At 52.7% G+C, this 238805-nt stretch overlaps 1 protein-coding gene and 1 long non-coding RNA gene across 3 annotated transcripts; one reads left to right on the top strand and one right to left on the bottom strand.

Annotated features, from left to right (window-relative positions):
• Positions 1-28109: 28109 nt before the first annotated feature.
• PBX1 (PBX homeobox 1) lies at positions 28110-165285 on the bottom strand. 2 transcript variants are annotated; one of them, XM_054210808.1, is made up of 9 exons: positions 164737-165285; positions 162001-162074; positions 57497-57741; positions 54412-54602; positions 53293-53428; positions 49503-49662; positions 41565-41677; positions 39934-40023; positions 28110-33054 (listed from the first exon to the last, which is right to left on the bottom strand). In XM_054210808.1, exons 1-9 carry the CDS (start codon positions 164925-164927, stop codon positions 32962-32964), a joined length of 1293 nt encoding a protein of 430 aa, XP_054066783.1. In that variant the 5' UTR covers positions 164928-165285; the 3' UTR covers positions 28110-32961. The 2 variants fall into 2 exon arrangements, with proteins under 2 accessions (XP_054066783.1, XP_054066784.1); XM_054210809.1 differs by lacking the exon at positions 41565-41677 and having other exon boundaries at positions 164737-165284.
• LOC128913384 (uncharacterized) lies at positions 88286-91067 on the top strand. The gene is made up of 2 exons (XR_008467930.1): positions 88286-88502; positions 89336-91067. It is a non-coding gene; the product is annotated as an uncharacterized LOC128913384 (long non-coding RNA).
• Positions 165286-238805: the final 73520 nt, after the last annotated feature.

The following is a 238805-nucleotide window of genomic DNA, read 5'->3' as shown; positions in this document are numbered from 1 at the left end:
ACAGGGTCAAGTAAGTTTTGAATGTTCAAGTAGTACCACAGATGTGTCCACAAGACCTCCTCAGTGAGTCCTCCCTGAGCAAATGCAGTCAGAGAGGCAGTTCTTAAATTCATGTGAGTGTGGCGGCCTTCAAAATCCTGAAGGGCATTTGAACAGTTGAGCTCCCATACAAAGATCTGGGCACCCTTTTGACCTTTACTGAAAAGATCAGAGCCAAGTTTTCCCTTGCATTCAGTGACTTGTAAAGACTGAATGCCCTAAAATCAATGTTACTAGTGGGAACATGAAAATCAATTGTGTCAATCTATCACTCATCTTGCCCTATTACATTCGGTGATTAGAACTTGGCCTCAACTACGTGAACAAAGTGTCTTCTGTGACAGGTAACGGCTGCACAGGAGATGGCATTGCATGACTTAAAGTGGTCAAAAGCAGAGAACAAAAGTTTGGGTCCAGCACTGTGTTTGTTTTGGGTTGTGTATTTTTGTGGGGTTTTTTTTGGTTTTTTTTTTTTTTAGTCCACTGCAATGCTTTCCGATCTTGAGTCTATTTAGGTCAGTATGACATCTTGGGAACAAAAGATGAAGTACACATTTGCCGAAGTCTCAGTTGAAAAGGAAGAAGAGTCTTCAGGACACATTCCCTTACTGTCTGTGCTGGTGGGTAATGAGTAACTTGCAGAAATTTGCTTAGTAAGGACTTGTGAAATGGTAAAGTTAGAAAAAAGTAAAATGACAGGGAACTAGCAGTAGGGGGAAGTATATGGAGAAGGCAAGGTACGCGTTGTTTGTGAACTGTCTGGGAGCAGTGCTAAGGAATAACGTACCAGGTTGGCTGGTCATCTTCAAGTAGACCCTGGAGCCAAGGAAGATGACTTGCAGGACTGTGTAGGCATTATGCAGTGACATCCCAAAAACTGTTTAGGGCTGGGCTGTTTGAAGGTGTGAACACCACCAGTGCTGGGGGCATTTTTTTGCATCTCCAGCTACCGTATCACCCTGCCCTCCAGGCCTAAGGGACCAAATGGTGTCGATGGTGACCTCTTCTTACACAGGCAGCTTGGAGGCTGGGTGAAATGGCCAGGTTGCAGTCATGGTTGTGAAACACAGCTTAGATTGCTGATAGCTGGAGGGTAGATATAATCGAGCCAATTTCAGGAGAGCCTTGGCTGGGTAGCAATAAACAGGTATGGCAGCACAGAGCTCGGATTTGGGCTGAAATGACTCCACCTGGCTATGGTTTTAACTTCAATTCATGTCAAGCTTGGCTTTAGAGTAGAGTAGCTACTCTGCAGAAATTGCAGTTTTGCTGTGCATGCAACATGCTCAAACATCTTTCATCTTGCCACTGAGACATGACATTATGTCCAGGTAAAAAGCTGCTTCTCACCCAAGATTACTGCTAAGCTCTAGGCACCCCCAAGTTGCTTGAGCCTGGCAAGGTGAGATGCTGTTGGCCCAAGGAGCTGCCTAGGGGTGGCAAAGGGACGACAGCCCCCCTCCACCCTGTGCCACCCCTCCATGGGGAGGAAGCAACCTTCCCACTGCAGAGCCACTGAGTGTGGCTGGCCTTGTTCAGCAGCAGTGGGGGTTCATCTGTCCTCACCCACATCAATCGGAGGGTTACAGCTTGAGGCAGCAGGTCAGCTTGGAAATTTGCTGATACCCCTAATACAAGGCTCACTTATCTAGTGTTTCTCCATCACTAGTGCTGGTGGGAGAAGAAAAGCCTTCCTGCCCTATGGCAGCATCCCCATGTGCTCCCTGTTGCCCTCCAGCACGGCCTGAGTCCGCAAAATAAAGCCAAATTTTAGGTGGGGAAGAAACCAGCTATTCAAGGCAGAGACAGACCTGTGGGATCTATGTTGGTTGGGGTAAATAGGCTGACCACCAGATTGAAAACCTCATGCAAACACCTGGATGGGGCCATCTAGGCCAGCCCCCAGGCTTGGTAGCACAGTCATGCTGTATGTCAGTTTGTCACCCATCAGTTTTCCAAGGGACACCTTGTCAGATCAAGTAGGACAAGATCTCAAGGTGCATAAATCTTGTAGGATCTGAGTGTGCTGGACACCTATATAGTTTTGTGGTTCCATATCTGAGTTTCCTTCCTCTGTAAAATGGGGAGAAGAGTATTTTCCTATGATGACTACTACCCCTTCTCTGTAGGGTGGCCCTTCAAAGGGCAGAAACATTGTCCACTGCAGCTGAGACTTTTGAAGTCTGTGATACCAATACCAAACGTCTCTGGGCTTTCCTGCTTCGCCAATGTTTGTGTTCACCAAAAACCTCTTCCAAGGGCTGTGCCCAGGCATGGATCTCAGCACTTCTCTGTAGCTGGTGAGGAGGGGACAGAGGGCCTAGGTTAGGAGCTCTGCCCATGTCACAGAGGAGTTAATTTTGGGGGTAGAAGTTTGGAAGAGGACCCCAATGGGGGAGAAGGGGAGAAATGACAGCTAGAGCAAGCAATGGGGGTTTCCTACTCTGTGCCCTGATGCGAGGCAGGACAGACTCTGCATTTGCCCAGCCTGTGCTGAGTATCCTCCAGTGACCAAGACTGCAATGCTCTCCTGGAGATGCTGTTTGGGAGCTTCCCTAAGCCTTTTTCTGTGCTCCCTTCCTCCTTGTAGCAGGAAAAAGGAGGCAGGGAGCAAAACCAAGGAGAGATGATCTGCTTCCCTGACAAGGCAGGTGAACTGCAGAGCTGGGGGTTCCAGGAAGGTGTTTCCACCTCTTCATTGGGGCCTGGCTCTGGGAATGACCAGGGGTTTGCAGCACTGGTGAGGACCCTGGTGCTGAGCTGTCCCGTGGCCCTGGGCTTTTCCAGCCTCTCTGTGTACCTTTGCCATGAGCATGGGGCTGCAGCTGTCCCTCCCCGTGGGACCTCTGCCTCGGAGGTGGCTGCAGCAGCCTGGTACCCACGTGTCCCCTTCCTCGCTCTCCTTCATTAAGGCACCGATCTCTTCCCAATAACAAGGGGGCTTCTGTTCGACAAAACCTGCCAATTAGTCATTCTGGCTGGGTATAAACGTGGCACTTGAACAGCTGAGGGGACGGCGGGCAGTCCTGCCCCTTCTCGCGGCGTTGCCAAGCTTGCCATTAACACAATGTGACAACTAATCTCTCTATAGCATCTGACTGAGCAATTTTAATTAATAGCTCTGTACGCTCGCACACACACCCCTACCCCCTCCGCTTCGCGCAGGTACCGCATGCCTTTAAAGCTCCTTCCCTTGCATGGCAGCCCGAGTGGACAAAAGGAGTAAAAAAAAAAAAAAAGCCCTGTTTTGCCCCCAATTAGCGTGGAAATGCTGCTCATTTGGGGCTCTGGCCCTTGGACTGAGTCAGGGCTCACTGCCCCCCATTCCCCCTCCCCTCCGTGTGGTTGAGGACCTCAATAAACGTGGTGGCTCTGGGGCAGAGGTGTTTTCTCAGCTCTGCTGGGGGTTGGGGCATCCCTGCAGTGGCCAGTGGGAGGCGAGGGGCCACCGGGGCTGAGTTGGCTTCGTGGGCTGGGTGTGGGGGGATTGGAGGGCATCGAGGGGGCATTTGTGCTGCTCCTCCAAAAATGGACACCTCGCTTTATCCAAGCGTGTGTTAACATCAGGGGGGAAAAAAAAAAGAAATCCCATTTCTGTGGCTAGGTTCTCCCTGACGTGAATGGCCATGGCTCCCAGATGGCCGCTGTTGGGGCTGATGTGGTTTCGGTGCGGAGATGTCCCAGTTTGCTTTAGGACAGCTGGGAGGGCTCATCTGTGGTGAGCTTGGATGTTGCTTTAGGCAAATGTTAGGTTGAGGATGCCTATTTTGGGCTACCGCTCAGTGGTGACACGGATGTGGTTGCAGCGTGAGCAGAGCCGGCCCTCCGCATGGCCGGGAGGGATGCGGGGGCCCAGGGAAGCTGTGCTGGGCTGTGCAGGTCACAGCTGCGGGAGCAGCACGCAAATCCTCCATGGAGAGAAAGAAATTGTCATGGTTAGGAAGAGCACTGGATATCTGTGGTAAGGACTGAGGCAGAAAAAGCTGGGTACAGGAGAAGGTGAGAAGTCCAGTGCAGTGTGGGGGTAAGGAGGGGTGCCCCCCGTCCTTCCATCAACACCTTAATTCAGTATTTTGGTGCTGGGTAGCCAAGAACAAAGATGGCATCGGCATGGCTGGATATCCCGAGCATGAGAAAATTGCTCAGGCTTTGGGCACTTGGATAAGAGGAATACGTGGGAAGCATCTCTTCCCATGGTGGCGTGGCTCCACCATCGCCCTCCTGCAGCTCTCTCCCACCCGGGGTCTGCTCAGTGCTCTTCCTTCAGTTCGCTGGAGCAAGTCCTCAACGACAGTGAAGAAGCACCATGGGGTGCTTAGGCTTGGGCAGAACATCCATACTTTCTGCAGGTTTTCATTCCCGTGGGTCTGGGGATCTTGACCACCTTGTCAGAATGGCTGCAGTGGGTCATGCCATGGTATTGGGAGCCCAGTGCCTTGAATGGTGACCTGTCCTATGAAGGGGGATCAGAAACCACCATAACTGGTCATACTTAAGTGATTTGATACTTAGACAATAAATGGGGGGGACCCCTTGCCCTCAAGAGAGGGCTATGCTATTCTAATACTGTTGGACAACACATCTCTGGCTTGGAATGTTCATCCAACCTGGAAGCATTGTTCATTATGGACAAATGCAAGAGCTTGTACTTTGTTTTGTTCTTGTGGAGAGCACAGGCTTGTGTCCGCATGAGACGTGTCTCTTGCCCTGGAAAGAGTGGAGGTGTGTGGGACACTGGGGTGGTGTGTAGGAGCCCTTTTCCCAGAGACGGGATTTAGGAGGAAATGACCAACTGGCCTCACATCCCTTTTGCTCTGCACCTTTGTGTGCTTCTGCCTTGGTCCTTGCTGGTGACTCCTGGCTTGGGCTTGTGTTTCTTTGGTTCCTCTCCTGCCTTTGGGGCTGCTCAGGCTGTATCCCAGAGCTCTGGCTGCCGTTGCATGAGAATGTCCCTGCCTTACTCTGGCAGGGAAAGCACCCTACATGTGGTAAGGGTTTGGACTGCCCAAGAGCACCCTCAGTCCCTACGGTGACTTCTTGCGCCCAGCACCCTGGGCACCCAAAACACAGCAGCAGGCTGTCTCGCAGCGGGATGTCCCCTCCTCCTAGGGCATGGGCCTGGCTGCCTTATGCTGGGTGAAGCTGCCCAGGCGCTTCGAGACTCTTGGCCCCGCAAGGACCACCGAGCACGGAGCTGTGAGAGCTTTCCTGCTTCCCGCTCGCCTTCCCGGCAGAGAGATGGCATGCCGGGATGCAGCGCATTCAACTCGGCCAGGCAGCTGGTGAGCGCAGCCACCCGCCTGCAACGTGGGGAACACGACGTGGACCAGCCGTGCCCCCAACCAGCCCCGGGGAGAGCATCTCTGCCCCACGGCAGAGGCTGAGGGGACGTGGCAGGGAGCGGTGCAGAAGCCGGTGCTCCCTGGCATCCCCCCCGGCATGGCGGTGGCAGGCGGACGCGGGACCTGCCCCATCTGCCTGCGCGGCAGCGCGGCGGGGAGCTAATGAGAAGCAAGGTGAGAGGCAGGAGACGGGCTGACAACTTACTGGCTCCACAAGCTGCTGGTGGCAAGCGGGCGGCAGAAGGACGGCATCTGCCCCCCCTCCCCATATCCCCCTCGCCCCCTCCTCCGGCATCTCCAGCCTCATAATGAGGTTATTACTGGCCCGCTGCTTGACGGCCGGCACCAGCATCTCTCGCCTCTCTGTCCTCCCAATTCCCACTTGTGGCTACGGGAGCGGTGAGGCAGGGCGGAAGGGATCACCCTGCCCTCGCGCTTGGGTTTGGCCCAGGGCTTCAGTGGGAGGGAAAGCACGGTTTTGACCTTCCTCGCGGAGGAGACAGCGCTCCCGTGCTCGCCGCCTGTCCATCCCCTTTATTATCTCTTGAAGGTTTCTGGCCCGTTGCAGCCTGGTTTGACAGGGGGAGAGGTCTCAGAGATAATTAAGTTCCTACAAGTTTTGTGAAAATGGGCAGGCGAAGGGGAGGGATGTGATGAGGGCTTCTGTGGTGGGGAGGGCTCCTGATGGGGAGGCTGAGCCAGGGAATGGTGGCTGCCTTGCTTGTGGAGCTTGTGGGAAGCCCTTCCTGAGACCTGACTCGGGAAATTGGGGAATAATGCTTAATCAAGGGTCTTTCTGCTGGAGGAAGGATGGGATTTCACGGGGTATGCCCAGGAGTGGTTGAGATCCCAGTGCATCCCATGAAGGAACTCACGTGGGGATGACGCTGATGGGACAAGTCCTGCCTTCTCCTTAAAAATTTCTTAAGGATAAAAAGCACTTTCTGCGTGCGTGCTGGTTACCAGTACAGCGCGGCGTGTGCCAGCCGTGCCTCTCCCTCTGCCTGCGGAGCACCGGCTAAAAGGCTCCAAACACTTTCCATCATCCCACCCCATCTAACAGCGGCTGCAAATGGCTTTGCTGAGCCCATTGCCCCCAGCACGCTATTAACATTTGTATTAATCACTAACGAGCATGAGAAACCAGTGCGTTTCCAAACTCCTCCGACATCCAGAGGCTTGCAAAGCGGGGTGTGGAGTGGCTGCTTGTCTCCTGGCTCTGCTCCCCTCCTGCCTTGGCGTGAGGAACAAATAGGTGCCACCACTCACTGCCCCACAGCTGACCACGGGGACCCGATTCCAGGCACCCACGTAGTACCGTGCAGGAGCTGCCTGCGGTCGGGGTGCCGGGCAGGGACCGGCCGGCTTCTTCCCCTCTCGGAGCAGCTGGCGCGGATGTCGCAGCCGATCACGTCGAGGAAGGAGGTGAGCGGGAAAGCAGTGACACCTCGCTTATGGCACCCTGCTGTCGAGGGGCAGATGTGGAGGCCGACACATGTTCGCTGCTGCCATGCCGCTAATTAATCACCTCCGCTGTAGGGCCATGACAGCACCCAGCCCCACGCGAGGGGTGTGGTGGCTCTGCCAGGGTGGCAATGGGTGTTTGTCCCCATGCTGTCCCTTTGAGCCACATCATCCCGTCCGTGGGATGGCAGGGCAATGGGTCACTCAAGCAGTGAGCTTCAACGCCGTCGGGTTTTGGCTTCGGCAAGAAAGAGGTTGGAAAATGCAGGGTGCTTTGTTGTCACCTCTTGCACGGCCATCACTGCCTTATGGGATCCCTCTCTGGCACCATCCTGGCTTGGGCACCCCTGGGGACAAGGAGATGCAGTCTCTGTGCTTGCAGCTGGAAGGGCTTTGGGCAGACGTGGAAGGGGATTCCCTTCCCCCTGGGAAGACCTGCAACTTCTAAATAATAGAGAGAGCAGACCCTTTATGGCAGAAACTGTTGATAAAATTTGGACTTTGGGGGTGTTTTCCTGTTTGCTCTGGCACGTGTGGCAGAAGCCAGGTGTTGCTGCTCCAATTCGGCTCCCCAAAGAGGCATGGGAATAGCAAGCACCCACCCAGACCGCTTTTTCCCCAATTTCCCTGCTGGCCAGCTGAAAAAAATCCCAAGTGGAGAATGCCACAATTTTGCTGAAACCTGGTTGTTTTTGGTTTTTTTTTGCTGGGGATGTCTCACTGAAATTTCTGATGATTTGGCCCCAGACAGGAGCATCTCACAGGGCCGGGATGGGGGTGGGGGGTCAGCCACATCACAGCCTGTCCCTGGGCTCCCGAGGGGGACAGTGGTGGTGGCGAGTGGGGGGGCGGCTATCTGTTTGTTCCAGCATTCTGCCAAGTCAGGCAACTAGCTTTTGCAGCGAACTCCGGTGGCTTTGGGGACAGAGGACGAGGATGCAGCGGTCACCTTCAGGGATGCTCAGGGGTCAGGTCCCAAGCCATCCCCAAAGCGTCGCGGTGCTCGGGCAGCCCCGGCGTGTCCCCAGGTGATGGGGGACAGGGGATGGGGACCCCACAACCAACCTGGGACCTCTTTGGGGGGCCCCGGCTCCTCTCTGCGGGCAGAAGCCTCCACCTGGTGGCCGAGCCCCGAACGACAGACGGGCTGCGGGACAGGAGGAGGGACGGGGACGGGGACAGGGGACGTGTCTCCTCCTCGGGGGCTACGGCAGGAGCCTCAACAACCCACACCCCTTTGTCTTCATCGCTGACCATACAATTAGCTTTCCCCCACCGCAAATCCGTCGAGTCCTCCCCCAGCCCCCACCCCAACTGAGATGATTACTTTTATTTATTGCCCTTCACATCTTCCGTGCATGTATTATTTTGGCAGTCAAAAATTTACCAGAAGGTTATAAAGTCTCTCTCTTTTTCTTTTTTTTTTTTTTTCTTTTTTTCTCCAATTTTCCTTTCCGAAGCTGGGCTGAAGGCATCCGGGGAGGCAGTGGGGTGACATTAGGCAGGGCTGTACCCCTACTTCTCTGCTTGCTCCCGGGTTGTGTCGTCCCTGGCTGAGGGATGAGACGAGAAGGGGGAGCTCCTCCAGCCCAAAGCAACTTCTCCTTGTACACGGTCCCTGTCCCCTCGGGCTCTGCTGGCCCTTGCTGGGGCCATCAGGAACGGGGCCATGCCTGGGCAGGATTTGCCTGTCACGTTTGACAGCCGCGTCTCCTGCAATGTTTGCTTTCCTCTTCTCTAATCCCTTAAATGTGAACGCGAGCGGGATGTGGGATGCTAACCCTGTTAGCGTCAGGGTTAGCCCGGGGTGAGGCAGGCCTACATGCCTCAGTTTCCCTATTTCACATGACCTTGTTCTGCCTTTGCTTCTCCCCCAGCCTGTCCCCTCTTCCAATCCCTTTAATTAATACAGGGCTAGCTCTGCCTTATAGTGTCCAGCAGGTTTTTCACCTCATATCCTCAGCTCACTTAACTAATGACCTCTCTAGGTGGTTTTTTTGGGGCAGCTTTTATAGGGCATCTTATTTCTTGATTTGTCCACCTGCGTTGTGTGGCGCTCTCGGGGCTGATTTGCACTGGCCTTGGGCTCCTGCAGCCTTGGTGGCTCTCAGGAGGGGGTCACGCCAAGCAGGAGTGTCTGTCCAACCACACTTGCAGGGGAAGGAGACTGCGATTCTACCCACTTTCTAGCCTAATTCTCCCCTGTGAAGGATTTTGCATGGGCTGCCTCCAGATTTGGCAAACCTGGTTACGTAGAGGACGCCCACAAGGCACCCACAGACGGAGGAGCCTGTGCTAACCTCAGCCTTCTGCTTTCCCTCTTCTTTTAAGCTGGATACAGAAAATCGGGAGGGGTAACCTGGGTCTCGTGGTGCTCTCATGGAGGAGCAGCATCTCCTGGTTCTCACTTCCCCCATCTGTTATCGCTGGCGCAGGTACGGCGCGTCTGCCCGGGTGCTTCCGCGGCGTCATTTCATTTAAACAATTCCCAACCGCAGCTCATCACGTTGCCTGCTGTCAGCTGGAGATGGCTGCCTGAGACACTGTTTGGCTGAGAAGCCTATTTTGCACAGATCAAGGACAAAGTTTGACCAAAAAAAAAAAAAAAAAAAAAACCAAAAGAGACAAACGGCAACAAAAAGCGGAGCTTGCTGACCAGGGCTGGGCCACGCTGCCACCCATCAGTTAAAACCATGGTGTCCTCGGGGCTTGGGAATTAACCCTTCTGCGGCCAGCGAGGACTATGGGAGACATGGGATGACTTGCAACAAGCCCAGCACCACGTTGCGATGGGAAACCTCTTGCAAGTGTCCTTGTGGTCCATACCCTATCCCAGGGTGGAGGTCCCAGCAGCCGTGTCCCCAGGGCTCCGTTCGGCGGCGCCTGCCCTGCTCCTGGAGTGCCCCCCCCCCCTCGCAGCATCTCCCCAGGCAAGCCTGCAAACCCAAGGCATTTCCCTCCAACTTTTATATTTTCTCGCTTTTCAAAAATTAAGACCTTATTTCAGCATCGGAGCAGGATTCCCCCCCCTCCCCCAGTTTCAGAAATTCCACAGGGAATTTCAAGAAAAATGGAAACATTTGCAATGTGCCCCAGGACAGAAAACTGGGTTGCGAGCAGCTTTCATCTGGTGCAGCCTTTGCTTCCTGCCCCTTGGGATAAAAGTCCCAGAAGAAGTGACAAAGACTCATAAATTCTGCAGAACAATTTAGTACTTTCTGGAAAAAAATCTGGTTGTTCCCTAAAGTGGGACTGAGCACTGGGTGTGACGCGGGGTAAAGAAAGTTTCTGCAAATGTCTGGCTCTTAATTAATATTAATACCTCTCCAGCTTTTTATCTCTGCTTTAAATAAAAGGAATCCAGCCATGGCAGAGTTCCCACCGCATTAAGAAACTCATGAAAGCGGAGTGATGGATGCTTTGGAAGATGGCTCTCATTAATGTCTAATCCTTCCCATCAGCCCCACTTGTCCCTGACACTTTGAGCTTGTTAACCATTTTTTGCAACTGTTTTCAGGGACTTCTGAAACTGGGGCGGGGGGAGGGAAGGAGACGGTGTTGCTTCCTCCCCTTGCATTTGGGTGATGGTGCAAAGAAGAGCGTGAAAAAGTGGTTCCTGGTCTGGGTGGAACTAACTTCTGCCCTTTCTGTCTGCCTGCCCCAGGTTTATTGCAAGAGGTCACTCCCAGACAGACCCCAAAGGCGCTGGAGGTAGTGAAAAAAATTTCTGTTACTTTATGGGTGATAGTCTTAATTAGAAAGGCCGTGTGTACCTTAGAATAATTGTTGCTGGGTGCAGGAGTGCCGTGTTCGGCAGCCGAGGAGCAGGGCCCCTGCTCGGACTGTAGTCGTCGCCTCCCCTTGCTGCTTTGCTGTTGTTAAGGGCAGTCTATTTAGGGACCTTTCAGAAAGTGCCAGCTCCTGGGTTCATGTGAATAAGTAACTTTGCTTTCTTTTTTGAAATCAAGTCACTTCAGTCCTTACAGCAGCAGAGGCGCCTGTGGAAAATACAGTAGGTTTTGAGGCTGGAAGGGAGCAATAAGTTGGTTTGTTCTCCCATGGGGTTGCACTGAGAAAATCCCACAGAAGAGCTTCCCCCCTGGCTGCTGGGAGCCATCCCTGGGAACAGATATGCCGCCGAAGCGCTTTGCTGGTAGAGGAAAGCCTGCTGTGCTCATCCCGTAGGTCTTTGTCAGCTTGTTGCGGTGAGCGCGTCCTTATCGCAGTGCTGATAGTGAAGGTTCCTCTGCTGAACACCTTTTTTCCTAACTTATATCCAGGTTGCAACGCTCATTGAGACTGTGTCTCAGTGGCTGGTGATGGCACAGCATGCTCAAGGACAAAGGTGCCCGTCCTTCTGCACCCAGCCTTGCTGGGTGTCCTTACAGAGAGGTCACAGAGCCCTGCCAGATCTCAAGGGACCAAGCTGCCCAAGCCACATACTGGGAAAAGGGGGCTCTGACCCTGCTTGTGGTCTTGCAACCCCTGGTTACTCTGCTAAGGAGAAGCTGGAGATGCTGGGGCTGTCAGGAGCAGCTCACTGAGGTCTTAAACAACATGGAGTTTCTGCACCCAGCCCAACCACATGGTATAAGCAGGTCCTCTCTTCCAGAAAGGCCGCCCAAAATCAAAACAATTGTTAGACTCAGTCACGTACATCTATGTCTGGGCTGAGAGTGATGGGTTGAAGAATTCCTCGCGGCTAAATATTGCAGTAAGGCTTCCAAATTGGTGGTTATTGCAGCAAGGCTTCCAAATTGGCGGATGCGAAGCCTCTTGGAGCAAATCAAGCCCTTGATGTGGAAATGCTGCAGCTGAGGGCGAGGGCAGCCGAGGGCAGCAAAGGGCTGGAGCCCCCCTGCTGTGAGGACAAGCTGAGAGAGTTGGGGTTGTTCAGCCTGGAGAAGAGAAGGCTCCGGGGAGACCTTAGAGGCCCTTCCAGTCCCTGAAGGGGGCTACAGGAGGGGGGCTGTTTGCAAGGGCATGTAGCGATAGGACGAGGGGCAATGGTTTGAAACTAGAGCAGGGTCGGTTTAGATGAGACATTAGGAAGAAGTTCTTTACACTGAGGGTGGTGAGACACTGGAACAAGTTGCCCAGAGAGGTGGTGGAGGCCCCATCCCTGGAGACATTCAAGGCCAGGCTGGATGAGGCTCTGAGCAACCTGATCTAGTTGAAGATGTCCCTGCTCACTGCAGGGGGGTTGGACTAGATGCCCTTTAGAGGTCCCTTCCAACCCAACACATTCTATGGTTCTACGAGGGCAGCCGCTTCTGTCTGCTTTCCACTAGAGGTAGCTGGAGCCCCGCGCAACCCGCCCGACAGCCCTGGGATTTCCACATCCCCGGCCCTAAATCAGCACCGATATAAGTGATTAGCCTGCCATTAAAGGCATATATATCCCACCGCAGGAGCCTGTTGGTTCGCAGCTCTCCCTTCCCTGCCTGCCTGCATCCCCTGCCTGCATCCCCGCATCCCCCCCGCGCCACGAGAGCTGCGGCGGCCAAGGCTGTGTCAGCGCTTTCTTGGCATAAACCCCGTAGTTTGGGGGGGCTTTTGAAAAGCCAAGGCAAAAAAATTCCCTCTGCTGCTGGAATTCATCACGCGGCTTCGCAGCCTTGGGGACAGATGTCTGCGACACTGGAGAAGAGAAGAGTAAACTGCTTTTAGCTATTTATTCTGCAGAGGAGGAATAGGATGGAAGTTTGTTGGTTTAAGGCAATTTTTTTTTTTTCTTCTTCCCTCCCCCTTTTGCCTTTCTAGCAGGTTTAGGATGTACATTGCCAGCTGACTCTGTAGCTGCTCTTTAGGGAGGGAGGGAGGAATAACCCCCCGGGTGGATGGGTGATGGGGCACTTGGGGTGCAGCCGCCTCCACCCGCAGGGACCGCTCGTGCTGAAGGGCTCCCGGGGTGCCAATGTGGTGGGGGTGGTTTTTTTGAGGGGGGAGAAGGAGTATTTCGTGTAGAACAGCTACTCCTGGCGAGTTGCAATAACCTTGCAAAGCGAGAAGGGAAAGAAGGTCAGGAGGAGCGGGGATTATCTGCCTTCCCCACTCCCAAAGGGATTTTAGCCCTGACTTTTAATAACAGCCAGGAAAGCGGCAGACTTCATGCTTACCCAGAGGAAAAGGCCCTAATAGCATAAAGGATCAACTGGAAAAAAAAAAAAAACAAACCACCACAACCTTTTTTTAATCTCGCTTCGCTATCCCCATGGAGACTGCCGTGCTGCAGCCCCCGACCCCGAGCCTGCGCTGGACCCTCTGCAGTGGGTCGGGGTCCCGGCTAGCATAGGGGATGCTTGCGCCACTGGTCTGGCCGTGATTTGCTGATGGTGGTGGTGTGATTTCCCCAGCCAAGGTCACAGCTCTGTGCAACGCAAGGGGCTCACATGTGGGACAGAAGGAGAGCCCTTGGGCCCCTCTCCGTGGCCACCACGTTGCCCAGTCCTGGCATGAGCTCAGCAAGTTTGTCTCAAAACGAGCGAGGTCTCGTGGAACTGGAGGTATTGGGGAAGATTAAATTGGGATTGCGTGGCTGGGGCCATCTGCAGCTCTTCAAAGGTCTCCCAAGCCTGCAGCACGCCACAGCGAGGAGGGCTCCTTCTCTCTTCCTGTTGCCACTTGAGATACAGCTGCAGGTCCTTAGCTGCATTGTCCTCTTTGATCAGGTTTCTGGCCATCAGGTGTCAGTCTCATTTGGTCTGGCCAATGCCAGCAGCCACCTTGGTGCTTCTTTAGGCCATCAGGTGGGAGGGGGCTAACGAATCAAGAGGAATGAGCCTGTATGAACTCTGTCTGGGATCTTCTTGTGTTCTGGTCTAATCCCTAAACCAGTGCTGGAAGCTGGTCTCAAAACCATCCTTGGTTTCTTCTCCAGAGGGTACGCTGAGGGTTAGCGGCGGTTTTTGGGGGTGGTGGAGTGCTCGCCCAGCCTCGTGGGACGAGGACGGGCACACGCTGCTGAGCTTTGACGGATGGAGACCGTTAATATTGAACATATAATTACGCTAGCCAAGGCCAAGAGTCCTTCTGCGGCGATGCGTATGGAGGGCATCAATATTAAGGCGAGTTACTAAATGTATCTCAAAGGTGAACTGAAAGGCGTTTTGGAGGTCCAGGGCTGAGTTTCAGGACTCTGCCGTGCCGTGGCCGGTGCTGAGAAGGTTCTGGCTGGCAGGGCAGCGAAGAGAGACACTTTCCCTGATCTTCTCGAGATGTCTCTGTGTTTCACAGTTAAAAGAGGAGAAAGGAATGGTCACTCCATGTTGCTGAGCTCAGCCTTCCCAAAATGAGGAAAATGGCTTAAAAATGCTTATTTTTACAGACTGCATGCTGTAAATGAATCAATCTAATTAAAATAAATCCTCCCAGAGTTGGGGCTTTTAGGGTTTGTTTTTTAGGCTTTTTTCTTCCACCAGACAGTTGGAAACTTAGTTGTGGTTGATTTCTAATTCGAGTTCTTCTCGCCCCAACCCTCAGTTCCTGGAGCTGGGGCTTTAGAAGGCACTTTGGGTGCCATGGGGTGAAGCCAGGGGTCCTAGAAATTGTGCTGGGAGCTTCCAGCTCCCCAGTGGGAACTTTTTTTTTATATTTCTGGAGGAAAAGGAATAATTTCTCGCTATCAAAAATGAATGAAAACTTGAAAAATCTCTTCCAGGTTTATTTATTGCCTCATCTATTAAAATAGCCACATATCTATTCAAGTGTGGGGGCTGCACTTTATCTTGCCTTTCCCATGAGTCACAGAATACAATTCTTTTTTTCAGGGGAAAGACATTGCTGAGTTTCTCACAAGGGGAAAAATGAGCTGGAGGACGCCGAGGGCACGACTTGCCATGGCAGCGGTCGGGCGGCCCACCCTTCCTCCCACTGCCACCATCCCACAGCCCTGCAAACGCCTCGGCGGCCGATGCTAGCCTGCCAGCCCATTTCCATCCCTGCCGGTGAGCTAAATTTGGGGTTTTCCCCACTCTTTGGTCAGGAGCCATCCGCTGCTGGTGTGTGCTGGTTGGGTAAAAGGAGGCAAAGATGCTCCGGGATGCCAGAGACACCAGCAGACCTGCCTGCACCAAACTTCTCAAGGGACTGATGGGCTGTTTCTGGGGCATTTGTGCCCGTGTTTCTGAGCTGTGGCGTGAAGGAGCCACACACACACACACACACGCACATACAACCTCCTGGACCTTTCTTGCTTTACGTTCAGTGACACTGCTCCTATTAAGCATAATTGCCGAGTTTCTGCTAAGCCAGCCCCACGCAGGAGCTGATCTGGTTGTGCTGGAAGGGACACACTTTGCTGGTCAAACACCGGATGCCCCAAAATATAGAATCACAGAATGGTTCGGGTTGGAAGGGATCTTGAACATCACCTAGTTCCAAGCCCCCTGCCCTGGGCAGGGACACCTCCCACCAGACCAGGCTGCTCAAAGCCCCATCCAGCCTGGCCTTGAACACCTCCAGGGATGGGGCAGCCACAGCTTCTCTGGGCAACCTGTTCCAGTGCCTCACCACCCTCACAGGAAAGAATTTCTTCCTAATATCCAATCTAAATCTCCCCTCTTTCAGTTTGAAACCGTTACCCCTCGTCCTATCATTACACTCCCTGATAGAGTCCCTTCCAATCTTTCTTGTAGGCCCCCTTTAGGTACTGGAAGGCCACTACAAGGTCTCCCCGGAGCCTTCTCTTCTCCAGGCTGAACAACCCCAACTCTCTCAGCCTGTCCTCACAGCAGAGGGGCTCCAGCCCTTTCATCATATGTTAATTCGAACCCTGGAACCGAAACCCCCTCCCATTTTTTTTTTTTCTCGCTTGGTCTCACGCTGACTTGCAAACTCCTGGCAGGACACGAAATTAAACCTGCTTCCCACGATCGGGGCCCTGTGCGTGACTCCACCTGGGACTGCCGCAGCCGGGGGGCTAAAGCTGCGAGGGCCCTCTAAAACCCCAGCGAGCCAGTACCTGTTTCCATGACATGGGGCTGGTTTTAACTTTCCGCAGTAATTTTTTTTCTCGGCGTGTCTCAAGCCGAGGACGGTTTCGGCCACGGGTGCAGCTCGGGAACGCAGGGGCCAGTGATGGAGTGGGGCTGTGGCAGGGCTGGAGGAAAGCCAAGGTCCCACAGATGGAGACTTTATTCCTCAAGAAATGGCAGGAGAGGAGGTGTAAGGGCAAAAGCCATCACTTTATTAAGTATTTTTTTGTAAGCACGTCAGCCCAGGGCTGGCGAAGGGGCTCGACTTGGCGGATGGGCGGCACTTTCTCCTGCCGTGGGTATTTTCCCGTGGGAGCCCCACACGGGACCCACCAGCCCTTGCTCCCCCCCACACACCCCCTTCCTGCCCGTTCCCCGCCGCGGCTCAGAAAAAGCTTTATTTATACTCATTTAGCTGCTTGCCTTCACCCTAATTGAAATCATTAACCTTCTTGCTTAATGAAGAGGAGGACCGGGAGGAGGGCGGGGGGGGGTGCGGGGGCCAGCAGACCCCCTCTCGGATTGCTCCGCTGACTCCCTCAACCGCCTGAAAAAAAAAAGTGATTTTTTTTGAATTTGGCCACCGGGAGCTAAAAAAAAAAAAAAAAAAAAAAAAACCAACAAAAAAAACCCACAACAAAAAACAAACCCCGAACAACTGCGCCTCGGTTCGGGGGGCTGGCGGGGTACGGTTCCCTCTGCCCCCGGGGCCGCGGCGGGGCTGACGCCGGCATTTCATCTCGGCGGAGAAGTCATCGGCTCTGACCACGGGGAGGGCTTTGCCCGCTAGGTCCCACTTTGCTCCCCTATATTTAGCCCATTATGAATATGGAAGAGCGTTGAAAATGATTCGCCCAGACATCCCTCTGTCCAGCCGAATAACGTCAAAGGCGGGAGCGGGGATGGGAGCCGCTCGCCCTGGCAGGGACCCAGGCCCTCGCCTGGCCTCGTGGGTCGCAGAGTGGGGTCCCTGCAGCTGCGTGTTGCGGGGGGGAAAACCACATTCGTGACTTTAGGGACCCCCATCGTGGGTGTTTGGGGGGTGAGATGCTGGCTGGGGCAGCGCTCCCCCCGCCGCAGTGTGCCGAGCAGGCGCCCGGGGTCTCAGCTGGCTTTGGCAGGGGACGCCGCATGGTGCCCAGCTGCGCGTCGTGCTCTCCAAGGGCACAGCGGCCCCGTCCCTCTCTCCCACCACCCGACACCCCCTGGCCGGCCAGGCACGGCCCCAGCAAAGGACCACGCAGCCCGGGTTGGGCAGCCCGGGATCCGCCGGCGCCCGCTGCTTCCCATCCAGCTCCCACCTCTCCCTCTCCAGCAGAGGGGAAGAGAGATGCCGCCATCCTGGCTGGTTTTGCCGATGCTCCGGCATCCCCTCTCCGCTGTGCTCAGGCTCCGGCATCAAACACGTGCTGAACATCCTGGCGTGCGACATGACGGCACGTGGCTGCTCCTCCGCCAGGCTTTGCCCCCAGCACAAAACCCCTTTTCCTAAGGACGGCTGCTGTCCCTTCCCTTTTGGGAGCACCAAACCTACCCCAAACGCATTTGGGCATCCTCCTGTCCTGCTCTGGGATATGGACACCCCTTCTTGGGTGTCTGCCCCATTTTGCCCACTGTTTTCCTCCCCTTTGCACGGAGCATCGCTCCGTCCCGAAAGCCGGGTACTGATGGGGAGAGGATGTGATCCAGGGGGGCGCAGACTCCCCCTCCCAGAGGACCACCCCCCCACCCCCACCCCCAGGCTGGGTTGTGTTGGTTTGGGGTTTGAAGAGCACTTTGCGCGAAAGATTAACCTCGCTTTTGGGCATAGCGGAAGAAAAGAGGGAAAACAGCTTTATTCGAGCTGTTAATGAAATGTCATTTGCAATTCCCTTCCATGGCCGTCACGTGGCGGATCCGCAGCACCCCGGGGTTGCACCGCCTCACACGGCGGGGGGGTGTGGGTGTGGGTGTTACTTCGGAGGGGGTTTTGGGAAGGGGGAAAAATGCACAAAAGCATTGAAACGTGAATGCCCTGTCCCCAGAGCCTGGGGACCGCGTTTGCCATGGGTGCTATTGCAGGGTAAGTTGGCTCAGTGTCCCCTCCCGGCTCAGGGGACAAGGTTGGGGGGGATCGGCAGAGACCTGGCAGAGCAACACACCTTTTCTGTGGGGTCTGGCCCCAGAAATATCCCTGGATTTTATTTTTCCCCTCCTGTCCTCACGTATCTATACCCAACACATTGCACATGAGCTGCCGGCAGGGTCCCACTGCCTTCCCCCCTGCCCTGCCAAGGCTTGGTGACGGCCCCCCTTTTCCATCCTCCCCCTCTTTGCCTGCCCCGTCTCCTCTCCTCTGCCCCCTCCCAGTTTCTGAGTGATCCTCCGCAGCCGTGAGCCGCTTTAACTAATCTTTCTGTCAGTGGGGTACTTTATGGAAATTGAAAACTAATTAACGTTCATCTCAGTAGCTAATCGCATAGAAAACCCCACCGCCTCGGCCTCCCTGGTCTAAAAATAATGACGGCATGTGAGCAGGAGCGGGGAAGATCTCGATCAAGTCCACTAGAATGAGATGATCCCTGAGACAGACCCCCGAAACCCCATCCCTGGGGATGGGTCACCTTCTGCTGGAGTTCCTGACCCATCTGAATCCATCTTGCCCATCCTACAGCCCTTCCCTCTGGCTACCTCCACCCAAGAGGTGGGGAAAAGACATTTTGGGGCAGTTTGGGGAGAGAGAGGGTGGTGTGGGGCTGGGAGAGGGGGTGGAGATGCGCGGTAAAGATGCTCCCGCCCGCAGTGACTCGTTCGGCTTTAATTGCTCCCTGAAGTTGCCGGCTGCTGGCGGCACCGCATCAGAGATGTCACGTTATAGTCATGCGTGAAGAGCTAATGGTCAAGGGTGACACCACCAACAAAACATCCTCGGGGAAGCTGTCAGTGGCGGGGGGGGGGGGGGCCGGGGGGGCATCAAAGGGCAGGGAGAAGGGCCGTCCCGCTGCCAAGGGTCAGGCGGCTGCTGCAGATGCAGGTGCCCAGCGTAGGGGTGGTGGCAGTGCCCGTGGAGCTTTGTGGCCAGAAAATCTTCCTGCCACATCAGGGATGGTGTGGGCAGTGCCCGAGCTGAGAGCACTGGCTGCTCTCAGGAGCCCTGGAAAAGTTTTCCTTTGGCTTTGAAGCTCCACGCTGGCATGAGTTGGGAGGGCTCACGCTGATGGTGTTGTTGGACCAATGTTAGTTGATCCCCACTGTCCCCATGCCACAGGGAGGTGGCCCAGGTGTGGAAAACCAGGATGTTAAGGTGGGTCTCAGATGCACAGCTTCTGCAACAGCCACAGGGACACCACCTCATCCCTCTGGGCCTCCTAAAGGGAGGCCTCCTCCAGGCCCTCCTGTGCCCTGGCTGGGATGCTGTCATGCCCGGGCTGGTTGGCACCTACCAAGGATTGAAGGGAAGACTTGGATGAGAGTCCATCCTGCCAATGCAAGAGGTTAAGTGGCACAGCATAGTGGGGTTGATTATTTTGGCTTTGGCTTTGAAGCTCCACACTGGCACGGATTGGGAGGGCTTACGTTGATGGTGTTGTTGGACCAATGTCAGTTGGTCCCCACTGTCCCCATGCCATAGGGAGGTGGCCCAGGTGTGGAAAACCAGGATGTTAAGGTGGGTGTCAGGTGCACAGCTCCTGCAACAGCCACAGGGACACCACCTCCTCCGTCTGGGCATCTGTACGCTCCTGTGCCCTGCCTGGGATGCTGCTGTGCCCGGGCTGGTTGGCACCTACCAAGGGTTGAAGGGAAGACCCAGATGAGACTCCATCTCACCAATGCAAGAGGTTAAGTGGCACAGCACGGTGGGGTTGATTTTTTAGATGCTGTGACCAGGATGGGCCCCAGCACGTATGTTTGCAGGCTGTGCCGCACCGAGAGCGGCACGGTGCAAGGTGCCCTTTCCAGATGCCCTTGTCCCCAGGGGCCACAGGCTACTCCTCCGCTCCACAGCAGCATCAGCATGGTCCCGGTTTGAATTTGGCTTGGTGGTCCCGTTTCCAGCTGCTTCCCATCATGCTGCTGCTGGGTGCAGCATGTCTCTCTCCGCTGCCGCTTCGGCGGGACGGGGCAGCATCTCCCTGCCCTCCATCAGCAGGAATGGCTCGGAGAAAGCCAGGCGAGATGGCCATGCTGCTGGGGCACGGATCAGCCTGCCGGAGAAGCAGCCCTGGCCACAGCCATCCCGCCGAGAAGCGCGGTGAGGGAGGAAGAGTTATTGCTGCAGTCACACACCAGCTATTACCTCCCAACAAAAGGCAGCGTCTGCACAGCCGGGAGAGGGCCCGGGGACAGGGACAGCCCTGGTGACCTTCAGAGGACATACAGCAGACAGGACGAAGCCCTGATTGCCCCAGACAGGTATGCCCGCGGGCAACCCTCCACCTGGCCCGGCGCAGCGGGGACCTCCTGGGGTGCTCCCCACAAGCCTTCAGCCACGATCAGCTTCAAAACCTCCTCGCCAGCCCCCAGCCCAGTGGGTTTGGGTTTTTTTTTTTCCCTTCCAGCGCACATCAAGCTTTCAGGTTTCTGCAAGGAGGAAGAGGTGATGCCGTTGTTGGCGCTCAGCTGCTGTGAGGTGCCGGGACCTACTCTAATCTTGGAGTTCGGATACATCCCGGCAAAGCTTCATTTTTCCAGCTCATCCCTGGCAGCCAGAGCTTAGTAAAGAACCTGCTTATAATAATTTGGGATCAAGGGTAAGGCGACAACACCAAAGACCTCAGGGAGGTGAGCTAGGGCTCTCTCCCTGAGGCCATAGGTGGGGGGTCTGCCGGCTGTATCCCTGGACATGCCAGTGTGGTCCCAGCACAGCTCTGGGACTGTTGGACCTGAGGAGCTCTCATTGCGATGTCCTTGTGCTGCCTCTCGCCCCAGGAGCAAACGTATTCAAGGGCATCCCCCTGCCATGGTGAGAAACCCCCTGTAGACAAGCGGAATTTACTGCCTAGCCGGGTGTCTGGTCTCTGGCCCGAATTCACCTCAAGGAGGTGTTGGGACGTGTGTGGGAGAGCGGGGGAGGCACCACCATCCCCACAGAGAGCTGGAAAGGAGCGAGTGGCCGGGGCTGAATGAAGGGGAGAGCAGTGGGTTGTCAGCAGACTTCAAAAAAACCTAAAACCAAGCTGGACTTTAGAGCCAATTAAGTTTGTGTGATGTGAGAGAAGTTCTGGTGAAAGGCATGGTAGCGGTTGAACTGTATATCCATTTATTTAAATGCAGTTTTCCAGGGGAGCGGAGTACTTGCATATCATTAGCGGCAACTATGTCTGATAAGGCTGCCTCCTAATATGCCAAAAAAAGCTTAATTAACTTTGCTTTGCATTGAGCCAGGGAGGTTCCTCCAATGCCTTTTCCTCCAATCAGGAGCAAAACAGGTCTTGAGACAGTGGCACACATGCGGGTGGGTGGGTAGGGTGGCTCCATGCTGGGAAGTGCCACCAAATGGTGGGTGACCCTGGAGGGATCCATGCGGCCGTGACGTCTGACACTGCTTAGCTGGTGGGGAGGAGCTTCAGCAGCTCATTGTGTGCCCAAGCTCCATATGAAGCATCAGAGGAACATCGTGGCTATCCAGAGGGAGACGGCGGCTGCCTCCCCGGGACACGCGGGGCCATCGCACCTCTGTGCCCTGCAGCTGCAAACTCCTCGGCCACCACCACTGCCTGTAATTAGAGGGATGGAGGAACCAGCCCCAGATTTAAGTGGCTGTGGATTCTGTCTGTCCCTCTGTATTTCCTCTAGTGCGTGAGCCTTCCCAAGCCCACCACCCTCCCATCAGATCCCTCAACCGGTGGATGCTTGTCCCCACGCTCCTCTGCACGGCGTTGCGGAGCACTGATGCCATCGTGACATGCACCGTGCAGGGGGGAGCCTTGGCCTCTGAGGGGTGACGCTGCTGGCGGCAAAGGCAGGGCAGCAGGGTGTCGCGCGGCATGTCACCAGCGCCCCAGCACGGGAGGCATTGGCCATGGCAGCTGTTGGACCTGCTGCAGGACGGCTCTGCAGTGGTGGACCTGGAATTGGCGCTACCATCCCCTCCCCATTTTTCCAAGCATAAAACCGCATTGCTTGGGCATCCCGTGTTTTACAGATCCCAGGGGGCTGTAAATCCCAGGAGCTAGCACGCTCCCAAGACACTTCTACCTACATACCTATACATGTACGTATGTAAATACATTCTATAGATGACTATTTTTATGTCGTCTGTTTCATAAACAGGTCACAGCCGTGTAGCTGCCAGTGTTTTTCCACAAGCCCAGCCGTGCTGGAAGTGGAGATGGTTTATGGGAACCCCCCTCCCCTCTCGGCACAGGGCAGCTGGCATTGGTGGTGGCTGGGACACCCTGTCCCACCACCAGCCCCAAGCTGGCCAGGCCCCGGGCAGCGCTCCCCCCCCTTCCCTCGCAAACCTCTTAGCCCCAGGTTAATTAATCGTCATCAAACAACCTTCACTCCTGCTCATGCCTGCCATGCCCAGCTCTGTCCCGATGGTGTTGCTGCCTTTTGTGGGGCTGCCGAGGCCGGGAGCGGGGACAGAGTGCTGCTGAAATGGAGCTCCTGGAGAGCAGCGCTTGACAGGAGAGGGGGCGGTCTCAATAGGAGGGGGGGGGTCTCAATAGGAGAGGGGGTGTCTCGACAGGAGAGGGGGGGGTCTGGATCAGAGAGGGGTCTCAACAGGAGAAGTGGGTCTCAGTAGGAGAGAGGGGTCTCAATAGAAGAGGGGTCTTGATAGGAGGGGGGGGGGGGGTCTTGGTAGGATCAGGGTCTCGATAGGAGAGGAGGGTCTCGGTAGGAAAGGGGGGGACTTGATAAGACTGGGGTCTTGATAGGATTGGGGTCTTGATAGGAGAAGAGGGTCTTGATGGGGGGGGTCGCGATAGGAGAAAGGTGTCTTGATAGGAGAGGGGGTCTGGGTATGATTGGGGTCTTGATAGGATCGAGGTCTCAATAAGCAGAGGAGGGTCTCGGTGGGAAAGGGGGGGGTCTTGATAGGAGAGGGGTCTTGATAGGAGAGGGGGGTCTCAACAGGAGAGAGGGGTCCTGGTAGGAGAGGGGTCTTGATAAGAGAGGAGGGTCTTGATAGGAGATGGGCGTCTCAGTAGGAGAGGGGGTCAGGATGTGATTGGGGTCTTGATAGGATCGAGGTCTCGATAGCAGAGGAGGGTCTCGGTAGGAAAGGGGGGTCTTGATAGGAGAGGGGTCTTGATAGGAGAAGAGGGTCTTGATAAGAGGGGGGGGTCTCGATAGGAAAAAGATATCTTGGTAGGAGAGGGTGTCTGGATATGATTGAGGTCTTGATAGGATCAGAGTCTTGATAGGAGAGGAGGGTCTCAGTAGGAAAGGGGGGGGTCTTGATGGGACTGGGGTCTTGATAGGAGAAGAGGGTTTTGATAGGAGAGGGGGGTTTTAATAGGAGAGGGATGTCTTGATAGGAGAGGGGTCTTCATGGGGGGGGTGTCTCGGTTGGATCTGCATTTTGATAGGATTGAGGGTCTTGATAGGAGAGGAGGGTTTCAGTAGGAGAGGGGCATCTCGGTAGGAAAGGGGGGGTCTAGGTAGGATCAGGATCTTGATAGGAAAGGGGTCTCGGTAGGAGTGGGGGTCTCGTGAGCGTGGCCCTTTTTGTTCAGCTGGCCAAGGCGCTCCGTGCAATGGCTGCACATGGCCCAAAGGACGTGTTTTGAGGCAGCTCAATGCGATTTTTCCCCACTTAATGCCCCAATGGGTCTCTGGAAGCGCGGAACACCACGGGCACAGGCTTCAGGAGCTGGAATTCCCTGACTTTTTTGATCCCTGGTGGTGGCACGGTCTGGCTGGCGGGTGGGGGAAGCGCCGTGCTGCCTGCGCCGGGTCGTGCCTGAACAGATGCTCCTGTGCCATAATAAAATGTTAAATATTTTAATAAACATTAGCCACATGTTGAAGGTAAAACGAGCTGCTTGCTTTCACTCTCTCCTTTTTTTTTCTTTTTTTTTTTTTTTTTTGTATGCAAATGAACTGGAAGCTTATTAACAAGATGAGAGGCTGGAGCCTAATTAGCAGCAGGTCGAGGGAGCCGCGCTGGAGCTGAGTCAGCGAGCAGGAGAAGTGGAAAACACCGCAGTGCTCCCCGCCATCGCCGCCCGCCGCTTCCCAAATCACCCCCCAAAAAACCCAGGAGAACCCATTTCTGGAAAGGTCGGGGGAGACCCAGGCATCGCTCGGGTTCCTGCTCTGGATATGGCTGCGTGGGTCACCCCCAAAGCCACCGTCCTCGGCTTCTTCTCCACCCTGGTTGCATTGCAGCTTGGGTTTTTAGGGGTTGAGCTGGGGCAGGGTTTCCAAGCACCTGGGGGTGCTTGGAAATTTGGGGGCCATGCCACCGAACCCCATAGCGATGGACAAGAGGAGACACGAGGTCTTTGTGGGGGGGGCTCAAGCATGGCCGGTGCCGCTGGCAGGGGACTGTGCTGCGCTGGTCCCTGTGTCATTTGTTTTAGGGAATATTTTTCTCTCCGCTTATGAGTCTTTTTCCATTTTGAAGGATCATTTTCCCCACAAAGGGCTGGGAAGAAAACAAAGGGGGAAAAAAAAACAAACCAAACCAAACAAAACAACCCAAAGCAGGGAACCTTTTTCCTTTAAAAAAAAAAAAATATTATTTTTTTTTTTTCCCCCTCCTGTCCTTGCTTCCATCACCTTTTGCCTGCTCCGGAGGTTGTTCCAAGCAGAGGAAAGACAGAAGCCGTGGGGCTGCCGGTGGCTGGTGGCCGCGGGGACACGGGGACTCACCTCTGAACCAGAAGGTGCCAATAAACCCCTCTTGTAATTTGCACCTTCGGAAGGTGACAGCAGCCGCGCGGCCCCGTCTTTCATTTGTATTTTTAATTAGCTGGGATCTCCCAGCGCCTCTCAGCTGCCCGGCCCTGGGGCCAGCCACGGCTGCGGGAAAAGGGCATTCATTTTAGGGGTGAACGAAGCATTTTGGTGGCCCCCAGGATGGGGGGACCTGGCAAGGAAGTGATGGTATTCCTCTTTTTTTTTTGGATATGTATTTCTTCCCCATGCTCTCGCTCCAGCCCTGCCTCCGTGCCATCGCCACCTGTGCCTGTTCATCCGCCCCCTCCTCTGGGCTCCTTCCTCACCACCCTCCTCCTCTCCGAGCACCCAGCACCCTGCGCCGCCCTCCCGGGTTCCCCCTTCCCGCACAGCCCCCGCCATCGGCACCTGGAGCAGCCAGTGCCCAACTCCCCTGTAAAGCTACTCAAACGCTGCCTCATTAGCCATAATTAAAAGGTGCAGCACATGTTCCCAATAGCTCATGCCCACGGCCAGGGTCAGCTCATCTTTTTCTTTTTCTTTTCTTTTTCTTTTCTTCTCTTTTCTTCTTTTCTCTTTTTTCTTTTCTTTTTTCTTTTTTCTTTTCTTTTCTTTTCTTTTCTTTTCTTTTCTTTTCTTTTCTTTTCTTTTCTTTTCTTTTCTTTTTTCTTTTTTCTTTTTTTCTTTTCTTTTTTTCCTTCCCTTCCCTTCCCTTCCCTTCCCTTCCCTTCCCTTCCCTTCCCTTCCCTTCCCTTCCCTTCCCTTTCCCTTTCCCTTCCCTTTCCTTTTTTATTTTCTTTTATTTTAATTTTATGTTATGTTGTTATTTTATTTAATTTATTTTATTTTATGATGTTATTTTATGTTTATTGATATTTTGGGGGGGATTATTTTGTTTAATTTAGTTTATGTAATTTAATTTAATTATTTTTTTGATATTTTGGGGGGTGTTTATTTTGTTCTATTTTATTTTATTTTATTTTATTTTATTTTATTTTATTTTATTTTATTTTATTTTATTTTATTTATTTTATTTTATTCTTTTTCTAGGCTCCTATACCCACCGTGCCCTCAGGATGCCATCCCTGCAGAGCTGCCAGAGGAGGGCCCCAGGGACGGCCACCACCCCCCTGCTCACCCGACGGATGGTGGCAGTGGGGGACAACACACGGGGTGGGGGTGGGGGGGCTGCCTGCATCCAAGGCACAGTAAAGTATTTTACTACGAAGCGGAATTACTCCAAAGACTGATGGGCTGACTTGCGAGACCCACTCACGTTTATGGAGGTCGTAAGTTATGGAGTCCCGCTGAACTGGAGGGGGAAAAAAATACCGCTCGCCTTTTATAGGCGAAACTTCCCGCCGTATATTAAACTCTCCGGCAAACAGATGGGGGCTTTACTGCAAACTATAACTTTAATGCCTCCCAGCCCCTCGGTTTGTTTGGAAGGATTATTAATAACTGGGGTGCGCGCGGTTAGTCCCCGCGGTGGTGGCTGGTGGTGGCCCTTGGCTGGAGGTCCTGGCGTGGGGACTGGGGGGGGGACACACAGGATGGGGAAATGCCGGCAGCTGCTGGGGGGAGAAAAAGCTGCAAGAGGCAGGACATGTCCCAGAGAGCTCGGGAGGGCCCTGGCACGTCCCAGGGCAGCAGCATGTCAACAAGCCGCGGGGCGATGCCCACCAAAGGGCTTCTGCAGCTTCTGCCGTGGAAATACGCAGGGCCCAGTACACGCCATGTCTTTATTTTTTTTTCCCATTTCTTGGCCTAAATTATTGTAACATGGAATGGAGAAAGTGCAGGAGCCTACCCTTGTGCCTGCCCTTCGTTGCCCAAATCTGGAGGGAATAGTGAAGAGAAAAAACCCCAAACAATCCCATTGATAAGTGAGGGGTGGGGGGGGGAGAAGGATGGGCAGCACCAGCAGGAGAAGATGTGGAAGGAGATGAAAGCAAGGAAAATGGAATCCAGTTTGGGTCCTGTGGGTTTGGCTTCTCTTTTATCCAGGAGCAACCAGTGAAGGGGGGATGGAAGGAGGGGGGATGGAAGGAATAAGGGAAGGTGTTGCCCCCAGCCCGGCTCCTCCAGCTGCCCCCAAATGGCTGCGTGTGCCCTTTTCCCACCTTAAAATCATCTCTTTTTTCCATGGCAGGGCCAGGGGGAAAGACTGGAGCAGGGGGAGGTGTGACACGCTCAAACCCAGCCCCGCACCCAAAGGATGCGTGCCAGGACCCCCAGCACCCCATCACCTCCTCCCAGCATCACCTCCTGCCTTTTCACCCGCCTTTTTTTGGGCGATTTTTCTCATGGGGGGCCCAGTGAGACGTAGCATTTCTATGTTTGGCGCCGGGGATGAGCATTTATTAGAATTAAACAGCCGGGAGGAAGATGATATTTAAACTGGTATTAGGAGAGCGTCGTCGGAGGGAGATAATACCTGGGTTGGTCTGGCACCGCGGCAGCTGGGGGGGAGACGGGACTCCCCAGGTCTCCTGCCGGAGAGCGATACAGTTAATTTGCAGCCGGAGCTGGAGGCTGGCCCGCGCTGATACCGCCGTGTTATTTAGAAGAGAAAAGGTCAGGCTGGAGATTGAATAATCATTGACAAGAAATCCATGGGGGAGCACGGGGCTGCAGCTCCAGCATCCTCGGGCCACCTCTCTGGGGCTCATGTCCCTCCACTTTGGTCCCCGCGGGGTTTCGGGGGGGGGGGGTTGTGGCAGGGATCCTGCCTGCCTTTCTCCATCTTGGGAGCCAGGGAAATCACAGCCACTCTCTCCAGCTCCCCCCACCTCCTTATTTTTTTTTAACCTCCATCTCTGGGGACGTTTTTGTCCCACGTACAGACTCTTTCTTTTTAAATTGCAATTTTTTCTTAAAATTACTTTTTGTTCAGACACGTTTTCAAAACTTCTTTTTTTTTTTTTAAACTAAAAGCCACAGGAAAACATAAGAAACCACCAACCCTCCCCCTGCTCCCCAGCCCAGCCCCAGGGTGTGATAAGGAAAACCCCCATTCTAGCTTTTTTTTGGGAAGAAGTGCATTAAAAACTCCCCAAAAAAGAAGCGAACGAGCAATGAAAACGAAAGATTAAAAATGTTGGGGTTTTTTTTTTTTTCATGGATGAAGCCGCGTGTCCAGACGCACTCGCCTCCCCCTGCCCAGGGAAACTGAGGCACAGGGGTGGGGGGAGGCGCCGGGAGCAGCAGGGATGCTGCGCGTCCAGCATCGTCCCCAAATCCCATCCCTCTGGCTCCAGGCCCACACCACCAGGAGCAAGAGCCAGCATCAGGCTCAGACGAGCCTCTGCTCACCGCGCACCGCCCCCCCACCCCCCCCCCCAGCCCCCCTTTTACCCCAAGCCCCTCCTGCAGCCCCCAGGGGGGAAGCCCCCAGGGCATCTCGCTTTCCTCTATTTTTTTCCTCCCAAAAAAAATACACCAGGTTTGGTTTCAAGTTTTTTTTTTTTTTTGGTTTTTTTTTTTTTGCAACAAAAGAAACTATTTATTTGGAATATGCATTACCAGTACAAATCAGGAAACTGTAAAACCTACACCTTGTTAGTATCGTCATAGAACATAAAAGTCTCAATTGGGATCAGAAAGACAGAGGCCTTTTTTTTTTTCTTTTTTTTTCTTTACAGAAGCAGAAAAGCTTAAAGTTTCAAAACCAGGTCGGAACAGAGAGTCTTTTTTTTTTTTTTTTAGGGTTTTTCTTTTTTTTTTTTTAATATTTGGAATCCGTTAGGAAGAGGGGGAGGAAAAAAAAAAAAAGTTGGGGGGGGAAATAGAAAAGAAAAAGCAACTCAGAGCAACTGGATCATCTTTACAGGGGACAGAAAGGGCTTTGCAAGAACAAAAAAAAAAGCAAACCGACAAAACCAACCCCCCAGGCAACATTTGATTTACATCGTCTTAATAATAATAATAATAATAATAATAATAATACAGGTGTACGAAAACAAAAGGACTCCAGGAACCCTTGGGATCGAAAATAACACCCCAAACCCTAAACCGTTCAGTGATGTGAAAAGCTCAGGTTTTTTCGGGAGGAGGGAGGCGAGCCAGGGAACTGCTTTAAGAGAAAACTACAGCCACGCCAACCGGCGTCTTTCCCTTCAACGTCCCCCCCACCAACTCCGCAGCCACCGAGATTCCGGGCTGAAATTCGGGGGCATTTTGGCCACGGCCCAGCATGGCTGGGGTGGTGGGGGGCTGCCACATCCCCATCCCTTGTCCCTCATCCTTCCCCGTGCAACCGGGGCTCGGGGCCAGGCTGTGAGACCCCCATCCTCAACAAGGTCCACGGTGGGAATGACGTTGGTGCCTTGCTCCGAACCCCTCGTTTCTGGGCCAAGGGTGCCGCCAGGATTTGGGGCAGAGCATAAGGGTGTCGAAGCCCACCATCTACACGTTTTTGGGGAGGATTGATGCGCCCTTTCATCATTTCCAGGCAGCTCAGCATCACATCGGGGATCAGCGCCTGACTCCCTCCTCAGCATCTCCTCCCCAAAACCCCTCGGGATCACATCTCTCTCTGGGGATGTAATCCCCCGGTTAACCCCAGAGCAGCCACCTCAAGGATCTTCTGGGGTTGGGTGTCAAAGTGTGTGCAGACCCCCGCGCCTCCCGAAGAGTAAAACACCCTCATCCCCTTCCCCCCCCCCCCCCCCCCCAAAACACCACCATCACTTTTCACATCACTTGGGTCCCAGCTCAAAAGCGCGGGGGGAAGCGGCAGGGCCGTCGTCTTGGCAAGGTCCAAATAAACTCAGCATCATCATCAAAGCCCCCTCACCCCTCCTAAATAATGCCAAAAAAAAAAAAAATAAAAAATAAAAGGCAATTTCTGGGTCTCAACGTTAAGAAACATAAAAGTGTTAGACTGTACCTATTAATGCTCGCTATTCCAACTGTTTTTTTTTATCCTTTTTAAAGTTTTACAAAATGAATTACCGTCACTTTTTTTAAACATTGTGTAAGAAGAAATGAGTGTGCACAACTCTACACTTTTCTAGCATTCTTGAACTAATTCACAAATGCGAGAAAATGGGGGGGGGGGCGGGGGAAGGGGGGAGGAACCAAACAAACCAACCATGGGAAAAACAATCAAATAAAAAAAAAAAAAAAAGAAGATGAATGTAGGTAGTTCGATGTTATAAACTATACAGGAATGAAGCGCTTGTTGCCACAGAAAGAACAGGGATGGGACCTTCCCCCTGTTCAATTTTGCGTGCTAAGAGGGTCATTTTTTATTCTTTTATTATAAACACTATTAAATTCCGACTGCGTTTTTGGTTTTTTTTTTTTTCTCCTTTATCTGAATATACAAGAACATTCATTATCAAATGTTCGTTATCATCAATACTACAAAGAACGAGACACAAATCGCAAGAAACAATGGAAAATGTTAATAAAGCTGAAAGAATCGTCGAGTTTTTTTTGTGTGTTTTTTTTTTTGTTTTTATTTTTTTTGAGTTTCTGCAGGTTTTTTTGTTTGTTTTTTTTTGTTTTTTTTTTTTGTTTTGTTTTGTTTTTTTTTTGGTATCGAAGTCAGGTTTTTCTGGGCAGAAAAAAAAAAAAAAAAGAAAAAGAAGAAGAAAAAAATCCACAACACTCGGGGCTGGGGTGGGGGGGAAGGGGAGGAGAAACAAAACCCAAAAATAAAAAAAAAAGCAAAGAAAAAGGCAAGCCAGTAGCTACGCCAACGCGAACCGGAGGGACCAACCGGGGAAACCCAGGAGGTGATTTGGAAAGTACCGTGGAGGAGGTGGGGTGCCGCAGGGAGGGGGTGCAGGGCAGGGGAAGGCACCCCCGGCACCGGCCGTCTCCGGTGAGCTGGTGGTTTCGGCTCATTCCGGGTTGGTTTCCGAGAGGTACAGCTGCATTCCCACAGGCACAGCACACTACTGCTGCTCCGGAGAACGGCTCTGACCCAGTCCCGCATCCCTGAAACGCTCTGCTGGAACCATTTCATGTAAAATCAGCTGGAAATGGTTAAAAGGCTGTACTGGGGGAGGCCACGGAAGGGGGAGGAGGAGAGCGGGATGGTGCACGGCTTGGGAAGATGGGCAGCATCTCCTAACCGTCCTCACAGGGAACCAACCTTCTCCTTGCTCTCAACGTATTCCCAGCTGGAAATATGTTAATTCCCAGCCCTAGACCTTGGGTGTCACATCACGCTCTGCAGCACGGTCCCCGTACCCGGATGCGAAAGGAGAAGCCGAATGTGTCCCACCGCTGGAGGTTAAGAACTACGCAAAGATGAGCTTGTGCCGTTTCTTGTCCACCTTTCACGTCCTACTCTGAATCCACCAGCTCCGAAACAGAAAATCCACTGAATCCAGACTTTTGGTATTTGGGGGAAGGTCACAAACTTCAGAGCGGGTGTTTTAGAGCCTTCTGGGCTTATTCCCCTTGGAAAGCCAGGCTTCACCTCCACTTCAGGTGAGTCATACTGCTCATACACACCATACTCAGGTGACAGCACGTCAGAGCCACGGGCACCTCCTTTTTCCAGCAAAAGAGTGGGAATTTTTCGGGCAGAGCTTAAATTTTAAACGGTTCCTGCTTCATGCTGCTCTGGGCTGGCAGTTCCCATCTCGAGATGGCCAGCATCGGCATGGGCAGGGTGGGCACGGACGTGCAAGATGTGGCCGAGAGAGGCATTAGGGTCCATCACGAGGTGCCAGACATGCTGCACCCACGCCGGTCCCCACGACACCCGGGGTCTTGCCGCAGGCCGGCTCAGCCTCCTCGTGCCCGCTGGAAGAACCAGCGGCCGAAAAGTACCTTCCCCGGCACACAGCTCAGCCCCGTTGCCTGGGGCAAAGTGACGTCTCCGCACCCCGCTTTTCAATGAAAGCCGTGTCCTCCCAGTGCCGGCTGTGTGAAGGTGATGCAAGATGATGCCTTGTGTACCGCCCAACACCGCTTGTCCGAAAAGCGGACCTGAAAAGCTGGGTGGAAAACCCCACCAGTGCTCCCACGGCTTGGGATGCCACTGCCCAGAGGAACTCCCAGGACAAAACCAGCAGCTTCATCAGAAAGACATCCCCAAGCAGGGCACCCACCCGTCCTACAGAGCTTCACCCTCAAGCAAAACTGTCACGTTAACTGTGACCAGAAGCACCCGATGCGCTCACCCCACCACATCCAGCCTCCGCGATCCCGCCGCCCGTCCCTCACTGCCTGCCCGGCAGGGCTTTGGGAATGCGGCAGGTGCCACCTACTGCTGTGGGTCCTGTCTGCCCTGGGGAACCCCATCTCCTCCTCTTCCACAGCGCAGCACGCTCCCGAAAATGTGAGCCAACACCCCAGGACAATCTCCTCGCCAGAAAAAACTCCACCGCTGACCTCCCGAGGTGCTGGGAGAAAACTGCTGGGGTCCCATCCATTATCAATGCCTGATCCCGTACAACACCATGGAGGTGCTCAGCGCCTTCCTTATCGGCGATGGCCATTTCTCGCCCGCCTCTGCCTCGTCTCCTTCCCTCCTCTCCTCCCCTCCAAGGGCAGGCAGGGAGGATGGTGGGGTTTCATGGCTCACCCAGCTCACAGCATCCAGCAGGATGCGCGGCTGAGCAAGGCAGGGACCGGGAAGCGCCGGCGGTTTCCCCGAGGGCCGGGAATGGGCCAGTACCTTTCGGAAGTGAAGGGGAGCGTGTTGGCTCCTTCTCCTACGTGCACGGGGGGCTTGCGTCCACCCACCCCATCACCAGCAGCACCCGGGGCACAGCTCACGGAGGCAGGGCTGGGAGGCGACGTGCTGGCTGTGGCCCGGGCCGGCGGAGACGAGGCGGCAGCGGGGCTGCGGTGGCGTTTCCCTAGAGAGAGGTAGCGTGAGAGACACGGGGGGAGGTGTGTGAGGGGGGGGCTGCCTGCTAGTAAAGGAGCGAGAAGCGACTGAGGTACGTTTGCGGCTCCTCAGAAAGACACCCAGCACGAGGCCATACGCTGCTGTGGGGTTGTTTTGTGTGGCGGCAGTTGATTTTTGCTTTTCCTCCATAAAATCCTTCTACCTGTTGACACGTCCTTCGGTGGGAAGGGGTGAGGGGAAGGGAGTGGTGTTGTGGCGGTGGCAGGGAGGGGGAGAGCGGCTTCTACCCAGAAAAGAAAAGGGAAGAGAGTATAAAGAAGTGTCCAGATTGGCTGAAAAAAGCATCCCGACGAAGAGAAGAGAAGAGGAGTCTTCTTGTGTGTGCTGATTGGGTTCACCTCCAGTCTGACTGCTGCGGTGTTAGGAGAGGCCCCCTCCCCTCCCGCCCCCGCCGGGGCCGGCTCAGCCAGGGATGCAATTTGCTGGGAGATCAGTTGGAGGTATCAGAGTGAACGCTGCCAGGGCCTTCTGTGGGGGAGGTCACCGACGACGGGGTAGTAGCGTCTTGCCAACCTCCATTAGCCTGCGGGAAGGGAGACACGGAGATGTCAGTCACCCAATGGCACACCCAACCCTACCCAAGTCACCCATCCGCCTCGGAACCCTTCCCCCCTGGCTTCTCCCTCGGCAGGGGCTGATGTAGGAGGCAAAGTTGTCCCCTCCGGCTCGCCCATCTGACCACCGGCCATGGGGCTCCATCAGTGGGATGAGGGCCAGAAACAATTCTGTCGAAAGCAGGGGTTTTGATAAATTGCAAGTGCTCATGTAAATTCTGTCCCTTAAAAAACGTATTGCTGCAGAAACCCTGAGCTCTGGTTGTTGGCACCTTTTTTACCCCCAAATAGGACCCTTCTCTATATGGAAGGAGGAAACCAGCAAACGTCTCACTCCAAAAAACCCCATCCTGGGACGCTACCTGGACCCAGGTGCCACGAACACGCAGAACAAGCAATGGGTCCCAAGGGACCGCTGAGCCTTGCCATGTCCCCTGGCACAGTTCCATGTCCCCCCTCGCTGCCTTTGCGGGCACCCCTCCTGCTGCGCCGTCCCTATGCGGGGGGAAGCCATCAGCACCAAGCCTTATCGCGGGGAAGACGCCTCGCCCAAACACCTCTTCCACGTTTGACCATGAAGGTCGCATTTGGGGGTTCGGGCCACCTCTCCGCTCCCAACGCCAGGGCCTTCCCCTCCTTGCTTCGCAGTAAAACCACAAACAAATTTCTGCCACCCCGGGGCTGGTCCTCCGCACTCCCCATCACCCCTCCTCGAGGGATCCCAAGCCACAGCGCAAGGGAGGTGCCACCACCATATGCCACCCAAGCGTTGGATAACTTGTTTCTTCTCCTAAAGAATTTGGCAGAGCCAAATTCTCCAGCCTGTCGAGGGCAGAGCTACTGAAGGGCCCTCGCTGCCGCAGGCAGGAGCCAGCAGCGCACAGAAGCTGCTCCTCCGTGGCTGCCATCCCCTTTGGAGAGGAGCAGATGTGGCACCCAACCTCCTCTCCTCGCTCTGACATTGATTCAGTGCTCAGCTAATTAATCCTTCCCAACTTCTGCCCGAGCTCGTGTCGGTAGCAGCCGCCATCCCGCTTTAGACATGCCCAGGCTGCTTCTCCTCTCTGGCTGCCTGTCCCGCTGCCTCCAGTGCAGAGCATCCATCACCGGCCCCGACTTGCCGCGTCCCCGTGGACCCCCAAAGTGGGATCAGGGTAGGAAAAGCCCTATTGCAGCGAGCAGCCACCCAGGACTTGACAGTGGATTGTCCATGCTGCTGACCAGCTTCTTGCCTGCCTGAGAGGCAGCCGAGATGGGAGCGAAGAGCTGACCACGAGCACGCCGTGGGGACCCACGTTTTGAGGGATGGAAACCACCTCGCAGTGGGACAAAGCGGGAATGACAGAGGCGCACACAGGCACACAACAGGCCTGTGTGTTCTTCCATGCACGCATGGGAGCGTCCAAACATGCCTCCTTGCAAAGGGAAGACAGGAATCGCAACCTGAGCTTGCCAGCAGGCTACCAAACCCCACTCCGCTTCACCTTGGGTGCAAGCACGAAACCAGACCATGCACGAACACCAACAGCACCGTGTGCCCCCCGCCTGCAGAGACCACCTCACCATGCCCACCGCCCCCACCAACTTCCATCCATAGCTGGGCCCCGACCCACCGTCCCTGCGCTCCCTGGGATGCAATATCCACCCTTACACGTCTTGGACCGCTGCAAGAGGCAGCAATTACTGTAGATTATCAGCCCGACAATGACAGGCCGCGTAAAGAGAGACACGGAGCCAACTCCACCGCCCCGAGACTGGCATATTCAAGTACACTTAGGACATTAATAGCAATTTACGTGCCATCAGTGAGAGAGAACCACAATAGCTGTGCTGGCAGCCTCTTATTACCAAGCCTGTTATTTGTTGGAGTTACAAGCTATAATCACAACAGAAACTTTCAAAACCCTTATCTTCCGTGACGCACCAAATCTATTTCAGAGCCGTAATTGCTATGTCACCAGAGAGTTTGCTGCTTAATGCACTCAGATGCCATTTAGTGTTTGCAGGGTCATTACGGCGAGCAGGAGGGGGGGAGAGCGGAGGGGGCCGCGCGGAGCAGGGCTCCGTCCCTATTGTGCTCAACTATTTTTAGCGAGGCTCTTGCGTGCCAGCCATGACTGGAAGGAGCGAGAGGGAGAGCATCTCGCAGGCAGCGACTGCGGTGTCCCGATGTTTAGCACTCTGCCCCCCCCCCCAAAAATGCTGGGGAGCCCTGTGGTACCCAGGACTGGGGATCAACCTCCATGTGTTGCAGGAGTCTGGGCTGCCGATGATGACCTCAGTGGCATCCAGTGGGAAAACAAGAGGATGTTGGGGAGAAGCTGACCTGGACTAGGGCACGCTCCACAGACCCCACATCCTGCTCCCCCAGCCTGGCAAGGCCCCAAGTTATGGGTCAAGCGATGGAAAGGAGGCCCCGAGGTTGACCATGACTTTAGTATCTTGATGTCGTCCTTTGGTATGGACAAGCCCTCCACGAGGAGGCCGGATCCTTCCCCAGGCAGAGGGTACATAGGCACCATCCATGCTCATCCCTCCTTTCCTGGAGTTCACCCCGTTGCTGCACAGACCAAGCCACGTGCAGGGTGCATCCGATTCCACCCAGCCGGCCCTGACTCCTTCTGAAGCAAGGAGATCCCTTGGGATCTCCCTCAAAGACAAAGGAGTCTTCTGAGGAGGCTGCTGCTCCTCGCAGACCCTCTGAGGAGCCGCTGCACACAGCTGTGACTTCTTCAGGAAGGGCAGAAGCCAAAGACAGAGGGCATCTCGGACATCTCCAGGACATCTCTTCATACATCACCTTTGGGTGCCAGAGCACAGGCAAGGCCTTGGTGGCTGTCCAAGTGGTGGAGCCCTGGTGATGGATTGCTGAAGCAACCGGTTTCGGTGCCCGTTTCCACAGGTCTCAGCATTTCTGGTTGGCTCTCTGCCTGGGCCTCCTATGTGGGGCTGGGAGATGACTTTCTGCCAATCTTTAAAGGAGCCTTCTGTTTTGCACGGAGGCCGTCTCAACCTTCTGTGGCCAAATCCCTGTCCCACCATCGACAGGGCAGGGTGTCGGGTCAGCCTCCAAACACACCAGATGCTGGCAAGTCTGACAGATGAGGAGTAGCCTCAAAGAGGTTTCAAACCTCTGAATTCCCTATCGGGGTCTCCTTATGATATGCACTTAAGCTCTTACTACACACCAGAGAATCCAGCCTTGTCTGGCCATTACTTTCCAAGGGTCATGGTGGCAGTCTCAGGACACACCAAGGCATCTCTGACGGATGCGGCTCGGGCACTGAAGCCCCGTCAGACCAGCTTCCGTATCCCAGCTTGCGATCATGACCGCGAACCGTAGCTTGCTGAGGAGGAGAGCAAGAACTTTCTTTTCAAGACCCAAATTCTTAGAGAAAAGGGTCTTGGCACGAGCGAGGAGGTCTCACCTCCTACAGGTACCAGTGCCCGGTGGTCCTTGCTGACAGGATTGGATACAAAACTCAACAGCACAACCTGCCACTGACCATGGCCATCACGGCGACCGACACCGCTCTGTCAATACGCACAGGTCTGCACAATGACACTTTTAAATCAAAAACCTTGCACTCTGATGAACTTTAAAAATAGCCCCTCGTTTTAGACTTTTAAATGATCTATAAATTAAATTAAATATAGTCCCAAAATAGATTTCTGAAGGAGTTTTTCTTTAAGATGACTATAGCTCACTCATTAATTTGCAGACAGGGGACCTAAGCCACTTGGTGGATTTAGGGTCACAGGGCAGTGGCACGAAGGGTGATGGCTTGGGTCGGGACCCTCCAGAGGATTACGACAATAAAGATCCAGCTTCTACCGTAACCCACCAGAACCTGGATATCTAAATGCTTTGAATTCCCAGCCTTGGGGACCCCCAGCTGGGTAGAGACATGGACCCCCACAAACACGCACTATCCAGAGGGACCAGATACCTCTCACTTAAAGGTGCAAATGCTGCAATCTCAAAGCTTGCAAAAAAAGGCTGGATCAGGCCCCAAACATCCCCTCCTTTCAGGTCGGGGCTGGGGGGGGAACCTTGTTCCTCTCAGTGCTACCCAAGGCAGGGTATCCTCAAGATGGCTCCTGCCTCTACCAGCCCTTCATCACCAAAAGCATCCCTGTCCCTTGCCGGGACCGCCATCCCCACCCGCAGAAGAGAAGGCAGCTCTTCTCGCTCTGCCTCAGCCATCACTGCGGGTCACGGAGATCGCGATGGCTGGGACATCGCCCGTTATCCTGCTAACGATGCAGAACCGACCCCAGCCCTTTTTGCCCTGCGGAGCGGTCTGTCAGCCGTCGAGCAGCAGAGCCGCGGAGGGAACTGGGCTTTGGGTAGAGATTCCTGTCCTCAGCTGTCATGACTTACACGCATTTGAAAATTCATCCTCCATCAAGGAAGGCAAACCCCGAGCGTTGTCTCCCCTGCCAAGGTTTGCAGCGGTGGAGCTGGGCAACCTGCCGCTGACTTCCCAGCCCTGACGGGCTCCGGGGATGACTTAACCTCAGCCCCGCGCAGACATCTTTGTGACAGGGCTCTTGACTAGGTTTCGGCTCATCTCCTTCCAGCAGCTCACGGGGATCCTCGGGTGACGTGGGGACGGCAGCTTTCTGTGTCACTAGCAGCTTTCCTCCACATGCTGCTGCCCCTCCTCGGCGTTAAAGGGTTCAGGGGAGAGGCAGGGAAGCCCTGCCTGCTATGAGACAGCCACCCTGCCTGCACTGAGCAGCTCCTCGGGATCTTGCCCAGGACGCAATGCTTCCCAGAGGGCAGCCACACTTCAGGGGTGGACAAACTGGGCTTCATCAAGGGACCTAGCTGGATGGGAAGATATTAAGCTACAATAAAAGCTACGGGGAGGAGCAAGCTGCCTGGGATATGGGGGTAGCAAAACATTTGGGGACAGAGAGACAACCCAGAAGATGCTTCCTGAACTAGCTGCTCAGCTCTGGACTCCCTCTCTCGCTCCCCACGCCTACCACACCTTTATGGGGAAACAAGGCATCACCCCAAACCCAGGCGGTCCTTTTCCACGCTCGCCACCTTGCCCCTCTCAGAACAACATCCAATTCGGGCCAATTTGTGCTCCTGTCCTGCCTGAAAATGAGCCTGAGGAGCCATCAGCTGCCCCCACCCCAGGTGGTCCCTCTTTGGCAAGCACAGGGGACACCGCTGAGTCCCTGCAGCTCTCAGCTCACCACTTCCCAGTGCTGCTCATGGGCATAGTGGTTCTCCCAGTACCACAGCCAGAAATACCAGCCCAGCCCTCCTCGTCCTATTCGGCTTTTGAATTTCCACCACCTCTTTCTTCTCCTCTCCCCCATCGCTCCCTCCCCCCCAAATTTTGGCTTAACCCAGCCCACTGCTATTTTCCAAGCCAACTGCAACCGTAATCAGCTCAGCCGCTTTCCTTGGGGGTATTTTAATTTATACAAAAGTATCATCTCTTATCATGATCAGCCTGCGATTCATTTACTCTCCAAGTATTAAAAAGCCAGAAAGGGAATAAATTCAGTGCACGGAGAAATTAATGCGGAACGATAGGCTCTTTCATGTGGCATTTCCAAGCGCCGTTTTTGCAACGGGCTTATGTAATGAGACATAATTATCTGCACATGTTCAATTACATTACTTCACAAATCCTCCCTGCCTCCTGACGTCAAGCTGCCCGCTAAGCCCTGGCGCCTGCAGGAGAGGGGACCGCAGACCCCTGTCCTGCTGCACCCCTCTCCCTGCGCCGGCGGTGGCCGCTCACACGCCGACGGCCACAATACGGTCACGCACAAGGTGACAAATGGCACAAGCTTTGGCTGGGAGGGTGAATGGGACTGGCCTGTGCACCTCGACGGGGTGATGGGCCGTGGGACCACCATCCCACCTGCATGACCATCACCTTCCTGCCCAGCTCGAGACCATCCCACCTCAACCTTCGGCCTCCTCACCAGGGACCGTGGTAGCCAGCCACGTCCAGGGCCAGCCGCCCCCTCCTCCACGCCACCCCGGACACCACCGCCACCACCCACTCGGTGCTCGCTCACAGCCTCCTTTTCCAGGCTGCCCCCTTCTCCCAGCTTGCTGTCACCGCCGCTGAGATGGCGGACGATTGATCTGAGAAATGAAGTTGGATTGCTGTCCCAAATCTACACTGGGTTCTCCTTGTGTGTGTCTGATCGATTTCCCCCTGTGCGACACAGCTTGTCGCTACGAATTTTCATGCTAGTCAGAACCCGCCAGCGCACCCAAGAACAAGGAGAAGATGCTCCGGAGACCGCCCTCCCCCTCGCATCCTCCCCCAGCCCGGTTGGGCGAGGTTTTCTTGGGTTGATGTTGGTTGGCTTTGTTTGTTTTTTTTTCTCCTTATATTTGCAACCGTTATTGCCGCCAACCCCATTGCCACCGCGCTTTCGGATGCCGGCCAGGGATGGGCTATTTTTAGACGGTCGCCATTGGCCTCCGCATGGAGCCACCTCTGGACCAGGGCGTTCATGGTGACATTCCCCACCGTGGTTACGCGAGGTGTCACCTGTTTAGCAGCTCCTTTCAGCCGAGTGCGTGTGGCCGCAGGTGCCAGGCAAACGCTGATCGGCTCTGACAGTCCTAGACGCCAGCTGCCTGCACAAAGCCTGCCCGGTCGCCACTTTTTTTGTGGGCAAAGCTCTGCCGTTGGCGTGACCGATACAGAAGCAATAAACTAGGTGACCGTAAAAGCAAAGACAAGTCCTACTAAGTGGCATTCTGAGCCCTATGGCTTTGAAATAATTGGTAGTGAGAGAACAAAAATGAAAAAAAAAAATAAAACAAGAACCCGAGCCTATTTTTTTTTTTTCCTTACACTGATGCCCTGCGGACTATACATCTGACTTGCTGCGAGTCCGTCACTGTATCCTCCTGTCTGGCTGATAACATGGCGAAGGGTATCCACCTAAACAGACCAACGACAACAAAGACACAAATTAGAGTGAATGAAAGGTTAGTGGGCAAAGCCGCTTCGGTTCATCTTTGGCAAGATAAAAACAAACAAACAAACAAACAGCAATAATAATAATAATAATAATAATAATAATAATAATAATAATAATAATAAAAATAAAGGTATATATTTAAAGAGGAGTAAAAAGAGAACCACGGTTGGCCTTGCAGTGAGAGCCGAGCCAGAGGAGCGCTCCTGCCTCCCTCACCACCCCCCGCCTGCCCCAGCAGCCCCATCATGCTCTCCTTGGTCCCAAGTCTTTCCGCAAAAATAGCGGAGAGGGAGAACAGCGTGGCAAGCATGGGGTGGGAACTCCTGGAGCACATCACTGCAGCCGGCTCCACCACCGTGCTTGAGGACCCACACTCCTACCCCTATCCCCTTCCACTCTTCAGCCCAAAGCACTGGGACGCTCACGGCACTGGAAGGAGATCCTCGGAGTCGGCTGAGTGCCTTCATTTCAGAGGGCCCAGAAAGGGAATATACCTACCATGGCAAAGGCACCCGCAGCTCTCCTCTGGGTGCCCCGTTCCTCTCCCTCCACTCCCCCAGCCCAGCCCCAGCAGCAGTACGAGCGACGAGCACATCTCGTCGCCCCCGGATGGCACGCTTGCTCCGCGTCCAGCGCTGCCAGGGGAGCGACCTCGGCTTTAGAGAGCTCTCCTTGCCCGATGCAGAAGTGTCAGAGTGGCTGTCACTTCTCAACACACTACAGAGCCTTAGACGCCAGAGAGTGGACTCATGGCACATCTGGACATCGGCTGGGAGGTGGGAGATCTGAGTGAGTTGCTGGCTATTTTAAATTCTTTCCTTTTGCTCAAAGCACAGGGTGAAGTTTCAGTAACGCTGCTCAAAGCTCCCTTGCTCTGTCTTGCTGGTGTGTACGTGGGTAGTGTGAGTGCCTGTGCTTTGGGGAGGTGGGGAGATGATGAGGGGTGGCTTTCAATTGAAAAAAATTTTAAAAATCTAGCTGTTTATTCGAGCATTTCTCGCCTTTCAGTAGACACCTGGTTCGGCATCAAAGAAGTAAGTGGAAGCCTTGTAAAATGAGACACCAGTCCAAACATCTGGCCCCTTCCCTTGGAAGAATAAAGCAAGCAGAACCTAAACCTCAGCTGCTTCGTTTGAGTTCATGCCTGTTCTCCTAAACCTCTTCTCCTCCTAGTACGACTATCAAGCCAGAGCCAAATGCATTCACAAAGTGTGGGCAAGTCTCCTCAAGACCATGGTTGTTGGTTTGGTTGGGTGTTTGGTTTTAGTTTCTTTTGGATTCATTTTTTTTTTTTTGGTGGTTGTTGCTGTTGCTTTTTTTTTTTTTGGTTGGTTGGTTGGTTGGTTTTTTTTTGGTTTGGTTTGCTTTTTTTTAATGCTGGTTGGTTCGTTTGTGCTGGTTGAGATTTGCTCTTTTCGGACGGGAGGGAGAAGTGCCAATACAATCAAAGGCTCCTCCAACACTAATGCATTCACTGGCAGTACATCGGATGGGTCCCTACCTGTGACTGCACGTTGGCTCCAACCTGGGCCCCTTGGTAAGAATCCCCATTGAGAGACTGCACGCTCATGAACAAATCTCCAGAGTTTGACATGTTAAAAGAACTGGAAGAACCTGGAAAGGAAAGAGTGAGGCACCTGAATCACAGAAAGGAAAAAGATCCACCCCATGACTCTCAGCCAAGAGGAAGGAACAACATGCAAAGCAACCACAAAAACAAAACACACAGTCAGGTTAGTAGTATGAAGAACAGAGCAAGCAAAAAAAAAAAAAAAAAAGGATGCACTCCTGAGGTTATTCAAAGCCACATGTTGTTACAGCTCAATGCCAAGAACATTCTTCAACAGCTCCTCAGCTGGAGGAAGGATTCTTCATGCTCTGGACCGAGAAAAACAAAACCCAGCCTGGAGGACTCAGACAGCTCTTTCCCTTCATTTCAGGGCATCAAAATCCTTCAGGCAGCTTTGAAAATCTTGGTTGTCGGAGGTGTCCACCCGGCAGACTGCACTGGAGAACAGAATCACCCAAACAAGCCTCGCTATTGAAAGCGGAAGCCTTGGCCCACACCACTGCTGTTTCTAAGAAGCTCAGATCAAGGTGGATATGTCTGCACCGGGCTGCTCCCTGCAGGGTGAGCACGTCCAGACACCATCCAGTTCCATGGCCAGAGCTCCTGCTGAGTCACGGGGAGCTCTGCAAGGGAGCAGTGCCTGGGGTTTGCCTTCAGGACATCAGGAACCCGTCACTGGTGGGAACTGCACCGCACCAGGAATGAAGGCTCGCTAAAACGTGAAGGCGCCTGGGCTGGACTCCCAGTACGCATTGTGTCGGCAAAGGTCTTTCATCGTAATGGGCCATGAGAGAACGCAAGGGTGCCACAGCCCTCCTGGGCCAGCTGCCCCAGGAGAATGAGCTCTGTAAGCCAATTCCCCACCGCATGCACCAGTCGCCAACGTTACGCTAAAAAAATTATAACGGTGAAGACAACTGGGTGGGATCAGGAAAAAATAAAAACCACAAATGAAGAGAAAAAAAAAATAACCCCGCCTTTGCAGAAACAAGGCTTTCTGCTTCCAGCTTCAAGATATCTGAGCACCTCCTCAACTACTGAACGGGAGAAACAAACCCATCATGTAACTGGAAGGCGGGGGAGGAGGGAAGGGGGTTAAAAATAAATAAAAAGGTTTTATGGGATTATTTCAGAACTTATCGTGCAGATCAGCGCGTTAAGTGTGAGACAGCTCAACGTGCAAGGTTTGGTTATATACATGACGTTAGCCTTGGAAAGGAGAAACTTCAGGGGCCCAGGTCAGCTACACTTTCAGGTCCAACCCCAAATCCACTCTCATCGTCTCCACTGCCGCTTCCGACTTGGAAGACTGGCAACCACAGTCCTGGTGGAGTTGCCCAACTATGGCTCATGCGTACGCTCTGAGAAACGCCTGGCAATCCCCCTCTTTTTGCTGGAGAGGGAAGAAACACTCTGGACAGACCCCAGCTCTGCCCTAGAGGTGGACCGAGAAGGATCCTCTGAAGGAAGCCACCTCCAAGAAAGATCAAGGAGCACATGGGAGGTCTACGCTGGAGACTTCACGTTCACCAAACTCTCTGCAGCTCTCTGCAACTGGCTCTTTTGTCAGGTGCTGGCAATTCTCAGAACTGAAGGCAAGCAGAAACATCACTCCTAGGAACAACGCCCAAGACAGTCAAGGGACTCATCTTGAGCACAGTGAGTCTTGGATCAGGACCCTCCCACCGGTGCCTGAAAAGAGCAGAGCCAGGAATAGCTCATTGTCTGTGCTCATGTCATCCCTGCCCAACCTGTTCCAGAGAGCAATCCCACAGCGCTGCATAAAATAACCCGGGCTAGTCAGGAGGCAGCTGTAACCATCACCTCCTCTGTTCAGCTGGCAAAGGGCTCCTGTCACTTCCCGACCTCTCAGGTTACTTGCTATTTTAAAGGTGAAAAAACCTAAGGAAACGAGCTGGCAGACAGAGGACAGCCCACCCTGACACTGCTCCACTTTAAGGGCGAAGGTGGGCTCTTTCCACGCGCGCTAAGGTGCTTCCTGCTGGTTTTTCTGAGTGATCGCTGTGACCATGGACAGAAAAGCACAGGGCAGTAACACGGCTTCGCACTCCCGCGGTGGCTGAGAACCAACAGGCTTTGCAGCTACGGCTCATAAGAATCAGAGAACATTCTCCCGTCCTTTTAAAGCGAGCAGAAACCTTTTGAGATCCCAAAAATAATCAGTGGCAGAGCTGAGAAGAGGACTCGGGAATCCCTGAGCACCTGACAGGGCACCGCTATCGCTCTGCCCCCAGCATAGCAATGTTTCATCCCACCTTCCCCTAGCAAAAGAAGCTCGGGACAATAATAACAAATAAAAACATCATAAACTTAACCAGCATTTTATTGAAACTTAACAAACCTGGCCCTAAAACTCAGACTGGGAGGGAGGAAATAAAAATAAACAAACAGCCACAAACTCCAGTTCTGAAGAGCGCCGGTGTCTTAGAAATCATGAGGAGCGGTGGAGATGTCACTTACAAGATATACGCTGCTATTGGCACAGGGTGTTTTTACAATATATGTGCATATCTAAACGGTAAATATGTCTTGCCGCTGATGTGGATACAAAGATAAATATGCGCATATCAATGGCCCCCGCATGTATGGATGCATTTGTATCAGAGCCGTAATTGCAGAGAGCCCTTTCCGCTGCCGCTCTGCTGCCTCAGCACTCCGCTGCCTACGTGCTAGCCATGTATGAAAATTACAGTGGCCCAAAGTCTCAGAGAAATGGCGAAGAGGGGCTCATGCACTGGGGTCGGGGGGGGGGGGCAGGAATGTGAAGAGCCCTGAAAGTTAAGACTCTGGTATCCTCCACGGAGACAAGATCTGGGAATACAAGTCAAACCCTTCCACTTAGAGGAGGCTCCATCATAAATCTAATCTGTCCTCTGAAAGGCTTCACTGTGAACACACCAAAGGTTTTCAGTGGTCATAATTTGATCTGGGGCTCCTCAAGACCTGAGAGGTAACAGCCATCTTTGACCTTGTGAACCCAGGAGGAAAGGGCTCTTATCTTGGCATGAAGCCCCTTGATGCTATTGTGTGTCGAAAAAAAAAAAAAAAAACCACAAAAAACCAGAAAACCCAACACTTTTCATGAGTTGTAGCAGTGCGGAAGAGTGGTCCATCTTCAGCACCCAAACATCTTATCAAATCCAAGACCTATCATCACCACTATTCCTTAATGTTGAGCTTCTATCAGGGCATCATCAGCTTTGGAAAGAGTGGTGGAAATGTTCAAACAAGCTACGGCACTCAGATCTTGCCACTAGGTGAAAGCCTACATCAAAACAATGCCCACAAAGAGATCTCTTCCACCTCTAAGACTTCTGATAAGCAAAATCCACCTCAAGTTTGCCTCCAATTCAAAAATCTTCACAAGCTTGACTGCTGGTATTTCTTGCACCTCTTCTCTGGCTCTTCAGAGAGCTTCTTCTCCAGCTTCTCTAATGTCTTTTCTAATGTCTCCACCTCAAATTTTCCAGGACCTCTAACAAGTCCTTTTCTCTAAAGTATCTGACAATTCAAACATGGTAATGGTGTTCACTGGAGTTGAAATCTAGCCATCCTCATTTGCTGCGCCTCACCCCCTACCACCAAGGAGACAGAGATCCAGCATACTCAACTACTGAAGCTGACTTTGGCCGTGTATACAAGACTCCTAATTGAAGTCAACGGCAATGACATATATCCATTGAAAGCACAGAATTTACCTGCCCTGTAACTTTTCCTCGTGTTTCTACCACGGCCAAAGATGAGGGAAGCAACTTGATGGACCACGTAGCTCCTCAGCTGGACAAAGCCGCCGAGCTTGATAGGTGTAAAAGCCTGGGATGACCCAGCAAGACCTTTGTTCTTTTTCACTTGCCAACCAACACTCAAGACAGTAAGACCATGATCAGAACAGCCTCTCTGCTGAAGCAGAATCCTCTCCAGCGCTGCGCTCTGGACAAGTGATTGTCACAAATGGAGGAAGGCAAAGGAGAGAAGATACAACAGTCAGGCCCGTACCTGATGAAGTACATTTCCAGACAGCACGATCCCCTCCATCAGCACCTCAGCAAATAGATTTTTACAGAGCAAAAGGGTGAGCAGGGAAAAACCACAGTTCAGGTCAATTTTGGCTGCTCTGCATGGAAGATTTCACTGGATGTCATCACCTGTGTGTGGCCCTTGAGGACTCTGGTTGGCAAAAGGGTCTGTCCACATAAAAGAGCTTTCATTTGCCATGTGGTTTTTGTGCTGAGATTGCCCATGCAATCAAAGCGAGGATGGGGAGTTGTTAGCCCAAATGAGCCAGACATCTCAGCTTATTCGAACATCTGGCTGATATAAGCCCAACTGCGTGTATTCAGGATGAAAAGGTGTTTGACATTCAGGCCTGGGTGACTGAGGATGGGGGACCCTGCTTTGAACGTGCCAGATGGCTAGACAGATGCAATCCTTGCCCTTGTCAATGTGTGGCCAATCTCTTTGACTGACTGTAGCCATTCACCGATCTCCGGTAACATGGGCAACAGATGGGCCTGCGTAGCCACAGCAGAAATGAATTTAGCTCCTGTCCCAGGTCCCATCACATCCAGTTCCACCTCCTCTTCCAACATCATTGCCCTCCAGGGACTACACTGCCGGTCGCTTTCTTCTCATGACCTGTCCTCTGCCTACTCTCTTTCCTTCCACATGCCCTACCATGCATTTAAACCAGAAGGTCCTAAGAATTCCCTGCAAATCCAGCTTTTTTTCAGGCTCCTTCCTCACCAAAGTCTCAGCCAATGATCTAAAACCAGAAAAAAAGTCCACAGTACAAAAGGAGAGGCATCATCCATCTTAGTCCTTTATCTCTTCATCCACATTGATGCTCCTCAGGGCAATTCAGCACATCCGGGTGGCTCATGGCCCTTGACACCACCCTCCAAATCTTTCACAGGCAGGTTATTTCAGACCTAGTGTGTACAGGTGTGCTTCTTGCTGTGAGCACCTCCAGGACAACTTGAAGCAGGGGAGGTCACACAACTTCAGATGTCCTCAGGCCGTGCCCCTGCCCCACAATGTGACAATGCAGAGATGTTTGATTGAGCTGCTATGTCCACATGGCTCAGCTGGGGATATCTCAACTTGGGATGCTACTGTTGGAGATAAAATCCCGAGGCCCTTCCAGTTGTCTTCTCAGGGGAGGACTACAAGGACATCAAAACCCACCATTTCTGCAAGCTGACCCAGAGACTACTGCGGTGCCAGCGATGGGGCTTCCCTGCTGCTCTGCCACCGCTGCAGCGCACAGGGAGGGTGGCGGGATCTGGGCCAGGTTAGAAACACTTTGCTTCTAGCAGAAGGTTCTCAATGGCCCACCAGCTACCCTCACACTGACATGCTGCTTTAGATCCACCGCCACATTAGGCACATGAAAAGAGGTCGATGTTGCTGGAGCGCAGACAAGTGAGTCAGAAAGAGGACCCAGGAGCTCAAGTCCTACACGTTAATAACAAGACTGTTTGTCCTTCCTTGAAAGCGTAGTGTTATCCAGGGATTATCTTAGCTGTTTACTGCAGGGTACCAGCCCATTTATCTTTAAAAGAGCCGTGTTACTGCCTGTGGGGAAGGCAAAGAAGCAGCCTCGCGCTGGAGCACTATTGAACTGGGCAGGCACTGAGGAAATGCCTATTCCACTACCGTGCGGGTCAGATCCAAACCTGTTTAAGTAATTTGAGGCTATTTCCTTGCTATTCCAGATCTTTGGATCCAACTGCAGTTCAAGAAAGAGGAAAAGAAGGAAAGCTGTGTCACCTCAGTCCAAGCTGATGAGGATCGCAAGACAGCATACCAAGGCAGTCGGTATCTCCCTCAACACAGGCAATTCTGCTCTCTGTTGTCCAACCTTTTTTACAGGGGGGTTTTAACGGCAAGAGGCTCCACCTGACCAGGTATTTTGAGTGAGCAGTTTGCAATGGATGACATTTTTAAAAATGCAGCTAAATCTTCAGCAGTTAAAACAACAGAAGGAAAAGAGGGGGGAAAAAAACCACCAACAAAAAGGAAGAAATCAAACAAAATTCCTGAAAACCGACTGTCCCTGCAGAACTCTGCCACATCCACCTGAGCCCTGAGCACCTCAGCCAAGCCAGAGCAGGCGGCACTGCTCGGTTGCAGGCAGCCCTGGGAGAAGAGGAGGTGGGAGAGATGTCTCCAAGCATTAACTTTGACCTGCAACCAAAAGCTGCAACATGTAGGCGGCTCTCTAGATCCCTAGCATGTATCAGGTCCCCTGATAATTAAAGGGTTGCGTGTAGGGACTTCTCTCCACTGCCCAACTGAATAAGCCTTCTGCGTCTCTGCAAGCCACCCACATGAGTCCCTGCAAGGTGGGGATGAGCTCCCTAGCGCAGAGCGATCAACCACTGCTTACCATGTTAGCTCGTGGGTAACGGACTGCCTTTGCCTTCCCACTGTGTGGCTGGTTTGGGAGCCAGAGACCCACGCCACTGGTTTCTCCCCTTGTTTGACCCCTGGCTCTCCCACTTTCCACTCAAATCCTCCAGATCTGGGGGTACTTCTGGGGTGCGATTCCTCTGATACCTGTCACAGGCAGGGTTGCGCTCACTATAGAAGCATGTCCTGATAGCAACCAGCATTTGAATGGTGTACCGCTGGTGGCCTACTTAACCTCCAGCTCCTCCTGCTGCCCACCACCCTCTTTGCTTCCCCACCGTTTCCTTCCTCTTAGTAGCCTACCCGATAACAGCAAGCACCATGCCCCAGTGAGAGGGTACCATGAGCAGACACCGAGCTCAAAGGCACGAGAGTGACACATTCCCACTCTCCCTCCCACCCCTAAAAAGAAAACAGGCACACAGGTATTTTCATGGATAACGAAGCACATGGCACCCACGAAGTTCACTTTTTCCCCCCTCTTTTTAAACAAATCCCAATTTTCCGTCACTCTTGGGAGCAGAGCACAGCCAGCTGACGGCAGCCTGGCATCATTTTTGGGTGGGTCGTCCTCCTGGCAGGCACCACGCATGAACTAAGCATCGTTCTCTAGCAGAGGAGTTGAAATCTGGGCAAAGTGCTCTGTGCCTTTGACCCTCAAAACAAACAAATGGAAACCACAGCAAATGGGAAGGAAAGGGGGAAAGGGAAGGGAAGGGAACGACCCATGGATTTCCCTGGATCGTGCTGACACAAAGGGAAAATAAAATTCACACAGGGCACACTCTTGCAGGTGATCCAGACACCATCACGTAAGCAATCAAAGGTAACCACAACAGAAAGAAAATCAAAGGATAAAAATCTACTCAAAACAACCCGCAAAATGGCATGAGTTAGGGCATCCCAGAAATCGTGGGGCTTATCCATTAGGACCACTCATGCTTTCAGCCCCAGTGAAACACAACCATAACGCACGGACTTTTTTTTCTTCTTTTTTTTTTTTTTTTTCTCCCCCTGAAGTGCAAGCAATCCCAGCAATCTTTTTTTCAGATAATTTTTCTGGTTTTGTGTTTACCATCCATGCACGTAACACCCCACGCGGCACCGTCAGTCACAAGGTCTGATCACATCATTTTTCCAACAAAAAACAGAACAGGGAAGGGGAAGAGGAAAAAAAAAAAAGAGAAAAGAAGAGAGAAAAGAGGGGGGAAAAAAGTAAAGAAAATAAAGTACCCCGACAAAACAACCCCCAAAACCAAACCCATCTCTTTTTTTTTTTTATAAAGACCACAAAAGTGAGACAACCGAAATCAGAAAAAAAATAAAGTGAAATAACCAAAAGGAGATAACAAGAGAGAGATTAGAGGAAGGGGAGGAAACGAACGAAAAAACGAACACTAATGACCCAAAATAAAAAAAAAAACCCAAAAAACTAACCAGCTGAATTGGGAGTTGAGGGTGAGTTAGCCTGGCTTCCATGGGCTGACACATTGGTAGCCGTGACAGCCGTTTTGGCAGCATAAATATTGGCTTCCTCTTGAAATTTACCTATGTTCTTCTTGTACCGGATTCTCTTATTTCCAAACCAGTTTGATACCTAGAGTGAGTTTAAGAGAAGACAAAGACGTTAACGTTTCAGCTCTGGCAAGTGCGGCTGGGTGAGGAGGGTGGATTAGTTCAGGTGAAGCTGTGCATTTTCCTTCCCCCCCACCCCATCCTGCTGGCTGTGGAAGGCAGCACCTTCTACCCCCGGGTGCCACACCAAGCCCAGGAAAGGTGGTGGGACCCCCTTGGGAGGGTCGGGTTTGTGCGGATGCATCATGTTCCTCTACGGTTGGGACGTTCACTAAGGGAACCCCTAGACCCACCCCACAAAAATATCAGATGGGTTTAAAAAAAACCGGAGAAAGTCAAACGACTCTTGAAATTGCACAATCTGAAAATGATTATGTGTCATTTTGGAACTTCTTATTGGCCTCCTCTTTGGTGTCGCTTTGACAGGGATGGATGCCCTGATTCCCAGCTGCCCTTTCTCCTCCCTTCGGAGAAGCCAGTGTGGCTTTCAGGGAGAAAACCCAACGAATTTACTCAGGCCTGGCTGACAAACAAAATTGCCTTGCTATCACTGAAGCTCTGTTTTTGATCCACCTGAGTGAAATCAGTGCAAAAGGCCAGAAGCGGATGCTCTGCATCCATCCGAACTTGGCTTTGTATGGTTTAGCATGAGCCACTACCTAGCCCGGGAGCTTCAGCGGAAGGCCGGAGAGGCAGCACGGGGCTCATCGTAAGATGTAACTTTGGTCGCAGGGAACAAGCGTATCCTTTGGAAAGAGGGAGAAGGTGTTTCCATTGTGTTTGCCAAGAGACCACTATGGGTCTGTTGCGTCCAAGTGCCTAGAAGTGTGTTGAATGAGGCGAGTGGATTTCTTTAAAAAAAAAAATAAAGAAGCAAGCTGAACTTCTTCAGAAATCACAAGGGTGGCTGAAAATGATGGGCCGGATCTGAAAGCAGAATGACGTGGTGCAGCTCTGCTCGTGCCAGTCCTGGTGAAAGCTGCTTCCATGTGCCCACAGCAGCGCAATGCCTGAGCCTCAGAAAGCTCCAAGGGGAGATCCGAGAAGGTGACCCTCGCAAACCATCAGGGTGATACCCTGTCATCAGTAGTACGAATGGAATGCTTGAAAGAAATGTTGCTTGGACAACCTGCCAGGTGTCTGGATAAACACCCCAAAGTTTGCCTATCAGAGGTTCAGCACAGCAATAGGAAACTCTGAAGTCTGTGATATCCAGCCAGAGCTACTTCTCCGGGGAAAATGTCAGGGTACCAACCATGAACCCAGCGTTCACAAAATCCCGCTCAGTACCCTGCTGATGATAAAATTCTTCACTTGCGGGCACTCTGTCGCAGCAAACGATTTCAGAGAAGACGTAGGAAATATTCAGCCTAGAATTTGGGAAGCAGCTCTCAGCTTCTTCTTTGACAACACTGAAGAGAATCAGGGGAATGTCTTTCTACGTGCAGGTCTATAGGCAGAGAACAACTTCCAGCAGCTACTGACCTTGTTTGAGAAAGCTCATCGGGATGAAGAGGATGGGCAAATGCCAGCGGATGCTGCAACTCTCCCCGAAGAGCTCCAACACTCCCAGGATTGCTTGGAGCTGCAATGTTGAGCTAGCAGATCAACCTCTCTTGTGGGACTCCAAGGACATTCTCCCTCTGCTTGCTGGTGAGCAAGTACATCAGCGCTCCCTCTTCTAAATGGACTGCCCAAGCGCCAAGACACAGAAGACAACACTGGATTTTCATCCTGGGAAGCTCATGATTTTCTCCTCATCTTAGAGAATTGCTTTGGCTCGGGTGTTGATAACTGAAAGCTTTTACTCCTACGACGCTTTCTATCTGCAGCACTCCTAGAGCGTTCAGCAACTTCTACACGGAAGGGGCTTCATCCACCAATTTACTTGCTACTGAACTGCAGGTGTCCAATCCTGCGCTGCTGCAAGCAGGAAACAGAAAATGTAACCTGCCGAGACTCCTGGGAGGCAAAAGGTAGTAATTCAGATCAGCACCCAACCCAGATCTGGGAGCGAACATTTCAGTGACACCAGGAGCTCTATTCCACTTCTCGGTCTGGCTTTCTCATTAATGACAACGTGTTCCTTTGTGATCTTCTCACTTGGCCATCTCTCTACAGCAGCTCTTCTGGCTTCAAATGCTGGAGCCGGTGGGTCAGTGCCACAGGGAAGGAAATCGGGATAAACAGCCACCACAATCGATCCACAGCTCAAAAGTTGCGAAGCAAAGAACCTGCCTACCCCGGTCAGCCTTTGAGTTCAGGTGAACTCCACTCATGACTTGCACAGATTCATGCTGTCCCGTGTTCCCACTTAGCCTCACCAAAAAGAGAGACTTGGATGCGTGTTTGTTTCTCCCTTCTTTGGACAAAGAAGGGAGGGAGATCCTGGAATCAAGCACAAAGCAGCCTGGATATAGCACAGTCAATAAAATATCTTAAGTGCAGCATTTCTCCTGGGCATTTTCTCTTTGCGAGGGAAAAGCTGTAAGTGTGAACAGATGAATTAGAAGTGAGAGGGGAAGCATCAGGACAGCTGCAGTTTTACTTAAGCCAATATGTGCAGTCTCTGGTAGGTAACTGGGCAGAATCGATGTTTGGGTCTTCTGACCCAGGGGACGCAATCGGAGTCACTCAGCAGGCATTCAACACGGGGACGACACCTACCCTTGGCTGCTGTTGCTCCTGCTGAAGGCAGACACGCTCTCACAAGGACACCAGATGCTACTGCTGTCTTCAGTTTACTCAAGCGACGAACAGGCATGCGCCTGGGGCTGGGAAGCGGCCCAAGATGGGGAACGCAATGGGAGCCTGGAGGGAGCGCTAAGCTCACACAAGGACAAGACTACCAGAGGCCATATAGACTGGCTTTCAATCACCCAGCTTGCTCCAAAAAGAAAGGAAATAAAGAAGGCCAGGCCTGAGCAATGTACGGTTGAACACTTCGAGGACTGACTGCACTTCTCACAAGTCCCAGCAGCTCCCAGGTCATAGCTACAGACTCCAGGAACTAGGTGGCTGCCTCGAATGTCTGGAAATGATTAAATTTGTCTTTATTGACCACCTTTCTTTGAGGGATAAGCAAGTCAGGTAGGTGTCATGTTCCGCACCACAAGAGTAATGACAGAGAGAAACGACCCTGAGAAAGCCCACTCTCCTTGAGCACAAACTATCACCACTAGCCTGTCTGACCCAAACCCTTCCCACCAGGACCTTGTCCTTTCTACCTGATGGAGCAAAATCTGCACAGCTCTTCCTCCTGCGTTCCAATCCCTTGGCTTGAAGAATGGACCTTCAGCTCAAGCGGGCTCTTCTTGTAAACCAGCTCAGCACTAACTCCTTGAAGAGAAGGCTTTGCCTCTGTAGGTCATGTCGCATCATTTCTGTGCTGTTAACACCTCGGCTGCGCACAGAGCCATCGCTCCACGCAGTCTTCATCCCTTCTAAATCCTCTCCCAAACTCTCCCTTTCCACCCATGGCTTCAATCTGCACGTCTGCCACTTGCTCTCCCATCCACTTACGCTAACTTGCGCTAAACTCATTTAGTGATTAAATGCTCAACGCTGGGACACGACTGACTTGACTGAGGCCCGGAGCGCCCTTCACCACGCTAAGGCAGCTGCCTTTGCTGTTATTTCTGAGCTCTCTCACCTGTGAGACTGTGATGCCGCATTTCTTGGCTAGCTCTTCTTTGGCTTCCTCACTGGGGTAAGGGTTGCTGAGATGGGAATAGAAATACTCATTCAGGATTTCCGTAGCCTGCTTGTTGAAGTTTCGTCTCTTCCGCCTTCGCATGAAGAAAGAAGGGGAGATAGGAGGAAAAGGAAGGGGAATCAGTGCCAGGGATGCAGAAAAAGGAATGCCATTTTAGATAATCTGACTTTCCCCACTTCCCTCCCACCTTCCCCTGCTCCTCGGAGCATGGAGTGCAACAGACTCATGGCCAGGAAGCTTCTTATCTGCGCCTCGCTGGTGACTCCTCTCTCAGCACCTGGTGACTGCTCTCTCAGCACCTTCCAAAGCAAGTACGTCTCCGTCTCAAATCATCACTGTATCCTCCAGCTCACAGAAGAAACTTAAAACTGGAGCCCAGGTCCTCCACCTGGGAAGGCGACTCCCGACACCTGGCTGCACTGGCCAAAGACATCATCGCTACTCTGCAAAGCTCCGTTCTGAGAAAGCAGCGCTAGATACAGCCTTGGGGAAGGCTGTTCCATTTACAGCTGGGCGATATCTGTCATCTCCCTCTTCCCTCGTACCCCAAGCAGAGCTGCCTCTCCTCCCCACCCAATGCTGCAGCCCAAGCCACAGCCCGCATGTAACCAGCTCAGGGAGTGAAATAATTTTACAGCAAATCGAAAATCTGTGACAATGGGAACGGAAGGAAAAGAATAGGAACCTAGGGGGGACAGGATGGGCTGGAGGATTAACTTTCATCCCTAACTGATGTGCACATTTTCACCACAGAGGTTTGTCAGAATATGCCACAGAATTTCCTTCTGCCACAGCAAAACCAGGATGCGCAATTCTCAAGGTACAGCTGGCAACCTCCCTGAGACGGAGGCGGGATGTCTTCAACTCCTGTCCCCTCCCCTGCTGAGCTACAGACAACTAAAGGATAAGGAAGGTAAATAGCCTCTGCAGCTCAAGACCAAAAGACGTGGCCCTTCAGACAGGCCTGAATTCACTCCAGAACCTCAGAACACCTCTCCCAGGCCCGAACAATACTGCGCGGAGGGTGGGGAGAAAGGTTTGGTGGGGTGAACTCACCGTGCATCCAGAAATCGGGAGCGCAAGATCATGACGGCTTCACACGTGCTTTGCTTCAACTGCATCTGGATGGAGCTGAACTTGCGGTGGATGATGCTCACCATCCGCTCTATCTCCTTTGGTGAGATAGGTCGGGTCCGGCTCTGCTCACGCAGCAGATTCATCACATGGGTGGTGAATTCGTTGCACGCCTGGGATGGCAAGAAAAGCAAAAGAAACCCCAGGATCGGAAGGTCATTCAACCGCGTCAAGGACAGTACGGAGGTAACACTGGTAAGGAAGGAGATCCAAGTGCAGGCCTCAATGGCTGGGGCTTTTTAGGGCAGACCCAGAGCAAGAGTGTGCTGGATTTCAAGGCAGAGATGAATTTCTCTCACCTGCCAAGCAGAAGGCATGAGAGACTCCCAGCAAACATGTTGAGAAAGGCAGGAACCAATTTCTTTGCTCTCAGGGATCACGGATGGAGCTGGGGCACATGAAGCCCTAGGACTCATGAAAAGCATTGAAGAAGTCCCAGCCACTGTTTTTCTGGATGGGACTGGAGGAGCTACAGATGTATCTGTAGAGGACCATGAACCTTTTGACCCGCTGTCCCTCCTCCCGCTGCCCCAGCTAGACCCCAGCACCACGTGTCCTGCAAAGCCCCTTGTGCTCCACAGGAGCAGCTCCCAGAGAGACGCGGCCCTGCTCTGCGCTCTTAGCACGTCAGATAAGAAATAAATAACAATAATACTTAAAGCTTGAGTGAGGCAGGAACCCTGACAAGTAAGGGCAAGCAGGTAACAATCTCAATTAGTTTGCTGCTGGCACAGCACCGTCTGGCTGCTCCTGCTGTCCCCACGCCGTGAGGACAGGGCAGCGGGGGGAGTCGGGGGGACAAGTGAGGGATTTTGAGGCCGGATGAAGGCCACTTTGTTGCCCTCTCCTCCATCCTCACAAGCATCTCGCAGACATGACAGGACCCTCCCATTCCCAGAACCAAGCCCTGAAAGCCAGGCTGACACTCGGACACTGATGGCTCGAGAAGCCTTCGGTGCTCCTGGGACACGGGCAGGTGCCCTGGGGACAGCGTCCCCAGTTCCCACCCCATGGTGGGGAAAAAGGGGGCTGGCAGGGCAAAGAAACACAGATTTTGTGGACTGAGGACGTGGACTTGACTTAATATATCCCACCCCACAGCTCAGACCTAACAAGGAGACATCCCAGAGGCCAGCAGAGCCCCTCCAACTGCCCATCACCAGCTCCAGCTGACAGCTCCCATCTCCCGGGGTGAGCACCGGCTACGAGAGCTCTCAGCCGGGTGCCTCTTTGCTCCCAGACACCCAAGCGCTTTCAGCTTGTCTCCTCTTGGCGTGAAATAAAGAGCATTAAAGGCAAAATTGCAAGCGAGTGCCGTGCTGTCACAGCAGCAGCCAGACGCCGTGAGAAGTCAGGTGCTGAGCTCCCCCGGCCACCAAAAATGGGACTGGCGAGAGGCGGGTGGAGGCTGAGAAAACCTGAATCCCGGTTTTGCAGGACTGTGCGTGATGATACCAGAGATGGGGACCGGCACAGCCATTTGCAACGCAACTCGGTGGCAAAACCAACCCCGTCCATGCGTTGTGAGAAGGAAAGATGTGGCCCGTCTCACCCCACGAGGCTGGGGCAAAGGCTCCTCTCACCTCTGTGTCCCTTTGGGGAGCAAAAATGACGCAGAAGCAAAATCAGAAAAACAAACAAATAAAACTCCTGCCCAAGGGGTTGAAGGAGCAAAAGGTCCTTCCCTGAAGCCTGTCCCTGGCTGTGCCAAGGGTCTCTCCTTGGACTTGGTTCGCAGAGGACATGGGGTCTTCTCTCTCTGTCCTCAGCCTAGGGGCTGAAAGATGAGCCCTGACATGGTTTCCACTCCTACCTGCGTGAGATGGCGGAGGACAGCCACCAAAGGTCATCCTTCCAACCCGCCCCATGCCTGCTCCCTGGGCCCTGCCCCCCCTCCTCCTTTAATGCTCTGCCAAAATGTCTTTCATGGCATGACCACGCTTGGCTTCTCCAACACCAGAGCCCTTCTTGGCCACCCTGACTCCAGCTCCAACCAAGGGGCACCCATCTAAGGTAGCTCCACATTAGCCCCAGGTGTAGGTCTGAAGATGCCGCCCAGCAGCCTCAGCATGGCCAACATGGCACTGGAAGGGGCGAGACATCCCCTAGCCCCACCACACAACCAGTTAGCCGGGTAAAATGGGAACCAGGCTGGCTTGCCCATACAGACCCCCGCACCAGTGGCCACTCACAGCCCCACGGCATCAGCAGAGACGGCGTTAAACCAGAGACCTGAAACCCCGCCTGGGCCTAGCCGTGGGGGATGCCTTCTTGCTCGCACTCCATAAACCACAACCTCGGGGTAGAAACCACATTCATGGCAAGGGTAAGCCACGCGGCGGCAGAGAGAGGTCTGCAAAACATCTGGAAGCGTTTGAAAGAAACCAGTTTTGAGCGTTGGCCCCCGAAGCTTTTCATGCAATTGTCAGTGTTACCAATAGCTGCATTCATGACCCAAATAGCTTTTCTTTTCTTTTTTTTTTTTTAAAGAATCATTTTCCTCAAGAAAAAAGCCACTTTTTTTTTTTTTTTTTTCCCTCTGGAAAAAGAACTTTTCAAGCAGAAAAAATATTCGAGGACGATTTTGATTCCAGCCTTGCTTGGAAACCTGCCTGCACTGAGGCCAGCACCTCGAAGAGGACTCCACCTTCACAAGGCCAATTTTTGGGAAGATATTCAGAGAGAAGTGAAAAGCGAGAATCGAAAGGGCAACGTGTGCCAAGCCTATTCTCACACCACATCCCAGCACAAAACCCCAATGCTCCCAATCCTAAAAAAGCATGTTCTCACTCCAAGTACCAAGCAACAGTTTGCGTTTGCCCGCACGCTCCTAACAATAGATGTCAGTAGCGATCCAGGCTGTGCACATCCATGCTGCAGTGCCGGAACTGGACGGTGGCTCTCCCGGACGCTCCGGCTCTCCTAGACGCTCCAGCTCCTGCTCCCACCATCCCACGATCACCACCCCTGGGCAGCCCTTTCCTTCCGCCACAAAGGAGCCTGTTACCTGCTCGTACTTCTCCAGCTCCGTGTGGTAGATCTGCCGGATCTGGGAGAGTTTGGCTCTGTAGTCGGAGTGCTCCACCGAGTTGTCGGAGCCAGCTCCTCCCGATGCGGCGGCGGCGGCGGCAGCGGCGGCTGAACCCCCTCCTTTTTCGGGGCCCGCTACCCCCTCGGCCAGGAGCATGTTGTCTAACCGCATCAGCTGGGGGTCCGTGGGCTCCTCTTCCTGCGCCCCCCGGATGCTCAGCACTGCAGGAGACACAAAAGGGAGAGGAAAGCCTGAGTCGTGCCGGGAGATTAACTCGGGGAAGGGGATGCTCATCCAAGAGGGGATGCTCATCCCAACTTGGACCGGTGGGGCTCAGTCCCCATCAACGGGGCTTTTCTTCCTTTCCCAAGGGTACCCCACCAGGCTGTCTGCATCCTGGTGCTCCAAGTGCTCGTCTCCACACGCAGCTCCTAGGCTCTCCAGCTCCCTGCTCCCCTCCCTGCCTCTTCCCCTCATTCCCGCAGGGAAGAAGTAGGGCAGAACTGGCGGTGAGCTCACCGCAGAGGTAACCCAGAAACCCACGCTTTACGTTCAAACACGCAGCAAAACTAGCACCGCCAACTAAAAAACCCGACAAATTTACCCATTCTTGCTGCCAGAAGTGATAGGGACTGTACCCCGACTGCACGGGATGGGAAGTCGGGAGCCTCTAGCCCAGACCTCAGCTCACCCTGGAGCCCTCTCGTGTCACCTAACGTACCGTTTACGGCCTGATCCCGCACCGTTCGCATCAGCCATCAACGCCAGATGGCAGAGGAAGAAGTACAGAGCCCGGAGCTGGCTGTGCCTCAGTTTCCCCATCTTTAAATACAGACGCAGAAGGCTTGCAAGGCCGTGCTTTTAGCCACCCAGTGGAAAAATAAGCGAAAAAAGAAATGGACGAAATGCATTTTATTCTTTGGAAAACGCCAGGTTTTTTTTAACAATCCGGTCGTTCCAGTGAAGCCTAAACCATGCTAAGAAAAGGGGTGACAATAAATCAATCCTCCCGGAGTGACTTGCCAAGGAGAGAATTTTCCTCCCCTCTTTGTACTCCCTGCCTCAATGATTGCTTGGAGTAAAAGTCCTTCTGCTGTGAAGGGGAGCATGGGAGCATCCCGACCATGCTGGGCTGGTTTGGGAAAGGGCCACGTCCCAGGTCTGAAGGACGGAGGTGCCCCACGTGTCCCCCCCCCGCCATGGTCTGCGTTTGAACACAGAAGCAAAGCCAAGCTTTCCCACATGCACACAGACAGGTGCGCACAGCTGCCAAATAAATAAAATAAATCAAATAAATCCTCGATGAGCGAACACAAAAAGGCATTTCCTAAAGAGAAACAAAAGTGCATTTCCCCGTCTCATGCGGCACAGGAACGCAAAGCACTTTGTAAACACCCCCCCCCCTCCCACTCCCCGAGCACACCCTCGGAGACGGGTAATGTTGTGTGGATTTTAATAAAGCTGTGCCCGCTTACACCCGAGATGAATTGACACCCCCCCACACCCCGCCGAATCAAGAGAGCAAACAAGAGCAAGTGATTTTCTCCATCACTTAAAAAAAAAAAAAAAAGTCTAAAATTACTTGGCCATAAGAAGTAAAAGCAGAGCAGCTAAAAAACCCCCCTATGTTCTTCCTCACTCTGAACCAAGTTAGAGAGGGATTTAGCTATTTTCCATACAATAGCGTAGTAAAAGACCTTGTTGAGAGGTTTTGGCGAACACTAGAAAGAGATTTTTTTAAGCCTCAAACTCTACTGAAACCATTCTTTTCAGGACTCTTAACATTTATCGCCGGTTTTGTGATCAAAACATTCGCTGTCAACAAAGGTGGGAAGGTCAGGGGGAGAGGAAAGAAAAGAAAGCAAAAAAGCCCGGCAACAGTCAATTTGCCAATAAAATGAGCGAATAATAAATAATCCCACGCTAGGGAGGGTCATTTCTAAACAGAGGGATGGGGGCACGCTGCCAAATTTGGAGCCGGGTGCCAGTTGCCGAGCCCCGAGGAGACAGGTCCGGCATCGCCCTCCACCGCGGGAGGCTTCCCACGGCACACGCTTCACCGGCAAATAAACCCGAGGGGAGAGGTCAGACTCCATCAAGAAAACGGTCTGGGGTCTGCAATCCATAAACTGAAACGAGAGGTAAATGTAGCCAAAATCCTTCAAAAGAGAAGAGGGAAGTGACAGGCTGCGGGCGAGAGACAAACTTGCTATGATAAAAAAAAAAAAAAAAAAAAAAAAAAAAAAGAGAGAATAAATTCATGTTCTTCCAGGAAAAAATAACTCACTAAATTAAAGCGCATCAAAAGCCCAAACACAAATGGAAGGCAACACAGGTTAAAAAAATAAAATGAAATTAAAAACCCTCAGATAAACAAATCAAAAGCAGAGTTGCCAAAACAGGTGCATCTGGATTTCAAAAGGGAAATATTTTTAGATTAAAAATCTCAGGAATCATTGACCTGACAGGTAGGCACGAGTGATTAATTAGTTGATGTTTAGAAAGCTGCTGCCCGATGAAAAGCGCTGTATAACCCCTGAGCTTTATTACCGCGCAACACGCAGGGACCAGCACCCGCTGCGTGTGTGCATCCCGAGCATCCTACGGATGGACGCGCGTCCCCGCAGCCGAGACCACGCGGAGGGGGCCTGGGTTTGGCTGCCCGCTCCCAGGCAGGTTAGGGAATAAATAAATGGGAAGGACAATGTGTCTAAGCAGAACTGATGCTGCCTATTTATCCCTGGAAGGCTGCGCTCAGCTGAGAAGAAGACAAAATGATTATTTAAAAGCTCCTTTTTTATCTTCCCCGGTGCTGTCCCCGGCTCCAACGTGCCTCCTGCCAGGATGCCCGGGATGCTGGGCTCCTTGGCAGCTCCAACCCTCCAAAATGCCCCCGCCGTGACGGGATGCAGCCCCCAACCTGCGGTGCCTGGGCTGCCGATGGAGGCTGCAGGCTTTCCTACCAAATTAAAATAAAATAAATTAAGCAGAACGATCCTCAGCGGTCCGGCTTTGAGGGGCTGCGGGCACGCTCCCCCCCACCCCGGCCTGGGCATCCCCAGGACCCGCCATTTGCTGCTCCTAATTAAAAAGAGGATTTAAAAAAAAAAAAAAAAAAAAAAAAAAGGAAGAACAAAAAGAAAGATAGCGACTGGCAGCCGGGGGGAGGAAAATTCATGCAAGACTTTCCGTCCTTGGCCGCTTTCCTGCTGGCTCGGCAGCCCCCGGAGCTGTGGCAAATGCCGCTAGAGGGTGCTCGGCCCTCGCCAAGGTCCCCCGCTGCCTCAAAATGCATTTTTATATATAAATATATATTCCCACACACGCGAAGATATATATACAGATTTATTTTAAAAGCAAAGCCAAACCACGCGCCTTGTCCCCACTGCGACTGTGGCTGCCCAACGGCTCGCGGCCGTGGCAGGGTCACCGTCACCGACGCCAGCAGTGGGAGCAGCTGGGGACCGCCGAGCCACCAGCCCGCGGTCCGGTCACAGACGCCACCAGGGTCACGGCAACCCGTTCCAGCAGCTGGGAAATGGCTCCCAGCTCACATGCTCGCTCCTTTTTCCTCCCGAGCGAGGTATCACAGCCACGCTCTGCAGAGGACATCGTCCAAGTCCTGGGCTGGCCTGGCAGTGGGACTGGCCTCAGAGAATCAGGCGAAGAGACAAAGCTCAAAATAGCTCCCCAGCTCCTTGCCTGCCCTGCGATTCAGGGACGCGGGATGGAAACCGCATCAGGTCGCCAAAGCTTTCAGATGGTCCAAGATGATTCCCACCATCCTGGGCATCTCTGATGAGCGCCTGCAGAGCAGCCAGCCCCACGCTCACACGAGACAGGCAGGCAGCACCCCGCTTGTGTCTCTGCCCCCACAGCACGGTACCTCCACCTGGTGGGCAGCCACACAGCATGACGTACAGCCAAGGTGGGGGGCACAGCCAGGAGAAACAGACCATGGCACATGGCAGACATGGTGCTGGCATATGCCTTCGAAACGGACTGCACCCTGGGGATGGACTGAGGCTGTGAAGACACCTAAGAAATCCACAAAGGTGGGTACCAGGCTCCTCCTGGTCCTCCACGCTACCATCCTCTCCAAAGGAGCACTTTCCCAAAGAGATCTGAGGAGCCAAGCACACAGCCACCTCTCTCCTCCCCCAAGGCCACCCCAAACCAGTTCAGTTTAACAACTCTTTGCTCTCCACCCCTTCCAAACCCTCCAGATCAGAGGTGCACAGGCAACATGGGTGGAACACCATCATGAAGGCAACCAGACATGATGGGGGTGATGGCAGCAGCTTAGCAGGAGACTGTGGCTCAGCAGTGACAGTGGAAAAGGATGCTCAAACCTCCAAGCTCTACCTGTCTTCTAGAAAGGGCAGTGCCCACAGGTTGAAGAGGTGTGGGAAGCAGAGGCCTGTCCCAGATAGACTCCAGCATGGGATATATCCACTCACAAGGAGACACAGGCTGCCATGGTACAGCACTCCTCACCATTTCTCATCCTCGTGTCCCCCCTTGGATGCTGCTGCACGTGTGTGTGCTCATTGTCAGTTAAGACACAGCCAGGACTCCTGGGGTGAAAGCCGAAGATCAAGCAGAAGACACTGGAGGAGACTATGGCCAAGCAGTAGACACCGGAGGAAGCTAAAGCAAGGTGGAGCAGTTGGGAACAGCCTCTCTAGGGATGCAATGGGGACATCTTGGAGGAAGAAGACACAGTAAATGACACAAAGCCAACTCAGGTTGCAATGATGAACGAAGAGGTCCCCAGAGCTGGCGCAGCCGCTCATGAGGGCTCTGCTGCAGAGGACCAGCATTCCTTGACTCTCTGGTCTGACTCCAGTGGTCAAAACCCTAGTCCTACGAAATTTGCTGTGACCGCCTGGTTAAGATCTCCTCCAACTAGATGATCTCCAGAAGTCCCTTCCAACCCCTACCATTCTGTGATTCTGTGAATTACATGAGCTGGCCGTTCCTCTACAGCTCTATTTGCTGACACCACCAGCGAAGGGCTGGTCCCAGCAGCTGGACGTTCAAACAAACCCACCTTAAAAGAGACCTGCTGCGTGGTTTTCACGAGTACGGGAGGAGCGCTGCCCTCCCGCCCGAGCTGGGCTGCTTCTGGATGGGTTTTCTCATGGTTGTTTCTGCCCATTCCCAACTTGCTGAATTGCCTTTCCAGGGGGACATTTTAAAGGAGAAGGAGATTTCAAGTAAATGATTGCAACTTATCGAAAATAATGTGCTACTTAGCATTGGAGACAAGCATCCTGGCAGGCAGAAATGGGAAGCAGTGCCGGAGCAGATGGGAGTAATTAGGTTGTGATTTTCAGAAGGGTTTTCTTTCCTGCCTCCACTGTGCCTAAGATGTACTGGGGGGGGGGGAACAACCCATCCAACAACAGAGTTTCAAGAGAGGCAGATGATTCCTCTGCCGGGCTGCGAGCTGGTCTTTGGTGTGACTTTCCCGTGGGGAAACCAGAGATGCTCAGAGTGGAAATGCTGCTGGTGGAGCACGGCTGGCTGCTCTCGCTGTTCTCACACAGCCACAAGTGGGGCGAAATGCCTCCTTCCCCACCAAGGCACTCATCTGCCACCTCACTCCGTGCATTGGCTGAATAAAGCCTTGCCCAAATCCTGTCCTGGACCAGTGGGTGCCCCTGCGGGGTGATTTGGGCAACGAAGGCACAGCAGCTCCTCCGCGCGACCCCCAAAACTCCTGCACAGACCCCCGCAGCGCACAGCCGGGCTTTGAAACACGCACCAAACATCAGCCTTCTTCCTACCTTTTGCAATTTAACCACTATCTGCAATATTTGCTCAGGCTCGTGGAGACCGAGCTTCCGGAGTCACACGAGCCCACTGGTTTTCTTTAAACATATGTTTTTACACCTCCAGGTCTAAAACAACAGCCATCAAACGGAGGGACAGACGTGATGCCAGCAAATGCCCCCGCTAGCAAAACTGGTAACTAATCATGTTATTTTTAAGCCAATCTCAATATTCCCCGGAGCCTGAGTCTACATTTGTGAAGGCTGAAGATCAACAGCACTGAACCTGGTACAAAAATATTCCCATCTGCCTCATATTTGAGGGCAGTTACGCATTAAGTGGCTTGCGGCTGTCTGTCTGCATCCTCCTCGTACTCATACGTGGAGTCACAACCAGCTCAGGGGAGTTGGGGCTTGCTTCCTCAGCTGATCCATGACGGCACGGGCTTCAGTCGCTCTTCCCAAGCTACCTCTGTGCAGAAGAGCCCCCAGATCCCACGCCATCTACCTAAACTCCTGGTCTTTTTTTTCCTTTGCAAGTGTATTTGCAGCCTACTTTCTTCTGCAACAGCAAACCCCAGACACAAAGGGAAATCCAGTGGTTTGGATCTTTAAACACAAAGTCACCTTCAAGATCAGAAGGTGTCCAGAAGGAACGTTCACAGCAGGAATACGGAAACTCTCAAGAGCTTTGTGGAGGATGCTAAAGCACCTCTGGCTGCGTCTTCGCACTGCCCATTCAAGGGTCCATGCGAACGACAGCAACGTAAATGCCTTCTCGGCAAAGCCTACGGTGTCCGCGTTAAATGGGGACCAACAATCTCGGTAACCACGGTGGAGCACCTCAACGTTAAGTAATCACAGGGATTTTTATACCTCGGTTGGATATATTCACCATGTTTACATAAAGCCACTGAGAAAATCAACATCAAAACACAAATACCTATTTCCAAGATAAATGTAAGCTGGAATTTCCAAATACACTGGCACACACCCTTCCAGGAAGCAGGAATTAAGAGAAGTTGGGTTTTGTTTTTTTTTTTTCCTCTTGCAATTGACAGAAAAGTTCCCCTCCTCACTCCAACCTTTCCAAAACTTACAACTGGATGAACAGATTTTGCTCAGATTTTCCAAAACAGGCTGCCGTGAGATGAGACATGGAAAATTTCAGCTGGCAAAATGGCTTTTTGTGCATCTTCTTATTTATTTATTTCCCAGGAAAAGGAGGAACACTGTGAAACCAATGGGCCATTTCTGTCGGGAATTTTCACAGTCTAAAGCCATAAAAGAAACCAAAAATCCCAGCAACAAATAAAGAGAGAAGCTTGTACCTGGACCCCGGACCACCCTGGACCCCGGCAAATGAACCTCCTCTGCCAACACAGGAATGTCCACCGGGGCTGTTTGGAAACAAAGCACTTAAACAATTCTGTGAGAGACGCTTTGAAAGGTGGAGAAGTGTTCGTTCAGTCCATAAAGCACACAAAATCGTGATAAGACGTGTACAGCCACAGCGAGTTTAGAGTAATGGTGCATCCAGCCCCAAAGGCCAACTCCAGCTGCAGCCAACAAGCCCTACTGGAGACCCAGCCAAGGCCACGACCAACAGCAGAAGCATCAGATATTCAGGACGGTGGCACTTCCCCCAGCACCCTCCCACCCACCACCAGTTTTGGGAACTTGCATCACAACCCAAATTCAGATCAATCCAAAAATGCTTCCTGAATCAAAAATGCCATCTTCTCCTCCCGTTTCATGTTATAGCTTCCCCCTCCCTCTTTTTATAAATCAAAATTTGGGTCAATTTGAAAACAACCAAACTGCTTTAAAAAATACTAATTTCCCATCTTCCTGGGGCAAAAGAGTCCAAATTAGCTGCTGAATCCAACCCGAATTAAAAAAAAAAAAAAAAAAAAAGGTCTGAATTACCCTCAAACCATAACGTCGGGGCGTGGGGAACGGAAGAGGGGAATTTATCACATGCCAAAAAGTTTCTCAGCTCCCAGCGGCAGCTCTCCATCACTTCAGGAGATGCAGCTTGCATGTGCCACGGAAGCTGCAGAAGAGAGACACGTATTTCATAGCGCTGGCAAAGAGTCCGCACCAGTTTTCTCCTAACCCCATCCCAAATGCCAAATGGGTTGCCATAGCGAGCGAGGATCTGGCAGCAAAATGCTCAAAAGGTCTGGAAAATTACCACTAACACATTTTGGGGGAAAAAAATTTCCCCTCCCCAAACTGGAAAACGATCTGAAATAGTCCTTTCCACAAAAATAGGGCACAATGTTGCGGCGATTACCGAGAACCAGATTCCCCAAGAAATGTGACTCCCTGGGAAGCTGACTGAACACAGATGAACTTGTCTTTCCAGTCCTTCCCCACGTCCTGCTCCTGACGACCAGTTTAGCTCAGGGCTAGTAACCGAGCCGGGTATGGAAACTTCTGACCCCATCCCCACGTGTCCAGTTATTGCTATTTTGTGGTCGAATGAAGCATCGCGGATCAAATTTAAGTATCTCCTATTTTTCCCTTTGCAGTCCTGATGCGAAAAACCGTGTCTGCTCGTGGATGCTTCGCTGCAGGTTGGTGGCTCCACCAGCCTCCCGTCGGCTTCAGCAGCAAAACTCCCAGCTGTAATTTTCGTATGTGAAATCTGGGGGCAGGTAGTACGCAGAAGCCAGAGGCGACTGAACCTCTTGCACGAGGAGCAGATCCCTGAAGAGAGGCGGGCGGTTCCGTCCCAGAAAGCAAGCTGGAAGTGCTTGTAAACATTAAAAAACCAACCAAAGCCAAACCACCCCACCGGTGGACAAACCACCTCCTCTCCTCGCAGATACAGTGGCTTCAAGTCCACCTTTGCCACGTTCCATGGAGCAGCAAAACCTCGCAACCTAACTAAGCAAATCCACTTCCCCCCAGTAACACTCTGCCAACAACCCATCACCCCAGAGCCAAACTCCGGGCGCAGAGGGGTCAACCCCCCGTCTTACTGGCACTCGGAAGAGCACGGATAAATTTTGGCCGCCCGGGGGTTCTGCTGAGCAACCCCCTCGTCCCCAGGCCAGGGTCGCGGTCTGGCCGCGAAGCAGGCTGAGGCTGGGGAGCGCTGGTGAAGCGGGCTGGAGCAATCCCACGCTTGGTTTATCTCACAAAGCAGTTTTCCCCTTCTTAAGCAGGGCAGGATTAGCAGGCTCCAGTTACAGCTGTGAAGCGTAATCAATCCCTTATCTGCATAGGCAAACCCAGCACGTCTCCAATTCTCCTGCTGCACCGACAGCGCGGTAAGCGAGAGGTTGTCTGCGGCCACCCGGCCTTCTCCATCCTAGTCTCCTCCATCTCACCCCAGCCCCTGCCGAGGGCAGGGGGACGGGGACCTGGACCGACCTCCGGCTGCTCGGAGCAGCGGCCGCAAGGAGATAAAGGCAAGCAGGGTGAGATCCAGCGCTGCTCTGCCGCTGGGCCAGATTTAAGCAGAAGAGGTAAACCAGCTAATTGACCACGGGCTGGCCCCACTCAGGGGAGCAGCATCTGCCACAGAGAAAAGCTGGCGGCCGGGATGGGTAAATTGGCACTACAGGCAGCGGAGGGGAGGAGGATAACACAAAACCCATGCATCTGCCTCCTTCACACAACTCTTGGTGTCTCGGATTTTTTCCAACCCCAGATTGCAACATGGGGCAAAAGAATCAGATTTTGCTATTGCACTGAGAAGAACAGGCGGTTAAACAGAAGGCTCTGCCTTGGTCCTTCCAACGGCAGCACCTGCTGTGCCGGGACCTCACCTTCTCCTGCTGGAGTCTCGGTGATGGACCAGACTCCCCTCTGCAGCACCGAGAGAGTAAATTGTCACTGAAGGACAGAGCAAGCCATTGTCCCCACCCCAGGAGATGGCTTGGACCTGGTGTTCGTCCCACCTGGAGACACTGGAGAGGACGAGAAGCTCCCTAAGCCCTGCAGGAACAAATCTGCAAACAAAAGATGGGATTGCTCCCAGAACAGGTCCAGCCATAAACCCCCTCCCCTCTGGACGCCAGTTGGGCTGGGATCTGCCTCCTGCTCCGGCGCGGCGCTTTGCATATGAATTCTCCTTGCTGAAAAGAAATGGGTCCTTTGAATGAGCTGAATCTGCTAATGAGAAGCCGGGGCCTCCAGAGCCCCTCTGAGGACAAGGGTCCCCTTTCCACCGCCCCAGGCCAAGCCCTGAAACTGGAGAACAAACAAAGAGAGGTTTTCCCCCCAGAAGGAAGCTGCCTTTCCAGCCTGCTCCCCCTCTCGGAAAGGTCATCTCCCCTGGCCACGCAGTGCCTGCGAACGGCTGCTCCACGCACAAAGCGGCGGGGGCAAGAAAAGTCATAGGTGAAAAGACTGGCGAGAGCCCAAGCTGAAAAGCTGCATTTCAGGATTCCCTTCTCCTGCCGTCCTTTAAAAAAAGACGACCCATGAGACTCCATCCAAGGGAAGCTGGCTCGGGGCTCGTTAGATGGCAATGCCCCACTCAAGTCTTCGGTTTGCTGCATAATTTGAAGGTGCCCGCTGACCATCACATGGCCAAGGGCGCTGCTGCTCTGTCGCCACGTTGATGGCCTTGCCATGGGTTAGATTCGGCATTTTGTGCAATGCAGGAGAGATTTGCCAGGTCTCAGGGCCAAGCCATTGCAGGAAAATACACAGTTCTTTCCCTCCCTTTCTCTCTCACGAAGCAGGCGGTGCAAACCCACGACAGACATCTTCACCAAAAGCTGGGGACAGACACCTAACAGCCTCCCACTGCAGAGTGCCCTGGGGCCGTGTCCTCTCCTTCCACTGCCCAGGGACCTGCCACGTCCTGCTTAGTGGCACGGTCTCTGCCTGGAACCACATTCCCATGTCCAGCAGTGACCTTCTGATATAACCCAAGGGCCGAGCACGGCCCTTGTCATTCCTCCTGCTTACTTGAAGGCAGCCTCATCCCTCGGTGCTTGGAGGTGGCTGCAGGAACAGTATATCCTTTTTTTGGTGAAGGCAGACAAGAGGGAAGGAAAAGAGAAGGAAAAGCAACTGTTAAGTGAGGACTCTCCACCCAGGGTGAAACCTCAGGGGTGGGTTTTGCAGCAGGAAAACTACTGCCCTGGCAAAGGGGAAACTGCAGCTACTGCCAATCACAAGCAGATCAGAAGTGCCTTCCATCAGCGACTGTCTTCTCTGAGGGTCAGCCATGGCCCAGGGTCTCTGCCTCATGGAGGATGGATACCACTCTTCCCCAAAAGACAGGAGTCTTCCATTCCAGATGCATTAGAAACCATCCCTCCCCATGCCGTGGCACCAGGTGCCACGAAAGCCCTCTCCGTGAAAAATCTGAACTGAAAGTAAGTTATAGGCCTATGAGGACAGGCCAAATCCAAAGCAGAAGAAGGAACCGTAACCAAGTTATCGGAAGTCCCACCCCAACTCCTGTAGTGTAGCCACCACTTAGATGCAACACGTCAGCCACTGGGCAACCGCAGACACCTAGTTTTGGTGGTGGCCTGTATTGGGACAATATGAGGCCACTTCACAGTGTTATAGATGTCCTATAGGACCAGAGTCAGCCTCCCTTGAACCCATACGCACATGAGTCCCATGTGTTTCTGAAGTACCACAGCTCTCCAGGACTAAATGTTCCTCTGACTCCTTGCAGACTTCCCTTACACACATGTGCAAGGTCTTTCTCCCTATGCTATAGATAGATCACACCAAAACCTGACTGTTCCTCTTCGATTTGCTTGGTTTCCAAGCTAGTCCCACCCACAGCACCACACAGAGGTCAAGTTTGCCCAAGCCTAGACGGTCCATCAAGCTCCCATGGCTAAGACATGCTATCTTGAACCCAGCTTTGCTGGGATTCGATGATCTTGGGCAAATAAACGAGCACATTTTCTGCACGATGCTCAGTCCCTCATGCCACCATGCCGACCTGCTGAGCCCAGCCTCAAACTCCGTCCTTGAGCGCACCAGACAAAGCCTGACTCTTTGAAAGGCAACAGCCGGTCGGCAGTGTTTTAAGGCCAGAAAACAGCTCTGAACGTTCAGTTCCTTCTTTAAATAGAGGCCCCTTCTGTAAACGATCTGTTTGGACAGGAGGGAGAGTGCTGCAAGAGTCCAAGCGCTTGTGAAATAGGATCGGCTGCCTTCGCTCCCACTCCATTCAAAACATGTGGGGGGAAGAAAGAAACCCAAAACTGGCAAGGCAAGAGGGAAGGAGAGAGCCCCTACACGTCCGCGCTGCTGGAAGGGTGCAAGACACCAGAGAAAAACGGGGGAAAATAACTAAAAAGGATCAATTAGTGGCATTTCTGTTTTGAGGCGCCTGCGTGTGTTTAATTATATTCCATGCAAGAGGTTGTTGACACAGATTTCCGTGCTGCAGGGCGGTGGTGTAACGGGATCTGGCTCTGCCTTCTACCCTGGACAACCCCAACCCCGCTCGGGGCTTTTACCACCAAGTCTCCCCCCCCCGCCCTAATGGTTTGGCAGTGCCCTTGGGCAGAGGGGGGGTGACACCCAGCCCCACAGCACGCTGGCCAGACAGACGGACGGACGCACACAGAGTTTCCCCCCTTGCTCCTGCGAGAGAGGCCCCTGCCATAAACAGAGGGGAGATTAAAAAGGGAGGAAAAAAAAAAATTAAAAAAAATCTTTGCCCAACTCCGGCTGCGTCCCAGATCAAAGATCATCTCCATCGAGGCCATCTGGTCCTTGTAAATGTAAAACCAAATTGAAAGCCCTGCCCTCACCTCCTCTGACTCCCTCGGCAATATTGCTTTTACCGGCCGGGGATGGGGAAGGAGCTCGCAAAAGGCATCTGTATGTAATATAGAGCCCCCCGTGCAGCTGGGCTAGAGGTTTGCGACCCCCCTTTTTATTAATCACGAAGCAGAGGTAAATGTTTTCTTTGGATCTCCAGGGGCCCCGTTATTCCCAGGGCCTTTGGGAAGAGCCCACAGCAGCGGCTCAGGGATGGAGGAGGGCTGCTCTGCATCCCCATCGCTTCATTCCAGCTGGGAACCTGGTTGTTGTCCCCATCCTGGTTTAGAAAGGGATACACCGAGAGGGGAATATGTCCCCACCATCCCAGCAGTGTCCCCACCGGAACAAAAGCCACGCAGCACCCTTCTTCCCCAGCCCACGCAGGTTTCTCCTACCACCGCTCCCTGCCTGGGATGCAAAAGGGGACGCAGAGGCCACCAAATAAACGGAGAGAAAAGAGGAGGACTCAACTGCGCGCTTCCAAAAAAGGGGACGCAACGCATCCGCGCCAAAAATGACTCGTGAAAAACCCCGCCATTGCCAACCCAAATACTCCCGGCTCAACTTGAAAGGCGAGCGGGATCCACCACGGAGAGGAGAAAGCTACACGGGAGACGTCGCAGGCAAAGAGGAGGCAGCTTGAGGAATTCCTACCTATCAAGCTTTATTGTGTTATTCCAACTAAGCAGAGACAAAAAGACAAATCTCAGCTCCCTACTTTCATTTATAATTGAACCCAGTCCAGAAGGATGGAGCAAGTACCATCTGTAATGCAGAGTGCATTAGCAGCCGGCAGAATGAAATATTCAAATTACTGTAGGCTACCTCGCATTTTAATGACAGGGTTACAAAAACCTGACTTGTAAGTGGAGATTGGACTGGAAGAACAGAAAGTTTGTTTTTCCAGTGCATGAATTAACCTAACAAAATGTTACTTTCAGGAAAAAAAAAACAACAAAACAAACCAAAACATTTGCATGGGTAATTCTGCAGCATATCCCAACAGGCTCACGAGAAAAAAAAAAAATATTATTCCATTTAGCTACCCTAATTGATATATTGTCCGGGGAGATGAAAAAGCTCGCAGAAAAAAAGGGAAAAGATTTTTCTCTTTGGCTGAAGATAGTAAATAAATAGATGTAGGTGCGCACAAATCTTACCAACACATACAGGTCTCGTAGGCAGGGATGCACGGCGGCACGTATGCGCATCCATGGCGTGTGTCGGTGCAACACTCGCCCGAGCCGTAGCCTTTCGATGCCATGCACAATCTGAATATGCAAATCACCCCTTGATTTTCGTGCTTGTGCCTGCGCCGGGATCCATTCGTTTTGATATCGTTAATCAGGGCTGCCGAAAAAGCCTGACACAGTAAGTGGCTGTAGCCCCTAGCAGTAGTCAAGATGGAGTGACAGGCTCCATTTAAGATGTCACAGCATATAATAAAGTGTAAAACTATACTTAAAATAAACGAGATAGAAACAATAAACTTGACTCCGGGTTTGAACTTTCTGGCAGAGCGGCAGAGGGATGCAAGCACGTGTGTGTGCAAGCGGGCACGGGGCTGGGGTGGCTGGAGAGGACGGTCCGTCCACCCACCACCCTGCCAGGCAGGTGGGAGCGAGGAGAGCTGACTTCCCACCTCCTCCCAAGGAGCTGAGTTCCTCAGCAACCCTACGATAACAACCAGTCTGCACGTGGGACATCTCCGGAGGTGACGTGGAGGAGGAAGACAAGGAGCCGTAACTGGGATCTGCCGAGGACCGAGGGGATGGCCAGGCCACGACGGGCACCGTGATTCAGGCGAGGAGCCCATCCACAGGGCTCAGCAAAGATGAAGAAGGGATTTACCCACTGCAGGCATCACCTCCGTGTGCCTGGATGGAGGTGGGGACAACTCGGTCCCAACCACCCTTCCCTCCCAGGTACCCAGGGAATCCCTATCCCGCCATCCCCAGGCAGAAGCACCGGGATGGGAGCGGAGAGGCAGTGAAGGCCTCAGCACCTCCAGCCTGGGCTCAGCCACACGCCCTGGGACCAGGAGCCACAGCAGATGCTGCAGCCCTTCCCTGGCAGGACCAGGCACATGGCGGGGGGGCGAGGATGGGGGGTAGGGGAATACTAACAGGTCCAAAAGCCCCATTTTGCTCCCCAAACTGCCTTTCTGCACCCCAAAACCTCCTGCATGCCCAATGGCAGCTCTCTGTGCTGAGGCAAACCAGTCGCTCTCCCTCCTGCTAAGCAGTTAAATTAGAGAGTATTCAATTAATAACAGCTGAATATTCTGTCACATTTAGGAAGATGTATGGTAAGACAAGCGAGTTGTGATGTCTGTGACAGAAATGATAAAAGTTCTCCCGACACAGCCTGGCAGATACTTGGCTGGAGGAACCGCTTGCTCTCATGGACTCCAGCATCAGCGCAGACACCAGGCCCAGCGCTGCCTTCAAAGGAGAGATGCTCCAAATTGCACAGGAAAACCTTTGCCAAAATCGTTTGCAGGCAGCTCCCTCCCGCCCTCCTTCTGGGATCCATCTGAGATGCAGGGACGAGACCCTAGAGAAGACCTTGGCCAGGAGAGGACTGAGACGGCGCCTGCCAGCCACCACGTGGCGAGCAGCACCCAGCAGAAGCTCAAACCCTCCCATGTCACCTAAAGGCCATCCCACAACACTCTTCCCAGCCCCTGGCTGCCTCAGTTTACCCATCCGTGAAAGGGACAGTGATCACACCCCAAGCAACGCAGCGCAGGGTGGGGGAACCGGGGCAGCACTGGCATGGCGCCACAACCATGGGGGCAAGTGCCTGCCATCCTGTAAGACATTCTCCATCTAATTTAAAGATGCGGCGTGGCCAGGGGATGTGGAGGAGCCGTGCTCCGCAGGCCGCCTCCTCTTCTTCTGGGTGGGGGTGGGGAGGGGGGGGTTGTTTTTCACTGGTGTTGTTTGCGAACAGAGTTTTTGTTGCTAAGAAACTACCTTCATATTGCTCAGAGAGCAAAGACAAAGCAACCGTCAAAATAACACCGTATTTTGACAGTAGCCAGATCGTAACCAGAAATGATCCGTTTTCCCCGCTCTCCTGTACGCTCATTAATGTGGTCTAAATACCACACGCCCATATATAACCCACACCCTGTATGTACACACGTGCGGGCACACACGGGCACTGGGGACCCGTGCCGCACTCGCGGCGGGGCTGCGTCACATCCGTTCATCCCCCAAGCGAAAGCTGAAAGAATCAGAGCTGGGAAGAGGAGGGGGCTCCCCGGGGAGGCCCCACGGCTCCCTTCCAGGCGGGAAGATGGCACAAGGTCTTTAAGCAAAGAGATTCATGAGAAATAACAGGGAGAAGGTAAGACTTCTGACCGTGTCCACAGCAGGTAGCTCTGTGTGTCAGCCCTGGTTTGGGAAGAAACATCATTACGTGTTGGTTTAGTGTTTGTTGGGTGGGTTGGGGTTGTTTGTTGTGGGGATTTTATTCAATTCTCAGGGGAGAAGAACCTGGGGGGGAAATAAACCCCATTTGCTGCTCGGTTTCCAAAGTGTTCTGTGACTCTTGCTGCTTTTAGGGTGGGGAGAACCTGCCACACAGGGAAGACCAGAGCACCCCCTCACCATCACCCTGACACGGGTACATTCCCAAGCCAAGTCCCCAGGATCCTGAAAACCAGTTTGCCAACGCATCCACCTCCTGGGGCAGGAGGACATCTCCACCTTTCCTGACAGAGCATCTCTGCAAATGTCCCATGTGCCCGGAGGGCAGGGGGTAATGGCAGGGGGAGAAAAGACACCCGGGCTGTGCCTGCTAACAACTGGGAATGAGAACTGCTTCACCCGAAAGCCTCAGCGTCGTGGGAAGTGCCCGGAGCCGAGGTAGGATCATAGAATTGTAGAATCATAGGGTTGGAAGGGACCTCTGGAGATCACCCAGTCCAAGCCCCTGCCAGAGCAGGGTCACCCAGAGCAGGTGGCACAGGAACGCGTCCAGGCGGGTTTGGAATGTCTCCAGAGACGGAGCCTCCGCCACCTCTCTGGGCAGCCTGTGCCAGGGCTCTGCCACCCATGGATGGGATGGCTCTGCCACTCCACCAGGATGCTGCAGTCGGGTGTCAGCGAGACAACCGGGGCAGCGGGTAACCCCCGCGCAGGCAGGGATGTGGGTAACCACCGTGCAGGCAAGGGCATGAGTGACCGCCACGCAGGCAGGGACGCAGACCGTGGCACCTTGCACCCACCCTCCTGGCAAATGCCCCCCAAGCCTGCCACCCTGCCACTGCCGATTTACGGGCAAAGGCAGATAAAAGGCAAGGCTGAAACTCCAACCTGCCGTGGCGAGGCAATCCAAAGGGCGCCGCGCTTTTGCAAACCCCTGGTGCAAGAAAAGGATGCCCAGAGTCACAGTGTAACGGCGGCGGCGGCTCTCACCACCCCAGAAGGACAGCAAACAGACCTGTTCTCCTTGACCATGGCCCAGCTGGGGCAATCACCGGCTCGAGAGCCGATGGAGAGCACGGATTTCACCGCTGGCGAGGGATTACACTGCTCTACTTCATGCCCCTTGGTGTGCACTTGTGCAGACAGCAATGCTTGCACGTAGGGACCATCGGGGCTTGGCAGAGCAGTGCCCTGCCTTGGATGCTTTTTTAGGGGGAATACGGAAAAAATTGAAGCTGCGGGAAGCAATCCCGCAACATCTGCGTTGGTTGCCTCTTCCCCTGGGCCAGGTGAAGCGCGGCTCTGGCTGATCCCTTGCTCAAGCACAAGAGGCTTCTGCACGTACCCGAAACCCCAGCCCAGCGCTGAATGGCCCGTCTCCCGTAGAGCAGCAGCTTGCCACGTGTGCTTTCCCTGCCAAAACCCTCAGCTCCACCCTACAGTAGGAGAAAAAGGGAAGGGCGAGAAGAGCTCTGTCGAAACCCACCAAACCCCAAACAACATTTCTCTGCAACAGAACAAAGCCCTTGGAAATCTCTTCTCCGCTTGGGTCCCCCGACCCACATGAAAGCAGCATTTTTCTGGGCTAATTACGCAGGCTGCTCTGAGCCTCCTGGCAGAATACGAGCTGCAAAGGCAGACATCAAAGGGCTCCCAACTTTAAAATAAATAGAGAGCAAAGACAGCGCGGTCCACGGGAGACCTCTCCCCCATCGCTTTTGCCGGTCGCCTGGGTTGAACGTTGGGGGTGACTGGGTTCACCAGACCCCCGGGCAAGGAAAGGCAGGGGAAGAGGCGGGGGCAGCTAGATTTTATTTGCATGGCATGTTCCCAGAAGGCACAGGCAAGTCGGGGAGGCAGTTTGTCCTTGCAGGACCAGCCATGGTTGCAGCAAAGCCTTCTGAGGCCTCCATCGAAGGAAGGACCAACTACGGGGCTTGCCTGCTAGCTAGGGTGGGCAAGCCGCGAGGCGCTGGGTGGAACGGCCAAGATTGAGTTGTGGGAGAGGATGGGACAGGAGTCACTGCCACACACCAGGCACCGGTGGTCGCCATCACAGCTGGTCTCAGCACCAGCCCCGGGCGCTGCGTGCATCCATTTCCCCAGAGATGAATACACCCATTGCACCTGGAGCTCCTGAGGTGGGATTTTCCAAACAGGTCCTTCACCCTAACGAGCAACCTTCTACAGGAAGCCTTGGCCCTGCTTGGCCTGAGTCACAAACTATCCCTGCAGCTCCTGATGGACAAGAAGCCTGAGTTCTGCTGCTTCCCGTTTGTTTGGGAGAGAAAATGCCTTCACTATCCACGCGAGAAAAAGGGCACTAGCCAGAAACCAGCTTCGCCTTCCACCAGCACCCCATGGCCATCTGTCCCCGGCTCCTGGCCTAGAAAGCAGCAGGCTCTCCTGGCTTTCAGCAGGACGCCCTGACATGCTGGGCATGATTTGCATCGTAGATGACCGGGGAACACGAAGCCATCCTGCCACCTCCTCTGGCTCCCACCTTCCGCCCTCCCCTTTGGGATTTATCGGGCCTTGCAGCACAGCTGGTACATGCTCCGCAGAGCAACCCGCCCTCACTCTTCACTGATGAGCACACAGAGGTGCCTCCAAAACAGCAAGGCATGACCAGAAGTCCTATGGGTCTTCAGGCTCTTGTCCTTCCGTGGGCAGCAATTACCCAGGAGTGCTGCCACAAGACATTTCTGCAGAGCCTTGGAAAAGGACGGGGGCATGGAAATCCACATGGGACGCTCCGACATTCAGGAAGATCAGTGCATGCAGAAGTGTCACGCGAGGGACGGCACCTGCGCTCCTGCACCCAGCCTGGCCCAGCCCGTGGTCTCCCCACTTCTCCCCCTGCCTTGGCTCCAGGGGCGCGGGGGGCAAGGAGGAGGCTGGATCGCACCTCGCTTCCTCATGGAGAGGAGAAGGAAGATGAAAGGAAGGATGAGGCTGGGACGGCCGAGCGTGGGATGCGAGGGGAAGGTGTCAATTAAAGCAATGAGGCCCTCCGCATCCCCGCACCTGACAGCCGGGCTGAGCGGAGCTGACAGCCGGAGTGCCGGCTGGCTTCCCTGTCTCGCTCGCCGGAGCGCGCTTCCCTCCCCCCGCACCCCCAGCTCCAAACCAGCGAGGCTGGGGCATGCAGACACCATCAGTGTCGTGGTGTCCCTTCCCCTGACCCCAGAGATCCTAATAATGGGAATTATCAGGATTTGGGGCTTGGAGCAGGTCCCGGCCAGCCCGGAGGCGGATGGCAGCGAACCGGTTGGGGCTGGGGTTGGGGCAGAAAGAGGTGCCGGATCACACTGAAACAACCAATGAGCACCGCCAGGTCTCAGCCCCTACGCGGGACAGCATCAGCTGGGTGCCGGGATGCGGGGAAGGTGGCAATCCAGCAGACACTGTCTGGAAACTCACCCCCTGAAGCCTCCCCAGCCGGCCAGCCTGCATCTCCGCTCCCCCTTGCCTCCCCCCCGGGGAATCACATCCCGGGAGCCCCTGCTTCAGCCCCTGCCTGCCCTCCCCGCAGGCTCAATCCGATTACTGCTGATACACATCTCCTCCTGGGCTCCAAAACACGCTCTTCCTAGCTGAAGGATTCGCAGGGACACGGAAAACTTGTCCTGATTGCAGCGTTAATGGTCGTGTGGCCCATGTCATCACCGAAATGGCCTTAGGGGGAGAGTTGATGGGTCTCTGAAGTCATCAGGACTACCCCACCTCATCTTGCTCCCCTTATTAAAACCATTCATCCTGGGAGCTAAATGAATATGTTTCATCTTCAAATGCTGAGACACAACAGCAAGCAGGCAGAGATCTAATAGAACAATACCCATCTAATCATGCCGATTTTTCTCTCCCCATCCTGCCTTCATATTACACACGCAGCCACGAGACAGAGCCGGGGCCGCAGGCAACGGGTGAGGACGGGGCACGGCACGCTCTCGGCTTTGCCACCATCGCTGCACCTCATCCCCCCTCCACGCCAGGGTCTTCCTCGCTCTGCTGCGGTGGAAAAAGCCCCAGGACTTTTAAAACTAATAAGGCCGATAGATACTGAGCCTAACAAGTCCAAGGGAGCCAAGGAGACACCCTGCTTGCCATGGGAATACTGCACGCCGTAGTGCCCATGAATCGTTTTGGTGCTCCTTCCCACACCCACCACAGGTTTTCCTGGCTCCTGTTCCCTTAGATACAGGGTTGATTTTTCCCCTTGTTTGCTAAAGCACCTTTATGCATGCATGACGTCAGGGGAAGCGTCACAATTTTGCGTCTCTTGCATATTAAGGGTCTCCAGAAAGGTCCCTGTGTGGGGACAGGGCGGTGGAGGACGTGGTGGGTGGGAGCGTCGGGAAGGGCTGGGGATGGGAAAGGTGGTTAATCCGCTGCATCTTTCATCCGCTGCATCTTTCAAGAGCCTGCCGGAGACGCTGCTGGCCTCCCCTTCCTAACCAGGGTTTGCACAGCAAATCCCCGCTCTATCTAATTATTAACGATAATAACGGCGGCTGGCTCGCTGGATGCCATCTGGAGCCCTGCCATGCGTGCCCGCCGGCCCCGGGAGGGCCAGGGAAGGGGTGACCCTGTGGGGCAAGGGCCGGGACCGGGGGCCGGTCGGGCGGTGGGTACCAGCTCAGGATCGCCCCGAGGACCCAGTGGGCCCACCCAAGCCGCCGTGCTTGTGTTCGCTGCTGTGGCAGGCTTCATAAGGCTCCGCTCTTTGACTGGCGTTGAGTTTATGTGAAAGTAATTAACAGTAATTAATCCTTAATTACAGTAATTAGCCAAGTCGCAGTAAATTAAACCACATCTGGAGCAGATGAGGGCTTCCGAACGGGAGGCTAGTGCAGGCGACAATCGGAGAGATGCTGAATTCATCTGACAGCATCTGATTAAGGCTACCTGTTGCAAGCGGCTCATTTGCATCGTGTTTTTGTTTGCGTTTGGCAGTAACCCTTTCAGCCGGGCTCTCGCCCCCCACCTCCGCTCCCCCTGCCCTCCTCCACCTCCCCGTCACCCCCTGTAGAGCTGCGTGGACCTGCGAGGAGGAGGGAGCAGCTCCAACTCAAGAGCCAAGGGGTCTCCCTGCTGTCCTCCCCAACCAGCCCAGGCTACTCCAGGGTGGTGGCGATGAGCCAGCACAGGGCCATGGAGCTGCTGGGCTCCCTCGCACCCTCCGGGGAGCAGAAGCTGCTCGGGGGTGGTATATAAACCACCCACCCCGCAGACAGGCACCAGGCAGGGGATGACGGAGGACGGAGGCAGAGCAATGGAGGCAGCCAGCTTCGCTCCTCAGCTTCCCTGCGTTCTGCATGGTAACAGTTACGATAATAATAATAATAAAAGATCTGGACTCCAAAGGAGAGCATTAGCAAAAAAGGGCAGGTTATTATTAATGCCACCAGCATTTACCCAGCGCCGTGCAACCTCGGAGGCCTTTGCTGACGTTTAGCCACGCTCACAGGGAGGGGGAAATCCTTCCCTTCCCTTTCTTTCTACAATGGAGAAACCACAAGACGGAGAGGTGAACCAGGGTGTGAGAGGCTTGTCATGTTTGAACACCGAAAGAAAGAGCTCAGGGAGCAAATTGCACCGTCCTGACTGTTTTGTGCCTTCATCCCACGCAGCTGGGACGCACGGTTGGCTCTGAGCTATTAGAAAAATACTGGGGACAATTCACAAAAGTATCTTGCTTTCTGCTGGTCCTCAAACTGCACTACTTACCAGGACCCCAAACCCTGGGACAAGAATTTCTATCAAGGCAAGGAGATGCCAACGGGATTTCAACTATGATGGTCCGAAAGCAATTGCCCAATTTCATTAGGTAGCGCAAAAGCTTCAGGGCTTAATTGCACACAATTAATGAGCGCGAAGGTCCTGTGCATCTTGCCTTTTCATCATACAGTATGGGTGGGATGGGTGGTGTATCGAGGCTCCCGAAGCCTAGGCAGGGAGTGTTAAAAACCCCTTCAATACTGAAGGATCGCCTCTCCTCTGAACTAAAAGCGTTCAGGATTGCCAAAGCCAACAGCTGGAACAGGCCCTGGAAACAATCAGAGGAACCTCGTTTTATGAAACACAGAAAAGAGCTACGTTTGCCCCCGACTGCAAAATAAAAGCAACCCTTTGAATTTCCTGTGCACACAAGAGCCTCACAGAAAAAAAATGTGGTTTCCCCACCTCTGCTTTGACTCCGCATCAGGCAGGATTCCCCCCTGTACTGCTACAACCCAGCCGAGCGCTGAAAACAGCCACCGACCAGCCGGCGTCCAACACCCATCCGTCTCAGAAACGCGCTTTGCCGTCTGTGTCTCGGTTGGAGCAAGGGGAATTCACAGCTTTCCTCCCCTCCCAAGGAGAGACGTGGTGCGCCTCAGCTCCCAGGGCCACCAGCCACCAAACAGAGGAGGAAAAATTAAGTAGACTGAAGTGATGCTCCATCAAATCTCACCTTGCCGAACGAGGCAGGTCTCTGACCGTGGATGCTACCTCAAGATGGCTGCGCCTGAGGCAAGAACGACGTGTGTCTGCCCCGGGGGAAAGGATTTTGCAGTCAAAAGAGTGGGGAGGATTCCTGATTCACACCCCCAAAATGAACTCACACTGTCCTTCCAGTGCAATTTTGCTTTCAATCAATAGTTTTCTAAATAGATATTCCACCAGCTTTGTACTCGAGATCCTTCACAGCTATGGCATTCACAGCAAATCACATTATCTTGCTGCAGCCAGATTTTTGGCTAAAAGAAATAATTCAATTCATATGAATAAAAGATTCTCTTACAAATGTCTTCAAGAAATACACCCCCCTAAATCCACAATGCCAACATTTCGCCTTGCATAAAAATAACGTAAGTTGGGAAGCTGTAACCAAATAGGCAAAGCCTGCGCCAGCCAGGCAAGAGGAGCACAGGACATCGCTCTGCTACAGAAGCCTCAATGACCTCAGATGGTTTAATGGTGGAGGCAGGAGAGCCTGGTTGAGCCTGCATCTCCTCCGCAGGTATTGGCCAACAGCTATCTGTATGGACCATAGCTGCTAAAGATGTGGCCTTCAAAGCTGCAAAACATTTAACGTCTCAACTTGGGTAAATAGCCAAGTTTTCAGTGCACGGGCAACTCAACACTCTTGGGAAGAACAGTCATTTTAGACCCAAGCAGATGCTTCATTTCAGCTTGTGCGTGTCTTTGTATCCAAATTTCCTCCAATCTCACCGGGCTACGAAGCTTCACCTCTGCAAACACAAGGAAGCCCATTCCCCATGCATTGAGCAGCTCAAGAGAAACAGCTCCCAAGACAACCCCCAGCTGTCCCACCCTGGATCAGAATGTGATCAGACTCCTCTCCCCAGCACACAGTGCCGGTAAAGTGGTGCAACCTCCTCTGCTCATCTGCCCATTGCTCCTCTCAACGCTGGCAAAAACTTGCAGGCATATGAGGATTGGGTCAGTGCTTCCTGCAAGATGGATCAGCGATGTTGCCATCAGGTCCAGCTAGACCCAAAGCTAAAAGCTCCCTCAACCTCCAGTGCTGCTCAGCTCAGATGCCCCACCTGCTTGCAAATGGTACATCTCAAACTTTCAAGCCTATGTATGTCCTTCATGGTGGCTCTGACCTGCCTAAGTAGCAACATGAGTCCCTTTGGCTTTTACTTATGTGACTGGAAACACATGTCCCTGCTCTTTGCACCACAAATTAGTGGGAAACGACCAAAGGAAAGATCCCTCCCATGTCGGTGGGGCGACTATTAACTCCACCAAGTTGACCCTCTCCACCTTTCCAAGGACATAATGCCCCTCGGGACTTGTTGCTGCAGAAGTCCTTCAAAGAGCAGCCCAGTGGTTGCTCCATTTCCAGTAGTTTCGCACCAGGTCAAATGAGAAAACAAATACAGACACAGAAGAACCAATGAGGCTGTGACGGGGGGAGGTACATGTCACTTCTCCTCTCCAGGGGAAGGGAGACGTGGCCATACCCAGCAACATGTCCAGGCAGGCTTCCCCACCATCAAATATCACCATTTTTGGACCAAACGCCAAGCGTGGAAGTGTTAACCCGAAAACCGCATGCATGCATTGGGAAGTTCCCAAATAAAACCAATTAAAACTAAGCCTCTATGCCTTACATGCATAGGAAGGCAACATGTCCCAAGGAGCTGGGGCTCGGGAGGCAAGAGGCAGCAGATCTGCCCAGCCCTGCCGGGGCCCTGGTGCAGATAACCCCGTCGTTGCAGACGGACATGCAAACACACGTTTTACGGACATGTGTGCGCGTCTTTCAAGGCTGAAGACTCGGGTCCCTCCTCATCTGCACAGTTCGAATTAATTATACACTTTAATTTCATGAATTATTAATTTGATTCTGACTCGGCAGCTTACGATTATCCAGCGCTACAGACTATGCAATTCCAGCTTCATTAAAACATCACCAGCTGCCTGAGAGACAGACATTAAATAGCAGAGAGTAATAATAAAATTAAGCTCCCTGTGCATAGCAACAGAGTCTTCCCCAGCCGCACGCGGCGAGGGCCCAACTGGTAAATAGGTTCCTTCCAGGCGCTTTATTCCCTTCCCGAGGCTGGTCCCACCCCACTCCCTCGCCAGGAGGATGCGCGGCAGTGAAGGAGCGGGGGTCTGCAAGAGCATCCTGGGGACGGGGAGGGGGGGACGGCACGGCCAGGCGCTGAGGGCGAGCGGCATTCCCCTCCCAATGCCCTCCTTGGTGCCCGCAGCAAGGACAGGGAAGGCTCCGGGGCTAACATCGCCTCCAAATAAATAAAGCCAGAGTGCTGCCTCCCAGCATCTCCCTGGCAAAACAATTTATAGAGGGAAAATGTCGGAATTTAGACATTCCATTTAGCTGCTTCAGAAATCTAAGGACCCCAAACCTTGTGGGATTTGAGAAATCGATGGAATTAATTAAGGGAGATGTCCAGCGGTCTCCGCTAAGTAATCAGCAGGTACAGTAGACCTGAAATTCTATAAAGAAAAATGGGAAGGGATGACATTGAAGGAGGCAGTGGGGATTAAAAAATGAGCATCCGAGTGGTAAAGGCGCACACCCATTGATCGCTGCATTACGGATTAAGGCTTCAACGAGCAGCCAGAAGATTCTGTAGCAGAAAATGGTTACAGAGGATGAGCATGAGCAGAGCGGATATATATAACCCCTGACAGCCAGGAACAACTGAGACGGAGGACAGCTCTGCGGCGAACCCCAGAGCAAGAAAGTTTTGGGGAGGGGGAGGAAGGGGAAGCTGGGGGGGGGGGGAGAGCTTGGAGGGAGCCATTTTATGCAAGGGAGACCTGCCCAGCAGGAGGGAGCGGTGTCCCCTGCCCGCCCCGGGGAGGCAGGGGGCACCCAGAGTGGGTGCCAGAGAGGGGGACATCGGGGTGGGCTGCGAGGTGGGGAGGGGACACTCGCACGCTGGCATGGGAGGCTGCTCCATTAGCAGTTAATGCCTGGCTATAAGGTGCAGCCCGAGCAGACGTGCAGGCAGAGACCAGACCTGCCTGCGCTGCCTGCCTCCCCGTCACAGGGCTCTCCCGACCACCGCGAGAGACCACCCTCTGGACCACAGGGCTCTCTGCCCCGCCGTGGGCTCCCAAGGAGACCGCTGCCCTTCATCCTATGCCCCTTCATGGTCCTGTGCTTTGGTTTCCCAACTATCCCACCTCCCATGGGATGACTGCATCCGAGCCCAGGAAGGCACCGTCACCAGTCGGACCGTGTCCGTGTGACAGCTGCTTCCTGAGGTTGCCCTGCCCACGGTGTAGCCCCAGGATGCGCAGCTAACTGCCCCCAAAAGCCAGGCTGGACCCTCCTCGCAAGGGCAGCTGCGGGCAGCAGCAGGCAAGGCTGCCTTTAGGGGCAGGTCACCGATGAGCACCATCCACCCTCGGGAAGAAAACCAGTAGCGCCTTCAGACACTCTGGGTACGCATGGGAGGGGGTTAAAGCAAGATCACCCAGGAGGTGCAACTGTGAGCTCTCCCGCAGCAGGCCGCCACCCACCCACACTTGCGCCACCATTTGGGACCAACCACAGAGCAGACGTGCTTCTCCAGGGGTGCCAAGCATCGCCCAGACCACGGTACCCGCTGATGCTGCATGGCAGCTGGTTCAGACGAGACTTCAGCAATGTGGCAAACTCGATTTTCTGTGCTTAAAATGGATCCTTGCTGGGAACATTACAGCTGCATCCAATGCCTTGTGTAAACAGAGGAGGAAACCCTCGGGAAGCGGCACCCCACCCAGCCATCCTGCCTTCCCGGCCACTACGGAGGGAGGAGACCAAGGCAGCAAAACTGAATTGGGATTGTTGGAACATTTCAATGAGAAATTTCAAAAACAAAACCAAACCCCCTGGCGCCGCATGCGGCGGCAGCTCCATTTCTGTGGAGGTCGCGGGGCCAGGGCCAGCCCCCCGTCACCCTCCCGCCCGCTCCTCATACATATGCATCGGTGCAAGGCAGCGAGAGCTAAATGTCAGCGGTGCCAGCATGCGCGCGCAGCCGGAGGGGACCCTCGCTTCGCAGGACAAAGGCAGGCGCTTTGGGGTACGGGAGGCACGGACCGTCTGGGTGCAGGGGGGAGAAGGGTTCACCCCACGTATGGACGCGGCCGTGGGCACCCAGCTGCTTCGGAAGGTGATTGGAAGCTGGCGAGGCTGATGAGGCCGAAGCACACTTCCAGCGAAGGGCTGTCTGCAGCCCCGTGGGGGACTGGATGGGTCTGGCAGCCCCTGTGCCCCCACCCCGGCACTGATGCTCCCACCACCACCACTCCCACACACAGGAGTATCTCCATCCTTCATCTCTTGTATATCTTTCAAAAATCTGGTGGGGACCAAAAAAGCATGCCTGAAGGTCTTGGGCATTTTGAGCCAAACCCAGCAAGAGCATCCTGGCTGGGGAAGGGTTTGCAAAAACATCTTCCCTCCCCAGTGTGAGCTGGGCCACCTTCCCACTCCTGCAGGAAACACACAGCCATGCTTGGATGGGCAGCCTCCATGGAGCATCTGCATCCCTCCTCTTGTGCAGCTCTGGGAGACAGCGGCAGGACAGCAAGTGGACCTCATCCCCTTCATCATGAGTAGGACAGCATCACCTTCTCCAATGCTGCTGAGGGACACAGAAACCCTGGTCTCTACGCCAGAAAAGCCACAAGGACCAAGGGACAGGATGGGCACTTGCCTGTTGAAGCTGAAGTGAGATGTTCCTGCATGCAGAAGACTGAACACCATGTCCCCAGATCCAGCAAGACAAGACACCAGCATAAAGAGGCCATGACCTCATGCGAAAGATGGGTCTAGCAGACGCAGTAGCATAAACACATCTTTTCTCCCCAGAGACACAGAAAGGCTTTCTCCCCAGAGACACAGAAAGGCTTCTTCTGTGTCCAGCCTGGACTTTGAAGGCTCTCTGCCCCCACACCTCTGCACATCCTTGGATGAAGCCCTGCCAGCTCCAGCCTCAGGTTCCCTCAAGCCAACCCCAACCTGCCCCAGGTTGGAGCTGCTAATCCCACAGCCCAAGTCAACAGCGACGCCTTGACATCACACTTGGGAGGCCTTACGGGTGCCCAGCGACACGCCAGGCGGTGTGTGTTTTACAATCCATGTGTCGAAAAGCCCTGAGCAAAGGCTGTAGCAGATGCAGAGCGTTCAGCAGATTCCTTCCCCTGGCTCCATTACAGCGGGAGGCAGGGAGCAGCCCCGGCCCTCTGCCCCCAGCCTCCCCGGCCCCCAGCAGGCATTTGGCATCCAGTGCCACGAGCTCCCGGGGCAGGCGCGCTCGTCGCCACAAACATCCTCCCTCAAAGCAGGACGCCTTCTCCCATGGGGCAAACATTAGTGGGACAACTGGAAACGTTCAACTTGATTATAATGCTTTAAGAAAAGGTCACGGTGAAATTTCAGCGCTTTACCTTGAGCTCTGTTTGTTCTCCGCGGGATGAGATGGGAAGAGTCAGCTTGCCCTGGCTCGTGGCATCCGCGTAGCTCTGATTGCATTTCACGGGCCAGCAGCAGGCTGTTGAGCCGCAGCAAACCCCCCCAGCCCTGGGGACTGAGATAAGTCACCACAGACGCGCTTGTGGGGGCACACGCTGGGCCACCGCACCATAGCTAGACCACCACACAATAGGTGGACCACCACACCATAGCCGCACCATGTTTTCAGTCCCAAAGTTGTCCAACCCTTAGCTGATTTTGCACAGTGCTTGCACGTCTGCTGTCAGAACAGGCCAAATACACCCAAAAAGCATGGAAAAGCAGCCAGCAATTCCTAGATAGCATCTCCCTTGGAGTCGGGAAGGCTTTCCAGCATGCCATTTGGCTTCATCTTTTCGGGCCTCAAAGGGAGCCATGGCCAAAAGCACAATGGGGCAGTGGCACTGCGGGACTCCAGCATCACTCAAGTGTCACCCAGAGCACGGGTGCCCCACAGCCACCATGCCAGCCCCACCAGCACTTTTCCCCATGCTCCTAGAGAGGGAAGACGAAGCAAGGGCTACCAGTACCGAAGGGCTGTCAAAATTTTGGCCAACACTATGAGAAGGACCAGGTCTCAGCCTGTGCAGAGCAGCATGAACATCAGGAGCGTCCTGGCTCCCCAGCCCCTGTCCTTGCATTCCAGCACGATTGCTTTGGGACTCAGCAACAAGGCACTTTGCTCTCCAAGCTGAGGTGCACAAGGACAACCCACTGAAAGGCCCACAACTGCTGCAGAAGGCAGCCAGCACTCCCCAAAACCCACAGGTACAGGAGAGGAGCAGGCTAGCAGCCCTCCTCTTCTGCACATCGGAGTGGGAGCAGCTCCGACACTCAGAAAACGGTTTGTTTTCAGACGGGCGAGAGGAAAACCAAGGTCAGTTTTGTTTGTGGCCAGCTGAAGGATGCTCTGCCCCCAGCAACGTTCCTGCTGCAATAATTAAATCTGTCGTCCGACAATTTGCTGCCAGGGGAGTTCTCAAAAGGTCTCCAAGCAGAGCCAGGAGACGAGTGCTTAGTGGAGATGAAGCCCTCTGCACCCGCCGGGTTCTGGGCTGCCAGGTCCAGGCCCAGGCGGGTGAAGGGAGGAGGAAAAGCCACCGGGAGCTGCCTTCAGCTGGGACAACTCCCCGGGAAAGGGCAGACAGCAGAAGGTTTTTGGGGGAGATTTTAAAACAGCCGGTCCTAGCAAACCAGACCGAATGACTGAGGTGTCGAGTGCTCTCGCAGCACCTATGTGGCCGGGAAGGATTCGGCATCCTTCCCCGGAGGTGGCTGTGCGATCCAGCCTGCAAAGGGGAAATGGTTCGAGATGCTACTGAAATGCAAATGATTCTTTCCTGACGCCTGCCGATGCAGCCAGAGCACAGGGCCGGCGTGACACTCCTCCACGAGCTAGGATGCAGCTGGAGGGTCCCCTTGGCAGCATCCTTCCTCCAAAAGGCAACCTCAGCAAAGGAGCCGCTTGCTTCAAAGCCGGGGAGGACAGAATCAACACCTTGGCTTGTCGGTGGGGCCGTGGTGGACCCAGGAGGCAGGCAGACCCTCGTCTCCGCAGCACTTGCTCTCACTTTTCCGGAGCATGCAGACGCACCTGCCCACGGAGCCGGGATGCTGTATTCCCACCACTCCGGCAGTGCTGCTCACAACAACTCCCAGCTGCTGCCAAAAGGTATTTTTAGCTGCATTATTTATTTGAACACCTGCCTGAGACTTCAAGGCAGAGTACGGAGCCTGAGCAGCGGAGGGAGGGAGGGAGGAGCAGCACTGGGAGATCTGGACCATTTCCACTGGAAGATTCGAGAGCGGAGACAGGGGCACAATGGAGCAAGACTCAGGCTATGCCGAGGGAGAGGATGGCACGGCCGGGATCATGCGCCTGCACCACAAACAGCACCAGGTTAACCCGGCTGCTGGGAACAGCCGAGTACCAGTGCAGACTGGGAAGATGCTCTAGCCACCCTCATTGATGCTGCCTTCAGGGAATTTGGGCTCGTTAGGTACCCAACCGCACAGGATTTCAAGATGCTCTGGCCCAAGATGGTGTCTGCAGCAGGACCGCCCAGGTCTCGCTGCCGTAGGTCATCTTTTCCGCCTAACCCGATTTTGGGGAGAAAACTCAGCAGAACTGCCTTCTTTCAAAATGTCTTTCCTCTGCACAAAACCGATTCCACCCCCAAAACAGCCCGTTGCTGTTTCCGAGAGCCAGCCGCAGAGAAAAGAGGACAAAGCGAGCAGAAAGCGAGGGAAGGAGGGATGCTGTGGCGGGGGGGGGACACAGACAGACTTCACTCTTGTTCCCAAAGACGGAGATACCCACACGTACCCCAGGGGATTGGGGGGCCACAGGGTAACAGAGGGGCCAGGCAGTGGGCACACGGAAAAGCGACACAACACCCCACCCCCGTGTTATTTCTGCACACCTTTTTCGCCACCCTGTTTACTGCTGCGAACAAAAGCCGCCACCTCCCTCCCCTTCTGCTGAAATAATCCCCCCTTCTCTCTGAAATCAGCCAGGAAAAGGAGAAAAAGAAAAAAAAAAAAAAGAAAAAAAAAGAAAAGAAAAGAGCATCTAAAAATAAAGGCCAGGCCAGAGTATGTGCCTCTTGGTTGGGCTCCTGTGCTCACAGATCTGCTTATTTTGGCCTATCTCTCCCCAGCGATAAGGCAGCTAACAGCCCGTTATCAGCCAGTCGGTGAAAATGTGCTCCAGCCTGATTAGGGCTCAGTCTTTGCCAAGGTTATAAACAGCCGTTATCGTTCTCCCAAACAGAATAATCCGGACAGTATCAGCTCAGAAACATATGGGCCACACAGCGAAGATAGCCGCTGACGGACACTTCATTTTAATTGTAACGAGTGGTTAGCAGCAGCCTCCAGACAACAGACACAACTGCCCAATTGGCAGTGGGCTCGCATCCTCCTCCTGCATCCCTCCTCCCTCCCGCTCGCTGCCGCTTTTCTCCTCTCCCGGCTGCCCTCCTCCCCTCGGCTTTGCAGACCCCGGGGTGAGCATCCCTGCCATGCTGGGAGAGCCCTGCTCAGTCCTGGCGAGGCTTGTGGGGTGGGGGGGGAACAGGCAGGCAGACACCCTCCTTATCTCCCCAGGTGAAAAACGGGCGCTCCGGCAGCAGTGGCACGAGCGTGGCTGTGTCGCACCTGACGTGCCCATGGCCAAACTGACGTGAGCGGGCAGCGAGAGGGTGCACGAGGGCCGCTGCGATGCTGGGAAGGCCCCCGCGCCCGCCTCTCCAAGGGGGGACGGAGGCAGAGCGATGGGTGCCCACCACAGAGCGCAGCACCCACAGGCCTGGGTCCCCCCTGCACGCAGCATCTCGGCGGCTCCTCGCTGCCTGCCCACGTGCCAGCTCGGCAGCAGGCAGGGCACAGGAGGAGGGGCAGCAAACGCTCATTTCACATTCTCCCGGTGTCCCTTCTGTGTCATACTTCTTTTTTTTTCCCCCCCTTTCCCCCCTCCCTCTTCCCAAAAGGGGTGGTTTAGCTCAGAGAGTCTTAAACACATTTGCATTCCCAAGACAAGCTTAGGCATAAATTCATCTTAGTGCAGGGGTCTTTTTTTTTTTTTCTTTTCCCCCCATCCTCCTCCTTTTCCTCCTTTCTCCTTTTCTCTCCAAACCCGAAATGAATTCAGCGAGAACCCTTGCAATTCCAGCACTGTCGCGCTGCGCAACGCGGGATTACAAGGGATCCGAGGGCTTTCCTTTTCTTCCGACTCACGGCGTGCGGTGCTGCTGCTTGGTTTTGTTATTAACAATATGTAGGGATAAGGCTCTTATAGCCCCATTAGCTGCACTAACCCTCTTCCTACTTTCTTCTTCAGCCAGCCCCGGCTCCCAGAAATCGCACCTGAGCTCCAGCCCCCCTGCACGGAAAAAGCAGGGAAAAAGGGGAAACCCCCCCAAAAAAACGACGGCGAAATGTTAACATGGGGAGGCAAGCTAAAAACCTCAGGAAGACCCAAGACTGAGCTTCAAGTCACGGACGCTTTCTCAGATAATCTGTATTCCTATCTCGGTGCCAGCGGAGCTGTGATCAGAATATCCAAGGTCTCATAAAAGATTCAGGGCTTATTGACTTCCTTGCCTGCGCTGCCGGTTCGCGGTGCTCCTGCCTGCTCCTGCTCAGCCTCCAAAGCACCCGCTGCCCCTTGCAAGTTGCCATCGCGGATGCCAAAGTTGAAGACATCTACTTCTGCGGCTGTGCTGGACCAGCAGAGCGGAGCGGTGGAGGAAGGCTCTCCTCCTGAGCTGGGGGATGTATTCCCGGCCCCCAGCTCCAGTGAGAGGTTCTTCAGGAAACCCTTTGCCCCAGTGGACATCCCCACCCCAGAGCAAACCCCTCTTAAATGTCCCCATGGCCACTGCAGCAGCACCGACCACCATGGGAGGATCGTTGTGATCCACGCGCAGCAGGCAGAAAAGCATATTTTCATTCGAGTCACGCGTTTAGGTGAAATCATCCCCAAGCGGGAAAAAGAAAACTTACAGCAGAGACCCCTCAAGAGCAGGTTTCCCCCCCGGATCGTACACGGGATGAGCTCTCTGAGGGCTGTCTCCGGCAGCACTGCAGCCCAGTTTTGCTGCATAAGCAGCCCCGAGCAAACGTGCCGACCAGCGAATCCAGTCCCTGCAAATTTATGATCGGTGTTACTCGGCCGCAGCCCCAAGGAGACGGCAGGGGATGGGGGCAGCCCTTTGGAACACGCCATCCCACCATCACTCACGTACCGGTTTTAGGCACAAAACATCAAGTGAATGGTGAACGTGGTACAAATTGTGTAGCTTACATACTGGAGATCTTCATACATGAGTTACGCAGAGATGCCCGTGTACACCACGTACAACTGGGCACAATGCAACCATCAAATCCACCCAGGCACCCTATTAATTGTATTTCCGCACCACCTGAAAGCCTTAACGTGTGCGCCAAGACTCCACAGCAGAAGGCACCGCACAATATAGGAAATAAATCCATGTAAAAATCAAATACTGCACAGGAACACATAGATTTATATATAGATATTTGCCGAAACGCACACATGCGTGCACTTGTTTACCTATCATGTGTGCATACACCCTCATACAGCACCTGCGTATACATCCCCACACGGCACACCCAGACACACATATATATATACATGCACGTATCCGCACATAGATATAGGCTATTTATACATACACAAACTATACAAACGCTCTCCGCACCCTGCTCGGTGACAGCTCCGATTTTCAGTAATATCATAATATTATTTTTTAGATCAGTTAAGGTATAAAATGTGCGCTCTCTCAGTCTTTAATATTAATAAGTCTTGTAACTAGCAGTTTCTCGTAGCTCCGAATTCTTGAGCACAACTAGAAAGGGCACTTATCCTGAAAAATCTAATAAATTTACAGTTTTATATACTTCCTTCAATTGTAAAAGTCTTGTTCAATAAACTTTAAAATGCCACTATAGAGCAATAACACAGACAGTATAAACCCAGCCCTGGGAAAGCTGTGCAACCAGAAATTGTTCCCCTTTCTGCTACAGCAATAAAGTTTTATATGTTTGAACTGACTGTAAAAAGGTTTGAATGTTGGCAACTGGGGAATAATCTGTCTTCTTTATAGTTATTATCATATTTCCCACAAGACCCTTTGGTCTGTGTCAATCCTTCTCGTATATGACACCTTTGTACTGTCAGCGAAAGCAAGAATACTTAACTTTTTGCGTGCGCGCGCGGCTGTGACTGGAGGTCCTTCGTTCTGCTTTTCTTCAGATTACAGCACCCGGGAATAAATTACCTGTGACGTGCTGCAGTGGAAGCCTTTTACCAAATCAAGCTGATTTGGAGCGCAAAGCTCAAAAGAAAAAAAAAAAAAAAGGAAGAATTTGTGGACCGTTTCTCAAGGTGCCAGGGGTAAGAGCAGCTGCCACAGAACAGGGATGTTGCCATCCCCGCGGATTCCCAGGACTCTGTGGCTGCACCCCCAAAGGGCAGGCAGCGTCCCCCATCGGTGGCATCTCCCTGTTGCTCTTACATAAAAAAAGATGTTGGTTCAAAATCGGCTCCTCCTGCCTCTCCACCACAGTCTGAAGGCAAGGGCAGGTCCAGCACCAGCATCCCTGGATTCAGCAGCTGGAGCCAGAGCATCCAGACGCTTCCTGGACAGAAACATTTTTGGGATTCTCACTGAATCCCGCAGAAGTCTGACCCAGACTCCAAAGAAGCAGCAGACAAATACAAGGACATTCCTCAAAACTCATCCATTTCGTAAATGGATGATGCTTTAATCAGCTGCAATTTTTAACTAGCTGGGAGCTTGCAAACCAAGATGAGGATGAGTTTTGTCACAAGACCTACAGCAAGCCTGGACCTTGGCATCATTCATGCAGGGCTGATCTCCAGAGGAGTCGCTGTGGTGGCAGCCACGGGGTGCAAGGATGCAGGGGAACCCAGTCTTCAGCCTTCAGCAACCCAACACCACGCAATCCCTGACCATGGGCCATCTTTCAGGTGGCAAAGATGAGGCTCAATCAGAGATTGAGATGTCAGAAGCAGCGATGTTAAAGCACGTTTGGAAAATGAAAAATGAGGAGTCACCAGGACCAGATAATACCTGCCTAAGAGTTCTGCAGGGACTCAAGAAATAAAATGATTGCATATTTTCATTAGCAGCTCAATCTCTCATTACACTAGAGAACACAAAGTGTCATACCCTATTTTTAAAAAATGGAGTGAGATGAGCCACGGATTCACCGACTTGCAAGTCTCACTTCAGTAATGGCTAAGATGATACATAGATAGGATAAAGCCTTGAGATGGACACGATACCACCAAGATTAACTAGCAGTACCTGCAAGCAAGAAAACGTACCTTGCTCACCTATTGCTGCGTACCCGGCAACAGAAGGCAGGAAGCACAGTTGGCGTTGTTTGCAGGCCCCCAAAGTTTCATCAGTTGCCAAATTTAACTCTTCTCCCAGCAAAAGGAAGGACTAAAGGTTGGCTAAGAGGTGGAAGAGAGCAGAAATAAATGGCTTTTTCGAGAAGGCCATGGGTGTAGAAGGTTTGCCCACTGCTGCTTAGTAAGTTCATTGCCAGAAGAGCATGAGCAGCAACAGGTTTGAGGAGAACATGAGCAACCGGGGTTAGCAAGGACTGGAGAAGGCTGAGATACTCCTCCAAGGGTGTGTGAACGAAGCTCTACGAGCTGGAGATAAGACGGTGGGTAAAAGTCAGCGAGGGTAAAATGCGCAAGGAAGTAATTTAATTACTCACACACACTGACTACGACAAACTTTGCACAGTCAGGCCGGACACCTAGCGAAGCGTGAAGGGAAGGGGCGGTGAGAGCTGCCAGGGCTGTGTGACACCCTGCGTCCAGGCTGCCCCCCAGCCCTGAGGCTCCTCACCCCCCGCAAGCCCATCATCCTTGTAAGAAAGATGGAGAGAGACTTTTTACCAGGGCCCGCAGTGCTACGACAAGGAGGAATAGCTTTAAACTAGAAGAGGGTAGATTTAGATTAGGACGTGATGTTTTATGACGACGGCAGTGAGACAGTGGAAAGGGTTGCCCGGCAAAGTTCAAAAGTGTTCAAGGTCAGGTTCGATGAGGCTTTGAGCAGTCTGATCTCATGAAAGGTGTCTCTGCCCATGGCAGGGGGGTGGATTAGATGATCTCTGAAGGTCCCTTCTCCATTCCAAACCACTCTGTGATTCTGTGGTCCTGCAGGCAGGAGGTAACGCCGCCCATGGGGTCTCCTCACGGGTGAGCTATGGAGAGACTCTGTGAGGAGGAGGGATGGAAATGAGCACCAAACGCTCATCAGCCTTCAAAATACAATGTGACAGTGAAGCGGATGACAGGAAAAGCCATCAATGTGAACCAGAAGAAGAGGTCAGAGACGCACACAAGCTGCCCTCCCCAGGCGTAACCACAGAGCTGGAAGGGCACCAACTGCCATAGCTTCTTCCCACCCTTCTGTCCCTCCGTACATGAGAAATGATGTTTGAAACACAAACCGAGCGCTATAACCATAGGGTTTCGGTTCTGGACCCCAGCTTAGCACTTTGTGCAACCAACCATGGATGAAAGCAAAGACCCTCAGCTTCCCAGCACCTCTACCGCTTATACAAGGTCAGGTTAAAGGCCATCTCTTCTCCTGCCCTGCTCCGGGCCTGCGCTCCTCACCTTGCTGGCTGTCATGGCTTCAATTGGGACAGAGTTAACGTTTTTACTAGCAGCTGGTAAGAGTGCCATGTTTTTGGATTTGGGATGAGATCTACTTTTGATAGCACCCTGTTGTTTTTAGTTGTTGCTAGGCAATCGAGGCCTTTTCTGCTCCTCACACCGCCCCACCAGCGAGCAGGCTGGGGGTGCACAAAAAACTGGGAGGAGACACAGCCGGGAGAGATGACCCCAACTGACCAAAGGGCTATTCCATGCCATGTGACGTCACGCTCAGTATATAAACTTGGGAGAAGAAGGAGGAAGGGGGGAATATTTGGAGTCTTCCCAAGTAAATGTTAAATGTGATGGAGCCCGGCTTTCCTGGAGATGGCTGAACACCTGCCTGCCAATGGGAAGCAGTGAATGAATTCCTTGTTTTGCTTTGCTTGCGTGCGCCGTGCAGCTTTTGCTCTATGTATTAAACCGTCTTTATCTCAACCCACGAGTTTTTTTCTCGCTTTTACCCTTCCGATTCTCTCCCCCATCGCAAGTGGGGGGAATGAGCGAGCGGCTGCGTGGTTCTAGCTGCCGGCTGGGGTTAAGCCATGGCACCAGCTGAGCCCCCAAAGACCTCCGCACCCACCCTCAGCAGGACCCCAAACCCGGAGCCACACCAAGCGAGCCATCGGGCTGCTGCCTGCCAACAGCTACATCCCTTTGCACCTCCCGAGCAGCACAAGTCCCTTTGCTAACAAGCGAGAAATAAATCTCTTGGTGCTCACCATGAAGATGCTCCATCCCGGGCTTGTGGCAAGCCCAGCAATGCTGCTGTGAGGGAGCTGGGGGGGGGTCTTCAGGGACCCGGGCAGCGCGCCCCTCACTCCATGGCGACAACCTGGCTCTTCCCACCGCACCTCAGCATCCCAGCCCTGAACGTGCCAGATCTCAGGGCCGCAGGCAAGCAGGACACGCATCCCCATTCCGCCTCATCCCGCCGGCGGAGTGGCAAGGGTTAAGTCCAGCCGGGAAGGCGCATCTCTGTTGCAAGAGTCCATTACCTCCCGCCACATTACCTCATTCATTTCTTATATGCGGATGGTTTATTCTCCCATGAGCACCCTCGCCAGCAGACATGGCTAGTGTAAAGTCCCCTCCCTCCCCTGTATTTCTCTATCCATCACATTTAACACTCTGACAGTAACAGTCTATAATGTTTCTATTCTACAAAACCGCTCTGTCAACTCCGGGCTTCCAGAGCAGCAACTGAGGAAAATAAATAACATCAACGCCAGGCCCGACAGTATCACAGCTTGCTTTCTGCTGGGGGTTTATTTTATTTTTTTTTTTTTTTTTTTTTTTTTGGAGGAAGGGAAAGGAAGGGAAAAAAAGGAGAGCGAGAGAGAAAGGGGAAAAAAAGTGCAGGCACGTTAAACGCACAGAGAGAAACGGATGGGAGTTTCCTTCCCACCCAAACGAAGGGCTGGGAGACCCTCGAAGATGGGCACGGCGCTTCCGATGCAGAGGAAGGGGGAGCCCGCTGCCCCCACCCTGCCACTCCTCTTACCCTGTGCCCGTATTTCCCCAGGACGTGGTGACTTTGCAGAGGCGATCTGGGGGAGCGGAGGGAAGGCAGGGAGGGGGAGAGGGGCTGCAGCTCTCAGAGATGGAGGATTCAACCCGCCGTCACCCACCGTAACCCCCGCAGACCCCACGCCAGCGGCAGGCAAAACCCCATCTGCTCCACACCAGCCCCTGGTCAGAAATCGCTAATCCACTTAAATAATCCACTCCAGCTCGTGGCTTAGTGGCGGCCTCACGGTGTTTTCCATCTCCTTTCACTCCTGTGAAATTCCCCCGGAGCCGAAATCAGGCACAGTGGGGAGAGCTTGGGGGTTTGCCTGTCCTTTCTGCAGCTGCATGGGCCACCCCAGCACCCAGCAGCGGAGAAGGCAAAGGGGAACCGCACCCAAATATTATAATAATAATAATAATAATAATAATAATAATAATAATAATAATAATAATAATAATAATAATAATAATGTGTATTTATTATTACTATTATTTAAAATACTTTAACAAATTGCCTGGCACTTTAAAAAGTGAAAATAAAGCAGAAAAACTCCCCTTTCCCCAATATTTTTGCTTTTCCTCGATAGCACTACGTTGGTGTTTATTTCAAGTCCCCGTCAGCAAGCTCGCCTGCCTCCTGCATGAGCCGCGCAAGCTTGACAATCAGGGACCTGCTCAGGTGGTGTTTTTCATTGGGAAAAAAAAAATAATTAATAAATATATGCACAAGAACTTTTCCAATCAATCGGAGAGAGACACGGCCCTTGACAGCCCTGCAGACATGGGGGTTGTGCTCACCAGGCAGCTTACGGAAACCGGCAGGGACGTACCCGCCCGCGGCAGAGAGACGAGGGCCAGAGGGGATGCTCAAAGGAGAGAGAGGTTTGGAGGACTCAGAAAATGTGGGGAGCACATAACCGTCCTCACAGCGCCCCCCCCCAGTTATTCGCTTCCCCAGTCCCTTTGTGTCAAGCGGCTCCAAAATCCAGCTGACACCCTCCAGCTTGACACCAGACAGGGCCACTGCCAGCCCCAAGATGGGGACACGCATGGGGCTACACCACCCCACATCTCACACGCGTGCTTGGAACGACTCCTTCAAGTAAAAGAAAAAAAAAAAAGAAGGAAAAAGAAAAAAAAAAAAAGAAGAAAAGAATGGGGGGGGGAAAAAAGAGTGAGCAGAAAACGGTTCCCTCCTTTGTTTACATACCTGCCAAGGGCTGACGCTGGCTGCTGTCAGTCATTTGTATGAGCTGACGGTTTTCTAGCCGAAAGCAACACAAGCGATAGCAAGGCAAGCAATAAAGGGACGGATCCTGCTCTGAGAGCCCCACGCCACCCCCCACCCAGCTCACCCTGCGAACTCTGCTCTGGGAAGAAAACACACTGAGCAACCAAAAAGGCGCTGGGTTTGGAAAACGAACTGCGTGCTCCGACTCTCGGCAAGGGAGAGCATCACCACTGCAGGAGGGACCCCGGAGGAACACCAACACCGAGCTCTGCCGAGCATCCGAAATTTGGAGAACTCAGACAGAAACGGGCAAGATTTGCATCTGAGCATCCTCTTGGGACTCTTCCAGAGCTGGGTGGCTCACGTGGCACCCACTGCCATTCGGGTTTGCGGGCCGGACCCTGCCTGCCCTCTACTCCACGAGCTGGGCTTTGCTACGAAGCCCCTGGAGCCGCTCAGAAAACCCCCAGCCAGGAAGAAAGCTAATGGGATTTCAACTACCAGCTGGAACGGGCTAAAGGATTAGGACTCCAGAAGCAACGATCTTTGCCACAGGCTCCCGGTCCTCCGCCGGGAAGGGCCTTTATTCTGCTGCGAAAAGAAACTTCCCACTTGCAAAAGCAAGAATAAAGCTTCCCGCAGAGGTCTGACAGCATAATATGCATGCAGGCCCACGTGTACGCACACACACCTATACAGACACGCTCGCGAGGGGAACGCGCGAGAGAAACACAAAGAATTACGGAGCAATGAAAGGCGCAAACCAAACCCCAAGCTTTGACGTGAAAAAACGCACAAATGCATTTTTTTTCGTGTCAAGCTGTATTATTTTCCATTCATATTATTTTCCATACCGCCCTCAATAGCTATATACGTACCCGGATAAAATTTGTATTTAGCTAAGCCCTGTCACTGGGAAGCATGTTATTTGCTCTTTGATCGCTGTCGTTTTTCGATTTATGAAAAAAAACCTCCCTTTGCCCAACATGAGAGGAGAAACCGGGCGCTGGGACCGATCACAGCGCAACCGGAGAGCAGCCCTTGGAGAGAAACATTTGCAAACAATTCACAGGCTGAGATTTGTTTCTGGAACCCGATCGTGTTTATATAATTAATCCATTTCCTATTCACTCTTTTGCATCAGGATTTGCTGACAAACAGTTCACAAAGCCATAAAGTAAAAAGCGGTGGGTTTGGGAGCAGGGGGAAGGGCTCACAACTTGTTTTATTTACTCCCTAAACTCTGGGGAGATGCAATTCCCTGTGGTTAGACACAGAAAGTCTGGCTGTTGCAGGGAATAGTCAAACCTTCCAGGTTCGCTGTTGCCAAAACCCAAGGCTGGAAACTCGCTCCCAAGACCAGCAGCATCTTCTGCTTGTGCCTGCAGCAGAGTCCTCCGACGGCCAGAAATGACGGAAGCAGCGGTGCATGGGGGCAGGGAAATCCATCCTTTCTAGCTTCAAGAAACGTGAGATTTGGACAGGGTTGGTTTTTTTTCCTGCAGGGCAGAAGGGAACTGAGGAAGCAGAAAATCCTCCAGTTTCAGCAGTTCCCCCCTGCACCCCAGGCTCAGAGCCCCGGGCTCCCCGGGGAGCGGCCGGCGTGCGCACCAGAGGGCAGCAGTGCCAAAGCCACCCACCGCCAACCTGCAACCTGCAACCCCCAACCACCCGGCAGAAGCCAAAATGCTCAGTTCCTTCCCATTTCTCACCCGGCAGAAGAAAGAGGAGGCAGGAAAACAAAATCACAGGCCATTTGATCCCTTTCCTCTACCGAAAGCTTGGTGCCGCTTACCAGAGTCAGGAGTAACCATGTACCAAACCAAACTGAAGCCCTTTTTGCTGCTGCTTTGAGGACATCCTCGAACACGGAGAGCTGCAGGCAGGGCGGATGGCAGCTTGCAAGGGGCTGTGTTGCTGCAGCACTACCCAGCAAAGCCCCCCTGGCCGGGACTCGGCGGATGGTCCCCGATTTCGGGCATTTCTGGGCTCTGAAAAACCCAGGTGCTACTGCTGAGGAATGGTAAAGAGGGTGTGATGGAAAGCCACGGGGGAGGCCTGGCGAGCATCCTTGCACCGCTGTGAGCATCCCTCCTGCAGCCCGCCTGCAAGAGGCCACGGGGCCAGCTCAGCTGCGGGCAAGTGCGACGGCACCCGCAGGCCACAGCCTCATCCCGCACGCCGCCTTCTCGCCGTGCTCCTGCCTAAAAGCCCACCTCTGGAGACGATAACAGCTAATGAAATCCGTGGCCCGCCGATAACAGGAGATCAAGCAAAGCAGCGGTGGTGGCGGCAGCAGCCAGGCTGCCGAGCGGGCTGGGATGCATGTAATCAGAAGGGTTATCTAATGCTAGTTTCATTCTAATTGAGTCACTACCATATGTCACCCTGCAATAACAACGCAAGCAGCATGCAACTGAATACATATTTAATTCACATAATGGGTACAACAGTAGAAGTAATCAAGGCAGTTTGCCATAAGCCATAAAGAAGTGTAGCGTGTTCCTATCGAGGAGCAGCCTGCGCTCGGGGAGAAGGGGATGGCAGGGGCATTGCGCCGCCGCGAAAGCTGCAAAGGAGGGGGGGGACTCACCCCCGCCAAAACACATCCCGGTATGGATTTGAAGGCGAAGGGGCCATTCGACACGAACGGAAATCGATGGCGGAATATCGTCGGTGGATCGTTAGTCCCTTCAATATAATTAACAGTAATGGATTTATTGGTGGAAAGGTAATGATTTGAATGTTAAATACCGGCCTGGAATTGCAGCACCCAGTCCAGCTGAGGGGCGGTCACCTTGTTTCCAGTTTCAAAAAGGACGAAAAAAATGGGAAAAATCAGCCCAAGCCAGGAAAAGGTGCAACCCCAGAGGCAGGGCAAGGCGGCGGGCTGTGGCCATCCCTGCTCCCGGCTCACCCTCCGCTACCAGTGGCACCTGACGGCCCCGCTCGCCGCCTTCATTTCCTCCCACAACGAGAAGATTAATACGATTGAGGACCACTCATCAATATCTTTGGACAGATCAACCGGAGTTTTCATTAAAGCCATATTAATGCTTTTGGATACACAGCTGTGGACAGGTTAGGCTTCAAAAATAAAGCCCAGGCAGGAAAGAAAAGAGGAGAGGAGCAGTGTCCGCTCCCAGCCGGGAATTAACGGAGAGCAGGCCTGTTCCCTCGTTAGCGGCCTCTCCCACCAACATGTTTTGATGTATATTTCATGAGGATAAACAAACATTCATTTCACTTTGGGAAGGTGCTTGCTGTAATGTATTGGCAGCCTCACCAGCAATGAGGGGACATTAATTTCAATTCTGGTGTTTAAACACTTTGTTGAGCCCCAATCATTCATCCCTGGCTCAGCACAGCCCGGCCATGGGGAAACACTGGACGAGCAGAGCCACAACCTCACCCTCCTGCAGAGCCTGCGGGAGTTTATTTGTTATTTAAATGACTTAAGAAGGACAAGACCTTAGGAAAGAGGTGGCTCTACCTGGCTGCTTGCCTTAGGGTGCAGCCTTCAGCCAACCCATGTATCACCAGAGAAAGGCTCCCGGCCTCCATCAGGAAATACCATCCCTGGAAGACAGGCTCCGATGAGTATCTGCAGCTGCCAGGGACGGAAGGAGAACATCTGTGCTGGAAGACTCCTGGATCTTCCAGGACTCCTCATCTCTCTCTTGCTTGTGCCTTCCACCTCTGTATCCCCATTAGATGAGAGTAACAGCACCGCTTTTTCTGGGGAGGAAGTGGGGGGGGGGGAGCGGCATGCAGAGCAGTCTCTTCGAGACGGAAGATTCTAATTCCAGTACCAAAAACCAGACCTCAATAACTAAACAGCCTGCCCAGTCCATATGACTTGCCTTGCAGGGACAGGAGACCAGCTGCATTGGTGAGGACCCATCGCACATGCCTCCTTCCAAACCAAACATGGTTCTGGGGTGACACCTACAGCCAGGCACCTGCTTCAACTCTTTGGGTAGATTTGCTCATCAGTAGCCTGCACCCCCTCAATGGAGTTTCGGAGACGCACAGGCTATACGTGAGAAAATGCCCACGGCATTCCCCAGGGAAACGCAGGTACGGATGCAGGCAGCTGTGTCTTCTCTCCATCCCTGGCCCTTAGCTCCTCGCATGCTCCGCTGAATAAATGGAGCTGGCAGAAATTACGCAGCGGAGGGAGCAAAGGGGGGGCTGGGGCATGGAGAGCGGGGACATCTCGGAGTGGGAAAATGGGAAGCAAATATGGCCTGGAAAAGGACATGAGGTCCTGCTGCACAGCAGAGAGCAGGACAGGCTGAAGAAAGAGTGGTTGGAAAGGCAACACTGCTTTTATTACTTTCACGTGTCTATAAGAGGTGACGCTGCTTGCAGAAAGGCTTTTTACAAATAATCTGTGGGTTAAGACGCATGGAAACAGCAAAATAGGAAAATGATGCCTTTATGAAATAGCAACGTGGTGTTTACGTGAATGCCAAGCGTTTTGCTTATCCCAGCCCTCCCCGAACACACTCGCCACCACCCAAAAAGAAGAAGGGAGCTCCAGCATAGCTCCCCTCCTTCCAAAAAAGAGGTCCCATCAAAAGCCTAATGAATATTCACCTGAAGAGCCAAGGCAGGTGAGGGCAGGGAGGGAGACACCCCACAATGTGACAGCCAGAGCTGCCCCCTTGTTTTCCCTCCCACTTTTATTCTCCTGCTTCTTTTTCTGATCACCAAATACGCAAGATACCCTACATGCAAGGTAGGCTTAAAAGAAGTTACAGTATCTGACAACACATCAGCAGCTCTCTGGTAATGCCGTAGAGACATTGCGGTTGCTTTATATTATAAAGCACGCACAAAAAGACATAGACACACACACACGCGCTCCTATTTAGCTCCACATAAACGCAGGCAATGCCATAAAACCATTTCTCCTTTCACTTTATTTTGTGTGATCTGCTTTGTGGGGATGTTGTAGAGGCAGCAGCACTGTCTCCCTTCTCATCTAAGCATCTCCTTGTTTTTAAGGGTAAAAAGCTGCTTTAAGAAGAAAACACATCAATGCCTAGAAAGGAGCTTACGACAGGAGAGCCGCACAAGGACAGAAAGCATCTTGCACCCAAGCACATTCTGGGGTATGATCCCAATAAAAGGGGAATTTCATCAACATCCGTTGCTTCAGGAGACGGGACTGTCCCTTGGTACTCGATGACTAATCCAGCCCCATCAGAAGTCTCTTCCTTGCCCTTCATCAGAAGCTGATGAGGGTCTACAGCCCTCCCAAAAATTCCCCCTACATCTCCCTCTTGACTTCTCCGAAGTGAGACTTTTCCAGCAGCGCTGCAATGGACACAACTGACCTGATGGCAGTCCCCTTGAAGATGCAGTCACACTTTGTGCTGTTGGTTGGATGAGAAATATATTTCTTTGTGGTAGGGTTAAAAAAAATGCCAAATTTCTAATTTCAGCTCCCTGCAAGGAGCACGTACCATCAGGAATGGTCTCTACCCCAAAGAGTTCCTCCTCTAACCAAACTGGACAGAGGAGGGCAAGGGAGTGAAGGACCAGGTCAGACCTCTGTGATCCCAACTGTCCTACCACAGCTCACCCATTGACATCTAGCAAAGCCACCCCACCTCCTGAAGCTTTCCCATCCTGCTGGGGCCATTGGAAAAGAAAGATCCATGGTCTGAAGTCACATGGAAAATCCCAGAGCCTTCGCTCCTTCCCCCCCGTCCCCCCCATTCAATAATCCTGTTAAACTGAACCCTGGCTGGATTAATCTCTTTCCCCAGACAAATGGGCGATTATTCAGGCATCACATTGGGATTTTTAGGGTTTGTGTGCATTTCTACTGATCTTCTCTTGGCTTCTTTTGTAAATGGCTTTTACCGCTCCCCCGACAGCACGCACGATTCAATTCAGTCTCTCTATTAACAGTTGAGATACAAATACCTGCTCCCCAGGGCTACCCGCCAACAAATATCAGCAGAGCTTCCCTACTTCACCACCAGTTTGGTGGCCAGCAAAACCTACAGCTACTCGTGTTTGTCCTTGAAGTCAACTCCTCTCTAAAGCTTGCTGAGATAAGCTCTGCAAACACTCAACCTGCACAGCCTAAGGCCAGAGCATCCAGAAATCAACCTCATAAACAAGCCTGGCAAATCCAACACGTGCCTCGGGCAGCCTTGGATAAGGAAGATCCTACTGAAGTCAACTAAGTCAACTGAGTGTAAACACGTAACCCGACTGCGAAACACTTGGGTAGGATCATCAGGTGGCTGCTGTACCTCCCGCTTAGGAGAATAAATGGAGATCCACTGGGAAAATCAAGAAGGAAAGCCAAAGTGACCCTGAAGACACTGCTCAAGTTTCTTGCCTGGATAACAGGAGACACGACCTGCGACACCAGGGAACTGGCCCTGGGTCCCACATGATCACGTTTCCAGCAAGGTCAGTCTCCATTTTTTCAACAATCAAAGAAAGGACTTGGGATCAGGACACATGGTCCCTACCTTGCACAAAGAAAGGGCTCCTTTACTCCCTGGAGGACCTCTACAGCACAGCCTCTATCTACCAGGCCAGCAGCTCCAATTCCCATCGTTCCACATTTGTATTCCTATGCATGCGATTACGAGTGTGCGTATACAGATATAGACATACACATATATTTTTGTCAACAGCATGGAACTAGGCAGCATTGAAATGCCTTTTTGTTCTTTGAAAAAAAAAAAATAAATCTGCTTTTAAGGTTGTTCACTCCCAACCCCAAATAATGCCATCACATAAAAGCCAACAAGCCCTTTTGCACTGCCCAGATGTTTTCCCCGCATGTCCTCAGCTATATTTCTATACTTCAGTGACTACAATAAGTTGAAATTAATTTATACTCTGGCTAGTCCTGCCAAGGCGAGCTGGCTAGGAGGAGCCAGCTGGACCGTGGAGCCGCAGGACTGTTTACCAAGCCCCAGCCTGCTCTGCCTGTCCAAGCCCAGCAAAGGAGCACATTATCCTCTGGATGCCAGCACGACCCTTCAGCTGCTAGCAAAGAGAAAGGGAAGAAACCAGAAGATATCTCAGCTCTGCAGCTAGAAGGACAGACTGAGAGAGTTGGGGTTGTTCAGTCTGGAGAAAAGAAGGCTCCAGGGAGACCTTATAGTGGCCTACCAGTATCTTAAGGGGGCCTACAAGAAAGCTGGTGAGGGACTTTCTAGGATGTCGGGTAATGGTAGGACCAGAGGGAATGGATTAAAACTAGAGATGGGACGATTCAGATTGGACGTTAGGAAGAAGTTCTTCACCATGAGGGTGGTAAGACACTGGAACAGGTTGCCCAGAGAAATGTTGGAAGCCCCATCCCTGGAAGTGTTCAAGGCCAGGCTGGATGGGGCTTTGAGCAGCCTGGTCTGGTGGGAGGTGTCCCTGCCCAGGGCAGGGGGTTGGAACGAGATGACCTTTAAGGTCCCTTCCAACCCAAACCATTCTATGATTCCATGATTCCACTTGCCAGATTCCACTTCAGTGGGATACTCACATTTTTGGTCATTTTTTTCCTTCAAAGCTCCAGGAGTCTTGGGAGAGATGCGACTTGCCGCATTTAGTATCAGAAATAAAAGCACAACACAAAGTAACACTGATCCTTGGGAAAGACCAAGTCTCAACAGTGAGGTTTCTTACGACATCCTTAAAAAAACATAAATCAGTATTTCCAGCTTCTCTGTGGGGTCTGGTCGGCGGCACTCGGGACGCAACACATGCTTCTTGACACTGCTAAGGACAGATGATGCTCTGCCAATTCCTGCCCGCATCACGTCAGCCCGGATCAGGAACCGGGGACGGCAGCAGAGGACTGGTGAGCTCAACACCGAGCTGGAGGGACAGTGATCCTCAGGAGAAACCCGGAGCACTGGAGGAAATGGATGCTCCGCAACTCTGAAGAAATCCTTCCCGTTCCCTTTACAGCAAAGGACAGCCCGGGGTGCCAAACAGACCAAAAAGCCACAAAATCCATGCACCCCCAGCCTCTCTCCCCTAATCAGGACGGAGATAACCCAGGCAAAATTCCCATTAACCAGCTAATGCGTATAGCAGTGTTTCCCAGCCAGAGCTCCTCGTGGCTAAATAACAGTCTTTATCCCCCAATTTCCCTTCATCATTTGTCATCTTCTTTCAAATCAACTCAGTATTTCCTGAATCCTCAAGTACTAACAGGCACAGGGGGGGGAAAAAAAAAAAAACAACCCAAGGAGGAAAGTGCTTATGACTCACTAGAAAACTGGTTAATGTTTCCCACCCCTCTCTCTTCTCTCAAACTTCCCCCTTTCCACCCTGGGCTTGCCGGACAGCCATGGATCGGCTCCGACGCGCTGGCCTGGGGGAGGAAACCTAGCAAGCGAGAAGGCAGATGGATCACAGTGCTGGGAAGAAAGAAGCACAGAGCACCGGCATCTCCGGCAGATGCATTTCCTGTTCCTCCATCGCAACCCAAATCAGCCCAGCGTCCCCAGCACAAACCCAGTCCTGCGCCAAGCAGTGCCATGAGCTTTCCCCAAGGACAAGGGGAGGGAAGCAGCTAGGAATCATGATGTTGGAGCATCCTCTGTGCAAGACATGCAGAACGTGTGCCCCACTCTGCCAGCAGCCCCCTTTAAGTTGATGTGAACGGAGACGGAGATGAGTTTTCTGCAGCAAAAATGTGTCTGCGAGGGTGCAAACGAGAGGGAGAGGGGCTGCGCTGGTGGCTTGGAAGGTGTATATGGAAACAGAGACAAGAAAACAGAGCACAGTGGTGTTTCATGCTCGGGGAGGGGGTCTTTCCCCTCCGCATGCACCCATGGGCACGGTGGCAGGTGGGATGGCATGGGTGACCGGGGCATGGCCCCATACGGGGCTGAAGGTAACTCCACGTGCGTCCCCACGCAAGACGGCACCTCCATCGCAGCTGGAGACCTCCAGCTCCTGCAGAAGGCAACCCGACCCAAGCCACTGCCCAGACGCAGTCATACTGCTCACCTCCCCAGCGGGGCCCATCCTGCACTCTCCAAAGCCAAACAGGAAAAGAATGGATAGTTTTTTTACCCCCCACTTCAGTATTTCCCGCCCCCGGGCTTCCCCTCCCTCTGTTTGCTTTCTAACGCACTGCCACATCCCCAGATAAATTGTGTAAGGGCAATTCAGGGGCAACCCAAAAAGCAAAGCAGAACGGCTGCAGAGTACGGAAACAACAAAAAAACCCCCCAGAAAATAGCGTAAAAAATTAGGAGAAAGGGGTTTTAAAGTGAGATAGGACTAAGGAAAAAGCAACAGCAGCACAAGAAAAGGGGAAGGGGAGGGGGGGAATTCCTCTGGAAATCATTAATACTCCAGGAACCTTCAGGACTAAACCTGAATACAGACACTTAAGCTCTCAGCTCTGCCATTAACGCTAGGGCCTAAATTATTGATCTTTTGCCTTTATCAGCATAACAGTCACGTCCCGGTATCAAGATCTAACTACACTGCGGTCCCTGTGCTGCAGCCACTGAAATAATTAGGAGAAATTCTCATTAAAGGAGAGTGAAAGGTTCAGAGATGGAGACAGAGAAAAGGGTCTGGGAGGGTGTTTAATGTCTTCCACGGGGTCGAGAGAGCGCTCTGATCAAATCCCCGCGCGGGGCCGGGGGATGACAGCTTATCAAAAGGAGAAGTCCAAAGCCCGGGCTGGGCTGCGCCATATCGGCGCCCACCCGCAGCCACCGCCACGCACCGGCGAGAGCAGGGAATAAAGGAAGGTAGGGGGGAAAAATGCACGAAAAATAAATAAAAAGGAAAAAAATTAATAACGGAAGGGCTGCTGTAGGCTTGTTCGGAGTCTAAAAAAAATTCAGGCTGGGGAAAGAGAAGGGGTGCGGGGGGGCGAGGTGGGTACGAGAGAGAGCGGGAGGGGGAAGGAGCGCAGCCTGCTCCCCAAGGCACACGGCCACGGCTCTCGCTATCGATTTCACTGCGGACTGCGCCGCTCGGGACGCCGAAAGGAAACCGCAAAGCAAAAAGGGAGAGCGGCAAAACCGAAGCGAAACCACGCGCGCGGCCAAGAGGATGGAGGGAAGAAGTCAGGAGGAGGGGGGGGGGGGATGACGGGGGGAGAAGCCCAGCCTGGTGGCGGCACCGGACTCAGTCCAAAATGCTACGGAAAACATTAAAAAAAAAAAGAAAAAAAAATTACTAAAAAGGGAAAAACACACCCCCACCACCCTGAGAACCCAGGAAACATTTCACAGAGCCCAGGGAAAAAAAAAACAAATCTCAGTCTGGTGGGCAGCAGAAAGAAGTCGATGGGAGATTTCCGTGCAGTTGGGGAGGTGATGGAAAGATAAGGCGAGTGATGGACGGGGAGGGAGAAGGACAGGGATGAATGTAAAAAGCCTGTCCCCTCCCCCCTGCACACACAAAGTTTGCCTATATTTAATGTCAACGCACTGTAATTTAAAAGAAAAATTCCATTTCACTCGGCTAATCAGAATGGTTAGAGAGACCATTACCACAAACACTGGGAACATCTGAAATTGATTATTTTTTACTTCGTGCAGTTAATGAAATCCTCCAGCGACCGCAGGCGAGCGCGGCGGAGGGGTCCGTGCCCGGCGCCGGGGATGGGGAGGGGGATGCCGCGCCACCGACCTCTCTGCCCAGGGCTGCGGGGGAGAGGCGCGGGGCTGGCGGAGCCGGGCTGGGCTCTCTGCCCACCATTTTGTGAAGGCTGGAGATATTTAGCATGGGCGGCACATCCCGTAAGGAGCACCACATCATTAAATGTCTTGGGCTGGTGCGGCGGGGAAGAGAAATGCAGGATGTCACTGCCTGATAGGGAGAAGACTCGGAGGTTATTTATTAGCGGACACTTACCACAAACTGCATTTTCTCCATTTGCATTCGATATGCTGCAGCCGGCTTAGCGCCGGGAAAAGGTAGGCAGGATGGAGGGACCAGCACCATCATCCTTCCCCTGCTCTCCCCCCTTGCCCCCCAGGCACCTCAACCCCTCAAGAACCTCCCCGCTCCCTGCCAGTCCCACCGGAGCCAGTTGTCCATCTGCTTGGCGTGACCCAGTCACGCCAACTTTTCCAAAGAAGCCATGAGGCTCCCCGTTGATGCTCTCCATCACCACTGTTCAAGCAACCAAGCCATGGGGTCCAGCCACCAAGCCCTGGGGTTCTGCTGAGGTCCCCAGAGCTCTACAGTGGCCCTTTGGCCACCGATGCAGGACGCATCCCTTCTGCAAGGCCATCCGGAGCAATGCACCAAAGAGCCCGCAGGACACTTGGACCCTCAGCCTGTCACAAGGGTTCCAAGTCCCTCTCGGGAGCACCAGGAGGGCATCCCAGTGCATCCCTGCCTCAGATGCAGGCACACGTGGGGGGCCACTCTCCCCTTCGTCCCGTGGCCACAGCCTCTCCCCCACCTCCGAAAAGTGGCCGAGTGTAATTACGCAGAAAGCTCCTCTGGAGCTATATCAATAAGACAGACGTCTGTTGTATCATTCTCTCTCAGTAAGGCATTTCTTCTCCCCAATTGCTCATATAGAATCATAGCCTAATAGCATGCTATTAACATAATTGCCAACACAACTAGTGTTCCGTGTCTCACAGCCATTTGCTTATTTTGCCATAAAGAATATCAAAAAACAGCCCGAAAACCCGCAGCCGGGCTGTGCGGCCAAGGAGACCGGCCGCTCGGCTCCGCCAGTGGTTTTCGGGACCTGGCCGGGAGAGGAGCGGCACCGGCGGCCGGCCCCAGCTGCGGACCACGGTACCGGCAGCGCACTCCGACCAGGCTCCCAAGCAGACGTGTGCGAAGATCTAAACGGATTCTGCCAGGCGAAATGAAATTCCCATTATTTTTAATTAATCCTTAATTAAAATATATTACTCCGCAGATTCCGCAAATCTCTCTTAATATGCAAATGCGGCCCATTCAAGGATATTTACATATCATTAATTAAAACGGCACATTCTTTCAGTCTAACAAGCTGGGAGCCGTGGCTGTTGCCACACTGGCAAGTGAGCCCTGCCCAGCACTGCCAAATTCATCTGCGAAAAAGATGTTAAGTGTCACGGCAGGGGTGGGAGAGCAGGGGACAGGGCTGGGGAAAGGAGAGGGCTCTCAAAGTTCTCACCCATCACCAAACGAGGAGACGAGTTTGGGAGATGCCCATCTGTGGCAGAAGAGCACCTGTCTGGAGCAGCGGACGGGGAAGCACAGCGGCACAGCAGCATCCAGGGAGAAAGGCGGCGTTTCAGCAGAACCAGGGGCACAGTCCAGGCTCTGATGGTAGGGTCAGCGCTCACCTACACATGATGTTGGAGGTCACCTGTTTCTCCACGGCCTCCATTGCCAGGGACACTCTGCTGTCCCACCAAGATCTCTCACCATAGAGTACTCCCACTCTCCCTCTCTGTCTCAATCTCGGACTACGGTGATCTCTCTGCTTCAAAACTACGAGATACACCACCTGCAACAGTTGAGCTCCCAAAACCAAATTCACCCTGGACCGCTTCACGTCGAGGAAGACAAACCACCCCATCAGAAGGGTCAGACCCTACGAGACAAGCCAGTGGCACAGCCCTTCAACAGGGTGGAAGCACAGAGGTGACAATGAGCTGGTTTGAGGGAAGAAAGCTTGCTATTCCCCCAGTAATTTCCTCCTCTATGGCTCTCCAATACGAGTTGGCGCCTCCGTCCCCAAGTCACAAGGGGCAGGCTCTTTGGGCAGCATCACGAACACAGACACCAGTGCCCAGCGGCAAGCTCTGCATGGGCAACTGCCACCTCAACCACACGTCCAGTGGAGCTGTGGACTCCGAGATGGACATGAATCAAACCAGAGCGCAAGACAGCCAAGAGCTGCTCCAGCACTGGTCCCCAGCTGCAGAGAAACTTATGTTTTAGTACTCTGGAGAGACTTATCAGGTAATTTGAGTCTGGGTGCCAGTCAGGCACAAATCCGTCACCCCAAAGAGCCATCAGTTTTGCACACACAATGACAACTCCCCGTTATTGTTAACTGACCCACATCTTAAGTCTCCCATGGGCTGGAGTCAACAGGAACATCAAGTACCCAAAACTCAGCTAGCAGCTCCTTCCCAGGAGAGGAAGGCCACCACCAACCAAATAGTGTCTACGTGTTCATGGCTCCAGAGGTGCCTGAAAGCAAAGGCTGGCCAGGCCTCCACAGCGACACGCCAGGACACAGCCTTATTTCCCATCACAACCTGGATATACTGCTGCTATAAACCTGGAGGTTTTCAGCCTGCAGGACTGATTTCCATGAGAATGACAGCCCTACTCTCATTGTCTCAGTACTGTCACTACCTTCTCCTAGACAGAGCAGACAGCAGAAATTCAACCAGCAGCTCCTCACGCGGGACTGACAGATATTCTCAACAACAATTAATAAGCCTCTGTCCTTTCTCCAGCGCTTTTCATCAGAGGACTTCAAAGTGCCTGAATGAACTTGTCTCCACCACACTCCAGAGTGGGAGCAAACACACAGCAACCTCTCTGCCCAGACGGGGAAGCGGAGCCACGGTGCAGGGAGACTTGTCCCCTGCCACCCGAGAAGCTTTACACCCAGAGCAAAACAAAAGCCACTCAGCTGGGTGAGGGAACTTGTGCTGAGCATCGCCGGGTCTATTGCTGCTCGCTGCCGGGGTTTGGGAGGGACACCAGTATAGGACTTGTCCCTTTTTGCTCCTTCACCTGGCAGCTGCCACCAGGCTTTGGCAATAAGGGCAACCTGGCTGGGTGCACCTTTAGCCTGGCCTGGCATAGCCACCCCAAAACCCCCAGACATACCTGCGTAACACAGGTACTTGCCACGCAATATCTTCTTGCTTTCCCAATAAATGAGGCTGTTCAGGTCACAGGAGCCTTCGACCTCCCAGGTCTTCAGAGGAGGAGACAGTCGCACTACTCCCAGCCAACTGAGAGGACACAATATGAACTGCTCAAATCAAGATGCCTTGGCTGCATTTCAGCGCCTCCCGTGGTTGGGAAAAGCAGCAATATCTCCACGTACCAAGTTGATACTCACACTGAATCCATTTTAGGCCACACTCACCCCTTTTGGCTGCACAGGGAGTCATTTGTTCTTCTAGCGGACTGAGCCTTTAACCAGAGAGGCGTATCAGAGGGGATGCTTGCTTTTCTTTTCTCTTGCCTTTTTTCAGGACAGTGGAGGGAAAACATTTCTGCTTTATCACAGACTGCCCCTTCAGCAAGTTTTCACATCACTTAACTCCTCTTCAGATCTGCAGTGCCACACCAGTCCAGGGAGCTCACCAAGGACCATGGCAGCTGGCAAGGCAGGTGCTGCTGGAGAGGCTTGTCCTGCTTCCACAGCATTTTTGGTCCCAAGTCCTTCTCGAGAAACAAGCATGGTCAGGCAAGGGCGATGTCTGGGCTGGGCTTGTAACCACTGTTCAACCCCTGTGCCAACCTGCCGAGAAAGTGGCCAACGCACCAGGAACCGCAGACAAACCCCACCAGGACTGCCTTCCTCGCCTGCAGGCAGGCAGTTCTGGAGACCCTTCCACTGACCCCCAGCACCACACCGTGGCCTCAAGTGCCGCCCAGGCCAGTGGCATTCACATGCTTTCCAGAAAAGCCTCAAAGCTCCCCAAAATCCTCCCAGCCCGGAGCACTGGGACACTGCATGGACAACACATCACGAGGCGCCAAATGGTTGACGAATTATGCCAATTAATACTCCCCCGGCATCTCTTGCAGCGGAGAGGTGTTTGAACCTTGGTGGTCTTGGCCCGGGGCCAGCCGAGGTGATTAAATCGCGCCTCCCTCCGCTCTCCCTTTGCAGTTCCAATTGCACGTGAAATTGCTCCTCACCTCCTGGCACACCCAGCTGTGTCCCGGACACCCGCACAGGGTTAAAAGCCACGGCCACAAGCCACAGCTCTAGGCTACTGGTCCACAGCCTGAGCTGGTCCACTCAAATGGCCCCGTGTCCTTTGCTTGCTCCTCCAGCAAGCTGTGAGGAGGAGGGGACAGCCACATCTGGCTTCTCCCTCCTCTGCATCTTCTTCCTTTCACCCAAAATGGGCAGTGGGACAGGTTTGGGGTCCCTGCTCCACTCCCCAGGCTGGGGGACCAAGACCCAGGTTCCCCAGGCAGGCAGCGACGCTGCTTCATCCCATGCAGAGGGACAGGCACCTGTCCCCGCTTCGTACCATGTATTCCCCTCCCAGCAAACAAGGCAAAGCAAAAACAAACGCTACAGACCATTATGGCTTCATGCCCAGCGAGGGCTGCAGGACAGGAGGTCACCAGAGGGACCCCAGAGCCACTTTGTTATCCAGGCTGGTGCTTTCCAGGCCAAATCCCCCCGGGAGCACCCACCAGTGGCCACGAGACATCAAACCTGGGATGCAAAAGGGCCCCAGCTTCCCAATATCCTAGAAAAGCTTATACCCATCCCCCTTGGTTCCTGCTCTGCTTCTCTGTCCTTGGCAGATACTGGGCACCTCTTGGGGGCTCGGCACAACCCCTGGTCACCCCAGCTTGGGGGGACGAGGGAAGTCACTGGTGGAGGGGCCTGTCCCTCCCTCCCTCTCTACCGCCGACACATGCTCCACCATGGCACTAATCCCACATTAACATGCTCACCACGGCTGAAGCAGCCGACGTAATGAAAAAGCCCAACCACGAGGAGATAATTATATTACAAAACTATTTTAAATCAATGAGAGCCAAGACGAATGGGGTAGGGTGGGTGCTGGGGACAGGCTGCTGTCACTCCAGGTGTCCTGCCACAGCCCGGCCACCTCCAAGGGCTGGACTCCCTGGCTCCAGAGGGCAGGGGATCCCCAAGCCTCCTGTGCCAGGGTTGGGCAAACCAGGGGTGAGAAATACCAAAGAAAAGCAAAATATGGCCCAGAAGAGCATGGCCTCAGAGTCGTCGGGGGACTGTCAGCATGGCTTTTGGTGCCCCAGCTCTCAGGACAGGCAGCAGCTCGCTCCAAATTCACCAGCTCCCAGAGATGAGGGATGGCAGCTTTTGTTGCAAAACTCATCCCAGCTTGAAGGCACAAGCTGGGAGATGGAGAAAGAGCCACCTCGTTTTTAAAACAACACTGTCACACCCACCGCTGTCTGCCATGTGGCCACACAGCGCGGACAAGACCAAGCAGGGGCAAAGGGTGCCAAGATCCGCTCCACAGTGGGGACATAAAAGAGGACTTCCCTCCTCTCACCCCAACAGAAGAGGACCCAGGACCACAGACAAAGTCATCACCTTCAGTGTGACAACACGCCCAGCCTCAAAGAGAAACCCTAGTTGCAAAGGGAACAGCTTAAAAGGAAAAACAGCTGGAAAAAGGGGAAACCCTAGAACCAAAGGAACCCCTACAACACATGTCCTCCCCCTCCCCTCCTCCTTTTGCGCCTTGTTCTCTCTCTCCTTTCCCCGGCCGGGTTTAATTTGACACCTTGAGCTTTGGTAACGAGGTGGGGAGAGAAGAGCCACAGCGGAATTCATTAGGCTGAGCACTGCAGGGCCCGCTCTCGGCACGCTAATGACATCGGAGGATAGGGAAACGAGACAGCCGCCACGCTGGATGAAATAAACATGAGCACTGTCAGCCCTGACAGCAAAAGGGACAAAATAAGGCAGGTAGAGACCTTTCCCCAGCCTCGCAATGCAAAGCGACAGCTTCCAAAGCCCCTTGCCCGTGGATCCTCTCTGCCCTCTGCCTGAGAAAGGAGAGGGTGGCCGAGAAGGAGATGGAAAAGAAAAGCAGTGATTAAACCACCCTTCCCACAATTAAACCACCCTTCCCCGGACACTTGCACTCCTTTGGTCCCCTTGCACAGCAGGAGGAACTCGTGGCACCTCCTTCCAGCCGTCCGGCATGATCCCAAATTTCACGCAGCTGCTCCCAGAGTGGGGGTTTTGGGGATACTATCTTTGTCTGGGGTACACCTCTCCCTCCCCCAAACAGCACAGGGAAGGGGGGAGCAGGGTGAGACAAGTATTGCACAAATGCCCCAGGCTCATCACACCAGTGAACAAGCCAGAAAGGACCAAGCTCCGGTGTGCCACGGGGTTGATGTGCAGCACAGGGGCATGTGTGCAGGCAGAGACAGTGCTCCTGGCATGCCACGGAGCTATGCAACATATACATCACGGTGCTATACATCACATCTCTGGCACAACTTCTGCCAGCCCTCACCGTCTTTGACTCTGGAAATACCCGGGCAGCCAGCAACGCCTTACTTCGCTCACTTGCAAACCTTCATCCCAAAACCATGAGTGCCCAGGTCCCACTGAGACAGCAACGTTTAAAAGGCAATATGCAAGCTGCAAAGGGCAGGAAAACTGCAGGCTCCAGGAGAAAACTATCTCTCTACATCAGCTCACCAGTTTTGATGCTGGTCTGCAGGTACACCAAGCCAGGACGGTCCCAGCCTGCTTCCCTTGGAGGACCTGGGCCTGCAGGAACATCGGGCGATGCTGAGGTATTCCACTGTGTCTAAAATGCAAGATGATGGTTGCAAGGGGCAAGGAGCCAGAGGCTGGCTGTCCAACTGCTCCAGCTCAGCCTCTGGCATGGCATAGCCTCTCCTCCATCTCCCAACACCACTTCTAGCACCCCCTCACCCAGCTCCTACATCCCTCTCCTGAAGGTACTCTTCAGGAGGACGAGGCCCTTTGTTATCATAGTGCTGCTCCACGCCGCACAGGTGACGGAAGGTCAGAGAAGCGGGCATTACTTGCACTGCATCAGAAGAGCCACATGGGCTTTTGAGAAACCAGATCTCCGGGAAGACGGGGCCACTGAACTGACCTGCCTAGCATTAGTTCTGCCTGATGTCGGGCTGAGCTCAGGGCCCAGCATGGCTCCCCTTCTTGCCTCGCTCTGTCCACCCCACCACTTCTCCAATTCATCAGCCAGTCCAGCAGCCAGGTCAGACTTTTCCTTCGACGCCCCTGATGCTTTGCAAGGCGAAATACTTCTCAACCCAAGAGCGACTGGCATCACAAACAGACTTTTCCTTTCCTCCAAAACACTGACCTGCCCCATCTCTGGCAGGGGGTTGGACTAGATGGATCTCCAGAGGTCCCTTCCAACCCCTACCATTCTGTGATTCTGTGATCCCTCTACTAAGTGAGGGATCTTCCCATGCACACCAACAGCACAAGAGCTCATCTGCTTGATGCCAGGCAGATCACTTGGGTTGACAGACGCTCTCTTCCCATCAGGAATTTGAATTTTCTGCTTGGGTCTGGGGGCAAGTTTTTCTGGCTGGGCAAAGTTTCCAGAAGGCTCTTTTACAGTGTCTTCACTTCAGTGCTTTTAGTGCTCCCAGTTGTTGGCTCTGCTCCCAGGACACAGCAGCATGCAGGAGGGAAGGGCGCACGAGGGGAAAAAAGGCAATCTTCTGGAGTACAAGAGCCCCGAGCACCACTCCTGTGTCAGCCCCTGGCTGGCACCCGATCCGAACGTGTCACACGTACACACCTGCCTCAGTTTCCCCACCTATTAAAACAGCCAAATCCTCATCTCCCTTCTCTCCTCCTATTCTGAGCAAAGGATGGCACTCACTGACAGATGCACTGCTAGATTTGCTGCCTCTTCACCACCCAGAAGAAAACCCCACACATTGATGGGAATGTGGGACCATCATATGGTTTAAATGACCCAGGGCTGTTTCCCAAAGTCCACTCAAAGGCCAGGAACACTTCCAGGCTCAGCCGTTCACCCTCCGCTCCATCCTCTCCTTTTATTCCCTCCCCCGCTCCCTCAAGCATCCCTTGAAAGCGAATGGCAATTGAGTTTGTAAGTCCCTATTCATCAAGGAAATTAATTCCTTATGCATAATTCATTTCTTTTGTCAACTTTTTTTTTCCCCCCCCAAATGCTCCCAAATGCATCAGGAGTGGAAGCAGCAATGCAAGAATGGGAACACAAGAGGCTGAGGTGGGGAAGGAAAAAGCTTTGCTATAAGCTGACCAGCCTATGCCCTGCACCAGCCCATCACTCCAAACCCCAGCTCACAAGGTGTCCCCTGAGATGAGGAGGGAGGTCATCACAAAGTCTGAGCTACCAAAAAGCAGTGAGTTTGCTGGTAGGACAGAGAAGACCTGTGGGCTGCAAGTTTGTGCTACGTCTACGTTGCTGCCTATGCTTGGAGGTAGTTGAGCTGAGGACGGTCTCGCTGTAATTGAGCAGCCTATCAAATGACAACTGAGATCCCAAAGAGTGGTCCAAGGCTGGCACGGAGCAGGGGCACCAGGGTGCCCAGAAGACCAAAGGTGGAGGTAGCTCTGAAATCACAGCACTCTGGTCCCTGAATCACAGGGTGTGGAAGCCTCCCATCAGGCTTTCTGTCCTCACAGCAGGTTATGCCAGTCTTGTTCTGTGCTGGGTGGACATGTCCTTCAACAGCTTTCCACTCCGGGTCCAGAGCGAGCTATCCAGCCTTCACCATACGTCTTGCCTGTAAGGAGGTAACCGCCCGTCTGGGTTATTTATGGAGGAGAGCTCCGGAGCCACGTCAGAACCCTGCTGACTGCAGAAGCTTTGCAGCTCCGTTTACCTTATTGCAAGCATAAGTCTGGAAGGAGGCCTGGACGTAATGCTCACACCTTGTCAGCTCTTGGAAGGACAACCCAGGAAGATAAACCCAGTTGGCAAGGGGAAGAGTCGGCTGGAGATAAGCCATGCCTGCACTTGGAGAGGACTCTGAACCCCCAGATCCTCCCAGTGTTAGGATGGGCCCATGCCACCAGCAATGCCCAGTCTTTTATTTCCCTGCAGCTCTCATGGCACAGCAGGAACAGAGAGACTCTCCCTGCCAGCTCCACATTGCCCCTTCCCAAGGCAAGGAAATCCTGGCTCACCCCAGCATCGGCACAGCCCAGCTCGGACACTGGGACACCACTGCTGAAACTCAGACTAGAAGCTCTGGGGCCACATGCAATGCCGTAGCCCCAGCAGAACGCTGCCGGTTCCAGCGGGATCGGGTACACAGCAGCTTGGGTAACAGGGCTCGGTTTACCACTGACCTATCGACATTTACACTTGCACGCAGCTGGTAAACCGCCTTCAGATACCTGACCAAAAAAAGACTGTGGCACTTGGCCCATGCTGCTAATCCCCAAACTTGAGGAGAAGTTCACACGCAGTGCTCACACCCACGTACCATCACTTCCCACCCTGCAAGCTGGGAAACCCCATATAAATAAAGCTTAATTGCTGCTACTCCGACACAGCACACATAGGCAAAGCGCGCGGTAGCCAAACAAACAGCAAAGCCCAGGGATTTCCCGACTCCTCCGCAGACCAGACCCTCCAGCCGATGTTCAACCAAAGTCAACGCAACCATCGCCTTACCTGCAAACCTGGCATCTTTCATGACCGAATTTCTCCCTCTGCTAGGGAGAGGAAGGCATTTGTATAGCAAAGTTGAATTCGTTTAAGGCTTCTGCGCTCGTGACTCTCAGTGGCGCTAAAGAAAAGGGGAAAATGTGCTGGGATGCCGCCACCATCTCCGACTCTCCGCAGAGGGGACACAGCCCTGGCTGCATCCCACCCCAGCCCACAGAGCAAAAGGCAGCGGTTCGTGCTGTTCCCTGTACTAAATTTGGACAGTAACTAACGCCACCTTGTCACGGGGGTACAGAGAGCGTTTGAAACGCCCCATTTAACTGCACTGTACTCCTATCCACAGGCTTCATCAGCATATTTCAGCAGCGCCTTGATGGATGAAGATAGATGGGAGAACATCATCCTTGGTGAAATCACTGTTTTATCAAGGTTAAACCATCCTCACGCTGCACCACCTCCCTTTGTTGCTTCGTTTCCAATCACAAAATTAGTGGCAGATGTAACGCACGTTCGCACGGACCCCATTCCTCCCTCCCCAGCTCAGCTCTCCCTTCTGCAGGGTGGGGAGCAGGGGGAAGCATGGGGAGACCTCTCCCATCTCCATGCCTAAGTCCTCCCTCCAGCTCTGTGGGTTCTGGGGACCCAATGAAACCCCAAATCCACATGGATTTCATTAAGTTGTCTCTGCGGCAGGAAGGGAGGGTGAAAGCACAGCTACATCATCCATCAGGGCTCTCCAACAGCTCCCGCTAAAGCCAGAGGACCACCAGCCCTTCTCCTTTCACCTTGGCACACCACATCCATTGGCACTTTTCTGTGGGCCGAGAGCTAAAGCTATGGGGAGCAGAGGACAAGGAAGGAAAGCAGAAGGCAGGTAGGCTTTTGGTGGAGCCAGATGGCCCCACGGTGAAGGTACCAAGGGGAATGGGATGCAGAAGGGCAGCAGTACAATAAATGACCTTTCTCCATTGTGAGCCTGGCTGGATGAGGGTGGGAAAGCCTGGGCAATTCGAGGAAAAGGGCACCAGAGCCAGGGAGGGAGGGGAAAGGCTTTTATCTCCAGGTCAGAAGTTCAACCCCAGCCCAGGTCAGCAGCGACAGAAAGCTGTTGCCTTCTGACACCTCTCCAGCAGCCAGCTGGGCAGGTTGATGGATATCCCCGCGGCTCCCAGCCCCAGCACTCCCCATGTCCCCACCTGGCAGGCCAGGCACATCTCCTTCCAGCTCCTCCCAAGAGCAGTCCCCTCTAGACTCAGGGGACATGGCCCACAGCAGCTGTGCTGGGCTGCTGGGCAGAGCCAGGTCCTCCTGCAAACCGCAAGCACGCTTAGGAGCTCTATCTAACCTCTTCCACGGAGCCACTCTGCCGAGGAAGGCTTGTCCCCCTGCCCTGTTTTACCAAAAAGGAGAAATACATGGCCTTGAGCACCATCCCTGGTGAAGCACCTTGAGTCACCCCATTTTTCCAAGATCAGACATCATACGCTTCCCGTGGAGAAGACCTTGTGCAGGGTCAACAAGGTCCCCAACGTGTCTTAGGCAAAATCATCAGACGAGGAGCCCTTGTGACTTCGGAGTGCTCTTCCCATTGGAAACTCTAGATCGCAGGCTCCCAAGTCACTTTGACACAGATTTCAGAGACCTTTCGGGGCTGAGTCACCCCCTGCCCAGAGGCGAGGCCCCAGGAGAGGACGGCACCTGTTATCTCTGCGGCCTCCAGCCAAGCACTCACTAGAGGAACGCGATCCCGGTGGCTTGGGAATATATAAAGACAGACGACCAAGGTGGGCAGCATGCAGCTTTGAAACAGCTTGCAGGACCCTTCTCTGTAGCCCTGGGCTCCTAAATACCTTTTAAAAAAATCTGTATCCCCTTTATAGCACTGTTTGTCTCCACAGGGCACTATTAAGTTACAAGAATATCTCTGGGCCGGGGGCCAGCTGCCGTGTTGTGTGGTCCCCATTAAACACAGATGGGTCGGACTGCCTCCTGCGGGGAGACCTGCTCCAGCCATGGCTCTGCATCCCCGTTTTAAAAAAGTCAGCCTTGGCAACTAGGCTTTCTACCTAGCCCATCACTCGTTGCCTACATGTTGCATAGGCACCTTTCAACCAAGGCTCAACAGCATTTTGCACCAAAAAAAAAAGGGTAAGATGCCACGCAAGATCACTGGCTTTACAGTTGGGGAAACTGAGGCACAGGCAACCCTGAGGGGCCAGCTCAGGCTCATGAAATGCAGCACTGGCCAGCCCGACTCCTGTGTAGCCGCCCCTCTCCCTGGCTCCTCCCGCACATCCTTTGGACCAGCGGGTCAGGTCCATGGGGGCTGCCAGCCCTCCCCTCCTCCTCCTCCTCCAGCAGGATCTCTCCTTTGCTCTTTCACTAGCAGGGAAAAGCATCCCTGATATGCAGCTGAGCAGCCAACTGACCCTGGCAGGCAGCGACCCAGGAGAAGGTCACTTATCGAGTCCTGCGGCGAGATCTGCAGCCTCCAAATTCACCCCGGCTGCCGCGGGGGGGGGGGAGCTGACGCCCTTGAGGGGCTGCGGGTAGGTGTGCGTGCACAGACACCCACAAACCTTCCGAGCGAGGCAGCTGGTTTCACACCCCAGCTCCTTCAGGGCTGCTTTCCCACACAGCAGGAGCAGGGCAAGCCTTGCCCTGGCTCCCCCCATGTCCTGCCCGCTCCCCCCAGCCCCTTCGTGGGGCAGGCAGCTCTCCGGTTTGCAGATACCACCATCACAACAAGCCCGATGGAGCAGGAGCTTGGACGAGATGCTCGCAGGGAAGTTTCCTCTGAGCTCAGTGTGCAGCGGTTGGCTCACACTCCAAAGAACCGCAGTTTATAGCCCTTATAAAAACATTTATATAGAAACTGCCTGTTCCTATGCATATAAGGCCAATGCCTTCAGACTTGGGCAGGCACCAACACCATATTCAGGCGCGGGGAATAACCCGGCTTCCCAGTGAGCCGAGCACATCCAAAGCTGGACAGAACCCAGCCAGCATCTCCGAAAACCTCTTCAAGAGCTATATATGGATTTTGGAGCCCAGTCCTGGTTTGCACTGGGAGAAGAGGCCAGGAGGGTTGTGCTGACCAGCACTCGAGACACAGCTACAGAAACACGTTACCAAAAACTGAAGAAAGGGTTTACAGCAATAAAAAGAAAAGCAAAAAGTGGAGGTTTCCTTCACTTCACCCCATCCCTAGTGCAGAGAGGTAAACGAGAGCACGGATTAAACAGATGCAGCTTATGCTAGATCCTCAAACAAAACAAAAGCAAGACTTTCTGCAGTATAAATATGTCATTAAAAAGCACAGCTCTCGGTAACAGTACTGCAGCAGCAGACATTCACAGCAGCCCAGATCTGACTTAACGTGCGACATCCAGGTTGGAAAATGCTCAGCACCTGAACCTTTCGGTTTTGCAAGGATCCCAATCCATACCCAGTAGACAGGACCAGCTCCCTTTCATCCATTTCATACTGGTTGCCTCCGAATCTCCTTGGGTATCCCACCAGGGGGAGCGGAACACCTTCTCTCAGTTGCTACTTCATACACTACCTCCAAGGAGATGCCTTCTTCCTCAGTTTCCCCAGGACCCAAACAAAGCACTCCCTCCCATGGCCATCCCAGCCCGGCACACAGCTATCCCCATGACAAACTTGCCCCGGCTTCCCAGTAGCAACCAGTTTGTTCCAGACCCATGCAGCTTTCATTAAGATCTCACAGACTATACTCGCCCCAAACTTCTCTACCAGCCCTGACCTGGGCTGTCCTCTGCCACAGAGGTGGCAGCACGTCAACCACGGGGCAGTTGGTCATCTGTCAAAAGCAAGGACGCTCTGCAAAGCTTTGCTGTCTCAGGGGTTCATCCACTTCCAAGACGCAGGGACGTTTGAACTTCAGTTCCTGGAGACAATTAGGAGAAATAAATCTGGTTGCTTTAGCCCCAGCACTGAAGGGGGACCGATTTTCCCTAGCGCTAATGGAGGTGCCTTTCCTTACATATATATCAGCTGAGATGATGTCCAGGCGGAACATTAAATTAGCCAGCCTCTATTAATTACAGCACTTCTATAGCTCTTCCCATCTTCCAAGTGCTTTACAAACAGCATTAATTCCTGCGCATGTTATCTCCTTTCCAAAAACCTCCCTGAAGAGCTGGCAAAGTCCCACAGCCTGGAGCGGCCTTGGAGTGAGTGGTCCCCACCCAGCCTCATGGTCCCCCGCAAGCATCCAGGCTCAAGACCATTGTTTGGAGCTGAAGCGGGAGCCCGGCTAATTTACGAGTCATCAAAAGGGCCAGGACTCCCCAGCGAGGTCTGTCCCCGGCCCCTTCTCCCACAGGCTGGGACTTACTGCTTTCCTCCCACCCCTGAAGGCTGCTGGCACTCCAACTTCACCATCCCTGCCTCGCCTCTCTCCCCGGCTGGAGAATTTCTCCCACCATTAAAATTAACAAGGTGGGTTGGCAGAGCTGAGCTCGCTACAAAGCCCCTCCTTGTTCCTGGAGTTTGGGGTTGTTTTTAAATTGAGTCACAGTCAGTCCTGTAAATGCAAAGTTATACCAAGCATCATTTACTTTACTGCTGAGCGATGAGGAGCAGGGAGGGAAACAGGGCGCTCCCCTCCCGGCACGCCGTAAAGCACCCGGCGCGCACAGGCACGCAGACGCTGCCTGCAGTTCTCCTCTGCTCCGGTCCGGCAGTGCTCCCCGTGCCAAGAGCTACAGCCTGGAAAATGGCACTTGTGCTAAAGTGCCTGCATTAATCAAATCTTCATTCACACCAACAGAGAGACAGAGAGGGAAAGGGAGAGAGATCCCACTGGCTCCCCGAGCCCAGCCTTCAGTCCACCCAGGCTGGAAAGAAGCGTGATCCGGTACTTTGCCAGCCGGCAGCCTCCACAGGATGCACCAGGGCAGCAGAAAAGGGCAGTGAAAGGCTCCGTGTCGCAGCTTTCATGGACCTAAGTGTTCCCAGGAAGAATGGAGAAATTACAACTTTCCAAACTAGATTTAGCAACATGGGCGAAAAGGGCAGAAGAGGGCCACAGGATTCCTAGCAAAATCACCAAGCTGTGCTTTGACCTGAGACACCGACCACATCCTTCTAACCGGATACCATCACTGGGACCACCAATCCATCATTCACAGCATGCTACGGAGACAAACTTAGCGATAACGATGGGGACATCATCTGTTGGACCCCCAAGGGCAAGGAACCCATGAGAGAGATCACTAGACTTGGGGCTACCTCTGACACCATGCAAATATAGGGCAACTGTGGCTACTTAGCCACAGTGGGCAGGAGCAGAACGGATGCTAACCACATTAGCACCAACCTCGCACTGGGAGACCCAACACCAGACTGGACCCTAACACCCCAAGTCAGCAGGCTGGAATGGGCGGGCAGACACATACGGACTGACTTGGAAAACAACACTGCAACAAGAGCATCCTTGTCGGTTATTCTTCTAACCTGTTCTTGGACATTCATCACAAAGGTGAGTCTACCACCTCCCCAGGTGGATTTACACTTGCACAGGCAACCTGAAGGAAAGCTTGCTTGAACGTCACGTTAGCTACTACTTCTTACCTGGCTTTTGGTCTTGTATTTACTCCTCCGGTCTGTGAAGCAAGATCTCTTGCTGTCCTCTCTGGGCTAAAGAGAGCAAGAACCACCTTGATTTTAGACTGTCCCAGAGCCTAACTCCCATACGCTCCCATCTAGGAGAGTGTAAGACAAAGTCTTGTCCAGGCTTACACAGCTATCTGTGGCACTGGAAAAAAGTCAAATATAGATCACCCAAACCCCAGGTGAGTGCTCTGCCAGGTAAGTCAGGAGAAAAATCAGTGAACACAATGTGCAAGAATGGGAAGGTGGAGGAGGGATTCCCTTCCCTCCCATTTTAATAACCCAAGGTTGCAAGGACAGGAAGAGCTCTTCAAACTATACTGAGCTGGGCACAGCAGCATCATGACCTTCACTGGTTTTCCGCTCATCGGAGAGGAAACGAACACAACATGCTCCAGTTTCTTCCACTCCTCTGCCTTTTTCTGTTCCCCACAGACCCTCTGGACAAGCAGCCAAGACAGACATGCTCAAAGGGAAAGTCAGCTGGAGTGCAGCCCTACCAAGATCTTAAGCCAGACCTTAGATCAGACCTATCCCTTCCCTTCTCTGAAGGTATGGCAAGAAATGGTACCCTGGCCATGAGAAATGACCTGTGAATCTTAGCAAAACCCTGCCACCCTACGCATGCCAGACACTCATGGCTTTAGCATCCCTGCACAAGAAATGGGAAGACTCCCCACCTTCCCACCATGAACAGCTGGTTTCAGTCCTTCTCCCCTCCACACTGTTACGGGCCTGGAGTCCAACCCACAACAACAGCGGCAGGTGGTGCTCAACAGCCCATCCCCTCCAAAGCCATCGCCTCCCAGCTCCATGGAGAGCCAGCCGAGACGGCCACAAACGTCTCCAAGCAAGGTGCACCACGACACCTTCGCTCAGCAGTAGAAGGTGAGAGGAGGGAGAAGGAGAGTCTATCCAAAGCCACTTTTCAACCAGCCTTAATAAGTTAATGCAGGAATCTTCCCAAAGAGTCTGGCTATAGGAGACACTGGTCTCCACTGAATCAAGATCTGTTATGTTGTAATATAATAGATGTAAATTAAAACAGAAAATCTATCATGCCTCTAATGTAGCCTGATAGCTGAGCGTGTGGATCCGTACAAGCAGAAGCACAGAGAGGAAGGGTGATATATGGCGAAGCTGGATGGAGGGTGAAAAGCGTGGCGAGACGAGCCGGAGAATGGTGCAGCCCGCTCTACGCTCCTCAGACCCAAGGGCAAGAGAGGAATAAATGTTGATTAGTGTTGATTTTGTCCGACGAACGCTTGTCGAGTGACAGTTGGACTAAGCTGCTCTGAAAGAGAAGCATTAATCTTGGTCTGGTTTAAGTAGAGTATATTAATTTGTGTCATTTTTACTAAGTCGCACTAAGAAAGGCTTCTTACTGCTTTGCATCTGACTGCTTTGGTGGTTTAGCCTACTTTATTTTTTTTTTCTCCCTTTTTCCCTCCTTCCCCCTTTTAAACAGATACGGCGGCAGCAGCAACATATTCAAATAGCTCAGCAGGAGAGCGGGGGACCAAACGCTTCACTCCTGGATTAAGAAAATAAACTCCCAGGGTGTTGGCATAGCAACAGCATTTCAGATGAACTGCTATATATTCCGTGATTAATAAATTAACATTTTTTTCATATGGTTGTTCCTCCTTTTCTTTCCCTCCTTCCGATGGCAGGAAGGAGAGCAGGAGCGGGGGGGTGTGCAGCGCACAGGGGAGGCCGGCGCCGATGTCCCCGAGAGCTGAGGACGGGGCTTTGCCCAAGCAGGGTGGCAGGTTCTCCTTTCCTCTCCGTGTGCCCAGCCGCAGCACAGAGCTTTCTGCCCCCTAGGAGAGCCGCAGGAATGTGATGGGGACGCGACGCCCCATGTGTTGGGGCCAAGGAGAAATGGGTCTCGTGTGGATGGGGATGAGGATGCGACGCAGCCGAGGAGGCAGGGGCAGGGGTTGAGGTGCAGGCAGCCCCGCCACAGGCAGGGCTGGAGGTGCTGCTGATGCTGGGATGAGGCTGGTTTCAACTCCTCTCTTCAGGGCTGAATAGCCCCGGCCGGCCAAGGAGTGTGCACACTCTCACCATGGAGGACTGAAGCATTCCTACAGCGGCAGGCAGCAGCACGGGCAGGCATTGCCCGCGCTGCCGGTCCTGGCTCCGTTACAGTCCATTCCTGCTCTTGGTGGGACCGAGGGCTTCATGAGCTATGGCCCTTGCTGGCAGATCGGTCCTTTTGCAGCTGCTTTCTCCTCTCCGCTGCCTACCTTCTTTTTGCCTTTTACTTACTTTTATGGAAAAGGGACTAGAGGGAAAAGCTAGAGAAAATACCGTGAATTAAGAGCAAAAGACTGCAAAGTTCCCCAGAGCAAACTGCACGCACAGAGTTAATTTTCCATGGCTGGAGCAGGTAACAAAAGCTCCCGCAAGCCTTTCTGAACATAACCGGGCGATCCCATTCTCTAGGAACAAGAAACCAGAGCCTCCCCAAGGAGCACCAGTGAGTGACTGACCCAAATTCAAACACTTTCTTCCTCCTGCCAGTGCTGGCAAAGTGACCGGTACTGAACCGTATCCGCCTTCAGGCCCTTGTGCTGTGCTGCACCACCAGGAGACTGAACACAGGAGGGAGAAAACCGACGATTCAGGATTCATGATAGTCCCCCCCAAAATAAAAAGGAGTGGGGATATGCTGAGCCGGGAGAGCTTTGCCAGGAGGGCAGGCTCCCGGCGGGGTAAAGGCTGGTGGGGCGAGCCGTGCCCTGTTTTCAAACACTCACACCAGGTGTGGTGGTTTAGCCCCAGCCAGCAACAAAGAACCACGCGGTCTTTCACTCACTCCCCCTCTCCACGGCGGGATGTGGGGGGGAGAATCGGAAGAAAAAGGCAAAACTTGTGGGTTGAGATAAAGGCAGTTTAACAGAACAGCAAAGGAAAGGGGAAAACAATGACAGTGATACCAATAAGGGAATATACAAAACACAATTAAGGTACAACCGCTCACCGATGGGAACCTGGAAAAGCCCCAGACCGCTCCGGAGCGGCGACTCCTGCCCGCCCCACCCCAGCTCTGTCCCGTGATGTCAAATAGTATAGAATGACCCTTTGGCTACTTTGGGTCAGCCATCAGGGCTGCGTCCCATCCCAGCTCCTTGTGAACGTTCATCTTATCCCTGACGGAATCAGGACACCAGGCGCTCTGCATGCCGTGGGATCACCATGCTGAGAAGGTTCAAGCTTGGTCTTTATGTGACTCCCACTGAATTCAAGAGGTTTTGGTGTGTTTTTTGTTGGTGTTTTTTTTTTTTTTTTTTTTAAATCATAGCATAACACCTCTTGCATCTGCAAATATGCCCTGAACATCCCCATCACCCATGCTGCTTGCTCTTTAGCACTATAGCAATCCTCCCGCGGCTCCACCACGCAAAGTTGCTTTGCTTCAGGCACCAACCAGAGTTGAAACATTTCCTCTTCTTACCAAAATCTGAATTTGTCTAAGTTTCATTAGAGCATGAAATCATTTTGACGAGGCTCGAGTTACATCCACCTCAAGCTACACGTGCACATCGGTGCGCTGTAGACACGCATTCGGCACACCTCTGTGTGAGAATTAAGATCCTGAAGAAGAAACAACATTTTTTAAAGCATTTCAGCTGTGCGAGACCCACGTTTGCTTTTCAAACCTGGCTAGGAACGAGGCTTCTCATCTTATCCCAAGAGCAAGACTTGGGACAATCCAGGAACACTACCAAAAGGGTTTAAACACAAGCCAAACCAGCAGTTCTGTGCTCGCTGCCCTGTGCACAGCTGCAGGCATGAAGAACAAAAGCTCCTCCGCCACCGGTAGGAATACCCTGCTTTAAGACCGCTGCTGATCCCTCCCAATGTCTTCTGAGGTCTCAACAAACCCCCCACCTCTTTCACAGCATCACCCCTCCGACCCTGCAAAGCCCCGTCAAAAGCTGTGCCATCATGCCAGGTCCCTCCACGTTCTCTCTGTACCACAGTAACGTACAGCAGGGTCTCCATCCATGCCTCGAAGGCACCCTGTCACCCACAAGACCTTCCTCTGCCGCCGGCAATCCTAAAGAAATGGAAACCTTTAAAACTGGAGCCATCGGGGAGAGGGAGGCAGAGCAGGGCCCCACAGCACTTTCCTCTGCGCATTATTGCTGCTGCTGGGGACGGCGGGCGAGCAGCACCGCGCCGTGTCCTCCCCTTAACGTTATCTTACACTCCGAAGCACAAAGGACTACTTAGAAAACCCTCGCTGGTGTAATGCTGTTTCTCAATGACTTTTCTTATGGATCCTAGAGGACAAGCCGTACCAAAGCATCTCCACAGCTGCATACAGAGAGCTGGGGTAACCTAAGCCTTTTATTTAAGCAACTGCCAGCCTCTAGCCCAGCACTGGTAGTTTTTAGGAGGAAGATGGAAGTGAGCAAGAGCCCATGGTGACAGCGGATGTTCAGCACCAAACTTCAGAGGTGTCTTTGGATATTGGCACGTTCTTCATCTAGTCCTGTTTGAAAACACATCCCGACTTGCAACATGTTTATTAAATGCACCAACAATCAGTATACAAGTAAGGACCGAGTCCCAAATCAAAAATATGCAGAGCCTGGGATTTATCTACACCCCTGAAGGTGGGAATGTTCCTCATCCCTCCCAAACACCATCCATGAGAGCTCACATGGAGTCACTGTAGCATCAACACTACTCAGTCCTTCACTAACACCTCCCATCTAACCCGAGAGCTTTTAGAATAAATCAATCCATCAAAACCCTGAGTCCCAGTGTCAGCCCCTTCGCTCATGAGGAGAGGGCGAGACCTCGGCAGGCAAAGCGCGCACGCATGTCACAGCTCATTTTCCCAGGCCTGAATTGAGGGAGCCAGGGTCAGCATGGGAAGAGGTGCAGCCCCTGTTTTCCAAGGTGTATGGCCCAGGAGAGAGAAAACGGGGCACTGCTTGGCCATAAAGGACCGGTGCCACGACTTAGGTGTTTTTCCAGCAGCCTAAAACGGTACAGAAAAGACCCCATTGGCCCTACCTTGTCATCTGAATGCTGCCACATGCAGAGATTGTGTCTCTCCAGCAAAGAGCCTTGTCCACTTCAGGCGCTATGTCACACTGGTGCTTTAAAGGATTAGTCCTTAAATCGATCTGCTGGACCAGACGGTTCTCAGCATCCTCATCAGGGGTAGCATCGAGTACGAGACCCCCCTCTTAAAAATTTCAGTGGTCAACCAGCCAAGAACCAGAGGAGGGAAACCCTCAAAGAAATTAAAAATAAAATAATAAAAAAAGAAAAAAAAAAGAAAAGAAGAAAACAAACCAACAGAACAGCCTCCTGGAATTTGTCCACAATGATCTGCACAAGGTTATTCTGCTTCCCTCAATTTCCCCAGTTTAAAATGAACCCTTCAAACAATCGGGAGCTCAAAATAGAAGAGGAGGTACGTAAAATAGTGCCAACCACACAGCGTGCTGCAGCATCCCTCCAGCCCCTTACAGCTTTGGCCCCCTGCAGTATAATCCCCAGCAATGCTATTTAGACCCTGTTTCTGGCCTCACTTTCCAATTCATCCCTCGTCCATCCTGATTTCAGCACCCAGTTCCTAGTCCGGGGACAACTCTGTGTTATCCATTCAATAGTTCCTCACCGCCTGACACCCACACCCCTCATCAGTTCATCCAGGGAGAAGCAATGTGGCAATACTTCCTCCCTGAACTTGGCAAGAAAGAGCCAAGCCTTTTGGAAAAAAATTCTTTAATCACCCCCAAAATCAAGGGGAAAGTCTGAATTCAAATTCAGATCCCAAATCCTCAGATTTGGGATCAAGAATCCCCAAGAGAGGACCGACCAATTCACCATGAATTTCACGGTGCTCAAAAATCCCAATCCAGAAGTTCAGCCCTGGACCACGTCCACCCCACATACCCAGTTTAGGGGTGCCTCTCATTTGCTGGGCTCACCATCCAGCTACCCGCATTGTGCTTGTGCAGCTCCGTTAACGTGCGCTCAGAGAGACCTGCTCTCCGTAATTTGCAGCCAAGACCACAAGAGAGAATCCTGTAAAAAGTCTTCTGCTGCGATTTCTCTTTTGCATTTACGTAAGACCCCATGAAACCCCGGTGCTGTGCAAAGAAACGGTACAAAGAGCTGAAACGACATTCATCTAACGAGCTTCTACTCTGCATCCTGGAGTCGCTCATTCATTTATTTTCTCAAGTTTCTCTTGATCCAGGTGTTTCTTACCACGTGCTAGCACCTAGCATCCCCTCGGTGAGTGGCTGCTGGTGGGTCGCCTGGTCTGCCACGGAAATTAATGAAGCTCCACCACAAAGGGAGAATTTCTCTCCGTAACTCCTTAGCTCCGATCCCATACATCTGGAGTTCCTGAAACTCCCTGTATTTCACCAGTATCGTTGCATTAATAAGATGTCTGGAGACACATGCCATACCCAGTTAGGAAAAGGAACTAAGATCTCTCCTGCTCTATCAAGTGTGGCCTCTGCAGCCCAGAAAGCCCACTGCTACCCTTTTTGCCAAACCACACTGCAAATAACACATCTAATTTGCTCTCCGCTGCGCTCCTTAGGTCTTTTTGCAACATTACTGATTTCCAAGAGCTTTCCTCCCACTGAATCTTTCCGGTTTGGATCGTGACGGTAGTATTTTGCAATTCCTTCCTCGCACATTCATGAAGTGTTGCTGTTCGCCACTAAAAAGCCGCTTGCTGGGCTCTACCCCAAAGGCAGCTGCGTTTCAATGGTCGGGAAGCTAATAATATACATTACCATACTGGTGGGCAGGGAGAGACGTGCACTGATGTTTACATCTTCCCTACACAACCAATGCACAAGGCGGACAGATTTTTTCGGAGCAGAATTTGGAGACAGAGGGAAGAGCGTGAGATGTTCACGCCACGAGGGTGAGCGGCAGGAGCGCCACCGGCACCCTGGCTCCCGATCGATAGGCCATCTGTAATAGAAGATCAATCGCTTCCATTTTGCGAGGTGTTAAGTGTGACGGGAATTGAATTAAAGCCGAGACCATAAGAGCAGCTATAAGTTATGCCTTTTTCCTTCCCCCCTTTTTTTCCCTTTTAAGAAACAAACCCATAAAATGGTACTTTTTTTTTTTTTACTTTCCTCTTCCCTGCCCCCTCCCTTTCCCCTCTAAGATTTTCAATTAGGTGAGTAGAAGGACAAATGGTGCAGATACATTTTGTTCAAGTTCTAAGTGCTTTTGAAACCCCCTGTCAAAGCATTTAGTAACGCAAGATTTAAGATGCCCAATTAATTTTTCCCCAACAAGGAGCCAAAAGTAGATGCAGGAGGAGGTTAAAAGCTAAGTGTTTAATTAATATTAAATTTATATGATTCTTTATCACTGAAAGCATTGTAAAATTGAAAAAGCAGTTAATTTTATGATCACTGTGTATTCCTCTGCTTTGATCTTTGATCCGTGGAATGAAATCGCAGAGTGTAAAGATTCTCCCGCTTTATTATACCTGTCTCGTGGCAGGGATGCTGGGTGGGGTGAGCACATCGGAGCCCCAGCACAAACTGGGCAGGGTGGTACCCAGGCACAAAGCCCACACGCTGCCCGGCGCTTGGGGGTGCACAGTTTGCAATCGCCTCCCCCCCCGCCAAGGGGAACTTTGTGCCATTTGGCCGACGACGGCATGAAACTCTTCTGTAGGCCACCGCTGCCTCGCCGCCGATTCCCGGCCTCCCCCGTGCCTATCTGCCAGCGAGACAAAGAGCTATTATGCAGAACGGATTGCACTGGAAAGAAAAAAAAGGGGGGGGGGGGAATAATTTCTGCAGGGTTTTTTTTTTATGTGGGTTTGGGTTTTTTTATATTTTTAAATCCCACTGGGAGCCTCATTATAATTTAGTTATTAGCAGGGAAAAAAAAAAACCCTAAATAAGTAAAAGAAATTTAACATCTTAAAAAAATATATATTTAAAGGGAGGAGAAAAATCAACAGGACGAAAGTTCTCCAAGCTTCAAAGCAGTCGCAAATTCCCAATTCAAACATTCCCGATTCAAACATTTCAGGCAGACCCACTGGCAGTGAGCTGCCTTGGGGTCAGCTCCCCATCACAGATCCATGGCTGCTCCCGGTCGGAACAGGCAGGGTGCCCCTGACCACGCAGCCCAGACGGACACCCGGGATGGGAGCATGTCTCCACACCAAGCAGGACCATCTGATCCCACCCCTCCTACCCAGCCCTCCACTTAGAAACCCTCTGAAAGGCCACGTACATCTTCCCCTGTCCCTTCAATTCAGCGCCTCCTTCCCTGAGAGAGGTTTCGTGCGTATATTCATACGATAAGAGAGTTTAAATGGGAATTTAATCTTATTAAAGTCTTGATTTTAGGGCAGGTACATAAGTCATGCATACGAAGAGGCACTAAGTAATGAAACGGTGCAGCTCTCGGGATACAGCTGGGAAAACTGGGAAGTCATTAAGGATGGACAAAAATTAGGCTTGATATCAAGAAATAAGATCTAATAATTGGCACTGCTTCATAAGCAATGGGAATTAATACTGTTAACCCTTTGCCCCCACTCTTCAACTTATTTTCAGTTGCTGTCAGAGAAGGACAGTCACCTTATCCCCACGTGAGAGGTTCCAATACAGCAGCAACACACGTTGCCCCAGGTCATGCAGCAGAGATGGAGCAGAGCCTGGAAGAAAACCCAGGTTTCTCCTCTCCCATGGGATGCCAGAAGAAGGCTCCTCTTCTAATAAGCAGAAGAGATGCCAGACACACAAAGAACCAGTCTATAACCTCAGGGAGTCTGAAACGGGATGCATAACAACCACCCTGCTGTCGTTAGCAGGTTATCTTTGTTCCTTTCCATGACACGGGAAGCACAAGACACAGATTTGTGTTTTTCACGTCCTCACTGGATGGACCGTGGAGTCCAATCATCAGAGATGCTGGGCACCAAATCACACCCTCCAGCTGGCACATCTTCAAGCCCACGTCCAGCCTGGCTTTTTAAGGCTCAAACTACCCTTGGCCCAGCTAAGACAGGAGGTCAGACTTCCAAACACTCAGCCCTGGCCTTGAACCAGGCAACCAGCTTTCAAGCCTCGTACAAGGCACGTCAACCAAAAAAAACCCTGAGAAGTATCTGCAATTGTCCACAGAGAGGTATCTACAGCCAGACTGCTCTCTCCACTGTTCAGAGAAGAAAAACAGGTACCAAGGAGCCCACCTCCTGCTGATCTTCACATCTAAGGTGGTGCTTTCAGGATCTGCTTGACAGAAGTCCTGCATGACTTCTGGTCGTTTCCCATGGACGCGAAGTCATGCGTGCTCAACTATCTTGGGAAGAGCTGCCACTAAGCGAGATGTTCAGGGGACACAGCACAGAAGAGACCTGGTGCTGCTCTGACAACTCCTCTGCCTCCTCCCGAGCAGTGGAGAACAGCAGGTCCACCACAGCTCTGGCCGTACGCAGCGCAGCCTCCTTGCGCAGACAGACCGACCGTATTTTATACATATGCGTGCAGATATCGACAGATGGAGAGAGAAAATTACTGTGCCCATAAATTGAAGCTTTGGTCACGTCAGTTCAAGCAGCAGAATAGAAAATTTAGAGCCAAAAAACCAGCTTGTGTCAGTCAGGCTGACGAGCGCAGGCGCCAAAAAACACACCCTTTAGCATGGGGAGGCGAGACGCAAGCACACACATGCACGCAGAGACCCCGCTTCTCTTCATCTATTCTCAGCAACTGTTTGTCTGAGGCCACATGCAACTGGATTTGTCAAGCCCCCTTTTAACAACTTCTTGTCACAGTCCATTACCAAATTGCATATAGTTATATATTCCACTAATTAGGCTTCTAAAATATCATTAACATGTCTCTTGATCATTAGCATAACGTATGAGGCGTCCTCGTTAGGCACGACTCGAGTTTGTTAACGCGGTAATGAAAGGCACGGGGCTGGTACTGCAGGAGCCGTGCAGAGATAGGAGGCTGGGAACATCAAAAGCATCAGTGCCAGGCTTGAAAAAAAATAACAAGAAGATCAGCAAGGGGCAGAAGCCAATCGCTGGGAAACCAGGGTGATGTGGAAGGTGGAACAAGCATCTTCAGGCAGGCGGATACTTCACATACACCATGCATCTCCCCCGGACTAAAATAACATTCCCATGATCTGGGTAGAGCACAGGTCAGAGATGAGTCAGGATCACAGACCCAAACGTATCGTCATCAGAGTCTGGATAAAATGGCAGCGATGGCAAGGGTCCACAGGAGATTTCAGCCCCGAGCCCCACGGCACAGATCTGTGTCCCCAGGTGAACTCTTCCTGTCTGGTTGACACCAAGACACCCCTCACACCTCCCTGGGCCAGCCCTGCTCCACACAAGGACACCCCGCACCCAAAGCCCAGTGCGAGACACACACATGTTCCTCCCTCCTCCGAAACCAATGTCTTGTGCTCCCTCAAGATAAAACTGGTCGGATGCAATGCCAGGCACCACCCTCACCCAGCCAGCTACGCAACGTTGAGCAACCACCCCAGTTAAACCGACAATGAAAAACCACCACCCACCAGGCATTACCCAGCAGGAGACCAAGGCTGCTAGAGACAGGGATGGGACCTCTGTCAGGAATGTAAGAGAAAGGTCTGAAAGGTCTCCGGTACGAAATCCAACCCCCAGACAGCATTATTTGCATATGTGCTTCAATGTGTACAGCACTGGAGTTGGGGGGGGGGGGTGAAGGATGTGAATTAATAGTCAAAGGTTTGACCAGGACAGATGCTTCCATGTCCAAGCCAGCTCATGTATCAGTGGTTACCACCGTTGCTATAAATAAGCGGAGACTTTTTTTTTTTTTCCTTTGAGCGAATAACTCAATAAGTCACCGCATGAAAGATATTGTAAATAGCTCCAGCAGAGTGCAAGTCAGGGCTGCTTCCAATTAGCTTTCACTTACGCTCCCCCCGCCTGCGCCAAGTTTGCAGAGTTTGTTCCCAACACGCCGCTCGCTGTCTGGGGAGAGGTGGGGAGCGAACCCCACTGCAATCCAGGCCACCGCTCCTCCATGTTAGAAATGATCTTTTCATTAAGGCTGCGAGGACGTCGAAGCCACTGAAAACAACCCACGTACGCAGTTATGTTTGTCCAGATGTTAATGCAAAGGTAGGGGGGGAGGAAACAACCCAGAGCTTTTCTTCAGCTGCTGAGAGCGAACACCACCACCGCCGCAGCATAAAACAAGCTTGGTGAAGGCAGTCCAGGGGCTTTATACGCACACATCTGAAGAGACGCCCCTAAGAAACGGGTAGGACGCATCCTCGTGGGTGACACCACTGCCAAAACAACCGGGGGGAAGATGGATGATTTTTGCAACTCTTCATCAAAAAAATTCCTCTTCCATGAGATAAAGGTGGTGTTAAGACTCTTTCCGAGTTTTTACTCATTCATACACACAACCTTTGTGTCCCGCACATGCGTGCGCCTTCGCACAGCAGCTGGTCCCGATACCAGAGGAGCATCACAGCCAGGAAACTATCACCAGGAAGATAAAATACAGGGCAGAAGAGTGTGGGATCGGTTGGTAGCCTACAGGAACAAGAATCCTGGGGAAGGGGCTTAATTCCCCACCATCCCTACCTGGGAAAGGCTCTGGGAAAGTCATGGGGTGTCCGTGCCTCACCTTTTGCCAGCAGGATGGTGATACAGGTGCCAAACCTGAGCCAGGAGATGGAGGGGGAGCAGGGAATCAAGACCCGCTCATCGCATCATCGTTTGAGCCAAACCTCCCTTCTTAAGTCACCACACAACCAGGTACCACCCTCACCCAGGCATTTGGCAAGGAGGTCAGCAGCACCCCAGAGCAGGACCAGGAGGTTTCCCTATCCAAGCAGATGTATTCGTTCACAGCCCAGCAGCCTCCCTTCCCTGCCACGCCAACCATAACACTGCATTGAAATATGGACACTGGAAAGCGTCCACCGTTTTGGGGAGAGGGGTTAACGGCAGCCAGCGCAGCACACACCGCTTTTGTTTGCTTCCTGCCTTTCTAGCCAATAGCAACAATCACAAAAAAGAAAAGCCGCTAACACTTGATAAAGCTTTTCAATTTGAAAGGGGTCAGGAAAAATTTCCAGGAAAAGGAAGCGAAACAACTTTCTTTAAACCCTTTAATGTGGTGAGAATCAGCTCTCGCAGCCTACAGGTTTATATTTTTCCCCTGTAGTTTTTCAACCATCTTTACCCACTCCTCGTCGTGCTCCTTCTTCTTCCCACTCCCTCCTGCACTCCCAAATGGCGGCAGCGCTCTACTAAAATGGCCAGAGAGGAACCTCTCCCCTCCCCGTGCAGGAGGGCGCTGGGTTGACCTCTCCACATCTGGACATGGCTGCAACCTCCGGCTTTCCACAGCAAACGCCGACAGCACAGCGACCTTCCTGGAAACGCGGTCCCCCTGACCTCCCTTCTCTGACCCGCCCATCTCCTGTCCCTCCGCTCAACTCCACCACCCTCCACGCTGTCCGGGCTGGGGGCTCGGCAGTATCTCATGAGGGGTGCAACTCCTCCAGACAGAGCCTTGACAGCTCTCATGGGACCAAATCCAGGGTGTTACTTGCTTGGGAAATTGAAGGGGGGGTCAGAAAGAAGAGGAAGAGAATCTAGGCTGCAAACCAAACAGATTTAACTAACTAAAGCAAACAGCCTCAACAGCAACAAATAGGTTCAAATCCTAGAGCCGCATCCTCAAATCCACTTTTGATCACCTGGAGAGTGCCTGCCATTGCAGAATGCCTTTATCCAACACATCTATTGTGCAACCAGCCAGGAAGGATTACAGACCCATCAACATCTCCACCGGTGCAGTGGAAAAGCCTTGGTGGATCTTCTTCCTTCTTGTGCTGCATGAGTCCACCAGAGTCAAGAGGCTGAGTAAAACACTGCCTTCCACAGCCATACCAACATGCCTCAGCCTTCCCCGGCCAGTCCGGCACGAGGTGGTCCATTCTCTGGCTTTTCCAAGCCACACACGGGCCAAACCAGACGGCCCTTCCCCGTGCAGGTCCAGCACTCTACGTGTCCCAACTTTCCTGCAACTCACACAGACGCATTTCTTCATGGGAGCTGCCTCTCCCAAAATACCAACAATTTTAACACATGGATGCATTGCTGGAAGACCACAGTGATCCTCCTGTGGAACGGGAGACCTCAGTCTAACAGGGCCTACAACCAACCACCCCATCCACTTGGGATGGATTTTCCAAACATCCTCCCACCCAGACTGCAGCCACCCAAGGCAACCAACCCAGACCTCCTCATGCCTTGGACCATTTCGGCTGGAAAAAGCATGACAGAAAGCAGATACCAATGGTTACGCTGCAAACTGTGACTCAGGGCAGTCACAACACCAACAAACAGAAGGGCTCACGCCGGTGGCATCGCTTGCTCCCAGCCAGAGGAACAGGCAGAGCTTTTTTTTATAGGACTTAAAAAGCTTTTCCCATGCACATCACCACCACCAAATCCGACTTTGCAGCTCCCCCTGCAGCAAGCCTACTGATTTTTTGCCCTCCTTGCTGGGGGAGCATGGAGACCCCCATCCTCACCCCCCGGCCACGCTGGGGGGCATCACGTCGATAAAGCCTCACGCATGCAGTGAGATGTGAGCCTCCCTGCTGCCCGCAATCAACTTCATTTGTTTATTTTTATTTGAGCAAAACTTCAGCCTGGCTGGGCTGGGGGGAGGCTGGGAGGGGGACAAACCCCTGGAAAGCCAGGCTGCGTGTTGGTCTCCAAATGGACCGAAACTGGGGATGGGAGGAGGGGCCGGCTCTCCTTTCCAAAGAGCTTTCAATAGGAAACAGATGTTGAGGGCCCGAGCACTGAAAGCAGGGTCTGCAGCGGGCTTCCCTGGCTCAACCCTCCCAACAGAATCCGTTTTAATTAAAATCTTTCAGTTCAAGCACGAGGTGAGGGGTAGGGGGAGCGGGCAAGGGCCCGGGGGTGATGTGCTGGTTACCTCTGCGTGGGCAGCAGGGTTTGTGGCAGGGCTGGAAAGGGTGCGGGGGGCGCGTAGCGTTGGGTCGGAGACCCCATCCTGTACCCCCAGCCCAGGCTCCCTCCCTCCAGCAGGGCTAAACATAAATTCTGCTGACTTCGAGTGAAAAATTGCCTCGTTTCGGTACCAAAAAAATAACATTACATCATGTAGGCTGTGTCAGGTTCTATCAATGCCCCCTTCCCGCCCACCCCCAAAAGCGAGGGGGATGTAACCCAACACTATGAAAACACCAGCCCGGAGAAGAAAAGGGGCCTTTGTCGTGGACCGTCAGCTCCCTGCTCCTGCCTGAGGTGAAGAAAGATCTTTGAAAATGTTAGGCTGGGAGGTACAGACTCCAGACACGTCGCCCCCCACAGCCCCTTTACTTCCCCATCCCCACCTTCTAAACCCCTACTTCTCCCTTACTTGAAAAACTAGGATCCAGAGCTCCCTTCTTCCCCAGATCCCTCGGGAAAAGGCAGCCCCATGGCAAAAAACAGGGTGCCAGGAAGCCTGAAAGCTCAGCCATAGGATCATTAAAGCCTGACTTTAAGCCTGGATGAGTCAGTAACATCCTCCAGGTGAGGATCCATCCTGGATTTCTTCCCAAGGACACCGGACTCTCTCGCAGGAGGGGATGTGGAGCAGAGGGTGCGTGGACACCCACACCCAGCTCCAGGAAGGAGAAAAAGGGGCAGGCCAGGACCCGAAGAGCAAGGAGGGGAGCTGGCAAGGGCTCTGCCAAGCTATGGCCACCCAAGGGAGCCCACACGCCCCGCCAGAGCAGAGGCGGAGCATCTGCCCACCTCACGGGGACAGGCATGAGCCGACGATCAGAGGGAAGGAAATCAGGGCCCACAGGATCTGATAACCAGCGTCAACAATGCACCACGTTATGATCCTCCAGGCCATGGGTTCAGCAGGGCCAGGTACAGGCTGCAGGGCTCTCCCGCGGCCGCTCAGGGAATGTTGTGCCGGGCGGTTGGAAGGCAGGCTGTGCCACTTGCCCAGCAGCCAGGGAACAGGCCCTAACCCGCTTTATTTACCGGGAGAGAGGAGCTACACGAGCCTGAGGCCCCACAGGCTCCCAGGCTGAGTGTGCAAGTGGGAATGAAGGGGGTGCAAATGGAGCAAACCCACCCCCCGCAGACCACGCAGGGTGGAGGGTTGCCTTCTGCATCCTTGCTGGGATCACGCTTTCCTCTGCCACAAGATGGGGGAACAGGGGCACGCACCCCAGCAAAGCTTGCCTTGCTTAAATCACGCTCGCCGGCAGCAGCCGGGCTCGCTGAGCAAGCCCAGAGCAGAGGGAAAAGTAGCTGCCGCGGGCAGCACAGCACCAGGCCATGCGCGGGTCGAGAGGAGAGGGGGGGAAAACACCCAGCTTGCCCCAGGGCCCTCGGCTCTCAAATGTATTTTCTCATTAACGTGTAATACGGTTTTATTGTCTCAAACAATGTCTGTTTTCGATCAGTTCCTTTATCCCAGACACTGCCGCGCGGAGAGGCCGAGGAGGCCAGATGGTTCGTGTTGCAGGAGTCTTCCCGCTCTTCCCCACCCGCCCCCTAATTCCTTACAAATTCCTGGAATGCCTGCGCCCCTGAAAACCAGCCCCGGGCAGGGCAGAGGCAAGCGTCGGCCTCCAGAAGAGGGGCTGGGGACCCTCCCCAGCCTCCCTTCCTCACCGCCGGCAGCTCACACAGGGCAGGTGCCCGGTGGCAAGCGGCTGTTGTCTCCTCCACAGGGTCACCAGTGAGCAGCTCGCACCCGAAGCCAGAGTTCCACAGGTCCCCCTCTTCCTCCACCCACGGCAGGGGGATTCCTTTGCTGAAGGAGGGATGCGCAGACCCCAAATCCACCCCATCCCAGCCCCAAAGGCACGGCCAGCACCAGGGCTGCAGGCGGCGGGGAGAACGTCTGCCCATAATCCCCACCACGTGCCCACGGCCACCAGGCCCCCACCACACTGCTCACAGCTCCAGCTTTCACCCACGCCTCCCAGCGTTAATCCCCGTGCCGGCAGCTGGACGCAGAGGTTTGCTGAGCTCTTCCCAAAATCCAGGGGCCGATCCAAGCCTCGGCCGAATCAAAGGGAAGGCTCCCGCTGACTTCAAGCAGCCTGCCTCCCCCCCACCCGGCTATACAGACAGGCAGCTTGGCTGGCAGTTCCAGCCCACCCTGAAAAATGTCTCAGGGGTCCGGCAAGGCTCACGCTCCTCCTGCCATCCTCCCAGCACCCTCGCAAGCACCTTCCTTGCAGAAGGAAGGAGCCCACCAGCTCTGGGAAGGAGCACAAGCCAACAGCAGGGGGGGAAAATCAGGGATGCTGAAAGCAATTGTTCAGTCTGGAAGAAGGCCAGGAGACTAGTGTTCACACCCTTAAACTCGGGAAAAACGCCACAAGAGCACAGATAATCCCATCTGGGGGGGGGGGGGGGGAGGGGGAAGTGAGTCTGGTGGAAAAGATGGCACCTTCTCCAGGGCCCTCAAGCACCGCATGGCATGTCCACGTTGTGGGTCATCCCAAACCAAGCACTGGCCACAGGATCCCACGGTCTCTCCAATCCTGCAGACCTTGTCCTGTCTCCCAGGAGCTCCGTACGAGCCGTGTTTTCCCCCCCGATTCCCGCTCGGCAGCAGTCACTGCCCAAGAAAAGTCTTCACTGAGGAAGGGCCGGGGGAGATGCCCACCCAGCAGCAATCTGGGGCCAGGAGCCACTCTCCAGGGTTTGGCTGATAAAGCATCACACGGGCTCCTCAGAGACCTGCCGAGCAGACGGGTATCTGCTCCCAATTCGACTGAATTTCCATGAGGATGACACAAGACAGCCCCACTGCCAAGTTTCCACAGCTCTTCCAGAGAGGAGGGATGCCAGAGCCTGAGAGGCACCTCCAAAATCTCACTCATACATGCAGCAAGGAGGACACCTTCTTTTTCTCCTCCATCGCTTCTTTTTCCTGAGCCGCTCAGCTCGTTTTAGCAAGCAAACCTGCCTCCACCCGGAGAAACACCAGGGCACACAGTCCTGCCAAGTTCTGAGTGATGAGGGGGGAAAAAAAAAAAAAAAAAAATAATGGGGTGGAAGGTTTATGGCGGGAAGATTTATACCTGTAGGATCATGCTGTCTCTTCCAACACCCTTCCTACACCTTGCCCACAAGTACTGCGATGGAAGAAGCTGTTCTTGCCCTGTCATGGTCAGATGCTCAAGAGGGAAAGCAGCTGAAGGGGTCTGACATGTTTGGTTTCCATCCAAGCAGCATAGATGCAGAAGAAAAGCTGTTACAGGCCAAAACTGAGAGGTCTGGGGAGTCTTCAGACCCCGGGCCTGAAATAGCCAGGAAGGGGGATAAGTACCTAATGTGCTTGGCACAGTGGAACAAGAGGGCTGGAAATAAGTGCTGGTGGGGGATATGCAAGCATTTTTGGTGATTTTGCACTCCGTCGCAGAGAAAATATCACCTGCCACCTTTTGGCATTCCCAGCGCTCAACTTTGGCTCCATCCAGCAAGAAAAAACACAGCAGGAAAGAGCAAGCGAGCTGAAACCTGATCCCCTGAAAGGCCGGACTCGGCGTCTGGCTTTTCTTACCGGCTCGGCCGACCTGTACGTGCCAGCCTGGGAAGGCGTAATGGTTCCACCGACAGAACTTCATTAACTTTTTATACACTTGGCCGCTAATTTATAATCATTAGCGGACAAACAGCCAACAATTACACAAGCAGCACGTTAAGAAGAGAGGGAGAGAGCTTGAAGGAGCAGCGACGGAAACGTGCTCGTGGTCAGGAGGGAGCGGGGACGGTGTGTCCCCTGTCCCAGGGCTGGCATGTGACAGGGGCGACCTCTCCCAAGATTTACTGGCACGCCATTTCGTCAGCTGTAATTAAGGCACTGGGCAGCAGAAAGGCAAAAGGCGCAGGTGAGCGTGGGGAGGGGAGACATCTCACAAGCCCTCTCGTTTTCAACACAAAAAATAGAAAGAGACGGGAAGAGGAGGGGCGTGCATATTCCACGTCTCCAACTCCTGAGGCAGGCACGGTGCCTGTTTGCTGAAGAATGGGAAACTGTATACACAAACACCACAAAATTCATCCAGATTTAATGAAACCTTCAAAGATAGGTCATGTAACCCCAGAGCCTTTCCACGCACGAGCTCTCCTTCTGCTGGAGGCAGGAGAGGTAGAAGATGGTGTTGGAATGCACAGCCCTGGCACCCTGGGTGAGCAATGCCTGCAAACACCCAAATCTTGAGGATGCATCCACCTTGAGGATGGAGATGTGAAAGTGGGGAAAGGTTTCAAACACCTCTGAGATCAGCGGTCTCCGTTTCCTAGAAGAAAACTCAAAACTTAATTCCACCAGCACTCCTCTCCCGCTCAATATCCCACCCAGTCCCTGCCAGTAAAGGTGTGTGACCACCCAGCCAGACCCTCGCTGCACAACACGAGGCCGCAGGCAGAGGACAACAGGCAACAACCCTTCGCGGCAACAACCCAAGCTGTTTCAATCGATCGAAGAGCCGTATGATCCGCAGATACAGATGTCCCTGCCACGCAGGCAGGCCAGCAAGGAAGCGGAGTGACCTGCCCAGCATCACTCAACAACGCGTTGTGCCCAGAAACCAAACCTACACCTCTTCTGGCTCCCGCGCAAGGGCTGAGCCTGCTCTCCCGCCCCACACCAGCCAGTCCTTTTCCGAGACGTAAGCTTCCTGCCAAACAGGTCTAATGAACGCCGCCATGCACTTCAGGCACCTCCAAGCAGCCAGCGCAGCTCAGCAAAGCACCCACTGCCTCTCAGCACGAGAGAGGAAAACTCCTTCCCAAAAATCCATGCAGCACGAAGGGGGAAAAAGAGCAGCACCCCTTGAGAAAGGCAAATGAAGCGGGTGGCTGGCCAGGACTCACCCGGCTCCCCTCCGGAGCAGGAGGGGGAGGCTGCAGCGAGCAGCGTAGCCCGCTCACAGGACCCGCCATGCCTTGCAAGCCACGGCTTGCCAAGCACGCAGAGGGCAGGTAGGCAGAGCCCCGCGCGCCGGGCGCACAATCCCAGGCGTGCTCGCAGCTGGAAAAAGCCGTCGCAAACCCTCCAGCTCCACCCGCTCCCTGCGGCAGAGGCGTGCAGAAAGGCTCACAAGCCACTTTTGCTCACAGCAGGGGCCTTTCCCCTTCCACCCCGGGTTTTGCAAATAGCAAAGCACAGGTGTAATGCATGCAAGGCTCTTTATCACATCAAGTTCAGGCCAGAAGGATGAACGCCTCTGAGTTTATTGGGAACTAAACCCAAGTTTCTTGCGTGACAAGCTCCCTTTCCTCTACAGCTTCTTAAAAACCATCCAGCATCCACATAGGAAAAAAAAAAAAAAAATTCTCCACCTAGAAGTGCAGCTCTCAAGGCAATTCATGGGATCACGCAGTAAAGGTAATTTAGATGTAAATTCAGACCACTCATCCTGGCTGGGATAGCCCTGCAACTCCACCCGCCTGCAAGATCACGGTGCCCACCTACACGGATGCAAGCTTTTAAGAGAACCTCTACCCGATCTGCTAAAAACATGGAGCACGTTGTTTAGATTGTTTTCCTGTGGCTGTTCAATATGCATAACGGCACAAAACCCTCCGTTCATGCATCCAAGAAAACCGGGGCGGGGGGGAACCTACATATGATACACCATCCCGCAGTTTAAATGGGGTAACGCTGTGATTGTGCAACCCCAGGTCAAATGGCAGGATATGCAGGGGGAGAAGTGGAGGTTGTTCCTGCAAACTTCACTTTGGCGTTCCTGCCTTTGAGTAACTTTCAAGCAGAATTGCCCAGATACCTGCTCTTTCAGGATTTTTGTGTTTTACTTTTTTTTTTTAAACAGCATCACTTGAGAACTGGATTTTTCATTAAGATATTTGCAATATAAAAATCGATGTCAAATTTCAGAGAAATACTTTTAATAAAAAAGGCAAAGGCTTAATTTCAAAAATGTAAATATGAGACATTTCCATCTTTTTTACGCTTCCCAAAAGCAAAGCAAGAGAGTCTTCTTTACTGAAACATCTTGGGAAATCGAGCTGCACAAATTTGTACAACATTTCTGTCAACCCGAATACACATTATTATTTCTTTTTCTCCTCGAGACCTTTTAATTTAGAGGTGGGGGGGGAAAAGACCTTATCTTGCCTACAGACGCAAAGAAGATGCCAATGTCTCTCAAGCCCATGACCAACCACCAGGCCGTACCCCACCTCGCAGGGATGCAGTGTGGCATCCGCAATGGGCGAGAGGGAAAAGGGAGCATCTCCCACTGGACCCTCTGGTGCGGGGGCTCTGAAGCAGTGGCACAGGCAGGACGCAGGCACCAAACCTTGTGCAGGAATTGAGTATTGCCCTTGTGGGCCCTCTGCCCCGCTGCTGCCTTGCCCACACCACCCAGGTCCCAGAAAAGCAGATGGAGGGCAGGAAGACCTTATGATGGGGTGGCATTGAGCTGGTAGGAAGTGCCAGCAATCCAGGGAATTGCCATGCAGGAAAAAGCAGCCGGGCTCCAAAGGGGAGCAGAAAAGAGTTACTATAACCACCTACTAAATCCAGGAAGGCTCACAAGCAAGAGACTGCAATGTTTTTGGGGAGAAATGCAGAGGCATCTGGGCTCATCCAGCTCTAGGGATGCCTGCACAGGTTGTGGGGTGAGCACAGGGACTGCCAGTGCTCCTGGCGCAGGACCCTCACCACCGCGCAAGGAGGAGACAGAGTCAGCTGTGCGAAGGGAGTGCAGCAGCATCCTTTGCATCGCTAAAGCAACAGCAGCATCGCATTGCATCTGGGGGGACTCTCCTGGACGAGCCTTTGCACAGAGCCAGAGCTGCTCCCCCCTGGCACGTTTGGGAACGCTCCTCTTTGGGTTTCGATGCTCCATTATCCAAAGACCCCAACAAACGAGGCAAAACCAGCAGCAGCATGACTTGACTCAATGCCTCCCTGCAAAGGGGCCAGTCCCATCCACCTCTGGCTTCCCAGCAAGCCGCAGGAAAGGGAAAAAGGGGGGGGCTGGCAGAGAGCACCCCCCTGTCACAGCCAGCCCCACACAAACCTCATCCAAAGCCTTCCCTAGGGAGCGGGGGCTGCACAGCCAGCACCCCTGTGTGCAAACCTCCTCCCCACCGCCCCCTTCCCCTCTCCCTCCCCCTAAACTCGCTCTCGGGCCCCATCCTCCCGAACAATCTCGCCGCGGGCTGCTTTTGTAAGCCTACAGCCCCAAAAGAAAAATGATGGGTTTGAACTCTTAACCCCGCCCCAGAAAAAGGCTGGAATTAAAAGGGGTTTATGACTAAGTATGCAGATGGGAATACTGTAATAACAACAGGCGAAATGTTTGCCCAGCAGTTCTGGGCTGGTTTCGGAGGGAGGGAGGGAGAGCGGGGACGGGGCGGCTTCTGGCCGGAGGATGACGGCACAGAGAAGGAATTTGGCGGCTGGGAAGGAAGGGAGGTTGCTGATAAATGCTGGGGCAAAGGCAGGGAGGGGGGCCGGGACCCGAACGCCTCATCGCTGGCACTTCAGGGAGGCTGGCTGCGGCGCTGCGGGTTTCTGGATGGCTGACAAAGGCACCGCCACGGAGGAGGCAAGCAGGGGTAGGGGGAGATGGCAGGAGAGCTCGGCTCTGGGTCCAGCTCACCACGGATCATGCATCTTGTGGGACACTGCTGTGCTCAACGAGGCTGGAACGTGCAATAGGGAACGTATCAAGGCAGATGGCAAAGCTCCCCTGCACCCCAAATGCCTTCTGATGGCAGGGACCCACACACAGACTCCTGCCAAGGAGGGACCCCAAGAACACAAACAAGTGGCTGATTTTTACCAGCCCTGGGACTTCAGCTCTGCTGTAAAATGTCAGTGCCTAAGTCACCTGGGAGGGCATTTTCAGGACATCAGCTTCCCCTTTTAGCAACAGGCTGTGCCCAGACCTCAACCGCCATCCCAGAGGCGTGCACCCCACTGCTCACTTAACCCTTCTGCAAGAGGGGAGAGCACTGCTTCTCCACCACCCAGTCCCACACAAGGCTGCTCCCACCCCCTCGGCACCCAGGACTCCCCTCTGCACCAGGGACCCAGCCAGATGAGGCACCTCAACAGCTCCCCGTCACACAACAAGGAGCCACCCCAACACCGCTCAGCAGAGGCCCAAAACAACCCCTGCCACAGTACCAAACTGGGCTGTCCCCAGGCACCCAGTCCATAGGAGAGGTTTGTTCCATAGCCCACCGGGGATGCAAGTCCCTGATTGTATCGAACCAGGACCTTCCTGTTCTCTTAAGATCTCCACGAGGTACCTGCAAACTTAATACAAGATGCAAACTGCTCACACACATCATCACACATGGCTTGGCAGCCACAGGCCAGAGAGCCAAGTCATCACGACCCGCGGGAGAGAAATTCACATGTGGCACATGGAAACAAGCCACAAAAACACAGACCTCCCCAAGCCCCCAGAGGAGCCACAATATCAAACTGTTTCTGAGTGATGCTCCTGCCGCAAGCACAGGGACCTTCCCCCACATTCGCTGGGCGCAGCCCGGCCTGATGCAACACCAGCCCTTTGCCAAACCGAGCACCTCACAGGGCTATGAGGTTTGGATGGGAACACACCCCAGCTGCTTCCCTGCAGGGCTGAGGAGGTAAAGCCATGTGCAAAAAATTCACGGCACGACTGGCAAGCCAGGAACTCCAGGAGACATCCCAGCTTGCAACGCGGGGGATTTCCAAGCGCGTCTCGCACCCGCCTTTGCTCAACAGGGACCTCAGGGTGCACAGCATCCATGCATGGAGTTTTGACTATGGTCACCTCCTGCTGACCCACTGCATTTACCAGAGATAGGGAGCGCTGGAAGGAGCCTGTGGGTAGTAAAAAGTCTCTCTCATTGACACAATCCTCCTCCAGGTCTGACCTGTTGCATTTATGAACAGAAACACAGCATCCCTACAGCAACCAGGCAAGAGAACCCCAAAACCTACCTCCTACAGCACCCAGTACTGCTGCTACCAGCAACACAGCACAGGAGACAGGGGAAAAACAAAGCCACCAAGCAGCTCCTCTTAAGCAAGGAGATCTCTATTTTGCCTCTGTGAGCAAATGTCTCTGTAAAGACCATCTGCGGGGTCATGAAGGATGGTCACAAGCAAAGGGAGCGTGCATTGCAAAGGGTGACAGGAGAGACGCAGGCTCCAATCCCTTCCAGCACCGCACACTGCAGCAGCCTGAGGCAGACACACGCTGCACAAATGCACAGCTCCCTTCACGGCCGCTGCTCCGCGGTGGCACGGCGGTGAGAGCCGACACGCCAGGAAGAACTCGGATCAGGTAATGGAGGGTGTAGGAGACTCGTGAGATGATTCCTGTGAGTCAGACGAGCTGGCCAGGGCCCAGATCAGCAAGCTCTGCAAAAATCAGCGAACAAAAGAGGGCAAAACCTAGACCTCCCCAGCCCCTTCCTGCCGCCTCCGAGATGACCGTGCAAGCAGCCCTGGCATCAGGCTTGATGAGAGTGGCCAGAGCCACGTGGAACGCTACAGCCAGGGCTGGGGACGGAGACTCAACCTGCCGTGCCTTGGGGTGAGCTGGTCACCCCAGCTCCCTGCTCAGTACCGGCACTCGCTGAGCAATTTGGTTTCTCCTCTGACAACAGAGAAGATAACATTGCTTTTGCTCATTTAAGCCATGAGCAGTCTCTCTCCACACGCAAACCAAACACAAGAGATCCTCCTCTCACCCACAGCTTCCAGGGCACTTCCCAAGATTTAAGGGCCAAATGTTAATGCTCCTTTTGCAACTCCTTTTCGGACAGCAGTGTTTCTCCTCCCTGCCTAATCACATACCCATGCCTCAACAGCTATGCACAGAGCGGCTCTACAAAAGGGATATTCACATCTCCCCGCCAAGAGGGTGGCCCTGAGCAGGGGAAGCCCCCAACCCTGCCTTGCACCACATCCCTGGAGCTTGCTCCAGAGGCGTTAACAGATAGCACTGTACGGGAGGCTGCAGCCACTGGCCTGCGTCAGGAGGATCCCCTTAGGAGACACCAAGGCGAAAGCTTTCCAGAGACAGACGTGAGGCATTTGGTCACAAGAAGATCCAGAAGAAGAAACGAAGCAGAGCCCTGGTGCAGCACATCTCTGCAGGATCACAGGACCTCTTGAGGAGCAGCCCCGAGCGAAGGGTCACCATAGATTTTGTGGGGACTTCCTCTCCCTGGAGGCTTGAGATCCTTGCCCTCTAACCTCTGCCAAACTTAGTGCTACAGCCAACCTAAGTTTCATAAAAGCCCCCACAAAATCTCTGCCATGAGGTGCTGCCATCCGTTCCTCATCTGGGACTTCCAGACGTTCCAGTTGTCATTATTTTCCATTAAAAAAGGGGAAAGAAGGTGAATGGCTGGGAGGACATCTGGAAGAGGGATAAATACCCATCAGGAGTCATCCCAATTCTGACAGCTGAATGAGTTAGACAAGTGCCAACAAACAAACAGGCTAAATTGCTCCTTTCTCTTCCTGACAGGCTGAACCAAGTCTCCTGAGCACCCCTGAACGCCAGCTCGGGAAACGGTCCCTTCCCAGCTTTTGGTTGGAGTGAGAAGCTCAACCCAAGCAGCTGCCCAACCAAACCAGCCTGCACATGCTGCCCACAGGCACAGGGATGCCTCCGACATTAAACCCCAATCCCCTGCACCCCCAGTGCAGTACCAGCCACCACCCAGAGGGGAGCCCTGAAGCCGGGTGACATGGAAGACCAAGCCACATTTCTTGATGAGATAGAAGACCAAGCTAGGGCAATGCAGCCCTTTATAAATGGATGGGGACCGGGACCGTGCACCCCCTCACCCCCTCTTCCCTACGGCAAAGGCTCCTGTTGCAGCAGAGAGGTGATGCAGGCAGACCAGCAGCCTCCATCCCTCTGATCCCTGACAGGCCGTAGCCCCTTCCTTCCCCTGCTCCCGACGGCAGGCACACCCAGTGCTAAACACTGAGCCTAACTCCATCCGGTCCTTCTTCCCTACGTCTATTGTCACTAAAAATCTAACCGGTTTCTGCCAAAAAAAAAAAACTAAAACAATAATAATAATGCTGTACCTCCCCTTTGCCCTTCAAAGTTAAAGCAGCTCTGCTCTTTACCCAGGGAGGGGGAGAAGAGCTTAAACATGAGTCCCCCATCTACCCAGCACTGCTCCACTCCTCCTCCTCCAAGGACTTTCACACAGCCCTGTCCCGTCAGCATGTCTGTGGCATTTGATTCCTGTCTGTCACTAAGTGATGAGGACAAAGGGTGAGGAGTCAGGAAAAGGTCTGAGCTACTTTGTTCATCGGCTGGATACGAACTTTGGATGAACTCCGTGGGGAAAGAGAAAAGGCGCATGGAGCGGGACGCACCGTGCATAGCGCTCTCTCTCCTCCAAGAAAAAAAAAAAAGGGAGGCTTGAACAAGAGGATGGGGAGGGAGGGAAAGGGAGAGGAGAGCATTCCCCATCCCCATGGCGGCAGGCAGTCCTGAGAGCTCCCTGCTCCGAGGAGACAGAAGGATATTCAAACCGCCTTCCCAGGAGGCATGTTCAATAAAGCAGGATGCCAACGCAGCCTTTTCTCAAACAAATCTGTTAGCGGCGGGCCAGGGGCCAGCCACAAGGGCTTGCTTTTTAAAGCAACCAAATGGGAATTTCCTAATAAAATAAAATTTTAAAAAAAGCCCCGCCGTGGCATGGTTAAAGGGAAGCTTGCTGGCAGCAATGAGAATTGTCCTACACACAGACCTCTCTGGAAGCATGGGAAGATGAAACACAGTGCAGGATGCGGCGCTTTGGGATGCATACAGTGCCAAGGAGCTGAAGCACCCATGTGCTCCCTGGCACCCACCGGCACAAGCTGGGGGAGATGACCGCCCGCAGTGAGGTTACACACCAGGGTGAAGGTTTACAACCATGATTTTCTGCTGTGCTGAACAAGGGAAGAGGCTCACCCTGTGCTGCAATGGAGGCAATTTCCATTGTGCCGACACCAGGGACCTGGAAAAGCTACCACATGGCACGCTCACGCTCGTCTCCTTTGCTTTACTCTGCTTTTCACAGCAAAGCCAAACCAGTTTGCAACTGGAAAGCCCTGCAGTAGTCTTGCAAACATTAATTAAACCAGCCCCTCCTGGGCAGCAAATCCACCACAAACTTTGTCTTGAATGGCTCTTGCCAAGCAGCTAAGATGCCCACACTGGGATCAGACACAGCCTCCATTGAGGATTATCGGCAAAGCTTACACACAAGATGTGCCAAGCCACACAGGAAAATGATTACAATTGTACACGCAGTTCCGTAGTTTTCAAAGAGACCCGTTGAGCGCTGGAGGTGAAGGGTGCCCCAGACAAGCCATCCCATCACCCTGCACCAGCCTCACCCACTGAACATGAGACAGGACCCACACTCCCACGAGCTGGCTGGGAACAGAGTAAAAGTCTCCTCTTTTTTTTTTTTTTTAAAGTCTCCATCTGAGGTACAAGCAGTTGGAAATCCAAGGGTCATACTGGAGGCTGTTCACCACCAGCAAAGTGGGTGAACTCACTCTCCAGGCTGGGAATCCTACATAAAAAAAAAAAAATTAAGTGGGTTACAAAACCCAGGAGAACACCTGAAAGCAATCCACTAGAACACGCCAGAGGTTATCCCAGATCCCTTGTCTCTCTACTAGCCACCACCAAATAGAAAAACAACCCTGTATGAGAAAGCTGTGCCTGGGACACAACAGCCCTACATGCTGCAGCAGCCCAGCCACAGAGGCACCGGTGAGATATCCCCAACTGAGCAAACAGCACTAGGCAGGGCATACGTTCCCCTTCGAGGTGGGAGAAACTCTCTCTTGCGTGGTGCCCAGCGCAGGAGACTGAGAGCTGCAGAGATGGTCACAGGAACCAGTAATCCCAGCTCCAGTCTGGCCCCTCTGCTTGGGAAGAAGATTACTCACCACCAGGACTCTTGGAACTGGAAGGGATCAGAAGCTCAGCCTCATTGACTCACAGCTACATATGGCCCCAACCCTCACAAGATCCACCTGCTGTGCACCAAGATGATGACCAGGAGAAAAAAAAGCAGGAGGAACAGGAAGCACAGTTCTGCAGGGAAACAACCCGTCCATGAGAGCTGGCAAGGTAGGGTCCTCCCTTGCAGCCACCAGCCACCACCACGTCCCAGAGGAGCACACGTCAGGATATAACTCAAGCATCTCGGAGGCACTGCACAAGACCTCCAGTGGAGAAACTCTGACTTCCTCCAAGCACAGCCGGTCCCTGGCGACTGCCTCGAAAGTACATAGCAGAGTGTGCCAGGACAAATCGACTCTGCAGAGAAAACCTCAGACCATTTGGAGGAGTTTGTTCCACCACTCACTCCAGAAAGTCCAAAAAGTTCCTCTGGCGGTGGGAGGAGCCCATCCCCAGCAGCCCAGCCAAGGCAGTCTGGCTCGAAGCAACAAGCTCCCGACAGGGAGAACCAGACAGAAGGAGAAGCAAAAAAACTGGACAAGATGTCAGCTGGATTGGCCAGTTATCCCATTTGCAAAAGGTAGGAGCTGAGGGAGGAAATGCTGGTGCTGCTTGACAAGTAAGAGGAACAGAGGGAAAGAGAGGGGGCTGGGGCAAGAGAAGGTAAAACAAATCTGCTTTATTGTTGCCTGAAACCCAAGGAGACTGATTAAAGCAAACAGCCCCCCTGCCCCTTCCAAAGGGTTGTCTCGTCTGCTTCCTAAATCTGATTCCCATTTGTCTCTATATGGTTCTCATTTGTTCTTCATTTAGGTCTCCTCCACGCCCCTCGCTGAGCCTAAGAGAGCCCTCCGGAGAGCTGCAGGGATGGGCTTCCCCCAGGACCCAGTGAGGGCAACTGTTGACCAGGGTCAGACCCAGCACCAGTGCCTGCATAGAGGCAGGAGATGGGGCAAGAGGAAGGCAGCAGGCTGCTGACTACATGCAAGGAGCAAGAGGCCAAGGAGATCCTTGGAAAGAGCAGGCCAAGGGAGGACAGCATCACTACCCAAGGGTGCTGACGGGAGCCTGGCCACCTCTGGCGTCACAGACGCAGCACACCCAAAGGGTGAAGCAAGAGGAAAAAAAAAAAAAGAAAAGAAAAAAAAAAGCAAAAGGGACCAGGAAGAGGGGATACAGCATGAGCAGAGACCCACCGCACAAGCGGTTTCAACAGCAGACAGCCTTCTGATTAAACGGGAGCTTAAAAATTATCCTAATGGAGCTCCTTTCAAACGCAAACCGCAGGGACCTCTCCTAATTGCGCAGTTCCTTTCTCAATCACAGCCTACGTATGATGAAGCAGGTCCATCCACCGCCCTTGCCCATAGCTGCGTGCCTCAGCACGCAGGACCAGCATGCTCCACCTGCCATGCCCACAGCTCCCGATGGGGTGTTGGGGCTGGAAGCACCGTGCTGTCACAGCCCTCCCGGCACTCACCTTCTACCTCAGCCCCTGGCTTTTAGCCCCCCGAGAACCCAGCCAGCTGGGCACACTACCTTTGCCGAAGGACGTTTCCAAGGCCCAACCAAACACAGCAGAAAAAGGGAAACAAAAATCTCTCCGTCCACCCACGTGGATTTTGCCACCTGCCTCAGGAGCATGGAAGGACCGGGAACGTCCCCTACCACCACCCCTTGCTGTGTCTTACCTCCTTCCACATCGCTTGTGGATTTTTCACAGTAAACAATCCTCATTTGCTCCTGGGATGGTCTCCCTAAACCTCCATCCATGCCATCATGCTGCTGCACATGTTGTCCTATCCCGAAGGGTCAGCACCCCACAGCTTTTCTGACCTGGATGCAGCAGAGCCATTTCTAAGGAGAAATCCCACCTCAGGCTGCACGCCTCCCAGGCATACACTGCAAACCTATCCAAATGGAAATTTAGCACCCTTTACCACAATAAAACCCAACCAAGCACCCACTGCCCACTCCTGGCTGCCCAACCAACCCATCCACCACAAGACGAAACCGAGCAGGCTCTGAGCTCTCCACAGCCAGAGCCAACCCTGCATCCACCCAACACCAGAGCAGGGTCCAGACGGTTGCACAGGTTCCATCGTGCTACATAACATGATTTTTCCCCTCCTGCTTGCTGCCTAGGTAGAGGACACGGTACCCACCAGCTGCTCTCTCTGCTTCCTCCTGCCCATAAGGAAAGCAGAGACCCCTGACCTTCTCCGCCGCATCCCCCAGCCCCTCCGCAGCTTAAGCGGCCCAGGTGCGCAAATGTTACCCATTGCCCTAACCAGGCAGAAAGTAAATTCCACCGAACAGGGGAAATGCCAGCCGCAGTCAGACCCCAGGATGTGCAAATAGCAGCTGGGGACCTTCGGGAGAGGAACAGCCCAGGCCCAGGAGCTCCTACTGATAATCCTTCTTGGGATGCCCCCTTCCAGAAGCTCCTGTATCAGAGCAAGGATGCTAATTTGACTATTTGAGAGAGTGGGGAAAAAAAAATAAAATAAATTAACTGTTTGCTATTGCGCTAAATGACCTTTTCAGCCGCTTGGGGACAGAATTGCACTAGGGCTTTGGAGCGAGCTACAGTGGGCGCTGCTCTCTCCCCGCTCCCATGCTCGATGCTTTGTGCCTCCGGATGCATTTAAGGGGTCTGCGCGCCCCTAGCCACCTCTGCCCACCCAGTGACAGAGCTGAGAAACAGCCTCTTCAGAAAAATCTGCATGAAGTAAGGAGGAAGAAGCGGTCTGCTAAGAGCTTGCTGAGCAAAGCGCTTCAGACGGCTTCATTTCACATCACCAAAAGCGTAAATCAGGGAATTGCTCCTCGGGTTTTTCTCCATTAGCAAAGTATATTGCATCTCCCCTTCCCACCGCCGATACCGATCGACACTCCACATCTGCTGACCAGATCTAACAGCCAGGATTTTCCGGGGAAATAATACATTCGCCGAAAACACCATTCCTGCCACCTGCTCCCCCCAGACACGCAACCGCTCCAGGAGCCGGGCCGCGGCCGGCTCCTTGCTCGCAGCAGGCACAACGCTCCACAAATTCAGATCAGAAATAAATAGGCAACCCCTTGCAAAGCAAGGATCATAAACCCTTCAAAACACCATCTCCACCAGGGTGGTGGAGCCTGTCCCACTGTCTGCAACTTTCCTGCACAACACCAAACGCCCTTCTGGAAAGCATAAGCTTCACACAAAACATACCGGGGAGGCTGTGTCCTGTGCCATGAAATCAGGATCAATGGCTGAGACTCCTTCCAACTCGTTTCTTTTTACCCTGTGAACTGTGCCTTTGTCTAGAGATTTGCAATAATATTATTGCAATAATCATATTTGTAATAGTAATTTTGCATATAAACATCCCCCTCCCAAACAAAAAAAGACCAAGTTAAAACACTTGCAACCTTTTAAAATTACAGACTCCGAGTTAAAAAGCCAAATTCAAAGCTTAAAGCTAGAGACCGATCCATCCAGAGGCTCCAGGTATTGTATCATTCTTAATGTTTCACCGGAGAATCACTGCCCAGGGGGAAAAAAAAAAAAAAAAAAAAAAAAGATGTGTGTAAACAAGCAAACGTACACCCACCAGCAGCTTGGGTTTTGAAACATTAATGTTGAAATTAGAAAGGCACATTTCAGAGAGTTATGGGCAGATTCGCTTTCATTTTGGCTCCAGCCTTGTAAATATCAAATGTCAAAGGAAACAGTCGCACTGAATTAAGAGAGAAAAATCCCCGTGCTGCGGGGATACATCCAGGATCGGGACCGCTGGAGTTGGGAAAGGAGCAGCAGCCAGCAACAAACACTTTGCAACTGAAAGGGTATTTTTGCCGGTTAACCTGCCACTGCTAATTCTGCTAATCGACATCACTCTGGAATTTGAAAATGTTATCCAACCAGGAGAGAAACTTGATTTTCCTCTTCTGATAACGAGGACAGGCAGGCCAGCCAGGCTGGGCCGAACGTGGCGTTACAAAATGCTGCCTGTAAAACCAAAAATGGGACGTGGAAATGATGAACTGAGTTTCTGAGCCTGCGCTCGGGCGAGAAACAAAAATCCAGCCACCAGCATTTAGACAGTCTGATCCCACTTGCAAAGGCAGCCCCGCTCGTTTTTCACCAAGGCTGAAGTAAAATGGCAAAGTTATCATTTTAGATTAGCGTTGCTCCTCGCAGCACTGGCTGTTCTGAGGTTTTTCAATTTATCAGTATATTTACCAAACAAAAAAAAACAACCCACAACCAGGGGGGCGGTGGGGGAACAGCCCGTCACCTTGGGCCAAGCAAAAAAAGCTATTTTGGGTAAGGCTTCTCCTATAAATAAAAGGCCGGGTAGGGAGAGGACAGTGACAACGTGCTGCTCGTTCAAGGTGTCAGAGGGGATTTCTATTATCCATGCTGGCGACCTCCCCAAAACGCCGAGAAGCAGCGAGAGCGCGCCACTCCTCAGCGGGCACGGCCGACCAGCGAGGCGGCTTCTCCTGGCAGCTGTCCCCTCCATCGGGCTGCCCGTTCTCCCCCCGCCTCACCTTTGCTGCCAGGAAAAGGAGCCGGTAAAGGTGGCTTTCTGTTCCAGCTTAAAAAAAAAAAAAAAAAAAAATATATATATATACACACACAGGCACGGCTCACAAACACAAGGCCAATTTATTTAATTCTTCAGCAGGGTTTTTTTTTCCGTTTTTTGTTTTTTCCTTTTTTTTTTTTTTAAAAAAATCAACACAGTTGCAAAACAATTAATTCCAGCCCAACCAATCCCCCAGCACCGGGAGAAAGCATCACCCGAGTCCCTCCCCGACCCCACCGCCAGCCTGACAACAACACGCTTTAATGTATTCAGCCCACAGCCTCCTCAGGCCACAGCTTTCTGTAATTTATCCCTATGCTGCCCACCACCTTGTATTATTTAAGTTGCTGGGGGACGCAACGCCTCCAAGACAGTCTTCAGCAGAAGCTGCCGACCGCCCGGTCTGCAAAACCATCATTTTTAGTTTCAAACGGGGTTCCCAGCAGATGTTCCCAAAGGCGACATGGCGAGAGGAGGGATTTCATGGAAAATCCCTGATTGTCGACACCTCTGGAGCACGCTGGGGAGGTGACGGTTTGCAAAGCACCATGTAGCACCTACAAATGTCCAGCGTACCCAAAAAGCTGGGGTGCTCACACAACCCAGGCTCTGGTGGGGTGGTACAGCCTTGGCACCCAGTGCCGCTGGCAGCACCGGGGTGCCACGTGTGACCCCAGGCCGGCAGTTCAGGGGCCAGGTACTGTTCACGAACAGCTTCTCCCACCACGAGGGAACGCCTGCTAGTCTGACTGGACCGGGATCATCTCTGGGTGGATGTTTGGGGAAAGCAAAGGATGCAGATTGAGGTTGGTTTATTAGATTATGGACAGCCCCATGCAAATAGGGCCATATTGATCCGGTCTGCAAACACCTGGCTGGGAATACAAGCAGCCCCTGAGTATACAGAAGCTGCTGGAGATTATTAACCAGATCCATTGCTGTAAATCACATTACCTCCTTCCAAACCCCAACCCAGCACCAAGTCCCCCCATGCTGTACAGCGCACATACTTGCAGCGCAAGGGAGTGTCAATTCTCCCTGCCTGGCACCCAAAAGCCCAAAGATTCAGCCCAAAAGTGTGGAGCCTGGTAGGATCGTCCTGCTCTGGGGTCCGTGGAGCCAGGACTGCACAGCCCACCTTCTGCCGCAGCAACTCCCAAAACAAAGCAAAGCACGGGTTACCAGGATGGTGAAACTCACTGCATAGGAACACTGCCACAGGAATGCAATTAAAAAAAAAATCAAAAAGATGAAAAAAAGAAAATATCAGCTTTTCAGATGCAAACTCCCCCCCCGGCTCTCACTGGGTACCCGGTAATTTGCACCATCTGCAAACCACCCCTCTAGTGCACACAGCAAACAGGACAGCCTCTCCTGCCTCCCAAGGCACCCCAACTCCAAGTGCAGGAAGGAAAAAAAAAAAAAAGTAATAAAATGCCTCACAGCAGATTTCCAAGAGATCACAAAACCCTTCACAGAGCTTCATCAGCAGAGAAGGCAGCAGCTCCCAGATTAAAGGGGGAACTGGGGAATGAGGTGCTGAACCAAAGGCAGAGGAGGAATCCTGTATTCCTCTGTTCTCCGCACCAAAATTCCCAGCTCCGATTCAGCACAAGCACCACTAGCAGCATAACCTAGGGGATCTCGCTGCAAAAGAAACCACTTACGTTTAAACCACCACCCTGCTCCCCTGAAGAATTGCTGCATGCAGTAATTTCCTTGAGACGGGGTGGGGGGGGGTAGAAAAAAAAGCCATGCTGAAATTGTCTCAGAGTTTCTCTGGGTTTTGTTTACAGCCACTGCCCTCAAACCCAGGGCTGGCACGCAGCACGCGAGCCTGCTAACAGGAATAAATCTAACATTTGAGATCATTTAGAAAAGCTCTGCTCGCAGACAGTCAGCGCTCCAAGGGGGAAATCCCTCTGCAGGTCTCAAATAAGGGAACTTCAACCATTTTTCCCTGGAGAAATTTAGACCTGAAAGATCTTCCGAGTTTCTTGTTTGGAGCTACAAGGCCCGATAACAAGATCTCTTTCCCTGGACTCAGCCACAACACTTTGACTGCTGCCAAAACCATTTGGAGGTGAGGGGAGATGGAGCAGAGAGAGACGTGGTGGCAGCGGGGAAGTCACCTAACATGTTCACGTAAGAGGATGCGCTACTTATCTGTTATTTATACATACACCAGGCTAATAAAGCTAATATTTTTCCAGCACACATTAATTGAGCACAAAGACTCCTTCTGTGCAGCATCCAAAGAGCAGGCACAGCACCTTCCCAGCACCGTGTTGGACACACACAGCCAATGGCCATCACTATCCAAAACCTGCTATCAGGGGAGGCGGGTACAGGCAAAGGCTGGGAGACTTTGGAAAGATGGGATCTGGGGCAGGAGGATGAGCACATCCATCCCCTAGGAGCAAACAGATGGGGCAGGGAGCAATGGGACCCAGCAGACCCTCCAAGAGCGTCTTCCTGCTCCGCTGCAATCGCGGCAAAGTTTACTCGACAGCAAGCGCCCACAAAAAACAAGCCTCGAAACAAAACCAAACAGGTTTGCTCCTGTACTCCCCAAATTGTAGGGAGTCCCTCAGGAGCAGTAATGTCGTGCTGGAACCAGGCCTGGTTTCTCCGCTTTGCCGGGAGGGCTGAGGGGGAGGAGGTGGGAGGAAGAGCCCGCTGGCAGCCCCGTGCTTCCCACCTCCTCCCCTGGAGGTTTGCAGGAGGCCAATTTTGATTAAACTAATTAAGCCTGCTCCGTTCAAAGAGCCCCAGCCACATGCTACCAGGGGAGAGGAATAAAATACAGAATTGAAAAGGAAAAAGAGAAATCTCCCTGCGAGTACGCTCCTCCAAAGCTATCCATCCCTGGCAGATCCCGGACGGGCAACGCTGTGCTGGAAGAGGAAAGCCCAGAGAAGGGACTCGCTGCACTGTCACAGCTACAGCCCTGAAGACCCTGTGCTCTGGAGAAGGCTGCTGCTCCTTCCAGCCACTGGGACACATCCCCCTTCCCATCAGGGTGAACTGGTTTCCATCCTCTCCCACCAAGTCCCCCGGAGGCAGCCGCTCCTCTCGCAGTAATACAGCCCTCCACCAAGCCAAGGTCTCCCAGACCCTCTCCCCCACCCCCAAACCATCCCTATCTTCCAGCCACTCGCACGTTCCCTTCCCTCCCTTTCCCTTGAAGGCATCAGGTTTCTGGAAGCAATTTAATTGTGAGCTGCAGAGGCTTCCTTGGGCAGTGCCGGGGCCGGCTGGAGGCCCTGCTCTCCCAAAATGTTTCACTTTCCCCCAGGGCAGTCACATCAGGGAGCTGGCAGACCCTGCCCGGCTGCAAGAGAGAAGCATTGCTTTTGCCTTCAAAGCCTTTCAACTGGAGGAGGGAAAAAAAAAAATATATATATATAATAATAAATATCAAAGCAAAGGCTTCCTCCCCTTTGAAGGGCAGGAGGGAGAACAGCCGGACGAGGGCTGGATTTGCGGAGAGCAGAGCGGGGACCCCGATCCTGCGGGGCTGGAGCCCAAGCACTTTCATTATGAGCTTTTGCAGAAGCAGAATGAAGCCTTAGGTGCAAGAATTGCATTGAAATTCAAATCGGGGGGTTTAACTCTCCCCTGCGCGCCTCGGGAAACCTTGGTGGAAATGCAGGATAAGGAGGAGGGCAGGGTCTGAAACCACAGCAAAGGGCTCCTGCCCCATCCTGCCCCGCAAAAAACTTCATCCGAGGGGCTTTGGGCTTGCCAGCGTACCCCACTTCCAGCTCTGCCCCGCACCCCAAAAACACCGGCACTGCACGCACCGCCACTGCCCCTCTTCTCCCCTTGCTGCTCCGTGGGGCTTTAGACTGGGGAGGGGTGGGGGGGGGAAGAAGCAAGGGAGGAAGAAAGAAAGAAACCCCATATCGTAATTGCTATATTAAAGAGAAATAGCAGGCAAGAATAATAAGAGAGGTGTCAGAAGTGAAATACAGTAACAGACATTAAAAAAAAAAAAAGACTACAGTTCTGCGATGGGGGTGTTAATTGAACACAGAGCTGGAGAGAACAAAGGGGTGTTAAGGAAGAAAAGAAGGGGGGAAAAAATCCTACCTCCTCCAAAGATCTGATTTGAGTTAAGTTTGATGAAGATAATGCACAGGGAAAGGTAGCTAAGCGGCACCTTATATAGCTATTATGTTCTAAAATTAAAAAAAAACAAACCCATTATTCAACAACAATTGCACAGCTAATCAGTGCTGTCTATAAATATTCCACTTCGTAAATTCCCCCCGTTGGTGGTATGCACGTTTTTCTTTTAAACCTGAATTCCTTCAATACGGAAAGGTGAGGGGGGTAAGAAAATAAAAATCAGGGGATTTCAAATACAAAGTCAGGGTCTTTTTAAGAAGCAGAATTTGCGCGATGTCCTCACCTCCCCCAAAAGAGTGAAGAAAGTGAAACGATGGGAAAAGCTCTTAAGGAGGAGGAATCAGATTAAACGGTCATATATCCTGTGCTCAGCCTCTCCCCACCGGTCCCCGCCGAACGAGATGGGAGTTGGGAAAGGCTCGCAGCTGAAATAGATGCTGCTGCATTTTGACAGCAGATATTTTCCAGTTTGCCATCCAAGGACCCCACGTCTGCGTACGCCTTGCCTGATTCTTCTGCTTAGCTATTCTGCTCATGCAGAGAACAGCTTAAAAAAAAAAAAAAACACAACATACCAAGAGAGAGTGAAAAAAAAAATAACAAGGGAGGGGAAAAAAAAAAAGGCCATAAAGACAGAGCCCCTACCCCTGCCTTCAAACTTTTTATAAATCAGCAATGCAATTTCCGATTTCAATCCCTATTGACGGAGGAATCAATTGTATTTAGGACAACAATGCCTCCTATTTCCATAATTATTATTCCAAAAAGCCAGCCAGCCATTTGAAGGCAGTCCTGCCCCTTCCCTCGCAACAAAGCGACCAACAGCAAGTGAAAACACACCAAATGAACACCGACAACTTATATGTATATTTAAGCGGCAATTTTTTTGCCCCCTATGCGCTCCCGCTCGGCTCAAACCTCTCTTTTGTTACTTTTAAACAGAAATCATCCCAAAAGTGACAATCTCCACGTTGCAGACAAAAGACAACCCACTAAGCCTTTTTTTATTATTATCTTTTTTTAAAAGTGTTTATAAATGCTTTAAAATAACTGAAGAGCCCAAGTGCCAAAGGGAACTCTTTGGCCAATGCAGACGACCTCTTTTTCTAAGAACTTTATGGACACTTTGGGTTTGCTCAAGACAATGTTAACACCATGAAATATTAGCCATAATGTTGCGAGAGACGGTGGTAAAGTCTCCGTAAGGCTCTGGAGTCACTTAAATCAGGCAGCGGGGTAACTGAACGCACATTTCTGCACATCATAACGCCGGGGGGAAGATGTACGCACGCACTTTCAAACACCCACCAGTGACCACAAACAATCACCAGGATTTCAAACGCGACACATGCAAAAATCTGGGAAGCAAAATGGAAAGTGGGAAGAGAGAAGTTGGCTAAACCTTCAGGCTGCTGCCCGCAAGGAAGGAGTCCGCAAACAGAAGCAGGCGGTACCCTCGGCCCCAGAAAACACAAGGCTAACTTCCTCCTAACATTGGGCCCACAAAGCAATAATTAAAAAAAAATAAAAAATAAAACAAAACCAATAAAACAAAACCATCTGGCCGTTTGCTTCCTTACAAAGTGTGACTTTTGGGGACGCAGATGGGGGAGAGGGGAGGAGGTCTTTGAATTTGCAAAGTAAAATAATTCACCGTAAACCGATCTGAGGGTAGATAAACAACACTCCAAAAGCCACCTCGATTCGGCCTCTTCAGAGAGCTCTGTGCGGCAGCCCTGTAGCCAAGTAACCCAGGCACAACAGCAACAAATAAAATTTAAAAAAATAATGTAAGACAGCCCCAGCTCGCACCTGAATATCCTTTATTTCCAGTAGCAAGCTTCGCCCTATACCATCTCACTCGATTTTACTTAGCAGAGAGGAATTATGACACCCAGGCTCCATGGATACATACAGCTCCCCATCCCTCCCCAGCTCGCCGGGACCCCACGGCATCCCTGAGGTCACCTGGATTTCTCACCAGATTTGGTCCTGGCAGATTCCCCATCCCCGAACTTTTTGACTGCACCAATAGCAAAGCCGAGCTGGGATTAATCAGTTACCCTGCCAAAAAGTACCTCTGCACAGACAACGTTCACAGCATCAAATACATGCGGAGAAAAGGCAAACATTTTCTTTGGCTCATGCAAAAAAAAAAAAAAAAAAAGGAGAAGGAGGGAAGAGGGAAAGGAACTTGGTGGCTCCTTTTTCTGAGGTAGCACCCAGGGAAAGGCTATAAAATCACCCATAAAATTTATCTCTAGGCAGACTCCCTCACGTTACATCATATGAACTCTACAGAGGTTCCCATACCGAACCCGCTGCTTGATATTATGGAAACTCCATAAGGAAGGACTCCTCAGGAAGGTCAGACCCGGCCCACGCAGCCATGAGGACTTCAGAGAGCCGAATGCCATCGGTAGGTGCTTTGTCTGGGCTACACGCTGCACAAACAACGTTTAACAAAGGGCCCCCTTAGTCATTTTATATATATTGCAAGAGTCAAGTAATTGTATTTCCAATCAGTTGCTCATGCTAGGAGGCTTTATATATATATATATATATTTAAGAAAGAAAAAAAAAAAAAAGAGACCCAGATTCAGGTTTCTGAAAGCTGTTCCCCTTTTATGTGTAACTATCAATGTATATCAACTGGGTGTGCAATCATATTTATTGTCACTTTCATTCATGTCATGCCCTTGCTTATATGGTTTAGATATGAATTATTGACTGTTACAGTCCTTGTTGTAAAAGGGGAGGGGGGGAGAAGTCAAGTACTTTGCAGCCTGCTAAAACAAGGCAGCTAGATCGGCATGGAAAAGCCCGCCGATCCACTCTGGTCGGCTCAGAAAGCCAACAGCAGAGACGAACGCCCTCCCCCGCCGAATTTCCATCATTCCCCCCCGTTATTTTTTTTAATCCAAAAAAAAAAAAAAAGAAAAAAAAAGAGATTCCAACAAATAAATAAATAAGTGGTGCATGTTGCTAAATGTCCTTCCCTGAGCATCTGTTGTTTAAGATCACCCTTGATTGATGACTGCTATTTTTTAATTGTTGCTTTTAAAATTTAAATGCCCCCCTGGGATGTGTTATAAGTGTGTTAGTACATGGTAGGAGGTCTGGAAAGTGGGAAACGGCAGAACCAACGCTCTCATGCCATTAGCTTCTTTAGAAGCCTGAGAACACCCCACGCCATAAAACAACAGTACCCTAAAGTAACTAACAATCTAATATATTGCTTTCACTAAAGGCAACTGACAACTCGCTCTTACGTGAGCTAGCCTGGATGATTGGCAGACAAGGGCATTTTAACCCTTTCTTTTGAAAAAAAAAAAGTAAGAAATCTTTACATTTACCTGAACAGTAATATTAGTAAAACTGCACAATTTCATTTTGTTGGGTTTTTCCCCCTACTCTGCACTTAAATTTTAATTATTTTTTTTTTTTATAAGCAGTGCCATGTCTTAAAGAAGAAACTACAGCAAGAGAGAAATTGCAAGGGTTTTGATTTTTTTTTTCCTTCTCCCCAGAAAAAGCAATAAATAAAGAGTCTATACAATGGAAATTAAACCACGCTATTTTCCCTTCCAGACACAAACCGCATCATGCGAGTCCACTGCCAGAAGCATTAAATACCAGCTAGTTATTTCTCCCCACTTAAATACTGCTACGTGGAGGGAGGGGGCAGGGCACAAACTTGGTGGAATAAAACCCTCAAAGAGCAAAAAGAAAAACAATACAGAACCAACAACAGCATTGACTTCCTACCTGTTTTTTCTTTGATTTCACACAAGACATTAAAAAGGGCTGGCTTCATCCTGTGGCAGTTTAACGCGTGTTTCCTGGAGAGAGAAGAAAAGAGGGGAGGGTGAGGTTAGGATGTCACCACAAGGAACAACTTTCCAAATTCACGCCGGCTGGCGTGGGGGGACGCATTTGAGCCCCCCTCGGCCCCGCCGCCATCCCTGCCTAGGACCTGAGCGCCGGCGCTACAAACAGCCACCTACCCAACGCAAAAGGAGATGAATTACGCCAATTTAGGAACGGCTTGAAAATCGCCTTTGCCACTGAGCGGCTCACACCGCCGGCGCGAGCCAGGCGATGCACTGAGCCGAAGCCAGCAGCTTTTGGGAGCCAAGCTCAGTTCAACTATCTTATTTAATACAGAGAGAGCACCGGGCTCTCTCTGTCCCCCACCTCCGATATTAAACACAGCCATGTGCTTTATTAGGCTTGCCTTGCAAGGCAGAGGGGAGATACACTCCCCCCTTGCCCCAGCGCTAGAAACATCCTCTGCTTAGAGCTGTCAATTCGGGGAATTTCGGCGCCCAACTTGGAGCACAGAGACACGCGCACATGGATGGAGAGAGAAACCCATTCCTCTGCCTCCGTGCTCCTTACACCCTGCTAGTTGCAGGTGTTAAAATTTAATTCTTTACAACTGGGACAGTAAACACATTTAAAAACACGGCCGGCTGCTTCTGGGAAGGGGAGGGCATGCTGTTCAACACCTTTCTTTTCAGCTGCTGTTATCTCAGAGCTGACCATTCTCCTGCGGGTTTTGAGGAGAGAGTTGGGGGCGGGGGGGGGGGTGTTAAATCGGCTGGTTTTAAAACCCACCATGTGCCCGTTGAGGCAAGAAAACAGCACGATTTTATTTTTTCCCTCTTAAGCCATACGATCATTTAGCCAAGGGTTTAGTTGTATAAAGGGTTGTTGCTATCAGGCTCCGGTTACGGGATTTCTGTTTACCAACCGAAATTACACGCGAAAGACGATGTGAACATCTGGCAAACATTCACACTACTTACCCCACCACCCACAACATGTTAAAAAGATTTATATATCTGATGAAGTCTCTCAAAGGTATATACCCTTGCAGAACCACAGCGTCTCCTTATCAGCACACCCAGATGGGTGCAGACATTTGGGTATACACAAATCACGTACATATGCTGTAGGGGCCCTCTTACAAATAATACTGGCACTTCGCATCTTCCCAAAACTTCATTTAAAAAAAAAAAAAAAGAAAGAAAAAGAGGCAGGAACACAACCGTGCAATAGTAGAATGGATGGAGGAAATGCAAAGCCAAACATCACTGGTAAATATGGCATGTTTGGCAGCTCAGCATTAAAAATAATAATAATAAAAAAAAAGTACTGTGAGGAAGCAGCTGAAATAGTCCAGCAAGGCAAACCCATAAAGCCTTCTCCTAGCTCTGTTCTGCTTTGGTTTTATTGATTTGATTAACTATACTAAATTATCCAGGCAGGAACATACACAATTCCCGCAACTTTCCAAAGGAAGATCCCCTCACTGCCCCGGGTCTGGCCGGGAAGAAAGTGCATGATTTCCTCCTCCTCCTCCTAACAGCTACCCTGCCCCTGCAAGAACATAAGAAAATTAGTAAGATCAGCCCAGCAACAAGACTTTTTGGTAAGCGGGAGCTTTATATAAGCTGGGGAGGATGTAAGCAGAGGTTTGGGGGGAGTACTTTTATCCTTCTGGAAGTTCTTACCGAGCGAGTTTCGGGGCTCTGTGGTGCGTTTTTCCAGGAACAATGTATTCTAGCAATCTGCTCCAGCTCGGGGCATGAATGCCAGGGGGGGAGGACAATACCCCTAGCAGCTCCGCAGCCCAGAAGAAATTTCAAGTGTAACCCGAACAATTCAGGGCAACTTTTTTTTTTTTTTTCTTTCTTAATTCCTTCAACTGTGCTTTCAATTGGGGGATTATTTTTTTTTTCCCCCCCTCCCTTAACTTTTACTAGTGCCTTTGAAGGTGCGTATGAGGTTTGCACTCCTTGAAGCCGGAGGCAATTCGGTTACCGGCTTTTACAGCCTTTTTTTTTCCCTTTTTAAATACCTCTGCAATTAAGAATAATGTTTTTAAAAAAGCAAGCTTCTATGTATATCCTCCAAGCGCAAAAAAAAAAAAAGGCCTTACAAACAACACTATTACAAGGCGCTATTAAAAAAAAAAAAACATTATTAACGCCCCTAAAAAAAAAAATAATATACGGAGCAGCACTTTGTGCTTCTTTCGGAGGAGCAGAAGCAGAGCCCCCAGCACGCCCAGCCCGCTCCAACAACCATCTCCCTGCGGAATTAACCCCCGCCCCCCCGCCAAAAAAAAGCTGGCAAAAGCCAGGCCGCCTGCCCGGCCGAGCCCGAGTTTGGGACCCCCGCTGGGAAAAGGGGCCGAAGCGGAGACGAGGGGGAGGGTTGGGGGGGGGGGGGGGGAGGCGGGGGCTGAGGACGCTGCGACCCCCAGAAACCGCCACGAAGTTGGGAAAGGGGGGGGGTGGGGGGAAGAAAATTAACCCGGCACCACCCCCCCTTTTTTTTTTCCCCACCCCCCAAATTTCTCGGGAGCAGGGGCCCCCGCGGCCGGGCGCGCTCCCCCCGCCGGACAACAAAGGCCGGGTCGGGGGAAACTTCCCCGGCACCTGCCCCCCCCCCCGCCCCAGCTCCCCTTCCCTCCCCGCCGGCCGCCGCTCTCACCTGGCCTGCGCTTCGTCCAAACTCTGGTCCGTGATGGTCATGATCTGCTGTAAGATGTCTCCGATGTCCTGCTTCCTGCCTGCCTCCCCCTCCGCCCCGCCTGGTCCATCCTGCATGTGCTGGGACAGGCCCGGGTGCCCCGGCATCCCCACCCCGCTGTGCGTGTGCATCAGCCGCGGCTGGTCATCCATCGCCGGCCCCCGGCCCCCGCTCCGCCGCCGCCGCCTCCTCCTGCCCTGGCTGCCGGGAGCGGCGCGGCTGGGCTGGCCGCCTGGCTCCTCGCTTTCTTTTCTTGCTCGCTTTCTTCTTCTTCTTTCCTCCTCCTCCTCCTCCTCCCCCCCCTTCTCCTCCTCCTCCTCCCCAGCCTCTTCCTCTTCGCTTTTTATTTATCCTTCACGCTGGCGCCCGGCTCCGCGGCGGGGAGGAAGAGGAGGAGGGGAAAAAAAATGGGAAGAAAAAAAAAATGAGAGCGAGAGAGCGAGAGAGAGAGAAAAGAAAGGGGGGAAAAAAAAATCCCTTTGGCTGCTGGAGGAGGAGGAGGAGGAGGAGGAGGAGGAGGAGGAGGGAGGGAGGGAAGGAGGAGGGAGGGAGGGGGGGGGGGGTTCCGGGGAAGGGAGGGGAAACGGCGGCGACTCCAAAAGCAGGGCAGCTCAGCCCCGCGCCCGGGGAGGCGGCGGGCGGGCCGGCGGGGGCCGGGGCCGGCGGGGGCAGGGGCTGCGCCCGGGGAGGAGGCGGCGACGGCAGCAACGGCCGCGGCGGGGCGGAGCGGGGCGGCCGTCCGCGATGGCAGCGCCGGAGCTGCCGGGGCCGGAGAGCGACGGAGCCCCCCGCGCACCGGGGGAGGGCTCCAAACTTTCCCCCCCACCCTCGGGCCGGGCCCGGGGCTGGCTGGCGGCCCGCTCCCCTCCGCGGCCGGCAGCGGGCCCCCCCCCCGCCCTCCGCCGGGCCTGCGCGCACCGCTCCCAGCCCTCGCCGCCTGCTTTTGTTCGGCTCCGGACTCCTCAAACTGGCACGGAGGAACCCGGGGGGGGGTGGCGGGGGGAGGAAAGGGCAGCGGCGCCTCCCCGCCCCCCCGGCTCCATTGGCGGCGGCGGCGGGAAGGCCGGCCTCCGCGGGCCGCCCCGCCTCCTCCGCGGCCGCCCGTCAATCTCCGGGTTCAGAGGTGGGCCGGGGGCCGCGCCCCGCCCGCGCCTTAAAGCGGCCTCGGCCGCTGGGTGGAGGGGGAAGGGGGGCGGTGCAGGGGGACGGGCGCGGAGGTCTCGGCGTAGGGGGGGGCCCCTCAGTGGGCGGCATGCGCCGCTCTGCCCGTCTCCCCTCAGCCTCAGCTCGGGGCCCGGCCCGCCTTCCACCTCCCCCCAGGGCTGTGCCCCTCAGGCTCCCTTCAGCCCCCCCGTTGCATCCTCAGGCTCGTCTTATTTCCCCCCCATTGCTCCTCAGGCTCCCCTCAGCCTTCCTGCAGCTCCTCAGCACCCCTGCCTCTCCTCAGCCAGCCTTCTCGCCTCCCCTCAGTGCCCCATCTCCCCTCAGCCCCACCGTGGCCCCACGGCCAGCCTTCCCGGCTCCCCACAGCCCCTCGGGCAGCAGGCTCTCGCTCCCCACACTCTCCCCCTGCATCAGCTTTCCCCCTGCATCAGCTCCACACCCCAGGTGGGAGCAGGGTCCCCCCACCGCTAAAGCCCCAAGGGATCCATCCCTCCTCTCTTCGGCCAGCGGCAGCTCCTCGTGGTGTTTCTTTCCTTCCCTGACCCACACTGTCCCACAGGAGGGGCTTTCCCAAGCACATCACCCCGGCCCATGGTGCCACATCCCATGCCTGATGGTCCCAAACAGGGTAGGGGAAGCTTGCAGAGGTCCCAAAGCCACCGAGACTGCCATTCGGACCTACGTGTGTCACAGCACTCCAGAGGGGAAGCACTTCCCCAGCACCTTTCCCCAGTCTCCAGGATCTGAGAGTGTCCTGTGTCCAAAAAGACCTCTGTAGGCATGGGCTGGTAAGCAGGGAGAACTGTGGGACCGGGCTTGCCTGCAGATTTGTGTTTAAAAAAAAATAAATAGAAGGTAGTTATGGTGGTACAAGAATTTCTTGCGTGGGAGATGATTTCATCAGGTTGTTCCTTTCTCAGATCTGAGGGTCGCCAGCTCCGGGCCCCTCGTAACCTAAGGGAGGACAGGCCCAGCCCTGGTGCCCGACCTCAGCATAAGTTGGGGAAAGAACCATCAGGTTGACTGCAAAGAGAAAAAAAATAATAAGCAAGCCAATTGTTTTGCTTCCACTCTTCCTTTTTAATGAAACACTTTCCTGTGTTTTAAGCAAAACATGACTTTTCATTTTGAAATTTCCTTTCGAACCATTAAAATGTTTTAAAGTGGTTGAAGGCGAAGTGAGATGTTTTGATTTTTCTCGCTATGAAATGTTTCACTCAACACATCCTTTGTGTTTCTTGATTTGCCAAAATTTTTCAAAGGTTTCTGCTTTCTCGCCCAAGACGTATCTATGTATTTTTTACTTTTTTGAAAAACCAAAGAAAAAAAAAAAGAGAGAGAGAGGAAAAATATCCTTTATCTCTGCGGCTCCACAGGAAGCAGAACTTTATCCAAGAAACAAGGAGCCAAGGGACTCCTCTCCAGAGGTCCAAACTTTCAGACACTTAGTCATCCCTTCACTTGCTTGCTCACATACCAAGTCTAGACATACGCTGTCTCAAACTCTGGCAGGGACTCCCCCATCCTGAGAGGTCAGTTCAGGGTCTTTTGGGTTTGATTTTGAGCAGCTCCGAGGAGAGGTAGAGCAGGAAAGGGGACAGACACTGGGGACCATGGGACGTGGTGGCCTGCTGACCCTGCAGATGCTTGTATTACAGATCCTTCCCTGAGTCACAACACGATGCCTCAGCAGAGGCAGATGTGAGAGAAGGGGAGCCAGAAGACCCTTGGGGGAGCTGGCATGGGTAGAGTATGAGGCACACACGGGGGTGAGGCAAGTTGTCCATGGGGTCAGCAAGCCCCAGGCAGCCCCATGGCATCTCAGCCCAGAAGGCCTGGGTTGCATCAGAAGAACTGGGGCCATCAGATCGAGATGCGATCCTCCCCCTCTGCTTTCGTGAGACCCCACCTGGAGTACCGTGTCCAGCTCTGGAGCCCTCAGCACAGGAAGGATATGGACCTGTTGGAGCAGGTTCAGATGAAGCCACGAGGACGATCCAAGGCCTGGAGCCCCTCTGCTGTGAGGACAGGCTGAGAGAGTTGGGGTTGTTCAGCCTGGAGAAGAGAAGGCTTCGGGGAAAACTTAGAGCCCCTTCCAGTCCCTAAAGGGGGCTACAGGAGAGATGGGGAGGGACTGTTTGCAAGGGCATGTAGCGATGGGACGAGGGGCAATGGTTTGAAACTAGAGCAGGGTCAGTTTAGATGAGACATTAGGAAGAAGTTCTTTACACTGAGGGTGGTGAGGCACTGGCCCAGGTTGCCCAGAGAGGTGGTGGAGGCCCCATCCCTGGAGAGATTCAAGGCCAGGCTTGATGAGGCTCTGAGCAACCTGATCTAGTTGAAGATGTCCCTGCTCACTGCAGGGGGGTTGGACTAGATGCCCTTTAGAGGTCCCTTCCAACCCAACACATTCCATCATTCTATGATCTCACAGGGAAAGGGGACCCAAGCCACTCCAAGGGAAGCATCCCAGCACAGGGCCTCGGAGGAGCCATCGGGCCAATGCAGAAATGGCCAGGACTCTGCCTCTGCCGTCTGCTGGAGTCCGTAAAATCCTTCCTGTCAGAGATAACTAATCCTGGGGCCTTTACAACACCTCTCCTGAAAAGCACATTTCATTCCTCCGTCTCCTCCTGCCTTCCAAGTGCATGAGATTGCAATAGGTATTACCGAAAATATTCCCCGTGGGAGCCGACACTGGACTCCCTTAAAACCCAAACACCATCACCCCTCCTTCCCCAAGACACAAGCGAGCGCTATGCTCTATTATCTCTACACCCACTAAATCTTTCTGAAATAAAGAATAAACATTTCCACCACACATAGTGTAAGTGTATGTGCCAAGCTGCCTCGCTTCCTCTCCTCTGTGGTTGTTATAAAGTGGTTTTGTTTCAATGGTGAAGCAGATGGACAGGTTCCAAGTCTGGCGTCCCCTCTCCCTCCGAGGACGCCTAACGCTATCTTTGGTTTATCGCAGATTCCTGAAGAAAATGTTTTACGGGAGCGTCTTGTTTAAAATCTTGGCTCCATCACAGCATAATTCTTATTATTTATTAAATGAAAATCAAGCTGTTGTTAATGCACCATTAGTGGCAAAGTGGAGCCCCCGAAAACGAAGGCCAAACACACTCTATTCCTCTGAGCACGGGGGAAGCATCTCCCCACCACCTTCACTCAACGCTCACGCTGCAATGGGATGAAAAGCGGTCTCCTGGCCTGTGACTCCTTAGACATTTTTTTAGGGAATGGAAAGCCAGGGGGTCTTTTGCTTTGCTGTCCAAAATCTGACATCTCAGTCAGACAGTGTAAAAGGTTGTCCGTAACACCGTTGGACGGGCTTTACCAGAGGCACTTCTGTGCAAATGCCCTTCTCCGTTCACCATGACCAAATTAATTTTCCTTCCTCTTCTGCAATTTTCCTCTAACCTATTCCATGGAAAAAGCAAAGCCCTTCCTATTTCCCAGCCAGCCGCAGTCCCCATAACGCAGTGAGCTCCATACGGATAGTCTGTCTTGGGTTGAAGTGCGTCAGAGTTTACATTCCTAACCGGTTTTCAGAGGAGATTCTTAAATTTTCCCAGAAAGTGTTGTGTTGTTGCTTTGAACTGATTGTTTATTTGTCAATTTAGTCATTAACCTTCTTCCTCACTCCTCCGGCTTTTTGATAAGACAGGAAATGTCAAAGGGAAGGGAAATAGGCTCAGAATGATTTCCCCTGGCGAAGGATCCCAGTCCCCAGAAGCGAAGGGAGTTTTCTCATCAATTTTAGCAAAGACACGGCTTCACTCACGGTGCCAGGTTAAATCAGCGTTCAAGTTCCAAACCTCTGTTCAAGCTCCAACTGCTGATCCCAGTTAAAGGAGGTGGGAAGAACTGGCCAGGCAGTGGGAGAGCCAGAAATGGATTCCCGCTCACCCCATTCCCAGCCCGACACTCAGTCCCCTGCATCACACCGACTCCACTATGGTAATGGCGTGTTCTATCAAGAAATGCGTGTCTTAATTAATGTGCTGCTCATTAATATTTCCTATTCACAAAATTACCACAAACAACCTGAACGCAGGTAAAATGCAACAACCACAGGCGAGGGGATCAACTTCTGCTCACAAATAAATGCGTCGCATCTAAACTTGTCGTTTGTTGCTTCTTCAAATGCAAGCAACAGAATTCTTACCGTCAGAAGTTTACCAAAAAGGAAAACGGCTTTTCCCAATAGCTGACATAAACATGTAAGTGCTACCAAACGTATTTACATGTTTGAAATAGATGGTATAATTACAATGAGTTATAGTCAATATTCAGTCTTTCCCCAGTTTAAGTGCTACCTTCTGATACAGCACAACGCATCCTTTAATTGTAATCATGTGCTTTTTCTTAGAGACTGTTGCAATGTTTTTCCCCACAAAACTGGCTGTAATTGAAAAGAAAATGGCATTGTTTAAAACAAATTCTCTGCCCTTCTGGAAATAAACAGGTGACTTCCCTTACAGTGTGTTCTATTTCTGGGACTTCTACATCGCAGCAAGTCATCTGCAAAATCATTTTGGACATTTTTTTCCAGACTCCAAACTTGAATTTCAGCAAGGAAATGCAGTTTTTGGAGACTGAAAAAAAAAAAAAAAATCAAACAAGGATTTTGAAAACAAGTCAGGTAAGAGCTATCAGAGGAAATATCAACAAAAGAAGCCATAGAGTCTGCCAATAAAAGCGGATCCATTCCGGACTCAACATAAAAGGTCTTTTTCCCCTCTTTCAGCCAATGCTGATGTTCCTCAAAGGATACGAAATAGCCGTTAAATTCACTTTTATCTAGTGTGTCTCACATTCTGCACAGTGCTTTTAAAAAGAGAAAGCCACATTAGAGGGACAAACACATGACTGTATTCCACAGCTTCTCCATGAGATCTCACAAGTTGGGCCTCCAAATGAGACCTCCTCTTCACCAGCAGCAGCGCGGACTCACTGGTGTAGTAAGCCCATTTTCAGATGGTGTACCAAGAAGGTATATCCCTAGCCTTCTTTTACGGATGGGGAAACGGAGGGACAAGGAGAAGAAGGGCCTTACATCTGTGAACCACTAGCAAGAGCCAAGGATATCACCCAAAGGTGATCCTTTAATATCTACCTTGATCCATGTGTGAAAGAAATCCCTGCTGCCTCATGTGAACTATAGGTATCTAGAATGACTTTGTGTCTCAGATGCAGACTCCTGGTTTTGGGATGTTTTCCACCACGTCATCTACCTTCAAATGGTCCTTATAGAGTTCATCGGCAGGCAGAAGTTGGTTTTCCTCTCTTGAGTTTTCCACAGATTTCCAAGGCTGAGAAAGGCTGCGAAGGAAGAGGTTCAGCCACAGGTTTCCGATTTCAGCTTCAAAAAAGAGGAGTTTGAGGCAATCCCCAAAGACAACTCTCACCAGCCCTAAATCAAGGGATAGAGCAAAGCCCCTCTGCAGCAGTAAAGTTGGTGGGAGGTGTCCCCCCCCCGCGTAAAGGTCTGCCAAGAAGCCCCTTGCTGCTCTCTGAGCTTGAGCCCTACCATCCCATGCACCTCTCAAGTTGGCCATCACCACAAAGCAGTGAGCAAAGAGGTCACGGTGAGAGACTCAGGTCTCTATGGTGGTAAGCAAGCCAACAGCTCCAATTTGCTGACTCGCTTCTTGATAAAATCCCCCCTCCTTGGCTTGTTCACAGATTCCTCCGGTCCCTCTCACGGGGGTTTTGACCCAGTGTTCCTGCAGGCTTTCCTATTATCAGCTGTCCTATCCTTTCTACACGACTGCCGAAGTTGGACCCTAGCCTTTCATTTCATTTTCATTTGGCTTCTTCCCCAACTTCCCATATTTAAGCACTTTGCTTATTATCAGTCTGGTCCCTCCTGTACTTTGCTCAGCTTCATTCTACTAATTGGTTCGAGCGTGGGCCCAGCATTCCCTAAAAGAAAGTGACTTCCCCTCGCACGCAGTCACTGCTGCGCGTTCAACACCCTCCCCAGACTCCCAGAGCAGGAGCAACACTTCCTCTGCAAAAGGTGCTGGTGCCCTTGACTGAGTGGGTCTGAGACAGTGATCGATATAATAACTGATATATGATTGTGTCCCATATTGGTTCTTCACAGCCCAGGAAACACGTCCCCTGGCAGGCCCTGAAGGTTGTAGGACAGATAGGCTTCACAACCGGACATCCATTTTCACTAATGCTCTTACCAACAGCTTTCCCGGTAATATCCTTATATTGCACACCACCTTGGGAAGCACCAAATTTCAAAGAGCCAGGAGCCTAAAACTGGGATGTTCATTTTAATTTCTATGAATTTATATTATTTGGATTCTTGTACGATCAGCCGAACCAAAGATGCTTGCACCACCCTTGTCGATGACCTTGTCTTTCCAGAATCACTGCTTCCCTGTGGCTCCCAGGTCACAAAGAGGTGTCAAAACCACTTGCCTCTCACTTGTGAGTAAGGAGGTGGTGCTGCAGAGAGTACAACCACAAATCACAGCAGCAGCTCTCCTGCCCCTGGATCCAACCCAAGTTCACCAAGGACTTTACTTTCACTGGTCGACTGGGCAGAAAACCCGCAAAGCTTAATTTCTTAACCACGCTTTCCCAGGAGGAAAAAATCTCACCTAGAATTGCTGTCAAGTCACATATCGTATCTCACCCCAAAAAGATTTAGGCAGGTTAAGCCTGGAAGAAAGAGAAACTATCAAAGGCTTCTTGTTTGATAAGGGCACATCTATACTCCAGCGGCACCTGGTTACTGTGGGACATGTGGACCTGGAAGCTGGGCTGGGGGAGCAGGTTGCCCACCCTAGGCACTGTTCTCCAGAGAGGAAGCTAGAAAGGACAGGTTGTCACCAGCTCTGAATGAGAGCAAAGCCTGCAGAGCAAAAACTGTTCGCATCTTGCAGTGAGCTCAAAGCCACTTGGCACTCACATGCGGTGGGTGGCCCACCGACCCCATGAGCTCAGCACCCGCTAGGGAGGGAAAGCCACAGCCCTCAGAATGGAAAGTCAAGTTCACCGGGATCGTGGCTTTGGAAGGAGGTCCTGTTGAGCCAAAGGAGGTGGACGTCTTAGACACCGCTCTGGAACTGCAGCATCCCACACCGGTCTAATTAGCAGCAGCTTCAACCCCCCCCCCCTCACTTTAATGAGCGCAAAAGTCAAGGTGTCCAAGGGATCTTTGGGAGACGGACAGAAGATATTTGTCAGAGGGCTGGAAAAAGGATGAGGGCGCCATGGTTATGGCAATGGGGAAGACAAAAGGACATGTAACGCTCAAAAAGCTACCAACGACTCTGACGTGCTGATTTTCCCCCAGTCCTATACTGGCGAAGATCCCCAAAGGATGCAAATTAATAACCCTTGTTTGAAGCAGTACCAATTTACTCACAGCAAAGACCTGGCTTTCAAATTCTAGATGCCCAAGTGGGTGTTGCACAGGAGCCTGAATTTCAAGGCCCAGGCTGGGAAGACCCCAGCCAGCTCACATTGTCCCGGCCTCAAATACGAGAGCAGAAACTCCTCCTCTGTTCCAGGCTGCTCAGGCCCCTTCCTCCAGCTAATTGTTCTTTCCCCAGTTGGATAGTCTATTTCTGGAGCAATACAAGAATTAGGACAGAGAGAAAGACACTGGCAGAGCCCAAGGAGGAGCAGGGAGGAGAAGGGTCATCCCAGGTTCCCTCTGTCCCCATGGAACAGGCAGTGTCAGGCTCCCAGCAGCCGGATGGGGATGGTGTGGGAGGAGAGAAATGGGACCAGCGTCCTGGGAGATACAGACTGCCTTGGACAGAGGGGGGAAAGGGAGGAGAGGAAAGAGAAGACACAACCTTTTGGTTTTGCAGGGAAGGGAACGTGGGTGTTTTATAAGCATCAGCCCCTCCTCGACTGAAATGCATGACCTGTGACCAGCCCAGGGGTGGGCAGCAGCTGCAAAAGCAGCAAAGGAACATGTGCCCACCCAAAGGTGCCCTGTACCTTCTCCTCAGAGAGCTGCCCCAGGAATGCAGGCCAGAGTCTGACGTGTTAAACCACTCTAGGCCAGGCTTCACACTGTCTCTACTGTAAAGCTCTCAGCAGCCAAGTCTGCTGACACCCAGTTAACCCCATCTCGCAGCCCTGCTCCACCTCCCCTCCCAGCCTGCTCAACGCTGGGACCTGGGAATGCAGATCATCCCACCAAGATATCCAGCCCTTTCTATTTCAACTTCTTCCTCCCATTCAGCTGAGACAGAGTCTGGCTGAGAAGGGTCAGACTCACCACATGAACCCCAAGGCTCAAGGTAAACCAGGGAGAGCAGTTTCCAGAGCTGGAAAGTGGAGAAACAACAGGCACATCCCCTGAACCCCAGCAGCTTGCCAGTCCTGTGACCTGAAATCAAGGCTCAGTGAGGGACTGGTCAGAGCTAATAGAAGTGGTTATTTGCATTTGACCTAAGGGGGTGGCTTGGAAGCTTTAGGCAGTCACTGTTCCAGATAACAAGAGGACTCCTTGCGTGTGCACTCCGGACACATCTGGCCAGCTGCTGCTCCTGGGCACTGCCGTGTGGTTGAAGTCAAAGGCATGAGTCCTGAGGAAAGGCAAAGGCAGAGCTCTATGAGAAATGGCAACATCCATTCCTCTCATCATAGCACCTCCAACCTTGTTGGTAAAAGAAAGGTGGAAGCTTAGCCAGGTCTGGAGCACAGGGCAGACTGCTGCAGGTAGGACCATGCTTTACTGCTTGACCAGAGAAGTGTTATTTACCAAAGCTCGGTCAGCCTATTTTCATAGCTTTTATACCGTAGCATTCTCCAAGCCAGAGCTTGGTGGATGGACTGCACGTGGACCAGCAGCTGCAGGTAGAGCTTGCAGTGCTGCCGTCAGTCCTGGAGTAACACAGCTCCTGGGAGACTCCACCATCACAGCCTGCTCTGGAAGAAGACAGCCTCTGCCAGATCATGACCGCAGGCAGGACAGGGACCTTCACTGCACAAGGCACTGTTCGTCTACGAACGGATGGACACAAGCAACAGCGCAAAGACACCTTCACTAGGATCGAAGTTTAGTTTACAGCGGTGAAGACAAGCCTGCATTTTGATGTCAGGTTATCAAAGCGAGTCATTTCAATGTTGGGGCAAGCTGGAGCAAGCCCCCCTGTCTTCCTCTACACCAGGAAGTTCACAGGTCTTCCTCTATACCAGAAACCCAAGCGACACCAGTGACATGAGACTGGCTTTGCATTAGATTTACTCTGTGGAGCTGGGATCAGACTCTAACCCTAGCTTTTACAGAGGGTTTTTTATCATTTCCCCTCGCCACCACTTAGCTCCAACCCCAAGCACTGGAATAACCAAATACCATCAATTAAATTGCCTCAGAGGAAACAAAACGTGCACTTTTACAGTCCCGAACCGGAGCCCCGTGCTCATGCTTCATGAGGAAAGGGGTCCTTTAGGCTGCACAAATCACTTGTGTTACAAGGCAAATATTATTTCCTGCTTTTTTTCTTTGGAACCCAGTGCAGATGAGAGAGAATTCACAATGCGGAATCAGAGGTGCCCCTTAAAACAAGAAATCAATGTATCTAAGTCATAGAATCATAGAACGGTTCGGGTTGGAAGGGACCTTAAAGATCATCTAGTTCCAACCCCCCTGCCATGGGCAGGGACACCTCCCACCAGACCAGGCTGCTCAAAGCCCCATCCAGCCCGGTCCTCAGCCTACGTAGGGCTGGATGTATCCTTCATAAGGGTAGAAGATTGGTCTTGATTTGGTGCTGGAACTGCAGCAAGAAAAATCTATGGCGGGACACAAGAATCCCTTCATGATGGACTACAGACAAAAAAAAAAAAATCAAATTTCTGAATCTTCTCATTAGGCAAGTGCTTCTGGAGCGAGCATCTCTTCTCACTTGCTCTAATCCTTTTCCCCGGGCTAAAGAGGAGTGAGCTACAATGTTTGTTGCACACACAAATCCCACACGTGCTCTCTCCATCCCGTTTGAGGCATGGCTTCCCAGGCTGTATCATGTGCAAAGTGAAATCACCTGAAGAGTGTCGCTTTAAAAGCCACGGAAGTGCAGAGAGCAGCACCAGCAGCAGTCAATAGCAATTTCCACCGCCAGGTCGATACCATCTGATGGCTGTGTAGCTGTAAAGATTGTTTCACACACGTATCAGGAGGTGGGCAGGGGCAGGAAAAGTGGAATTGGTTTTAATGATTGCAGGATTCAAAGTACTCCTGGCTCCCTCTCCCTCTTCTTCTTTCACAAGAAATACATGCACAAAGAGTCAGAAATCAAATTTCCAGCCCTGTCAGTTCCTATCACACCAGCTCCCCAGCTTGGACTCCTTCCCAGTTTGCCAGGGAAGCTTCTCCTAATCCACTGAGAAGTGCATTACCGGGAGATGGAGTTGCAGCCCGTGTCCAAACTTCCCCGCGGTTTCAGGTCATTAGCTCCACCGGTTTGGACGCAGAGCTACAGCAGAAGTGCAGCGCTCAGGTTCAAACCCAAAGGGCTTCCAGATGAGGGTAATTTGCACTATTTTACCTCCCCAGACAAGATCGGCATCTCATTTTGCTAGATGCTGGATGGCCAAGGAATAGCAGGCAAGCACAAACAGATAAACACAAAAAAAAAAGAAGGAGGGTACCCATTTTGCAGAGAAAATGTGTGAATGGCTATAGCCTACAATAAATAATAGCACATTGTGTTTCTGTTGCCTCACAAAGTGCTTTTCAGCCAGTGACTCCAGAGGCAACAAATGAACAAACATGTCTTGGTCAGCATTAAGAGCATTGCTGTGGGATGAAGGCCAGACCAGGGCTGGCCCCGCAGCCCCAGCTCTGCTCTTCGGCTCTTGTAAACGTGCAAAAATACCAGTTGCTGCTTCTGTTTCCCTCGCATTGTCTGTCTGCCTGCCTCCTGCCTGAGGCATGGACTCTTTCTTACAGGGTTTCACTAGCTGGAACTCTCATTTCTGCTAGGAAAACCTCTCCATTGTTTCTGCCGTAACTGAAAGCCAAGACTGCGTCTGCTTTTCAGAAAATAAATAACGTTACTTTGAGTCTTTGTCTTCTAATTCATTAATTCACTCACATCTAAACACAAAGTTCTCCCCCACCATCACATAAACAGGCAAGAGAATTTTCCAAGGAGCTGAGCTCCCACCAGTGTCTCTTCTGACCTTTAGCACCTGCGTACCAGGGTGGGAGCAGAGCTGGGCATCTTCAAGCGTCTCCCTCTGAAAACTGGGACAAAACCATCTCTCCAAGGCTCATAACGTTGTGCCAGATGGACACAGCCTACCTCCCCTGCTCTGCAAATCTCTTCATAAAACACAAGTCACCGCTGTCTTTCATGCCCATCACAGAATATTTTATTAACACCCTCAATTAGGCCTCATATGATAACAGAGAAGCAAACACAATAGCCATAAGCACGTGCTACCAAAGGGTCTTTCTTTCATCTTGGAGGATGCCACGTGAACCTGTGTGTGTGTGACACACGTACACACACATCCTTCTTTTTTTTTTTCTCCTAGCCCCTAAGACATTGATTCCTATTTACTGCAGCTTTTTATTTTATTAATAGAGTACACGAGCATTTCAGGGCCTGACCACCAGCCCGATGCTTTTATGGAAGCGATAACACACACGCGCAATATCCACAGCGCTTAGAAGCACGTTCCCAAACTCCCAGCCTCCAGAGTCCTATGAGAAGCAGAAATGGCAGGTAACAGCACCCAAGCCTTGAAGCCTGGAAACGGTGAATGAGGTAGACCTTCACTGCAAGGGCTGGAGAAACTTAAGAGGGGCAGTCTGCAATTAGTAGTGCTTGCTGAAGTTTTAAACCAACAGAAAACCAGCTGGGGTTCAGCCACCAAAGCTACTATTGCTCTGGATCCAGCTTCACAAATAGGTTTATTCCTGGGAAGAAATATAAAGAGAGGAACGAAAAAAGGGGAAACACATAATTTCAATATTTTTAAACAAGGCATCTTGGTGTTTCAGTTTGAAACACTCGTGGTTTGTACTTGCCCCTTTCAGAGGGCCTGCCAGCTTTCCCCGGGTGTGCTGCCACCACCATCCCTAACCCCTACAGCCGTGCAGAGGTGGCGTTCCACCTAGCAACATGGCCAGGAGACATAGGGAGGGTGACAAACATAGTGGAAAACAAACAAAGCCCAAGCCACGGGCACGGTAGCTCAGCGGAAGGAGGTCAACACAACGCAGCAGACCCCTGACCCTCGAAGGAAACCAGAAAATAAACTCCGTCTCTCTCCGCGTGCGTGACACTGATGGGGAAGCCACTTGTGCCCTTCAGCCTGGCCAGCAATGCAGAGGAACCTGCAGATGATGAAGACTTGAAACTCAGAGCTGTTGAGGCCAGGCAGGCCACCCACACCAACTAAACCTACGCTGGTCCTGTGCAAGGGGAAGAGCTGCAGGAATTTCAGGTCGATGTCTACCCTGCCTGCAGGAACCACACGCGCATGCAAGGAGAGACCCCCTGAGCCCCACGGTGGCTCCCTGATGAGTTTGCAGCTTTGCTAATTAGTCACCAAGCCAGCACCCACCACCCCTCCCACTCACAATAAACCCAAATATTCGCAAAACTCAGCAGGCATTAAAAACAAAATAATAAAAATCCCCAAATGATGATAATTTTGGTTGTCTTTTGGGTCACGTTTTCAGGTCTCTGCAAAAATGAAGTGGAAGGTCCTTGTAATGGCGCGAACGAAGAATGGGACTTTAAATAAAATCCCAGGCAGTGGGAGATGCTCAAGGCAGTGGCGAGCACAGCTTCTGCTTTGCCTGTGCTCAACCCTGCAAAAAACTGAAAGGGCTCTGTCTGCTCAGCAGTCAAAGAAAATCTTCATCGTGACTTGATCCCAGATACCCACGGAGTGAAAAGAGCTGAGATTGGCATGTTCGTTAGGCTCACAGGTAAAAGGCACAGTAAGCAGCAAAACCCAAAATAAATAGTGAGAGTTGACAACACTGAGTGAGCGAACCTTGAATGGGAAATAAAAGACAATTTTGAACAGTGAGAGTAGTTAATCACCAGGTCCGGTTACCAAGGGAAATGGCAAATTCATCATCAGTCAGAGGTCGTGCATGGAGACTGGATGTCTTCCAAAAAGCGACGCTCTGGTTCAGGATCAAGTTTTTGGGTTCAAGAGCATCTCTCAGAGGAGAATAACGCCTTCCGTCACAGCCTCTGCCGGTGATGCTGGCCTGATGCAGGCAAGCGGGTGAGGGTCGCAGTGCTGCAGAGCCCCCACCTCTCCCCCCGAGTCGCACCGAGACTGGCTTGTGGGGCCCGGCCAAGCGCCGAAACTCTGCGCTGGCCATGGCCCTTCTCCAGACACCCCGCCTGAGCCGGGCTCCGACTCCTCGCCTCCGTCACGCTCAACCCCAGCATGGTGCTCCTGGCCACCGTGGCAAGCTGTGCCGCCGCGCTCCCTGCACCGAAGCACGGACTGCCCAACGCAGCCAGGGAAGCAGAATAATGATCTCTCTTTCCACACCCCCCTCCACTCTTTACTCCTTTTAGTCTCTGCATCTGCTCCTTCCTTCCTTTAGCTGCCATGCAAAACCAAACCCAAAATACACGCTCTGGCTTCTGTTTACCCTTTCAGGCAGTTTCCCTGATGCCCGAGATGCTGATTTGAACTGACCTCTCTCTCAACACCACCTTATCACCAAGTCAGCTCCCCGGCCCTCCTCGGAAGCAGAAACAAAAATCCAAGGGCAAAGCAAAGCGTCTTTGGCATCCCTCATGTGCTCCAGCATCTCCATCTCCCAACCATCACGTGGGAGAAAAGCAAAATGCATCGGAGTCTGACTTCCAGCTTTGATTGCGGACATGGAGAGCAAAACGCCAGCTAATCCCTGCATGAAAGTGACTCCCCAGATCCCAAAGGGCAGAGCTGTGCTCTCTACCCTCCTTCTGCACCAGTCAATATGGCCAATTTAAAGAGGTTTCAGAAGGAAGCAGGTGCCTGCAGCTCATGTTGCTTCCCTGACCCTTGTAAATCCAGTCTCTTGAGTGAATGGCTTGTTTGGAGAGAGCCCTCCGTTTGTTTGTCTGGGCTCTAGTGATAATAGCTCTAATTTATCTCTGAGCTGGGCAGGCATGTCTAATGTGTTTGAGTATTTAGAAGCATTACGGAGGTTTCATTTGGTCAATTGTTTCTTGAAATCCTTTCCCACACACAGAACAGCCGTGCAAAGGTGGAGCGGCTCCACCACAGGCAACCCTGGGAGCCACAGCCTGCGCTGCCAGCCTGGGAAGGGCACACATGCCGGGGCCGCTGGATTCTCATTTAATGCCCTGTCTTGGAAATTAAAGACCAAGCAGCCAACCTGTGAAAGAGACAATGACAAGACAGTCTGGAACACGCCACCATGCCTCCTCCTGCTTAGACCTTCCAACTCCGTTTGCTTTATCATCTATCTCCTCCGTGTAGACACACTCCATCTCAGCTCAGACTCGATTAGGCAGGGTTAGCTTGGCACCTGCGCTGGGAAATACAGCACGTTTGGCCAACACGTTGTATCTAAATCTTAAATTAACCCTCCCTGCACATCAAGATCCATTCCAGCTCTAACCAGACACTGGCTGAAGACCCTCTAAGTTGTGTTGCAGCAGAATCACAGAATGGTTCAGGTTGGAAGGGATATTAAAGATCATCCAGCTCCAACCCCCTGTCCTGGGCAGGGACACCTCCCACCAGACCAGGCTGCTCAAAGCCCCATCCAGCCTGGCCTTGAACACCTCCAGGGATGGGGCAGCCACAGCTTCTCTGGGCAACCTCTTCCAGTGCCTCACCACCCTCACAGGAAAGAATTTCTTCCTGATATCCAATCTAAATCTCCCCTCCTTCAGTTTGAAACCATTACCCTGTGTCCTATCATTACACTCCCTGGTCCAGAGTCCCTCCCCGTCCTTCCTGTAGCCCCCTTTAGGTACTGGAAGGCTGCTGTAAGGTCTCCTCTGAGCCTTCTCTTCTCCAGGCTGAATAACCCCAAGCAGAAGAGGTTAACCTGAGGCAGAGCTGGGGAATGGTGGGGACCAGGTCACAGGTAGAACATGCGATCCAACCACAGAGTTCCTTACAGCTCAAGCCTACGCTGCTCCAGACGCTACCGCCCATCACCTGCGCTGTGCTCGCAGGCCCGCCCGTGCTTCGGCCCATGACAAATGCAAGGTCACGTGCTTCGGCTTAAATCACTTTCGTGGAGGTTTCAGCAATTCTTTTCATGCCGTTTCAGCTAATTTTAGCTGCGAGCCGAGAGGCCATTGCCGAGGTTCAGCTGACTGGTGGCAATTTATCAGGTCACCCTGTTGGGGTAGGGAGCCTGATCCCACTCAGCTCTGCCTCCCCGGTCTCCCTTTTCCGAACGCAGGAGCATCGAGAACCAGACCTCTTGTACAGCACCTGTAGCCCCAGAGCAATTTAACGGAGCGTTAGCATGAGCAAGTCCACGTTGCTCCCCGTGCCTGTCCTCCACACCACCCCGTGCACCGAGATGCAGCCAGTGCCGGGGTGGAGCACGTCGGGCATTGCCACCACCGCACAGCCAGGAGGAAATGACGCTGCAGCTCCCCGGCTGCCATCACGGGGCTAATTTATGGGGGCCGAATGTAATTACTTACCCTGGCACAGGGCCAGGACAACAAGGTTAACACCCCTCACTCTCCAAAGAGTGCCAGGGGAGCGTTAGAGGGATGCTGGCAAGGCGTTTTGTGTGCCTTGACTTCAGGTGTTGCAAATAGCAAGGTTTAGCAAGGGCTAGCTGGGAGGAAAAGGGTCGCCGTGGAATTTCTTGAAAAGCAAAATAAAAGAAAGGGTTTGCTTTCTGCTTGGCTGTGCGGGTTTATTAACTTAAACTTTACTGTGCTGCACCAGGGACCCAAAGTACAACAGCCCTGCAGAAAAGCGAAGGCTTGCCGATGCGTCCTTCGTTTGCTTTGGAAAGTTCCGAGCCTCTCTTGGCTTTGCTAAAGAAATCTTGCGAGGCCTTGAAAAAAACCATCACTTCGTCTCTGTCCCTGAGCTCCCCGGTCCCTCCGACGGCCTTGGCAGTGTCTGAGCCGTCATCTCCTGGAGCAGGGGCTGGCGCAGACATCGCGTCTGTACCATGCCGGCCGGAGCGAGTGCTCGGCTCGACAGACTCCTACGGTGCTGGCAAAAGTTTCTCATGGCTCAAAATTTTTTTATTTTTTTTTTACGTGGTTTTTAAAACAGACTGAAATAGCCCTCGTCAAAAATAAAAAGCCACCAAATTTAGCCTTCCTTCCCTCTTCCCCGCCCCCCGCCTCCCGTTTCCTGGAGTACTTGCAACAGGCAGCTGGTTGGGAGGTTTTTCCCCAGGGGTTTTGGCTGTTATTTATAAAGCTTTGATGCAAACTGCAAAAGAAAGGGAAAGAAAAAAAAAAAAAAAATCAAGTTCCAGGTGACCTCTCTCCTTCTGCAGCAGCTCTGCTCCCTGCAGCGACGAGGCATCGCGGCAGCCACGGCTTCAGGGACCACATCCAGCATCCTTTGGGGTCAATGCAAACCTGCCCTCTGCCTTCCTGGGAGTTTCTCTCCAACCCCCTCCGGCCCCGAGGGATGTAGCGATGAGGGATACAGTTCCTTTCATTTAGAGTTTACTGGTTCAGCGAAAAAAATAATGTCACAAACCCCCACCTCTTAGCAGCACTGCGTTACTGGCAGGCGTCCCTGGAGCTTACTGGTCTGAAGGACTTCCCAAAAAATGTTCACCCGGGACCTTGGAGGAACTGGGCTCCTGTCCGCCCTCCTGGTTTTAGGGCAAAGCAAAGGAAAAAAAGTGTCACAACTACATCTCAACTGACTGCCCCGCTGCCAGGATGAGAGCAAGGCTAGTCCCACAGTGCCCAGAGCTGATATGGGCATCTTGTGTCTGCCTATGAACCGAAAAACCCAAATAAGTGAAAACCTCTCTGGCCTTCACCTTAGTCCATAAATCCATACAGGAAAGGGCAGGGCAGAATGCCAGTCCCTTTAGCTTCTGGGGGGTCAGCTTTCCTGCAGGAGAATAAGGACAAGCACAGCAAGAACAGCAGCCGCGTGGCAGAAATCCCCTTTGCAGGGCTGCGATGGTGGTACCCTCTGCTCAGCACGACGCAGGGCCCAGCGTGCTGCCTGGCATGGGGACACCATCCCGTGCTCCCTGTTCCTGCAGCTGGTGGGGGGAGGAACGCTGCAGCGACGCGTATGTGTGTATTTCGCTGTATATACATGCGTGTACGTACCATGGCACGCGTACGATGCATATTGAGATAAATAATATTTTGATAACAAACATTTCATTTTAAAAGTCACCGTGTGACAACAAGTTAATTATCTATCATATCATCTCTCAAACCCAAACATTTTGAAAGCTAGGAAATAACTAATTAAGATCATCATAAATCTTACTCTGTCTCACAAGCCCATTTTCCTAAGAAATAGGAAGAAATACACATTTCATCACAATGCAGCATCCGTAACTCTGACCTATGAGATATTAATGACTAGTTCACACGGTTTCTCTACCTAAACACTTTTTTTGCAAAGGTTACCATAAGGTAGCACAGGATAATTATTTGGTAATGCTTTCCTGGCAATAAATCTGCAGACAGAGATAGTTAGGAGAAAGAAAAAAAAAAAAGACAACACCGGGATCCTCTCACCTAACACGAGCCACGTTGACTTCCTCAGATCCATTTTGCTTTGAACCAGGACAAATCTCATAAAGGAACATAATTAACTGCTCCCAGTTAAAGCTGTGGTCCCTCTTCCTCCTCCAGACAACGGCTCCCAACAGGCTCCTTACACTCAAGCCTCTACCCACTCCCAGGGCCTTCCTCTGAAGGCTGTTTAGTCACAGCTTGGACAAATTGGCCATTTCTAGAAGACATTTGGCCATTTCTAGAAGACAATTTCAGGTTGATCCTGGATAGATAAATCAAATCCACCGGAGAAGATGCATAAAGCTAGGCCAGGACCACACTATTAAAATGCTCAACACAACTGAAGAGCTAAAAGACTTGAACATGGAGGAAATTTCAATTTTTTTTTTTTTTAATTAGAGCGTGAAATGCAGGTGGGACAACTGCTGAAGCAAGGCTTTGAGCCTGGAACCACGTTTAATAGGAAAAGGGTGTTCACACTTAGCATCAGGACTACAAAGGAATAAAGATGAGGTGGGGGAGAGATCAGGAAAGGAAGACACATCTGGAAATCAAAAAATACAGGAATGAAATGAAACCTGGCAGGACTCAGGCCTCGAAGGGGAGACAGAAACACTGCAAAAAGGGCTTTCATCATAAAAGGAGAGCAAGTGACAAAGCGCAGCTGCTCCGCACTCATGGTGCAGTTCTGTGTTAGGGTAGTTCGGACACGGCCCCAAGGATAAATCGGTGCTCGGTGCCTCATGAGTGCAAAGGCAAAGGCAAGGAAAGCACATGTAGAAATGGCAACAATCCTCACCCATGTGATGGTCCAGAGCAGAGGGAGGCGGATGCTCCTCACGGGCCATCACTTGGAGAGACAGCATCCAGGAGCCACCCTCCATGACTGCAAGGCAGGAGAGGTATCTGCTCAGCTCTGCAAAGCCAGCGGGCTGTTCTCAAGCATCTGCGAGGCATCCTTTGGGACTCAGAGCTTGCTATGTGGAAAGTGAGCCAAAACACAACACGGCTCTTGCAAATTCGGGTCTTAGTGGGCAAATCCCCAAACCAGCTTTCTTTCTAAATGAATCAGGAGGTTCAGCTGGGGAAGACTTCATGGAATGGCGCCCCATGGGATGCATCCCGTTGGGGTGGAAGGATGGGCATCACAGGACCGGGAAGCAGAGAAGGGCAGAGCAGGGTTAAGCTGAAGGTCTGCAGAAGTGCCCTGCAAGACCATGGGCTTCCTTTGGGCGTAAAGAGCTGCCTCCAGCCCAGCAGCTGCCAAACACCAATCCACCTCCACCTCCACGAATCAGCGCCATGGCAGGAGCAGAAACCCCTGGCCTCAGGGCAGAGTGGGCTTTGCTACAGTCTGGGGTGGGAATTCAAACAGATCTAAACGTGGTGCTACGTACAAGGAGGCTCTTACACCAATGAAGCACGCCCCGATTTTGTGAAGGACATTTGCAAGTGAATTTAAGCTAAAGGAAAAAAAGGCCCTTTTTATACTGGAATTAAAATGTCTAGACAGAGCCTTCCTGGTGTAACTGGACCTGCATATACTGATCGCGATACACCTGATAAAACTTCCCATGTAGACAGGGACTAAGAAATACTTTGGCAGAAATTCCAGCAGGAGCCATTTTAAAAGTCTTTAATCTCAAGAATTACTTATGCTATGTAATGAAGTCTGCATTATGGCTGTTCATTACATGGACCCTAAACACTGGAGAGCAAGAGGATTTTCTTTGGCATTACGACAGGAATCCACGGCATAGAGAAGGCTGGCCCTCAGCGTGAGGTCAGATCTCCCTCTAGCTGCTGGTCCTGGGGACTCAGCAGCCTTTGACCACCCAACGCCTGTACAAGCTCCTCTTCTGACCTTTCCTACATGCTGGCGCTTCCAGTGCTGCGGGTCTTGAGGTCACTTCTTGCTGGCTGCAGTGCTCCTCCCAAGGAGCACAAAATAGCTCAGCTTTTGCCGAGGACATACTCCAAAAGGGAGGTAGAGAGGCCAACACTAAAACCCACAATGGTTTCTTCAAAACAAGCCATCATAGATAAGCCAACAAGGTGTGCAGAGAGCCCAGACACTCTGCAGAGGAGACATCCCACAGCCAAAATACTCGTGGTTTATGTCTCCTCTTAGCCCAGCTAAATCCATAAAAGACCTTCAAGTCAATTTTCTCCCTCTGGCATACAACAGGATCCAAGCAGTGCTTAGCATCACACTGGTCTTTCCAGAGATATGTTCCACAGATCAGCGGCCCCAGGTCTCCAACCTGCTGTTAGGCTGTTCTACATCACTCACCTCTTCAGGGCTAGCACCAGAGCTTGCTAGCAAAATGCCACCATCATCACCAAAATGTCCTAGCAAGTGCAAACCCAGAGGAGGAGCTCATTCCTGGGTCCTTGGAGTTACGTTGCTTGAAGATCAGTAGGTCTTCCTAGGAGGCAATGAGTAGGTAGGAGGGTCAGAGGGAGAAGGGGACCGGCACAGTGTCCATGTGGAGTTCCTGGGGGAATGAAGGTCCTTGGGAGGAGACGGATCCTTCCAGAGACACCCAAAAGGGAGACCAAGAGCTTCAGCCACTCCACAGTGTCTCACAGGGTAGCAAAGGAAGCTGCTTTTTGGGGATGATGCCAAGCCTTTTTACTTTTTGAAGAACTGGACGGGAGTCTTGACGTAGGGGGCTGGAGCCTGGTGACTGAAAGATATTTTTTGTCACGTGGGTCAGAGTTGGCCTGGCTGGTCCCGCTGGCGTTTCCAAGTCTTCTCACATCACCTGAAGGTCCCTTTACATCGCCAGTGTAATACAGAGGGGCTCCAGCCTGAAGCCAGCCGCAGAGGACATCTGCGACAGACCCTGGCAGGACCAGTGTGTCTGAACAGCCACGTGCACACACGCGCAGACAGACACACACACGCACGCTGTCCACCTTGCAAAGTTTCCCCTGGATTTTTGTTACCATGTCATCTATTAATTACCTAATTACATCTTCTAATTATGGGATTCCTCCAGTATTTATACTCATTACATAAATGGCGGCAATTACACTAATTAGGTTAATGATACAGGATAACAGTCTACAAATTGCTTTAAAGGGACACTCTCGAGGCACATAGGCCAAGGATGCTCCCTGGCAGGTCAGCTGGTGGGTGGCATGTAGACATGCTCCCTCACCCCGCAGAGCTGCTGCTGCTGCTGCCTCCTCGCGTGGCCTCTACCTGAGCATCGGGGCCACCGCTACGGGTGGCCCAACAAACAGAGAGCGGCTGCAAAGAGAGCTACCGGGCAGATACAGAAGCAAATGCTCTACTGCGTGGCTGCTAAACCGTTTCTGCTGAAAGCTGTGGTCTGCTATTTAAGCATGACCCTCTTCAAACTAGAAAGCTGGAGGAAGTGTTGCAAACGTTTCTTCTCTGGCTGTACCGAGACCTGGGAGGAGGACGGCAGAGTACCCGCATCCTTCGAGGCTCCCCAGCACCACTTCCGAATGCGCCCCAAGTCCTTGAATCCCGCTCAGATGGACGCGACCCAGGCTCTTCCCTATAGGCTTTTCCAAAATGTTTGCAGCAAGGAAATCCATCTCCTCTGCTCCAGCCAGATTCCCAGGAGCTCCGGCGGCACTCTGCAAAGCCAAACATGTCCTCGGGGTGAAAGGCAAGCCACGGGAGGCTGGAAGGGATCTATTTTGCTGAGCGCCCTACTTACCCAGATTTGCTGGAGACTGAGCGGCATGGGACAAGGTGCTCGCCCCATAACTCACCCAAAAGGATCCTAATGCAGCGCCAAGCTCCATTACTCTCTGGAGCGGCCTTGAGCGCGGGGAGAAAACTTCCTCACTTGGATTCGAACGCAGGCACTTCTCCGGTGGAACACGGGAGCCCTTTGCAGCACTTTGGAGCCTGATGAATGGCCCTTTGTCCTGCAGCCACTACAGAAAGAGAATGTAATTACCCAAACTGGAATTCAGCCAGGATGCAATTTTACGCTGAATGAATTTTTTCCCCCCTCCTTAAAGTGTTTGCAAATCCCCCTTTAAAGATAAAATCCCGGAATAAAATCCAGCGCTTGCTTCAAAATTGGCCCAATTCCATTATAAGTCAACTGAACAACTCCATTTTGCACCTTTAAGTCCATGGAGCTCTCGATGTTGCGCAAGAGATTTCATTATTGGCAAGGTTGAGGAATGCTGATTTCTGCTACTGAACTGCTGTCTTAGCCCTAAACTATATCCCTGTGTCAGCTGCCCAAAGACGTGTGTAACCAGGTCCATTTTCTGAAAGATATACAGCTGCGTCCGGCTTTATAGCCCGTTCCAGCAGGACATGGCTGGCACTTCCAGTGGAGCAGGCTGACCGGTCTCCACTCGAACAGGCAGGGTCTATGGCTCCAGCGGGAGTCTTGCAGGAGCATATATCGATTGTAAATAATGTCTCAATATCCTATAGTAGGTCATAAATCAAAAAGGGGTTGAAATATCTTTTCTCCAAGGGACTTTTTTTTTTTTTTTTTTTAAAAGGAGTCTATTTCTTGTTTAGCAGTTTTCTTTTTAGAGTTACTGCATCGGCCTTTTACCCCAAGTGCCAGGTTTGAATCGTGGCCGGCGATCCTTGCTTGACCTTCCCTGGGGACACACAGAAGCTCCGCGATGAAGCCAGGGCTTGGGTGTCCCATGGGAGAATAGTCACATCTCACGCTCGGGCCAAAGCCCTCACCCCAGGTGGTGCCCCTCACCTTGCGCGTGCCTTGCCGAGCAGCCAAGCCCCACCGCAGCCACATCTCCTCTGGTCACAGACTATGGCTTGGGGAAGAGTCTCTGATGTAACAGCATTAGAGACACTCACCGTGAAGATGGGCTTCTCGTAGCGGGTGCAGGAAGTAGAGATCCTCCCCGCTGGGTACGGAGCAACACCATCTTCAACTTCTCTGCAGCTTATTTGACTTGACACCAACCCAGAAAATAAAAAACAAGCTTTGAGCCAATGAAGACATCAGCCTTTCTCCTGTCCCACAGGCCACGGGAGATCCCTCCAAAAACCTAACCATCAACCCAAATCTCTCCCTTCCCTCTTTGGAAAAAAAACATACGCCTCCAAGCTACACGTGCTGGCACGGCACTGCAGCAAAAGGAATGGCCTCAGGGCTTTGTCCTGCAGGCTGTGCCACACTGCCACTGTCCCAAGGCTTGTACCCACGTGTAGTTACTGACACGAGACATGGGACAGGTGCAGCCTCCAACCCACCGCGCACAGCCCTGCGCCAGTCACCTCCTCAGCGGTCATGACTTGCAGACCCATTTGATATGGCTCAGGGCAGAGACCCCTTTTCCGTCACACCTCTCTAAGTCCCTATCACAGGGGCCCCTTCGTCTTGCAAAGTATCAGTTTCTCAAATTGCTGCATTATTCTGGAAAGTAAAAAAAGAAAAAGCCTACTTTGGGCCATTTTTAGGGGTATTGAGCAGAGGGAACTGAATACCTGTCAGAAGGACAGAAAAAACCCAATATTTTGCTGTCTAGAAAGTCACCTAAAACAATCCGGGCTGAGCTTCCCAGTTGCATGGTGCTATGTGGCACGTGGGGACACCTCCAGTCCCTCTCCCAGCACCTCCTGGGCGCCACCAGCATCCTGCAGGACAGGGTGGACACAGCACCCCGATGGCCACGGGCAGCGGGACACAGTCTTACTGCTCCCCCTCCAGCACTGCCTTGGTAGGACCTGGGCAACATTGATTTCTTCAAGTCCAAGAAGTATTCGAGCTTGACTGGCAATAAAATCAAGCCCAGGGAAAGGTGCGATGGGATCTCCTGGGACTGAAAAGAGAGCTTTGATGTTTAAAGAAGCCAAGAGGGAATAAAAGGGAAGGAAGGGTGGGAGGGGAATAGCATTTACCTGCACAAAAGCAAGAACATTGACAATAACCCGGCTCAGCTCTGGCTCACACGGGAGACTTTGGAGAAGGGGGTGGGAGGCAAGGTGGGAAATTACCAGGAGCTTAAGAAAATATATATGTAAAAATTAAAAAAATAAAATAAAACTGTATCAGCATTGACTAATAATTTCCGGGCTCTGCGCAGATGTCATTAATGACCCTTTTTATTCATGCAGGAGTTCCCAAAGAGGAGCATAATGTTCCATTAGTAATAATTGAGAAAGTCTCCTGTCGGGATTATGTCAAAACCTAGAGATGCTGCTGCTGCCAAAACATTTTGGTGACAAACGTGTGAAGCGTTTGACAGAAGGTGCCACAGCAGGTTGAGGCGGCTTCAGGAGGGGAATCCTAAGAGGAGAGAAGAGGTGGGAGACAGCAGCAGGGTGAGAGCTGAGCACCAGTTTACTCAGGAAACACGGCTCAAGGGATGAGCCCACCTACCGCGACAGCTTCAGGGTCATCACGGCACCTCAGAGATGCTGCTGGGGATTGCTGAGGATTTTGGCTGACCCGTCTTCTCCCCGACTCCCGAGACTTTGCGACACATCTGCAATATGTCCTCTGGCGTGGCTCAGCGCAGCTGGCTCCTTTCGCCCGGGGACAACTGTGTCCTCAGCCACCAGGGAACGGCAGGGGCATTGCGACACCCTGAGCGTTGCTTGCTGCTGCCCCAGTGAGGGCTGGGGACCACTGCAGTCACCAGCACAAAGGGCAAAGCCGCTGTGAGCAATTAACCCAACACATCCCATTTCAACAGGATGGAGAAAATATCTGGTGACACAAGTAGTTCAACCTACAGCAAGGCCGGACAACACTTGTTTGAACTACGAAACACCGGTGAAATTTAGACAGCCCGGAAAATAAATTCCTTCTCCCAAATCTTTCCCATTTACAATCCGGAGATCTCTTTTTTTTGCTGGGCAGACGCAGAGTCCTGCTTGGCCACAGCTGGTGCCTGAGTACTGGCACTGCACTGCTGCCGCGTAGACGCCGCTAGAAAACGCAGGAAGAGCAAGCGGCTTTCCAGGACCAGTCCTTTTCACAGAAAGGGTTAGTTAACGTCGTGCAAGAGCCAAAATAACAAATTCCCTCCTCTGTCCTCATCCCCCACCCCACCAAGCCCCTCCTGGGACTGGACCTCCCTCCCACCCCAGCATTGCCTACCCTTCATGCTGCTCTTCCAAACCAGAACCCACCTACCGCAGCCTGCGGCGCAGGCAGCCGTGCTGCGAACCGGCACTGCCACCGTAAGCTGCCCAGAGCCGGGCGTTGTGGTACGCAGAGATCCGTGTTGCACTGCTGGGGCTGGCACAGCTCAGCCGCATGACATCCTTGGGCTCGACAGACACGAGTTATGGGGCTTGGGGGACGGGCCAAGCTCAGAAGAGCATCAGCGAGACACGGGAAGGGGTCTCCAGGCATCAGTGGGAACGGGGGATAAGCCAGGCGGACGGGCAATGCAGGGAGAGCTGGGGAAGCTGCCCTGGCTCCCCATCCCCAGCAAGGGAGGCTTTGCCCCCCGTGAGCACAGCTCCTCCTGCAACATAGCACGGGGAAGCACCCATGGGTCAAGCGCCATGAGCCACACGTTCCCAATTTGCTGGACAAAACCAGGCAGGTCGCTTCGCCAAGGCGGCACCCGCTGCCAGAGGGGTGAAAAAAGGCATTTAAATGCAAGCACCATCCTGATGCAGCTGGGGAAGCCCAAGCCAGGGCACCTCAAAGTCAGCACTATACAGAGCCAGGGACAGAAAAAAAAAAGTTTGTCACCACTGTATCATTTGCCCTTTTAGAGCAGGGAGGTATTTGGAGCCAAGACGTTGGTTCAGGCAGCATGTAAAGCCATGAAATTTGGATTTGGATCCAGAGCTGGAGTCTAAAAGCCATCCCAGTTTGCAGGGGTTGGTTCAGGCTCATTTCTAGTCCCCAGACCACAGCAGAAGGGCCTCTCTTCCCCGGGGCAGGAGCAGAGCAGCTGGTACTCTTCAGCCCAGTTAACAGACGAGGTCTGGCCACCGCAGCCGAGGGCTGCTCCAGATTTGGTTTCTAGTGGTTTGTTCATTGAGAGGCTGCCAACGCGTTAGCAGAGAGAAATGCACACTGGCCGGATCCTCCCCACCCCTCGCACCAGAGCAGATCTGCCGCGAGCTGGAGCGACGACCCCGCCGAAGGAGAGCACGTGCTCGGCTCTCTGCCGTAACCGCCTCGTTAGAGGACGGAGCCAGGGGTACATCCTGAATGGCTCCGATGAGGGCAAACCCCCTTAGAAACAAGCCCGCGGGCCCCATACGCCGCTTTGCACGCCCACCCCACCGAGTCCTGCCCGCAGGTCTGGTGTCGCCGAACGAGCGGTGTCGTCTCCCCCAACACCTTGCGGGAAAGCTGCGACTGCTGTCCCCACCACAGCGGCCTCCCAGAGTCGGAGGCAGAAGCGCCATTGAAAAGAGCGTGAAGGCTGATTGCTGTAATTGAGCCTACCAGGGGAATTTCAGTCTGTGGGAATGCACAGCACATCCCAGCCTGCAGGAACAGGGGTGGAGAATAAGCCGAGCCATTCCTTTCGAGGACTAATGATGATGGGTTTTTGCTAGGACTCAAGCTGGCATGGATGAGAGCTCCCACAGAGCGCAGAGTCAGCCAAATTAAGCGACAGTTCTCCCTTGGAGAAATCCAGTCTAGGAGAGTTAGTCACAGGACGCTGCCAGCCTGGGTGCAGGCTGCGCAGAGGCGGCGGCGGCAGGCGCGGAGCCCTGCGTCCTCGCTGGATTCCTGCCGAGGATTCGGCTAACGCTGGTCTTCCAGCTCCGTGCTATTTAGGTGGCAAGCGCCCGAGCAGCGATGGCAAGGTGATGCAGGGGATGGGGGCAAGGTGATGCTCAGGTACCTCTCCTCTCGTCGGCCAGGGCCACACGGCAGGTCTTGCGTGGAATTGGCAGCAGGAGAAGAAAAATGCGTAGCCCTGCTTGTGCGACGCACACCTTTGTGTATGCATACGGGTGCAAGCACATGTATGTACAGAGGCACAGAAAATCTGCACCACTGTCAATGCCCTTTTTCCCATTTTGCCCCTTTTTTTGGCCTTATAAAATGTCCGTGGGTAAGCTTACGCCAACATGTGGTCACCTACCTGCTAATCATTTACTAACCATTTCCAGCCGGCTGAATGTAAAGGATTTAAATCCCGACTAAACGTGAGATGCAGGTCTCATCTCAGAGGTCTGGAAGGTGAACGCGGCGGCTGCATTGCTTTCTTGCCTACCTTGGAAAATTGTTACTAAAAGATTTAGCACGACCGTAAATAAGTTTGTACCAAACTGATTCTTCACAGCCGCATCCAGAGAGAAGAAACACAAGGAACACATTGCTGGTACTTGTGGTTAATTGCTGCCTTTTCTTTTGGGTCTACTTGGTTTGAAATATTAAATGCAGAAGAAACCATCTATTTTTCCTCCATAGCCTGTCAGTAGGGGAAGTGAAATATGTTTTTTTTTCCCCCCTCTTTTTTTTTTTTTATATAAACAAGGAGTATAAACTGTTTTATAGTAACTAGATAAAATTACACAGTATTTTAGTCAGTGGGGAAAAATATGGATCTCCGCGTGGCGGTATTTCTCCTATCTTTCTCCCTGGCTGTACGTTAACGTGACGACTCTGCATAACTCAGCTTTGCAGAGTTGTCACTGACATCTTTGAGCTCAGACACCGTCCAGTCTGTCCTCAGAGGGGATGACAGGCATTTTAAAGACTTCTGGGTTTTGATGTCCCTCCCCGAACTCCCCAATAACCTGGGGAAAATTTGGAGTAGCTGTTACAGATTTAAGCCTGTATTTCACGTCCAGCTGTTCACCTGCTGGGGCCCACAATCAGCCTTTACGCCGCGAAGGAGCTCTGGTCCATCGAGCACAGGTTCAGCCCACGCTATCACACGGTGACTCAGACGAAACATCTCTTGGAGAAGGGAAACAACACCAGATCAGGAAAACACCCCAATTTTTCTCTTCAGTACCAACAGACCTAGAAACCGATACCACCTTTGCTCTGAAGGACCAAACCTTCTGCCAACACCACCAGCTTTTTGGCTTCAGCTTGCTGAAGCTCAGCTCCAAAGCTCCCCAACAACCCTCCTGCCCTCTGCAAACTCCAGATCTTCCACAAAAGCAGGGAATTTTGAAGGCAAGATTTCACAGCCACGATGTTTCTCCCTTTGCCCCTGAACATGCTCTAAGGCCGTGCCAAGATTTCAAAACCAAAATGCCTCTGGAGCACTTGATACCCGCTCTGATGGCGACTCTGAAATTTCGGCTTTTCATCGCAGTGCTAAGTAGAAGCATTTTCCAGACCTTTATGTGGGACTAAAATTCAACATTTTCCATCACCGCCCAGCAAACAGCTGCCCTGACAGATTCACTCCAACACCTGGGGCGGGAAATTCAGCGTATTCTGTACGAGTCTGTTAAATTCAGACTGAACAGCCAAAACAAGCGTGTCTGTAGGAGAGCACACACCTGAGAGTTGGCTTGCTGTCACCCCACATTGCTCTACCTGCTGTCCCGAGCAACGCCAGCAGCACCCTCACCCCGGGACATCAGCGTCCAATTTGATCCAACCAAACCCAGCCTCTGGAGCCACCACAAATTTTGCCAGAGCCGCCTGTAGCCAGCGAGGGAGAAGACCCCCCTGGCATCCTTACCTCTGGGCTCCATCCTGCTGCCTCTGCTGCTTCGGTGAGAGCTCTGGTGAAGGCAGAGACGCTGCTTCTCCGTCGCGGCTGTGGTGGGAAGGCAGATAGAGCTCACCATCGGTATCTCCAGCCCTTCAGCACACACGCGGCTGCAAACCCACCAGGCAGGCCAAATCGCAGAGAGGGACAGCGTGCAAATGGCCTTAGTTTTCCAGAACTACAGAAATTCAGAAGACCTTTCCCTAATGAAATGAGCTGATTTGCAGCTTTTAGCTGTAAAACACAAGATGAAAATTCTCATCTGGAGCTGAGCACGTCCGTCCCTTTGCGTTTGTGTTTGCACAACCCCTTGCGCCCCACGCCGATACCGTCTCTAGCGCCACCAGAGCATCCTGCTGCTTCAGATAAAGATTATTGTGATTATTTTTTAATCCCTATTTTTCCCGGGGAGAGGAGAAAAAGAGGAGGGGAAGAAAAAAAAAAAAAAAGAAAAGAGGGGATTTAATCTCAAAGTTCCAAAGCTTGGAAGTTTCAGCTGCTCCAGCAGCATTAATTCCCGCCGCGTGGGGCCGACCCATGGGATTCTGGTGTAGGACGTGGCCGAGGCGCGGAGCTGGAGCAACGCTACCGCAGCATCGCCCGTAGAGGGAGCTTCCTTGGGGAGCCAGGCACGATTGACATCTTTTCATCAAAAGTGTCCAGCTTTTTTTTTTTTTTTTAAAAAAAAACGACATTTTTTTTTTTCCAGACAATATAAAGTATTGATTTTAAAGTTCGTGTGGTTTTCAGTTGGTTGTTTGGGTTTTTTCCGCCTCCTGCCCCCCACAGCAAAACAGGCAGCTCCGGGTTAAACCTATTGGAAATGGATGTTTTGCAAGAAGTGGGGAAAAAGGAAGAGGGAGAGAAATGCTTTGCCCAGCGCTGGATGTTTGCAGTTGGTTTTCAGTTGGGTTGAAGCAAACAAATTGCCAATGGTCACTTTTCCATCCAATTTTGTTATAATGAAGGGGGGGGGGGGCGGAAAAAGCTAACGGTTTAGTGACAATCAGATTCTGCAGTCTGCCAGTGCTCAAGTGTTAGATGGCTTTTTCGACCCACTGGATACCACTCTGGGTTTGAAATGTGAAGCCCGACGGCTGTTTTTCTACACATTTTTAGTTTAATTTCCTTGCAAACAGCCTCACAGGCTCCGGTTACTTCTCCGTGAGATCCCCCCTACCCTTTGGGCACAGCCACAGGATTCCCACAGCTCCCGAGATGGTGGAGGAACGTCCTTTTAATTCACTCTGTGGACGGCCCAATTAGCATCCCAGTAAATTATTACCTCGGGGAAAACTCCGGTCTCAGGACTCGGCAGCCAGCTGCGAAGGCAGCCAGTGCTCGCCCTGCTTCCCCCGAACGGCTCGGGGAGAGCCGAGAAGATGGAGGGCATTTTCTCCAGGAGGCGACGGCATTCAGGTGGCCGGGCAGCACAATTAGAAGGGGAGAACTGTAGATTATCTCAGGTTTATAGTTCCCTGATAGAAGGGATGGGGAGAAGCACAGTAAAAAAAAAAAAAAAAAAAAACAAACAAACCATGATCAAATAATTTGTTCTGCTGTTCAAATTTCTGGACAAGGCGAGAGATGAGACGCAGCTCCACCCCCCAGCTGCATTTGATCTATCGGGCTTTGAAATTAAGTATTCTCCTTGCAACAGGTGTAACTGCGTCCTGGTGAAAACTGCTTCTCCGGGCTCTCCCACGGGCAGGGGTTGGGGCTCCCTCCACATTGAAGAATGAAAAGTCCCCGAAGCAGCTGAGATGCCTCTGGTTCGGGTGCACCACAAGCAAGGGACGGTCCTTACACCAGGTCCTTTCCTACCTGCAAGGCAGAGGCAAAAGTCCTTGTCTGCTTGGGCAAGGGGACCGAAAAAGTACCAGGGGACCAGGCCAAGGCTGTGCAGGAGATCTGTGTCCCAGCAGGGACACAGCCTAGATGCCGGCCGGCATGGTCCACCACGAAGCTGTCCTTGCACCTCAGTAACCTGTTGCCACCTTCTTCTTCTGAAGATCTTTTTCCTCGTGCCCTCCCTCCAAAATGCCTTTGCCATTCATGTGAATGAGGCACAAGCAAATCAAACCACACCAAGCCCACACTGCAAACAAAAACCATGACCCTGGTCCATCCACTGTGAAAAACAGGAGGGGTGGGGGCAGGTAAACTAGCTGTTTACTGGAAGAACCTGAACATACCCCCCCCCCATTTGCATGAACAGATTTGGCACAGGTATCCTCATGCACCTCAGCGTGCTTTGGCTTCAAAAGGGCCAGGCGGATTTTCTCTACTTAATTGCAGCATCCCAAAGTTACACCTCCAAAGGTTTGCCAGCCTCGATATTGCAACAAATACCTATTTTCATGAAATTATTTCCCAACCGGTTTTCAGCCGAGACAGTACCAGCAGCTGGTCAGGCACGTTTTGGTTTCATGAAATCTCTACAGTCTTCAGAGGACAGTGTAACATTTATGAAGTGCAGGTTTTTTTAATACCTTGGCAACTTGGGCACATCTCCTAGGCGCCTGAAGTTTCTCAGCGCTGGCTGTCAATGTTTCTGCAATGGGACATCCACTCCTTTGGCCAGCTTTGGATTTATACTACAGTATCTCCATCAATTTTGATGGACCTACTCTTGACAAGGTCACAACGGGAAAGGGGAGAGCTCCGTCCCTTAACCATGTACCATTTTCGCTTATGTAACCGTCAGATCTCCCCCGGCCCTGAGCTTTTGCAGCCTTAAGATAAGGCACAACCTGCTGTTCTCCTGTATGACCTTGCAGTGAGTCTTCACAGCTCAAGAGTACAAAAAAAATTAAGAACATTTCCTTGTATGAGCTGCAAATGTTTCACTTCTTGACAGAGCTGTAGTCCCTGGTCCTTCCCAAAGGTGGAGAGAGCAGGTGGAATAGCTGAGCCATCCTCCTGTTTGTTAACGGACCATGTCCATTCTCACTTGCTCTTCTCTCCATACAGCATCATTTTTCTCTCTCAGCCATCTTTTAAATCTTTATTTTAGTCTGTTATCTATAGAAACAGGTTTGTTTTTTTTTTTTATTTAAGACTGTTATCTCATTCTGCTCACCTAGCTGGAAGCAGCACCTACTTGACTGCACTTGCCAGACCAAACCACCCACTAAGGCAGATGCTGGTCACCCTGTGCACACAGAATGTGTTGGGTTGGAAGGGACCTCTAAAGGGCATCTAGTCCAACCCCCCTGCAGTGAGCAGGGACATCTTCAACTAGATCAGGTTGCTCAGAGCCTCATCAAGCCTGGCCTTGAATCTCTCCAGGGATGGGGCCTCCACCACCTCTCTGGGCAACCTGGGCCAGTGCCTCACCACCCTCAGTGTAAAGAACTTCTTCCTAATGTCTCATCTAAACCCACCCTGCTTTAGTTTAAGCCATTGCCCCTCGTCCTATCGCTACATGCCCTTGCAAACAGCCCCTCCCCATCTCTTCTGTAGCCCCCTTCAGGGACTGGAAGGGGCTCTAAGTTCTCCCCAGAGCCTTCTCTTCTCCAGGCTGAACAACCCCAACTCTCTCAGCCTGTCCTCACAGCAGGGGGGCTCCAGCCTTCGGATTGTCTTTGTGGCCCTCCTCTGGACCTGATCCAACAGGTCCATGCCCTTCTTGTGCTGAGGGCTCCATAGCTGCATGCAGTACTCCAGGTGGGGTCTCACCAGAGCAGAGCAGCGGGGCAGAATCACCTCTCTGGATCTGCTGGCCATACTTCTTTTGATGCAGCCCAGGGTGCGATTGGCCTTCTGGGCTGCAAGCGCGCCTTGCTGGCTCATGTCCCGCTTTTCACCCACCAGTACCCTCAAGTCCTTTTCCACAGGGCTGCTCTCTATCACATCATCCCCCAGCCTGTACTGGCAATGAGGATTGTCCCGACAGAAGTGTAGGACCTTGCACTTGGCCTTGTTGAACTTCATAAGGTTTGCTCGGGCCCACCTCTCTAGCTCGTTCAGGTGCCTCTGGACGAGCTAGAGACACTAGCACACTTACTTCTTATTTCAGTGCAACAGTAAACCTCTGGTACGTGCCCTCCGAGTTTGAATTTCTGGACACTTCTGCAACCTCTAGCATTTCCTCTAGATGATTCTCCCCAACTCATGAGACCGCCCTCTCAACTATGCCTGGTGAACTCAAGATACTCGGCTTCTGCTCTTTGCCTTCCCTCCACAGGACCAACTACTCAGAAACACAAGGAGATCCTATCGGACTGATACAATTTCCTTTGAAGCCACCTGTGTTACCCGTTCTCATGGGTAACATTCCCTTGTTTTATCCTAGGTTTTCACGAGCTTGACTACAGGTCTTAGTGCTTTTCTGGGAACTGCGGTTATTCTGAAAGCCATGTAATCGTCCCATTCCCACTTTCTCTCCATTTTTCCCTTTTCCAGTACTTAGCTAGGATCACAGCCGACCTTCTTAGGGGAAAACAAATGTGATGCCACTTCTTTGGCATCATCTGCTGAGTGCTTTCCCTCTCCCCGAGTACCAAACCAACACCTCTGTGGTTCTCCTGCAACTGCTGATGTACTGCTAGAGCAATCTCTCGTTACACTTGATGTCCCCTGCTAATTGCATCTCGCCATGTGCCTTGGCTTATCTGATCTTGTCTCGGCGCGTGCATGCTGCGCTTCTGTACTTGATCTTCATGGCCTGACCTACTTTTCGTTTCCCCCAGGTTTCTTTCTCAGGTCTGAGCTCTTTCCCTGCGCCTCCTTTCTCCTGCAACACGGTAGTCTGAACCAGGCCTACAAGAAGATGGGACTGCCTCTCATTAACAACTTTCCCCACCCCCTCAAGATCAGTTTCCCAGGGGGGGCCTTACCTGTGCGTGATCAGCCAGTGCTGGAGTCCCCTGATGTGTATGTAGGTCCAGTGCTCTCCTCCCTCCCGCTCCTCAGCACCAGCTCAGTCATTTCCCAGCAACTCCAATGGGTCACCTTCCACCTCCCTAGCCAGCTTCGCCTGCAGGAGTTACCGTCAGAAACGGGCTCTCTCCTGGCTGTTCTCCCATGCTTGGAGATGGACACTCACACACCTTCAAGCCTCGCTGCGTCCCCTGCATCTTCTTTCCCCAGGAAGGGATACCCCACGTTAACTAAAGGATGCTGCCAGCGGCTCAGAAAAGCCTCCTTTACTTGGTGTGCTGAAGACCCGCCCCTGGGGTAATTCTCCTGGTGTTTTCCCTTTTAACCACCAGCTGGAGACCTCCAGCAAGTCTAATCCACCCTCCCCCCGCCCCCCATTTTCTAACCTCCACGCAACCATGCACACCCTTGACGTGCAAAACACGCCTTCTCCCCGATGCCCCTGCCTGCCTTAGCTGCTCTGGCTGTGTCCCTTTAACGTTGCAATTCCAGAATACAACTTCTCACACTAATTGAATCTTGTTGCTTTGTTGCAAGCCGAAGCCCCCAGCTTCCCCCCCTCCCCGCCCAGCTCTACTCCCATTCATCTTGTATTCAGCCATTGGGTGCAACAGCCCCCTCTGCTCTTTCTTGGCCTTCCTTTGATCTTGCCTTGAATAGAAGCGGTCAAGCTACAACGACCACAATTTCTTTCTTCCGTCCTTAAATCCCTGTGACTCCAGGGCTGGCGGATGGCATTGCGGGGGAGCACCCATCCCCGGCCGCCTTTCCCTCCACCTCAGCAGCCCAAGTCAAAGCCCATTGAAGGCAAGGGAAAGGCTTCCATTAGCTTCAGCCGGCGTCGGGTCAGGGTCACGAACGGCAGCGGTCGGTGTTTTTTACACCGATGCTGCCAGAGCAAGTTAGTAAATTGTCCTCAGCAGCCAGGTGACTGCCAGGGCCTCTGATAGCACGGCTCTGAGCTGTACGTCCCGGTGCAGAAAACAACAGACCTGGGAGTTTGACTCTGCTCTGGATTTCACAGACTCACAGAATGGCGGGGGTTGGAAGGGACCTCTGGAGATCATCTAGTCCAACCCCCTGCCAGAGCAGGGTCACCCAGAGCAGGTGGCACAGGAACGCGTCCAGGCGGGTTTGGAATGTCTCCAGAGACGGAGACTCCACCACCTCCTCTTTGCACCACAAGAGAAACCCTCGCTAACAGCACCGGCACCTGCAAGGGTGACGTCTAAGCCAAGAAGCAAGGAAGAGAGAAGGGACAATTAACCCTGGTTTAAATCCACTCAGCTGCTCATAGCAAAAAGATTTACCTTCGTGAGACAGGATCCTGATAGCGCTCGGAGCTGAATCCCCAGCCTGAAGTGTATGAGGTTTAATTACTGCAGCTTTGTTAAATCAGCCCGGTTAAGCCCCTGTGTAATTGCTTTCTTCTGGGCCCAGCAGTGGTTTATTTGAGGACAGCTCAGGCTGATCCTCGGCCGCTGGGAAGCTGCTCCTGTGCTGCTTACATCACCTCATTTAAATCAGTTTAAACCCACACCTTTTGAGAAAGCGCCTTCAAAGAGGCGAGGCCTCAGCCTTTGCTTTGGTTTGTGCTGAGAAGGCAATAAAATGCTTATTTTTTGCTTTAAATAAACGAAGCCCAGTTGCACCCAGAGCTATCAGTGTGCTTTAGGCAACATGTGGTACCATCAGTCTCGGGGAGGATGCATAAAGCACCCCAAAAAAGAGAAATGCCGCCTGGTGATGGGGCCAGAGCATGAGGCTGGGGCCAAGGCTCCTGCCCGGAGAAAGCCATGCACCGCAGAGCCCACAGGAGCCACATCCCAAATCCCCTTGTGCTTCCCACTGCTTTCTCCCGGCTGGGGGAGAATCCCAGGACACGCAGCGCCCGGGCGATCCTCCGCTCCATCCCTGCAGCCGTGCTGGTTGCTACGGTTACGGGCAAACCGGTGCGTTTTGCAGGGTGGGGAAGCGGGTGGCGGACAGGACCCGGGTGACGGGGTCCATAAATGAAATGGCTTTTGTGGGAGGGAGGACCCTCGCCCCATCCTCGGCAGCCCCGAGCCGCGGAGCCGACCCACGCCGGCTGCGGGCGCCGCGCGCATTTGCATGGAGCTGACAAGATGACAAGGTGCAAATACGCCAGGCTGCTCGGGAGTAATTTTTACGGCAGCTCTGCCTTGTGCACGTTTTTATTGCAAAGAGGGTAATCGGGCCTCTTCATTATTGAAAACATATTTACTACCCCTCGGCCGCTCTCTCCCATTTTTGCCAGCCCCTTCCTTCCCCCCTTAACTACCCTGTCCTCCACGAGATATGATCTCATAAATTTACAGTGTACTTGCTGTCTGCAAAGTGGATGTTCAGTTTCATTTTTATTGGACTTTACGATACAGGCGGATTGCATTTTATTTGTTGCGCCGCTACCAGAAGGCTTGAAACTGCCGGAAAGTGCTGGCCGCAAGAGGGATTTGGCCTGAGAAAGGGCTGCAGGATGGGGCTCCACAGACCCCGGGAGAGCTGCCGGCGTGGGATACGCCGGCTGCAAGCAGGAGAAGGTAGTGCTTTGGAGGAAGGCTGCCGTCCTCCTCCTCTGCTGGAGGAGATGCTGCTCCCTCCGCCCCCCGTGGTCTTCCCGGCTCCTCCCGAGAGGGATGGGGATCGATGCAGGAGCTGTGCCTCTCTCCCCGGCAGCCGGCCTGATTGACAAGGGATGTGCGGCAGGAACAACGGCAGCGGTTTCTCATTGCTCACTGCGCTTTTTGTGGTCGGTACGCTTCCCAAAAATGCCTTTCCCAGGCTAGACAGGCTTGTCCGAAACCGCCTGTCCAGCACTGCCCTCAGCGTGACACTAATGTACCTCAACAAAATTGCCAGAAGCCACAGGGAACGGCAGCAATGCGTGTGACACCAAAGGATGTCAGCATCCATGAAAACATCTATCACAGTCGGTGCGTTGCTCCAGATTTGCCCTACTGTTAACAGCCAGCAGAGCACAACCTCGCCCCCTTAATTCCAAACGCCTCGGACGGCTCCGACTTATTTCCCGGCACAGGGGCAAAAATCCCCCCGACGCCTGGAGAGATGCCCAAGAGGCAGGAGCAAAGGGAAGCCCGTGCCTCTGCTCCCACGGACATTGGCTCCAGACTGGCCGCCGAGCCAGCCACCGCTGTCACGGCTGCTGTAATCAATCGCTAGTTCGTTATTAAAAAGCTGTCTCGCACAAGGAATTTGTTAGCGTGGAGCGAGCCGTGTGCGTGCCCCCTCGGCACCGGGTGGGTGGGGTGGCACCACATCGCGCCGCCGAGCCGCTTTCTCCTCCAGGGAAAAAAGGCCTTTTGCAGCCCTTTCGGCAACTGCCCGGCGGTGTCAGGAGCCCAACGCGCTTTGTATCCACCTCAACTCGGCGCGGCACAGTTTAAATAATCAACCTGTGTCCTTTCAATCCAAAGAAAAAAAAAAAAAAAGGAAGAATTTTATTTTTTTTCTTTTCTTTTCCAAGGTAACGGGGAGAGGCCAAGCAAAGCACCACAAAGCAACATAAATGATTTAGCACCCAACGATTTTGCCAGGAAAACGCTAAAGACGGAGTCTAATCCTTTCATCTAACCCTGGTCTTTCTAAAAGCTTTAAGCTAGGAGTTGACTCAGCATGTCAGTGCCAAAAAGATCCATTGACCTCGAGTTCAGTGCTGAGAAATTGAGAAATGTTCTTTTTAATGTCTATTCAATAAATACAGCATCACCCTCTCCGTGGGCTGAGCAATCCACTTCAAATCCATTACGGCACGTTCTCACAGACTGACAAGTTGTCCTGAGACAATAGTGGCTGCCAGATGAGGTTAACCCTTGCCGAGGGGGTGTAAATCTTTGTAGCCACAAGCCTTTTGCTCTCAGAAGTCCTTGAGAAGAGGGGAGGGGGATATCTGAATTGATGACGAGCAGCTGCTGCGTGCGCTCCTTGCTGGACCAAGGTGATCTGCGTCGGTAAAAAATATGCCCAGTCAACACAGCCGGGCTTCGGGCCATCTTGATGGGAAGGAGGGGAGTGCTGCCGCCCTTCGATCCCCAGTGGTGCCTCCAGGCACTCATGCTCCCAGCTTCTGCTGGCCAACACAGCCCATTGGATTGGCAGCAGGAGGGATGCTGCTGAACCAAGGTTTTGTTGGGAAGCACCACTCTATGGCACTACCATCCCTCGGGCAGGTCTACCAACAGCCAAAAGTGACCCCTGGAGCTCATAGTACTGGGGAAATTTGGAGCTGGAGCCAGTTTGGAGACTTCTGGCCCAGGCACAGTGAGTGCGAGCTCCGTGCTCTGCTCCCTTGGGCGTACTGGGATGACCTCCCAGGCTATGTGGCCATGTTTTTGGCAGCACCAAACTGGCTGGATTAAATACATGGCCAAGGATGACAATGGTGCAACTCAGAAAGCAACTCAGCCCACTTAAGTCCAACCACTCCTGGCAGTGGGCCATGGCCTCCAACTCCCCCCCAAAATAATGCATCTTAACACAGCTTCTTTGCTAGGGACAGCCCAGGGACAGCAGAGGCACAGACCCCCTGCACAGGACATTGTACCTGCATAAAGGCCAGCATGGAGCAGCTTTCCAGGCTCGGCTTTCTGTCCAAGAGCATGTCCATGCAAGGAGTGACAGCAGTATGACACCACTTTACCCACCACTGCATATCTATGACTCTATCCAAGGCTAGCAAAGGCGGGATGTACTTTTCACTAGCTCCTTGTTCCCAAGTGCCTCAGCTGGTGGGTGCCCCATAGCCACCTTACAACATTGGTTGGCCTGGTCATCTCTGATTCACCCATGGTTGGTGGAGTCTGACCCAACCAGAAGGCCCTCAGCCTGTCTTAAGGTCAGAGTCACAGATCACTGGGCTAAGCAGACTTAAAGGAGTGCTGGTCTCCCTCCGCGGAGGGTAGAAAGCACCCACTTGGCCAGTTTAGTCCATCAGAGCTCAAACACGAGGAGAGAGGAGTCCCTTCATGGCCCCAGGGCACCCCGCAGCCAGCCAGACCTTCTTTCTGATGGCATGTCCTGGACTGCTGCAGCTTCCAGTGCTAAGCCATTAATGAAAATTATCACCTTAGTAATGGTAATAATACAATAATTCCAAAAGGTAACGCTACGGGTGCACAGTCAATCTGCAAGAAATTGGATCTGAGGCAGCAGGGGAACCCTACGTCTTCGGTTTTACATTCAGTTACAGGTATTTTACAGTGCCCCCTTCCTCCTCCTCTTCCTTCCAGGTTTCAAGCCGCTGAGCTTTGGCTCAGCGACGCACAACCAGCCTGGATGCTGTGGCGGTTTTTGGGGGGACGATGGGGTGCTGCAGCAGCCACCCAGCCTTTCCAGGCTCCTCCGACACGCCGGGGTGGAGGAGGTCGCACGAGCCGGTACTTGAGGCTCTCCACTGACTCAAGGAAGCCATCCTGCATCGTGTTTATCTGGGTCACATTTACAAATTCTCTTTTCGGCTTTAGAGGCTGGAAGTTTCTATTTTTTTTTTCCTCCTCTCTCCCCTTGTCTGTATGTGCCGGCTGACTGAGATCTGCAGGCACAGAGGGCTTGGCCGCAGGGCTGTACTGGTAATTACTGTTTGCCGGTTAACTAGATCATGAAGACTAGCAAATGTTTACCTTTGATTAGACCGCAAACCTTCAAGATGGCATTTCTTACTCATAGAGTCTTTAAAGATACAGAATTCTGCTGGAAATCAGCAAAAAGCTTTTGTTTATGGAAACAAAACTTATACGTAACTCATATAGCTGCTGAGAAAAACACGGGAAGGCCAAATGACTGCACCCAACGGTTAAAGTCTGTGAAGGCACAAAACGACCCCTGGATTTTTCTCCAATGTTCTTGTGAGTTGAACTGAATTAAATTGAAAATCTCATGATTTCTATGGGAGGAGGAGGCACGCTGGAGGCTTTTTTGCACAGGTGGGGCTGGTAACACTGGGAGCATCTTCCAAAAGTCCTCACTGAGGGACTTTTGGACAGTTGGACACTTGAACTATGTTAGTAAACATTTCGATACTAGAAAATAAAATGTCCTCAGCACTCTTCTCCAGCACTGCTTCATTTACTTCCATTGGCATAGTCTTAAATACTTCCAAAGAGCCAGACCAAAGCTCCTCGGTGTAGGAGGGCAGAGTACGCAGTGCTTGAATGCTGCCCCACCAGTATCGCTCCTGTCCATGTCACCTCCAAGGCCTGCTCCAGAGAGCACACCCGTGTCCCACCCTCAACGCTATATGCTGGTTGGATGCTCTGGCCCTGACATTTTTTGCCCCCGCCAAGGCGCTCTGCAGGGAGACCTACCCAAAAAAAGCACAGCCGCCATGCAGAGGAGACGCAGCTGCTTTGAGGTAGGCAGAGGGATTACCAAATGTATCTGAAAGGTGCCTCAGGGCAAGGACCACCGTCATTAGAGATACTGCTAGGTGAAAGACCAACACTGAGCAATGATATTTCAGTCCCTTCCCTTTCTCGCTCCTGCCACACCAGCCAAACCGGCCACATGGGAGAGATGCTAACGCAAGACTTCCCCTCCTAACATTCGAAATTCCCCAGGTACGTAACGATACACCATAGGAATAATCAACAATGAAAGTCCTCTAGACTTCAAGAGAGCTTGGGTCTTGCCTTCAAACCCCATGCCAGCACAGCCCTGCACCCCAGCAGCAACCTGCACTGCCCGCGAGAAGCCGTGGGCAAGGCCAGGACCAGTCCAGATCCAGGTCTGCTGCTTAGGGCTTAAACAGATGCCCCCCGTGCAGGGTATGGACCGACCTATAACATCTGCGTATGCTGGAAGACTTGCTTTGACCATACTCACACGCTTGCACCATGATGGAGGACATGCTAATTCAGATGCTATGCCCATAGCTGTGTTGGAGCAGCCTCACCAGAGGAGATCTCATGGATCCTTGCAAGGTAGGAGGTCTTCAGCTCACTCTGGCCTGAATTTCACTGGGAGAGGCAGAACTGAAAAATCAGGTATTCGGGCAACGATTTCCAAGGGCGAGGTCTGCACGCAGGTCTGTCTCAGGAGTTGGCCAAGCTGAAAAGAAAACGGGCAGGCAGGTTGTGAACATCGTCACCTAAACAGCATCATGCAGGAGGAGGCGTGAGGAAGGCAGGGGGACACTACTCTGCTGCTGTACTAGACACAGCCTATTCATTTGAAGACAGGTTGCAACGCCAGGTTGTCACCCCCTCGTCGGTACTCCCTGCTTGGGTCGCCAGCACCGGCCATGAGTTTGGTTCTCCCTAAAACCCTGACCTATTGGGTCACCCTTTGCTGAGGAGAGATGCCCTCCCTTTCACATGGGGACAGGAGACGATGCCAAGAGGGTGGAAGGGCTGGTGATGGACCATCTCCACGATGCTACTAAAGCGTAGAAAAGGACCAGGATGGCAGTGCCCCACGCACCGATCTCTGCTGCCACCCTGACCCATGCACACCAGGGCAGCCGCGGGGCTCCTTTTTTGTCACCCAGACTTTAGGACTCCCCTCCAAGACATCTGCTGACACCGCTAATTATGGTCCACCCTGCCAGCGGCTCGGTGCGCTGCAAGAATTTCCTGATTGCTTTTTTGGGGAGGGACAGGAGCTTTCCTTCTCCCTTTGTCTCCTCGGTGAAGGATGTGCTCTCGGGCTGAAGTCCTGACAATCCAAGCTGCTGAAATGAATCCTCTTCAGTCTATTTACTTGATATTTACCAAAGTCTGCGATCAACAAGAAAACACATCTCAGCAGCTCACTTGGCAAGAGAACGAATTGAGGCAGCACTGCAGCTGTCATATTTATTTCAGTGGCAAAGCAGGTCAGGAAAATTGATAAAATTAATCATACAAACTAGCAAACACCGGGAGTGAAGGAGAGAGAGAGAACGAAGGGGAGAGAATGAGAGTGAAGGAGTGTTTGCAGCACCAAGCTGCACCTGCTTTTATTTCTTTTAATGGATTTTTTTTTTTTTTTATGCAATGTCACAGATAAAATTGGTGCAAGGTACATTATTTTATAAGTAGGTTTGGGGAGGGGTGTTGAGATTACTCCAAGCAGATGCCTATTACACCAGGGCTGAGCCCTAGCCACAGCATTCGCAAGGAAATAGGAATTCAAGGACAGAAGTGATTTTTCAGACAGTCCCCACAGACCAGGTGGGAAGGTCCTTGAAAGCAATATCTAGAGGTGCTCCGACCGGGCTGGGGTTTGGGCCAGGGCTCCAGGTGGCTCCTCAAGGTGCTCCCAAGGTTGTCCTCAGGGCTGTGTCCCTATTGCCCCTTCCAGCTGGGTGCAGACGTGCCCAGGGCTCGTGATGGCTGCATGCACCGAAGTGCAGAAACGCCTCCCTGGCCATGGCTTTACTTGCCCTTGCAAGACAGCAGCTCTGGGGACGTCTCACCAAATGCATCCCCCGGGTTTCTGGACCTTGTTCTCGGGAAGCATGGTCAAGGCACAGCTCTGAGGAGCCCCCGTGCTCCCTGGACACCAAGGTCTCAGCTTCTGTGGCCACCCATGCTGGACTTATACACCTGCGTAACGAGGATTAACACCAACTTTGATCTCAGAGACTTTATGGGTCCATCTGCAGAAGGAAGCTTGCAGAAGCTAGTATCTTTTTGCCATGGGCCCCTCTTTGAGCCGAGACCTGCCTGGTTTCAAGCTAGGGGTAGGCAAGCCCAAAAGAGCCAACCGACTCTGGGAAAGCCTTCGGGGAAGGTTTCAAGCACTGAGGTTCAAGCATCACCCCCCCGCCCCATGCCTTTTTTCTTTTCTTTAAGAGTTTTTAGACCAAGATTTAAATTGTAAAAATTGCCATTTCAGAAGGAAAAGTGAAAGAGTGCATTTCAAGGATGTTACCAAATGGCATTTTGGCATTTCTACTCTTTAGTTTTCTGTCATAAAAATAGCAATCAGAAAACTCAACCCAAATTCAAAAATAACACTGGTCCCTCTGAAACATTTTCTTCTCTCTCTTTTCTCTTCTTTTTCCTCCTTTCTCACAGACTAAAGATTCACTGAAAAATGTCTCTGCTCTAATTTTGAGTCCTTTTTCTCTGGCTTTCCACCCTCCTCTTCCACACCTCTCCAGGCCCTCGCTGCACGTCCCTGTTCCTAACGTGAATTACTGATCTCATTGCTCCAAGCACATTAAAAGTGAAGCTAATTAACCAGCAGAACAATTTGCCTAACGACGTGGTAGATTCTCCATCACTTGCAGCCTTCAAGTCAAGCCTGAACGTCTCTCTGACAGAGCTTCAAGCAGGGTAGGGGAATTCGGGAGCAAGGGTCTCAGGTCCATGCAGGGCTCAGGACACACAAGGTCACCTTAGAGACTTTGGGACCCTAGAACAGGGGGTCCCACCTGCCCCTGGGGAGGAAGGCATCCATCAGCTCCAACACGCTCATCCACAGCCTCTGTCCTCACTGGGGATGGGGCTGCTGAGGGCGGCGATGGTGACGGTGGTCTTTGCCGAGCCGTGGCTGAAGGAGGATGGTGGAAGAGACCCCGAGGAGGCAAACCCAGGGGAAAGGCGACAAACCAGCAAGAGGCCACCAGCAACACCGAGGCAGCCGTGAAAACCACAAGAGTTAACGAGCATTTTAGGAAAGAAATCCCTCTATAAGATCTTGCTGACAAGCGCTATTAAATATTCATTCTATAGACTGCGGAGACATCATTAGACACATACGTTCAGGCTTTCCATACTCCCGGCTCTGGCATTTGTTTTATGCCGCACTGATGAGCTGCGGGGACCTCGGGGAGGCTGGCGCCAGCCCCCGTTACCAGAGCCGGGCTTCCAAGGGGGCAAGCAGGGCTTGCAAGGAAAAACACGGCCTCGCGGCCCCAATGCCGCCTGTAGGATGTGCAGGGAGGCAGCTCGTGGGTTTGGGAGATGCTGATGTTTAAGGCGGGTTATCTTCCCCACGGAAGAGCATCAGCAGAGGCTGGGGGGACAGCTGCGCCCCGGGGAAGTCACACCGACCACCAGGAGCCACGGTCCCACCGCAGACATCCCCCTGGATGTCTCACGTGGACGCGAGGGTGCCGCCTCTCCCTTCTCACCATGGAAAAACCCATGCGCCCACCCTGGCTGAAGCTGGCTCGGCCCACGGGAGACGGGGCTTGCACATATGCATGTAAATATCTATATATTATATATATATTTATATATGTATTTTTGCATATATTTGTGGTGACGGTACCATTTTTTTTTTAAACAATCTGTCCATAAATGTCACCGAAAATCCCGGTCTCCTTTTATTAAACCTGAAAAATGCGTATAAATGTAAATAACAAATGACTGATACAGGGAGAGGAACCAGAGCGTCTGCTGGCGTCACCCTCCCTCCCTCTCTCCCTCCCTCGCGCTCTTTCCTCCTCGTGTAATTTGCATTAATAAAGAGGCTGTTCCTTGTCGGAATGTGTTTCATCCGGTTTAAAATCCCAGGGCGATCCACCAGGAACAGCTCTGGGAGAATCCGACTGTCAGAGCCGACAAGACAAATGAATCCCGGTGTCAGGAGCGTGTGGTTCAACGATGACAGATTGAGAAGAACTGTCCCCCTCTCGACAGGCGGGCTTCATTTTCAAATTAATAAATCTGAATAAAATATTTTCCCTTTCATTACGAGCCGAGCCCGGATGACAGTTCCCGTGACAGGAGGGAGTCGCAGTGTTGATGAGGAGACTTTGCATGAATTCCACCTGGGCTTCTTCGGCTTTATTTTTACCTGCAATTTCATCCCTGTTTACTTCTCTCCCCTTCCCTCCTCCCCTTGCCCTCTCTCTCGTGCTCCCCCTCCCTCCTTCCTCCTCTTCCTTCACCTGCTCTCAGCCCCTCTCCCGTTCCTCCTCGGCTCCTCCCTTCCCCACCGTCCCCCGGTGATTTGGACGCCAAGCCCTGGACGTCACTCCTGCAACGCACGCACCGCCTGTCTCGCACCTCGGATGCGTTACAGGTATGAGACGCACCGAGGTCTCGCGCCCTCGCTGTGTGCACCCTGTTTGATTCCCGGGCGTGCGCAGGTGCCTCGACCCCACTCAAAGCCCACAGCCCACGCACCCAAAGAGAACCCCCCCCCCCCGGGTTTTGATTCTCTTTAGAATCATAGAGCTTGTTGGGTCGGAAGGGACCTCTAAAGGCCATCTAGTCCAACCCCCCTGCAGTGAGCAGGGACATCTTCAACTAGATCAGGTTGCTCAGAGCCTCATCCAGCCTGGCCTTGAATGTCTCCAGGGATGGGGCCTCCACCACCTCTCTGAGCAACCTGGGCCAGTGTCTCACCACCCTCAGTGTAAAGAACTTCTTCCTAATGTCTCATCTAAACCCACCCTGCTCTAGTTTCAAACCATTGCCCCTTGTCCCATTGCTACATGCCCTTGCAAACAGCCCCTCCCCATCTCTCCTGTAGCCCCCTCTAGGTACTGGAAGGGTCTCTAAGGTCTCCCCGGAGCCTTCTCTTCTCCAGGCTGAACAACCCCAACTCTCTCAGCCTGTCCTCACAGCAGAGGGGCTCCAGACCAACCAAAGGTGGCTGCTCCCAAGGGGACCGGAGGCAGAGCCCCGCTGCTAGCCTGGTCCCAGGGCACGGGCGGATGGGTCACCAAGGGCTGTGCACATCCAGCAGCACCGTTAGCTCCACCTAAAACATACAGCTCGTGCCCTGTCTCACTGACAGTCCCACCACCCTGGCTCCCAAGGTGGAAGATGTGGGTTAATTCTTCTGGCCCGCTGCTTCAGGAATGTTTGTAAGTCTCCCAGAGCATCTTTCTTTGAGACAGCCGCACACCAACCACCAACACCAAGATCAGCCCCGAGCACGTTTCCCCTCCGACGCCAGCATCCATCCCCAGGGATGTGCAGTCTGCAGCAGCACCGTGAGGTCCCTCTGATCGGCTCCTTGGCAGTGGCCTCACCGCCCCCCCCCCCCATCTGCTGTGACTGCCACAATACCCAAACCAGTCCTTGCTCCAGAACATGCCTTTGGACGCTGGAGGCAGGCAAAAAGGCAAACAGTCACGCTGCAGCCTAGCGCTCGTGACACTCAAGTCTCCGTTCCGCCTCCAGATCCCACTGTGACCCATAAACATGGCTGGAGAGTCCATAAACATCTTTACTGCCGCGTTGCCTCCAAGGCGGCGATGTGGCCCATTTCCCAAGGACGCCACTGAGATTATTCAATGATGCTCCCTGTGCAACCTCAGCACAGCAAGTGCTAGCCTGGGATGAGGGCTGGAGAGCCTCTTTCCACTGCCAAAGCATGTCCTGGTTTAGGTAAACCTTCCAGCCCTCCCTCCTGCACAAGAGCTGGGCTTTAGTTTGGACCGTCCTCTGGATCACCCCAACCGAGATGTGGTACCCATGGAAGATCACACAAACCCAACCCGAAACTTGGACTGGGCTGGCGGTGGCACGGAGACAGCTGAAAGAGGAAAGACCACAGTAGGAAACGGAGCGTCTGAGCTGGCTTGGGAATTGCAAGGACTCCAGGGCACATTACGGAGAAAGCCGGCAGAAGTGGAGGCACTGGCTGATTCTTTGTGAGCCCAATATCCCCCTCTGAAGAAATTAGAAACATTCCAACAGCTATAGCTGTGCCTGACAGTAAATTTGATTAACTTGCCCATGGAGTTAATGATATAGAGGACCGTGTGGATTTTGTTGTAAAGAACACAGAAAAGACAGATGAGAAAATGAGAAAACAAGAAAGTAAATTTAAGCAGCTGGAAGCTTTAACAACTGGCATGATAAATCCAATAAAGAACTGCTCGATAAAACCCAACCACTGGAAAGCCAAACATGGGTTTGGGGAGGGAGTGGATGTGCTTCGGATTCACAACCGGAGCGGGAGCGTGATTTACACACAGTGGGAGGGCTGCCAGGAGCGAGCGGGCTGCTGCCCTCCTCGGCTGCTTGCTCCCGGAGCACGTGGCAGCGATGCTCCTGCTACGGCCATCCTACACCGGCAAGGCGAAGCCAGGGTCCTGCCGCCCAGGCTCGCTCCGCATCCCTTTTCCACTCTTGTTCCAGTTCCCCTTGCAGGACCAGGATGAATTTGCCGAGGCTGACGAGAGCCCGGGGCGGGGGGTGGTATTCACACCTACCAAGCCAAACCACGCTGACTCTGGAAGGCAGCGCAGCATCACAAACACGCTTGCCAACCAAATGCAGAGCAGGTATTGCCAAGAAGCCTGAAGTAAAACCTAACATTTGGGCATCCATATTCTTAAGTTCTATCTTCTTTGGAATTTAATTCTGCTGAACCCTGCTGGAAGTCACAGCCAAGAGGAAAACCTCTAAGAAAATGACTGATGAGAACGCATCTCTACTTATCCCAGTAGCAAGAGCTGTGGAGCAGCATCCCTATTATCCAATACAGAGGCAGACTTGGAGTATCACTGTATCACATAAGACCCTGCAGGATCCTTGCTGTCTGCACACAGAGGCAATTTTGGTGTCCCCACACTGACCTCATTGATGTTCCCCATCCAGTTGGCTGCGCCACCCAATTCCAGAGGCGAGCCACCACTGCCGGGGGAAGGCAGAGACACCCTCCACGCGGATCCAAGAATCAGGAGTGCAGGGGAATGAGGACCAGGGCCACCCATGCGGTGCCAGATGCAGCTGGCAACATTCCAGCCGCTGTGTTAGCTCTGGCACAGCTTCCCCAGGGCTCTGCATTGCAGGAGGGGGTGTTAGTTGGGCACAGTCTGACTGCACGGAGCTGGCCTTGAGCCCAAAACAACCAGCCCTGCTGGGACCAGCCCGGCAGCATTTAGGCTGAGTCCATGCAGGACCACCCAAGTACCTTGACCTGGCATTTCCCACCATCCACATCCTCTGCACCTTCATTTTTCCAGCCCTCTGTGGCCCTGGGCAGCAGAGAACCTCTCTGTTCCCAACCAGGACGTTCATGCTGGCCCATTGACCCAGACCTGAATTTGGTACTTGGATTTTGCAGACCACTGTCTACATGGCTGCACCACCTACATCCAACTTCGATGGGTCGCGGTCAATCAGAAGAGATTTTCTACAAGCACCAATGGAGAACAGCAGCTACAGATGTTCTCCATGCATTCCCTAATGGGGCAGAGAGCCCAGCTCCCCACAGTCTTAGTTTGCTTCCATAACCCTAGTTCCCAGGAATATCTCCCAGGTCTCACTTCAAATTTGGAATTGGACTCCCAAGAGGGCAAAGGCATCATCATGAGATGGAGACCTGCTGTAGCCACAGGCTTTCAGGGCTCGCTCGAGCAACGCTGTGTGACCAAGAAGAGCAAAGCAGCCCTTCAGAGCCATCTCCCTCATCTCCTGCCGCTTTCCTGTAGCTCAGCCGCCTGCAAGACCAAGTGGCTGGAAATGTGCAGAGTGCTCTGAATTGAGCTGTAAAGAATGAAGGTGAAGTTTTAAGCCGCTAGATTCATGGCTGGGATTTTTATACACACATAAAATATGAATCTCAGTTGTATACAAAGCTGAGCCCATCGTGCCAAAAGGATCCCAGTCAAGCAGGCCTGTAAAATGAAATCCTCTCGGACTAATTTAAGGAGACCCGAGCAATATAAATTCTGGCCTGCTCAAATGCAGGAAATAAAAAAAAATCTGACTTGAATACAGGCTTCTCTCTCAATGCACTTGGCAGCCCCAGCGTGTGAACAACGGGAACAAAAAAACAGAGCAAGAAATTAGCTCTGGGGTTGCGAGAAACACCGTTCCAGCTCCCCGTTTATACCAGTCTTGTGGGCCTAATGAAACCCTCTTCAGCGAAAATTTAATGCAGAGATAAACTTTGCAATAAATAAGGGGCGCTCGTATTTGCTGACTCCTGATGACTTTCCTGACCTGCACAGTCACTTCCACCGAGCTGTTATGCACGGAGGAAACGCTCATAAAGATGCTTCTTATAAAAGAAAATATTAACTTATCTGCCAGCTAGCAAATCTTGACTTGCCCACCTTTATCTCCTTGGGGATCCTCCGGTTTTAGGGGAGCGAGAGTCTCCTTTGACAAGCCGCCTCCCTGGAGGCTGGAGAAGGACTTGCTTGCCCTGCTCCTGCTGATGAGTGGGGCTGGAGGAAGGTCCCGAGGCTGGAGAAGCTTGCTCCGAGCCACGGTCACCCCAGTTCAGGAGCATCGGACGGTTTACGGTCAGCCCTGGGGAGCCCACGGGTGGGCCAGGCGGGACAAGGAGCAAGTGAAACAAAGCATCCACGTCCCCTTTTCTTTTCACAGGCAGGGCACTGGGGCGAGGGGAGCTGAAGTGACCTTGCTCAAGGTCAGAGAAGAAGCCTGAAGTCTAGGAAGCGCATCCAGATCTCCCTGCAAGGGGCAGAGATAACATCATCGTTCCCCGCAAAATAAGGAGCCAGATAAAAACATCTAAATACAGGATTAGAAATGCCTTAGCTGAAAACGCTGTCTCCTTTTTCTAGAGAATGGGGCTGGCTGTTTTTTTTTCCGGAGGGCAGGGAGGAGGAGCAGCAGCATTTAGATTTACCTCGGATTATCTGCCAGCTCGCTGGGACCAGGGCGCAGTTGTTTGGGCACGTGCCACCAGCCTCGTGGCATGGTGCGTGGCAGCTCCCTCCCAAGCAAAGTGGCCTGGGGACAGCTCGAGTGAGGCGGTTACGGCTGTGCTGCAGTTGATGATGGCCCCTGGAGTTCACAGGTCCCACTGTCTCCTCGCCCCAGCACTGTCACCACCTCTCCTGCTACAGGAGCCCTTACCTCCCTCCCGTTCTCCTCTCTGGGCCAACCCCACCTCCCCATTGCCACGGAGGCGTGAAGTGACCGGGAACATCGGGGAGCCTTTCTGTAGTTGATCAAAGGCACGAGACATCCAGCAAAGCTAGACAATAATTCAGGGGATGTCCTCCGGTGGCAGGATGATACGGTCGCAATTTTTCTGGGGCTATTTTTCCAAGCTTTCTCCATTAATAGAAAAGAAACTAAACCCAAAAGAAAGCACAAAACCAAACCCAAGCACTAGAGCCAGGAAAACCCTCCCTAATGAAGGCGTCAGCTTCAGCTCCAAAGCTTGAAGGCGACTTCCAGCCCAGACCATCTTTGCTCCTCGGGGCCTTGGAGAAAGATCTCCTCTTGGGCAGCCAAGTAGCAATTGGGTCACGGTGCAGGATTATCTGCTAGTAACAAGCCGCAAATGTGCTCTGGGACCAGTGATTCATTAATGCACTTCATGGTGACATATGAACCAGAACCCGAGGGAGCCTTTATTTCTGCCCTCTCTATCCATTCAGTTGAAAGACAGGGAAAAAGGTTCCAGCACTGCACTGATTTCTAACGCTGATCAAATTAGCGCTACCCTACAACCAAGGCAACTAATCAAGGACATCGGGGAGAAGGTGTGGTTTGAAGTGCAGCGAAACCCTGGGCCTCTGAGTAATGTTGCGAGACAAATCCTCCCTGTTCACGGGGACTAGGAGGAGAGAGGACAGAAGAGGCAGGGAGGGAGGCTTTGCAAGAAGACCGTGCTGCAGGGAACCTGTTGGGGACCCTCATGGCCATGCCTACGGGGTGCCACCACCTCCTTCCATCCCCACGCAGGTCTCTTCCATCCTCCCCCTAGGCCCCAAGGTAGCGGGTCCTGGGAGCACGGATGCTCTTCTGAAGAAGCGCAGTCCCTCCAGAGCCACATTGCCCACCCTCCCCACGTACCACCACCTCGCTGATTTATTCTAAAAATTGAGATGGAGAAGAAAAAACTATCCCAACAGCAGGAAAACTAACACCCACTGCCTGTGTTCGGCCATGCAGGTTGAGTGCATCGAAGGCACACGGACCATGCCAAGATGTTTTTCTTTTAATGCCAGCTGCCAAAAATCTCCAAGGTGGCACACATACACCCTGTCACACCAAACCTTGGGGGATTTTCAGGAAAAGGCTCTTCCCTGAGGCCAGGAACTCTCTGAAATCCACTGGTAACGTGCATCCAAGGCTCGGCAGGTAACCTAAAAGCCAGTGCCTCCACAGCAGGGCCCGACGGCAGCCCCAGCTCCCAGCTCTGCCAAGAAAACCCAGCGCTATTCCAGCCGTACGCCAGCGTGGGAAGCAGCAGGGTTCACCCTAAGCGCTGCCCATCAAGCAGAGGAAAGGAACAGCCCCGATACCCAGGGAAAACAGGGCCGATGCTGTGCAAGTACAGTCTTCACCGATTTAACGTTCCTGTAGGAGCTTTAAATGTTTTATTTCCTGACTTTTATGCAATTTTATTCTTAACCATAATGCTTCATTGACTTTTTTTATCTCTCTCTTCCCCCCCCACCCCCCCTCCACACTGCCTGTATCTCCAGGTTACTAGAGCACTGCACTGGGGTGGATTCACATCTGGTGAGACCCAACGTCGCCTCGCCAAAATCCACAGGGGCTACCGACCTGGACCATGGTTCAGAGATATCCCGGGGGTTTTGGCAGCAGCGGGGCTCTCCCACAGCACCTGGCTTGTGTGCGTCTTGCCCTGCCCTTTCCAACGTGGGACCTGCAGGGTGTAAGAGCTGCCAGCATCTTCCCATCCCCTCCTGGCCCAGAAGATGCTGCTCTCCCACCGTGTCACCTCCAGTTAGGCTGCAGCAGGAGATGGGGCATCCACCCCGTGGACGTGATCCTGTGCCCCGGTTGAGCCTCACAGGTGACCGCAAGTCCGAGGAGGAAGAGGAGGAGGACGGCAGCAGGTCCACAGGGCTGAACCAGGCTGCTCCTCCACCCCAACTGACCACAGTGGGACGCACGCCCTATCAATACAGTAGAAAGGTTAATGGGATTGCCGCCTTCCAACTCTGCCACAGTAAATGCGGGATTTATAGCGATGCTAAAATACTGACCTCTATCTGTTTTATGCTGATCATTAACTAAGATTATCTCACACCAGAGATTTGCTATACCAAAGAGCACTGACATCACTAACTGCTATTAAGTGTATTATACTTAAACTCTATAAAGGGGAGCAAAAAAAACCATTGTCAGCAGCATAGGGAAAAGGCACATTACCAGGCACACTCAGATTATATATATATAAAAAAAAAAAAGCGGTTGCCTGCAGCTTTCTGTGTGTGTCTGGCATTTTGCAATCGCAATATTGAGAAAAATCCTTGAAAATGTTTTCAGACTCAGAAACCCTCCCCGCACAGACACCCAGATGAACGCCCTGTAGCTAACAGACGACAGTGGGGATGGTTCATGTCCCCGTGAGGTCCCTGGAGCCTCATCGCAATAGATGCTGGATGTACGGGCCATACGGGACGGTGCCTTGCTCTGGGAGAGGTGGGTGAAGGCACCTCGTGTCCCCAGATGGCTCAGGCTGTCTCCTCCATGGCCCATCATCCACGCCGGCTCCACTCACCACCCTCCTCGCCTCCCCCAGCTGCACGGCTGTTTCTGGGCAGTGGCATATTTGTTGACTTGCTCTTTTGGTGACATCTTCTTTTAATAAGGAAATCTGTCTCTTAGCAGCTTCTCGCCTAAGGCTGTGCTTAGTTAAAGTGTAAAATGTCAAACTTTAGCAAGGATGACAATAACCCTGCTGGGCGAAGAAGAGCCAACCACTATATTATTAGCTACTCGAGGGAGAGGGGAGGAATATTGACCCGTTCCATGGAGGAAAAACACTAAAATCCCCCAGTCTACCCACCCGCCCCCTCCCACATGGAGACCAGCCTCAAATCCGCTTCCACGTGATCCTTCCAGCAGCCAAAGCTCATAACTGAAGCTGAACAGCAAACAGCACGCCCTTCCTATTTGATCAAATACGCGTACATATGCAACTATAATAGGTCAAAGTGCCCTGGCTGTGCCCTTTCATCTCCCAAAATTCCCCAGAGGCAGATCAGGATGCAGGCACGATGCTGGGATAACGCATGATAGAGAAAAGTTGTGATGCCGCTGAAAAGCTTAAGGCAGGGAGTTGAGCGAAGCCCACTGGGTTCCCCACTGACAGCCAGGGGCTTCGGCAGGGGAAGGAAAAGTCAGTGGGCACCGTCGCAGGCAGCAACTGAGGGCAGCTGCAAAGAGGGAGGTCTGCCGAGGGCTTGCAGAAGAAGACACCCGCAGAGCACAGGAAGGCTTTGTCAGGCTTACGGGTCTTCTGTGCTGCTGAAGGACTCCTCTGTACTGCTTTTACCTTCACACACACACACTGTAATACACATAGGTGCACCCTTTCCATCTAGAGCACACATGATTGGTACCAACGTCATTTTCTGACTCGTTCTTCCTTGAGCTGCAGCAGAGCAGAGCCATAAATTCACACCTCCAAACTTTGGAAGGAAGAAGATTTTTAAGATCTGAGACTGGGCAATGTTCACCGTTAGACCCTACTCTCCCTCCAGTGGGCCGTACTGAGACCCTGACACGCAAGTAATGACAGGCTTTGAGAAACAGCATCCACAACTGGATCAAAACCTGGATCCCAGCTATGTAAGAGCAGATCTGCCACTGGCTTTGTGCAGGAAAGGTGACCTTCAGATGCACAGAGGTACTAGAAGGAAATGGGTGAAGTTTTCACTACTCCAGTATATCCCAGCGCATGCCAGCTCTTGCACCCCTTCCTGTGACAACCTCTTGCAATGTTCTCCACATCAGGTGCCACCAGAACCAAGTCAGGTCAGAAACATCACCCTGACCAGTCACAGGATCATCCTTGCTCCTTCAAGCTTCCAATCCCCGGTCCACAACAGGGTCACCACTGGGGTGTCCCCTCCATCCCTCAGATCCATAGGAAGGTACCACACCAGTGCCAGGGCTGGCAGGGAGCCCCAGCACAGCCCTGCTCTGTCCTTTTTACTTATATTCTTTTGCAAAACTGTATTTTAGGGAAACAAAAACCCATGCAGCACACCACAGCATCATGACCTACCCAGGCAAACATGGCACCACAAGGTTGTATTTCTGGGTGGGACTGAAGACTGCCCACAAGGCAGCAGGAGCCTGAGACTCTCATCCCAGGTACGGCCAGAAAGTCAAGTAGCCCCTGCTCTGACCTGCAGCAGGGCCACGGGAGCCGATGGCGCTGGCTGGATGAGACAAGGCATTTCCAGCAAGCCCTGTTCTTTGGAGACATCTCATCAGTCTCCAGGAGAGGAAGCAATCTATTCCCTCCTCCTCCTCTCTGTCTCAGGACAGAGGCAACCCAGGGGACTGCCTACATGGTTCTCCGGCAGAGCCGCCACTTGTGGCTCTCACCTCCACTTCCTAAAAACAGCCCATCTCCCCCTGCATTGCATAACACTCACAACAAATAAAGAAATATATATATGTGTGTGTGTGTGGCGCACATGCGGGTGTGTTGTGTTTTCCCAGCTAACACATGTCAGGATCTGTTTAAGCCTCGCTTTATGCTCAAATGTCACCCTGCCAGAATTCATTATGTCCCATTTATTAATTAATTAAAATATATTTATACGGAACAGGCTTTATGAGACAGAGATAAAAATAACGTTTTGAGAGCTGTCCCCTGGACGGAGCGGGTGCTCTCTGATGGCAGGAGCAAGGACAGTAGCCACAGCCTTCCCTGTCAAGTGCTGACTCGCAGGGAATTGATGATATGGAAATTCAGTAATTAAGGCTGGGGGAAAAAAAAGAAATATATATATATATATATATATATATATATATATATATATATTTATTAGAGGCAGGCTCCGGAGTTGGTGCCGGCCATGCGGCAGCTCCACAGCCCCATCCCTTCCTTGCTGTTGGGTGGTGGGGTGATGGCAGCTCCTCCTCATGCAGAGGACCCCAGTGTGCAGAGCAAAGGGGCAGGCAGCCGCTTGCTCTGCCGCCTGTGCCACCCATCCCCGCGCCCTGGGGTCTCGCAAAGCCAAGGGGACACACAAGTGTCAGCAGTCCCTTCCTCCCGGTCCACTGGGTACCCACGCTGGAGCCTGCAGCTCCGCTCTCCCTCCCTGCTCACGACAGCAGGGCGCCAGGGCTGGAGAGGAGCATTTGCAGGGACACAGGGCACGGTCACAGCATGGCAGCAAGGGGTGATCGCTCATTTGGCTGTGCTTTGTATGGGGGGAAAATCTGGTTTTTCCTAGCCAGGCATGGCCCGACTGGCATTGGCACATGCAGGGTTTCCCCTTTGCTCTCCCACCTCCCCAGGAGGTGCCACGATCTCCTTGGGACCCGGATCCGACAGCACCAGAATGGACCCTGCTGGGGAGAGAGCGCAGAGGAGCGCTGGGAAAAGAGGGGAGGAGAGGGAGGGCGAGGCTGGGGAGGTGATGGCTGCAGGGAACCAGCCCAACCAAGCCCCTTCCCCAGGGCTGGGCAAAGCGGGGCCGGCGAGCTGCAGCTCGGTGACCCTGCCGTCCCCGCCATGGCAGCAGCCACTTCGCCGCGTGCGTGTTGGCTCTCTTATCCCTTTGACAGAACAACAGTGACATTTCTACTTAAAACTCTCCATGACCTTTCCCTGTGAGCCTCTTGTGCTTCACTTGTTCTGGCATCTCCTGCCTGCCGCCCCCCGGAGCACTTGCTCTCACCCTGGGGAGAAGGGGAGGCTTGGGCTCCATCCACCAAAGCCACCCCCAGATTTTCGTGGTCCACCTTTACCCATTGGTTGCCAGCAGTCTGGGGAGGATGACCTGACCTCTCCAGTGCAACACTGGGAGTCTGTGGCTGGATCTGCCCATCCACCAGCCTCAGCTGCCACCTCTCTCACCTTGTTTTTTCAGCAGGGAATGAGAATAATCACCCCCCTCCAAAAGCCTTGAGACGGTAACAGAATACATCATGTCCTGCTGGTCAAGCAGCACTCCTCTGGCTGTGCTCAAACCTGCTCCTGCACTGGGCATCACCCTCAGTGGAGCTGTCGGCTTAGTGGAGGTATGGGAGGAAAAAAGATCTTCAGGTACCTATCACCTTAGGGAGAAGGCGGGTGCTGGATCCAGGGGTTGAAGGGAAGAGATGGGAACAGGGGAGAGCTTGTCCTCAGCACCACCATCTCATGTTCCCCAAAGACCACCTTGATTTAGCCAGAGAGCAAAACAGAGTATCAAAAGACCAAGTGGTGTTGCCAGGAGCTGAACCATCTCCCACACCACCCAGGACAGGCAGAAGAGCCTTTGGGAAGCACCGGTCTCTCCCCCATTGACTGAGAAGTGGCAGTCCTCCATTGGCAGGTGCAGACCCCACCTGCAGCTCAGATGTTTGTCCTGGGAGACATGGGACAAGTCGGAGAAGCTGCAATCCAGACCTCCCAAACCCTCCATGAACAGGGACACCTTCCTTTCCATCCTCACCCCATGCAGCTACTGCACTGCTATTTCTTGGAAGGACCAGGTCGTCTCCTCTGGATGTCAGCCAGCACAGCTCTGCTGACCTTGGAGGAACTCTGCCAGCTTACCCTGGCTGAGGACATAACCATCTATTATTTAGATAAGGAAATACACCTGCAGGTATAAATGGAAGTAAATCCACCCTACCTTTTTTATGTAGGCAAATATATCTCAGCAGATCCTTACTGGGTACTGGCCAGAGATGGTAGCAGCAAGGAAGGAGAGTCCTGAGCCTCCGGCTCTCTTGTCCTCCCCTTCCAGGGGAGAAAAAACAATGCCAGGCCAAGAAACTCCCACCCACGGCAGAAGTGCAGGCTCATGACTGCATGGACATCAGCTGAGGACTGTGCCTCCAGCCTCAGCTGCCACTGCTCTGTCCCACCCCATGGGCTTAGCAGCTCTGCTGGGGGATTTTGGCAAGTGGTGCAGCCCTGAGCCCGCCTGTGCCGACACCTCAGGGGGCGCAGGAACCAACCTGCAAGGCTCCCTCTTGCCTCCGAGCATCCTCCATTGCTTGATGGAGTACCAAACCCTGGGCATGGCCCCCTTCACGCAGCCCGAATTCAACGCAGCCCAACAGCGTAGGGCTCAATTCCCAGCCCCCATGCAACCCTTGCTTGTACCCAGCGCAACCTGCCAAATCTCAACCAAACAGCCCTTTTTTCTCTGCACAGGGATGGCCGTGGACTATTCGTCATCCCTCGGGCTGGCAAGGAAACCACACGCACGAGGGAAGAGCTTCCCTGACTCAAATGATTCTCATTTTTTGAAGGGCAAATTTCCTTAGTCTGCCCACTCAGTCTTGACAAGGACAGCAGGAGACCCACCACATGAATACTAATGGCACCGGCAGCAGGGACACGTGGGGATGGGAGCGCCGGGGCTGGGCACCACCGGCGGAGTAGCAAGGAGATGAGGAGCAAGAGGAGGCAGAGATGCCAAGTGCAGGGGGGGTGGGGTGTCCCAGGACACCAGGACCCCCAGAGCAACAGACACGGGATGCCCAGACCCAGAGGGCAAGGGGTGAAGGCAGACTTCCACCAACAGCCAAGAGGTCATTGAGATTCATTAGATGGGCTGGATCAGGCCACTGCGGGGGCATCAACGGAGCAGAGGGTGCAAAAGGGTTGTGCTCCCCCCAATGTCGTATTTGGCCTTGACCCCTTCTACTCCCCACCCCCCCACACCCCCTCCAAGCTGCTGCGACGTCCCTTGTGCTGAATTCTTATTCAACTTCAAACTGACAAACTGTTTTTAATCTTTTCCTTCCATCCAGCTTGGAGATTGGGAAGCAAAAATCAATACGGGCTGGCAGGTGATCAAGTTGCTTGACAGTGGCGCTGAGGAGAGAAACAGAGAAAGAGAGAGCGGGAGTGGAGGGGGGACGGGGACAGGCAGGAGGAGGACGGGGGCGACCAAGCAGCCTGTATTACAGGCCCCAGCTGGGAGGGTCCCACTTGTCCCCGTCACCAGTGGAGCTGCTTGATAAAATAGCTGGCAATGGGGGTGTTGGGTGCCCACACGCAGCTGGTGGGGTGGAAGGAGAGGGCATCGCAATCACACCTTGCTCCCAACTCCTCCGTGCTGCCCAGCGCCCCACGCACCATCGGGGCTTGGTGCGGTGCCCGGCCATCCCAGCGGGCTCCCGGCCAAAATCCCCACCAAGGGCCCCCCACCTGATCTGCTGCAGCCCGGTGGCAGCAGCAGCTCGGGCAGCCTCTTGGCACCTTTAAATGTGGAGCTTGAAGCCCTACCTCCAAGACGCCTCCAGCATCAGGAGAGCAGCACTTGTTTCCCAAGCCCACTTTTAGCAGGGGGTTGTTTGAGCTGGGAGGGGAGCAATCACAACAGAAAAAAAAACAAATTTCCCAAAAAATTCGGCCACTGGCTCTCCTGTAGCCTCTGCTCCCACCATGTCCCAACCTGGTCCCCACCACACTCCCTCCCTACAGTGCCCAGGGGACACCCCAGAGCTGAGAAGGGTGATGGAGGCCAGAGCTCCCGAGAAAAGAAACCGCTCCTGGGCTGCTCTAAGGATGCAGAGGGGTGCAGCACCCCCAGAAGCCCCCCAAGAAGGTGGGTGGCAGCACCAGAAGGTCAAGAACAAAACCCAATGGAGCCACCCAGAAGGAGCAAAGGCTCTCCAGCCCTGGGGGATGAGCAGGACCGGAGCTGGCCTCTTCCATCCGCACGCCTCCACCTCGACTGCCTCCCGGCATTTCCATAAGCCAGGGGCTCGCTCCCAGAGCCGCCAGAGCCCCCGAGAGCAGAGCTGACATTTGAAAACGATCAGTTTAGGAACTTCCCCCCGCCGCTTTCCTTCGCATCCCCCCTTCCTATTGTTACTGTTCCTCCGAGCTTTCATCGTCTAACTCGGTAAATCTCCGGGAAATACGGCTGTGTTTCTGTTGTCACTTCTGATCAGAGGGATGCCAGCGGGGTGGGGGAAGTGGGGGGGAAGAGGAGGGGGAAGGGAGAAGGGAAAAAAAAAAAAAAAAAGATTGCCTGGGGCCCCACACAGAGCCGGCATGCAAATGAGTGCCAGCTCCGTAAAAATAGCCCCAGCAGTCACATTTTATTACAAGCAAATTATTGGACCTGGGTTACTGGGAACTGGCACTGGGGAAGGCGCGGGAGGGAAGGGAAGAGAGGGAGGGGAAAAGGGTCAGGCACCATTTATTCTAAATATTTGACCTTTGAGCGTGCCAAGGGGCATGTCCCCCTTCTGATACTCGCGTGTGCCTGAAACTGCCGGGCTGCTGGATGCGCTGCAGGGTCCCTCCTCTCCAACGCACTCTCCTCCCAGCCTGCTCAGCACCAGCAAAACACATCCAGGGGCTTCCAGCCCTGCTGGATTTTCCACCCTCCCTTCCACCCTGGTGCCGTTTTGCATCAGGAACGCTCGGTGCAGGCGCTGGCCCCGACCCCGGCCGCACTGGGGAGCCCACCATGGGCTGGGAAAGGAGGGTGTCGCCAGGCACTGACTCTGCCCCCCCCCAGTTTCCCCAGCACCCCTCAATGGCTGCCATGGGGAGGCGGAGGGTATTGCATGTGACAGAGGCTTTAGAGGTGGCGGCCACGGGAGTTTGGAGGTGGTGACAAGGGTATGGCCAGGGGACACTTGCAGACCCTGGCCCAGGAAGGTGCTGGAGCAGGTGCTGCTCCCACCCACGCCCCAGGGGCAGCAGCAGTGGGAGACCCCCGTTACTGCCCTCCCTGGAGGTCTGGTCACCTCCTGCGAGCCCCCCTTGCCCTGCAAGCACCCACTTAGTCAGCATTTCCCAAGCAGGGACACAGCACACAGGGACTCACTTTGTCACCGTCACAGCCACCCTCCCCGGCACCGAACGGCAGCAGTGAGATGTGACAAGCCAGGCCCAGCTTTCCCTCCACGGGAGCTCATGGAAGAGCTGAGGAGAAGAGAAGATGTCGGGGACAAGCTACGGACTTTGGAAAGAGCCCTCTGCACCTACACGCACTCCGGTCCCAGATGCTTTCAAACCAGAGCAACCCGAAACATTCCTCATTGCTTTCCAGACCTGCCCAACGGTGGTATTTCTGGTTGCATTTCTTGCAAGAACAGTCCAGGCCCCCAGAGCCGAGGCCGGGGCTGGGAGAGGGAATGCCCTCCTCGGGACAGACAAATTCCTGCAGCATTCTCTTGAGCCGGGCGGCTGCTCGGACTGGCGGAGCGGCACAGCGAAGCTTGGCAGGGACACAGCACTCCTTAAACGCGGTGCCTCCGAGCGCTCCAGAGAAAACTGGGGCAAGGTTTTCTAAAGACAGAAGCTCGATGCTCACCTCCCTGTCGCAGCAAGCAGCATCCCGGCAGAGCAGGAGGCGAGTAGGGACAGTGGAACCCTGCCCTCGGAGAAGCTGGACACGATGGAGCAGTCAGAGAGGGGATTTGATATCCTCCTCCTCCTCTCTGCAGCCAGAGGTGCTCCGAGGATGGCCAGCGTTTCCAGGAGCACCACCTACCCAGCGATTCCCACCAACATGCACGCCTCTGAAAAAGCGGCCTGGGTCACCATCCGAGCATCACCTGGAAGATTTGCTCTGTTCCAAGCACCTTATGGGACCCAGACAGGTTCTGCATCACCGCGGATGATTTTTTTTTTTTTTTTTTTAATTAAAACACACATTAGGAAACTCAGACCCTGTGCTCAGGGCTAATCTCTGCCCTCCCATCCTGGGTGGTGACACCTGCCCCGTTCCTTCAGGATCACAGCAGCCAGCAGCCACACGTGATGGCACAGGGCAGGACTATGGGGTATCGAAAAAGAATCTGCCATCCTGTGAACACTTCTGCAGTTTCTTTGTCTTCTCTCTCATTTCCCTCTCTCCCCAGCCCCCCCTCCCCCCCCCCACACACACACCCTAGGTTTTGCAGACATCCCAAGACGACTTTAGATGTTCATGAGAAAGAAAATTGCCATCAGCAAACCCCTGTCCGGGATGCCAAGATCTTCATTCCTGAGCACACGTGTTTGGGGGGGGGAAAAACAGAAAACTCTGTTTTAGAAAAGTTCCTTTGCTGCAAAGCTCAAAGACCTTCAGAGGAATTAGAGAGAGGAGAGCAGAGCTCCACCCTGGGCCTTACTGTTGAAATGCTGGTTTTGGAGCTAATTTGGGAAAGGCCTGACTCACTCTTCTGAAATGCCCAGGACTCATCTTCCTGCTGATGCTGCAGGAGCAGAAGAGATGCCAGCCAGCTCCTGTTATCACCTCTGTGGGACTGGCTTGCGATTAAAGGCATCCGAGTTGCAAAGCACGGAGGGAACAACATATGGACAGGAGCAAGGGATTGCTTTTCCAGCCGTTCTTTTTTCAGACCGTAACTGCATTTGCAAGAGGATCCCAGAGCCGCAGTGCAGTTCTTATTCAGTGCTATTAAACTTCATTAACTGATATATCGTTTCATGTTGACTCAACGACTCTTAAACCCTCTTCCAAGGGACTTCCTCGAACACGCTGTAAATTGCCAGTAACTGCCTTCCACTGGGAGCAAACCGCTCCAACCCCGGCACGGTCCTGCTCCCCCACCCCAGGATGGAGCAGCACGGCCGGCGATGATGCTCCCCGTGCTCCGGAGCCCAGGAGCGCCCAGAGGGGCAGGGACTGCAAAAAAGCCACTTCTCCTGACTTTGCTCCAAACGCGGAAGAAACCTCCCCAGCAAGTTCTAGATCCTCAGCAGAGGAAAAAAAAAAAAACAACTAAAAAAAAATAAAATAAAAATTCCTCTCCCGGTGATCAAAGCGCTGCTTTGCCACAGAATTGACAGCTCTGCTTCCAGCTGAACACTTTCAAGGTTCACATTGTCTTATGTAAACTATAATCCAAAATGATCTCAAATACAAAAAAAAAGAGCCCTCAAAATTCAAGCTTTTGGACCTAAACCCAAATGGGTCATTTTGGCAGTGTATGATTCTGATTTTTAGCGTTTCTTCCACCACCCCCAAACCCCAAATTCCAGTATTAGCGAGACCGACCTCCTTTCACAGAGCTCTTTGACTTTGATGCCGTGGCATACACAGATGGAATATATTTCTGCATATTCCAAGACACTCTGGGATAGCGTCGCTCATGTAATTATTCAGATAACCTAACCTGAAAGCGAGAGCGTGCGCTGCTCGTTTGCCAAGTTTGAGCAACTTTGCTTTCAAAGCATCGGTAGGCGTTTCCCCCCGTCGCAGGTGACAGCTGCCAGGCTGCCGTCCCCAGGCTGTCCCCGCTGGGCAGGGGGAGCCCCGGGGGAGGTGAGGAAGGGTCGGGGGGCAGCTCAGAACCCAGGGCTTGGTCAGCCCTGGAGATCTGGGGAGGAACAGCACATACCCGGAGGGATGCTGAGGCCGAGACACAGCACTGGCGAGAGGGCTGGATGCCTCCATGGCCAAGCTTGCGTTGAACGTGGCGGCAAGACAGAGCTACGGGTTTGACATGGGTGGGTGAGGCAGCCGAGAGGATAATCTCTGCTGTGGGGTCTCCTCCGTCATTGCAAACTCGGCCATCGACACAGCCCAGACAGCTTTGACCGCCTGTGGGGCGCCTCCCCTGCAAACCAGAGCGTCCATTTGCCACCACCACCACCCCCCCGCCCCCACCTTTAAAACCAAGTGCACTTTAGGAGCAATTTCTAAACGACTCAGAGGTGGCGAGGGGATGGCTTTACTTTGAACGGCGAGGCAGGACCGGAGCAACGTCAGGCAGGATAATAGCAGGGCTGCGTGAGTGGCAGGTGGGCCACCGCGCCGTCCATTTACCGCTCACCTCAGCCAAGCGCCGGCTGCAATTATCTCAGGCCACCGTATCATCATAAAGCGCCTTTCTGCTGAAATTATAACGTGTCGCCTTTAATTACGCTAATTGTTAATAGGGATTCTAATTTCGGGTTCATTTTTCACTGTTAAAAAAAAATAATAATAGGCGAGGCAGGCCAGGCTTTTCTGCCTTCCCTGGGATTTCTCCCGCCAGCGCTAATTGAAACGTCCCCCCGATCTACACTGCTCCGCACTGACAGTGGTTTTGCCCCTTGTCATAAAATCAATGGTCTTCCCCTGCCCACCCCATGCAGGCTCCTTTCCGGCTGCCGGGGCTCCTTTTCCCACTTGCCGGCTCCCTCGGATCATCAGGGTTAAATGATCTTTTCATACCGCCCGGCCGGACTGTCAGGAGGCATTGAGTGACTTTTGAAAATGAACCATGTTAAGTGGACTTGATGGGGGTTACAACCGCCATTATTGCTATCACCACCGTGATAAAATGGAGCCGTAATGATGGGGGAAGGTACTTATCACTGTCTTTTGTAGATCACTTAAGATGGTTTGGGTCTGAAGCTTCTCGCCAGAGATAAATGGAACCTACTGAAGACAAATGGCACCGGGATGGAGCCTCCTGCCACACAGGGGGACACGAGATAGGAGCGACCCAGCTGCAGAAGCCACGTAAAGCGACTAAACACCCAAACCACACATTGCCTTTTCCCACAGGGGCCATCAGAGGAGGTGCCCAAAGCCACCTGGGTGACAAGGTTTGCCCAGGCAGCTGGGTGCAGAGTATCAGAGTAGGGAAGATGTGGGAAATCAGTTCTTTGCCTTCCAGCCTGCCTCCAGGAATCAATAGCAATGCTACCCAAGAGCTGGTGTGGGAAGCCAAGAGGTCCCTCCTGGCTCTCTGCTTCCCCAGCCAAGCCGTGGTGGGACACCAAGGAGCCCCTTCCCTTCTCTCCACCTGGTTCCTCCCCATCCACCCTGATGGATGAGGAGCAACACCACACCTGGGGTCAGCATCCAGCCCTGCAGCACCCTCCAGCCTTTCTCTTATGCCCATCCTCAAAACAGGGGTGATTCCTGCTTCAGCAGAAGGAACACAACGAAGCACATGCCCCTCTGCTTCAGCGCTCGGCTGGATGTACAGCGCAGGAGCGCCAGAAAAGACATTTGTGCAACACAAAGTGAGATGTTAAAGGATTTCTCACATGGCATTGCTAGAGAGAGACGCGCAATAGGAGAAAAGCCTTTGTGTGTTTATCGCTGTTGGTCCTATTGCACATCAGACAAAGCCAAAGCTGAGCTGCCCCGGAGCTCCTGCCCAAGCTGCCGCCACAGCCTGCCCACCGCAGGCAGAGGAAGGGGCTCCTGCCTACACCAGGTGCAGGGGAAAAGCCGGCAGGAGCTGAGCACATCCCAGGACACCAGAGAGCTTGAAGGGGGTCTCAAAGCACCAGCAAAAGCAATGCCAAGCAGCCCCCATCAGCCCAGCCAGGGGGGCTCGCACCCCACTCCCAGCCAAAAAACCCCAAACAATACCCAACTCTCTTCCTTACTCCAGCAGGGAGCCCAACAGTTTAAAACAGCCAAGGAAAATAGCAGGCGCTTGGAAAACACGAGGTGACCAATGGGCAGTACCACCACGCACCGGAGCGACAAGGACCTGGGCAGCACGCCCAAAAAATACACATACACACACACGCCCCCACCCCACAAGCCAAGCAGCACTCCCCGCCGACCCCCCGCCCCAGTGCCCCACTCACAGTTTGTGATCCACACGCAGGAGAATCATCCCCCCGGGGCCCAACGGCTCTGCTGCCCTCAGGTCTCCAACACGGCATGGAAGAAGGTCCCAGGACACCAAGCACCCTCAGGCCACCTCCCAGCACTCTGAGGAAGAGGAGCAGGAGCACACAGAGTTAGGGAACCACTGAGGACTCCTTATATCACCTTCTCATCTCCTTCCTCCCAGCGCCACCAAGCTGTATTATACCACTTCATTATCACTTAATTGAGATACAGGTGATACTCTTCCCTCCCTGGCCACCTGGCAGCCCAGGTTGCTTTCTCCTTGCCCTGAAAGTGTGGGATGGGACACCACCAAGGCCAGGCCACCCTGAAAACACCACCTCCAGCGAAAGCCCTGGCAAGGGAAAAGAGAGGGTGGTGGGAGAGGCAGGGATGCAGAGCGAAACGGCAGCTCCTACACGAGTGGGCTGAGCAGATCCCCCCCCGGCCACCCTGCTCCCCGCTACCATCAGCATCATGCGAAGGTGGAGGTTTCCTCTGCAAAGAGGCAAGATGTTAAAAAGGAGCCCCTCTGCAAAGTGGCTGAGCCCCCAGAAGGAGCCTTCAGGGCTGAGGAGGGATAAATAAAAGGAAGAATCCGCCTGGGAAAGTTGGGAAGGGGAAAGAGCCGAAGCAAAAGGCATTTTCTGGGAGTTGCAAGAACGCCGTCGACTCGAGTCTCATCACGCCGGACATGTCAGCTCCGGTTGGGCGCGAGGCTGAGACGTCGGTCCCGGGGTGCCTGGTTCCTCCAGCCCCCCGCTGACCCCCCTTTCCTTGTCACAGGGCTGGTAGCACCGCTGGCAATATTGACAGCCAGAGGGATTGCTCATTTCCCACAGCCCCGCAAGGTAAATTAAAAAAAGGAAAAGTCAAAGCTATCTCTGGCTGTTCGCACTCGGGGAGTCCCAACTCAATACATCTCGGTTACTCAGAAACAATGCTTATTAATAAGCTAGAAAGGCAAAGTTGGTTCTGCAGGCTGTGGGGTCACCAGTTAGGGGTTCGCTTCCTTGGTGGGGTTGGATGCCCGGACAAAAAGAGAGGCTCCAGCTAAGGCTGCTTCTGCAAACTCTTGCTCGCGTTGGTATTTTGTCACGCCACACGTAAAGGTGTCGAGATAAACCAGTATTTGCTTCACCCAGCTAGGTGACAGCAATTGCGTGAACACCGCCTCCCAAGCCAGCGCAAATATGGCAGAAATTTAAGGTTTAGCTGCAAAGCAGGCACGAGAAAAGCTGCAGTCAGAAACCATGGGAAGTCTGTGAAATTTTATCCACCGCAAAACTCTGTTTCCAGACTGACTTCAAGGGAGCAGAGCCTGCACAAGTCATACTGGTGGCCATGTGCCTTTTCTTCAAGCAAGGATTTCCTGCTGTTTTCTAACCTCAAGGCAAAAGAGAAAACATCCGTCCTTTCACCAGCTTTATTTCCATTCCAGATGAAGAGCTGATCCTCCTCTTTTTCTTTTTCTTTTTTTTTTTTTTTTGGTGTATCAGTGTCACAAGATGGTCTCCAAAGCACTGCCTTCCACCGGCTGTGGTGGGACACAGCTCGTCCGGGGACAGCCAGATGCCACCTCGCCAGGGCTCCACAGGACGAAAAGCTCGTCTGGAAACTGTGGCTGCAAATACCGGATCGTTCGGTTTTACTCCGAGGCATGGACCAACTACATGGTTTGGCAAACAAAAAAGGCTGTGAAGACACAAAACGGCTTTTGCCTTGGAGCATGCATTTGGGTGTCCCACGCTGGTTGTCAAATTATCTCGGTGTGATGAGCCTGGTGAAAACTTTTGCCACAGGGAACATTGTTTGCATTAAAACTCGCAGCAAAATGGGGTTTCCCAAATATTGACATGGGTTCCCCATTCCTTCAAGACCCCAACTAGGAAAGTTCCCCAAGCCCCCAACCCCAGTCATCCAAACACGGGCTGTTTAGCTGTAGAAGTACCCTGCTCTCCCCTTTCTTTCACTCTCCACAACAACACAGGGGAGGAAAAAAGCCCTCAGAAAGCCAAACTGGACTTCAAGGTTTGCTTCCCACTAGTGAACTGGTTGGAGGTGGGTAGAAAACGGGGTGAAGAAAACTATAGGGTTGTACACAAGAAAGGAGGAGCCACCGTAGCCACCACCGGCTGCAAACAGGCCCCCTGGACCTGCACAGCCCCTTTGCAGACCAGGTTGGGCAGGTAGCCCCGGGCAGAAGTTGAACCATAAGCATGCATCCCAATGCACGGACCCTTCTGTGCCTCCAGGCGCCCTTTTTACAGTAGAAATGGTTGTCCCAGAAGGTTTAAATCTCATGCTAGTGAGCAGCAGCCCCTGAAGACCTGGAAGACCTTCCATGGGGGATGGACCACCACGATGGTCTCACTGGACCCCTGCTGGGTGGTCTTTCCCTAAACCTTTGTGCAGCACGCAGTATCCAGCAGCAACAGCATCTCCACCCGTCCAGGAACACCAGGAGCCAACCTCTGCAAAGGTCTCCTTCTGCCAGGAACTTCTACAGCTCTCACAGAAACCTCTGGCCCACCTGACATCTTCCTCCTGGCATTTTGCTTATTTCCCCTCTGCTGCCCAAAACTCCGTGGTAGAGCAAAACGCATCCAAACTGCTGAGGCTGTGATTTTCATGACGCCACCGCCTGGCTCATTTCTCTGCTGTCCCCTCAGTTTTGTGAAGGTTAAAGGCGTCCTTCCTCGGCGACTGTCAGACTGTTACCTGGGCTGGAACCGGCTACGCGAGCTCCACGAGGAATATTTTATGCAGATTCTCCGCTGCACCTCGGACGGCTCATCAGTAACCAACCCGCTGCCGGTGCTGCACGGCTTTATTTCCTCCAAGCCCACCTTTTGCACCCTCACCGCTTCCCTCCACCCCACCCCAGCCCCATCCCTTTTACAGGTGTAAAAAAAAGTGGATTTCTACATGCATAAAATGCAAGGACTTTTCCTTGGGCTGATGTAAGAGGGGGAGCAAAGGTTGCTCTGTGCCGCTCTCGGGGGGGGGTTTGGGGAGGGATTGGGGAGAGCTGGAATGGAGATAGTTGTTTTTTCCCTCTGGAAGACGGGAAGATCAGGAGACCCCCATTACTCTGCATCAGACTTTTACTCCCAGCCCTCTCCACCTGAAAACCATGCCAGGACAGAGAAATCCCTCTCCGTGCCTTTCCCTTGGGAGATTCCAGGCAGGAATGAAGAGAGCAGACGGGCATCGCTGGGCACCCAAGCCGCTCTTCCTGCCTCCTTCCCCTGGCAGAGGGGTGCACAAAGAAGCGGGGAAGAGTCCAGCTTGCTCAGGCAGCTGCAATTCCGAGGCTGATTTTCACGCCCATGCCCCTGGCAAGCGAAATGACAGCCAGTTGCCATCCCAGCTGGCTGCAGGCTTTTTTGGGTAGAGAATGGCCCAGGATGGGAGCCCATCCCCAGCACGGCAACCTGAGCACCAGCTCGGCCGGGTGAGCCCAGGGTGGAGGAGGTGGAGGGCACGTACCCACCAGCATCCCCACGAGCCCACCCGGCCTCTCTGAGCACCAGGGCAGAGCACACGGCTCCGGTGGCTTTCCACTAAACGCGGATTGTAAATGTCATGATTTCAGAGGGGGAAAGAAAACAGCTGGATTCGTCAGGCAGCAGCACCGGCAGCTAAAAAAATACCATCTTTTAATGTGCGAGCAGAGTACGGAGGGCGCGAGAATAAACAGGAGACCCTGTGGTAACATTTTTACAAGTCCCCTGGCTGACTGTTAGAGCCCTTTAACTAGAACATGACTGAGCGTCCCCGTTTCGGGATCTCAGCAGCACGCCCAGCTCCTCCAGGGATCACCAGGCTCCAGCGACAGATGGATCCAGGCAACGAAGCTCACGACTGGATGGAAAGTCAGGAGGACTTGCTTTTGGACCTGTCCCCACGTCTAGTTTTATTTAAACTGCACTGGCATGAGAGGCTGTGCTCCTTTGGCCGTGCTTCCCCGGAACCGTAAATCCAATTTTACGGCACCCAGTCCAAGCCTGAAAACAATGCAGAGCGCTGAACAGATATAAGCTCTTTCTGCTGCTTCACAAGATCTCCAAAGGGGCCAGGAAGACTTTCTGCTGAATCAGGTATTGTTCTGTGCTCCCGCCGCTGGCAGGGGGCCAGATGCACACCATATTGTATGAGCCGGGTAATTTGGCAAAAACACGATCATGTGCTCACCCCCGATTCAGACCCAATTCCTCCCATGGGGTGACGGGGTAATGCGCGGATCTGGTATTAATTAACGGGAAACCACAGCCCTAGGCAGCGATCTGTCATCCTCTTTTGGATGCGGCTTGTCCCTGCTAACAGCTTCCCCACCCTGGTCTCCCCCCTGGCCTGCCAGCAGGTACCACCCCAGGTCTAGATAACCCCCAACTCTCCTGAACCAGATCAAAGACCCAGCGAACCCAGCACTTTGTCTCCAAGAGCTCCTGGCCATGCCCGCACCCCGTGACGCCAGGCAGGATGGATTTGCTCTTCTGGCCGGGAGCAGGTTGGGGAGCAGCAGTGGCACCAAGCAGAGATCTCTCACCCAGGTCCCCGTCTACGGCATGACATCTCCAGCCGAGCCATTGGCTTGCATTGCCCTGCTGATGGATCCAACAGCAGAGCCCAGGCAGCGCACAACGCTTTGGGGAAAATAAAAATAAAAATCTCCCAGGCTCCAGCAGAAAAGGCAGCGCTGGTACCCAGCGTGCCAGAGATTAAGCAATTTTACTGAGTCAATTGTCTTTTTTCCAAGGACAAACATGTGTGATAGAAGATCTCCAGATCTGCTGGCACGCTGCGAGCTCTGGGCCATCAGGCCTTTCACTGTCTCAATTCATCTGTCAATAAAGCACCATGCCCATTAAGGCCGGAGAAATGGAAAGGGATGTTTGCGGTCCACCCAGCGAGGATTAAATGCCATGTTGCACAAACGATAGTCGCTCAAGATTTCCCAGTAGAAGTGACGGAACTCCTGACCGTGACTCCTGCTGCCCTCCCAACCGAAACAGGAGGGATAATAAACACCAGAGACATCATTTGGTCCCAGAAAGCCCCTGCAAGAGGTGATGCGACTGGGACAGGACCTCACCGCTTCATGAAACATGGAGCAAAAACCATGTGGTGCTGAAACGAAGACTGAATTCCCTCCAAAGCACGGGGAGGACAAGAGGTGTCCGCTTGGTGGAGGTCAACCAGTGACGTTCAGCTTTGTCCCCCGCGGGCAGCCAAGCCCAGCTCCCTGGGTTTGCCCAGAGTGCGTCCCAACACTGGTGGCTCCGGGAATGTCACCAGAACCTCCTCCAACCCTGTGCATTTCATAACAGCCAACGGTGTTGAAGTCAAGAAGAAAAGTAACTGCTTTCCAGCCCAGCTGGTAGCTTTTCAGGGCTTGGGGGAAAGGCTGCAGGGGAAGGTGGGATGGCGAGACAAGATCCTTGTCCCTGTGCAGGATAGTCTGCGGGCAGTACCTCCTCCCAGGCTTCCCCCTTAACATGCAGCATGAGCTGCCGTGGGGCGATGGTGAAGATAAACCTCGGGTAAATTCAAAGAGAGAACAGGCATTTTAAAGGGGAAGAAGATCTAGAGTTGCCATACAGGAAGAAATACTTCTGGAAGGACACAAACCCTCTCTGGGCTTACGTTATCCCCTAACAGCCGCCCGGGATCGATTTAGCAGCAGGACGAGTAGAGGGATAAATTATCCAAGAGATGTTCATTCTAGGACAGTTTGGGTTTGTTGTTGGTTGGTTTGGTTTTTTTTAACAGCTTCCTCCAGGGCATATTCCTGGGAACTGCTGGAGACGAGACACGGCAGCAGGAATAACTCAGACCCGAGCCACCATTTCCCATAGCCACCTTCGCAGTCCCCGGCGCAGCACCCCGGCCCAGTGCCCGTAGTTAAAGCAAAGTACAAATTGGAAGCCAGACCTCAGTCAGGCCCCGAGAAGGAGGGTTTCGCTTCCTCGATGGCTCAGAGCAAATGCCCGTGGTACTTCGTTACAGCAGGAGGGCGAGGTAAAGAGAAACTCAGGAGGATGTTTGCTCTTGTCTGTAACCTGAATCCCAGGCTCTGCCCCTTCCAAGTGCCTAGGAGAAAAAAAACGGGAGTGGATTTTTTTTTTACTTTTTTTTTTTGGAGTGCATAGCAAAACGGCTAATTTAAAACAATTACGCAACAGCTAATTAAAATCATCGCTGCGTCCTAGAAAGGCGACTGGCCAGGTACTCAGCGTGAAGCGTTTGGCTTTACGGAGCAGCATCTTGTTACAGCCCTTCATCCCGCAGCGGCGGCGGCTGGACCCATCCCGCGTGTGCCTGCGGAGAGTGGCTGATGGCCTTCCCGGCATCAGCCGAGTGAGTCTTCCCTCTTCCTCCCGCCCGGCTCCTCGCCGCCATGTACCTGAGGCACCGGCTGTGCTTTATGAAGTCTAAAATTTTCAACTGGTTGTGTCTTTCCATGCAAACTCATTAGACACTATTTACACCCGCTGCAGCTGTGCAGAGAGAGGTTTTGAACTCTGGCATTCTACAGTAGGCTTTGTTTCTCATTTACATTTGCATATTAAAGTGTTTGCCTGAAATAGGCTATTGAAATTAATTCAGGATTAATTGGTGTCTTTATCTCATTAGGACAATCTAATTTAAGGATGATGAAATTGTTTAGCCTCCCGTTTGCATAATTAGATTGCTTTGAATTGCTGTCATTATTGTGCTCTTTAGCATCATCTGTAGGCCTCAAACAGACAAGAGTTTCAACCTCATAAAGACCAATCATGTGTTACAGCAGAGAGCTGTTAACCCCTTTTAACCCAAACTCCCTCCAACGAGTCGCTGCACAATGGAGCGGCCGCTCCACACCCCAGCAGGGACGCAGAGGTCTCCACACCCCGTGTAACGGGGCATCCCTTCCTTCCCCATACATGCTCAGGGTGGCGAGGTGCAACCCCAGGAGCTGCTGGTGGGCAGACCCGGTTCACCTGGCCTTCCTATGGGAAGGGCGGTGGCTCTCCTCGATGGTGGTGAAACCTTTCATGGTCAGACGGGCCTCAGTGGCTGGCACATGGGCTGCTCCTCCCCAGGGAGGCTGAGCAGAGCCACAAGCGCTCGCTCTCCCTCTCACATCACTGGAAAGGGCTGGTGGGTACGTGCCCAAGGACTGCCTGATCCCATCCCTCCTGCATGGCTTTGGGAAAATCCCTTGGGCTGGTGGCTAGGACCTCTGGGGACAGCTGGGCTTCTCCTCCGTTGGAGCTGGGGCTCCAAGGGATGCTAGTGGTCAGGGGCATCACAGTGTTTTGTCCCCTCCAAGGACTTACCAAGCTCCGTCTCCTTCTTCTCCAGTTTGGAGGCTGCTTCTGAACCTCCGAGTGAGGAGCGTCCCCTGAAGATATCCTGGCCAACATGTAGCCCTCGGGTCTGGTATCAACACGCTTATTCTGCTACAAATACTTCTTCTCTCCCCTCTGTGCTTGCCTGGGTGCTAAACGGAGAGAGGGGACCTGCCTGTCCTTGTGCAATGGGAGCACGGATATGAGGAGGTACCATCAGTGCCCACATAGGCCAGGGAAGAGTGAAGAAAAAGAGAAGTAGCTGTAAGACCAGACCTCCACAATGGATCATCTTTAAGCCTAGACTGACCCTGTGAGGCAGGGGCTGACCTGATGCTGTGAAGAAGCGGGATGGAGCCATGCCAGCCCCATGCAGGGCTCAGCTTCTCACCCAGCTCAGCTGGGACCACCAGCAGTGGAAGGATGGGACCACACTAAGAAAGCACTCATGGGATGGTTGTGCCCAGGGGATCTAATTAGGGTGTGGATCCCCTGATGCTTAGCGCGTGCCCCAGAACATCACCCAGTGAGCATACACCAAGGGACACGAGGACATGGGTTGAAATGGTAGTGTGAGTAGAGGACGTTGGCCGAAAGCTGCAGCCATCTTGAGGACCTTTGCAGACCATGAGGGACACGTTCCCCACAAGCAGCCCTTCACCTGCTTTTTAGTGGAACCTTCCCCAGCCCCAGTTCCCTGCCCACTCAGGGGACCTGTGCACCTCAGAGCCGTGGGGACACAAGGGCTGGAGCCACCTGGAAACAGGCACCCCAAGTCAACCCTGGCTCCTAGCAGAGGGTACGGGGTTCAGCATCCTGAGCTAAGACCTCGCCTTCCCATGTGTCTCTCCATTAAAAACCAGCCTGTTCAGCCACACAAATGACCCAAAACATGCATCTCAGAAGTACTTTTACACGATAAAGCATCACATGGCATCGTAACCAGCTTCCTTGCTAGCAAGGAGGACCATGGCCTTGTGTGTTTTCCCCCTGTACCAGGCCAAACGATCTTTCCAGATGGCCGCCAGAAGCTGATAGCCACCGAAGCGCCTGAATCCGGCCCTGGAGATGCTCCCTGGGCACCAAGAGCAGGAAGGGGTCGAGATGGCAGCTCCGCGGTTGCTCCTGGGGATGCTCTCCGTCTGTCCTGGCCCAGCTCGAGGCGAGAGACCTGCTTCTCATTAGCGGGCGGCTGACTCCGGAGGTGGGGGCTGTGCCAGGCAGGCTGCTTCGCCAGTCGCTTCACGTATCCTAACATCTGGTTGTGTCTCATCACAGTGCAAATTTATGACCCTGGAAACAACATGTTGATGATGCACTGGGAAGAGGAGCCGGAGCTGTAATCCCGTGTCCAGAGCAGGGATGAGGGGAATCAGCACCGGAGGACTTTGGTGACGGGGAAGAGGTGAGGAAGGACAGACCTCTGCCTCTCCATGTGATGGGGGTGACCTGCGGCGGGGGGGGACACGGAGCTCTTGATGATGCAGCACAGCAACTTTTTCCACTTTAAATCTCTCTCCTCCGGGAAAAAAAATGCAAATTCAGCAACAGCCAACTTTGCAAAACTTCATCTCGATGAATTGCCAACTTCCAAACCAGCCAACAAACAGGAAACCTTCAAGAAAATAAATGACAGGTTTCATTTGAATGCTTTGAAATGAACATTTCCATTTACAGTGACTGGCCAGTTACACTTTCCGTTTTATGGTTAAAATTATACAGACATTTAAAATGATTTGAAATGGAAATGACAGATCACATTTCAGGTCCTCTAAAGAGAGTTTTGTTTGCCTGGGATAAGTAAACGTTTCATTATTTTTTCCTGAGATCAAATATAACAGTTGAACCAGAACAGAGCGGGACTTGGGAATTCTTGTTTGCAGGTTCACACCAAAGATGTTTTAAGTTTGCAGTTTAGCCCAA

The sequence above is a fragment of the Rissa tridactyla genome, chromosome 8, assembly GCF_028500815.1.
Source record: "Rissa tridactyla isolate bRisTri1 chromosome 8, bRisTri1.patW.cur.20221130, whole genome shotgun sequence".
NCBI lineage: Eukaryota > Metazoa > Chordata > Aves > Charadriiformes > Laridae > Rissa > Rissa tridactyla.
Note: the sequence above shows the minus strand (reverse complement) of the source record. Positions and strands in the feature narration are given on the sequence as shown.

Bases quoted from the DNA above. Each gene is read 5' to 3' on its own strand.
- PBX1 (XM_054210808.1), bottom strand. From the start codon at position 164,927: ATGGATGACCAGCCGCGGCTGATGCACACGCACAGCGGGGTGGGGATG. The intron at 54,603-57,496 runs GTAACAGGCTCC...TTGCCATCCCAG, and splicing joins AGCTGGAGAAGTACGAGCAG to GCGTGCAACGAATTCACCAC. The intron at 49,663-53,292 runs GTGAGAGAGCTC...AACTCACTCTAG, and splicing joins GCGGCATCACAGTCTCACAG to GTATCAAACTGGTTTGGAAA.